General features: G+C 37.3%; 1 protein-coding gene across 2 annotated transcripts; it reads right to left on the bottom strand.

Moving 5' to 3' along the window:
• Positions 1-26,095: 26,095 nt before the first annotated feature.
• LOC149068732 (glutamate receptor ionotropic, NMDA 2B-like) lies at positions 26,096-220,478 on the bottom strand. 2 transcript variants are annotated; one of them, XM_089250804.1, is made up of 17 exons: positions 220,189-220,478; positions 158,011-158,395; positions 134,366-134,628; positions 88,454-88,635; positions 87,033-87,283; positions 62,905-63,088; positions 59,719-59,845; positions 48,385-48,605; positions 48,136-48,280; positions 46,458-46,641; positions 42,211-42,336; positions 41,877-42,097; positions 38,479-38,639; positions 38,187-38,368; positions 30,348-30,583; positions 28,173-28,345; positions 26,096-26,595 (listed from the first exon to the last, which is right to left on the bottom strand). In XM_089250804.1, exons 2-17 carry the CDS (start codon positions 158,228-158,230, stop codon positions 26,418-26,420), a joined length of 3,054 nt encoding a protein of 1,017 aa, XP_089106930.1. In that variant the 5' UTR covers positions 158,231-158,395; positions 220,189-220,478; the 3' UTR covers positions 26,096-26,417. The 2 variants fall into 2 exon arrangements, with proteins under 2 accessions (XP_089106930.1, XP_089106931.1); XM_089250805.1 differs by lacking the exon at positions 220,189-220,478 and adding an exon at positions 219,882-219,949.
• Between the last annotated feature and the right edge of the window lie 67,880 nt (positions 220,479-288,358).

A 288,358-nucleotide genomic window follows, 5' to 3' on the forward strand; every position in this document is an offset into this window, starting at 1 on the left:
GCAGTTTAAGAAAATGATCCTTCATATGGATCGGGTAATGTTCCAGTTAAGTACCGTGTTTCACTTGGAGGGTCACGGCAATATATCGAATGGCAACGCTTTAATATTAATCATAATGGATACTAATAAACCGACAATTTTATAGACATTTGTTTCTTCAATTTTTTTTATCGGAGGATGTATAAATGAACCGAAAGAGTCTAGTCGGGGCAACAGGCCAAATAAAACATTGTAAAAGCTCTGACAACGCTAAATGGCAACTCTTTAAATGCTGCGTGAATATTTTGATCTACATGAATAAATGTTTATCGAGTTACTTATTTCCGGGCAGCATTCTAACGTAGCCAAATCAAAGCCTAGTGTGTTGAATCTGTATCCATATTTTTTAGTTCCATAACCTAGTAAACCAGATGATCAATACGGCGTTTCCTAATACGATAAGCAACGGCCGTAGAAAGATCGAAGTACGAACCTGTATATAAGAATTGTGTGTGACATCCGCAGGGGTTCCGTAAGAAAAAGTAGCCGACAGCAGTGTATAAAAACGTTGTAGAGAACAAAGGGGTAGGCCTACTATTTCAGGTGTTGTCTAGGTTCTTCACCATGGTTATTTTCCAGATGACTCCTAGATTGCGGATAATAATTTCCAGATGATTCTTTGATCATGAGTATTTTCCAAGATGATTTGATATTTTTCAGATGATTTGATATTTTTCAGATGATTTGATATTTTTCAGATGATTTGATATTTTTCAGATGATTTGATATTTTTCAGATGATTTGATATTTTTCAGATGATTTGATATTTTTCAGATGATTTGATATTTTTCAGATGATTTGATATTTTTCAGATGATTTGATATTTTTCAGATGATTATTTGGCCATGGCCATTTTCCAGACGATTCCTCGATCATGAATATTTTCTAGATGAATCCTAGAATTGTTTTTCCAGATGAATCCTAGACAGCTCTTTTTCCACATTAATCCTACACAGTTGTTTTTCCCAGGTGATTCCTAGGCAACGGTTGTTTTTACCGATAATGCTTTGACCATGGATATTTTCAGATGATTCTTAGAACGTGGATAATTTACAGACGATTCTTAAAACGTGGATAATTTATAGACGATTCTTAAAACGTGGATAATTTACAGACGATTCTTAGAACGTTGATAATTTACAGACGATTCTTAGAACGTGGATAATTTACAGACGATTCTTAGAACGTGTATAATTCACGGACGATTGTTTGAACGTGGATAATTTCGAGATTCTTCCTTGACAACGGATATTTTTCCATTTGAGTCTTAAGACTATGTAAATTTTTCCTTGCTATTCGTTGGCCATAATTATTTTTCCAGATCATTTCCTACACCACAAATATTTTTCCAGATGAATTCATAGACCATATAAATGTTTTTCCAGATGATTTCCTGACCGTGGATATTTTTCAAGAAGATTCTTACTCTGTAAGCATTTTTCTATGTTTCCTGGAAGATGCAGAAAACTTCAAGGATCCCGAAAAACGTTGATATTGTTTCAATGTTTACATAATGAAGATTCACGGGCTTCCTGGAGCATAAAAGAAGTGCGAGGGCTCTTTAGAACATGAATCAATGTTCATGTTCTAGGAATTCGATCTCAGTATGATGATTATATTTCGAGCACAAAGGTTGCTTCAAGGGTTCCTAAAAAATGGGATCGCTTCAAGCATTCTCCAAAACAGAAATAATATTCTAATTATTTCATAAAATACGGACATGGCTGTAAGTTTCCTAAAACATGGAAATTATTTTCTGGGTTCCGTAAGGCAAGGAGGTTGAGAAAGGCTACCCCAAGGGAAATTTACCAAGGTTACCTATCGAATAACCGTATCTATTTGTGCATTAATTCCCAGGATTTAACTGTTCCGATATCCGTTGTCAAGTTATATCGCGTTGCGCAAGTCGAAATTCATCGAATATAACGATCCGCGCGACTGCCAATTGATCTAACTCAATTTAGATATCGAACTTGCAATCAGATGTAATATTATTTTTCGATACTTGAACAAAATCAATCAGCAGAAAACTCATAGAAATTCATCGCGAGTTTCACTTTGATGTTTGGATTCAAGTTTTATAAATAAATGCGATTATAATGGATGTTTTTGAAGGCAAACCGATCCCCGCAGCTCTCTTCAACGAAATTCATATCTTTTCATCTTTTTATTATATCTTTCCAGATGATTTCTTACCATGGATATTTTTCAAGACGATTCCTATACTATGCACATTTCTCAGGTGGTTCCTGAAACATGTAGAAATAAATTCAAGGACTTCTTAGAACATGAATCAATATTCATGTTCTAGGAAGCCGATCTATAACGATTATTTAGAATACGGAGATTGTTCCGAAGGTTCTCAAGGAAATGGAATTGCTTCAAGCCATTCCCCAGAAGAAGGATATTATTCTATATGTTCCGTGAAATATATATAATTTCCTAAAACATGGAAATTGTTTTCAACGTTCGTTAAGGCCAAAAGATGATGAAACGCATGTCCAAGGGGAACTTACAAAGGTTATATATCGAATAACTGTATATCTTTGTTATTTAATTCTTAGGATTTAAGTGTTTTGATATTCATAGTGAAGTTTTTTCGCGTTGCGCAAGTCGAAATTCATCGAATTATACCATGCGCGTGACTGGCAATGGATATAACAGAATTTGCATATCGAACTTCTAATCTGATATAATATTATTTTTTCAATACGAGATCAAAACCACTCATCAGAAAACTCATAAAAATTCATCGCATGTTTCGCTTTGGTGTTCGATTCAAGTTTTGCGAATAAAATAATCCGAATGTATTGGATATGTTACGGCAAATGTTATAAATCCGGTTATTATACATAATTCACCGAGCATTTCTATAAGTTTAATAATTTTCCCTAAATTTATCACTTTTTACCATCGATTATGGAGGTTCACAAGCATCGTTGCAAATTTGATAAATTTCTCTAAATTAATTACATTTACCGGATACTATGCGTAGTATCCAAGCGTCTCGTCGTTGGTAAACAACGATTATAATAAATACCAGTCGTAAACAGCGACTGGTATAAATTACTATACCTGATAAATCATACATGAAAACAACTATGTATCATCATATAAGGGTACGGTCTTAAAATTCGTTATGATTATACTGGGATACATTATATTCATCATACGCACTAGACTCACTTGGAATGTTTTTCATATTTATCAAATTCACCAATTACATTAGGGGGGCATCATACATAATCAGTTAAAGGCGATGAATTCAAATATTTATCAAATTTAAGCCGGGTTTTCCTAGGAGCAGGTTTCCACAGTGAGCGCAGCGTGAAAAAGCCGATTGATAAAAAAAAACCTGAATTTCAGGTTTTTAACCAATCAGCGTTTTCACGCTGCATACGGCGCAAAAGTTCTACTCCTAGGAAAACCCGGCTTTACTAACGACACTTGGTTACTATACATAATCACCGGTAAAATGGATAATGTTTTTAGTATTTATCAAACTTACCAACGACGCTTGGGTATTACGCATATTCACCGGTAAAAATGATGAATTCATAAAACTTACCAGGACAATTGTTAAGTATGCATAATAACCATTTATTATGTATAATAACCAATTTATCATGTATATACAGTCAAACCTCGTTAGTGCGTCACCCGGTTAACACGTCACTCCTCTTACCGGATCACTGTTTGGAAGTTCTTACTATCCTCAGGCAGGCATTGGCACAGCTATGGCTTACTCCGTTTTCGAGTCACTCCGCTTATCAAGTCATATTTTTGCTCCCCCAAGAGTGACTCATTGACGAGGTTTGACTGTATATAAAATTGATTTTCTGTGTGTGTGTGTGTGTTCTTAATACAAATCTACAATTTTAGATCAATCGTCACCAAATTTTGCATATATACCAAATGGGACCCGACTTGAACGATAGGCTACTTTAAAATTTCGTCAGAGCAAGGCAAGTGCCCCAAATGGGCAAAAAACTGTCGGGAAACAATGATTTTGGGCCTCAACAATCACTTTCCGAACGTTTACTTTATTTACCGTGGTTCTCTAGCAATGCGTTTCACACGTGTATATGCCTTTACAATGGTTTGTCACTTCCCTAATCGTGTTACTATGTGTGTAATAGTTTATGCCTTTGTAATGGTTTGCCACTTTTTTAATCCTCCCAGTAATGAGACTTCTTTAATAGATGCCATAATCATTATCAGCATCACTTTGAGGGTCAGGCAAAGGATGATCCCTATTGAAATCCGTGTTAAAATGGCCGATTTTACTGTGGAAATGCGAAAATTTAGTGGGGGTTTTCCACTAAATCAATAATTTAAAAAATTGTATTGAATTCTCATTTTTGAAATATTGAGTTCGCTTAGAGGTATAATAAGCCCAGGAGATTAAATATAAAGTAATTAGCCGGACCTACATTTGAGTTGGATATCCATGAAATAACATTGATTTCAACGTTTTATTTACATCTTCTCAAGCATGAAAATTGATGTCTCCGTATTGTCTTTTGATATTCAACTGCTAAATTCATATAGTTTAGGATAGTTTAAAATTAATTATGGGCCCGTAAAAAGTACATCGAAAAAATTCCACAGCTTTAATTAAGCATTTTTGAAAGCTGAAAGACGCAGATTTATAACTTGAAGTCTAGGGGGGGGGGGGCGATCGAAATACCTAGCGACCCTTTAAAAAGGGTAAAAAAATTCATTTCTACGTTTCTTTAAATCTAGATTTGTTTATTTCATGAATCGTGCGGGAAGTCGCTATATTGGTTAACTTAGACACGGTTTGCATGTCCCTCAAAGAAAGAGGGAGATATCGAGATCCAGAAAGCCTCGTTGAAGAAAACCCGGGCAACGCCGGGTATTATAGCTAGTACAACATACAATTGAAGATATTCCAGGATTTGACAAATTTGCCGACAGCATATTGAATTGCTTCAACCAGGCTGCTTTAAATTCTTAATTTATTTCTATGTGTGTTTTTAAAAGCAGGCGAATATTTGTTAATAATAATACAGTAAAACCCCTCTTAACGGTCACGTCTATTTTACGGCCAAATAAAAATATCCCGACAAAGAAAACCAATTTAATTTAAACCCCTGTTAAAACTGGCCGTTGAACGGTATTTTAACCCCTGTTCAACGATCACCCTCACACACGGTCACGGACATAATTTTTATCATTATTTTCATTGGACCAAAACCCCTATACGGACACCAATAGTTGTGATTTCATTTCAAACTATGTTCACTAGATGTCAGCACAAGCTCTAATATTTGATCCACTTTTTGGCTACTTTTCAATGAAATTTTAGCTTTATTGATGTTTGGCAACTCTGATGTCAGGTTGCTGGTTGTGCTCCTAAACTTTGAGTGATTTCTCATTGATTAATATGGCAAAATCTAGTAATCGTCGCTCCCTATATTACGAAGAGCAGAAATTCCGAAGAGGAAAAATAATGGTGTCATCAAATACAGTAAAAAACGTAAATTGGGAGTTCGTACTCTTGCAAAAGGATTCAGTGTAAGGAGGAGACAGGTATGTTCCATTTTGAAGCAAAAGGAAAATTAGCAAGGAGAATGGCTGAAAACGGAAATCAAACTAGGAAAAATAAATTTCCGAAGACAGGACTTGACTCTGACGCAGTTGTGTATGGTTGTCTTAGTTACAAGAGTTGGAATTTGCCTTTGTCTGAAGCGATTCTACAGGGAAAAGGCTCTAGCGGCTTCAGAAGAACTCTGAATCATCGACTTCACAGCTTGAAATGATTGGTTGGATCGTTTTCGTGGGCGTCACGAAATTTGCGGTGAATCTGCTGATGTCAATGATGAAGTGTGCAAAGAATGGAGTAAGGATTACCAAAAATATCGTTGAATATTCGGTCAATGCAATGTACCAGCGGTGGCCAACAGCTGGCAGCATCAGACCAATGTTTGAGAAGGAGTTTGAACACTCTACAAAACTCACCAAAAACATCGATTAATCAGTTTTTACAAACGGCTTCGGTTCAGTATGTAAATTTATGTAATATGGCTTTTGTAATTTTAATTGTGTATCTGTGCAATAATTATGCACTTCCATGGCTTCAAACGCATCTTATTAAATTAATAAAATTTTTAAGGCAATTAATGCCTTAATAATTAATTAAGGCAAATTATTTCTTGCAATATTCAGAATTTCGTTCATTTGCAAACAAAGAATCATTTCAGTTATTGTTAATGCCGTATTTTACAGATTCAATAGGAATCCCTTTCATGCGGTCACCTCTCTTTTACCTGCGAATTTTTTAGTCCCGTGAGTGTCCGTATAAGAGGGATTTTACTGTACTAAGCAAAAACGAGCAAAATGTATTTTTGCAGCATCAAATTAACATTATGTGTTCACGAAAAAAAATACTCGATTAAAATTCAATTAATCAGTCAATTAATCGACTAGAATCTTTTGATCGATCAGTTAAAAGTTCCAATCGATATTCCCAGTCCGCTCTACTCTATTTATTTATTATATTTTTCTAGATCATGCTCCCAGAGGTCATTATTCAAACTTTGCTGATCTTGATTCCAGAGTATTTTTATAAACTACGCGAGGAAAAGATATTTATTTAGGCATTGGAAAACTGATGGAAGGGAGCAGCTGCATAAAATAGTTAGCATGGCTTCAGATACGGCCCAAGCCATATTCTACTTTGTTCACTGACTCGTTGCCAAGGCAACGGTGAAAAACGCAGGACATTCGAAAATAGATTGGATGGTTTCTTTGGTGTATCGACCAATAGAAAAAAGAAAAGGCTCCTATTCACTTTCCGTGATTTAATAATGATTTCTTACAATTGGGATTGTAAAATTGAGAAAATATCATGATCCAGTATTGAAATTTGACTTGCTTGGAAACATGTTATCAATATGTGTTTATTTCCCGAAGTATTTATTTATTTTTGAAATTACTTCTTCTTTCATTATTTTTGAAATTACTTCTTCTTTCATTATTTTTGAAACTACTTCTTCTTTCATTATTTTTGAAACAAATAATCCTATGTATTCATTATTATATATTTTAATTTTTTTTTGTCCATACTTAATTAGCATTTACCAGAATTGGGTCATCTTTCTTGACCACTTGATACATTTTCTCCGGTTTTCTCATATTTTTGTATTTGTAACATTATGATAATAGCAATATATAACAAACTATTTGAGTTTTAATTGCATTTTTAATTGTAATTGCATTTTTAATTGGGTTGCTGTATTTTTGAAACATATGACAACCATATTTTTATGGGCATCTTTTTATCAGCCACCTCGTTGGGCATTTTGCCTGTTGTGGCGTTGTATTTGTATTTGTATTTGTATTTGAGTTTGAAAAAAAATATTCATTTTTATTTATATGTTTAAATAATACAGAGCAACATGTTGAAATCCGATTACGGGTTGCAGTGAAAATAAAAATTAGCGAACAATACGAACCAAAATAATTAATTACGCAAAATAGAAAAACTGCAAGATGAGGAAAAAAACAAAAAAAGCACAATTCAATCACAACAAAATATCTTCTGAAACCGCTAATAGATGAACGAAAAATATCAAGATGTCGAGGAAGCTCATTAAAAAATACACAAAAATCTTTTTACGACAAAGTACATTTAACAATTTTGGTAATGAATGACTTGACGGCAACTAAACAATTAGATCTTTTATTGTGGCACTGGATAGTAAAACTTAATTCGTTAAGAATGAATATGCAGTCAGTACGGCTATTCAACAGCATCATTACAAAATAATGAGCAAGTAATTTGTACGTTTTTGTGAACTAATAACATTGAAACAATTGCGCAGATGAGTGGCAGATAATATATTAATAGAAAGACCATGTTTTTTTTGGAACACAAATACTTTAGAGAACTGTTTTGAGTGATTTCGAGACTCATAACATGGCAAGTGTGAAATGGGTTCCAGATGATTGAAGCATATTCCAGTTTACATCTTATAAGCATATCGAAGAAGGATATTAGTATTAATATCGTTGAAATATCTCGACATTCTTTTAAGCAAACCAAGATTTTTATATGACTCAAAACAAAGATCTCTAGTGTGATCAGCAAAATTGAATTCGGTACTATAAATAAAACCCAAATCGGTCGCACAGGTTCTTTTAAGCAATTGGCTATTATTAATGTTGTACTTATGAAAGATTGGATTCTTTTTGTGAGTGAATTAAAGAACAATACATTTATTAATATCGAGATTAAGTCTATAATAAGATTAAGTCTGTAAATCAATGCTTTTAAAAATCTTTAAATCATCAACAAAGAGCAGATACTATTTTTGTGAAAAGATCATTGATAAAAATAATAAAATAATAACGTGGACTTAGGACAGACCCCTGTGGTATACCAGGATTAGCAACAAAATCTTGCCTTTAATGGGATTTATAGAATACATACAGAAATATATTAGATAAGTAGGAAATTAATCAATTCTCTAAATCAGTGCTAAAACCAATATTTCTAGATTTGTAAATGAGAATCAAGGCTAAAAGACGGCATTAAACTCTTCAGGACGATACTGACCATTCCATACTGACGCCAGCCTCCGAATTTGTCTGTGTCTGGAGTGGTATTTATTTGTATACGTTGTTGATTGTATTCAAGCGTCCAATTCTCCTCTCAAGGCAGCAATTAGACCTATTGGGCACCAACTGAATAGCCCACGGTAACAGTGGCGACGACGGTATTCGACAGCTTCTATTGGGGAGTTGGTTATTCAGAGCGGATTCTCACTCACAGACGTGAGCTGTTTATATGAATAGGATAACCCGGAGCATATCCGGTGTTTAATAAGGAACATTTCAACATGCATCTGAAGAGTATGACATTGTGATATATTGATACGTTGGATCTCTCTGGAATGTTTTAAACCGTCCATGTTTAATTCGGTCCTGGAAGCTACTGAGCATTTGTTTAGTTCTTGGGGAGGGGGGGGGGGTCTCCTACCTTTTATCATGGAGAAAAAACCATGCTGTGGTAGAAATATCATTATAAAATTAATATCTTGTGACCATTAATTTATTTCGAATTTCGCATACATATATTTGATATATATATATATAGAAGCTACGAGAATAACATAGGATCCTACGGGTCCTCATGTGTCGGTGTGGGCGATGAGAGGAAACATTTCTGCAAAAGGGAGCGATCGAACAAAAATATTGGGAAACTATGCTCTACATATTCACCGAAAGTCAATTTATGGAGTCCTTCAAAAGACTCGAATTCGGGTCCGTCAAGAACCTTTCCGAGGAGGTTCCGGAATACAGGGTTGTCTTAATGCATGAGCTATTCAGGTGGATAGAAACAATCATGTTAATAAAATTGGGGAGACGGACGGCGGGCAATTTGAAAGATTGGGCTGGAAGTGTAGCGAGGTGTATGGTCCCTGATTTTCGTATACAGGGTGATTAACAAAGAATCATCCGATTTCAAAAATGACTCTACAATTGAAATCGAACATTAACAAAAATCATGCACATTAATTAACATTGAATTCGAAATAAATGAAAGGAAATTTTTTTTTTTCGGAATTGGTGAAAATATAGACTAATAGAAATATAGTGAAACCCCGTTACAACGTTATTCGATACAACGATAATCCCTCTACAGCGATATTTTTTCAACTCTTGCTCAGGAATGCCTATGCTCGAATGTTAAACTGCTACCTCTAGATATAACAATAATCTCTCTAGGGTGATATTTTTCCTAGTTGAGCAGAATATCGTTACATCGACGTTTCACTGTAATTCTAGGACTGATGGAAATTCGGAATTTTAGAATTTATTGAAAATTCAGAAATTATTGAGAAAAGCAATTCCAGATATGGTCGAAATTCAGAACTATTTCTTTCCAACTGAAAATGCATATTTGCAGAATTTATGAAAGGAATTATTGCTACTTTAAATGGGGGGGGGGGGCCCGTATTGTCCGGTCGAGAACCGACCATAAAGTAAACAAGTATGTCTATCTCGATATAGCACGTTGCTCGTGTTTTTTCTCCCCATAGAAAATTGTTTGCAAAATAATTAACATTATGCTCTCTTTACTTAACCAATTGAATAAAAAAAATTGCTTCCTCAATAAATTTCATTTTATAATTTGGTGGACGGGGCGAGGGGTGGGTGACAAGTTAAAACTGTGGATGCCACCAGACCTTGCTACACCACTGGTGTCATGTATACAGACCTTCTGCACTCTGGAATTGTGGCTCGCTTGCAATATGTTATCTCCAGTGGTGCTGGTCATGTGGAACACATGATGCTGTAATAAACGATTTGGAGGCATTCTGTTCGTTAATTTGCGTATCTGTTTTCTTTGACTTGTGTACGTAAGTGCCACCTATCGGCAGTTTTTGAGTTATTTTTTTCTGTCAAAAAAAAAAATTCCCGTGACCTAGCTATGCTAACCCTGCAAACCGTTGTTATTTCGTTTTTTTTTTGAATTTTTAAAGTTTTTACGGACATTTTGCCCACCCTGTACAAGCGTCCTCATTTCCAAATTTCAGAATAGGGTTACACACAACCCAGAGAGTCCCCAACGCATGGCCCAGGTGGGAAACATTTGGCCATCGGAGCTTCCTGTCGTGGCTCGCTCTTCATTTTCAGAAAATGGTTGAAAACATTGAGAACTTTTATTTTTAGAATAAATGAAGGAAATAATTCTAGAATAAATGACAAATTTTTAATTCCGGAACAAACTGATGATGATTAAGGATTTCTGAAAGCAATGATTTTATAATGTTTCAGACAAAGAATTTGAGAGAAATGGTGAAAAAAACAACAACTTATAAATCAATGAGAGAAACAATTTCGTAATTTCTGATTGAAATTATTTCAAAATCAATAAAAGAGTGATTGCATAATTATCGAAATAAATGACTTCAAGATATATTGCTTGATATATCAAGGAAAATAATTTTCAAATCATTGAAATAAATTATTTTAAAAATCACTTAAAATGATTTCAAATTATTCTCAGAATTAATAAATTGATTTACTCAGTGATTAAAGGAAATCTTTTTTTCAGAAATTAGTGAAGAAATTATTTCAGAACGAATGGAATTTGATAATTATTTTATTGATGAAATAAATACACAATTTCAGAACAAACAGAAGCCTTCAACTGTTTTTTTGTATATGTTTAACTCGGAGCCACATTGCCCCCCCCCCCTATTAAGATGTCACTTGAATTACACGAGTTGGTGGCCCCGCGGGCTTCGTGGGAAGTTTCACTTTGGCTCGCAGTGTCTGAAAGGTTGAAGACCACTGTCCTCACCGCTACCATATTTCAGTATTTCAAGTAAGTGTGGGATATTCATCGTGAATCAAAATACGAACAACTTAGTGCCATCTATACGTGGAATGTTGGAATTGTTTTATCTTATAAGCGCGCGCGCGCATACACACACACACTTCACACAATTTTCTCTCTTTCCAAAAATTCATCTTCGCAACAGCCAGCTGTTAGACACCTTGGTATGGTAGCGGAGAGTGACATCATCCTTGCACAGATAATAAGGGGCCATTCAAGTATTACGTAAGCAGATTTTCAGCTAATTTTGACCCCCTCCTTGTCAGCAAAAGTCAGCAAAACACTGCCCCCCCCCCGCAGCAAAACTTCGTCAGCAGCTTAGATTGTTTCATATCTTCAAAAGGGGTGGTTGATGACGTAAGCAACGTTCAACCCCCCCCCCCCGTCATCAAAAGTCAGCAAATCCGAATCCCCCCCCCCCCTGATGCTGACGTAATACTTGAATGACCCCTAATGTCCCATTCATGATTTTCAGGAAGAGGTCAAAAACGAATCTAAGAAAACAATAGAGCTCTCTATTCCAACACTTGATATTACAATAGGTCATTCAAGTATTACGTCAGCCTCGATAGGGCGAAGGGGGTTTCGGGATTGCTGACTTCTGATAGCGAGGGGGAAGGTGGAGTTTGAATGATGCTTACGTCATCAACCAACCTTTATAAAAATATGAATTAGTCTTAATGGCATCGAGCTAAAAACCTTTCCCTAGTTTTGGGCACGTGACCTATCATTCTTCATATTGATTAATACTCTATACTGCCGATTTAGTGATCACTAAATGTTCTGCGTATCCCTGAAGTGATTTGGAAATGTGACACGGGCCTCTTAAGTGCTTTGGAAATGGGCCGGCGTCACTGAAGTTATCCGTATAAATTATGCTGTTCCGCGGATCACGCGAGCAATCTGGCAACGTGCCGCGAGTAACTTGACTGATGTAGAACTGTACAGTTGGTAGCTTTGGCGCTAAAAATGTGCCACATGTCAATTGAGGGGATCTCTAAATGTGATATGGACCCCTTAAGTGTTCTGGAACTGTGTCGCTGCTCACTCAAGTGATCTGTGAAAATGCCATGGGCCTACTTGAGTAATCTGAAAATGTGCCACGGGCCGCTTAAATGTTCTAGAATCATACCACTTAAGCGATCCGTAAATATGCCGCTTAGTTCATTTTTACAAAATTAATTTTGAGGTGGTGGGCCACATCAGATATTCCTTAGGGCAACATTTTGCCCGCGGGCCATGGGTATTGCGTATATGGATTAGAGCATAGTATCCCAAACTTTTTTGTTCCATCGCCCTCTTCTTCAGAAATTTTTCTCTCTCATCGCCCCCAACTCAAACAAGCCCATAGAATCCAATGGTATAACCGTAGCTTCCATCGCCCACCAGGGGGCGATATTGCCCACTTTGGGAAACACTGGCTTAGAGGGCTGGTCGATATGAATTTCTTAAAAATAAAATTTGAGTTCTTAGCCTACTAATAGCATTGAAAACAATTTTTTTGGCTACACTTGGCAAGTCATTTGCTGCTGCCAATTCTTTTTTGTTATAACCAGCGGCATTATACTACCATTTGACAATTTTTTCAGGCTATAATCGGAACTTGCCCTCGACAGTTTTTTTACTGTAAATGACATTTTGCCTGGACCCGCATGACCTTACGTATTTCTCTCGTGCGGCAGATTGCGCTTGCCACCACTTACGAAAACACTTTGTATACCCGTTTTTAACAAACGTTTGTAACAAGAAAATGTATTTCAAGTTCTTTTACTTTTATAAAATTAACGATTTTTTTTTTCTGCGGAAATTACATTTTTTTGCCAATTGATATTAATTTGCGTCCGTTTTAACAATTTGGTTGTATAAAATAGCTGATTTTATTGACCGTTCATTAGTTTAAAAATTACGTTTCTAGATGGCGCTGTGGTAAAACACATGCAATTGAAACAGCAGCGAAAAATGTAAAAGTAAAAAAAGCACTCACATATTCGATTTTTTACAAAGGTTTTTCAACAGCTGGGGCTGATGCGGAGATGAATGTAGGAAAGAGAGAAACTTCAACCGCGCCCTTGCTGGGAATCGAACCCACATCCTCTCACTTGTCTCGTGAGTGCACTAGATCAGTGGTGCGCGAACTTTTTGAAGCTTGACCCTCTTTTGACGATTTTTTTTTAAACTCCGCTACTTCTACATAGGCTGACCATATGTCCCGGTTCATTCCGGTTTTCTTTTGCCAGTAAATGTGCTGTCCCGAAAGCTTTTTCGGAATCTTGTTCCGATTTCAATTAAGCGATATTGACTCCCAAAGGTATTCATTTTTTTAAATATCTTAAAATATTTACTTTGTTTTTCGATGTACTTAATGTCCCTTAAGAGAGTGGAAGTGTATGGTCCTTGTTTTTTGTATACAGGGTGATTAACAAAGAATCATCCGATTTCAAAATGATTCTACAACTGAAATCGAACATTAACAAAAAATTTTCATAAAACACGTACACATTTCGCCCAGTGTATTCGCATATTACTTGTCATTTTATTCTGTGTTTTTGATTTTTAAGAAATATACAATTTTGATATCGGTTGATTCTACAGCTTTATTCTTTATGCACAAGGACAATTGCGATTTTCCACCATAACTCGAAAACAGTTTGAGATAGGACAGGATTGGTAGGTTGTTTTGTGATTAACTTGGGCCCGTCTATTACTCCTTTGTTTCGTTTGGCAGAATAGATCGGAATCACCCTGTATATATCTTCATCCATAATGTTCAGGGCACTCGATTATTTCTCCTTACGAATGAATAAGGCTGCAAATTTCATGCTTTTCTAAAATTGAGCATATGTTGTATATAATTATAACATACCTGACCAAAACTTTTCTTCCGGCCGCACGTAACATGCTTGTAAGATTGTGTAACAAATGATATTATTACCTGTTTTTTGTATACTTATTTACAGAAAAACTCAGTTAGCTCAGCTAATTGAGTGGAAGGCCCTTGATTTTATTCGTCGTTAAATTGAATACAAATAAAAAAATTTTCGTGGCCTTCATAGGGGCGATGTCTCACAAGTGTCCAGGTCGGGGCCCCCATGGAAAAATTGAGGGATTTCATTTTGAGGACCCTGGATGACTTGCTTTTAAAATTCTGCGAATTGGGTTCTCGGTCCTTGATTGGGGGCCCTGCAGTTTACTTTTGTTGGCAGATTGAATACAAGTGAAAATTCTTCGTGGCCCTTAAGGGGGAGGGGGGTTCGGGCAAGCCTCCGTGTCGGGGCCCCATGGAGAAATCGACAGGTTTTATATAGGGGCCCTGGATGAATCTCATTGTTGTTTTACACTGTAAAATTTACAACAGCAGAAAAAAACCCGAGATATATCCAGTCTGGACTCCTCTAAAATTCTGCGAATTCAGTCCCGGGTCCTTGATTAGGGCCGCTGGAAGTTATTTGTTGCTAGAATGAATACAAGTGAAAATTTTTCGTGTTCCAACAGGGCTGCAGTGAACCCTCATGGAGAAGTTTTCTGGGGGTGCTTGATGAATCACATCTGCTTTTTTTTTTGTTTATTATTGCAAAATTCGTCAGTAAGCTGGTGCTTTGACATGTCTTAGCACTCTGATGAATTGGGATGAAATAAACAAGTATATTGTGAAGAGAAAATGTAGGGGCCCCATTTAAGTTATAAAAAAGCAGCAAAAAAGTTGCTCATGATGGCACGTACATTAGATTTTCAGTTGTAGACTTAGTAGTTGATATCTCTCATTTCTAGCCAAAAGCTAGGTGGGGTTATCAGAAGCTCTCGTTTTCAAAATTAATGTAGTGAAGTCATGATTTATTACTTCATGTTTTCATGATATGCGAATTGTGAAAAAGGCAATATATTTTCGATTTTATGGAGATGCGAAATTGACATCCGCCTACTCATTGAATCTGCACCGTTGCACTTTGCGGTGGTTCTTTCTTTTTCATCACCATATTTAAAATGAATCAAGAGCGTAGAATGGAAAATTTGTTACTTTTAGTGCAATACTTAACCGCCTCGGTGCGTTCGTGTGGGCATCTTGTTGGACTCACGCACTGAGGATCCAGGTTCGAGCCCCGCTGACGGCACAGTGGTGGTCGGTGGTATGTCGTATGTCTCAGGGATCAATGGTTTATTAGTAAAATGCTATTCGAGGAGTTAGCTATGCAGGAAGTCAGCCATTTTCTGTCTAATTTAATTCGCGCATAAATGCATTGTCGGAAATTATTTAACGTTATGATAATCTTTATCTGATTAATTTTCCGTTTCGATTTCCATTTCGTGTAAGTTAAAAGCGTTGGTAATTTATTCGCGTTCGGATGTTTGTCGAACCTTTAATTAGTGACTACAAGGTTTTCTGATTAATTCTGAAGTAAATTAATTACGCCGCGTAACTGGTATAGGCTTTTATTTAATTTCAGTTTTATGTGAGAACGAATATGCAAAAGATTCCTTTCTGAAGAAGAAGACAATGATTGCGAGGAATGATGTTCCGTGTTAATCAATTTGCCTTTAACGCAATATTTGTCTTCCTTCGTTATTAATTTTCTAATTCTTAAGACCGACGACAGCTCCAACGTTTTGGCTGGTGTTGACTTCAAAACGGCTTCACTAGTGATTAGCGAATCCACAACATGCACGCGGAGAGGTATTCACTCAATTTTATAGTTTCTTACTTGAAATAAGGACGAAAAATAGCAGATCCATCCGAACACGTAAGAATATTCGACGCACACGTACAGGGTTACTCATAAATTCGTGCATAGTTCAAAAATTCATAAAAGTTGAAGGGAATGGTAAATTTGAATGAGGTGCTTCGAAAAGTTATTCTTACGAAAAGGATTTTATTTTTTGTTCATAAAAAAAGAATAGTTCACATTTTTATCCGCGGGGGGGGGGGGGCGCTGTTCGTCAGTTTGTCATGAGTGATTAGATCTGAACCTGTCTTAAATTTTTGTGTCTGAAACGTTCGTTTAAGCTTCGGAGGTGATTGGTGACTGGGATAAAATAACTTCAGCGATGGTTCTCCACTAATATCAACATCAGAATGGGAATTTTATGTAAGAACCAGCAAAACAGGAAAATTCAGAAATGAGCTGTTAATCTTACACCTTGCTTTTTATGGGACTCTGAGTCAATATTTGCAGTGATTTGCAGCAACCTCTGTCGACGAAAAATCGAACAATTATTTTTTTTTGTATCAGTTTGTATGAAATCCCTTTTCATGAAAATAATTTTTTCGCTAAAACCGAATGATAATATACCGATTCCTTCAATTTTTATGAACACCTGGTGTTATGTAAAACCCTTTTCAGGTATGAATAAGGAAAAACATCTGACAATTATATTACACAAAAAAATAAACTTTAGTGAAAGGTCACAAAACCACTTCTAGAGCACTTATATGTGTGACCAACGCTGAGTTAAGATCTTGAACTCAGCTTTGTGAGAGAGAGAGAGAGAGTGTGTGTGTGTGTGTGTGTGTGTCTTTCAATACTTTGCAATAATCAGTTCATTGAATAAATGTATTTACGTAAAATATTCTCACTACTACAATACAATATCAGTATAGTGATTTCCATTGTCACAATTTGCAAAAGTGTCAATAGAACATCTTTTAAGCCTCCAATAGTGGTTTTGATCCGCATTATGACTGCCACATTGGAAAAAAAAGTGCATTTTCACTGCAGAATGAGGTTCTATCCCTACCATATTATAGTTCCATAAGGAAACTCATTGGTCGTGATGCTACCATGGCGTCACACGCTGAGAAAATTGCGAATCCGAGACATTCCGGGTTGACCAAAATTAAGCAGATGAAGAGATATCTCAGGATTGCCGATGAAAGGGTTGAAGAAACCTTTTATTCAACTCTTAAGAACACTTGATTCTGTAAAAATTGAATTTTTATTTTCTTATTCATTTATTTACTTTAACACTTAACTGTCGTTGTGTGAAAATTCTGTGCGTAACTAGCGTCGTGGGTTCATTTTGTCCCCAGCAAGTACTAAAGCATTTTAAACGTCAACAAAAAGAGTCTTTATAAAAGCAATGGGCTTTTTACATGCCTTCACTCGTCTTCCAATTAATTCACTGAATAAATTTTCAAATTTCTTTAATTATTTTCCCAAACTTTTTCTTTCATTAAGACACACATTATAAAAAAAAGGAGGGAGACATGACTTTTGAAATGTTTTTAAAATCATATCACTATATTTTCACAAGCACCAAAATTAGTCTCATTTTGTGTCGAAAAACGGAAAATAAAGAGTTAAAACAAAAATTATGAAAATTGCATTTCATTGGAGCTTCATATTATTTTAATTAATCATATCCCCATTGTAATTTTAATGGGATGCATCGAATTTTTAAAATAAATTGAAGGCACGCAACTAAAAACTTATGAGGAGTTGAGAGTGAAAAATGATCTTCCCCCCTTTTTCAAAATAAAATTAAAAATGTAGCATCTCCAAATAAGGATTAAGTTTTATCTTTCCTCATTATTAGATCATGTAGTAGATTACCTGAAGACGCATTAAATAGTGATGGTGCTCAAAACTTATTTAGTTATTACTATTTTAGAAGATTTAGATCCGGCAAGACACATGTTAATTATAGGTAAAAGAGCTGTTTGTTGAAAAGGGCTTACTTGTCAGCCCATAGGAATGCCACAACGGCTTCAATTTTCGTGCCCGATGTCACCTTCCTCGTATTATAACGTCCCTGTCCCGTATTTCCGGCGAATGAGTAATGGAAAATGGTATGAATATTTCTGATCACTTATAACCTTCACCGTCAAAGCCGTCTTTATTGCTTATTGTGTTTCACACCAAAGAGGGTCGAAGCTGTCACACTGCAAGTGTCTCGACGTTATAGTTTATTTATATATATTTATATTATATATATATATATATATATATGTATCATATGTATATGTGTGTGTGTGTGTGTGTGTGTATATATATATAATTTATTTTAAATATAATAACTCACAGATGGCGCTGTAGCACGACAATCTCGGCATAAACATGTTTAGTGTAACTTGTTTCGATTGTTTTACTTATTGCGTTTTCTGCTAATAAAATGCGACACAGACAGCGTTATAACTAATGTTTATTACGGTTCATCTCGTTGCGTAAAACTGTGTTTAAATAGTATAAGCACAGCTTCCACCTGTAAAGATGCAGCCCGCGTCTGAAGGAGAAATTTAGTGTGTACAGAAGTGGTGAATCAGCAAGTTGGCGAAAAAGTGGACATAGACGAGAACAAATGAGCATAGAAGTGAGCAAATTAAGCATAACAGTGAGCACAGAAATAGTGAATGAGCAAGACAAGTTAGTGAGCAAGTGATGGTAGGAACGAGAAATTCCCAAACAAGTGAATTTTACTTAATATTCGGAAAATGGAGCCCTCAGGCGTCTTCCGAATAGTAGAAAATTTCCTCTCAAATTAACCGAAACATGAGGACAATCAGACTGACGGGCAGGATTCTTCTTCACTGCGCCTGATGAGTGCGAATCAAGAGGCTGGCAGAGGCAATAAAAATATATTTTTCAATAGACGAGGCAGCAGGAATCTCGTGGCGGTGACGAGCCGTCAAGAAGACGTACCTATCTACCTAATTTAAATTTTTCCTTGTTTCCTGGCCTGAATCGGAAACCGGACATCTTACAAATTGCTGCATCTCGGAACTGTGTGTGAATATACTTTAAATGTGCCGCGGTACACTTAAGTGATCAAAAGAATGACCTGGAGTGCAAGGGACCAGATTAGTGAGATCAAAAGAGTGAGTGAAAATGTGTGTCAGCGTGATCTAAAGCATAATCTACACTGAAGTTCCGAAAGTCATGGGATACCTCTTAATATCGCTGCACTTCACCGGGTAAAAGGAGGTCCCACATTATTACGCCGTACAGACCCCGGCTGTTCCCTGAAGTTTACCCATCATCTTCGTTTTCAAGGTATGGGTGAAAAGAGTGACAGCGCATGGTGACTTGTGAATTTCCATTATCCCAAAGTTTTAAAAATTTATTTATCTAAACATAGCTTAAGCTGCCGGCCGGGTACACAGCACCCCTTGCACCCTCGCACCCCATCGACCAGTAAAATAATCGATAGTGAGAATTATTCCAGCGGCTGACGTCTGAAATTTCTGTCAAATACTCCAGAGCTCACAAATAACTTTATCTGAATTATCTGTTTAGTATTATACAGTATATTCAATTCCAGCTCATGTGTTACATTTCCCAAGCTTCACGGTACGAGAGATAGTTGGATGAATGACATTCGCATGTAATTCCAATTTCAAGAATAACTTGCTCGCGGAGTTCTTAATCTTTTCTGTCCCATCTTAATGAGAGTTGGAGAAAATTTCCCATCCGAATCCGTTTCTGGAGAAGTGAATGGAGACGGTGAGAAAGTAAGTATCTTTCACCACCAATATGGGGAAAGCCAGATGAAATTATCTTCAACGATAATTGCCGGAATTTCCTGGAAACGGTTATTTTGGAAAGCATATTCATTTCCTGTTAGTTGAAGAGCGCCATTATTAATGTTTTAAACGGGCTGTGATTTTCCTTCTGAATTTTCTGCAGGTTCTTTGCAGCGAGAGACGCCTGGTTTTCGGATACCAATGATTTCCGATTCTGATTGAATTATCCAGGGGGTTATCGGTTCCAACGGCAGTTCCTCAAAGCAGTGGGTTTCAAAATGTCGTCAGGCGATTTGCGGAATGTCTTTCAGAGCAGAGCAGAAATTAGAGTGCGAATGTTCTATAACGAGTGACTGACTATACATGGTGTTATTAGTAGGCATCAAGAGGAACAAAAAATTGCAATGGAACATGATTATCTTAGCTCACTTTTACACCCAAGGCTGTCAAAACCTTTCTGGATAGGTGCAACTTCCAGCCATAAGAAGTGGGGCAACTACCTATCAGAATTCAAGGTTCTTGGCTGAGGAAGGCAATGTCATTTCTAAAATATTGTTTTCTTACCAGTTTTCTGTTCCACTCTATATCACAATTGCCATAAAGGTGCTCTGTTTCTTATTATGGAGCAAAGACGGTGCTCACGACTCGAAGGAAGTTGAAAGCTTTTGCAAGAAGGTTTTTTTCTCTAAAAGCACATGCTGCGTATAACTAATGTCCGGATTATATGCATAAAAACATGAGAAAATATGCACTAAAATAGAGATAAAGCTGCACTTAAATATGCCAAGATATGTCTTGAAATCAAAAATATGTGCTAAAAATGAAAACAAATGCATATAATAATGCCTACGTCTGACACAAAAAATTTAAATTATACGAAAAAATGGAAAATATTTATATGTATTTTATATTCAGAGCAAAATAAACTTGAAATAAAAGAATATGCATTAAAAAATGCTGATGTTTCCTTAGAAATGAAAAATATGCCCAAAAGGTGCGAAAAGTGCGTAAAAAGAAAAGTATACACAAAAATGAACTAAAAAATATCAGGTGAAATATTTTCTTGAAAAAATTTAAAGAAATTTGATTGAATTCGCAAAATGGAAAAATAATCTTGCAAGCCATGATGCCAATATAGAAGAAATACTAAAAATTGCATTTATTCTAAGATTTCGTTCATTTTATGCATTTATATGCACCGACTGTAAAAAAGTGTGAAAATATGAAATCGCATATGCACTTATGCATAATCTATTGATAACATTAGGAATCTATCGATAATATTAATTAATTTTTTTCCACGTACATCCACAGCAATGACAATCGTTTCCAACGTACCTAAAATTAATAAATTCATTAAAAAATAATTATTATCGTGCATATTTCCATAAAGAGTAATGTATCTTCAAGAAAAGGAATCAATTCCAATCCATTCTTTGAGTATCTTTCAATTAAATGAATTTTTCCCAGAAATATTTTTTTAATTAATAATACAATAATGAATGATCGAAGGCCTGAAAGTAATTAGAATATTTTAATCCTGGGATGATTGTTTTTTTCGTACTTTGTGTATGATATTGTAAACATTGATGGGGCCTTTGTTTCTTTTTTTCATATGTGAGATTTTTGGTTATACTTATTTTTGCATGAATTCTTATTCTTGATGGAATTAAGGTAATTATCATTTTTTCGGAACATTGTTCGCCGGATTAAAATGTATTATCTTAAAAGTTAAATTAAATCTTATTATCAAGTACAAAGTATGGCATAATACTTTTGTTTCTGACGTGCAAATGTAGGTTGCTTTCAGTACTGGTGGGAAAATATTTTTAAGCGAGATACAGTTTCAAAACGATTCAAACAAACCGGGTACAGTCAAACCTCGTTAGTGCGTCACCCCGGATAAGACGTCACCCCGCTGTCCGGGTCACTTTTTGGGAAGCCTAATTATCCTCTATGGGGGTTGTAATGTTAGTAAACTCCTGATAATGCATCCCCCATCTCCGCTTAAGAAGTCAATTTTGCGAAAGCACTCTTCGGAAAATTACTGTTAAAATACGAAATTTTTCGTAGAATGCATACGATGAATCCAATGTTCACTGTTACCATGTCAAAGATTTTTGCAGAAGATAAATTCAGGAAAGGATATTCGACTGCATCTGCGCGGTATCAAGCTCCCTCTTCTATAGCGCAATGATCTAGCGCGCGCATTCGGCAAGTGAGAGGACGTGGGTTCATGCAGACAATTTAATACCGCCGCGATTAAATTTCATGGTGATTGTAGACGGGAGTTGGAGAAAAGTTCCGGGGTTTTGTTACGAAGGATGATGTGTATATATATATATATGTATTAGAATGAAGGCATATTATTTTAAAAGCAATTGTAGGGTGCCCATGCCTCTCATCTGTTATCTTACACTTGTAATATTATATACTTAGGATACAACAAACAAACGAAACTAGAATCTTATTGTGTAATATAAAATATGCCTCGGAGCGAGTTGTTCGTGACCAAATGGGTTTGACAATAACTTGGTGATTTCTTCTATGACTTACAATAATTTTCTCCGGCACGACCACGCCCTCCGGGTCAACGAGCTAAAACCTACGTAAGCAGCAGAACCTGCTTTAAAAACTGAAAACTCTCTTCGGTGACGGCGATAGTCAAAATCTTACCAATTATTCATTTCTGTCCCGTATTTATTTTCAAACGAAAGAAACCTCATCATTTACAAATCGATATCCTCCTCCCACGCAACAAAATCTTGAGAAAAACCTTCAAGAAAATTCCTAAAATTTTTCTTCGGGACAAGAAATAATAACGAAAAAAGAAAAGAAGCTGATAAGAGGGTATCATTTAGGATTCTGAGCGATACCGATTCCATAGGATTACAAAAAAACGTGAAAATATAAGGATATTACAGCGAAAGTACTTGCCCGTTAGCCTTAAAGTACGATACGTAAAGATAAGAAATGTCCCTTTTCTTGCTAATAATACGTTCGATAGACTTATATCTAAAAAGAAATGTATCCGCCATCCTCTTTTTCTTACCGAGACTTTATTAAACGGAAAGAAATCCGCTCCGAAAAAAGATTTCCTACTTCAATCTTAATTCTGGAAGAAGAGAAGATTCTAGTGTGATAGATATTTCTGGAAAGGGGGGTCGTTCAAATATAACGTCGGCACATTTTCAGCCATTTTTGACCCCCTCCCTTGTGAGCGAAATTTCGTCAGACGATCCAAAATTTATATTTTTGATGCTAAAAATATTTAAAAATAATTAAAATTCCGGAAGAAAATACTTCTATGTGTTATTTATAGTCAATTTATGGTTATTTCAATGTTATTTGAGGGTTACGAGCTCAAAATTCCTTTTTGAGAAATTCATTGCGACGCACCCTCTAAGCCAGTGTTTCGCAAAGTGGACAACATGGCACCATGGTAGACCTGGGGGACCGTAGAAGCTACGAGTGTCAGATAGAATCCGATGAGATCACATAAGTAACGGGGGTGATGAGAGAAAAAAAATTCTGAAGAAGGGGAGGAGGTGATGGAACCAAAATTAATTATTATCTAAATCATAAACACGCGAATCAAATGTAGCCCTCGGGGTTACCTGATTTGGCCCACTTACTCAAACCTAATTATTTAAAAAATGACCTAATAGGCACATTCATAGATCACTTAAGTGGCCCGCGACACAGTTCCAGAACATTTAAGCGGTCCGTGGCACATCTAGAGATCACTTGAGAGACATGTGGCACATTTAGAGATCCCGTGAGTGACATGTGGTGCAGTTTTAGCGCACTTAAGCGGCCTACAGTGCAGTTCTACATCACTCATGTTATCTGTGGCACATTCTCAGATTACTTGAGTGGGCCGCGGCACAGTTCCAGTGCACTTAAGTGGCCTGCGACACATTTGTACAGCACTCGAACGGCCCGGACACATTTACAAATCACTTGAAGGATACGCGGAACATTTAGAAATCACTCAAGTGACTGTGTAGAGGGAGAATGTGTGTTGGTTCTGGTTGCCCACAAGCTAGGGGAAGATCTTTTTCGTTTCTGACACACCGTAAGATGCCATTAAGAATATTTCATATCTCTATAAAGGGTGGTCGATGGCGTAAGTATCATTCAAACCCCCCCCCCCTTATAATCAAAAGTCAGCAAACCCGACACCCCACGTTCCCATCGATGCCGACGTAATACTTCAATGGCCCCAAAGTACTGCGAAGGAAATATTTATTTCAAGCCCTCAGGTATTTTTACTGAAATAATATGATGGAGAAATCTTTGCAGCTTATATTTATGTTCAAGGCAGTTATCGATGGGAAAGCAGAAAATCGATAAAATATCGATATTTATTTCGTTTATTTTTTACTTTCCTTGCAATTTCAAAATAACTTAAAAAGATAAATTGTGCAAGTTTTTTATTTAGTGGTCATTGAAAAAACATTGAGTGACTTTTTGTGAATGCGTCTTTAAACTACTTTGATGTGGATTTTTACCCTAATTAATTGATTTGATTACTTGATCTTATGTGTCGCACCGTGATCACTTTCTGAACACGAGGGCTAATAAGATCGTGGCGTACAATTTGTTGCCGATTCCGAATGGCAGCTTTTGGCATTTTGCCTTTTTTTTAAAAACAAAATAACCGAGGGGTTGGTGGGCTAACACTACGGTGTGGTAATCACTCCCTGCAGTTTCAATTTTTCTCTGTGCTCATGTCGTTGTTTCTGTTGTAAGTCCGTGTCAGGATGGGTTCAGACTTGGACTAATCGGGTATCGAACTCACGATACCTCAAACATGTTCTGGTATTTTAGGTTGGTGCTGTATCCTATCGACCTGGGCCACCCTCCTTCCCCCAATATTAATGGAAATAAACAATATGGGCATCATTAAAATGAGGGACAGTATGAAATAATTAATATGCATATAAACAATATGCGCATAACGCGTGGATAACGCTTATGGTTATTCCAGGAACAGTTATCACGTGAACCCAATTCTATATCTATCTCGTATCCAGTGCCGTCCTATCACGCGGGTCCATCTGGGCACTGCTCTGGAGACCTCATTAAAATGAGATTTGGTACCATGATTTCCTAGAACATCACTTTGCTCTGAGGCCCAGGGCTGTTAAAACACGGTCTTGACTCATATCCCATATTTTCGGAAACAATGAAAAAATCAAGAATTTATTATATTATACGTGCTCAACCCAAGATCCGCGCACCAAATGTGGCCCTCGGAGAATCCTTTAACCACATTATGATGAAAAGACGTAATATTGCGTCAAGTGGAATAAATTCAAACAACTTCATTCTGTTTCCTTTCCTCTCTCCTGATCATCCCGAAGCTTTTGTGCGTGTTTTTTTGCAACCTTACAATTTTTTTTTCTTTTTGTATACACTGATAGTGATTTTTTCCCTCGCATATGATGCATCGTTCTTATAGGAGTGGAAGAACAGGTAGGGTGAGGGTGAAAAGAAATAATAAATTTTTACCTACATTCTTATCACCATATCTATTATACTGTCTTACTCTTTCATTTTCTTTTTCTTTTCTTCCCTATTTCTGACGTTCGGTTAGGTTATGACAAGATTATTGTACTTATTGGCGATTCGTCAAATAGAGAGCATCCGAATTTCTTGCCAATTCGCTTGTAAGCGAAGGCGTTAAATTTCAGTTCATAACCTGCACTAGCTGAATGCACTGTGAAAATATCAAAGCATTCCATTTCATAGTGAGGTTTTTCTTTTTTGCAATCATGTTCGGAATAGCACATGAATTTTGCTCTAAATTTGGCATGAAAATGAATTTTCCATACAAAATAACAAGGTAATCCAAAATTTGTAATTGTTTTTATCATTTTGGGCACTTTCTATCAAGAAATTTTATTAAAGTTCACTCCAGTACAATTTTAAACAAAAGTGACAACAAAGGTAGTCGGATACCTGGAATCATAGGTTCTGAAACTTTCTCCACCCGCGGCGCCCCTTTCCCCCTATTTAATGGTTATCCGCGAGCTACGCTGGCTCACCAGAACTTTTTAACATTTTCAAAAAACTTTGTTGCCAGTGGTGCCGCGGCGCACAGTTTGAGAACCCCTGACTTAAATGTTGAAAAAGAAAAATCAATCATCGATCTCATTGTTGTGAAACAACGCCCTGCTACAAGGACAAGAAATGAAATACAAACACGACGTCATTTCATTGGATTTAAATAACGATCAGTTTTTATTCGCATTATGTATATATATAATCTTTTTTGTATGTTTTCCTCTCTTTATGTATAATATGTGTTGTACGATAATATATTTTACGTATGTACATGCAATTCTTAACAGGTGAAATCAGTAAGAGAATAAAGCGAGAAAGTACATTCCAAGCCAAAAAACAAAAAATTGTCTTCTTTTTCCGGGGAAAAAGAACAAACATCCGAAAAATGCAAAAATTAAAATGTTTCCTCGTTCTTAATATATATATGTATGTATATATATGTGTTATAAATAATGTAACGAATTTGCTAATTTTGTCAGATCATAAGACGGTTTCGATTTCGGCGATTTCCGTATAAGGAGGTTTGTAGATCTGAATGGCCATCGACTTCTCCTTGTTATCCATCTTGTTGTCGTCGTAATCGCGTTCGGTGTCGGCAGCGGTTACCATCTGAGACTTCGTTCGGTCTCTTGGCTCCAGCATAAAAGTTGGGCTGCACCTACAGTAAAATGCAAATACACAGTATATCATTCAATGTGTCATGGAAGCCGCATAGACCTTGTGGAAGACTGTACTGAAAAACCGTATCTGTTATGTTCACGAGAGTCTCGCTGCAATGTTGGGCATTGTCAGAACGCGCATGCGCGATATGAACGGAGGCGATTTCTAGCAGTGAAGGCAGGTTTTCCTTGGAGCAAGTTTTTATATCGCCTGCAGCGTGAAAACGCTCATTGGTCAAAAAACTTGAATTTCAGGCTTTTAACTAATTAGCATTTTCCCTTTGCACATTTCACAGAAATTTCACTCCTAGGAAAACCCGGCTTAAAGTGTGTGTCCAGCTGTTACGCTTGGCAACTTATCGCCAAACGTATAATTTCCTGTATAATATATATAAGGAACTGTATCATATTGTCAACTTGATGCAGATGAATTGCATTTTAAATTAAATCAGAAAAAAATGAAAAATTCATTTTTAGTGAACCAGTAAATGATAATTTATTATTCATAGCTATAGCCCTCGCAAAGATCACACGCACATTGAAAAAGGAAAATATTAATGAGATGAAAATAGAGTCTCAAGCCGGGAATCGAACTCACAAACTTTACTATGTGCGTGCCATGCTTTAACCAATGTGGCAACTGTGGATGCGGGAATTTTGCACAATTAAGTATTCTACAAAACTGGACTCTGGATTATTAAACGTCACCAGGAAATACGCTGGCACCAACCAACACTCCCCCGGAAAAGAGCACCAGTGTTGAGCAATGTTCAACATGCTCAACACTGCAGAAAGCCGCGCTCCAGTATATATTCAGGGTTTCTACTTTTAATCGCCATTCCGCCAAATTATTTTACTTCGAGAGTAAATTTGCCGATGTCCCCAAACAGTCTAACAATTTTACTTACATTAAGAGATGATGTTCTCTCGGTCCGAAATATAGTGAAAAATTGAATTTTTTGAATGTTATGCCGGAACGAATATTTGGAACGGAAAGTGATTTGTTTCCTCCGGGGAATCGAACACGGGTCCCCTTCCATACATAGTCAAGGGCCCATACACCAGAGACACACTTTTTCAATCCCTCATAACACGCATTATTTCGCATCGATTCCCGGAGGAGCAAATGTTCGTTTCGGCATAACATCCTGAAAATTCAATTCCTCAGTACATTTCGGGCAGGGAAAACATCATCTCTTGATACAAAATTAAAATATAATTTCATAAATTTGAATATAATTTAATTTTGCTGTCAGATCTGGCGATCGTACCACTCGCCAACGCTCTTTTTCCGCCAACATACGGGATGTCATATTTTCATTCGTGTTTGCATAGAAAATATTGGTCGTGGGAGTATCATTTTGGACAATTCTGAGCGATGAATCTTCTTACAGGTTTTTTACACCGCATTCACGAAACACTTTTGTTTTGTCTTCCAGGGTTTATATCCGTCTAATAACGGCTCTAATTTGGAGTAAAACCAAGAAGCTGGGATTTCGGCGCATTATAAAAACTACAGTACGACAAATTCTTGATTTGAGTTGATAATGATTGGAAAAACGATTCTTCAACTCACCCCATGCTTCTTAGCTGGTCTTCGAGTTTACGAATTCTGATTCGTGCTATATCCAGCTGGTGCTTAGTCTTCCAGAGCTGAGTATCGCATACGGGGTCTTTGCATCGGTGGTGTTTGATCATGTCCTGCGCCTCGAATACGGCACCTCGGAAACTCAAAGACTTCCCCATACTCTGGAATCGTACGAGCGAAAACGAACGCATGTTAAAAACCTTACACATGATAATAATATTTTAAAAATTATTAGAAACATGCATATTTTTCTACCCGAAACTTCTATGTTTTTCGAATTAAACCTGATGCTTGAACTCACGAATTGACCTTAAACTCTTAAATTTTTTTCGAACCTCTAATAAAGACGTGCAATAAAAAAAAATCGGAAAAGATTTAATTACCAATTTTGTTAATGAAAATACGATTAATCGGTATCTTAAACACTGGAAAATGCATGACATCGCCAATGATTGTCAAAAAAGTCGCCAACTGTTGACGAAGGTGCCAACTAATTGCTGAAAAGGCTCAGAAATTGCATGTACTCATCATTGGGAAAATAACATCCTGCTGCAGATCATTGTGAATTAAAACTTACAGAATTTTTTAATGTGTGTGTAAGGAACCCCCCTTTTTGCCAAAAATTGGGTGCCAAAAATACGGAAGGGTTTCTTATACATAGAAAAAATATCCGCGATGAAAACGTTTTTTCCCGAATTTTAAGTCCAGAAAATGCACGTGGAAGGCCTTGCAAAACTCATTTATGTTTTCCGAGTAATGCCTGTTTCACGTATTGGTGGTGCTGTCATCTGCCTTCAATATTTAAATGGCGAATGCATGTATTTTCCTGCTATGTAAGTATCGCGTTAAAGGTCAGCGTGGTTTCTGCGGAGAGAATTATTCGAATTGAGAGCCTGACTCTCTCATTGTCTTCTCGGAGAGTTGGGAACCCGCGAACGCGGAACCAATTTCATTCGACCACCACTGCGTCGCACAACGGGATTCGAACCTGGTTCGTCCTGATCTAAGTCCAGTACGATGCCCACATGACAGCAAAGTGGCGCCTAAAAACAGCTTCTACTACTTCTTAACGGTACACGCAACTCGTACACATTACTCTACGGAATTTCTAGTTAATTGTTACATGCTAGAATGTGTATTCTCTGAGTGTATGAGTGGCGTTAACGTACTGATGTTGTCGAGTTGCTCTTGTTTCCTGTTCGTGCTGCCATCTGTCTTACATTTTCTGAACTAAAGACGGATATGCTCGAATTATCATGATATTACCGGGTCAATATCGTGTTGCCCACGAACCACAATGCCCACATGACAGCAAAGTGGCGCCTAAAAACAGCTTCTACTACTTCTTAACGGTACACGCAACTCGTACACATTACTCTACGGAATTTCTAGTTAATTGTTACATGCTAGAATGTGTATTCTCTGAGTGTATGAGTGGCGTTAACGTACTGATGTTGTCGAGTTGCTCTTGTTTCCTGTTCGTGCTGCCATCTGTCTTACATTTTCTGAACTAAAGACGGATATGCTCGAATTATCATGATATTACCGGGTCAATATCGTGTTGTAGGTCTGTCTGCTCTCAGTCGAGAGACATTTTCGAATAGTAACCGGCTCACTTTCATGCCTCGAAGCTGGAAAACCACAGAAAACACACTTCGTGGCGAGAATGCGAGCCGATCTCCCCAATAAAAAGTCTCGACACAGAGAGCAAACACACCTACAACGGTAAATCCTCGATCATGACACTTCACTCATAGATAGGAAAAATAAGTAGCAGATGGCAGCACCATAACAAGCGTTACACAAAAAACAAGCTTCACGTTAGGTCCACAACACGCACATTCCAACATGTTCCAATTCGTTAGCAGTTCCGCAAAGGAATATGGACGAGGTGCATGTGCGATTTAGTGGTAGTAGCCGACCACCACTGTACGGTCAACGTGGTTGGAGCCTGAATCCTTAGGACTTAGAAAAACAGCTGCAAGTCGAGATGTTAACCACAAGACGACATCAAACTAATCCATCTTGCGGCTATGATGTATATTTTTCCGCAGACTCGTATTAATTACCGTACGATATGGTCTCCTATAACGACACGTAATTCCAGTGAAACGTCAATTCTATGATCAGAACGCAAATGATTCTAATACTTATTGTGATTACCAGACTGATGAGGGTGAAGAATCCACCATCGTCCTTCTTGGCAAGGTGTTTTCGGATATATAAGAAATATATATGTTCGAGACCCAGCAGTAGTACGGTGAGTAGAGCTCCACACCCCAACAGCAAGAAGGCACTCATGAACTGGTTGATGTCCAAAGGGTTACTGGCGTTCCTTTTCTGATTCTGAGGTTTACAGACTCCCTGCAGCCAGAAACGCTGCAGGCGCTCGATATCTCCTAAAAGAAACAATAATGTCAAGTCTTATAAAAACATAATAAACTAGAAGCTATAAAATTTTGGAGTCGCCCCCATGACGCAAAACTCATGCCTTGAATTCACAGGTTTTCCCAAGTCATTTGCATAGCAGATATCTCCGCAACCGTTGACTTCAGAAACATACTTTCGATTACAAAAAGATTCCAAATGAAGTGCGGCTGCTCAAAATGTCTAGGATTTTCCAAGGGAGCCGCCGTATACAGGAAAAACAGTTTTTTATACAAAACCTCTTTGTTTCTCCAAAACTTACAATTATTTCACCCTTCGCACTCGAGAGATGACTCTCGGTCACTACTCGGTTTGACGCGATAATTCGAGCGGTAACTATGTTTATTCAGGTTTTGTTTGGACAACATCGTTTCATGAGTGTATTCAACAATACATGCGTATAAAGCAACACTGCCAATCTTTAATCTTAGAAACGTTTTTTTTAGATTTATTGTTACATATGCGTCTTCGCGTTACTTCGAACTCGACAGTCGTGGAAATAGGAATGTTATTTTCAAAGTTACGGAGCCCACAGTAAGCGTAGAATACGATGAAAGAACCAGTTCTAGGGAAGATGAGTTCGATTTTTCGTTGATGAAGGACGAAATTGCGTCTATGCATAGACTACTTGACGATCGAAAGGAGGAAAGCGGTGATGAAGATAGCGATGGAGTAAGAGGCGTAAGGAGGCGGAAAGGTCAGGGTAATAGATAGTGAATGTGAAAGTGACAGTGATTCCGCAGAAGAGACAGAAAATTCAGAATGGATAGCGTGCACAGAATCGAAAGAAATACCGCAGAGAATACCGTTCGTATCCTGCGAAGGAGCCGCAGGACCGCAAGTATCTTCAGACATGAAAGAACCATTGGATTTCTTTTAAGTTATTTATTTGTTTGAAGTATAAAGATATAAAAAATGTTAAAATATAAAAGTTTTAAACGTGAAATTGGGTGTGAAATCATTTTAAGTTAGCTGTGAGAAATTCACCAAAATCGCGTCTCGAGTTGTAGGTTCGACCGAGCGAAAAAGGCCTCGGCGGCAAACTGTTAAATGCAAATGTGGTTTAAGAAGTCATTTACAAGAAATTGCAAATTTTTAAATAGAATGTTAACGAAGATATTTGAATAAATTTCATACCATTCGGGCTTTTATGCCGTGTTTCAAACTGTTTTGTAGCAAACAATTTGGAACACGACGTAACAGCCCGAAAGGTATGAAATTTATTATTAATTCCGGCAGTGAAAGCCTACCATCTATTTTCAAGGAGATATTTGAAGTTTTCCGTTTTCAGCATTTGTCGTACAACGATTGAGGGTGTGGTTAAAAAATTGTGTAACGTAAATTGAACTCGAGCTCTAAAAATTTTGTAATTGTCGAAAAATGCAATTTTTATCTGTTGCGAATGAAAATAAATTTATATAGTTGAGCCTATTTTCTATTTTTGTGCACTGTCTCTAAAAATGTAATTTTTTGAGACAGTATATATAAACTTGTCAATACAGTGTTAAGTTGCCAAAGACAGTGATTTTATATATTTAATATCTCGAAATATATATATATATATATATATATATATATATATATTTGAATTTCTTTTCAGAGCGCAGAAAAAAAATGTGCAAAAAATTTGGGACAGCCTGTATAATACAAGTGACTTCGCTTATAACATCCCCCCTCCCTGGTGATTTGAGAATTGTATGTTGTATATGTTAAGTTGGGCTAGGATTTTTATGACCTAAAAAAAGGAGAGAATACGCTCCATAAAAATTTCTTTTATGTTCTGAAAAAATTGTAATATGCCGTAAAGGTATTCCTTTATAAATAGGTTGACCATATTTCTTCGGGGAAATTACAGGAAAAGGCCAATCATTGTCCAAAATGATGCCAAAGGCACACAAATAAAATTGTTCATTCTTGCTAATATCGTCGAAAAATCGCCATCCATTGCCAAACAACGACGCAAAGGTAAGTATAATTGTCAATTATTGCACCGTTTCAATGATATACTTAATATTGCCAATTGTGGGAAATAAAGCTAGTAAAGAGTGAATTTGGGGAAACACAAATCCCCTCTTCATCGTTCTGCTAAAATATGCAAAATAATGTTCAATATGTCTTAAATACTGAAAATCATGAAAAATACCTTAAAATTATCGGAAAATCATAAAAAAATATTTTAAATCCACGGAAAATCATGAAGAAATGTTAAAAATTATGAACAAAATGCGAAATAAAGTTGAAAATTTGTTGGAGCTATGAAGTGCGTGCAGGGTATACATACAGGGCATACATACCTGCAGTACATACAGGATATATAGAACAGCACACGTTTCTTTTTAATTTAACTGATTTTATTGATATTATTCGAGTTTATGCTAATGGTTTTTATTGAATATTAACACAAGTTTGAAAAACAACCAATGATGTTTACGAATTTCACTTGTCATCAAAATGAACGTACTTTTGCAGAGTCTTTCAATAGGTAATTTTTGACGATTTTAAAACAGTGTAGATTTTTCTACTTTTACCGATCGCAACAATCATTTGTTACAGCCAAGTGGTCCAAAAGTTACAGAAAAGTAAACATTCAGTGATTTGAAGAGCATATTCAACGCAGTTTTCGTAGAAATGCATAAACATACAATAATACATTATTTCACTGTTAGAATATTTATATTTTTAACCAACAGGTTGCACTTTTCAGATGTTGCCCATTAAAGCGTTAATGTAATTATTTTGATAATAAATTTTTCGTTATCATAGAAATTCTTTCTGCTCTTTACAAGTAATGATCAGGCTATCACCTGCATGCAATACAAGTTCTGCGTGCAGATAAGGTCAGGTTTTAGCTGCATTTTTCTAGGTTTTTGTTTGCAGTATGTTATATCCGAATAATTTTTTATGTTAGGAGACTGTTTTAGATACGTTATATCCAGAGTGTATGTTCTGAGCTGGAGTATGTGAGTTAAGAGGTAAAAATATATAGAAATGAATGATGTGCCAAAAATCGAGGATTACAAAACCGTATGTTATATTCGGGGAATCTTATAAGTGTACTAAATTGTATATTGGAAAAATATAATAAAGTTTCCGTCACTTGAAGAAAGAATTCATTTTCTTCCTCTAAATTTAACAATGAACCCGCGCCTCCGAGTTAAGAGACATCCATCATGGTTTCTTAAATCTCACTTTTACGCGGCTCCGGTGCTTCATTTTCGGCAATTTATCTTAGTTACGATTCCTCTGGCGCCACGGTAGGTATATGTCTATGTCAAGAACAGTATGGCTGATGTACAAGAACAAAAAAGGAATGGCGGCGTCTTCTCACGGACACGTCACTTTCAAGTCTTGAAAGTGATGAGCTTCAGTCACGTGATGATGAAACTATTTTTCAGGTAGATGACGCGAACGGATGGGAGAAGATCATTTTATTGATCTTTTTTGTGAGTTTTTGTCGTTTCCAAAGTCACCAGAAGTCTTAAAATTCCAGCAGGACCTTGATATGTTCTATTTAGTGTTCATTCACTATTCATTAAGATAAAGTTTTCTAGGTATCTTTTGAGAATAGACCAGCTCTAAAAGTTTCCCATCTTTTCGATAAGGTTTCGAAATTCTCAAAAGTATCTTTGAAGCTAGAGATCCATATAAAACGCGTTGTTTTCACCAGGGCTGGAGAAATCTACAAAAACTAACATCGTGTAACGTCATTTGAAACAATAGATGCCCGAAATCAATATTTTACATATCGAAAAATATTATCACTAGATGTACTTATTTGGAAAAAATTTTAAAAACAAATTGATTTATTTGCATAAAAATATTGGAAATGATATAGTTTTTTTAAAATCGAAATTTTGAAAGAAATACGACAACCCAAAAAGAATGTGGCCCCCAATCGAAAATCCAAAATGAGTGAAACCGCTAATTATGATTTCTCGCAATGTTGGCGTAGGAAAATGAGTCATCAAGTTATACTTTACCTCCCTTGTAGATTCGTATACGATTAAGATAGATAGATAGAACCACTCACAACCCTGGACTGATGCAAAACACCTTACTTCCGTTACCTCAAAAGAGTCAGAGTTGCGTCGGAAAAGTTAGCAAAGATTTGTAGTTGTGGCGCCCCTTGCTCCGTGCTCACAAGTATGGAATCACTCGCGTCGTTCTCCCCATGAAGACAGCTATCAACTCGATGGCCAGTAGAAGACATTTGACTAAAATGGATAGCTGAACCCAATGACTAGGGAGAAAAATTGCACGTGCGCCCAGTGGCACATAAGGGCTGGAGAACAAAGCCTGGGATTTAAAAAGAAGTGTGGGGAAAGACTTGTGGGGCAAGTAAGAAGATCAAGTTAGCATGTGTTGAGGTGGGAGAGATTTGAGAATGGTCTAAATACACAAATGTATACAAAATGAGAACTCTACATTGAGGAAATAGTTGAAACCGTACAAGGCCCAGACTTTTAGTGCCAATAGGTAATTTTATCAGTAGTCTCACAATCGGGCGCTGTCATTACCTTCTGAAGTACCCAGAGTGCTCGATGCTCGTATTTAATTTCGTGCTCGCGAGCGCTTGATCAACGTTCCAATTAAAACACCTTGTAACAATTGCATTGAAAAGAATTGAAATCATCCTGATTTCATATATTCGTATATATTAAACTTGCCGTAAAGGTGCTCTTCTTTTGACGACGGGTACAGGCAGTGCTCGCGACTGGAAAAAAGTTGAAGACCTCTGATTTAAATGACTAAAGTCATATCGCTCTCACGCTAACAATCTAACACGGCTAGTATGGAGCTGCAATTCAGGGTACATAATAGGTACAAGCACGAGCCAATAAATACTGGCATACAAACCGGATGATTAATGGGAACTGCTAATGCGAGATAAACGGAAAATGCAGGAATACCGACTGATTTTATCAGCGTGGAATTTATCTCCGCACGTTGTTCATCGTGTTTCATTTCTTTTGTTTTTTCAAGCTGAAAAAATTGCATTAATGAGGAGGGACGAGGAATCTCCTAATCACTTAGATGCCATAATTTTTCTTTTTCTCGCCCGGAAGCCAATAGAGAAGTCAGAAGCACCTTCATTTGCATGTAGAGTATGTCATTAAAACCTCATTTACTATCGCGGACCTTCACTGTGTTTGGACACGGGATCTTTCATCTGATGTTTAATTGCATTTTCTCTCACATGTCCACGATAACCTTTTTCCTCAATTATCTTGGTCTTACGCCTCGATGAAGTTACGCTCGACGCCTCGATGAACTGCGTTGGCATCGAGCTGCATTCGTGAATTCCATTCGAATGGATTCTTTGAGCTTTCAACATACAGAATAACAAATATTACAAACATGGAAATGTTCAGAAATGTTATTTATTTATTTACACAACATTGGTGGCCCTGGGGCCTATACAAGAGGATCCTATTGAAAATGACAAAGATATTCTTTGATATTGGACAAAAAACTAGTGATAGTGGGAGATTCGACAATAGAGCTTGGGAATTTGTTCCATTCACCAATGATATGAGGAAAGAAGCTGTATTTAAAGCAGTAAGCGGAAGCAAAAATTGGTTTTATTTTAGTGGAATGGTCGAGTCTTCGAGAGATGTAGGATGGTTTGGCTAAGATGTCAGAAGTATCTATGTTGAATTGGCCATAGAAAAATTTTATATGACAATCTTAATCGAGAAATGAGGCGAAGAGTAGAGATGAAGTTCGTTTCTGAGTTTGGACACGGAAAGATGACCAGCAGTCGTGAGCAAATCGGGTGGACTTATTTTGGATTGATTCGTGTTTGTCTATATTACTGGAGGTGTACGGGTCCAAGATTTCTCAGCGGCGTAAGAAAGAACGGGAGAGATATAAGTTTGGTTATAGAGTAGTCTGATATCCCGAGTGGAGTGCTTCAGGTTGCGACGGAGGAAGAAAAGTTTGTAAAGACACTTCTGGTAAATGTAGTCAACATGTTTGTTCCAACGTAGGTCGGTTGAGATTATGACACCGAGGTATTTGATTTGAGAAACTTGGGATAACGTTAAATTATTGATGGAGTACGAGTATCCAAGAGGAATTAATTTAAAAGTAACTTTCATGTGAACCGTTTTTGAGATATTGCTTGGTATTTTGTTCAGACGCAGAGGAAATACTCGAATTTTTAACTGTAGCTAACGTAATCGTATACAATGTCCATAACTGCAGCCAATAAAAATGTGCTGGTTTTAATTTTTCATGAACTGAAATTTGAAATACCGTATATACTCGTATATAAGTCGACCCCCCCCCCACTTCAGGACCACCAAATCCTCTATAAATTGAAAACCCGTGTATAGGCCAACCCAAAAAAATCCGCGCATTTCAGAGAAATAAAATTCTTATATTTTCATGTAAAATGAATAGCTTACAGAAATTTACAATAGAAAATGATTCAAACTTTTTCATCCGCTTCTTTTAAATCTCCAAGCTCATGGTAATCCATCAGATCATCATATGGGGGTGCGGCATCTTCGTTTTTATCCTCATCTGGGCTGTCATCGCCATTGTCACTTTCAGAGAGGATATAATCTTCAGTTCCTTCCATAGCACATCGCTGATGCAACACTTTTTGAAGAATCGGCGAAAACAGAATTCCACGCCTCATGTACCAATTGGCACACTAGGCCAATATCAGGTTTCTTCAAGGCGCCCATTTTTGCAGTTTCTTTATCATCGGAACTCATCCATTCGATCCACAAATTACTCAAATTGTCTTTGAGAGGCTTGTTGATGCTCACATCTAAAGGCTGTACGATCGACGTTAGCCCACCTGGTATCAAAGCAAATTTGCCTCGGCTTTGACATTATCGGTTCTGTGGGGTTTGAACATACCCCATACCAAAAATGACTACTGATTGCGGGGATCGATATTTTCTGATCAAAACCTCACCCGAGTATAAGCCGACCCCCCGGCTTAAACGGTAATTCCGAAAATTACAGAAATTTTTCGCGAAATGAAGTTTAATTTTAAAAAAATCGAAGTCTTTTGATTTTTTTTAATGCAAGAAACGAATGGAAATTATCTTGTTTTAAAAAAGTTAATTTTTCAAATACTGTTTTTGAATTTCAGGTTTAAAAAAAAATTATTTCTAAAATATTATAAATTAATTTTTTTATAATAATTTACATAAATAATAGAACCGAAAACAAGAATTAATATTCAAAAAACTGAAAAAAGTTCACAAAAATTGACGATGAAAAACATAATAAAAACTGGCTTTTTTTTTGAAATTGCATAAATGAAAAAAAAATGATAAAGTTGAAAAATGCTGATAAAAATTGAAATATAAAATGATAAAAAAAAATGCAAGTGATTGAAAAAAAAAGAACTAAATACGCGAAAATTTACAAATTGAAATTTTTTCTCAATCAAAGATGTAATAAATTCATTAAAATCCTAAAAAAATTTAATCGATTGAAAAATGAAGAAAAATATTAAATATCAAAACATTATGAAAATTAAACACTTGAAAAAAAAAAAGAACAAAAAAGAAGAAAAATGTACAAAAATAAAAACATGGTGTTTCCACTCACCGTTTTCCCTATATTCGATCATTTTCTTGTTGAACATGTGCAAATATTTCGACTTCTTGGGTAATGCGAAACCATAACCTGTCATGGCATACCACGATCCCACAGTCAGCAATCGACACTCGTTGTCCTGACCGACAAGATATTCCAATACAGTCGCGTCGTAAATGAATGCGTCAAGCTCTCTAAAACACGAAAAGCCATTAACACACACAAAAAAAACAGATGATGGAATTTCTATTTCCATCGCCACACGGATTCTGAGGACACCTAGTATCAATCGGTTACTACTTACCCTTTCTTCACGGCTTTGATACCTTCTTGAACCGTTTTCTTCTTGAAGTTCTTCATGTACTGATAGAGTTCTGGCTTGTTTGCTCGTAGAACAGCCTCCGTGTTACCATATGGTATGGTGCCGTATCGGAATGGAGGTTGAGTCTTGCGAGGATTGTATAGCTGATGGAAATACAAAATATAATGAATTTATTCATTATTTTCTCACTGAGTGGCTTTAGTAGGTTATTATATAGGGCGTACGGGAGTTAAAAAGTTATCCAAGTGTAGCCAGCATAGGAGACTATACTGGATTTTCTCAGTATAGTCTCCTATAGTGGGGAAAAGAACGACATATGCTTAGTTATGTACGTGCAGGGTCATCGGTAGGGGGGTTGCTTGAAGATTTTTTTAAATCCAAGTCTTCTACTAAGGTCACGCATGTGCATTGTCGACACCTGCTTTAAGACGCTTTACAGCGGTCGCACATATGCACTGTCGACAGCTGCTTTGAGACACTCTTCATAGCAGTGGAGCATGTGCATTATCGGCAGCTGCATTCAAACTCTTTTCACTGCAGCCGCGCAGTAGCTCTGCCGACAGGTGCTTTGAGACGCTTTTCTCAACAGTCACCCTATGACTGCCAGTCAGCAAGTCAGTGTGTAGTTTCGCAAACTGAATTTGAATCCTCTAAACATCGTGTACGAACTGAATGGAATGTGGAGCCTCACACCGTATCAACAGTGTATCTCTACAGCAGTTTATTTAATAACGCCTCAAATGCTATTAAACATTTTACATTGGATCCAGTACCGTTTAGGCATCTGTAGAGCCACTGATGGTACTCACGTTGAATTTTATGAACCTACTAGAGAACATGAGGAGTTGTCCTCTTTTAGGTGCATCTAAAATTTATAACTAATAATGAGCGGTCCTTTTGTGTCGGTATTTTTGTGTTGGACTTCTCTTAGAAAATTAGTTACGCTCTGTTGTTTCTTCAACCTTCTTCTTTTCATTGGTCGCTCCGAATTTCACTCCTTCTCATTGTCCGTCGAAAGTCCATCTGAAGGACTTTCTAAAAGTGGTCATCGTCATCTACGTGGAAAAATTTCGATTCGGAGGAAGCCAATTCCAGCGAATCATTTTGAGATGATATTTGTTCCTCCCGAACGGACAAGAATGGACGGTTATTCTGTGAAGGAACAAGAGGAAAATCGAAGCAATATAACCACTTAGGACACGACCTTCCTGTTCTCTTCTTAAGGGGAAAAGAGACCAATTTCATGCCATTGTTAGGTTCGTTGTTCCTCTCCATCCTTCCTTTTCCATTTTATTCGTTGCTGTTACGAAAATTCCTTTGTAATGCTTCTTTTTCGTTATTATGTTTGAGAAAAACGGAGAAATGCAGTTCATATGGAGAGTTTAGAAGGTTTTCTTGACCTAAATACTTAGTGGATACCCAAAATTCAAGGGTACCAAATTACTTGGTGGGTAAAGTGAAGAGTGACCAAGTCGTTTCTACAAACAACATGTTTATGTGAAATAATGTGATTCCTGATTTTCTATATTTCTTTCGTCTGACTTTAGACCTGTCAAAAAGCTTTTAATACTTTTTTGCTTGAAGATTACTTATCATTTTAAAGATGATTTAAATATTAGAAATGATTCCCAAAGTACCGTCCTGACATTTCCAAATAACAAATATTTTCTATTCAATAGTTTTCAGGAAATTTTTGAAATTTAAGAGAAGATAATCATTTGCGATGAACCACACATTTTCGAAGATTAATAATGTTTTTTCTATGAATAAAAAATGGTGAGAATGCATATCTTATTACCCATGTTAATATAGTAGTGAAACTGAAAATCAGTTCTGCTGTTCTACATTCATAGCGCCATTCAAAACAAATTTAAACTTAGCATGAGTTATTTCCGCTGAGATTCTCACGAAATGAATTAAGTGCGGTAAGGCAATTGTTAAGTAATGATGCCATTTTGGCCAAAAAGATATTAAAACAATGCTTTCGCAAACAGTGTGTTTGTAACTCAATAGCAGAGAAGTTGAAAATACTTGGCATTACTGTTTTGATTCCGAAAAAACATATATCTACACATATGGTCTTCTTTTAAAAGAAGTTCGACGAATTAAGACAGCTGAGAGAAAAATGACATTCTTCAGAAAATGGGCCTTACTGGTACTGTCTTAGCATATAGTTAGTGGAAATATACTGCAGATTGGTACACCTCGCCTTGCTGGGTAAAACATTTCAAAAAGTGGACATACGCCCAAAGAGTAGCATGCATGGTTTTCATTCCGCTGTAGCAAAACACTCGCTATTACTGCGAATCTTACTGTTGATCTTGTGAGAAGTCTTTCACCTTCACAACACCTGACGCCAAGCAATCTGATCTTGCCCACTTTATCATTACCCTTTTTCTTCAAGTAAAAGATGCTGCATTAAGGTGATTCTGTAACACCAAAAGCAGCTATCGAAGTATATGAATAACGCTGTTCCCAGCAAAATCGTTTTGACCATTTTCCTGACCCACAATTCCGGAAGAAAGAAGTTTAAAATTCCAAATCTTAACCTTAAAAATTTTTTTCAAATTTCTATTTTTTTCCCTACGCCAGGGGTTCTCAAACTGTGCGCAGCGGCTCCCTGGTGCGCCGTGGAGCGGTGACTCTGAGAAAGGCTTTTCGAAAATATTATTTGTTAAACAGCTCTGGGGATCCTTAATGCGGATAAGCATTGAATAGGGAAAAGAGGCCCTCTGGTGGAAAAAGTGTCAGAACCGCTGAACTACACAGAATTTTCTTCTTACTTTCATCGAATATTTGCATACTTCCCTGACACTATCAAATATTTTCATATTTCTCTGACACTCCTGACTCTATCAAATATTTTACATTTTTCATTTCCCTGACTCTCCAAGTCACTACTTTATCGCACACCAACTCCAGTGTTATCATCATACTACAATTTTCAACCGATGGAGTTGGGTGGAAAATGAAAGCGCCATCTATCGGTGGTCGCTCCAAGCTCAGTAGGTAGAGATATTTTTTCGATTTTCTTTTACCGGAATACCTAAACGTAAACCTAACGTGACCCTAAACGTATGCAAAATAAACCTGGCTGTAATGTTTCAGTACCTGTTTTTTGTTTTTGTTTTTCAGGGGAATGAAGGCCACGAAATGTTGTGAAAATATGTAATTGTTTCGAAGTACATCAGAAAAATTAGACACAAATCGTGTGAATACCTTTTCTACTTTCTCGGCACAAGATAACTTCTTGAACACTTTTTGTTTTTAAACGTGAAAGTTAATGATGCCGGCAATGGATCGAACTCATTACATATACCTAAAAAAGGTGTGCAATAACATTGGTGTAATATTTAATTTGACAACCATTTATTCCTCACCCGTTCATCTTCGATGCCGTTGAGGTCGTAGAATTCCTCGCGAGTGATCATGAAAGCAGCCAAGTTGGCAGTATAGATGGCAAGAAAAACAACAGCGAACGTGGCCCAAACGTTCGCCATGAAGCGAGCCGTGTAGCCCCTTGGGCAGTCAACGTTCACAGCGGCCCCGAAGAGAATGGCCCATACTAGCCAGTAGGTACGGAAGAGGGAAAATCGGTGTTCTGGAAACAAATCAAGAAATCAATCTCAAGAGAAACTGAACACTTGTACACGAAATACACACACAAGCATTCAACCCCCATTGTTACGTTATAATAGAAATACATCTATTCACCTCTTGGTGGAAGCATCTTCATGTCGTAACCCGAGGGTGAAAACCACTCGAATCCGAAAATCGCTAGTGCAGCTACTTGGATGCTCACCAGGAGAATCATGAGCCAAGAGGTTGTATCAAATGGTTCTGGGCGGGAAAGAATATAGACATCAATATTCATGTGAGAAGCATTGTTATTCATTCAAGTGAAATTGGGGGAAAAAGGACATGGAAGAGGTATAACGTCGGCCATGAATAAATTTACATGACATTTATTCTTCGGTTCAGTATAATCACCAACCACACCAAAAGAAAATGCTTATGTGTGTGTATGAGCTCAGTCATCCGAGTTAATGGGACCAGAGGAGACTTTTTCCCCGAGATCGTGAAAGTGGTCGTGATAATAAAGCCGTTTTTCTTTACGACGTGTTTACTTATGTGTTGAAGATTTTTGTGGATCGTAATAAAGAAGAATACAGTCGGCAGTGACTTGAAGAGAGCAAACATTGTAATTTATAGTTTTCTGCAATGGAGGAAGGATTAGCGTTTAATGTCACGGCCACTTTTCGACGAATCGTTTCCCGGGAATTTAAACTCAAGTTTCTCAAACAGTTCACGTTTGTGGCACCCTTGAGAATCCTAAACATCTCGAATCACTCCATTTCCCGATCTCGAGGACCAAAAACCACCGTGATATACTGGTTGAGGACAATTACAAGAGATACGTAATTTTTACAACAACAACAAAAAATCCCAATTTTGCAAATAAAAAATTTTCGATTTGAAAATTTTGAATTCATTCGCAAAAAAATGTTTTTTAACCAAAAACCATGCATTCATTCACTATAAAAAATCAAATCAGAAGCTATGGATTCATTCGCTAAAAATTCAAATCAGCAGCTATGAATTCTTCGCGAATACAATTCAAATCAGAAGCTATGAATTCATTCGCGAATACAATTCAAATCAGAAGCTATGAATTCATTCGCGAATACAATTCAACTAAGAAGCTATGAATTCATTCGCGAATACAATTCAAATCAGCAGCTATGAATTCTTCGCGAATACAATTCAAATCAGAAGCCATGAATTCATTCGCGAATACAATTCAAATCAGAAGCTACGAATTCATTCACGAATACAATTCAAATCAGAAGCTATGAATTCATTCGCGAATACAATTCAACTAAGAAGCTATGAATTCATTCGCGAATACAATTCAAATCAGAAGCTATGGATTCATTCGCTAAAAATTCAAATCAGCAGCTATGAATTCTTCGCGAATACAATTCAAATCAGCAGCTATGAATTCTTCGCGAATACAATCCAAATCAGAAGCTATGAATTCATTCGCGAATACAATTCAAATCAGAAGCTACGAATTCATTCACGAATACAATTCAAATCAGAAGCTATGAATTCATTCGCGAATACAATTCAACTAAGAAGCTATGAATTCATTCGCGAATACAATTCAAATCAGCAGCTATGAATTCTTCGCGAATACAATTCAAATCAGAAGCCATGAATTCATTCGCGAATACAATTCAAATCAGAAGCTACGAATTCATTCACGAATACAATTCAAATCAGAAGCTATGAATTCATTCGCGAATACAATTCAACTAAGAAGCTATGAATTCATTCGCGAATACAATTCAAATCAGAAGCTATGGATTCATTCGCTAAAAATTCAAATCAGCAGCTATGAATTCTTCGCGAATACAATTCAAATCAGCAGCTATGAATTCTTCGCGAATACAATCCAAATCAGAAGCTATGAATTCATTCGCGAATACAATTCAAATCAGAAGCTACGAATTCATTCACGAATACAATTCAAATCAGAAGCTATGAATTCATTCGCGAATACAATTCAACTAAGAAGCTATGAATTCATTCGCGAATACAATTCAAATCAGAAGCTATGGATTCATTCGCTAAAAATTCAAATCAGAAGCTATGAATTCATTCGCGAATACAATTCAAATCAGAAGCCATGAATTCATTCGCGAATACAATTCAAATCAGAAGCTATGAATTCATTCGCGAATACAATCCAAATCAGAAGCTATGGATTCATTCGCTAAAAATTCAAATCAGCAGCTATGAATTCTTCGCGAATACAATCCAAATCAGAAGCTATGAATTCATTCGCGAATACAATCTAAATCAGAAGCTATGGATTCATTCGCTAAAAATTCAAATCAGAAGCTATGAATTCATTCGCGAATACAATTCAAATCAGAAGCCATGAATTCATTCGCGAATACAATTCAAATCAGAAGCTATGAATTCATTCGCGAATACAATCCAAATCAGAAGCTATGGATTCATTCGCTAAAAATTCAAATCAGCAGCTATGAATTCTTCGTGAATGCAATTCAAATCAGAGAAGCTATGAATTCATTCGTAAATTTCGTATTCATTTTTAACCTTTTGACAAATTAAACTTTCTAAGCTTCTGACTTATTATTCATACTTTTATACTCTGCTATTAGATACGAGAAACAGCTTTGAGATAAAACCTCTGCTGTCACCTATTGAATAACATCAAAACTATCTGCTGTAATTCTTAAAATAAAATGGTTATTGTTTTTGAACCGATGTGCTGATTAAAATTAGCAACATGCGATATAAAACTATATGATATTTTTAATTTTAATGTGCCTACCCTTGAATATTTTATTCGCCAAAATACCGGTTACTATGTTTTTTGATGTTTACAAAAAGTAATGTAGCGGTAGAAAAACATATTAACCGTTATTTTGATGAATTGGATTTGTACCGGTTTGATAGGTAGCAGCACAAGCCCTTTATTTTTGATATAGATATTTTTGTGTGGGAAAAAAATGCGACATAAATATCTTCTGCAATTTCAGAATCAACACTATCCGGATACTTTATACAGCCGCCCAAACTCTGCACAGCCAGATTCCTCGCTTGGAATACATGATATTCCAAGCAGGGTCCAAAGTAGGACCAAACAACTATACCTGTACGACCCATAGTTTTCAAGAAAAATGCGAAAGAAAAGTATGACGTCATATCTGGTGCAAGGGGGGAAAAACTTTATTGTGCGCCTGGAAGTAATTTCACGGCGCGCATGCTAACCTCGATATGCACGGTGGATATTTTGAACATCTTCCTGTTTAAACATATGCAAATACCGATGTTCATGTTTCCAATAAAGTCTTATTTTCCCTTGCACCGGATATTACGTCATATTTTCTTTCGCATTTTTCTCAAAAACTATGGGTCGGTCGTACAGATACAATTCTTTGGTCATGTTTTATGTATTCCAAGAGAGAAATCTGGCTGTGCAGAGTTTGAGCAGTCTTGGTGGGACACTCTGTATACTGTATACTAGAACCATATATAAATAGGGTGACCATATGCCCCGTAAGTCCCAGTATTTTTGGCTTTTCTCTCCATCCCGACTTTTTGGTGCAAGTGTCCCGGTTTTTCCCACGAAGCCTACTTGAATTTTTATTCTTTATTGAAGGCAAAGATTGAAATTATTTTTCAACTCATAAATGATAATTACAACTATAAATAAGAATATTAATCTTCCTTAATTTGGCTTGGTGAACGCTTTTTTTCCGTGGAATTCATTTCAATGCACTGTAATTTGCAGCGATGCTTCATTTCTCGTCATTGTGATTTTTCTGTAATTTCACCAATATTTGGCAACTTTGTTTAGTTTTGGCGATAATTGGTGATGTCCCGTATTTGGAATCCCAATTTCCCGTACAGGCTTTTTATCCATCTCAATAAAAACTTTATATAAGCGCTAGTAACAGGGGAAATTCAGAAAAATGGGCTTTTAATCATACACCCTGCATTAAATAGGACTCTGATTTGCATATTTCTAGTAATTTCCATCCGTTCAGCGCCCTGTATTGACACAAACTTGAACTTAATTTTTTTTCTGTACCAAAATATATCCCTTCGGTTAAAATAACTTTTTCGGAAACAGCGTTCCAATATACCAATTCCTTCAATTTTTTAAGAATTTTTGAATTATTTACGAGTTTAGAAAACATTTCGTAGAATGAACACAAAAATGGATTGACGTGCGCATTACACATGACGAGCGATATCCGAAACAATTCCTCTGAAACCTATATCAGCTGAAGCATTAATTATTAAACATCGTTATACGAAAATGCATTATCAATTAATAATGCTTCGCGAAACGTTTCCTCCCTTTCCCATGTAGAATGCTGATGATGATGATAATAATAATAACAGGAAAATGAACTCACCAAGGAAAGCTTTAGGGGATATGATACCAGTCTTCTTGGCGACCACTATGGCGATCCCAGTTTCCATGAAGGGAACCGTAAAATCGACTGCCGTCTGACGTTCCGCATTAATCTTGATTGCTGTGACTACCATGTCAGCTTTATTACGCAGTATCTCCGAGATCAAACCGTTCCAGCTTTTGTTCTGTAAACACACACAATACATAGTTTAACGAGGTCTTAAAATATGAAAGCTGTTACCCTTGAAATTGGATTTACGTGAAATACGGAATTCCATCTTAATAATGGGGGAGAGAAGCTATTTCAGTTTAGTGGATTATACTGTATAATCTGTAATAATAGACTGTTTTTCAGGTGTAAGTAATGGTTCACATTTATGCTTCTGATTCAGGTTTGAAATTTTCGGGTATAATGCCGGGATTACGCTATAAAAGTTTCGTAAAACTTGAAAAATGCAACCGATAAGGTGACCGATGGCATTTGCTAGAATGTTACCGTTGCTCTTATTGGTTGCATTTTTCAACTTTTATGAAAGAACTTTTATGGTGTGATCCCGGCCTAAGAATAATTTTGAATATGGTAATGTGTAATTAGGGTTTATAGTATACAGTTTATATATTTGGAGATGATTTTAGGAAGAAAATTCATCTTTGCCCCCACGGGGGACTCGAACTCCGGTCTTTCGTTTGCCGGACGAGTGCTTTACTCCTAAACCATGGAAACAGATACAATATTTCTTCTCTGCAGCGTATATACAGGGTGATTATAATTGAAGTTCCAGTGTGTACTCCGAGTAGTTTTTCTCAAAAAACTGCATATCCGAAGATCTATGAAATAAAAATAAATAGTTCAAGTTTCGACCTCCAGGTGAAAAAGTGGCGCTTTTTAATTACATTTTGTTTCTTCCCATGGACTATGTAGCTTATATAACAAATTTCATGGAATACGTCCTCCAGAGCGGGCGCAACATAAGTCGGAATAGTGTCAGTATATTGACGGGTGCTTCAATGGTCTGAGCATTATCAGTATACTGGAACTACTCAGCTCAGGCCTATGTAGCGCCCATTCTGGAAGACGTATTCCATTGAAACTTGGTATGTACCTTGGTATAAAATTGGAATATAAATGGACCACGGGCAAATGTGACTGTGTCACATTTTGCGTGGATATAATTGCCAGGAACAACTGGATTGAGTTTAATAGTCATCTTCTTTGAGTGCAAAGAAGATCGTTCACTCGACTTCATTGATCATCTTCTACCTTGGCGAATGACATCTAAATTGAGAGTTCGTTGGTTATCCTCCTCGATGGGAAATCCCGGACGGATGGATTGTGTAATGTAGCCATCTTCTTCATGACTGGGTAATGACAGAATTTTCCAACCTGACCTACCCTCTCACATAGGCAAAAGTTGTATATTGTTAGACTATATGCCTAGTTTTTGGGTCGTCTTCGATGGCAAAAGCCATGAAATGCCCGCTGGCTTGAGTTCTCGAGTTCAATGCTAATCTTTCTCACTCACATTTATACGGTTTAAAACACGACATTCAACTTCGCAAAATATTATTTAGGCTTCTCTCGTCACATTTTAAAATTTGACCACAAGTAATCGATCAGTCCCGTGCATGTGAAATTACACTGATCTTCTTTAGCGTACATGGAAATGAGATAAACTTACTTCGAGTATGCCCCATACGCCATCTTCGACTCTGTACAAGTCGTACGTGAATCTCAAGTCATTGGCGAACTTTTGCAGTAGGTCAATGCAAAATCCTGAGCAGCACATGTGTTTCGGACTCTTTCCAGCTGCTGAAATGTTCATCCTAATTATGAATTTAAAAAAATGATCATGATATACACCTAGTTACAGTAAAAATAAACGGAAAGATAAATCATGAAAAATAGCCAAGGGAAATGTATCGCTGACCCCATGATGTCTGCGTCCGGCGCGACCTGGCACCTGACTGACCGGCTTGTCTTGCATTCGCCTGTTTCGTTGTCGGGTGGAACCATGTTGACGTAAGGTGGTTCTTCCATGAAAGTTATCTTCATGTTGAATTTCTCTGGCACTCCCGGTGGCGGAACGGGCGAATCTCCCGGCCAGACGATGTCTTTTATATCCAGTCCGTCTACTGTCCATACTCCGATCTGTATATTCAGAGAGACAAGGGCAAAAATAAACCACAAGACAAATGAATTTGTGAGCTGTAATGTGTTCAAAATAAACGTAAGTGGATTGCGTATTGATTTGAATGCTAAAAATGATCCTCTGTCACGGTTTGCTTTATGAGTACACAATGTCTCAATCGGAGATACTCGTATCTATCTAGTAACGAGTGGGGGCCACCTGTAGCCTCGAGGGCGATTTCTACACGACGAGGCGTGGATTCATGGATGGTGTGAGGATGTGCTAGTAAAGTTATATGCCAAACATCAAACAGGGTCCTTGGTAGTGAATTAAGTTCATGTATATTCCTCTCTCCACTTTGTCCCAGATATGTTCGATAGGGGTTTCAAGTCCGGGGTTTCAGATGGTCGCATTCGAGAGAACTCTGCAGAGAACTTCTCGATATTTGCCAACTTAGACCTACGAGAGCATAAGTTGTGCTGCTGGTATCTAACACCTTCATTGTGGGTAGATGTAGCCATAGGCGGAGATAGACTTGACAGTTTGGGGGCACCATGATGATGATGATGTCAATTCGTATTTACACATATACAATAGATCAGGCGACTCTACCTTTGACGCTAAGAGAAAAGCGATTTGTCTTCTTCGGGAATTGAACCCGGTTTAGTCCACTTGCCCGGTATTCAAGGGGACCCACGCGGGTTCGATCATCAGAGATAGAAGGCCTCTGCACTGTTTGTCATAAACGTCATTCAGACTACTTAGCAAGTTTGCCTCATTTTGAAAAACACAGCATCCAATTTCGTTTCTCCTTATTCTGGCGTAGAATCTTCATGATTGGCTCACAAATGCCGCACAGTGATTGGATGTGGGGCATAGAAATCGCCAATTCTGAGCCCATTATTTCTTTTCCTCACAACGATGATACTGGAACGAGCAGGGAATTTTTTTTCCCTGAATATTCTGGGAGAAAATGGACTACTTACTGCCATCACAAGCAGACTGCGGAGGCCTTCTATCTCTAGGAGGTGCTGGTTCGATTCCCGAAGGAGACAAATCACTCTTATTTCCAAATATCAGTTTCGGCATAACATCCAGAAAATTCAATTTCTCAGTATTTTTCCCATGAATTTAGAAAAACCCTATGCAGGTATCCTATGGAATTTGGTGTGGGGGGAAATTTGAAAAAAATAATAATTAAAGAAATAGGACGATAAGTTTGTGAAAGTCTACTCTAAATCGATAAATTTCATTAAATTCTATTCAGTATTTTAATTCAAAAAATATGTTATATTTTTCAACTTTAAGTAACTGTAAATTTATCAAAAAGTTTCAGACAAACAGCAAGATACTTAAAGGAAAAATGCGGTAAGTCACGCATGCGCAATTATTGAATCCGCTTATGACCTTATCTCAACGTTTAGTTGAAAAATAATTATCTTAGAGTCCCGTTCACACACTACAACGAAAACACATTTCGAGAGATACCGTAAGTATAACCATTAATTTTAATTAATTATCAAAAGTATTTTTCACGGAGAGATTATTCACACAAGAAAACAATTATCACACACTCCAAAACATGCCGAGTTAACGATCACAAGCGGGAAAAAACTCTCGAAATCTCTCTCTCTTTCCCAAACGCTTTACATATATATCTGTGAAAACTTCAGAAAATAAACATTTCCAAAAAAAACACTATTTTATTTTCCGAAAATACACGAAATTTCTCGAGTTAAAAAACAACCAAATTTTATCGGTCGTTTTTATTTCAAAGAACATCATCCGTCACAAAATGTTCCCGGAATGTGTAAATAAAATCGTAAAAACTGTGGTTTTTGTGCGATTATTCTACTTTAAATCGTGATTCGCATCACGATTCTGGCTCGGCCGTTAGAGAGATTTTTATTCCCACATATACGCTCCATTTTCACCAATGGATACGCGGCTTATCCGAACGTGTTGGTGTGTCGTGAGCGACTTATTACGCTCCAGTGTATATTTCACCGAATGTATATTTATGTATTTTACGGTAACATACTTCTATTTCGCGATAGTGCTTTTCCAATAATATTTATTTATACATATTCTACTAGTAGTAGAAGTGTATTTTAAGCATAATAGGAAATGGAAATGTAATGCCAAAAGTAAAAAATGCCAAAGCCTCGAATTGGCAAATTCATGGCCAATGTCTGAATTTCGAGTAGTTCGTGAAGTGGCCGGAGATTCTTGGCCAATGTGCAATAAAAAAACGACATGATCGGGGATCATCGCAAAGTTTGAGTATTTGTTATTGATACTTATGTCCACGTTAGCTATGGCAACCCATCATATCACAATCACGATGCGATAATCATTTTTTTCCCTAAAAATTTAAAAGATATATGTCTAAGTGTTATTTATTATATAAAAGGATTTTTCGTTAAAATTTCTTTTTTTTACTCTCGTCACATGGAGCAAATCCACTATATATGGCCACGTATCACATGTTGGCGATGATATCGAACTTTGTTCAGGGCCCTCCAGCCACTTCGTGAATTGTCCGGTCAAAGCCCAAATCTTTTCTAAAAATCTGACTTTGGCCAAAACTCTTTGTCGATACGTGAAGTGGCCGTACTTGGAGCTTTAGCAGTAACACATACACACACACACATAAAAAATAGAAATATTTCTTTCTCATCGCTCCCCAACACAAACGAAACCATAGGATCATATGTTATATTCGTGACTTCTATCATTCCCAGGGGGTGATATTGCCTCCTTTGGGAAACACTGGTTTATGTGCTTGATATGAAAATATGGCATTTCGCGAATTTTTTTACGTGGCATCCTTAAGAATGAGTTACTAATGACTTTACCCCAAATAATTTTTAGTTCTTTAACTCCATTGAAAGTATTTCTAATTTTTACCACGTATTTTTAAACTATTCATAATTTTCTCATCAACTAAAATTATTCTGAGTTTTTTCCCTCATGATTCAAAATTTTTCCCAATGTATTCTTCTTATCAATTAAAACTGTTTCTAATTCCTCTTCATAAATTAGAACCATACCTAGTTCTTTCTCTCATCGATTTGGCGACAACTTTCTGATTGGAAGTTAGAAGACCCCTTCAATAAGGGGGCCGTATAAAAATTTGGATTTTTTTTTTGCGACACACTGTATTCTCACTCTTAGAACTACTTCATCAAACAACAACTCTGGCCATATCGCTATAATGTAATTTAGTGCCATCAATGAGATGGGTTAGAAAGGAAGGCGTATCTCTTAGAACTACTTCACCAACTGCTGCTATATTGCAATTAACTGCTATTAATGAGATGGGTTGGAAATGAATGCACATTCTTTCAGCGGTCGCCTCATCTTCGTTAGGGGAAAAAATATGTTATATAAATATTCTTCCTTCGGTTCGAAACCGGGACTTGCCCTCACGGTGGTGGACGAGCATCTTACCACTACGCCACTCGGAAGTTGTCTACTAGAGTTGGTACAGAGTAAATTTTTATCGTATTTTGAGAACTTTTTCAATTGGAATCGTACCTCTACGACAGGCGGTTGATGAAATAAAGGTTGCGTTAGCACTTACGGGACACACCCTGTATATATAAATTAAATTTTATCATGGAAAGATACGGTGCTTACGTTGAATAATTTTTTCGATTGCGGAGTATAGTACATGAAATATGGTAATTTTAAAAAAAAGTTTTAAAGGTTTAAATATCTTCAAACCATTTGAAATGAATGAAAAATATTTTGAATATCATTTTTATTCAATGCATAAAATAAATTTGAAATGTATTAATAATAAAATGTCTTGTATATTTTACTCTAGTATAACAAATTATTCATAGCACAAGAGAAAAAATATCAACATAGTTTATATATTTGAACTTTGAAGGAATATACACTTATATTCCTTCAAGTTATTATTTAGTTATTCAATTGGTAGTTATTTCAATCTCAATCCATTTGGAATGAAAAATTCAAATTTATCTGAATTTATTTCAAGAAATCAATAACTTACGTGAGTAAATTGAAATTCTACTTCTTATAACTTATCGACTCAATAAAACAAGTGATGGTTCGGTTATTCATTGAATATTGATATTTATGTATGAATGTTTTTTCCTTCAAATAGTTACTGATTCAAATTTTACAGATGTAATTCAATTTTTTCTATTTTCCCCCTTTAAATTTATGTATTTCAATTCATTTTGAAGAACCTCATAGTTATCATTTCAATTTATTAAAAATATATATATGATAGTCATTCGAAATATTTCAAATTATTTGCAATATTTAAATTGATATACGGGAATGTGCCAAAGTTATTCTGATATTCAAAAAGTCATTTCAAAATTATTTAAGAATATTCAACATAATTTGAAAATATAAAGAGTAAATCACAGATGTTTGAAGTTAGTTTATTCATTATATACATCACTGAGTAATCTTTTTCATATGCTTATATTATTGAAAATATTCAAGATATGCATCGCTATACGATTTAAAAGCCACTTCGGTTAGAAGAAAATTTATTTGAACATTATTCTCTTTGGAATGACAGTATATAACTGGAAAAGCATACAAAAGCTGTATGTAAAAATCTCTCATCCTGAATTATAATTTAATGAGCCATAAAATTCTATCATAAAATCGCGATATTTTTTTATCCATATTGGAAAATAATTCCGATAATAAAATCCCCCGTAAATATGAGGTAGAAAATGAATAAATACGTATAATATCGCAACGCGATCCGTATCTTTTCTCATCTTCCGAATATCTTCGTATCGATCGTATGTATTTATCATTTTTATACATATATGTATGTATTCGCCGTGACCTTTTTTTACACTTCAAAAGAAATAAATATTTACAAAGGAAGTTTCCATTTTTTTTTCCGTTTTTAAAGTTCAAATCAAAGTTATTTTTTCAGCCTCGAATATTATCGATGCAATCAACTCATGGACGTCAAGATATGAATCTATTTCCAGAGACTAGTTACGTATAATTTATGCATTGAAATCACTTCCGGACACTTGAGGAAAATCGATCGATTCGTCACCATCGATCAATGTCACGATTAAGATTTCCGTGAAGAATTTCATTGTGGATGTTACCTTTTGAATTAGATTCGATAGAAATCGGTTCGAATACTAGAATATCGATTAACTGTTGGTCGGATTATAAGCAACCTGATTAATTGGACACTAATTAAGTTGATGAAACTTTGATGACACATTTCAAAAATTGATAAAATAATTTATTTAAAAAAAAAGTGCAGTTTGTATTGAAATACTCATTATATCGTAGAGCAAGTCTTTTGAGGAGTACGGATCACTTCATTGGTTTGGAAACATGACGCGGAGTATATGTGTCCCGAGCCACACTGAAGAGCTCTACAAATGTGCCGCGTGTCACTCAGGTGACCTGAAAGTGTGACGCAGGACGCTTAAGTGATATGGAAATGTGTCGCTTGCGATTCAAGTCATCTGGCAACGCTTCGACCCATTAAAACGATCTAGAAATGTACCAACAGCCACGAAAGTCATCTGACCATAAGATCTCATGTATTTGTAACTTCTACCGCCCTTTTTGATCGTTCCAGCGCCTTTTCCGAATGGCGGTATCGCCCTTCTTTAAGAGTGAAACCTTCGCAACTCGCGGAGCTCTTTCGTACGCTGCGGCATTCACTGAATGAGTTAGTCGCGATGCTAGGTGTTTGGCACATAATTTTCCGGAACTAAATTTTCAAAATGAATTTCTCAAAATGACTTCGGATAAAGCCGAAGCACGGTCAATCGGGGGATCGCATAGTCGGGGAATGCTAGTTTACTGCATTTTCATAAAAAAGGGGGACGCTCATCTATTAACTTCATATCGAAGCAAAACAATGAAATTTGAGCTCATATTTACTATCATATATGTATTTAATATGCGTTCATGAACACATATTATTCATAATTCTTTGTCCAAAATTCATCCAGTATTATCGATCTATATTGGCAGGTGCTGCAAATAAAGATTTCAACGGCAGGAAAAGTTCAGACGACCGTCAATGAAATGCGGTTTCGATTTTTCGATCCACTCCTGGGAGAAAAAGAAATAAGAATTCGAAAGCAATAAATCGATTTCCGATCGAAGAAAATAGAACTTTTCCAAGAAACAAAAATATTTATTTTTTAATATTTTTTTAAACTTACTTAACCCTAGAGGAGAGAAGCCTCGCCCCCCCCCCCCGTTCTTCACCTGTAAATAGTCATATTCCTATTTCTCTGTGAATCTCGCCAAGTTAACGACAAACTTGACAAGTCTGGTGACAACTTCGATGATTTGGCGATGCCATATCACCAAGAGAAGTGTAAAGATGACGCGAGAATTGTGGTGATTGTTCTGGAAAGTTTCTATATAGTGGTACCACTACAAGAGAACTAATGAGCAGTTTGTTGAAATTTCTTGAAGGGGCGAGATCTTACTAATCTCATCGCTCACTGTTTTAGCACGTTCGCCAATACCAGCGTGTGTTAATATGTGTAATAAATACGCGTAAATTTGAAAACTTATTTTGTCTTGTAGTCAATACTGTAGTCTTTTGTCAATACTACATATTGATCGTTTTTATGCTGCAAACCAGTTTAAAACTAACAGCCATTCTATTCAAACAATTGTAACAGACTGTTCTATTTTTATTCGATTGGTGGCAGCAAAAGTCAAAGCTAAATTATGCTTTTCGCATTTATGATAGCAGATTTTGAAATGAAATAAGTAAGAGGTTAGAAATTTCATTTCCTCTAAAAAACACTAGTGCTACAAAAGCAGTAATTCCTTCTTTCTTTGAAGTACACTGTATAAGAAGTATACATGAAATATACTATAATTACTGTATGCGTCAAATTGAGTCGTTCAACAGTGTGACCTTAGATAGAGTATAAATCCCTTTTACAGTAGCACTTTCAAATATACATGGAATTCCGTTTCGTTGAAGACAAACTCTGCAGTATTTCTTCGAGAGGAAAAGTTCTTTCTGAATATAGAGATATAGCGTTAATGACTTTTCCGTGTTTAAAATGGCTGACTGCAGAGTTTTAGAGCAAGACGGAAGAGATCCACCCTCTTTTCTACAATGAAACCGAACACTTATTTCTTAAGAACAAGAAACACTTTTAAAGAAGTTGAAACACAATCGCTACTTTCTGTGTCACTTAAAAGTGACTAATGGATGCAAAAATTCAACAAAGAAACATTTCTTCTCCTAATTGCTTATCTGTAGGGATCGATAGAACTTATTTCATGTTTATGATGTACATTTAGTCTTAAAATAAACGGTATTCTTATTTATTATTCATCTAGAGAGAAATGCGGGGAATGTTTCGTTGATTAATGCGATCCCTTCGATATTGCCGTTGAAGATTTCGCACATTTCGCGCAATTCACAAGTAAAGCGAATGAAAGTTCTCAAACATTAGAACGACGGGAATTTCAAATTACCTAGAGCGACGATAGGGGTCACTTTGACAGCAATAAGAAAAAAAATCAACATAAATTATGTTGATATAAGTCTCTTTGACTTATTTTTGCAATAAATCCTTGTTCCTATACTAATATTTTTCTGAATTTTGGACAAAAGGACAAGGACTTATCCCGTGTTTTGTTACTTTAACCCCTTCGGTTGCAAGATATTATTGAGCGGCGATAAATATGGTAACCTTGTCCTAACCTAATTGTACGTTAGGGGGAAAAAAGAAGAGAAAAAATGTTGAAGAAAAGTAAGACAGACAAAACAAATGCAAGGAAAACAGTATAATAGATAAGTTTATAAAAGAGTACGTATGAAGTAGATTTCTCTTTCACCCTCACCCTACCTGTTCTCTCGCTCTTATATGTATGTATTAAGACGCACCACATGTAGGAAAAATCACTAATACGAGCTTGGAAATAAACAGAGGAAAATAGAACAAAGTGGGAACAAATCATAGTATTTCATCAAAACCTTGCCATGATGACGAGAGAAGAAAGAAAACAGAGAGAACTTGTTTGAATTTATTCCAGTGGCGTTTGGACGCAATATTACGTCCGTGATCGTCAAGTGGTTAAAAAGAGGTTTGACTATGATCCTTTTAGCTGTTGTAATTCGTAGCTTCATTTTAACCTGGTAGTCTACTGACAAGTTTTGAAGTACGTATAATACTCTCGAGGAACTTGCGAAGAGATTGCATGTGCGGCATGGAAAAACCGTGAGTAGTCGTCATATTCGGAGCAATGTACAATTCATGTGTAAGACTGATTTTCGATACCGAACGCATTGTGAATGACTTTATTTTGTCCAAAACACAATGGTGCTCATCAGTAGAGTATTAAAATTTCATGATTTCTGGCAGAAACTTTCTTTGTCTGTGATTTCAATTTTTGTGTGTGTGTGTGTGTGTGTGTGTGTGTGTGTGTGTGTGTGCGTGCGTGCGTGCGTGCGTGCGTGCGTGCGTGCGTGCGTGCGTGCGTGCGTGCAGGATACTCAAGACCTAGATTTTCTCTGCTTACCAAATATAGAATTATTGCTTTGTTCAGTCGAAGCAGGATATGGGGTAAAATGATGGTCATCCAGTAAGACCCTATGTCGGAATTATTTGGTGGGGCACTCGAGGCCTTCTTTATAATTCATGTATAGTGTGGAGAAACAAAAAATGATGGTGAAAATCGTTTGAGCACCCGGGCTGGAGCCTTGTCCATGGGTAAAATCGTGAAAAATGAAGATTCCTTTCGTTGTGCGACATTGTACCAGTGAATGCAATGCAGTAAAAATGCAAAGAACTATATAAATTCTTAATGAATTGAATAACGTACGACGTCAGCTTCTTCAAATGCGTACCTTTGAAAGGTACAAAATCGGTAGGCTACTGGAAAAAAAGCTAACACCATGATAGAACATCTGTTCCCTCAATGTTAGTGTTCCTATTAGAAGACTGTCCATTTCAGCATGTTTTGCAATCATATTAGTGCAGTATTTCTATAGCGTTCAAAAATGACCGCTACCGTCGTTCTCAGTAGAACTTTAGTTCATTACGAGAGTACGGAGCCTAGAACATTTGCATTACGGATTTTAAAAGCCTTCACAAGATGAGAAAAATCATGAAATTTCAACAACCTGGGATAAACCGTTTCGGTATAATCACATATCAAAGTAGCTTTGCGGTAAAAATGAGAGCTTTTGTCGTTCTGGTGCAAATTCGGCCACTCAAATTTACCAGGCGTGAATCGAGAAAAATCGATTGGAGCGATCACAACCTCCTAATAGCCCTATGGTATGAGAGATTTCTTGCTCTTAAAATACGGGTCAGCAATGACCATTAATACACAATCACACGGATACACCATTTCTAACACATCACTCTAGATCTTCACTTGTGCTTTTCTTCTGAAATTGGCCCTTGACATAGGTGAAATAACATTAGAAAAATTTTCCCGAAAAAAATATTTGACCATTATGAAGTAGATCCTTTTACACAGGGTTCTTAACCTATGGATCGCAGATGCTTCCGAGATTGGTCGTACAAATACACTTACAAGCAGGAGTGTTTTGTGAGAAAGCGATCAATGACGTTAAACATCTGATATATAAATGCGAAGCTAGGAAGAAAAACACAGAAGATATCAATTTTAAAAATGAAAGTATCAACCATTCACGCACTAATAAAAAACAAAAAGACTGGATTTCTCATAAAGCAAATAATGGAGAAAAAGTGTAGAACACTGTATACATAATTCATCACTGCATACCTAGTTCATTTGTAATAATATGCTGACAAAATTCGAATGTAATAATATGCTGGTAATATGACAATGTAATAATATGCTGGTAATATGACAATGTAATAATATGCTGGTAATATGACAATGTAATAATATGCTTATCTTTTTCCTTTTATGTAAAATACCTATTGTAAGCCACTGGGGCACCAGATTGCTGTTCGTGAGATGTTAATGGTGGTCTCTGGGGTAGAATGTGTATTTATGTATTTTTTTTTTCATTCAGAAAATAAATGCTTCCTCCGGCAAACCCCCGGGCCGGGGTAAGTTACTCATACAAGTTGGAAATTCTTGAGCTATGAGTCAAACTTGATTCGCAGGAGCTTCCTAGATGAGTCGCACAAATTTATCTACAGTCCTGTTATGAATGCACTTAATGCGTCACTGGTTTCACTAATTTGAAGAAACAAACCGTCCCATGGGTCGCGAAGCTGATATTATTGTGGATTTTGGGTCGAAGCTGGAAGAAGGTTTCGAATCCCTGGTTTTTACAGAAAGAGATCTTAAGAGAGGTTTCAATGCATTCCAATGCATTAATGATAGCTTCAATGAACTAAAAAAGTTGGATAATAACCGCTTCGCTCACAAGCAAGCGATTGGCAAGAAATTCGGAGGATCTCTGTTTGACGAATATGCAACGATAAATGCGATACAAGTTTTGATAACCTTATTCTAACGTAATGGCACATGTTAGAAAAAGGTAGAAAAGTTAGAAAAAAAAAATGAAAAAGGGAAACTATATTACTATAATCTCCCGTATCCGTAATACTTACAGATAAGAGATAATAGGTGTGAAGTATATTTCTCTTTTCACCCTCACCTACCTGTTCTCTTTCCCCCTCTTATGTACATATATATAGTAGAACATATTTAATCTTAGAACAGAAGCTTTTTTACTTCTCCATCACGATGATGAAAAAAACCACTTCTTGTCATATGGTTGCAACATATTATCGTGGTGGTGAGGGAAGAGAGGAAAGAAAAAAGGTAGACTTGCTTGAATTTATTCCATTGGCGTTTGGACGCAATATTACGTCCTTGATCGTAAAATACATAACAATAAAACAATTCAAAATAGTCATTTTAATTGATATTACTAGGAATCTTCAGCCTCTCACGAGTCGTGAGCACCGTTCATGTCTTGCATCAATGAAGCACCCGCATAGAATGCATGAAACACGCTCAAATATAATCGAGCAGCGATCCTCGAATGCAATTTGAACTCGTGAGCTCGTCGAACGCTGACGTTGGAAGCACGGTGCTCGTGACCAATAAGTTGAAAATTCCCTGATCAATGTAAAATCATAATAATAGTAATATGAATCTTACTTTATCCCAATATCCCATGTTATTGAGATTCATAACTTCCAATTCGACGTATTTCAGCGTCCCATCGACGTTGAACTCGACGTCCGGTCTTCCAGACTTACCCCTGATACGAACGTTCTGTAGATATCTATGTAAAAACAAATCAAAAGAGCACTAAATATTCGTTAGAATTCACCGTAGGCCTTCAGACAGGCAAATATTGCATGCTGTCCTGTGGTGTAATTTTGTTGCACGTCAATGCCAGTTGGCATGCATGTTGGAAGCATTTTAGTTTGAACGAAAGCGATTTGAAGACCATCTATCCAATATTAGAACTATCTCATCTCAGCTTTTTTTGGACATTCCTAATTTATATCAGGTCTTCGATAAAAAGCCCTAAAGCCATTCCTACATTCGTGTCAAGGCTGGCCCAATGCGTTCCATTGGCAAGTAGTGTGGCCACTACACCACTGATAATGATCGTCAAGTGTTGGAGGTTGGAAGGTATTAGAAAGCTGGTCGAGTTCGTTCCAGATTCCGACCCAAGTGAAAAAGGAGCCGCCTTCCTTCCCCCATCTTTCAATCGGTATGGCCAAACATAGATCGAAGAACGTCAACAGTCGCAATACGAAGAGTTTTCTGTAAAAACCGGTTCTCTTGTTCTTGACAAATATTCGCCAAGGAATATTGGCGAAACTAAGCGAGGGTGTAGCTAGACTACGCCGCTGCTGCTTCTTCGCATTAGGGAAAGGCAAATATATGCAGCAGATATTTGGGAATGACTATTGTGCCAGCCTTGAGATGAGTGTGGCCATGGAATGAGAGAATGAGTACCAAAATTGTCGTGCAGTAAAATCACACCACGAGAAGCCTAATTTCTTTGTTGAAAAATTTGTTCCTTAATTTGAAGGGGGGAGGAGAGTTCGGCTTATCCACGGGTCAGTTATGAGGTGAAAATATCGACCCCCTTCCCATTTCACAAATCATATATCTACATGGCCTCCGCATGGCTAGCTTGAAGAGCTGCGTCGTCATTCTATTACTTTAGGATTTTTGTATAGCTATGTACCAACATCTTCTATAGCAGAAAGTTTCCACGCGAAGCTTTAACGACACTGAAGTCGTCCATTTCACCTGTAGCCATTGAACATAGCAGTCCAACGTAAGCGAAATCTTTACCCTTTTTGCAGTATATCCAATGACTATAGGTGAAACGGGTGGCTTCAGTGACGTCACGAGCTTAGAGCGAAGGCATCCTGCACTATAGAAAGTGTTGTTCAAACCCAGAGAATACGTAGAATCGGTGATGTTAAAGCCAAGGCCAAATATGGCCCGCGGGCCATGTGCGTTGAAAACCCGCGCTCGACAGTATATCCGGAGAGGAAAAATGTGAAAAACCGAGAAATTTCTATTTGCATTGGTGTCCAATACGATATCTTCCGACCATATGCAATATCTAATACTCCTACCAGGCTTATTTATATCCACAGGAACGGCTGAAAACACCAAACTATATATAAATAACCCTTCTATTTTCTATTCTGTACGAAACGCTTTCTCTTTCTCCTGAAGAACCGATAAATCTATAACATCGATCGATAACACTCGAGTTTTGATGATTCAATATTTTTCTGCCCATAATTCCAAACATAGAATCAGATCGAAAAATAAGAACGATGAGCATGAAATGCTCGATGAAAAATATAAGGAGAAACTCCGATATTTTCCTTCATCGAGGAAGAATAAAAGAGAGAGATATTTTCTTCCGGATAAAAGCTTTCTAGACCAAATTGAGAATAAATATCGAAGATAAACCAACATCTGTAAGTCATTTCTACGTCACGGAAATCAAATTTATCAGGAAAAATCACAGATTAAATCTCCTGTAAAAAACCTTAAATATATTTATTTATATAGAGATTTGATTCATTTTGTTCTACAATAAAATCGAATCGCTCTATGACGAAAGCGTAAAACTCATGGGGCCCGCGAGCCACGTGTGAAGCCCTTGAAGCTTTTTACTCTGGCCTGCCGACGGAAAAGGTTACAGAATTTATAGAAACACTGAAAAAGTTTGGTGAGAAATGTATTCTAAAATTGTTGAAACAGGTAATTTCAAATTTTGAACTTTCAATTTTAGAAAAACTTTCCGAGCTAATGGGAGGAAATGATTACAGAATCAATAAGAGGGGTAGATGGTTTTTCTCTCATTCTAATATATCAAGGAAATAGATATATTTCTGGATGTCAATGCGGTGAACTCGGAAAGAAAAGTCCCCTTGTCTCCGCTGGGACACGAACCTATGCCCTCTTGTAAACCGGACAAGCATGCTGCCATCTACACCACTGGAGATACAAACGACCCTGCGCCTATTATTTCGCGTGCTATGGCGTGAAAGGCGCACTGATAAGGAAGGCTAAATTTTATATAATACATCACGCTAACCCCGGAGGAACCTATTCCCAGGAGAAATTTTGAAAAAAGAACCAGCAAGTTAAACTTCAGGGCACTCTGATAAAAGCCCTCTAAAGCGCGTGTCCCGTTTGTGCGTACAGGGTCTGAAAGGTTCAAGTATGATTTTACTGTGATTGTAGCATGTAAAATTCAATATTCGAAGTGCATATACCGCGTGTCCGGAATATTCACCGCTAAGAAAATTCATAGACCAACAATTCACCGATATAAGCTCAACATGATTGAAGGAACGCTTGAATGAATGATAAAATGAGCAAGTGAACGAGTGAGTGAATGAATGAGTGAAACCGGGCTGTCACTAGAGCTACCTCGCTCACTCACTCACCAGGTCACTCAGTTAATCACTAGTTCACTTACTCCATCCCTTGATCGCTCACTGTCACTCACTTACTCACTAGTTCACTTACAACATCACTTGGTCGCTCACTTTGTCACTCACTCACTCATTAGTTTGCTCATTATCCAACACTAGCCACTCCGTCGTTCACTCGCTAGTTATTGCATCATTTACTGGCACATCCACTCTATCATTCGTCACTTACTGGCTCACTGACTCGTGTCGAACTGTTGTTGGTGAATTTTAGGTGAATTTCTTCGTCGATGAATTGCAGGTCGATAAATTCTCTTACAGGTGAATTTTCCTAGGTGTGAATTGCGTGGCGGTGAATTTTCGTAGCTGTGAATGGCATGGCTGTGAATCGCTGTCGGTGTATTTTCCATATAAACCATACCTGAAAAACATTTCTCCTTTGGGCCAACGGACGTCACCGTCGGTGCTACAGGTGATATTCGGAGTAAGTGCGAAGTCTTCTCTTAGAGGATCTTTCAGAAAAGATTCAAGTCCATGTCCGAAAACGGAAACTTCTCGTTCGATTTCGTCCATCAACCTCGGCATCGTCGTGTTGAAGTGAACTCCTAAAAAATTGACGAAAATGAAAAAGAAATCTTTAAATAAAATTGCTTGATATATAATTTGAAATCATTAAAAGCCATCAATCGTCATGTACGTTTCTAAATATTATAATGCTACAGAAACTTGTGAACGTGATTAATGAAATGCTGCAAATGAAATTCTTTATTTCTGAAAACATTTCTTTCAGTCATTGTGGAAATATTTTTCATTAATTATGAATTTTCATTAATTGTGAAATAATATCTTTACTAATTCTGAATATTTCTTTCATACATCTAACTATTTCATTCAATATAATTCTGAAATAATTTTTTTCAATAATTCATAATGTATTTGGCAAAAATTATGAAATTATTTCTCTCATTATGATAGAGCTCCTGATATGCTTTCCAAACGTAATTTTGAAATTATAATTATAGTTCTCAACTATGATATTCCCTATGATAAACCCTACCTAAAAAATATCTAGGGGTTAAAAATACTTTTGTAAACAATTATACGAGGGGTGGCCAACCCGCGGCACGCGTGCCATAAGCGACACGCCAACGCTTTTCCAAAATTAAAATTCTATTACATTTTTCAATCAAAATAAGTCCCTCCAACTTTTAAACAACCGTTTTCTTATGAATGTGGTCACTTTATTATTTTAAGAATGCCTGTCATATGCAGTTATGTGATGGTTTTTTATTCGATGAATTTATTTTCAGTTCCTCGTTTTTGGGCATAATTCCGCTGTACGAGATTCAGGATGGACATGCATTGTAAAAAATACAATTGCATTTTATATCCATGAATTCTTGGGGGAGGGAGGGGTTATGCCCTCTTACAAAGTTTATTAAGAGGGGGCGAACACACCGAGTCTTCAGGTTCTGGTGTCTATGCCCAACATGGTGAGGTAAGATGAACTATCGATATACGTACACATACACAATCTGCATTGCAATAGTCAAATTTACGACTCAAAAATAAAAATAATTTCGAACTCAAAAGAGTGACAAACTGAAACTTTTTACCAAAATAAGAAAACATCCGATTAATATTTTTCAGGAACAAAACAAAATGCTCGTGTCCCGTAAAAACGTGACGAATGGCCAGCGTTTTAAAATTCGTATAACGGCACGAACATCAAAAATAATCTTTATTATGGCACGGCTTGGAGAAAGGTTAGCCGTCCCTGATTTATACAGATTTAACTTACAAATCCGCAAAAGACAGCGAATCTAAGACAAACAAAGTTAATTAACCGTGAAAAACAGGTAAAAAATGAAACTGATATTGATCGAAATGAACAAAGTGTTTGTGTCTCTCTCTCTTCCTCTCCTACTAAAGAAATTTTCAGCAAATTCAATTTCATCGAGAAATTTTCTAATGAAATTCAAACACGACGGAAAATAAACTTCATTACCTATAATCCTCTCTCTCTCTGAATATAAATGCGTAGACACGTGTAATCCTTTTTAGGAGTGTAGGCTGAATTTCTCCTTATTTTCATTTCATGCTTATGTACACGTGGATTTTGTTACTGTTCCTGTTTACAATTCAATGAGTATTTGTTTTTTTTGTACTAAATGATTATTTTATAGCAAAAGAAAAAAAAATGTTTTTTCGACATCTTCAAAGAATCCAATTACATACTTCTAAATATTGGAGAAAAAAAAATTACCCAAAGCTTAAGAAAATCTAAATAAATGAACTTTAATACCAAAGTTATTCAGAGAGAGTAGAAATTTCTAGAAAAGATTTAAAATAATCATTCTGAGAAAAAATTTTGGAGTACGTTTTTCTCATATTTTTTTAACTTGTAGTAGATTTTAGAATTCAGCAGAATATTATATATTTATAATGCAGTGAATGCAGTATATGGTTTTTCTTGGGAGTTTTTTATTACTGATTTTGAATTTTGAAAGTTTTCTTTAAAAAAATGTCCACGATAATCGCTTAATCTCGAGATGATTTTTCTGTAGTATTAACATATGTACGTGATACTTGAGGATCAACGGAGCTGTCATGCCCTTTATTCGGAAGAAACTGCCATCATCGCACTTCTCTCCCTCCTCATAGCGAAACCACAAAACACACGCTTTTACACATAAATACATTAGAAGAAATACGTCGAGTTACTCTTTCCCCTAGGAATGCTACGATCCATTTTCTTGTACTGAGATACGTACAAGATTGCGCAACATGAGCACATTTCTCTTACAATAGAAGTCACGCTTTCATCATGAGGCTCTGAGCAAATGAAAACCGTTGATAGATATCAGGTGATTGGTTTCAACCAATAGAAGGTTTACAAATTTGAAAACCACTGGTGTAGGATAGAGCAATGGTCGGCTGAAGTTGGTTTTCTGTGGTTTCCAACTTCAAGGCGCAAATGCGAGCCGATCTCCCCGTTAAAAGTCTCGCCACAGAGAGCAACAGTCCTACAACGATAAATCATTCAATCATAACACTTCACTCATAGTTAGAAAAAAAAAACTGGTGGCAGATGGCAGCACGACACATAACAAGCATTACACAGGAACAAACTTCACGTCAGGTTTCACTACACGTACACACACATTCCCGCATGTACCGATTCGTTGGGGGGTTCCGCGGGGGGTTGTGGGCGGGGTGCATGTGTGGTGTAGCAGTAGTAGGTAGGGCTCGTAGGTAGGGTAAAAAAGGGCTCGGGGATCCATGATGTTCTTAAGTCAGCCACCTCGTTGGGCAATTTGCCTGTTGTGGCGTTGTATTTGTATTTGTATTTGTATTTGTATTTGAAAAAAAAAGCATGTATGCGGGGCATTGAATGACTTTTTCTCATCAGATTTTGACAGAGACGGTGATATCCAAAGTAGAAGCGGACCATGGGAGTGATGAAATCGATATCCATGTGGAATGAACAGAACTTCTTAAATATGCATATGCTAACAAACCAACAGGGTCAGATGATATTTATCCCAAGTTCCTTAGGGAATGTGCAATGCAACTGTTGATGCCAGTTGCGTAGATTTAGAAGAGTAGTGCTTCTGAAGGTATCATCTTACAGGAAAAAGTGACATTTGTTCGATTGTTGTCGAACAATCTATGAAGTGGAAAGGATTTGGCAGGATCCTTTTCAATGTTTTATTTCATGATATAAATAAGTCTCTCTCAAGTCGTTTACTAACGTATAAACTCTCAGAATCGGAATCAAAAAAAATTCGCAATTTACTTTTACATCTAAAGATCATATTTCTAAATCATAACACAGTATGTTCCAGCATTTCCCCTTATATATTCTCATAACGAATGCGTTACGATGCTTTTGAAGGGACTCAAAATGTATCTTATCTGAAGATCTAGTTATTTTGATAATAATAATTTTAAAAAAACACGGACATGGATATTTTCTAAAACGGACATTTTCTCAGAATCAGCATCAAAGCCGCTCGTTATGAAATTCCATCCAGGATCAGACTTGTATAAAATTGTGTATTTACTGCACAACTACCGAAGCTAGTAACAAATAACGGGGGAAAAATACGGTAAATAAAAGTTATATCTCACGAAATTTTATCCGAGGCTCTCGAATTTGATAAGCAATCTAAGTAAGAGTCTTTCGAATCTAAAATGCTCAATTTAACACGTAAACCAAAGTCCTCAGGTTAAAGTCAATTCACTGACCAGAATTCCCAATATTAAGATGTAATTTAATACCGCTTCTAAATTTAATATTCTTGACCGAAGAGAAAAGCCAAAGACTCCCAAGCATAAGACGTGAAAAAAGAAAGTTCATCAAGACAAAGAAGTAAGCAAGAGTTCCCCAAGTTTAAGAAGTAAACAAGACTTCTCCCAGCTTTCAGATGTAAACAGGACTTCCCCCAGCTTTAAGACATAAACAGGGCTTACCCCAGCTTTAAGACATAAACAGGCTTACCCCAGCTTTAAGACATAAACAGGCTTACCCCAGCTTTAAGACGTAATTAATGATCCACAAAATTTAATGTTATACATAAACAAGATTCTCCAATCTCTAAGACCTGAAGAAAGATCCCAAAGTTTGTAAATTAAATAAGACTACCCGAAGTTTGAAACGAGAACAAATATCTATCAGATTAATAAGTAAGCAGGACTGTCCAAGTTTAAAACCGAAATGGAAAATTAAACAGGATGCCCAGCAAGTTTAAGACGTAAACAAAGATCTCCAAGTTTATGAAGTAAACAGGACTCACCAAGCTTAAGATGTAAACAAATATTTTCGAGATCAGGAAGTAAACAAAATTCCCTCCGCAAAAAGTTTTGAGACATAATGGAAAATTCCCATAAATTGAGACATAAAGAGTTAATAAAGAGTTAATTCCATAAATAAATAATTGAGAAAGACGAACGGGGCCTGTGTGACCGTGCGCGCTCTTTCTGCTCCCATAGCCCAAGTGAAAACAAACCGAAAGCTTAAGTATTTCTCGACTTTTGCTGAATTATCATGTTTTTATTGTACACCAAAGTATTTTTCATTATCTTTTTTTTTTAGTGACGAAGATAAGACTCGATATAACTAGAAAGACAGAAAGGGGTCACACTGGCCCTTCCATATATTTTAGAACAGACATACGATACTAAAGTATCAGCATTGCCGCACAATTGATGCTTGTGAAAATTCTTCCGACAGTCTCTTTGTGCATCTAATACAGTATCTCTTATTCGTGAGAATATTTTTACCTTCATTCATATCTGTGGATGTAGGTCAGCAAGTTGTCTCAGCTTTTTTTTGTCAAGTATTTTTGCCATTTTCTCCCAAAAATCGTTTGTTCTGCTAAGTAAAGCTATCCACGTGCTTATGATTGCTGTAAAAATGGCAAAAAAAAATTAAAATTCACCGAAGAGAACACTTTTCAAAAGTCGACAAAAATTGCGTTTAAATTTAGATTTTTTTTTGCAATTTCAAATTTAAATTTTAAATACGATTGAGTCAATGAAATCTCAAACTTTTGCTTGATTTCATGAGCTGAAGTTTCTTTTATTTTGAATAAATTTTATCCTGTGTAAAAACTGTTTTTAATGACTTTTTTTTGAAAATTTACAAAAAATTAAGTATAAAAGATATGTAAAATTTTTACTAGCACAGGATAGCGCATACAATTAAGAACATGTGTGAAAAAGACATCGATGATTAATACTATTTTTAATAATATTTTTATTTGAGCATATTGTTTCATAATGTTAAAGGTATTAAGTCCCCTTAATCTGATTAGCAATACTATAATCCTGAGAGTTATCAAGAAGGCTAAAGCTAAGCAAACCAGTTTTTTTCCGCTTGCCTTTTCTCTTGAAAAATTTGGCTTAACAGTAAAGGAAAGAAAATTACCGCATTTTGGCAAAAAAGTGTTGATTTTCGGAAAACAATTTTCCCCATTGGGGCTTAAAACGCCATTAGAAAACTGACATGACACAAAATTTTAAAATGTTTTAATTTCCTTAATATTCGTCCGATCCTATGATGGAGAAATGCTTTTTTATATTAGCTTTTCACAAGAAATCACAAGCGTAATTATTAGGTGATCGATAGTATCCACCCTGATAGATTGTCCCGTATAGCTGTCATATCAGATATGTCTGAAATCGTTGACTTTAGAGAAATATAGGCTACTTTTATATATAATTGCAAAAAGTTTTCAAATGACGTGCAAATACTTAAAATATCATTATATAACTAAGGAGTCTTATACATAAAAATAATAAAGAAATTATATTCATATACAGTACCCGTGTGCTAAATAAAACTTCCAATGTAATTGAAATGTAGATCTTGCTCATTTGCAAAAAAAAAAAATATTATATTTAAATTCACTATTTTTATCGAGGTATTTATTAAATATATGAAATAATTACGTTTTGGGAACTTATCACTGTGTTGGCAAGTTTTCATTGGCCCAAAAATTGAAATTTTTAGGGACTGTACACAAATAGTATGAACTCGACCATTTCTTTATTCGCAATAAATAACGCAATTACATTTTGACGAATTTTAAATCTAATTCACGTTTTGAAATTAAAGAGCAACATCCTCAATCATCGGCGATAAATGCTGAAAACTTCAAAGTCACATGCTGTATCTCCGTTAATACTGCATTCGAAAGCATGAATTTTTTTGTAAAGACGTCTCAGAGCCGCATTTACATCTCACGAATTCAATGTCTTAGCACAAAGAGACTACATGGTTTCTTTTTTTTCCTTCATGTGTACGATTCCCTGAGAAATTTAAGACATTTTGAGTAATTTAAGCATTTTTTTTTTCTGCACGTCGTTCAAATCATCTTTGTAATCGAAAGTTTGTTCCTAAAGTCAACGGTTGCAAATATCCGCTATCCAACAATTTGGGACAGCCTATATAGGACCGCCACAGCTTTTAGCTAAGTTACGACTGCAGTTCTAGAAGAGTTTATAAAACTCGTATACCATCAGGTTAAAGCCCCAGTAAACCTATTTCATGCACACGCCGTTTACCGTTAAGAAAAATAAGTAAAAAGTAATAACAAAAATCCACAGAGAAAATATTTTTTCTAATACGCCACCGAAAAGGTGAATAGGCAATTATTTGTGCAGTGAAAAGAATTGATAACCGTCACTCACAGTAAAACACAATTTCTTATCATTTAAAACATATCACGCAAGATTAGGTAAAAGGAAAAAAAACCGCATCTGACATAAAATCCTGCTGCCACACTAGTTCTAATTTTTATCGTGTAAAATGTTTAAATTACCACGAAACAACCAATTTCCTCACAAAATATAATATCCTAATACATACGTGAACAAAAATCAAATTATACGTGTATGTATAAGAAAATAAACAACACATTCCATTTATTTTTTGCTCAAGAAACCATCCGGTATAATCTCGTTTTCATATTTTTATTTCTTAACTTATAATTTGCTTTCCTTCTTACGCGAAGATTTCAAGATAAAATGAATTCATTGCGAAGCAAAGAGAGAAAATAACATTTGTCTTTAGGAGAAGCCATATGTTCGCTTTATTACCAAATGTAAAGAATGAAAAAAAGTAATATAAGAAGAATCTTCTTTCAAAATGAGAAGATACTTCTTTGGAATTTCGCTCTGGTATCCAATTTATTTCTTGACAAGGAGAACATTTAATGTGAAAAGACAGCGGTAATTGCAACGTCTCTAATTAAGGGAATTGTTTTTCTACCGTTGATATCGGAACAAATTTTGTTTTTTTTTCCCATAAAAATTGAAACTAAGAAAAAATTTGAACTGAGTAATTACGTGGTGTTTATTATTTTGAGTTTTTCATGTGAAGTGTGTGTGTGTGAGTGCTAGATATTTGAATCAATATTGGATCTGATGAAATGATCTTTATCCAATTTTATTGTTATTTGCGTGGCGTTTTTTGTGTGATTCTGGTTCGAAATTATATTTTTTTTTATTGTTGAATGAACTAAGACTATTTGAGATGTTAACCAATACTAGAGTGTCGAACTGATAGTCTTGATTCATGTCTTAAATTGAGAGTCTTGGTTGTTAGATCCGAAACTGGATGTGTTTGTTTACTTCTTAGTTTACATCTTAACTTTGAGAATTTCAATTAGGTCTTGGAATGAAGAGTTTTAGTTTTAGGTCTAAAACTGGAAGTCTTAGTTTAGATCTAAACCTTGGGAATATTAGTGTAAGTATTTGAGAGTCTTAGTGTTCAAAGTCTTGGTTCATAATCAGTCTAGGTATACTTCTCAAATTGTGAATCTGAGTTAAAGTCTGAAACTGAGAGTTTTGATTTATGTCTTCAAATTGAGAATCGCAGTTTCAAGTCCCAATCTGGGAATTTCGGTTCATTTGGTTTACGTCTTAACCTCGGAAATTTAGTTTTTGTTCTCTTCGTTAACTTAGAGTCTTGGTTTACGTCTATTTTAAATTGGAAGACTTAGACTGAGAATGTCTTGATTTATTTGTGCAGTTGAAAGGATTCATAACCGTTACTTACAAAAAAACATATCACACAAGATTGGAACCAAAAAATAAAAATAAAAAACACATCCACATCAAACCTTGTTGCCATACCGGATTCAATGTTTTTATCATACAAAATATTAAAATAAAACGAAATAACCAATTCCCCTCACAGAATCCAATATTCTAATTCATAATATATAAAAAAATATCAAATTATACGTGTATATATAAGAAAATAAACAGCACATTCCACTTATTTTTTTCCTCAAGAAACCATCTTGAATAAACCCTTTTTATGTTTTTATTTCTCAACTTATAATTTGCTCGCGAAGGTTTAAAGATAAAAGGGTTTCATTCTAAAGCTCCAGAAAGAAAGAAAATGACATTTGTCTTGAGGAGGAGCCACATGTTCGCTTTATTACCAAATGTAAAGAATGAGGAAAAAAAGTAATATATAAGAAGAATCTTCTTTCAAAATGAGAAGATACTTCTTTGGAATTTCGCTCTGGTATCCAATTTATTTCTTGACAAGGAGAACATTTAATGTAAAAAGACTGTAGCCATTGCACCGGCTCTAATTAAGGGAATTGTTTTCTACCGTTGAGATCGAAACAAATTTTTGTTTTCTTCCATAAACATTGTTTCGAAATAAAGGAAAAAAAGTTTAACCGAGTAATTACGTAGAGTAGCGTTCATTACTCGGAGTTTTTCATATCCAGTGCGTGTGTGTTGGCTGTTGGAATCAATATTGGATCTGATAAAATGATCTTTATTCAAGTTTATTGTCATTTGCATAATGGCTTTTTTTTTTTTTGCGAGATTGAAGTGATAGTTTGCATTCCTGAAGAATAGTGGGAATATGTTTGTGTATTCCAGTTCATTTCTCAAATTTGAGGCCCTTAGTTTATACGTTTTAAACTTGAAGTAAAATATTAGTTTGTCTTGCAAATATTAGTTTGTCTTGCAAATATTAGTTTGTCTTGCAAATATTAGTTTGTCTTGCAAATATCAGTTTGTCTCAAATTTGAGGATTCTAATTCATGTCCAGGGACATTCTAATTTATGTCTCAAACTCCTTGTCTTGTTTATGTTTTAATACTGGGGATTTCAGTTTATATCCCAAACTAGGAATCTTAGTTTAAGCTTTATATTTGGGAGAGATTTAGATTATGTCTCAACATTGAGAATTGCGGTGTACGTATCAAACGTGAGAGTCTTTGTTTACTTCTTTAACTGAGAGTTGTTGTTTCCGTGTCTGAAAATGGAAGAGTCTTAGTTTACATCTTATTCCCAAAAAGAGGTCTTAGTTTACGTTTCATACTTAGAGGAGTGTGAGAGAGTAGAGGCTAAATTTACGCCCTATACTTAGGAGAGGGAGAGCTTACATCTTACACTTGGAGGAGTTATTAGTTTCACGTTTTATACTTGAGAAAGTCTTTGTTTACGTCATATACTTGGAAGAGTCTAAGTTCACGTCTTCAATTCCGGAGTTCTAATTCCCATTTCAACTGGTAGTCATACTTTTAGTCTTCAACACGGCCATGAGTCTTCGTTTACAACTTACACTTGGGAAAAACTTAGATTTCGTCGGAAAATTAGAAATATGCATGTACTGAAGAGTCGTAGTTTAAGTGTCATAGTTTGAAAAGTTTTAGTTTGGAAATCATACTTGGAAGAAAGAGTCTTAGTTTACATTTTATATAATACTTGGAGAAGTTCTTACTTTATGTGTCATTACGGGAAGAATTCTTAGTTTACATTTTAAACTTGATAGTTAGTGGTTTTTAACTGTTAGTCCTAATTCAAGATTTAAACATGGTCTAATGTGTTAACACTAGAACCGCGGAGTGGGCCAATTCAACCCAAATCAAACTTCGTTTTAATTTATCTCAAAAACTTACACGCACGTGACTTTTCATGATATCATATGAATATTAATTCGCGAAAATTTTATTATCTTCACATTTCGTGTTTCAGAGCTATAAGCACTTACACCTAGAACCGCGGTTTGGGTCATTTTGACCCAACGTACTATTCTATAGGAAAAAAGGGGTGCAGAATTTTCTTGGAAGTGGTTAACCTTTCTAAAATTTTTTGTAAATGAAGATAGTGAAGGATAAAGGTCTTTCAAGGTCAACGTCAATTTATTGTCCAGGGAGATTATATTTTTTTCAATGGGGTAATGGCACAAGTAGAGCTAAATATTTTTTTTTCCATTGTAAACTTGAATACCTGGAATTCTCACGCGACTCAATGAAGATCTTGGGAGAGTAAAAGCTTAACTCTAGAAAAAACGTGTAGTTGAAATTTCTGTAAGCAAACGATGTCATAGAAAAAGAGCAAACTTCTGGCTTGCACCAAATATGTTTTTCACGGATTTCGAAACCTTGGGAAGTATCAGCGTCCAACGAATCTCTCTGTTTCAGAGCACATAGTGATGCAACTGATCAAGTCATTTGAGAACAAGGGCAGAAATGCCTCAAATACAAATACAAATACAAATACAACGCCACAACAGGCAAAATGCCCAACGAGGTGGCTGATAAAAAGATGCCCATAAAAATATGGATGTCATATGTTTCAAAAATACAGCAACCCAATTAAAAATGCAATTAACACAAATTACAAACAATATATACACATGATAAAATATTATACAATGCCCATAAAGAATACTTATGGTTGTCTTATTCTAAGAATGGATAGCTTCTCGATTTACCCCAACATGTTTATCGTATTTCTTTTTAAACGTGTCAATTGTGTTACAATTTACTACCTCCGGGGGTAAGCTATTCCATTTATTAACAACCCTATTGGAGAAAAATTCCCTGCGACACCATAACCTTGCATTGTCCCTCACCAATCGATACTGGTGTCCCCTTGTAAAAGCAGTCGATTGGCGGTGTACTAAAAGTTCATGGTCCATCCTATCCATCCCATTGAAAATTTTGAACACTTCGATCATATCTCCTCGACACCTGCGTTCATCCAATGTAAACATATTCAAAAAATGAAGTCTTTCTTCATAACTCAAGCCCTGTGTGCCAATAAGGACACGCGTAGCTCTTCTCTGCACCCCTTCAACCAAGTCTATGTCCCTCTGTAGGTATGGTCTCCAAAACCTTACAGCATACTCCAGTCCAGGACGAACTAAGCCTCGAAAAAGCGGAAGATTGACTTTAGAAGAACGCGAAGAGACCTTTTTGAAAATGATACCAAGCATTCTATTCGCTTTTTTGACAACCGCTGAACAATGTTCAGAAAACTTAAGTCGCTCCTCAATGAGAATTCCCAAATCGGTGACTCTAGTTGCATCCGGGATAGTGACACCATTCAACTCGTAAGAGAACCGTGGGTTGTTCGAACCAAAATGAGTGACCATGCACTTATCTACGCTAAACGTCATGCTCCATTCATTTGCCCATGCTGCAATCTTGTTTAAGTTGGTCTGGAGCAACTCCCTATCGCTTTCATTTCCGATTATCCCCATTAGCTTCACATCATCTGCGAATTTGCTAGTAATTCCATCGATACCCTGATCGAGTTTGTCGATAAAAAGTGAAAAAAGTATGGGGCCAAGGACACTTCCCTGAGGAACTCCACTTGTGACGTCTGTCCAACCAGAGAATTCCCCGTTCACCATAACTCGTTGCGACCTATCTCTTAACCACGATTCTATCCAATTCAGCAAGTTGCCCCCTATTCCAATCTCGTGTAAACGCTTCAAGAGTTTGCCATGTTGGACCCGATCGAATGCCTTCTGGAAATCAAGGTAAACAACGTCGACATTTTTGCTCTTACCCAAAGCCTTAGTCACGTAATCATAGAAGCAAAGGAGGTTAGTTACACATGACTTCCCCTTCCTGAACCCATGCTGATTATCCGACAATACATTATTCTCGTCTATCCACTTCACAAACTGCCTTTTGATGATAATTTCCAAAATTTTCGAGAGGGAGCTCGTCAAACTCACTGGACGATAATTAGACACCACTTCTGTACTACCCTTCTTAAATATCGGAACAACGTTAGCCAGTTTCCAATCTCTCGGGACGATACCCTCAGCAACACTACTCCTGTATATCTGTGCGACTGGCCCCAACAATTCATTAGCACCTTCCCTGAGAACCCTGGGATAGATATCATCTGGTCCTGGTGCTTTGCTTGCACATACATTTCTTAGAAGATTTAGGACCTCCACGTCTTCCACTTGAATATCGTTGAGCGTTTTATTACCCCATGCAACACCCGTATATCGAATATCATTATCTCCATTAAAAACCGACGCGAAAAAGTCATTGAAAGCACTACACATGCCTATATTGCTCTCTACTTTTGAGCCTCCTATCGAGAGGGGGCCAACTGTCCCCTTACATCCATTATTGACGTATCGAAAAAATGATTTTGGGTCAGAGCCAATGTTATCTGCCAACCTAGATTCAACTTGCTTTTTACTATCCCTTATCGCTTTCTTCAACAGTCTTCTTTTATCAGTAAACAATGAAAGGTCACCACGTCCACTTTTATACTCTCTGAATGCTCTTTTCTTTTCAAGATAAAGGTTCCGCACGCTATCCGTGAACCATAGAGGGTGTGATGTATAAACACGCTTTTTTCGAACAAAGGGTATGACGTCGTGCAAAACAGAGGACAGCTTCGTACTAAATTCTTCCCATTGACTTACCACCCCTACTGATTCCAACCGGTCTTTGAAAACTTCCGCTAACCTTCTTCGCAAAACATCAAAGTTAGTTCTCCGAAAACAAGGAACCAGTCTTTTGTTATCAACCTTACCCGAGGAAAAGTTACAGTGAAATCTGACGATACGATGATCACTGGATCAACCGACACCTCTTTTCACTACACTGAAGCTGGCTCAAATGCTAAAAGCAAAGAAATACGAGCTTAGTAGAGACGATGAGACGAAATTGAAGAGCAATATTATCTGACGCAGTAAAGATAGTGAAACTACAGGTGTATGGAACAATGATGCCACAATGGCAATTTATCAAGGAAAGAACGATATAAGTTTTTCATTACTCAGCACGCTTCATCTGGCAGTCGATATTGGAAGTAGTTAGCCCCAAAAAACTTGCTCACACACACACAGAAACTATTTCACACTACAATTCAACAAAGTTAACGATCGTAGTTGTCTTATAAAAATATTCCTGTATTTTATATAGAGCAGTATAGAAGGCCAGAACTATTTTTTGAAAGCAGTTCCTCTAAAATTTTATTGAAGAGCTGCGTTGATCATACGTGTTGCCCTTGCGCAAAATAAAACGTTCGTGCGCTCTGGATCATGTATCTGTTAGTGAGTGATCAAAATAATAATAATACAAATACAAATACAACGCCACAACAGGCCCAACGAGGTGGCTGATAAAAAGATGTCCATAAAACATAATAATAATAATAATAGTAATAAATAAAAATAAACGAGTCTGATATGTCAGGTAACATAAAAATGTGGAAACAAAATTGTAATTTTTTGCATGGTTTGTGCAACTTCAACAGGCGATGAATGTGCAAGAATATTGAAAAAAAAAATTGCTCAACTGCTCATCATAAATTCCACTTATCAGTAAGAAATCAATACTTATTTGACAGAATCATATTATAGACTTTTTCATGCTCAATTTGACACGCCTGTTTTACATCTTTGTCATATTACAGGATTACTGAAAAATCTTTTTGAACTGAATAGAGTAAATAATGTATACTAAATCTTATTTTTACTGAATTACATCATTTTTTAGCTAATTTTGAAGCCCATTTTATGTTCATAAACAACTATAATTTTCCATTATGAATACGCAATTAAACAACATTGAATAAGAGTAGGGAGAAACCCAGAAACCGAAAATAAATATCCTGTTTTCGCTATGAAACACTGTTTTTTCAAAGTTTGGGTCAATTTGACCCAGTCCGCGGTTCTAGGTATACCGAAAGTGCCGCGGTTCTAATGTTAATATACGTATAAAAAAACTCGATACTAAAAACTGTTTCCGGACATTGGGGCCATTCAAGTATTACGTAAGCAGATTTACAGCCATTTTTGACCCCCTTCCCACCGTCAGCAAAAGTCGGCAAAACACTGACCCCCCCCCTTCCCCCCGTCAGCAAAATTTCGTCTGCAGCTTAGAATATTTCATATCTTCAAAAAGGGGTGGTTGATGGCGTAAGCAACCTTCAAACCCCCCCTCCCTCCCCCCTTGCCATCAAAAGTCAGCAAATCCGAACCCCCGCCCCCCCTCGATGGTGACGTAATACTTGAATGACTCCATTGCAAAATTCGACTATTCACACATTCATTTGGTACAAGGAATTGAAGAAACACGAACATGCAAAATATATTTACATGTGTGTGTGTGTGTTTTTTTTTCTTGTGTGAAGAATTTTAAATTAGGGATTTATGGGGTATTTCCGGATTTTAATTACCAGAGTTTATCATTAGGAGAAAAAACAACTACATAGATCACAAGACGATTATAAATACTGTATTAAGATAAAATGCTACTTTGAATCAAATAGAAACTAACATGCGGTGACGAACCCGGAACCCCAATCTATTTAATGAAGGTAATTTGGTCTCAGTCGCTAACTAATCACACAAGCGATTACTTTACTCTTTTCTCACCGGATATATAAATGAATGTTTTCGTTGCGGGATCGATGTCTATTAAGCTGATGCTTTCCGAGTGTTTTTAAGAAAACAATACAGAATTAATGCTTGTTGGGAGAAAAATAGCACTGGAAGAGTGTATCGCTGCTTGGGACCTGGAAAATGCATTAGCGGATCTCGGGAAAAAAAAATGGCTTACTAGGAGAATTTTCTCGGCTGAGAAAAGACAAATAATAGGAAACGGGGGAAGAATTATATACTTGCTTTTTGGTGAGTGGCCTCCGAGCCATAGGCCAATAGTTCAAGATAAATACAATGCGCATCGAAAATAAACATTCGAAATGTCGAGTACGTAGAAAGAATGGAATCAGGTTATCCCTGTAAGAAATTCGGTAGATGCCGCTTATGAAAATCATGGATAATGCTAACATTCTTGTACTGTTATCACGTTCGATATGTATGGAACGGACCAAAATATCACCAAAATATTCATCGCAATTTTTCCTACATGGGAAAAATTGCGCTTGTAGTTATCGGGACTTTGGTTAATATGCTATAAATTTTTTTCCTTCGAAATTATTTTTTCATTTTGCATATTTTGAAGCTTGGGTTGAACCCGACTAATTTTTTTCTTCATAAGTTATCATTATAAATCTTCAAGACTATGTGGGACAGGGCTGCACAACCATCTCAGAACCCGGGCCAAATAGGAGGTACTTACGCCCTAGTGGCCAGAAACTTGTATACAAAGGCCATATCATATGGCCCTTATTTTATGGGATATTCCCGTAATTTCCGCCGTCCCAACTTGTTTTTACAAAACTTAGTTGAATTTTTGAAAATTAGAATTAAAATTATTTTCATGCTTATTCGATCATTTTTGTCGCACCACGGTCATTTCCTGCACACGAGGGCTAATTAGACCGGGAACTACAATTTATTGCCGATTCCGAACGGCAGGCTTGTTTTTTATACTCATCGAGAAGTTGGTGCGCTAACCCCTCGATGGGGGACTCCCTGCGGTAGCAATTTTTTCTGCGGTCATGTCGCCATTTTTGTTGTACCCTAGTGTCAGGAAAGTTTCCTGACAAGGATGAACCAGGTATCGAACTCGCGACACCTCTAAAAATCCTTTGGTACTTTAGGCGCGTATCTTATCGACTTGAGCTACCGCGCCCTTTTCATGCTGATAAATTTTATTGGGATATTTACGACTACTGTAATTATTTATAGTCAAATACATTCATGTCAAATATTTGTGAAACATTTATTCCTTTACTTTAAATTTTGACTTGTACTCATGGATTGGCGATTTTTCAGCAATTTTAGCGATAGATGGCAACTTAACTTGTTTTGGCAATTTTTTTTTCTCTGTAACTCTTACTCTCTCTGTAAGCCTTACGAGTATTTGCATTAACAATAGACATTTCGACAGTTAATTTTTGGTGATATCCCGTATTTTCATGACATGGCGAGCCTAGCCATTAATTGTGCTGTATGTATTGACAATATCCTTTCGGAAAACTTTCGTGGGCCGGATTGATCCCCTGACGGGCCGCATTTTGCCCACGGGACAGAGTTTGAGCAGCCCGATATGAGTTATCGTTATCAATCTTTAAGACAATGTAGGGGGTTCAGAAGTCTCCCTTATTGACAAGATTTTCCGTACTCACGTTCGGAAGGTCCTAATCGGGCCGTAATAACCAGCTATGATTCATGTACGTGTAACGATTCTTTTGCAATTTCTTTCCTGTAGTGAAGGCATGTGTGTAAGGCAATACATATATAATGAAAATCGTTTGTTCGGGTTCGAAGACCGTCTGGATAAAACTGGATCAAACTTTGATCCAGTTTTATCAATTCTCCTGATGATGCCAACCACTAGTGTTGGGGAAACGTTGATAACTAACTCAAACGGACGACGGTCATCGAACCCGAACAAACAATTTTCATCGAATGATGGCCACGAAAACCTTATCAACTAATACATATATACTGTATATATGTATTATACATATGACTTTTTAGTTCTTAGCGCTTCCGCACTTTTGGCTAGTTTTTATAGTGGATCAATAAATTCAGAATATAAATTGTATCGGATTTTATCGAACAACGACGTGAGATTGCAGTTTTCTCTCTCCCAAGGAGAAGCAAAACAGAATTCTGGAAGATTCTACCCCGATGTCGTCAAGGGTATTGACGCTTTTCTTTTTTTTTTTTTGTTTCGATACCTTCTTGATCGATAAACTAGATTGATGAGAAGAAAATTCCTATCTAAGGAGCTCCGTGGTCGATTGGAATTTGCTAGACGTTTTGACCACATCGGCGGGGGGAATTCAGAGCGGTTGCAATCTTTTGGGCTTGCTGTTCAGAGATGACTGCGACCGATGTCGATTGACTGACTGAGTGTATATCATCGGCATTCAAGCAGAAGTCACTATGTCCAATTTTGAGAGAGAGTTTCGTGAACTTAAATATTTGAGAGAAACTATGCAAAATAGTAAAAATTATTTTAAAGATTTCTAACTCCTACAATAGATTTTCCGATTTTTAGATAATTGGTTTGTAGCTCATAATTTTCGTATGAAATAATTAATTGGAAATTCTAATCAACTGCAAAGTTCGTCAAAAAAATTTTGTGAACTTGTTGGCTTTTGAATCAACGTAGGCGATATACAAGCAGTCAGTCAATCAGACCAGAAGTGGCTGGATTTGGAGAGACCTAAGATAAGGTGGCTTCGTCATGTGACTACTATTGAACCACACATGCACCTCGTCCATATTCCTCTGCGGAACTTCTAATGAATTGGTACATTTTGGAATGTGTGTGTGTGTAGAGCAAACCTGACGTGATGTGTTTCTGTGTAATGCTTGTTGTGCGTAGTGTTTCCATCTGCCATGAATTTTTCAAACTATGAGTGAAATGTAATAATTGAATAATTGTATTGTTGTAGGCCTGTGTGGCGAGACTTTTTAACAGGGAGATCGACTCGCATTCGTGCCATCAAGTTGGGAAAACCAACTCTGGCCGACAACCGCTATGGCGACGGTTGGGTAGATCACGTGACTAAGAAACTGAGGCATAACGGAAATTCACTGATAAAAACCGGGATACATTGGAAAGTATTTTTCAGACGGCATTATAGTTGCACGAATTGCAAGGCTATGGATAGCATTATTTATCTTCACTAAAGGTCTTGAACGATTTAATTCAGTGTTCTTTAATTTTTTTCTCATTGTAAACTACTGAAATTAAGTGAAAAATTTCGAAAGCGGCATAAATGAGAGAAATAATTCGCGAACCGGTGAGAAAAAAGAAATATTGTGACGAAAATTTTCTATTATAAATACGAGAAACCATATTAAGCTTCTTGGACAACTGCTGTCTCACCTATCACCCATGGCAGGGATGCCAACTTCTCTCTGTTCGAGGGTCGAAATAATGATCACACTCAGTGTTACGGGCCGCACCATGGACAAAAAACTCCGATATATAAGCCGCACCAGAAACAAAACTACGGTATATGAGCCACACCCAGTTGATTGCTACGGCATCGGAGGTGGCAAATATTTTGCCGGGATTTATTACCTAATTTTTTCTTCATTTAATTAAATGCTAATTATAAATAAGCGCTAATTAATTATGAACTGAATTAGAATGAATTATGAATTATTAACTGAATGAATTATGAATTATTAACTGAATGAATTATGAATTATTAACTGAATGAATTATGAATTATTAACTGAATGAATTATGAATTATTAACTGAATGAATTATGAATTATTAACTGAATGAATTATGAATTATTAACTGAATGAATTATGAATCATCAACTGAATGAATTATTAACTGACTGAATTATGAATCATTAACTGAATGAATTAGCATAATTAATTATTAACTGAAATTATGCCCAGCCTCCAGCGTTGATTGTGGGATTACAGACAGACTAGTTAACAGTCTAGTAAGTTGCATTTAATCAACACCACCTATAGAACAGTGTTCTGTTCTATTTCTCATGCACAAACACATACTTATTGAGGTGGTGTTGATTTAATGCACCTCAGTAAGTATGTGTTCGTGCATGAGAAATAGTGTCAAAATAGGCAAATTACAAATTAATAGAGTTCCGAATACTGAGAAGAAACATTTCTAGGATGAATAGTTTTCAGAGTTCAAAAGCAACTCTTCGCTTAAAGTCGTATTAACTGACGAGAATATTCTTGGTTTCAATGAAAACTTTGTCCGGGACGGTCTTTTTATCCTTCTTTGATCAGCACTTCATAACATCCTCAGGCAGGACTTCACAAACTCGAACATGTGATATGTTGAGTTGAAGCTATTTGACGTATAGTTTCCTGTCAAATTTTAGAAGGAAAAAAATTATTGTCACATCGTGGCTGCTTCAGACGGATTGCCATAGCTAACGTGGTCATAATTATCACGAAAAAAATACGCTAACTTGGCGTTTATCCAGAATCATGCCTTTTATTATCAGTAGAGCACGGAAGCTTAGGCACTAAAAATGGTCGAAATAGGCAGGCAAAAGGGCACTAAAAATACCTAAAATAGGCACTAAGAAAAGGCATTTATAATTTTTGGAAGGAAGAAAAAAATAACTAAAAACAAAGGTAAGGGTTCAAAAACAAGCAGAAGAATCGGTTGCACTTAATCCGTCCATTGTTTGAATTATAGTTTATAAAATGACTGCATTATATTCTTTAAGTTGAATTGATTTGAAGTCCAAAATAAAATGCTACTAGACTTTCAGGATGAGTCCAATTCCAGGGCTGCCATTACCAGACGCAGAGTCGGTGGAGAAAATGATGTGTTGGACTCCCTCGAGTTCCGAATGATTCTAGTTTATTTGTTGTATTATTTGGAATAATCATTATCATTTCTATGGTTGAAACATGGCCATCTTGTTCTATTTCTGTAAAATGAAAAACCACGTATGCGGGACTCCGAGCGCGGGGCCCTGTGTGGCCGCATCTGTCAAACACCCCTGAGGGGGGACACTTGTCAATTTAACCGAATACTAAATATGCTGAGTCCTATCTGCTCCTACCCCAACTTGTGTGAGCTATGACGTCAATTCGAGACTTCATGGGACAATCATCGGTCCGCTATATAGACCTACATACAACACAGTCCAATGCCTGAGCGAGATATTAAGTGAAGCCTGTGGGGGGGGGGGGGACAAGTTTCTAATTTTCCTCTGGTTTTCTAACACAGGCTGCGTTCATCTGAAACAAAATCACTCACGTCTAACACGATCCGGTGTTAAAGCAAAGTTAATGCATTCTAACACCAATCTCTCAGATCACTTGGTTGCGTCTGAACGGGGTGCGTCTAAATTTAAGGGGGGCGCATTGGACTTTCTGATGATAATTAATAGCGAGTTGTTGGAAAATTTCAAAAAGAGCAACTCTTTTGAAGTTCTCAATGCCCAAAATATCCAAGTTTTTCAGATTATGGCCTCTAAAATTCACTAATAAATTTAAAACTATATTAAAATAGGCATTTATGACACGAAAATTCAAAATAGGCATTTATACCAAAAAAGTTTGAAAATAGGCGAAAAAAGGCATTTATGGCATTAACTTCCGGGCTCTAATTATCAGACTTTGACGAGGGATCTCCAACCACTTCACGAACCGTCTAACCAAGTTCCGAAATTCGGACACTTTCCGAGTTTTTAATATTCAACGAGACCGACCAATGATTCGCGAACTGATCAATTTCGGGCTTTGGCAGTAACATTTACACGTCATAAATGAATGTTTATTCTACTAATTAGTTTCACGTGTGATGAAGAAAATCCCTTCAGGAGTTCGAAACTTTTTTAAAGAAGTAAATGCCCAGGAGAAAACAATAAAGTGCGCAAGAGTTACATCACCGTGAATAATTAATTACCTACAAAAAATGAAAAGAAGCACATTGTTATTTTTCTTCACTGAAATATTCTTAAAAAGAACAATGAATAACACATTATTTTTCATCACCATCTGGTTGTAATGGTTTGAGGACGGAAGAGAGAGAAAAAAGATTGTTACACAAACAAAATTGTCACGAAAGAAAATCGAAAACAAAATTCTACGGCCTTAATTTCTATTACAATATCTTCTAGGAAATATTTTTCGATAATTTCAAATTGATATAATATGTTACTTTTTGGATTTTTAAATGCGCATAAATGACATTGACCTCCGGATACTATTATCTGATTGGATTTTTTAGGACAGGGTGATCAAATAAAAAGTTGATTGTTATTTATTTTAAAAACAAGGGTTCTCAGATTTCTGTGACGAGCCGTATTTTCGGTATTTTCGAGTTGTTGGTCATATTTTAAGCATTTTTTAGCGATCGGTCACTTATTACGTTGTATTCAAACAATAGATATTTTTCCATAGTCATTTTTACTAGCGAAAATTTTATGTAGGCCTTTTCTTCCAAGATATAGTATCCATCCGAGTGACGTGGTGGTAAGATGCTCGCCTACCATTGTGGAGGTTTCTGTTACCGGGTATAAATAATGTATTTCTCCCCTAATGAGCTTGAGGTGATTACCGATATAAGACCGGGATTACACTATAAAATTTTGATAAAAGTCCTTTTATAAAATTTGAAAAATGCTACCAATAAGATCATCGGTTGCACTTTTTTTAGACTGTAACAAATGTAACACTGTAATCTTATTGGTGGCATTTTTCTCAAGTTTTATAAAATGACATTTATCAAACTTTTATGTTGTAATCTGGGCCTTAGGTACCTTCATTTCCAACCCAACTCGTAAATGGCAGTAAATTGCGCACAGCAATGTGGCCGGTGTTGGTGTGTGAGGTGAAGTAGATATGTGTATATCCCCGAAAATAAGCCCTAGCATTATTTTTCAGGATGCTCCTAATATAAGCCTCACCCCGAAAATAAGCACTAGCCAAAATCATCAATGAGACGCATTTAGTCGAATGCAATCAATTGGCTTATTGGTTTTTTTTCCCCAGTTTTGTCAAAGAGCTGTTAAAACTTTTGCAGTGTAATCCCGGCCTACGTAAACTGATAAATTTGAGACTTCGACTTTTATCAAAGAAAACGAAGAAAATTGCTACTTACGGCGTTTTTGATGATAACATATAACCGGCTATATGTTACTTGGACCCGACTTGGCTCCTACAGGGCCGTCTTACATCAGCACATCGAGCTTCGGCCAGGGATCTCCGGCTACTTCACGAAATGGCCGGTCAAAGTCCAAATCATTTCTCCAATTCGGACTTTGGCCAAAACTCTTAGCCAATTCACGAAGTGGCCGGCCTGATTGTGAAGCGGCCGCACTTCGGGCTATGGCAGTAACATATACATCCAAAACATCCTTTTAAAAAAAAAACTGTCTCGTATTTCTCAATCTTGTATAACAACGTTATGATTGATTAATATGTCTAGTCTTTCTTAACCTCAAATAATTACTAAAATACTGAGAAAAACCGTCAAAAATTATAAATTTCCGTTGCGTTGTAACGTAATTACGAAAGCAATTCGACGCGTAATCCAATTAATTTAAACAGAAAATACTTTTCTTGGCAGGTTTTAAACAAAAAAAAGAACCGCTTTAAATTCATTATTTAATGAAACAATTAAAATTTCTTTTTAAGCGAGAAAAATTTCCAGCTTCATTATCCTCATAAAATTATAACTATATTTTGTTTGAATGTCTTTTTTTTTGAAAACTTAATAAGCTTTCAAAGAAAATTGAAACAAATTTTTTCTCTAAAGAAATTGTTGGAAACTTCAAAAGAAAATCTCATTATGTGTTAAGTACGCTTCACATTTTAAAGTGGAAACATCAAATGTTTATCTTTTAATTTTCAGCGCTTCATTTTCCATTAAATCGATCCCATCGTTAGATATTATTTTGTAATAAGAGGTGTTTCTCTTCATTATTTTTGATTTTGTAGTACAGAAATTGCTTTGACGAAGGGTATGAGGGCTATGACATGATCTTATAATTGTACTGTGTTAATTTTTCGTACGTGCATATTTTGCAAGGTACTTCATCCACTTCAGTTGTGCTGATTACGGAGGCAGTCTAAAAGAGCATGATAGGAACATACTCGGTTGCTGATTGATTTTTCTATGGGGCCCTTTGCCTGACTGGAAATGATTGTAAACCAATTTTCATGAGCCTTTTAATTTATTTTAATTTAAAAAGCCTTTACGATATCTCATTATCATGAGGCTTCCTGTGCAACTTGAGTTCATTCGTTGAACCATTTCTTTTTACCTTTCTCATTCGGTGTGGTCTTTCGCTGAAATCATTTTGTTTTACGTTCAAAACAACGAAAATATAGCAAACATAGGTTTTGGTTTAGTTTCTTTTCTCTGAAATATTCGATTTAGTCTTCCCTGTATGTGTGAATTATACGGTTTAGTCTACCCTGAATCATTCTGTTAGGTATTCTTCTGAATCCTTCTGTCACGTTTACTTTGGACCACTCCGCTAACTCTTCCTCTGAACACTTCTGTTAAGTTTACCTTTGAGCCATTCCACTAACGATTCTTCTGAATCCTTCCGTTAAGTTTGCCTTTGATCCATTCTACTAACTTTTCCACTAAATCTTTCTACTAACTTTTCCTCTGAAGCCTTCTGCTAAGTTTTTCCCTGAATCCTTCTGTAGTCTTACTTTGAACATTTCTTCTAAGCATTTCTCTGAACCACTCTGCTAAGTCTTCCTCTGAACCCTTCTGCTAAGTCTTCTAAACCATTATTAATGTTCAACAGTGGGTAAATAAGGGTTGAGTCTTTGACTGAGACATTCGATCCCCAGTTTACATAAGAAATATTAGGTTCAATCTCTTCAAATATTCAAAGCTTACAAAGTAAGTGTGAGCAGCAATTATTCAAATGCAGACATAAATACAAAGGTAAAGGCCACAACAGACAAAATTCCCAACGAGGTGGCTGAGAAAAGACGCCCTTAACCCAATAAGAGCATTAAAAAACCGAATATAATTATGATAAAATATAAATATACTGCCCATATAAAATATTATGTTTGCCTCATATATAAGAATGGATAGCTTCTCGATTTGTCCCAATATGACAAAGCCTTCATGATCGCCTATGAAACATTCAATAGTAACACCACCATCATCGAATTACAGTCAGTTCTCAACTTAGAGAAAAAAATCTCGCCAAAGTGAGCATTCAGTGTGAATTTCTGAATTGACGAGTCAAAACGCTGGTACGTTAGTTAGGAATCAGTAACATTGCTTGGTAAAGTAATTGAACAATGTAAGAGTTTATATATGGCATCAAAGGAAATCACGGTCAACCAAAAATTTAATTCTATCGCAGCAGGGAATTCAAATTCACATTTCACATACCTAGTAATCCTGGAGGGAATTCAGATGGCGCAAAGTCCAAAGCAGCGCCTATAACCGATTGGGTCACAATCCAAACGTAGTTCTTGCCTGTCAGGCCGAGGGTGTTCGCCGCCCTCATGATGTTTGTGGCCTCGTCTTTGTTGCAGTACAATAAAATCACACGGGCCTCGCTATCCGCAAGCTCTTCCATCTCTTCTAGAACTTTATCCCTGTCACGGGCTTTGAAAATGTAGATGTCCATGATGTTGAACCTGGAAATAACAATGAGTACTGATTCAAACACGAAGCTGACAAATGGTTATTTAATTACAGAAAAATATTGGTTAGAGCAAGGATTTTTGATGCATTCGGCAAATGCAAAATCTGCTGTGAGGAGACAGTTTTGACACATTAAGGAACAATAAAATCTAAATGCTATCTATGCAACTACAGAGGAGTATTTACCGAGCGTAAGCAGGTTAGAGCCCAGGGCCGGCAAACTGAAGAGCGTTGAAGAAAATTACAGGAGAATGAGAAACGAGTGGCAAAACGATAAATCCATCTATCCCAAGAGAGCGAGTGATCAAGTAAGTGAGCTATCTAGAAAATGACCTAGATAGTTCCAAAGCATGTGAGTAATCTAGAGAGGTGAACGCACGTAAGCGACCAAAACAGTCAGCGTGACCAAAAGAGTGCTGTAGCAAAGTGAAGGGTCGGATCAGCGAGTGAGCGAATTATTTACATTGATCGTGGGAATGACCTTGATGGTCTGCAAGCATGGGGTGACTAAAACAGTGAGCGATGGACAAAAAGAGTGACTAGGATAGTTTGTAAGCATGTGAGTGACTACTCAGAATTTGTAAGCACGTGCGTGACTAAAATAATGAACCAGTGAGCGAGAGACGTAAAGGGTGGATCGGAGAGATTGTTAACATGGGGAGACCTAGAGAGGGAGAGGCCAGATCAGTGAGTGACAAAGAGTGACCAAGAGAGTGTGTAAGCATGGGAGTGACTAAAAGAGTGGCCTGGTGAGCGAAAAAGAAAAGGGTGACATAGAGAGTGATAAACCCACGTCAATGAGCAACCAGAGGAGTGACAAGGAAAGTGTATAAGCATGGGAGTGATTACAATAGTGATCTAGTCAGGGGCACGAAAAGAGTGATTCAGTGTGAGGGACGGAAAGAGTGATCTACAGGTTGTCAAAGCATGCGAGCGACAAAAAAGTCGGGTGATATTCACGGGTGAGGGGTTCCTTGAATTCGCCGCCCAGCCGTACTTGAGAAATGAGTGATCAGGACTAGAATGCGTGAAGAATGGCAAAGCCCACAAGCGGGAAAAACCCCATAAATCCGGCTCCATGCATGCATCAAGCTGATCGAATCTGAATCATCATGTCGGATCAATGGAAACAATTTGATAATAATAATGATTACGCCACTCACTTGAAATCGGTTATGCTGAGCACTTCATCTCTGACGGCTCTGACGAAGTCGTCGTGGCCTCCAACTTCGCTGGTGACGATAGCGAATTTTTGCCAAGAGTAACGTCGTAAAATGCTGAGCATAGCTGATGCCTGGTGCTCAACGGAAGGAGCCAGCTGCAATACATAGGATTCCGGCAACCTCTAGACATACAGAAAAATTAAAAGGAAAAAAAAATCACGAATTTTGGGCCATTAAATGCGCAGTTTCAGACACTATTTTACAAATTTAATCATTAGTGAATAATCAAAATTTGTTTCGCAAATACAGGCTGTAAATTGTTTACCATAAACTCCTAAATAGAGTTTTTTCTTTGAAGCTAATAAGCGCTTTTAACCTAAAGAGCGTTTTTTAATAACTAATTTTTCCGAAGCGTCCCTGAAAAAGGGTTAAAATGGGTTAAAAATTTCTAAAAACTTGAAGGAGTTTGTATATACGAATGCCGTCTGCGAAAAAGTTATTCCCACAAAATGTCTTTTTTTTACAAAAAAAATTAATTCAAGTTTTTGTCGAAAGAGGGAACTGAACAAAATAAATAACAGAATTCTGGATCTGAACTTTTTTTCAATCTCTCCTGCGTCTGAAACGTTCTTGAAGCTTCAGCCGGTGATTAGATACTGAGGTAAAACGACTACATCAACATACTTTATCCACCAATGTCAACATCACAATGAAAAACCCCTTATGCAAGCACCAGTAACAGGAATATTCGGAAATTAGCTTTTTAACCTTTCCGATGTTTCTGACGTAATATTACGTCGGAAGTTTTATGGAAGAAATAAAAATATCTCTCTTTAGCTTGCAAGGTGTAGTCACTGATTTGAGATAAGAATGTAAGCTTGAGGAGTTTTTACGTGAATATAAGTATATAAACACATCTTTTTACACTCGAAATCTTCTTTTCCTTTTTCCTCCAAGGCTTGTTTTCGCTTGAAGAATCGTGCCTTAGAATAATTTCGAGGAGAGAGGATTTAAAACTGGCTAGTATATTTTTATTTATTTATTTAAAATACAAAGCTACAGGTTTAAAACCCAATTACAGCTTGCAGTAAAAATAAAAATTAGCGCAGAATAGAAAATACAACTACATGATAAAGTACACAAGACGAATGAAAAGTAACAAAAACTACGCAAAATACAAAACCTCTACACAAAGATATTTACAACGCAATCACAGCAAAAATCTTCTAAAGTCGGTAACAGACGAATGAGAAATATCCAGATGTCGGGGAAGTTCATTATAAAATGCGGAAAATCTGCTTACAGTAATTACCAATATTAGTATTGTATGATTTGATGGCAAATAAACAATTAGATCTTGTATTGTGGCACTTGATATTGAAACAGATTTCACAGATTATCAAATTCGAAATGATATACTCGTACAATATGCAAAAGCGTGAAGTTATTGAGAATACTGAGACGGCACAGAAATATTGTGGGTCGGGGAGGATAAACCAAGGACGGAACTAGAGTGCGGGGGGACAACTGCCCTTTTGGGCAGCAAAATTTAGGGGGGGGTGTGGCAATTTTAGGATTAATAAAGAACACCGTTATGAAATTATCGAGTTTTAAAGTTGTGGGGGAAACAAAATTATGTTTGCCCCTCGCGGCAAAAATCCTAAATCAAGTGTCTAGGCCGAAAATCGCTACCTACTGCAATCATGGACGTTTTGTTATCGAATCGCTGAAACCTCTTTGTGTGCAAGCATAACTAGAATGTAATTTATTCCTTCCTGTCCTCTCAAATATCCATACTCCAAGCTTTCACTTTTGGCGGATACTTGCATTAGGGAAGAAAAAAATACATTTTACCGAAATAAGGAGAGAGAGGACAAAAACATTTTGGGCAGGTTAATCGTACAGCCTGCATTTTATAGGACTTTGATTTGCTTATTTCCAGTTATTTGCTCTCATATAGCGCCCTCTATAGACAGCAATTTGAACTATTTTTACTGCAAAACAAAATAAACCCCCCCCCCCCCTCTTTTATGAGAATAACATTTTTTCACATCCAGGGCCGTTTCAAAAGCACCATGGCTCCCGGGAAAAAGCGATTTTTCTGAGGCCCTATCGGGAAAATTCTCTAAAAATGCAACTACTTTTCACACTTTTCTGAGGCCCCACTTCCTTTGAGGCCCCCTGGCCGTGACCGGGTGGGCTCATGCGTTAAGACGGCCCAGTGCACATCGCATAAATCGGGTGGGCTCATGCGTTAAGACGGCCCAGTGCACATCGCATAAATTTTCCAGTTCCTGGCCCGTAACTAGGCTGGGGTAACCGTGGCACTACCCCAGGTCCCAGAGCCACGCTAATGCCCGGAGGGGGGCAGTAACAAAATGTACACTTGTTTTGATCATTTTGCATAATAAGAACACTTTCGAGGTGGGCTCCTCCTAGAAAAAAAACTTCCCCGAGAAGTCCCGTTACGTTCCTGACCAATTCCTTCAATTTTCATGAATGTTTGAACTATTTACGAATTTATAGGCTACCCAGTAGAGTGAAACTTTTTTGGCAGAAAGTCCCCACGGGCCAGTGGTTGAAGCAAACCAAGAAATAATTAAGCAACTGAACAACAGTCAAGATTTATAACGCATATTTACTTCCATTGCTTACCGTTACTTCTTTTATTACCACGAAATTTATCGATACAGGTCGTACTTGACCTTAAAATTTTAATAACGATCTCAAATTTCACGAACAAATGAATAAAAATCTCTTCGGAAAAACTCTCGAGAGTCCTTGAAAATATCTATAAGTAAATTTATAATAAAATCTTTCTCCCAAATCCATTTTTTATTGTTTTTTTTTTTTTGCAGCATTTACTCTTTATTCGATTCCATTTCCAGGTTGAGGAGTGTAAACTGATATAGGAAAAAAAATAACGGGAATAAATAAGGGAACGGGAATAAATTCGAAATTGAAACTTCTTATACGAGGGGAAATATATATAAAATAATAAAATAAATTCTGTGAAATCGCTTGTTTTGATACAAAATACAAGGGAACTCGATAACTCGTGGGTAAAGGAGGAAAAAAAAACCATACAAAAGAGACAAGAAAATTTTCATTTTGGAGGAAAGAAATATGAAGAATTTAATTCGATGGGGGAACAAATTCGATAGAATGAAAAACACATTCCGTTTCCTTGGAATGGGAATATGTTGCAACACCTTTTTCCTGGAAACTCTTCCCCTTCAAGAAAAGTATTTTTATTTGTACATTTTCTATCGATTTCAATACAAGAAATAGAAAAATAATTGAAAAAAAAATGATCCGAGACAAATAGAAAATGGAGAAGAAATTAAAGAGTAAAAACACAGCCAAAATATCAATATCAAACGGGGGGGAAAACGAAATAAGCTAAAGAAATTGAAATAATAAAAATGAAATTTTGTAACAAGAAACATGCAAATACTGTAAAACCCCATTTTTTGCGGACACTCCAAGGGAAAGAAAAATTTGACCGTAAAAGAGGGGGGGGGGGTGACCGCATCAGAGAGGGTTCCTATTGATACTGTGAAACACAGGATTAAAAACATTTTAAATGGTATTTGTTTGCAAATGAGTGAAATTCTGACGATGTGAGAGGCGTTTAAATCATGAAAGTACATAATTTCTTGTACAGATACAAAAATTAAGAATACACAAAGTTTATATAACGAATTTAAATCGTTTGGTAAAAAGTGATCAATAGCTGTTTTGATTGGTTTTGTTGATTAATGCAACCCCCTTCTAACATTGGTCGCATGAGACGGCCCGCTTTCCAATTGGTGGCCACACCCTGGTATATATCATTGGCCGAATTTCTCTCGACATTTTTGGCGTTTTTTTACTCCATTCTTAACACACTTCATCACTGACATCAGCAGATTCACCGCACAATTCCGTAAATACGATTTCGTAAAGGCGCGTATACACTAGCGCGCGGATCATGCAATCAAAGCATTCACAATTGGTTGATCAGTAATTTGTACGGTGTTGTGAAGGATTCTTGAGGTGTTTCCACTGGACCCACCTGGAATCGGTTTTGTCAACGAACACAAAGGAAAGAAAGGAACACAAAGGGAGTTCGTGTACCCACGAGCGGATTAGAACCGCTGCAGGGGGTCGGGCGTTACAAGATTGGCTCGCTTGTGTATTACGCAAACAAAAACGATCCAACCAACCATTTGAAGCTTGGAAGTAGGTGTGTCCAAGTTCTTCTGCAGCTTCCCAAGCTTTTTAAGGCGCGTATACGCTAGCGCGCCGATCTTGCAACGCACGAGCCCCTGCAGCGGTTCTAATCCGCTCGTGGGTACACAATACAAACTTCCTTTGTGTTCCTTTCTTTCCTTTGCGTTCGTTGAAAAAACCGATTCCAGGGGGGAAAACAGTTCAAGAATCGTTTGCAACACCTTACAAATTACTGAACAACCAATTGCGAATGCTTTCATTGCATGATCTACGCGCTAGTGTATACGCGCCTTTGTAGAATCGGGTCGGAAACTGACAAATTCTCGCTTTTTGTTGGAACAAACCAATCGTACACGAATGCGCCTATGGCAAGTTCTTCTCTGTGTTCCGAAATTTATTTTTCCTAGCTTGCTTTCCTTTTTTCATTCATTGGCCTTGCCAATATTCTTTTTGCTTAAAAATGGATCATATCCGTGCCCTGCCGACATTGTATTCATTTGCAGGAACGTGAACTCCCATTTACGTTTTTTACTGCATTCGATGACCTCAATTTTTTTCTCTTCGGAATCTCTTCTCTTAGTGATTGACAGCTCGAATTGAGAAAATGTATATAATCTTTATCAATAAGATTATCCAGTAATTACATATATTTTTTTCTGCAGAAACGCAATCAACGTATGATTTTTTATTTCTATTTACAGTGATCACCGCGATACCCGATTATGCCACTGCGATACCAGATTTCCCACTGGTAAAGTAGCAGATCTGCTCAATGTAGTTGCGTCTTTTTGCGACACTAATAGAGGAATGGAGACCTTTCATCTAAACGAGGACGAACACTATGACGGCTGGACGTCCAGTCCCTTCAGCAGCGTAAGCTGCGGTGCAAGAATCTGAACTGACTATGTAACCATAAGGGGAATGTTGACATACTAAGTAACACAAGACGCTCACCGAACCTCACCGACGCTCCCGGTGCCGAGAGACGATCGACGGATGTTATATGCGAGATTTCTAAATTAATCATTGTTATTGGGCCAGATTGCCCTAAATCTATCTCTATATGTTACTTGTTTTTTTAATAATATTTCCTTACTCATCCACCCTTCGGGAAAACTTAGATATCTTTCTGAGAGATGTGAAATGGGGTGTGTCCGGTCCTTCAATGGTTCAGCGATAGACAGCAAGGGTTTACAAGTCAAACCACAAAATCATGTAAAATATATGAGCACAACCAGCAAACTGACATCAGAGTTTCCAAACATTAACGAAAACAAAGATAGAACTTCACTGAAAAGTAGCCTGAAAGTGAATGTAATATTACAGCTTGGCCATCTAGTGAGCATAATTTGAAAAAAATCCACATTCGGTGTCCGCATAAAGGTTTTACAAATACAAATACAAATACAAATACAACGCCACAACAGGCAAAATGCCCAACGAGGTGGCTGATAAAAAGATGCCCAGAAAAATATGGATGTCATATGTTTCAAAAATACAGCAACCCAATTAAAAATGCAATTAACAGTCCAATGGAATTTTAGTCCAATGGAACAAATGACGTTAACGGTGTCATCAACCGTATCTGAGGGTGACCGTGAAATAGTCTGAAAATAGTAAAATATTAAGAAAAAAACTAGTTTTATGACTAGGAGAGAAAGAAAAGTTGTAGAAAATCAGGAGCAAAAAGAAGAGTTAATGCATCAAAAGTAGGAAATAAATGAAAAAATTGTAAAATGAGGAAGAAAGAAATCAGTATCCGCAGTTGAAAAATACATGCGATTGCAGTCGAAAGTTCACGAAAAATAACAAATAAAATTGGAATATCGTTTTGTCTTTTTTGAAAACTCTTCTTCAAGAAAAATATTTTTATTAGTGCATTTTCTATCGATTTCAATAAAAGAAATGGAAAAAATAAAGTTAAAAATTTTTTTAAAAATGATTCGAGAAACATAGAAATTGGGAAAGAAATTATAGAGTAACAGAACTAAAATCAAAACCAAACGTTTCAAAATTAAAAGCACAAAATAGATTTAAAAAAATAAAAATAAAAGCAAAATTTTGTAAAAAAAAGTAATGCAAAGTGAAAAAAAAAAGAAAATGAAATAGAAAACTCAAAAAAGCTTAAAAAGTCGGAAATATAATCAAAAATGAATAAGAAATTGATAAAAGTGTCAAGTTAACGGAAAATCTGGGGGGAAAAAAATTAAAGAGAAATTGAACTTTAATAGAATTGAATAGTTTTAGAAAGAAGAAAAAGGTGAAATTCTCATGAAAAAACAATGAATTATTGAAAAAGAGTTTTATAAACATCAATAAATTGACAAAAAAGAAAAATCGTAGAAAGCAGTGGTAAAAATAATTGGTAAGCATATTAAAAGAATGGAATAAAAGAATAAATTGTAAAATGAGCAAAGCAATTGAAAAGTACATACGATTGCAGTCGGAAGTACACGAATAACAACGAAGAATAGCAAAAGGAATGGGAATATGTTTCAACACCTTTCCTGGAAACTCTTACGCAAGGCAAGTATTTGTACATTTTCTATCGATTTCAATAAAATAAATACAAAAAAACGAGAAAGAAATTAAGTTTAGAAATCGAAAAAGAAAAAATAATTCAAAATTAAAGAGCAACAACAGAGTTAAAAGCAATATTAAGGTATCTGGCTATGTTCGAAAACACTTTTTTATGTTATTAGAGATAACTTGAATGACATTTTCTGATAGAATGGGTATTAATAATAACATTATTCTATGAATAATAATTATATTCCTCACCTTCAATGACACTTTTTGATAGAAAGTGCCATAAAATGGTGAAAACAGTAATACATTTTGGACTACCCGTGCCATTTTCTATGAATTTGACATAGCAACTAAGATTTGAAGCTTTACTCCTTGACATAAAAATTGACATTTTCGTGTCAACTATTAAGCCAAGTTCAGGTAATATTCCAAACACGCCATTCCATTAATGAAATGTTTTGCTATTTTCACAGTGCATTCAACCAGTAATGGTGCAGGTTATGAACCAAAATTTAAAGGATTGTATGATGTATAAGTTGCACTCATATCTGTTACGCGTGAATTTTTTGAAATTTCTTTCTACATGTCATGTATAAAGCACTGTAATGAAGCAAATACGTAAGATAGACCAGATTTTCTTGGATAGCCTCAGCAATATATATAGCAGAATATCATATTAAAATGTCTTAACGATACAATGAATAGATGGTTTAGAAATAGTATTTCAAACGCAATTAAATGTAAAAAAAAACAGCATTCTTCGTAAAACACGTTTAAAGTTTTTACTCACGGATTATTTGGATGTAAAAACACAACACTGAAGTAAAAGTAATTACAATTTAAAGCGTTATATAAACAAAACAAGGCTTGTTTTGAAATCACAACATAAAGGGCTTTCATAAAAAATTTAAAAGTAAAAAAATCGATATTTTACTCCAAAATGACGTTTTCAACACAGTCGGACATCTTAAACAGAAAGATAATGAAAGTGAACTTTTTTTTGTACAAAACACTATACAAATAAGTAAAGAAAATGGAAAAAATTGAAAACTGAAGCATAAAAAATCGAAAATATAATTTGCAAGAAATTTGAAAGAGCCAAATTAGTGGGAAATCTGAAAAAAATAAATAAATAAAGAGGTAAGAAAACTTGAAAATTATAAAATTAATATACAATTTTAAAAGAAGAAAGGTGGGAAACTGATAGAAATTTATACAAATTTAAAAATGAGATAATGGTGAAATACTGAAAAAAAAACCGGTAAAACTGAAAAGAAGCAGACGTAAAAAAAAATTATGAATATTTAAAAAAATTTCAAATATATAAGTAAACTGAGAAAAAGCAAAAAAATTTGAAGAAAAACATGTTGTGGTTGAATAACATAAAAAAAAATAACGAAAGAAAAAGTATTAGAAGGGGAAAAACTTTAAAAACTATAAAAAAAATACAAAACAAAGAAGAAAGAAACCTATTGGTTTTTGAAACAGAAAAAAGAGGAAAAATTTCCAAAAAAGGATAAAAAAATTGAAGAGAAACACACTTTAAATCTATCTATATATATAAAATTGATTTGCTGTGTGTGTGTGTGTGTGTGTGTGTATGTTCTCTATACAAATCTACAATTTTAGATCGATCGTCGCCAAATTTTGCATATATACCAAATGGGACCCGACTTGAACGATAGGCTACTTTAAAATTTCGTCAGACCAGGGCAAATGCTCCAAATGGGCGAAAAACTGTCCGGCAACAATGGTTTTTGGGCCTCAACAATCACTTTCCGAACGTTTACTTTGGTTACCGTGGTTCCCTAGCAATGCGTTTCAGACGTGTATATGCCTTTACAACGGTTTGTCACTTCTTTAATCCTGTTAGTATATGTATAATAGTTTATGCCTTTATAATGGTTTGCCACATTTTCAATATACTCTCAGTAATGAGGCTTTTTGAATAGACGTCATAATCATCATCAGCATCGCTTTGAGAGTCAGGAAAAGGGTGATCCTCATAGAAATCAGTGCTAAAATTGTCGATTTTACTGTAGAAATGCGGAAATTAGTGGGATTTTCCGCCCCATCAATAATTTTAAAAATTGTATTGAATTCTCGATTTTTAAAATATTCAGTTCGCTTAGAGATATACGAAGCCCAGGAGATTAAATATGAAGTAATTAGCCAAACCTATACTTTTGAGTTGGATGTTCGAGCAATATCATTGATTTCATTTATATCTTCTCAAGTATGAAAATTAATGTCTCGGTATTGTCTTTTGATATTTAGTTTCATGAATTCATATAAAATTCATTTCAAAATTAATTATGAGCCCGTAAAAAGTAGATCGAAAAAACTCCACAGCTTTAATTAAGCATTTTTTGGAAGCTGAAATAGGCAGATGGGTAACTTGAAGCTCGGGGGGGGGGGGGTTGGAGGCTTATCGAAATACCTAGCGTCCCTTAAAAAGGGAAAAATATATATTCATTTCTACGTTTCTGTAAATATAGATATAATTATTTCATGGATCGCGAACTCGCTATATTGGTTAAATTGCACACGGTTTGTATGTCCCCCAAGAAAAAGAGAGGGAGATATCACGTGATCCAAAAAAGGTTCATTGAAGAAAACCCGGGCAGCGCCGGGTATTAATAGCTAGTATTTAATAAGATTAAAGGAGCAACAATATGATTTAAAATTTCAACAAAAAACTAAAAAAATAAAATATCGATAAAACCTGAATCAGAAATTAAAATTGAACAAACTGAATGAAAATTCTGGAAGAATATAATTTTAGCACATAAAAATATTTTTTACGATTTTTAATATTTTTTAAGAGGGAAAATGAAAATTTATGAGCGGTAATAAGAGGGATAAAAGAGGAAAGTTGGGAAAATAGACTAATAAGAAACGATAATTTGATGGCAAAAAATATTTATTAACATTTGAAATACATCATGGTATGTAAAACAATTTGAAAAAAAATCGTTTATGACTAAAAAATTCTCGTGGGCACTGTAGTATAGATCGATAAGGTACTAAAAGATATTTAGAGGTGCCGCGAGTTCGATACCCGGTTCTTCCGTGTCAGAAACTTTCCTGACATAGGAAACATAAATTCAACAGAAAAGGTGGCATGACCATAGAAAATGATTGCTACCGCATGGAGTCGCACACCGAGAGGTTAGTGCACCAACGAGTATAAAAACTATGCTGCAGTTCGGAATCGGCAATAAATTGTACGTCCCGGTCTAATCAGCCCTCGTGTGAAGGAAATAACCGTGTTACGATAAAAATGATCAATGATAAAAAAAAAATCTCTTAAATATTCATAAAAAATTGAAGAAAATATACAGATTAAAATTTCCTAAGGAAAATAACCGGCCTAATTAAGATTTGAATTGATTTTCTAATTTTTTTTCCCCTGTTATTTCCTATCCTGATTCTTTATTTAAAAGATTTCAACCATAAGATTCATGACAAAAAAAATTTCTTGTACGTTTTCTGAACTTGCCCATGTCCATTAGAAACAAAATAAAATTAAATCATATTCTTCCTTAAAAACAGCCGATTTAAAAAATTTGAATTCATGGTATAAGCGCTGAAATGAATACAAATTTTTGTTTCGTAAATTTAGTTTTTGGAAAATCTCATGCATTTTCAGGGAAAAAAATCAAGTGCTTTCACGTAAGAAAAATATTTTTTTTTTGCAATGAATAAAACCGATGTTCCAGATTGGGAACATTAGCCGTTAAAAGGTTAAATTAGCAACATCTGTGCATATCTCTATATAATGCCGAAATGAAATTGCATCCTGTATTTGAATAAAATTTCCTTTTGATATTTATTTATTTATTTATTTATACAATATTGTTGGCCCTTGGGCCTAAGAGAAGGAATATAAAGAGAAGGAAAAAAGTGAAAGACTCATGGGAAAAAAAAGCGAAAATTGTGAAATTTCGAAAAAGAAAATGATTTTCATACATGGAAATAAATTAACTGAAAAGAAATTCTAGAGAAGCAGGAGTAAAAAAAAAAGAGTGTACAGGGTGGGCAAAAAGTCCTTTGAAACTTTAAAAATGGATAAAAACCAGAAAAATAACCGAAATAAAAAACGTTTGCACAGGGTTAGCATCGCTAGGTCACGGGAATTTTTTTAAGACAGGAATAAAAAAACTAACAAAACAACCGATAGGTGGCGCTGGTATCTGCGACTTTGGTGGAAATATGCAATTGAGACGGCTATAAGAACTTGCGCTCCTAATCCACAAACAGTTCACCGCTGTAAACCGTGTATGTGGACCTGCTGCACTCTGCCGTTGCTGGATTTGTGACTCGCCTGCAATGTGTTATCCCCCTGTGGTGGTTGGTCAGGTGTAACCCATACTGCTGTAATAAACGATTTGGACGCATTCTGTTCGTTATTTGCGTCTATATTTTTTTTTGAATCGTGTACGTCAGCGTTACCTATCGGCAGATTTTTATTTATTTTTTTCCCGTCAGAAAATATTCTCGTGACCTAGCGATACTAACCCTGCAAACCGTTTTTTATTTCGGTTATTTTTCCGGTTTTTAAGAATTTTTAAATTTTTTTACGGACTTTTTGCACACCCTGTACATTAAAAGTAGAAGACAAACAAATAAATTTTAGAAACAGCAAAAATCTTTAAAAAATTAACATTCGAAACTGCAATAAGATCGAGAAATAACGAAAAAAAATGTAGGAAAACAAGAAAAGGGCTTAAAAGTGTAAAAAAGTGGATTAAAAGTATCAGTATATATATAAAATAGAAAAAAATGTAAAAGTGTGAAGTTATTCGAGCTGAAAGAAAAAAATTCCAGAAAACAAAAGTTAAATAGTTGTGATAAAAGAGAAAAGTGTATATAAGACATGTTTTAAAACAATGATAGGAAGTTTAAAAAAAATCAAAAACTACCGAAGGATGAACGGTAGGAAAAATAAAATATGGATTAAAACTTAATGAAAACTAAGTGCTAGAGCACAGTTTTCCACATTTTTGTCCCATCGCCCCCTTATAGTAGCAAGACACATCACATGTGGGGAAAAAATCACTATCGGGGTATAGAAAATACGACGAAGAAAAAAATATTGGGGTACAACAACCTCCGCGATGATGGGGATAGCGAGAGGAAATAAAACAAAGAGGACATGTTTGGAGTCTATTCACCCCTGCGTTTGGACGCAATATTGTGCCCTTGATCGTAAAGTGTTTAACGCAGTCGATTCCCGTTATAACGAACCCCAAGAGACCGGGGAAGTCAATCAGTTCGTCATAACGAAATGTCGTTATAAAGGAATTCCAGGTTTTTGAATTGTTCCTATGTAAACTTATCTGGGGAGATCAGAAAAGTGTTCTTTAAAACGAGATTTTTTTTTTTTTTGCTACAACGGTATTTGCTAAAACGGGATTGGACTGTATATTTTCACAGGATGTTATTTACAAATAAATAAAATAATTACACACAAATATAGTCTTGTGCAATATGGCGTTATGAAAACAAAGAAGCCGCATATAAAATATATGTTGCAATACAATTTTCTTATTACAAATGATATCAGGAACTTTTTTCTCTCCTCTAACGCGTAACGTTACTATTTTGTTAACGAATTTTTATGATAAATGATTCCCCTACATTAGCCTCAAAGTCGCCAAACACTAATTCCCATTACATACTGTTTGTTCATTTTGGCGCAATGGATGAACATTTGGTGCCATGATTAATGAACTTCAAAATTAACTTGTCAGGGTCAGAGACAGTCGCACGCAATGTCGTGTCAGGAATGAATAGTTTCAACCCTGCTGCATTAAATCAGTGAGCTTTGGGCTATCGTCATTATGCACAGCAGCTGAAGACTAATTTTAACAGTGTCTCATGTTCAATTTTTCTCATATAAATGTAAACTGGCAAATAAATTCATCAGTTACAGTTGAACTCGGTTGTAACGACACCTCAGCTATAACGTCAACAGTTGTTATTCCGGACGGATTCCCGTAGAGAATAACGTTAATGAACCTTGCTTGTAACGTCGATGTGAAAACCTAGTCGATGTGTATCACCTAGGATATTATATATAACGACAGGATTGTTTTTCATTACTTTTATTTCCGTTTCGATGACGTTTCCCTAAGATTACAGCTAAAGATAACATCCAAGGAATGTTCGTCAGATGTTCTACAGCAGAGGGTGCACAACCTCCGCCCCGCGTGGCAAATGCGGCCCGTGAAAGGTGTCCGGTGGGGAAAGTATCAATACACAATGCGCGATCGATACCTAAGCTGACGATATTTCCTTCATAAACTTATGGAAAATATGGATCCATACGTGACATCATCAAAAAAATAAGGCAAATATAGTTATCAAAGACAAGTAAAGTTCCAATTAAAGAAAATAATTGTTTAACCAACACACAGGCACAGGGCACCCCTCAGTGACAAACTTAAAACGGGATTCAACTATAAGCCAGCACCAAAACCTAACACCAAGATCTCACCTCGGATCCTTTGTTACTATAACGGAAACTTAATTGGACGAGTTGATTCCAATTGTCAGTAATATAACACTCTGACTTAAAATAGTTTGATATCAATTTGACATTTTTTAAGTAATTATATTTATAAAATAAATACATTCATTATTTTATGAAGAATATAATTGTAACATTCAATTATCGATCATTGTTTATATATAATTTTGAATTGAAAATCTTTCGCCATTTCATCATTAGATGGCGTTATCCTAAGTCCTATTTCGGTCAATAATAACGTTACTGTCATTGGCAGAATATCTCGCCTCTTTTAAAGCCCATTTTTTTCCATTGACAAGCCCATGTATTTGTTGATTTCTCAAAGTAACGCATTTTTTCTATCCCCTTTACTTTGCATCTGCTGAAACTTGGAAGAAAGCCCTCTTAATAAAATAAAAGAAAATTACATTTTACAAAGAATTTACCGTTTTCTGCTATACCGTTTATTAAAAACGCTACACAGTTGAACAGGTGAGGTTAAGTCAGGCACCCCCCTATAGACAGATCTAACTCTAGGAGGTGCTGATTAAGCGCGCTATGACCTAGGGCGGTAAACTTTGAAAATTGAGAGTAGAATTGCAAGATTTGTTTAAAAAAAGAGTCAATACGTGTTACTTAAGAGTCGAAACACAGCTGAAAAGCTCAACCGAGCCTGCAACAAAAAATCACTGTCCGGCAACGTCGAGACATAGCTGAAAAGCATACAATCGTGCTGATTGAGGCATCCGTTTGTGTGGCGGCGATATTTGAGAAATGCTTTGTAGGTGTTTGTAAATTTATTGCTATTCTAAATTTCTTGCAAGTTTAAAAATTTTTTAACGTGTTTTATTTTTGGGCATGTGCGTATGTAATGTATTCATGGTAAAGCATCCGATGCCGCCCACCCTTTTATTCGGGGCAATGCCGATGGAACCAGGGCGGTGTGTGGTATGAAATAAAATGAGGTGTTACTTAAGAACTGTACTTACTTAACACGTGTTACTTACTTAAGAGGATTTGAAGCAATTCAGCATTTTTCAAACAATTTTATCAAAAAATTAGTTACCTCTATTAATTTGGGATAAATACTATCCTTAAAATTCAATTATCTATTGTTAGTACAAAACTTTGAGAATGAGAAAATACCTTTCATCATTCGCTCTAGATGGTGATTTTTATAAGTTCATTCTTTTGTTTATTAAAAAGTTTTCATCAGTGCCTCGTATGGCAAATGTTTTCCCTTTTTTTTCGCTCAGAGATAGTTCAAAGCCGATTTTGAATAGGCGAAAAACCGAAGAGAAATGCATTGATTTAGAAAGTCATCATATAAGTTTGCCTACTATGCTAAATATAGTTTCGACAGCTTACAAGACCACCATTCATAAGAAAAGGATTGTTTCAAAGTTGGAGAGAATTTCTTTGATTGTGAAAATTTCGGAATAGAAGTTCTTTATATATGACAAGATGTCGCTCTTCACTTGTTTATGCAAGATATACAGAAAACTGGATGTTGTGTGTGAGGATATAGTTCTCTAGTTTTTTGAAAGCATTCCACTCCTGATACCTAAACGTGCCACGGATTGGCCACCCCAGATATAGAAGGTAAGAATTGCAACATATCAGTTCTTAGCACACAAGGTAGCCTACTTGTCTTCTTATCAGAATGATGACTGACTGCACGTCATTTGCATATATATCACATCAGCGACATCTTTGACTACTTCCACCAATACCTGTATTATTAGTTGAAGAAAATACTTATATGTAAATTGTTATTGCGCAGATTGTACGTAACTCAAAATATATGGTTAGCAATTCAGTATTTCTTTAAACAATTTTACTCAGAAATTGATTATGTTTGTTTTATATTGAATAGTATTGAATATAATTGTAAAATTTAATTATCAATCATTACGAATATAATTTTGAATAAAAAAAAAAACTATTTTGTCATTTAGTCAGTAGATGGCAGTTTTCTCAATTTTCTTTTGGTTATCGATCATCTATCTCATTGGCAATAGCGAGATATCTTGCCTGCTTAAAAACCTGTTATTCTAGAATTGAACCATTTTCCGATTCCCACTTAAGAAAAATTGAAAGAGGTGGTAAAAATAAGTGTCTTCCTTCCCGAGAATGTAAAAAAAGACAGTAATTCCATCAAACACCATTTCGTCACGTATCTATGGCCTACCCAAAGTGCACAAACCAACATTTTCCCTCATTCCCGCAGTCTCTAACATTATTCAATTATTACACTTCACTCATAGTTTGAAAAACTGGTGGCAGATGGCAGCACTACACATAACAAGAATTACACAGAAACAAACTTCACGTCAGGTTTCACTACACGTACACGCACATTCCCACATGTACCAATTCGTTAGAGGTTCCGCAGAAGAATATGGACGAGGTGCATGTCTGGTTTAGTAGTAGTAGTGTCTAACATAAGTAAAGATTCATATAACATCGCTAAATTCCTCTTGTGCCCATTCTCTCTCCACTCACTAAAACAAATAACGACACATTTTGAAATTCTTCAAGCTCCGCTCAAATCATACGTACAGTTGAACCCAAGCAGCTTAACATGGCGTCTTTTGGAGTAGTTTCAATGTTGACGTAGTATTAGATCTCTAGAAAAACGACTTAAAACGCACAATTGTTCACAACCCGAAGTAGAGGACATATGCAATCTCACATTTACATGCGTCTGACAAACAGCTTTCAGTTTTGATGATAAGTTTTACACCCAGACAGACGGTCTAGCAATGGGAAATCCCATCTCCCCGATTTTTGTGTGTGATATGGACCTGTATGGAGTAAGGTATTGAATGTCGTGCCCTTCTTATTTTATCGGAGATATGAGGATGATACTCTATGTGCTTTGGAATGGTTCCAAAGATGACTTAGGACGGTTCTTACTCGTTATAAATGACATAGACCCTCACATTCGGTTCATGGTCGAATTTGAAACAATGAATTTCTTTTCTTGGACGTATTATTAACTAAACAGGAATCACATTTACGAACCTCTGTCTATCGTAAGCCTTCCTCGGTCTCACTACCACCTCATTTTGGATCGTGTCATCCCGCACTTATGTAGCGAGAGCATTTAACATCTGCTCAGATCGGAACACATTATCCCGTGAACCAGAAACCATCAGAGCTATTGCTAAAGATAACGGGGATCAACACCAAAATTGTTGACGAAATGAGTAGAAAATTCATGAAACCAACAAGAGTAACCACTTTGGAAAATATCACAGAGGCCACTCAAAGAAAGTGTAGTTGCACCCGCGACGATCCAATAATCTCACTCAAGATGAAACCGATTCTCAAAAAGTTTAACCTAACAACCATAGATATGCCTACTAAAAACTTCAGTTTCAAGCAAAAGACGCCAAAAACGCTATATCACAGAATGACAAGGGGACATAGATTACATTCCATGCGGTAATTGCCCTCTAGTTTACATAGGACAGACAACAAAACCCATAAAAACTAGATTAAATGAGTATTCCCGTTCTGTTAAAAGTGAAGAATGTGAAAAATCGTCCATCGCCGCTCACTGCTGGTTGAAACGCCATAGATTCAAATCTCAGGAAAAGTGGAAGTTTTCCACAAAGTCCACGACTGATTTAGACTTCTACGAAGGCACGTAAATTCATGTCTTCAAGAACAGTAAACGACAAAAAATCAACACCACCAATCTCAGCGCCATGGCTTAAGTTCATTACGAGCAGGAGCATTGTGAGAAAAATTCGTCATAACTTGCACACAGGTGCGAAGCTTCATTGTGGTAGCAATTCAACATTTTTCCGTACAATTTTATTTAGAAATAAAATATCTTATCTTTATCATTTTGTAATGAATATCATCATTGAATTTAATAAGAATTATGATAGATAGATAGAACCCCTCGCAATCCCCAGACTGATGTAAAGCATCTTACTTCCGTTACCTCAAAAGAGGCAGAGTTGTGCTGGCAAAGTTAGCAAATCACTCGCGTCGTTCTTCCCATGAAGACAGCCAGTAAATGTCTGTACTCGATGCAACGTACAAGACATTTGACTGAAATAAACAGCTAAACTCAATGACTAGGGAGAAAAATTGCACGTGCGCTCAGTGGCACATAAGGGCCGGAGACCGCAGCCTGGGATTTCGAAAGAAATATGGAAAAGACTTGTGGGCAAGAAAGAAGAAAAAGAAGCTGGCATGTTGAAGTGGGTGAGATTTGAGAATGGGCTCTAAATACACAATGTATACAAAATATACATACAGCGCCTCCACTGTGACGGGAAACGAAGAAACAAAGCCTCCATCCACAGTGCTGGGCAGTTTTGATGTACTGCTGAAGTTCGAAAAAAAAGCGGATTCTCTTTCCACTTGGAATGGGGCTGGAATGTCCTGGTCGTTCTTTTTGACCAAACTCCAACATTTCCAATGGTAGAGCGGCTACACCAACCTTGCTATGCAATGGGTCAGTATGGATAAGAATGTGTACCAGGCTTTACACAACAGTTGTCAATCCCATCTACCGTGTTCATATGCAACAATGGCTGCAGAACTGTTCAGACGCTTTTTTTACGGAGCTCCTCTTCAACTTCCAAAAGGAGGCATTTTCCTGTTTGTTTTAGCAGCGCTCACTAGTTCCCGTTTTCGCCTACATCGTGAGGTCCCCGATGAGACTAGTCTCAAGATTCTAGCAGGAGCAGTTCCTAAAATATTGCCATCATCCCGCCGATGGAAGCTGGACTCCGACAGCGGCCATAGTGTGAATCGGCGAAACGACTTCGAGTGAACTTTGCGCGATCGCAAGTGATTTATATATTAATTTAAATATAATCATGGGTGTGTCGATTTCTGATTTCATATTCCGAATCATCTATACGCTAAATTGTGCTGATTCATGTCAAACTCTCAAGGGTTTTGCAATTTTTCTGACCGAATTAGGCTTAGTATAGAATCTGTCCCACTTTCTATGGCCGCTTCAACATTGCTACCAAGGCAATGCTTATTCTTTGTTTTCTAAAGGCCATCAGAGTGTTCCTTTGCGTCTCACTGTCGGACCCGAGACATTGCTGCCTTTTATAAGACGTGTGACTTTTTCATTACTAACGCTCTTGGCAATCGGAAAGAACGACGACGTACCTCTATAATGACTGGTATGCGGGATAAGACCATTTAAAATAGGTATCTGAGCACTGTTTTATACATAGGAATGAAGACTTTTAGAGCACTGAAGAGAAGTGTAGTAGCAGACGGTGCTAATCAGCTGCGCACCTTACAATCTTCAATGATGTCGTTAGTAGAGGACTATAGCGGTACTGCAGATCAAACGGAGCAGATGGATATAGGAGCTTTGACACTGTCCAAGACAGATTACGAAGGCGTCTTCTCTAATGAGCATGTGCGAAGAATATGGGAATGGCTAACTGCTCCCCGCAGAAACTCGGTAGGAAAGCACAAGCGATTTGTGCCTTTACACGCCCAGGAAGAATTGCGTATACAATTTCACCAATTGGAACAATCACTCAACTGCCAGGAACAGCATATGAACATCGTCTTACCGAGGGAAGAGCATACTGTGGTATCACCTGTGGCTTCTAAGAAGACCCCGGAAGGACTTGCAACGATGAATCTCGGAATAGTTGCTGAGGAGATAAACCAGGTTGATCACAAATTAAAAATGGAAGAGGCATCTGCAACATCGATTCAGGAAAATGGTGTGGCAATCACTGGTGCTGATTCTCTGAAGAATACACATGTGTTCCTTTCGTTGGAGAACCCAAAGCCGCCCTTAGGATCACAAAGTGGTACTTCTGGGATACAAATGTTAGAGGTGGTTGAAACAGCAGAGTTTTCTTCTGAGGATTCAGCGCTGGCTCAGAAAAACACCGATCAACCCTCCGCCACAACTGACGAAGTAAAGGCAGTGCATGACAGGAACAAGAAAAGATCATCGACGAAAATAACACCAAGAAATTGTCATTCTATTGAACATTATGGGCCTCCAGCTGATATCTTTTCTACAGGGAACTCTGGAAAGAATGCCCCACCATCCTGTGACGCATTTAACTGTGCCTCAAAAAGCGTCAAAAGTCAAGACAACAGTCCAAAATGTAATGATATCAGGAAAATTGCACGAAAAAAGCTAAGGTTCTCAGAAAAGATAAATCCGGTTGTCCTGATGGGAGCAAAGGTGTCTTTACAGCTTCCAGAAACTGGAGGGAAATTTGAGGAGGAGCTGAATGAGGAAATCCAGCCAGATCAGCAACGCCAAAGGAAGCTCGCATCTCCACGCCCATCCTGAAGTATCGAAGCACAGTACACCCATATCGGACTGGTATGAAAGATCTACCAAAGAGGAGGAGCTAGAGGTACGTACCTTGGACTCGTGGCCACCCCAGATAACACAACAGCAGATTAGAACCCAGAAAAGTGGAAATAAAATTCCACGGCAATGTAATTCTGAATGGCCGGTTCATCTTCAGGACATTGGAAGGGACAACAACGGTGAGCCAATTGCAAACACCACATATAAGAGCTGCCTCCGAAATACTAAAAAAGTGCAGTGGAGAACGCCTTTGGAAGAACGCCAGTGGCAAGCTAATCCTGAACCGCTGAAGGGTATCGAAGAGATACCTAATGGAAAACACTATCTCGAGATACACAGTCCTTGACACTTGGTCACCTTCGAATGATACGTGTGAGTCGAGGGGAAACTCGCACCAAAAGTTCATTGACTCTCCGAGGCCTCAACGATTGCGAAAGATAAAAAGTGAATCCCGATGCTCGAAATTTATGTCGGCCAACCCGCTTCACCCAACATTTCCATTGACAAATCACAAATCCGGTAGCACCGGCGGCTTATTTATGAAGCAGCAAGATTGTGGTAGATGGCGACATCACTTTGACTCAGATCGTCAGCGACGCACGGGAAATATGAAGCATCTTAATGGAAATAGCTATAGTAGTGGCAAAAACTATAGACGGCAGGCAAATTATGATAATGGCAGATCTTGCCAAGAAGCTGATCGTTTCCGATTCGGTGCTCAACTCTATCAATATAACTTCCCGTCGATCCTCGATTTCAGGAGAGAAGGAAAGGACCGATGTGTGGAGTGCTGTTTCCGAAACCTAGCACATGGCACAAATCTCGATGTCTATCACCGTGCCAATGATCGTATGTGCACCAGTTTTCTTCTTATCAAGGGTAGACGAAATATCATGAAATAGATTGTGTAATGGCCAATAATAGTTTACTGAGTAAAGAGCAGGGAATTAGATTACTTCAGATTAACTTAGATCACTCTAAAGCGGCTACTTATCAATTGGAAAAAACTGCCAACGAAATGAACGTGGACATAGTACTGGCCCAAGAGCCCTGGGTCTGGTCCACAGCGTAAGGTCCGGAACTCAAGGGTCTCCCCTTGACTTGGTCACGCTGGACATCAAATAATGGGAAGGCTGCGATCATGATCCGCAACAGAGCACTTCATGGAGCTGTGCTGTCGGTTATGAATAACTCGGTGGCGGTGCAACTGCATGTAGACGGAAGGGAGCTGATCGTGGCTAGCTCATATTCCTCTCCATACAAGGACATAAAAGAAGCCATCCAGGAGATTGAGGAGATCGTGGTAAAGAATGGAAGGCACGGGATCATTATTGCCGTAGACTGGAATGGACACAACTCTCTATGGGGTTATTCCGATAATAATGAAAGAGGTGAAGACATCCTAGACTTCCTTATGTCCAAAGACCTCTTCCTTTTGAATGGCGACAACAGCACACCGACCTATGGACACACTGGATCCTTCGGCTGGCCGGATCTATCTATATGCAATCACGTGTCTCTAGCAAATGCCATACAATGGTCTGTGGGAGAGGAATATTCGGCAAGTAGTCACTCCTATATTCACATGGTGATATGTGACTCATCTCCATCAACTAGAACCCCTTGTTTCAAAACAACGCAGCGTAAGCTCTTCAATTTTATTCGTATCCTCAGAAGTACAACAGCAGTCCTGATAAGGCAGATTCGTGAGTGCCGAACGTATGATCAACTTCAGCATATTACAAACACTGTGCATCAAGTAATAGAAGAGGCAGGTAATAGGTCGTTGCTTCCTGGGAGCAACGGATCGCAGATGCCAGTTAAATCCAAAAGCACATGGTGGACAACTGAACTGGAAGTGTCACGCAAGAAGCTCAGAGCTCTGAAAAGACGATATATACGAGCAAAAGATCAGGAGGACAAAATTCGCCTGCGCATGACATTTAATAAATATCAGGCTCAGTACCGTAAAGAGATTCGTAAAACAAAATTATCTGCCTGGCGTGCACTATGTGAAAAAACAGCCTCTGAATTTGGTACCGTATATCGTGCTTCTATGTCCCGCAAAACGAAGCCGCAGCTGACTATGAGCCAATTTGGTGACGAAACAATTTTGCAGGCGGGGGAAAGACACCTTAATGACATTTACCCCGATGTTGACTCCGATGACTATGGTCCTCCTTATATGAGCTCTGGTATGTACTTCGAGACGGATTTGAATATGAGAGCAGTATCTAAGCAAGAGATAAAAAGAATCGTTGACCAGCTTAATATGCGGAAAGCCCCGGGTCTAGACCGGGTGAACAACAGGATGGTCAAGGCGATAAATAAAGCATTTCCAGATCTTTTACATTCCCTATACAATAAGTGCCTGCAACTGGGATGTTTTCCAAATCATTTCAAAGAAGGTAAGCTACTCCTTTTATTGAAGAAAGGAAGACGTCCAGGAGACCCAAAGCTTACCGCCCTATCTCTTTACTCTCTGGCTTCGGGAAGGTACTGGAGAAAATTTTGGTACAACGAGTCATGTTTTACACGGAGAGGCAAGGATTCTGGCATGCCAACCAGTACGGATTCCGACAAGGTCGTTCAGCAGAAATGGCGCTTGCAGACATGATGGAAGAGGTTAAGACGCAAAGAAATCGAGGTAATGACGTAGCCATCATATCCCTGGATATAGAAGGGGCGTTCGATAACCTCAGATACTCGTCTATACGCCGTCGTCTAGCAATAGCGCCCATACCACAACAGCTCAAGGTAATTTTATCGGATCTTCTGTACCACCGTCGAGCGGTGTTGGTCACGGATGCGGGAAAAGCTGTGAAAGAGCTTCAAAAGGGTGCACCTCAGGGCTCATGTTCCGGCCCCTTGTTGTGGAATCTTGTTCTGGATGAGTTGTTGAAAATTAATTGGCCCTCAAACGTCAAAGTTCAGGCTTATGCTGATGCTGATGACCTTTTGGTAATTGCATCTGCCCCTACTGTCAAGGGATCAGGTGATCTAGCAGAAGAAGCCCTTAGAACAGTGTCAAATTGGCTGCACATGCATAAGCTCACTCTCTCTATCGCTAAGACAAAATTCTTGTGGATATCAAAGAAAAGGCCTCCCACCATCTGGTTCCAAGGGAAAACCATCAAGAAAACGGACGTGCTACGTTATTTAGGCGTTTTTATCGATAAGCAACTTAGCTGGGACGATCACATCAAAGAACAGAAGAGAAAGGCGTCACGTGTTCTTCAGAAGATGCGCCTGATGGCTGGACCACAGTGGGGACTGACACGGGCTCTGAGGAGATCCCTCTACTTGACAGTGGTTGAGCCTATGATAGCTTATGGAGCTTCAATATGGCATTCTCCCAAGGTCCAGATGTTCAGACGGCTCGATTCTATACAAAGACCCTTCCTTCTATATATCTCTGGTGCGTATAGAACTACACCTACGAATTCTCTTCAGGTAATCTTGGGGCTCCCGCCATTATCTCTCAAGATAGAATTCCTGGCACGAGTCACACGTCTTCTAAAGCTTCACAAGCCATGTCCATTGTTAGAGGAAACATTAGTCCCGGACGCCTTCGAGCAAAAAACTATAGGCTGGACCTCGCATCCTGCAGAATCTCTGCAGGCCAATCAAGTATTCCTAGAATCTTCGGAGGATGATACACCTGAGGAGAAATCCGTCGTATATTACACGGATGGCTCTAAACTGGAATCAGGTACAGGAGCTGCCTGTATAAAAACCGTGGGAACGGAGATCGTGCGTAAATGGGCTGCTAAACTAAAAGAAAATAATTCAGTATATCAAGCTGAGATGCTCGCTATATTTACAGCAGCTCTGGATGCAGCTACAAACAGGAGGCAGACTGTAATAAGATCGGATAGCCGTTCAAGTCTTCAGGCCATTCTAAACCCGCTCTCTGAAAACGCAATGGCGAGAAAGATAAGGAGTATACTTGTATCTCACCCATCAATACGCATCTCCTGGGTAAAAGCCCACAACGGCCAGTGGGGAAACGAGCTTGCGGATGCGGCGGCCAAAGAAGCGACCAATACCGGAGTCTTTTACGACGAACTCTTATATCCAGCTTCTCACGCAAAATCACTCCTCTGGAGGGACATGATAGCAAATTGGCAATTGCATTGGGATATGCCGGAGACGTCAGGAAGATCAACTCACGAAGTTATAAAGAAAGTAGATACTAGGAGCAGGGGCTGGTCACGAGAGCTCATCTTATTTGTCACCGGTCATGGGCCTTTCCCAGCAACCTTACATCGCTTTAAAGTGATTGCCAGCGATAAATGCTCTTGTCTTGAGCCTGGCACGCCCCTGCACTACGCCACATGCTGTCCAGAAACGATGCCCTTTCACTTCTGTTCGCCGGCTGCCCATTTACACAGACCATGGATGCTTGGCATACTACGTCGAGAAGAATCAAAGGAAAAGATAAGAAAAATGGTGAAATTCCTTGAGGAACATCCCGAGAAGATAAGGGATCCGTCTCCTCCAGCTCCTGCAACTCCGGTACCAGCGCCGGTAAGGAGATCGCCGCGTCTTCACCCTGACAGTGCGCTGGTGGCACTGTTTGCGAGCGAGGAGCAGGATGAATCCCAAACCTAATTAATGACGTCTCGGAGAAATTAGACTGACTGTATTGAACTGCCGGAGTGCAATGAGATGCTCTGCCCTTCTTGTCATTTGATTCAATCCTTGATCACTCAAATTTCTGATTGCGCCTTTTGCGATACGATTTTTATACAACTTTCCATGACTATTTATTATCCGTGCCCGTTGCACTTTACTTTAACTTGATTAATTTGATTCTTCGATTTGCATAATTTTTGATTTCCTTTCACTATATGTAATCTTTGACGAATCAATAAATTTTGGTTTTACCGGAGATGCCCTGTTCCCCCCCCCCCTCGGGGGGGGGGCAAAGTGCTTGCGTTGCTTCTTGCGACGGAGCCTGGGTGTCTCGCGGTTTCTCCAGTTCCATCTACCGTGTTCGACATGGTGCAGAGAACATCACCGCCCATTTTCTATTCATTAACGAGTTAGATCAACAGCATCTATAGCGGAAACCTAGTGACGTCACTGAAGAAGGTCATCTTACCTATAGCCATTTGACATAGCAGGCCGACTTCATTTGATACAGCATGCGCCATCTTTACCCTTTTTACAGTATATCAATAGGTAAGATGACTTTCTTCAGTGACGTCACGATCTTCGCGCGGAGGCCTTTTGCTATAGATGGTGTTGATTAGATTCAGTAGACTATGAATTCCGACGTACCTAGAGATGGGTACGCTCAGAAAGAGAGTAGAGTTGCTAAGTTTATGTTGTGTATAGCTTACAGGTGGGTGTCATAAGTCTGTCTCGGCCACCCTCATGATCAACTTTTACGGAGCAATAAAAGAAGCTATACATTTTATTTCAAAGCGTTACTAGTAATATAACAATGTTACTTAAAAAGGACTGACAACATTTCTGTAATTTTCAAGTAGTTTTATCTAAAATCTAATAATTTTTGTTATTTAGTGATCAACATCAAAGTTCAATAATTAATCATTATTTTAACATAACTCTGAATAAAAAAACTTTTCTTATTTAGTCAATAGATAGCGCTCACCTGATTTTCCTCTTGGTCATTAATCATCTTTACGAAGGTTTTTAACAGCTGGCTGATGTGAAGATATATATTTTGGACCGAGAGAAAACCCACGCCCTTTCAATTTCCGGGTAAACGCCCTGGACCACTAGACTACAGAGGCAACGAATATCGCAATCTTTCCTTGGAGCTCGTGCGCACTGAACGGGACCGTACATGGACGGTCGGACCTAACTCAGGTCGAAGCTCACAATTGCTGCCGATGCCACCAGATGGCGACTTATCCGAGGATAACGTCACTCTCCGCTATCCATTCAAAGGCTTTCAACAGCTGGCTGATGCGAAGATATATTTTTCAGTACACATGAGCTCCCCACCAAGCAAAGATTCAGATATTCGTTGTCTCTGTAGTCTAGTTCGTTCACCCGGTAAGTGAAAAGACGTGGGTTCGATTCCCGCACAGGGGCAGTTGAATTTTCTCTCGTTTTTTTCTCTTTTCGAAGATATTATCTTCGCATCAGCCAGCTGTTAAAAGTATTTGCATGGATAGCGATTTGAGAGTGACGTCATATAATCGGATTGATCATCTTACCGACATTGACGAGATATTTCATCTTAAAAGCCGAGCTATTTTATAAAACTCATTTCCTAAATGGAAAACATTTCCGTATCTCTTCTTTTCCACTGCTGAAACTCGGAAAAAAGCCTACTCAATGAAAAAGTTAAATAAATAAATAAAAACATGACATTTTTACAGTATGGGGGTTTAGCGTCTTTTGTTATGGCGTTTAACTAAAAAGAATACAGACGCGAATTTAGAGGTGGGCACACTAATAAGCGGGATATGACCTAGGTCGGGAAATTTCGAAAATGGGCGAAAAGGTGTGTTCGCGGAGTAAAAGTAGGTTCCAAAATTTGATCAGCTTTTGTTTTGCAATTCAGCATTTTCTTTTTGAACAATTCCATTTGAAAATTAATTATTTTTACATTATTTTGCTATAAATACTACCGTAAGATTCAATTATAAATTATTGAAAACGCAGTCGCTCCCGCTTGGCAAAATATGCTCTAAAAATATGCATATATACACTTAAAAATGCAAATATGAGCACTTATAAATGCAAAAATAAGCACTTAAAAATGCAAAAATAAGCACTTAAAAATGCAAAAATGAGCACTTAGAAATGCAAAAATGAGCACTTATAAATGCAAAAATAAGCAGTTAAAAATGCAAAAATAAGCACTTAAAATACAAAGTGTGCACTTGAAATACCGAAATATGCACTGAAAATTCCAAAATATGCATTAATCACCCAATCACCCCAGAATATGCACTAGAAATCGTGAAAAAGTCAAAAATTCCGAAATATGTATAAAAAATGAAAAAATATGCATTAAAAAAATTACCACGCAAAAAAATGTGTTTTTAAAATGCATCTTTTCTATTTCTTAGTGCATATGTATTTCATGGTTCTTTTTTTTTTAAGCCGAACACAACTCAGGTCTATCGCCATGGGCAATTTACTACCTAGTGAGTTGTGCCGGAAGTGTAAGTATGTGTACCTAACAGTCTGAGTGCGTATCTAGTGTTGTGTATGATTTTTTAGTGCTGCCATATCTATATCTCAGAAGTGAAGTGAGTGAATTGTAATGACTGAATATTTGTACTGTTTGTGTAGGACTGTTGCTCTCTGTGGCGAGACTGTTTAACGGGGAGATCGGCTCACATTTGGGAACCACAGAAAACCAACTTCAGCCGACCACCACTGTGGTGACGGTGGGGCTCGAACCCTTGTCCCCGCGATGTGAGTCCGTCATTATGACCACTCGACCACCACAGCGGCTATTTCATGGTTCACGGAACCTTTGCCCCCCGACATCTCGCCCCTGGCACGTTTCGTCCCCGGTACATTTGGCCCCGGGAATTTCGCCCTGACATTTCGCCTGCCCTGACCATATGAGTGATCCAGTGAGTGACCATATGAGTGACTCAGTGAGTAATCAAGTAAATCGGAAATTTACCCCCGATATTTCGCCTGCCTTGATCGTTCGCATGACCGTATGAGTGATGGGTCATAAGAATGATGGTACAAGTGATCAAATGAGTGGCCACATGAGTAATCAAGTGATTTGGACATTTACTCGTGACATTTTGCTTCCCCTGACCGCACGAATGACCAAGTGAGTGAATACATGAGTGATCGAGTGAATTGGAAATTTACCCCTGGACCTTTCACTTGCCCTAACTATATTAGTGACCCAGTGAGCGAGGGTTGATTAGAATGTTGGAAGTGTGGATATTAAAAAAAACCCTGGAGGATTTTGAAAAGAAAAGTTATGCGAGAAATACTAAGTTTAAGGTAGGAGAGCGGTTGATATTGAGTTGGCGCTTGAGTTTCGATATGGAGACAGATGAAGTCCAACAGTTAAAAATGAAGCGAGTGACTTATTTGGGATAGATTGTAATTTGTCTATGTTGGTTTGAGTGTGGGGATCCCAGATCTCACAGGCATAAGAGAGAATAGGGAGAATACATGTCTGATAGCACAAGAGACGGACATGACTGGTGGAGTTTTTCAGATTACGACGAAGGAAAAAGAGTTTTTGGAGACATTTATTAAACGTACATTTATCAACGTGAAGATTCCAGCGGAGGTTGGAAGAGATTATTATGCCCAGGTATTTACAATGGGAATCCTCACAGATCAAAGAATTATTTATCGAGTAAGGGAAATCGTGGGAAATTCCTTTACGGGTAACCGTAGAAAAATTGCGAGGAATACGATGTTTCATAGTTATGGTATGGACTCCTCTGAGAAAGTCAATTGCATTGCGGTTTTGGAAATCCAGAACAATTCTTTTGATCCTGGCTGAAATAGCAGCATATTTCTTGTTTTTTGGGTTCCCCGGATTTCCGGCAATGAGCTGATTTACTTCAAAAAGGTGCAACCCTTGTTGCTTTTTTCAAAAAGTCGATGAATTGATCGATGATTGTTCAGGGATAAGGTAGCACAGGTTTCCTGGAATCCCCTGTGCCACCCTTCTACACAGTAATTGGTTCGGTGCTGATCATTCAGCGTTCGAGCATAAACATTCCAAAGTTCTATTTCAAACATGGGCGATTGTCGACCTCTTCGTTGTTGTCTATATATATATGTATCCTCGAAGTAGTTTGCAACGACTAATGCTTCACTGGGGAAGTTATCCGCCTCAATCAAAACCTCGAATGTTTGAATGACATCTGCAGGTGGAACAAACGCCAATGCTGGAATCATGCGGATCCAACGAGCAAATTCATGATCCTGTTAGTATATCTATTCTTTAATCCCTCCTGCTGAACTTTTCACCAAACGCTTTGCGAAAGATGGAAAAAACATCCGGTGTTTGTTATGCCAGGGAATTCTTGTTGGAATGCCTGCAGCGCACTTTGCTCAAAATCAGTCATGAGTCACTGGGGTTGAAGTCCAGTTTGCAAATTTTTGAGTTCTTGAAGCAACTCACACGTACGTAGCCCGAGTTTTATTAGGTAAAAGTGCGTAGACCATCAGAATTGTGGATATCAAAACCAAGTGAACAGTGTAGAGTTGCTGGAAATGCATCGGTGCTGCACTGAAAGTTCCGTCAGCAAACCACTCCTGGGGACGCGCCAGCAATTGCAGATTGCTTCTTGTCGAGAAAATCAGCATCCGACCTGGGAGCAATTCTTCGCGAGAGTCATACAGCAGGAACTGTTGTACATTGCAATCTATAATGACTTCCTGATAATTTTGGGGAATCACCAGGTCCCGGAGATTGCTCGGTAAAGCAGGAGCACCATTGTTGCTTCGCACATTACGAATGATTCGCTTCAGTGATTCCTTTTTTGGAAGTAATGCCGTGACATTGCCATGAGCTTTTGCAATAACTGACGCGACTATCTGCTGTGGCTGTTCGTTCGTAGTTATTGCAGGTTGGCGTATTTGGTGGATCAGTTGCAACACTTCTGGCCTTGCAGCTTGAGCTGCATGGTTATGATTATTTACCACTTTCACAATCGGACCGTCTGAGCTAACAGTCCAAACACGCCCCTTGCAAGTGGTTCGTTTTTCGCAAACCCAGATTCCATATTGTTTATCTGCAGATTTCTTGGAGAATACGTATATGTGGTTGTTAACATCGATCAATTTCCTTTTTCCTCTTATTGATGGAACATTTTCGGCCATGTTACGCTTACGATCAAATACGTCGAGACACACGAATAATATGCTGATACAACATAAACAACACTCAACTTGTAGGATGCAAAACGGGAAATTACACAGAGAAAACAGCAAACGTATTTTGTCCAGCAAGCAGGCAAATGTAATGAGATCTTGATGTAGACAGACTATATTGTCCTTCGCAGAACCTGTTCAGAGCCCTCTCAGACAACAGGTGACGAGCCAAACGCGTAAGGCGACATGTTCACTGCGACGGTGTTTTTCATAACAGATTTGTTTTGGCGATCGAAACGAAACAGAAATGAAAGTGCGAACTCTTAAATAAGCACTGATGAATACAATACTTTTGAGTTATTCAACACAATTCGTTCATTTCAACGCCCTTTTACACTGCTACCGGTGACGGTCTATATAGCCTCTTTTAGTGCTCTACAGAAGCTGGAGCTGTACTACCTGCTCATGTTTATTCTCATACGATCCGAATAATAAGCATCGGTTCATAAGCATGACGTTAAGAATAATCCGAAAAATCATACCAAGGAATTATTCTTAGGCTAGCTCCTTAACGTCACGTGACGTGAAAGGGGGAAAATTAAAGAAATCACTTATAAATATTATTACTGTCGATCTCGTAGGAAGAAGTTTTCAACCAAAGTTCATGATTGAGGAATGTTCTATGATGATGAGCGTCGGTGCAGATGCAAACCAACAATTGTAAATGGATTACAGGAACATTATCCCCACTAATCGTCGTTACATGTTTCCGATCAAAGCTTACACTTGGTGCTCTGTCGTCTTAGTCACATTAAGTTACACAATGACAAGATTTCGCAAACCAACTCGCACGATCATCAGGAGGTCCCGCAAGGAGAAAACATGGCTGCGTAAAAACTACATGTTGACTGTCCTGACGCTAGGAACCCCGTTTTTCTCGACGTTTTTGCTCCTTGGCGATGGCGAGCTCGCCAAGTGTACATGAGTGAGCTCGCCGCTGGTGTACGTGACTGTCCTTTTGTACTGTAGCGGTCACTGTAACCGGTGCTTTCTGGTGCTTACCATGCCTGTACAAAGGACCTGGCGTTGAATCAACGACGATAGTGCGCCCTCAGTTGGTAGAAGGTTGGCAACCCCTATTTGCTGCAGTGACATGCAGTATCACCGATTGTTGAAAGTTTGAGAGCGATGTATATTCAGTAGAATGACGTTTTCCGACAAAAGGTTCCGCTCGTTTTCTGTAGCGACCACACACATATTCTGGGGGTAGGTGAATCAGTCAATTTTGCGATCGGGGTCGAGTATGTAAAAAGCCAAATTCATGTCTGTGATGGCATGACAGAATTACAAGCCGATATGTTCAATTATATAACAGTAGTGACCATTTGGAAAGTCATTGTTGAAGCGAAAATTCCAATGTTAGTGGAAAGTTTCTTTGACTTTTTGAAGTTCTCTACGTTTTGACGAAGTTCTTAAATAACCAAGTCTTTTCCAGTTGGTTTTCCTTCGAAATTCTCCAGTCATGAAGATTATATTGTATATTATCAGTGGATGAAACATCCTTGAATGGATATAGGTAGATACGTAAATTATACATTTTCAACATTTCTGAATCGACAGACTTCATAACAGAATTATCCTAACAACGAGCACATCTGTTGCTCAACCAGAACGTCTTTCTGAACATATTGTCTGCGAACCAGAGGTGTTCCTCGAACAGACTTTATTAGTATGCAATAGATTATTAGTCAGTTTATTATTAGTTTCAAATAAAATAAAAGTTTAGGTCATCAAATTGGCATAAGAGTGGTGTATTTTTTTACGAATGTAGTTCTCTTTTTTTTCTCTTGCCCATGCTATCGCCATACCAAGGTCGATCCCATTCGCTGGAACTCGGAAAGAGAACCAGATACCGAACAGGTCCAACTAGTGCTGCTCTATAAGAACTCCGGTCACTGATTATCGCGGCACCATAAGGCTCACTAGTTGGAGCTAAAACGATTCCACGACTCCACCTCAAAAGCATGAGATTATCCCGTGTGGGGCGTTCATTTAAAAAAAAGTCGTGATCCTGTCCGTGTGTGCACAGAGAAATGGTAGTCCTAGAACTTCTCCCATGCTTTTTTTAATGCACCAGTTCATGAAAGAAAAAAAGCCGACGTTTCTAGACAACATCATCTCCCGGCCTGGCTCATCGCTATAAATCTCCCGACTTGTCCTCCATCAATGCAGGACTTGCCTGTTATAGTTGCTTATAGACAAGAACAACAAGCCGCCCGACCAACTTCATTGGAAGTGCCCATAGGTTAAAGAGGAGATTAGCAAACTCACTGCGACTCGACCTAGGCGAGTTGCTCAGCGAGTGAGGGTGATCTGATGGAATTGCTCTCGAATAGTTTGAATATATGTGCGAATTTCCATTGTTGGAAAGAAGTTCTGGTTAAGCAACAGACGTGCCCGTTGTTAGGATAATTCTGTTATGAAGTCTGTCGATTCAGAAATGTTGACAATGTATAATTTACATGACAATATACAACACAATCTTCATGACTGGAGAATTTCGAAGGAAAACCAACTGGAAAAGACTTGGTCATCGAAGAACTTCGTCAGAACGTAGAGAATTTCAAAAAGTCAAAGAAACTTTCCGCTAACAACGGATTTTTTGCTTCAACAATGAATTTCCAAATGGTCACTACTGTTATATAATTGAACATATTAAAATCGGCTTGTAATTCTGTCATGCCATCACAGGCATGAAGCTGTCTTTTTTCGTACTCGACCCCGATCGCAAAATTGACTGACCCCCAGAATATGCGTGTGGTCGCTACAGAGAACGAGCGGAACCATTTGTCGGCAAAAAGTCATTCTGTATACATAGCTCTCAAACTCAGTTAATCACTCGGTTATCACTCTCATGCGGCCATTTACACAGTCTCTCCTTTAGTCACACATATGCTCAATCACTCAGTTACTCGGAAATTTATTCAAGCATTCACTCGGTCTTTCATTCCGTCAGTCACTCGGTCAATAACTCAGTATTTCCCTTGGTCACTCATACGCTCAGTCACTCACTAGGAAACTTACACCAGTATTTAAATATTCACTCACTTGGCCACTCATTCGGTCAATCCCTCGATCACTCACGCGGTCAATCCCTCGATCACTCACGCGGTCAATCCCTCGATCACTCACTTGATCACTCATACAGTTAATCACTTGGTCGCTCATGCGGTCATTCACTTGGTCACTCATACGACCATCTGGTCAGTCACTCGGTCACTCATATGCTCAATCACTCAGTCACTCACTTGGAAACTTACACAAGCATTTAATCGGTCCCTCATTCACTCAAACGTTTCATCGCTCAGTAACTCCCTTGGTCACTCACACGGTCAATCCCTCGATCACTCACTTGATCACCCATACAGTTAATCACTCGGTCGCTCATGCGGTCATTCATTTGGTCATTCATACGGCCATTTGGTGAGTCACGTGGTCACTCATACGGTCATTCACTCATAAAGTCAATTACACACTAGTTGATACGGTCACTTACGTGGTGAGTCATTCTGCCACTCGCTTAGTCATTTGTACGGTCACTAACGCACTCCTACAGTCCATTTCACACTCACTTGGTCACTCATACGGTCACTCGATCACTCACACAGTCACTCATAAGTTCAGGGCAGGTGAAATGTCACGTGTGAATTTTTCGGGGGCCAAACGCACCACGGGCCAAATGTACCAGGGCGAAATTTCTGGGGGCCAAATGAAACGGGGACGAAACGTTACAGGGACGAAATGTCGGGGGCGAAAGTTCCGGATCCCGTATTTAATTTACAAAAAGTATCCCCTCATTTATAAATATTGTGTCCTTGGCCCCATACTTTTTTCACTTTTTATCGATAAACTCGATCAGGGTATCGATGAGATTACTAGCAAATTCACAGATGATGAGAAACTAATGGGGGTAATCGGGAATCAAAGCGATAGGGAGTCGCTCCAGACCAGTCTAAACAGGATTGCAGCACGGGCAAATGAATGGAGCATGACGTTTAGCGTTGATAAGTGCATGGTCGCTCATTTTGGTTCGAACAACCCACGGTTCTCTTACGAGTTGAATGGTGTCACTATCCCGGATGCAACTAGGGTCACCGATTTGGGAATTCTCATTGACGAGCGGCTTAGGTTTTCTGAACATTGCGCAGCGGTAGTCAAAAAATCGAATACAATGCTCGGTCTCATTTTCAAAAAAGTCTCTTCGCGTTTTCCTAAAGTCATTCTTCCGCTTTTTCGAGGTTTAGTTCGCCCTGGACTGGAGTATGCTGTAAGGTTTTGGAGACCATATCTACAGAGGGACATTAGACTTGGTTGAAGGGGTGCAGAGAAGAGCTACGCGTGTCCTTATTCGTACACAGGGCTTGAGTTATGAAGAAAGACTTTATTTTTTGAATATGTTTACATTGATGAACGCAGATGTCCAGGAGATATGATCGAAGTGTTCAAAATTTTCAATGGGATGGATAGGATGGACCATGAACTTTTAGTATACCGCCAATCGACTGCTTTTACAAGGGGACACCAGTACCGATTGGTGAGGGACAATGCAAGGTTATGGTGTCGCAGGGAATTTTTCCCTAATAGGGTTGTTAATAAATGGTATAGCTTACCCCCGGAGGTAGTAAATTGTAACACAATTGACACGTTTAAAAAGAAATACGATAAAAATGTTGGGGCGAGTCGAGAAGCTATCCATACTTAGAATAAGACAACCATAAGTATTCTTTGTTGGCATTGTATGATATTTTATCATGTGTATATATTGTTTATAATTTGTGTTAATTGCATTTTTAATTGGGTTGCTGTATTTTTGAAATATATGACATCCATATTTTTATGGGCATCTTTTTCTCAGCCACCTCGTTGGGCATTTTGCCTGTTGTGGCGTTGTATTTGTATTAATTATTGTCGTTACAGCGAAGGTTGTCATAACCGAGTTTGGCAGGCATTCGGTAAGAGGAATTCGAAATGGAAGATAAACATCGAAGATATTAATAACATTTTTTTTAATACCGGAATTTTTAGCAAGAATATTGAGAGGAATGTTCTGATCCCCCGAGCGGGTTTCCCGAAAGAAAAATAAGACACGTATTCAGTAATATGCACGCGTAGTTTCTTATTTATCAACGTTTCAGAATTCCAAGAAAACACAGAAAACCGTTTGCGTGACAAAATATGAAAACAGGATATTTTTCTCCTTCCTACAAAAGCTTCATTTCCAGAATATTCGATATCCGGTTTCTTCTTTTGCTCCCAGAGATTATTTAGAAAAAGAAAAACTATATATATACCGTTTGCAAAATGAATGAATATTTCAATATTTTTCCTTCTCCGGAAATTCAGTTATAGGAAACGCTTATATATATACTTATTTGCAGGAAAATCTCGCAGCTCGCGATATTTCTGCTAGTGTTGAACTTTCATGTTACTGGGAAAAAAAATTTTCCTGGAAAATGGTTGAAATTGGACCCCATAACCTACGTGAACATTTTTTTTTTCCTATTCCTAAATAATATTTCACGTCAAGATAGCTCCGGAGACATGAGCAAAGACTTGAATTCTGATTGGATAAATTCCGGAAACGGAGAATGTTTTTCCCCCTCACGTCATGAATAAATACGTGTTTTGCGTTAAACGTTAGAATAAAATGGACGCGAAGATAAATTCGGCTGCGCATTGTTTAATAATATTTCTGGAATACTGTTAATAATATTTCTGGAATTATTCTCCGAAAAAGTGTATGCGAATGTTATTGGAGTAAAATATAATATTGATGGTCACACACATTGAGTATTTTCAACTGTGAATAATTTCATTATGGTATTCGATACTCACTGCCATTAGTTCATAAAAATATTCTTAAAAAGCACTTTTGCTTTCTGATTCCGAATAATAATCTAACCAGAGAAATCAGTGACACTACTGCATTTACTTCCTTTAAAAAAACGCCTCAAACTTTACCTGCTCGAACTCATTGAGTCCCATTTCTGATTACATCCTCTAACATTATGCTTAATTAAATCATATCTTTAAATCACCTTCCATAATCCTGTACAAATTCATGTGCTGGCTCCATATTTATTATGCATATCATTAACATGTTATTCATATTTTTTTGATATTATTAATATGTAATTTTTATAGCACATCCACCGTTGCATGAGGATATTCTTTATTATTTATCTTTAACACATATTTTATATATTTTCTGTTAATAATACTATTTTTATTCGTAACTACTATATTTCTTTTTGTGTTGTTTTTTTTCCCCCATCATACTGTATATTTGAAAATAATTTCACTGAACTGTATTTTATAAACCTATTCATTGTAACAACCAGTATGGGACATTTCGTCTCCTAGGTTGCCAATAGTATCATATAACATGTATTCACACAAATTGTAAAATAAATTTGAAATTGAAATTGAAAAAGAATAATGGTCATTTTTTTCAAGTATTTGTGTGTGCGCAATAATGAACTTCGTTTTCGATGATTATTGCGTATTTTCGTTTGTTAAGTATCACTTTTGGTGTTCATTGAGCATTCCAGATTGTGAATATGGTTATTTTGACGATCACTGAGCATTATCAATTGGGAATATAATTATTGATGCTTATTGAGTGTTTTCGATGGTGAATATAATTATTGCAAGTTCTCCGACAGTGAACGTAATTACTGAAATTTTCTATTGTGAATTTTGGTATTTGTATTGGTATTGGGGGTATTTTCGATTGTTAAATATAAGTATTGGTGTGAAGAGATGGTATTTTTTCGGCCTGAAATATACTGAGAAATTGAATATAATTATTGATTCAATTTCTCGGTATAAGTATTGGTGATCATTGAGCAATTTTGATTGTGAATATAATTATTGATGGTTAATTGAGTGTTTTCTATTGTGAATTTAGTTCTTGTGGGTTACATTCGAGTATTTGAACTGCAATTTTTTTAGTTTTTGTGTGTGTGTGAGTTTCATTCGAGTATTTCAATTGCAATTCTGTTAGTGCTTGATGATTATTGGGTATGTTTTCGTTTGATGAATACAATTATTGATGGTTATAGAGCAATTTTGATTGTGAATCTAATATATTGATGGTTTATTAAGAGTTTTCGATTGTGGATTCAGTTTTTGATGATCATTCAGGTATTTTCGTTTGTGAATCTAGTTTTTGATAATCATTGGGTATTTCCGATTGTGGAATATATTTATTGATGGTCATTGAGCATTTTCGAATGTGGATATAATTATTGATGGTTATTGAGTGTTTTCGATCGCCAATATAATTATTGACTTGGATCTGGAATGCCCTACCTGGTCGATATTTTCGACCAGCCTTCCAATACCTTCCAACATTCGACGATCATTGCCAATGATGGAGCGGCCACACCAACCTTGGAACGTATACGGTCAAGCTGGATATGAGTGCGACCCCGGCTTTACATGTGAGGGTTGTTCATCCCATCTAGCGCATCCGGCAGGTCCACAGAACATCATCGCCCGTTTCGTTTTCATTGGCGAGTTAGATTTAGTAGACTGAATCTCGACATACCCTGAGGCGTATTTAAAAAAGGAACTACGAAGGCTATAGCATAGGGCGGCAAATGGGTGTGCTTAGAATGCGAGTTGGATTGCAAACTTTTATAGAAGAAGGTAAGCAAACTCTAAATCCGCTTTTCTGCCACCCTCTATATAACAATTTTCAATAATAAAATTTCACGGCACGCAGGCTTTGCATGAGGAGCCTACCTAGGTCTTGCCTAGTATCCTCTACTTACTGGCTGTAATTATTACCAGCAACTTGATTATCTAAATTTCTACTAGTAATATAGCATTAACTTAAAAGAGACTGATAACATTTTTTAAGCTTTTGTATTTAGGAATTAAATATTTTTGTTATTTTCTGAAAAATATCACGGTCCTTATGAATATAACTTTGAATAAAAAAACAACTTTTGTAATTTAGTGAATAGATAGCTCTCTTTCTTGGGCTTTCTTATGGTTATTAATCATCTCACCGGCATTGACAAGATGTCTCTCACCTCCTTGAAAATCTTTTAATTCAGAATTGACAGCCAAAGTATTTTATAAAACTGAATTCTTAAATGGAAAAAGAAAACCAATTTTTCTCATAAAATAACAAAGGAAAAGATATCACACTTTACAGAACAGAACACACCGATCACGACCAGGGGGGCTCTGTCGCTTACGCGATTTTAGCTCATTGCCCCGGTGATAAACAAGGAGGGAGATTGGGGCCGGGACGCTTTCGTAGGGTACAATACACATTCGTTAATCGTTATACATACAATCGTTGTGACAATTCGTGTTGTGACAATCGACAATTATCACATTTTGCAGGAGGTTTAACGTTTACTGCTCTTTCTATACCGTTTAATTAAAAGTTCAGGTTTGAGACGCTAAGTTGGGTGGGGGGGGGGGCATTATCGGGCTATGACTTAGGGTGGCAAACTTTGCAAATGGGCTAAAATTATAGTAGAGTTGCAAAATTAATTTTGCTCACAAGCGTTAGTTATTAGGACCTTTGATAGAGCTGCAGCACTTTTTTCCCGCCCTCTTTTCGCTTGCTTTCCGGGCCTACATTGTTCGGTGAAATTCCTTTGTTTTTCCGAGTTTTATTCCCCCTACAGCTCTGACCATTAGTTTAGTTACACACTGTATATGTTTGTCGGGAACATCCATATTCAAGGTGTATTTGCTTAGGGAAAACATATAAATCATGTAAATAAGACTGGGAATCGATTAAAATTTTTTACTGGGTAATCAAAAATATGTAATCGATTAATCGAATGTTATCGATCATTTTCCGAGCTGTATATTATTAATTGATTCTATAAAGATGTAATTTATTCATTTCTTGCACCTATTCGTTAAATGTAAGCAAGTATAGAGATAGACTAAGAAATTAAGGCTGCCACTTGAAGCAATTTGATAGTCGTATACTGAACATATTTTGTTAAAACCTGGAATTTTTTCATTTGGATCCTGTGTGTTTTTTATCGATTATTTTAAGTTAGTCATCGATTTCGAAACTACTTTTGATCATACTGTTACTTGTTTCCCTTCACAAAACTCCCAAATGGTGCTTTCCATCGGAGAAATAGAACTGATACTTCCCAGAAAACGAACGACTACTGCTCATAGTGGAGACTATAAATTTTGGTCTTGCCTTTCTAAAACTCCCATCAAACTGAATTTGAAACTGAAATGATCACAATTTTTCGTTGAATGGACTTGTATTTCGCAATGCCAAAAAATTTGATAAAAATAATTTTTTTTTCAATGTTTATAAACATGACGCTTTATTGAAAACGTTAATGTGTTGGATGATTAATAATAATGTTCGTTAATAATTTAGGACATTTGATGGTTTTCGTCAGATAAATCATCAAAAGTCAAATTAATAACGTTTTACCAAATTTTAATTGGACTTCAATCCGATTGATCGAATCGATTAATTCAACTAAATGTTTTAACTGCGATTAACAATTGATCGATTAACCGACCCAATCGATCGATTAACCGACTCAATCGATCGATTAATCGGAACAACCATAATTTTGAACGATTGTTAAATTTTCCTTCACTTCTAATAATCATCGCTTCACTTGAGAAATTATCAATTATTTCACTAAATTATTGTACGAAGAATTATGAGGTAGGCGGGTATTATGTAAAAGCTAAACTTAGTATAAGTATTGTAGGTGAATTCTTACCTGATTCTGGACATTCAAGCGTTGCGTTGGAAAGAAGACAAAAAATAAAAAAGAAGAATTAACATCAATATTGAAAGAAAAAAAACATTATTAACTATTTATTACTTAAAAAAAGCAATCAATCCTTCATAAATGTCACTATAAATGTTGTTGTCATTCAATTCTCGAAATATTTAAACCATTTCCTGCAGTGGGAAGAATAATTTATTGTAAAATGTTTTGTAAGAACACTATTTCTTGCTATGCATGTTAGGCCGGGACTACACTATAAAAGTTTGATAAAAGTTCTTTTATAAAACTTGAAAAATGCTACATATAAGATCATCGGTTGCATTTTCTAGAATGTAACAAATAATCTTATTGGTGGCATTTTTCTAGTTTTATGAAAGTGCTTTCATCAAACTTTTATAATGTAATCCCGGTTTTAGAAAAATCCAAGACTCTTCGTTAATTACGCAGGTCTACAAAAAATACTTTAAAATTTTTTTTTGATCGCTGATTTTTATATTGTTTTCAGTGCTGATTCCAAAAATGAAATCCATTTTTTTCTATCACGTAAAGTTTTTTCACGAAACAATTTCATATTTTGGGAGAAAATAACTCAAATCCAAATATTTTGGAATTTTTATTTCTATTTCATCTCCTAATAAATACAAACTTCTCATTTATATCCTAACTCCGTCATAATAATGTTTTAGGTCCTAAAATTACCCTAAAATAAATAAAATATATTTGGCAATGATTTAATATATTTATTCATAACGCACAGTTTCAATGTGATTTGTATACTGTTTATGTATTACCATCGAAATTTGATTTTCGCTCTATCTCGGAAAGTAGAGCAAATATAACAAAATCAGTACCTGATTTTGAATCAGCATCCCAAAAATCTTTCTAAAATCACTGAAATATCTTTAGACACGATTCTCTATATTTGTTTATAGCGAGCGCACAGTATTAATGTGATTCGTACGCTGTGTGCTTATGGTATAACTATTGAAATATAATTTTCACTTTTTTTTCTTCAAAAAATAGCACCAGTATGGAAAAACCAATTCCAGTTACGCAATCAGCACCCCAGGGTCATTCTAAAATCTCTGGAAATTTCTTTGAAAATAATTTTACTATATTTGATTATAACGCACAGTTTTAATTAGGTTTATACGCTGCTTATGCATTACTATTGAAATTTACTTTTCACTTCTTCCTCAAAAACTAGACGTGATGGAGTTTTTCAATTATTTTTCCAGTAATTAGCACCCAAAAAACAACCATAAAAAACACTAATTAGTTTTAAGAAAATTTTTTCACCGCAGACCTGTGTTATTATCATATTACATACAATCACTTGGTGCAGATGATGATAAAGCTGGAGCTCTGTCATTAAAGCATCCATTGCCAAAGTCCGGGTTATCAGATAACCCGAACCTTGTTATCGAATAATTTTCATTTTTAGAGTAAATTTACAGAAAATACTTCGGATAACCGTTATCCAAAATATTTGTTGCGGAACAACGGGGTGGGTGGACTGGATACATCGGTTAAATGAAATACACTAATCACACAAGGAAACGAGGATCCTCATGCCTTGAGATATGCGCTTTATAAGTCCTCGCTTCTTCAACCTTATAAAGTCTCCCACTTCTATATGCAGTAAGGATTACTCTATTTCTTTCGTTAGGGTCTTTGACGATGGCCTTGCCTCCTTGAAATGAAACAGTCATTCCGATCTCCTCGATTCTTCCCGCTGAAAGGAGGTTACCGTCGAGCTCTGGTACGTACAGAGCGTCGGCTAGATAGAATGTTTCTTTGCCACAGGATTTAACAAGCTTCAAAACAACATCACCTTTTCCAACCACTTCCATTTTCTCGGAATTAGCTATTTCCACTTCGGACTTCACAGTTGTCAAGTTGAGAAACTTATATTTTTGTGAACACATGTGCTCCGTTGCACCACTGTCTAGATACCAATCGCAGCTAGGCTTCTTGTTACCAGCGTTGGCGGTCAGTGTCCGATTCGCGTTCTGCGAAACCTTATCGGCCCGATGGGACGTGTTCTTCGACGGGCAGTTTCTGGCTATGTGTCCCCAAACACCACAGGAAAAACATCGAATTCTTCTTTCATTATTTCTGGAGTATCTCCCTGATTGTACGCGAGTTTTTCCTATATCGTCAGTTTTAAGAGCTCTATCGCCCACAGCTACGCGATTCGTTTGCGTATAGTCACGCAGTAACTTCTTCTCTTCCACAATCAGACGCGATTTTACCATTTTTGTGGAAATTTCGTTCTCATCACGCTCCAAGTTCAGTATCAGACCTGCGTACTCTTTGGGTAGACCCATTAACATCACAAGAGCGACTTCCCTGACGGTGAAACCATATCCACAAGACGCTACCTTTCGATGCAAGTCCATCAATCTTCCCAAGTATGCACTTACGCATTCGTCAGGCCTCATCGACACATTAAAAAACTCTCTAAGAAGCTGCAGTGTGTGTAATAATCCGAACTTCGTGTGAATGTCCCTCAAGGATGCCCAAGCGTCCCTCGCTCTCACACAGTCCGCGATATCGTCTAAAAAGTCATCTTCGACCACTAAAACCAGAAACGTGAGGGCCCTTTCATTGGTTTTCCTCTCGTCCTCCCTCTATTCTGGTCCGTTATCCGGGTTCTATGGCATCCCAGCAGTCTTTCTGCACCAGTGCGGCGCGTCCGTATACTCCACGTGGTGTAATTGTCCCTATTAAGCTTTGGAATCTTCAATTCCTCCATCTTTATTAGGCTTAGGTCCGCGCGTGTAGAATTTTCTTCGATCCTTCGTGAAATTAGATTTAACTTATTTACTTCCCACTTACCGATGAAACGTCTATCCAGGAGCCTTCGGGCTGATAACGTGTTGCGAAACAACGGGGTGGGTGGACTGGATACATCGGTTAAATGAAATACTCTAATCACACAAGGAAACGCACGCCCTTCAACATCACACTTTATTTACGGGAAACATTCCACTTAACATGTTGCCAAAGGAAGAACTACAATACTCTTCATGCTTTTGGCATAACCAGCCATTATAAAGGCTTCACTTTTATATCGTAACAATATTTTCTATGAATTCATTCTAAAAATGCGATGCAATAAAACGACGTGAAAAATGACAATCTGGTTCGAAGAATTTTAAAAACAGCGTTTAACGCGTTCTAATTGTAGAGACTAGACCAGGAGTTCTTGACCTAAGTTTCGCAGAAACCTTCAGAAATGGGTCGTTCAAATCCACGGACAGCCAGGGGCTTTTGAGCCATGGGTCCCGACCCATATTTTATTCGGAGGGACTTTCGGTAAAAACAAGCTTATAAATTTGTTGCCTTGTCTCTCCTGAAGTCAGCAAACAAAAAAATTCCACGTTTCCCAATGCAATATTCGTTGCGTTCAAAAATCGGAAACAAGTTTGGAAAGATCAGCACAAACTGACCGACAACGCTTCTTTACACATCATCTATACCGTTCTTTCCCAACTATTATCTTGTTTTTGAATTCAAATATCTCAGTGAATATTGCACATGGAAACGAAGAATTTTTTGTTTTTGTTGGCTTCAGGAGCGATAAAGCAACAACAGCCACCAATCACTACTGCTTTTATCATTGGGTTTTTGAGGACAGGGTTCCTTATAAAAAGTTAATTTTCATATTTAATATTTCGATAATTATGCAACCCCTTGCAACGTGAATGAATAATCTATTATCTATTATGAATGAATTATCTGAAGTTTTATGCATTATTTGAATATTTTTTTTCTAATTTGAAGTATGCCTTTAGAATCAAGGTTCATCAGTAAAATGTGGCGAGAGGAATTATAGATTCACCCTGTATTTTTATGGAATCACCTATTTTTTGTATATTTTCTATCTTTGTTAATGCATTTTTTATGCTACGTATTCTGTCCAAAGAAAAAAAAAACCAGAAATAATAATAAAAACTGTTCTGCTGATTAACGTTTGTATGTTTCGGGCGTGACCAACAGCTGACCGTCGGATGCGGCCCTGTCATATTATCAAATCGAAATAATTTATTAAATTAATTAAATTTTATAAGGTGTTAAATAAAATTTGTGATCATTATTCGTGCTGTTCTCACTCCAACAGCAGAAAATTATGGGCATTCATTATTAGTAGTGACGAAAACAATTTTACTATGTTGTCACCATACTCACTTTACTCAAGCACACAAACTGCTTATAAAGCTTGTCACGGACACTTTCTTTCCCTATTTTTGCCGTCACCTTTTTTGGCAATTGCCTGTTATGCCAAAATAATAATTGCAGAAAAATTGGAAATGTTTCATTTGTAAAATCCAAATGGAATGGAATAATTTGCAGATAAAAATTAATTTTTTCGATCTATTACATCCGGCTGGGAACGCAACCAGATAAACTGCGAATTTATTTATGAGGATGAAACGGAATACGATACCCAGGGTATCGTATTCCAGGGGGAAAGATCATAATGCTTTGCTCATCCTTTCATTAAGTTTCGTAGCTTACTCATGAAGTAGCGGCTTCACATCGCTCTCAAAAACAGGACTTTGACTATACACATCCCTATACATCACTGGAGTACAATCTACTCTTACAGTAAAAGCCACGTATTGGTAACGAATAACTCTTAATCAATACAAATGATATGATAAAATACTCGAAGATGGATGGAGGAAATTGCTCGCGAAGGAAACACTAATATATGTGTGTGTAAAAAAAGAGTAACTGACTGCAATATCCTCGAAAAGAGCACACGGAATGAATAATCCTAATTTCCAATTCAAATTAATTCGCGTCGGGTCTTTTCTTCGCCGATGGTAAACAACAGTAACTGATTAATCAACTCCCGCAGCAAACTAACTCCTTGTGTAAAACGGAGTGGATATATTGTTCTCGCTTTGGAATGTGGGCGTCAAAGAGAAGGTTATTCATAACGATGAGGAATTCCCCTGAGTGTTTTAATTAGATTTGTACAAAGCACATAAATAGAGAGGTATACAGACGGCGGAAAATGTGCCCTTTTCCGCCTTCTTCTCAATCAGTCATCCTTTAAGGATAAAGCTACATTTATTTTCCGCAGTATGTTCTCTACCACAGCCATAACGCCTTCAATTTTACGGTTATTTTTACAGGTTGGGATACCCTGAGCCCAGAGCTATATAAAATAATGGCTGTTTCAAGACGCGCTGGAGCAACTTCAAGTATAGAAGAAGGCCTCCGCACGAAGTTCTTCACGTCACTGAAGTAGGACTCCGCACGAAGCTCGTGACGTCACTGTAGAAGGCCATCTCACCTATAGCCATTGGATATAGCAGGCCGACGCATGCGCAATCTTTTCCTTTTTTTTTATAGTATATACTAGTATATCCAATCGCTATAGTTGGTATGGCCTTCTCCAGAGTGGTGTTTGCCGGAGTCGGTATCAGCTGACGTCATCGCCCTGGTAGAACCTGTTTACAGCCTTTGGCTATCTTGGTATTTCAAGGTCGCTTTAGTCAAAAAGTATTAGAGAAGTGTTACGATACTCATCTGATCCGAGACCACGCCCACTAAGCCAGTATGGCAACAGAAACTTCAAAGACATGAGACACCGCACCCCCTAGATATGGAAGGCCTCCGCTCGGGTTGCCATAAACGTCATTCAGACTACCTAGCAAGTTTGCCATTTTTAAAACACAACATTCTATTTCGTTTCTTCTTATTTTGGCGTAGAATCTTCCTGATTTGCTCACAAATACCGCAAAGTGATTGGGGCATAGAAATCGTCAATTCTGAGCCCGATCATTCCTTTCCCTCACAACGATGATACTGGAATTTTTTTTCCTTGAATATATATTGTGATGGAAAATGGACTACTTACTGACGTCACAAGCAACGTGCAGAGGCCTTCTATCTCTAGGGGGTGTTGGCGAAAGCCTTCTATCTCTAGGAGGTGCTGTGAGACCGCCGCGGTTGAACTATTAACTTTCGGGGTGCACAACCTGTTCAGTCCACAGGCCAGATATGCGATATTTCGACCGCTCACGAACCATGAACTTGTACATACAAGGGGGGGGGGGGGTGTAACCATATGATCTGATTCGTATTTCACGGAACATTCCCATAATTTTGGCCGAACGCAATTTTTTTTTTATAAAATGTCCCGTTTTTCCCTTATTTTCAAGAAGGATTATTCGAATTTTATACATCAAGAATTAAAATTATTTTGATAACTATGAGTATCATAATTAATTTCGTCATTTAAATACTATACATTCATTTCACATAATTCTCAAACATTTTTTTTGGCGAATTACATTTTCACCGATTACGGCTTTCTTGCAATAGATCCTTATTTCCCGCTATTGCAGATTTTTCGGAAAATCTGGTAATAGTTATGCGTTTGGCAATTTTTTGACTGTAATTGACAACTTTACTTCCGCTAGATAACTTTTTAGGCTGTAATTGACAATTTTAGTTTAGTTTGACAATTTTTTTAATGCGATAGTTGGTGATATCGCTTATGGATACTGATTTTCTCCCCCACCTCCGTATTATTAAGAAGGAAATATGGTCGGCCTATGCAGTTATGGTGCTGTATGTATTGATACTTTTCTACTGGAATACCTTCCGCGGGCACGATGTAACCCCTCGGGACTTGTGCACCCTCGCGTTAACTAGTAAGCGAAATTCGAAATGTAAAAAAAAAGCTAAATCACCTGCTCAAGTCCAATGTTATCCGCATTCCAAGCGATGACAGGTAGTCCAAGGTACCCCGTGAGTTGCAGCAGGTACTGTGCCGACGCGGCGTTGCTTCCATACACCTCGGCGTTCGTGAGGTATAGTATGACGACAACCTGCTTCGGCAGCATATCGTTACACAAGGCCTTCAGCACATCCGTCGGACTCGAATCCAGCGACAAGAAGACGACGTGGTGACCGATTTTGGTGTGGTACTTGGCGAAGTTGAACGAATTCTTACCTAGACAGAAAAACAAAACAAAATCAGTGATTTAGGTGTAACATATCTAGACCTTAAGGTCCAGACCATAGAACATATATACAGTTTTTTCTGTTCCTTCAAGGTCCAGATACCTTCAACGAAGTTCACAGTCACACTTTTTGGTGTAACCTTTAACGTGGGTTCAACCCACTGCTAGCGAGCCAAATGTGGCTCTCGGATTCATCTAATGTGGTATGTGATGTGATATCAAGCCTACTTTTGTACAAATGAACTAAGCGGCACATTTCCAGATAACTCAAGGGACCACAGGCATATTCACAAATCACTTGAGGGACCCGCGGCAAGATTCCAGAGCACTTTAGCTGCCCGCGGCACAATTAAATATCACTTGAGTGTTTCGCGACGTAGTTACAGAGCACTCAAGCAAATGACGACACATTTTCAGATCACTTAAGTGACGCGTCGCACATTTACAGATCACTTAATCGGTGCCGTCTTAACACATGGACCTACCCGGGCACGACCCCGGGGGGGGGCCCTCATGATGATGAGATCTGGTAACACTTTTTCGAAGAAAAGAAGTATGCGAAATGCGAATTGGTATCAAGTATAATTACCTAAAGTATGTGTAACAGAGCTGTTCCACAGGTAGTAATAAAAGGAGGTCAATGAGAGAGCGACCAGACCAGAATTAAATTTTGGCTGATTCCCAGCCCTATGGGCCGCCTGTCAGCATACAAGCTATCCACGTAGGCCTATGAAGAAAAGGAAGAGTATATGTTGTTTGTGTAAAGAATTATGTTGTGCATGTTTGTGTTAGTGATTGATTTGAAAAAGTCCAAGCGGTCATGGTCTGTCTGTCTAACACACTCAATGCCGCCACAACATACACAGTGCCACCACAAAACATCACAAGGGATATGAGAGAGCGATAGAGAGAGAGAGAGAGATTTTGATATATAGGTTCGGAACCAGCTTAGCTGGAAAAGGAAAAAATCTTTATGCGAACCCAGTTGCCTCACTGACAAAATAGATGGCGCCTACGCAGGACGTGTCAGCCGCAAATTCCCATCGACGGAAAATGCTTTAAGATCTTTCAGCAAAAGGTTACGTACTGGTTAGACGGTAACAACCGAACGATGACCCAGTCCATATTCTAAGGAATTTCTAACTGATAGGCCCCCGCCAGAAAATCTAGTTAATCTATAGTCCGTTTCAGGTTAACTTTGCAGTGAAGAGGAAGCTACGAGGGAACCGCATCACTTGTTGCTATGACAACGAAAGCCTCTTAACCTATGTATGGATGCGCGGCCTCGGTAAGGGATGGCTGATTCTTGCCAATCGCGCAGAAAAAAACATTTTTTACGTGTAACGTAATGCTTGTAGAAAAAATTGGCCAGTTAGTAACAAAAAATTAGCTAATGAAAAAAAAACCCCATTGTCTATACTTTCAGAAATTAAAGTGCGGTTTTTGAAATTATTATTTTTTTATTGAAAAGTATCTTAGTAACTCCTATTAACCCGGTTTTCACGTTTGAATTTGGGAATAGCCCCAAATAATAATAAAATGATACGGAAAAATTTAGAATTCTTTTACTCCCTTTTCTTGCCGAAATTTCCGTCGCTCACCCACCCAAACGCACGGTATACGTCGATGCCACTTATTATTTTTTTACAGTTTTAGTCATTTTTTACAGATTCCCATTCTATGGAATCCTCACTTGACGTTGTAGAAATTGTTGTTGCTCCATCAAGCCACCTGCAATCCAAAATTCCTCTTCTTTTTCAATAGCGTGCTTTATGCATTATTGCCAAAAAGAACGGAGAACGTTTTAGCGTGTCTATCTCTGGTGAAAAGAAAGATACAACTGTCACAGAAGAAAAAAATACACTGCAAGCCTAAACCATTGTAGGTCTCTCTCTCTTGCTTATTTATATTTATCTGGAGAGACACTGAAGGGGCATTTGGAGGAACAGTCTCTGCTGTGGGGGAGAAGATGGCGTTGGTGTGGGTGAAAAATAGACATTTCTTATGTCAACACCCTCCGCTATCGGCTATTGGAATTCAGAAGCAACCCCTATCCTACGAACACGGCAAGAAATAGATAATTAAAAATAAAGGGGGGGGGGTGCCTGGAATCGTAACCTACACTTATCAAGAGAGCCTCTCACAACGGTATCGGCGCTGTCGTGAAAGAGGGACACTTCCTGTAATCTATGAGTGAATATCTGAATTCGTTGGAGGCTATTTTTGGGAGGAAAAAAAAACTGATTGAATATTCGTCTGGGTGTGAAGGCCTATAACTACATGCAAAACTGAATGAAAAATTTTATCTATTGGAAAAAATTCAACAAAATGACGATATAATATATATATATAATTGTGCAACCAAAAAAAAAAAGCACGACAGTGATATTGGCGGGGAAAATTTCTAGGAAATCGCGCCAAAATGTTCTTGAGCTCGCCATGGATTTTTTGATAATGGTAATCAATATTTTTCTAATTTAAAAATTTTAAACGAATATACATTGGTTCAAAACGGTATTTTTTCAGTATCTTTTTCAAAATCATAAAAAAAATTGAAATATTCTATATAAATGATCATCATAAACCTCCTATGTATGGGAACTATATTTTGCGGCGAAGGAATACACTCTCTACCTTTCTCTCCACTGCAAAGTTAACCTGAAACAAACTATAGACACGTGAGACACAGCCTCAACCAACCTGCTACTATACATGGACCTCACAAGAAAAGAATCCCAAGGTGACGTCCGCAAAAAAGCTTTAAAAAACTTGTCATGAATTCTGGTCATTTAAATATGCACAAAAGTATAAAAAATATCTGGCGAAATTATTATAGGTCACTACACTAAAAAAAATTAAATATTGATATTTTGGACGCCAATACAGGCCAAGAATGAATTTAAGATCACGTAACCCTAAAGTCTTGGAATGGCATCATTCAAACAGCATATGATCAGGTACAGCACAGACAAAGAAAGAGGGGGAAAAAAGAGAAATCGCTATATTCTAGAATAGAGAGGCTGGAGAGAAGAAACGAAAAGGACGTGAGAAGTTTTTTTATATGCAGTCGAATCCCGTTATAACGAACTGTAAGAGACCGGAGGAATCACTTCGTAAAAACTAAATTTCGTTATAAAGGAATTCCAGGTTACCTAGTATTCAGGTACCTTCCTATGTAAACTTGTTTAGGGGATTAGAAAAGTGTTCGTTGAAACGAGATTTTCGCTATAATGGTATTCGTTTGACCGGGATTCGACTGTATATATCGTCAAGAAGCGCGAAAGGCGATGAGTAGCCGACTAATAATTTTTTATCATTTTTTTGCGGATTTGATAATTTTATTCCACCGCTAAACCCGGGATTACACTATAAAAGTTTTGTAAATGCTCCTTCATAAAACTTTAAAAATTCAACCAATAAGATCACCGGTTGCATTTGCTCGAAGGTAACCGATGCGCATATTGGTTAAATTTTTCAGGTTCCATAAAACATCTTTCATCAAACTTTTATAGTGTAATCCCGGCCTTAGATGAATGTACTTGGTTTTTGTTAAATAATTTTTTGAGAATGACACCTTGGGACGTTTCCCTAGTCAATGCCATCTGCGATCCGCACGGAATTTTTCACTTGATCCGAAAAAACATATCCTTATATTTCCTCTTACTGCGTTCAATACCACATCAAATGTGTAATATTTATTCAAAGTATATAGATTTAGTTTCTGTTTGGGGCACAAGTTGATTCAATGTATAGCTTCCTGCATATTTAAGGAGCCCGAGCCAACTCAGATGTGAATATATACTGGATATTTTATTCATTTCTTTCGGCCGGAAAGAATGTAGCAATGGAGATTCGTACACATTTCAACCAGATTGAAATCTTCCAGGTTACTGATACCGAAAGAAAAATGATTTTATTCACTTTCCTATGCATGAATGGACGTATTCTATTTGAATCAAAGCAGGAATACGATTCTTTATATATATATGGACTACTTTTCGTGTTTTATCCACCTGCAACGCAGATTGATCGGATATGAACTGTTACGTGAAGGTTCCAGCTTTCAGTCTGCATCAGTATTTTTTGCTCCAGATAAATTCCGTGTTGCTGATATGAAATCGATTATTATTATTTTTTTCAAATATAGGGTGGAGACGAGAAGTCCTGAACACATTTAAAAAATTAATAACAAATCAAGCAAGTAGCATAAAAATTCAAATTCAAATATACATATATACAGGGTGAATCCGGCCTATTCTGCCAAACAAGAGGGAGGGGGAGGGTGTGATAGACCCTCCCCCCATAATAATAACTTGAAAACGGTTTGGGATAAGACAGGGTGTTGGTAGGGTGTTTTCATGATGCACTTGGGTTCCAAGTGAATCATGAAAAAAAGGCCTGAAGGACATTTGCTACTCACTTGGGGTCACGTTCTTGGAGCTTCCCGCATTTACCGATAGGTGGCTTCGTTCGGATGGGATCCATCTAAATAAGAGGGGGGTCTGGGAGGTTTACTATAGTCTTAGGTCAGGTTTTTTACTCCCAGACCACGTAGTCGGGAATGCGGGTTAGTTAATGATAATCAGAACAGTACTGACGGGGAATTACCCACCTCTTGGGTGACTTGGATGGCTTCTCGATTGACACTAAACCACCGGGCAAATTAAAATGTGTGTTAATAAATGCCAGGAGATTGGGTAATAAGAAAGATCTTTTAGAAACTATGACAGTTGTGGAGGGCTTGGATCTTATAGTCATTACAGAATCTTGGGCAAACGATGGGGATGAATCTTTCTTACACATCTCAGGATACGATACTTTTTTGAGAAATAGATCTGATAGGAAAGGGGGTGGAGTGTTGATATACGTGAAATCCTGTTTGAAGGCTAGAGAGTGTAACGTGCAGAGAAAAGATATTGAAACCATATGGGTTGAACTTAAGAACAAAAGACGTCATAAACTTATTTTTGGGGTTTGTTACAATCCTCCGAATAGGGATCAAAACTACATCGCCAAATTGCAAGATGAAATTTCCTACATGTGTAAGCGAAAGAGGGTTCTCATACTAGGGGATTTCAATTACCCAGGCATTGATTGGGAGAACCTTTCATCTGTAAAATCAGTATGAAAGAGACTTTCTTAACTTGGTGCTCGAATATTTTTGTATCAGCATGTATCAGAAACCCCTAGGGGTACTGCTATTTTGGATTTAGTTCTTACTAGTTCTGAGGATCTAGTTGAACATCTTTCAGTGGGGGAAGAGTTTTTTTCCAGTGATCATGTTATAGTCAGATTTCACTGTAATTTTTCCTCGGGTAAGATTGATAACAAAAGATTGGCTCCTTGTTTTCGGAGAACTAACTTTGATGTTTTGAGAGGAAGGTTAGCGGAAGTTTTCAAAGACCGGTTGGAATCAGTAGGGGTGTTAAGTCAATGGGAAGAATTTAGTACGAAGCTGTCCTCTGTTTTGCACGACGTCATACCCTTTGTTCGAAAAAAGCATGTTTGTACATCGCACCCTCTAAGGTTCACGGATAGCGTGCGGAACCTTTATCTTGAAAAGAAAATGGCATTCAGAGAGTATAAATGTGGACGAGGTGACCTATCATTGTTTATTGATGAAAGAAGACTGTTGAAGAAAGCGATAAGGGATAGTAAAAAGGAAGTTGAATCTAGGTTGGCAGATTACATTGGCTCTGACCCAAAATTATTTTTTCGATACATCAATAATGGATGTAAGGGGACAGTTGGCCCCCACTCGCGATAGAAGGCTCTAGGGTAGAGAGCAATGTAGGCATGTGTAGCGCTTTCAATAACTTTTCGCGTCGGTTTTTAATGGAGATAATGATATTCGATATACGGGTGTTGCATGGGGTACTAAAACCCTCAACGATATTCAAGTAGAAGACGTGGAGGTCCTAAATCTTCTAAGAAATGTATGTGCAAGCAAAGCACCAGGACCAGATGATATCTATCCCAGGGTCCTCAGGGAATGTGATAATGAATTGTTGGGGCCAGTCGCACAAATATACAGGAGTAGTGTTGCTGAGGGTATCGTCCCAAGAGATTGGAAACTTGCTAACGTTGTTCCGATATTTAAGAAGGGTAGTAGAGAAGCGGTGTCAAATTATCGTCCAGCGAGTTTGACGAGCTCCTTCTCGAAAATTTTGGAAATTATCATCAAAAGACAGTTTGTGGTTTGTGAAGTGGATAGACGAGAATAATGTATTGTCGGATAATCAGCATGGGTTCAGGAAGGGGAAGTCGTGTGTAACTAACCTCCTTTGCTTCTATGATTACGTGACTAAAGCTTTGGGTAAGAGCAAAAATGTCGACGTTGTTTACCTTGATTTCCAGAATGCATTCGAACGGGTCCAACATGGCAAACTCTTGAAGCGTTTACACGAGATTGGAATAGGGGGCAACTTGCTGAATTGGATAGAATCGTGGTTAAGAGATAGGTCGCAACGAGTTATGGTGAACGGGGAATTCTCTGGTTCGACAGACGTCACAAGTGGAGTTCCTCAGGGAAGTGTCCTTGGCCCCATACTTTTTTCACTTTTTATCGATACTCGATCAGGGTATCAATGGGATTACTAGCAAATTCGCAGATGATGTGAAGCTAATGGGGGTAATCAGGAATGAAAGCGATAGGGCCAAGACCCTATCCAGGTTGCTCCAGACCAACTTAAACAGGATTGCAGCATGGGCAAATGAATGGAGCATGACGTTTTGCGTTGATAAGTGCGTGGTCGCTCATTTTGGTTCGAACAACCCACGGTTCTCTTACGAGTTGAATGGTGTCACTGTACACCGCCAATCGACTGCTTTTACAAGGGGACACCAGTATCGATTGGTGAGGGACAATGCAAGGTTATGATGTCGCAGGGAAGTTTTCTTTTATAGGGTTGTTAATAAATGGAATAGCTTACCCCCGGAGGTAGTAAATTGTAACACAATTGACGCGTTTAAAAAGAAATACGATAAACATGTTGGGGTAAATCGAGAAGCTATCCATTCTTAGAATAAGACAACCATAAGTATTCTTTATGGGCATTGTATAATATTTTATCACGTGTATATATTGTTTATAATTTTTATTAATTGCATTTTTAATTGGGTTGCTGTATTTTTGAAATATATGACATCCATATTTTTATTGGCATCTTTTTGTCAGACACCTCGTTGGGCGTTTTGCCAGTTGTGGCGTTGTATTTGTATATTTGTATTTGTCATTGTCTAATTTATGGCACATCATGTCTATCGGCTTCAGAATCGATGATCCGTGGATCGTTGCTGTGTTACATATAGTCTGTGTTGCTAACACGAATGGGAATTATTGTTTGAGTTCCAACGTGCTGGTTTGTTGGACTGACTAGTTTCGGCCAGTGTCATGTGCCATCTTTGAACGCAAGTGTAATGTCAGCATCACCACAATAGCCAATTACTTTACCCTATCCTGTTTTTTTAGCTGTCAAACGTCACTTAGAGCGACATTACCTGTTTTTTTGTTTTTTTTCGAAGACGAGGAGTGTGCCTTCCTTTTTTGACGACTTAGGATAGGGAACAGCATTTAGCTACTTCACCAAACACCATGTATGGCTATATTGCAATTTACTGCCATTAATGAGATGGGTTGGAAATGAAGGCGCTATCTTTCGGTGGTCGCCTCAAGTTCGTTAGGTAATATCTTATATCTATATATCTTATATCAAATATCTTATCTATATCCTCCGTCGGGTTCATACCCGGGACCTTGACAGCAACCTTCACGGTGGCAGACGAGCATTTTACCACCATGCCTCTCGGGCGTACAGTATTGGGCTGTAGGGATAATGCAAACGTCTCATTTTTGCCCAAACGTGGTGCACAAGCCATCTTGACTTTTCAAGGAGCTCTAGTTGAAAAAACTGTCGAATTATAACATCCAAGTATTTTTATTACCTCCAGAAAGGAACTTGGATCGTTTCACATTTGGCGCATAGCGATCATTGGCGTGACAAAAATACTCCTCTTCCGGTGATAAAGAGGAATCGGTATTTGTTTACTAGATCACGCTTGAAGACAAATTTCGTGAATAAATCGCTGCTGTCGGATAGTATCATTTCTCATGGTCATAAAAGAAAAAGGGACATTGCTTATTGGATAGCCTAATAAGTAAGCCGTCTATTTTCAAAACCATATAGAACACTTTTGACAAATTTTTGCAGGAGAAACGAATTAATTTCATTATTTATGGAAGAATTTCATCTAGTTTTATTTAGTTTTTGTTTACAAATTGGTATGGGGTCATTCAAGTATTACGTCAGCATCGATGGGGGGCGGGGTAGGGGGTTTCCGATTTGCTGACTTTTGATGACAAGGGGGGAAGGAGAGGGTTTGGATGATGCTTACGTCATCAACCACCCCTTTATGAAGATATGAAATATTCTTAATATCATCTTATTCGGTGCGCCAAAAACGAAAAAAAAACTTTCGATAGTTATTGGGCACGTGAACTAATATTCTACCTATTGATAATTCCCCCTGCAGAGCCACTTTGGTGATCTCTAAATGTTTCACGGATCTTTCAAGTGCTCTGGAAATGTTTCTGGGCCGCTGAAGTGCTCTAAAACTGTGCCACATGTCACTGAAGGGATCTCTAAATGTGCCACGGATCCTTTAAGTGTTCTGAAACTGTGTCGCGGGTTACTTAAGTGATCTTTGAGGCCTACTTCAGTGATATCAAAATGTGCCACGGGCCACTTAAATGCTCTGGAATTGTGCCACGGGTCATTTAAACGATTTGTAAATCTGCCGCTTAGTTCATTTTTACAAAATTTGGTTTGAGGGGGCAAGTCCCATCAGATAACCTTCAGGATCACATTTTGTCTGCGGGTCAAGGGTTTAACATATATGGCTTAAAGGGTAGGTGACAATGAATTCCTTCATGATAAATTTTTAGTTCTTACCCTTCAAATAGCATTGAAATTAACAGAAATCCATTATAATAACACATATAAAAGTATTTTCTTTCAAAATTTTAATTAAAAAAAAAGATTTTTTTTTCGTCTGGGGGGAGGCGCACGAGCTCCCTATGCCCCCTCCCGCGTGCGTTTCTGATCCCATCAATATGCGTTAGGAGTAGGGGGGCAGTGATGACGAAATTTTGCTGACAAGGGGGAGGGGGGTCAAAAGTGGCTAAACATTTACTTACGTAATACTTGAACGGCCCCTCAATAGATAGACAGATTTCTTGACCAAATTTTAGTTCTGTATAGATATCACTTTTAGAGAAAAATAACTGTTTTGGATCTATCTTATTTTTGCAACCAAGCACACATATAAAATAACATGTCCTGAGTGATTCATTGATTGACTTATTGATTCACTACAGCTGAGCCGAAACCACTGAAGCTATGAATATGACATTTGTTGACTAGTTTTATTTTTGGTATAGACAATCGCTAAGAAGGGATTTTTCAAAATTCAACCCCTAAGAGTGTCATAAGAAGGTTCAAAGTTATATGGGATAACATCGCCGAGCCGAAACCATTGAAGCTATAAATATGAAATTTGGTCAGTAATTTTATTTTATAATGGAGAGGCTCAGACTAAGAGAAGGGATCTCTGAAAATTCATCCCATAAACGGGTCTTAAGGAAGAATTTCCAGATTATCAAATCCAAGCCACTGAAGCTGCGGATAACAAATAGGGTGGATATCTGGGTTTGCAACCAAAAGCTATGGGATTAATCTACGCCTTCGCGCATCTTAATGTACAGTCAAACCTCGTTAGTGCGTCACCCGGTTAACACGTCACTCCGCTTACCGGATCACTTTTTGGAATTGCCAATTGTCCTCAGGCAGGAATTGGCAAGCTATGGCTTACTCCGTTTAACGAGTCACTCCGCTTACTAAGTCATATTTTTGCTCTCCCAGTGTGACTCATTAACGAGGTTTGACTGCATATGTTTTTAAAATAAATTTCTTTACCTATCTGGTTTCGCAACCGATCACTACTCCCACATCTCAAAATGAATAGCCTCTGCCTGCTTTCTGAATGTTATGACTTCGCCTACTCATAGATCTATAAGAAAACTCAAAATAAATGTCATAACCTGAAAAAAAGGATCTATCTGGTTTTGAAATTACACGGTTGATGTATTGGTTGACTTACTCGAATATAGCGTAAGTTCTGATCGAAACTTCTCGCTGTGCGCCAAGTTGATTTGAGAAACTCACTGCAATTGACGGACATCGATTCAAAAATGCCTCATACTCATATGTGAATATGTTTATATACAGGGTCTAGAACAGCAGTTATGATACTGATGGCAGTGGATATATATTCGTATGATGGTTCAAAGACTGAAACGGCTAGCAGTGAACGTTCATTATACCGTAATTTCCATACCGGGACAAATGTTTCCCGTGAATATCTGGATTATGCATAGTAGGTAGAAATGTTACCTCTGGAAATGAATCGCTATAAATTCAGACGCAGTTGGAACTGGAGCGTATGTATTCTCGGTATATTTGATGCGGGGATATATTTATCATTACAGAAATTCGTGTCAAATTCCAATACATGATCATTCATCTTCCAAATGATGATTATCCAACCGATGACTTTACGAAACTTTCTCGATCTTTAAACCTGTTTCAGTATGCATCTATATGCATATAGGGTGAATACCAAACAGAGGGTATAGCATTTTACCGGTGAACCGTTGATCCTAGAGCTATAAAAAGTTTCCAAGTAACGTGTAGTACCCAGATATGTCATTTACATATGTCACATTACCGACTTGCATGTTGCAAGGGGTTGTATAGTTATTAAAATAAAAATAAAAAAAAACTTTTTATACAGAACCCGTGTGCCTGAAAACCCAATCAGAAAGTTGTTCTGTCTCTTGTGATGCGGAAAAAAAATTATATGTGCAATATTTTCACTGAGATATTTGAATTCAAAGAACGTAAGAAATTTGGCAGAAAAAACAGCCTTAAATTCGAGTAAAACGGTTTTACCTCATTTATATATAATGTATATATAAGCTGCGTGTTTTTCCCAACTTTCTTCCGTTTCCGAATTCGAATATCTCAGAGGATATTGCACTTAGAAACGTGGAATTTTATTTTGTTGGCATCAGGAGAGACAGGGCAACAACTTTCTGACTAGGGTTTTTAGGCACACGGGAACGTATAAAAAGTTAATACTTCTATTGCAATAACTATATCCCCGGGTTTTTAACCAATCCGCGTCGAGTTGCGTGCTGCATCGTTTGCCGTATGCCACCAGTGTGAACCCGGCCTAGGGGGAGTGAACAGCCACACACACACAGCTGGTCATGGAATAAGATTCTCATTTCATCCTTTATTCGTTTCCTGACCGTGAGAAATGTTTGACACACGCATCACCAGATCTTTGGTATGTAGTGTCCGAGTGCTATGAGAGTGATGGTGATTTCGTAAAAGAGGTGAGAGTTAACAACGAAGAAAAGGGAAATTGATAATAACAGTGTCTCTCGAACACCAGAGCGATCGCAGACGAACATCTCGAACGTGGTTCATCATACACGTTCTTCCCCGACAGTCTCACCCAACTTTAGACCCTACCCATCATCCCCTATGGCAAGGATACTCAACCGGTTAGAAAGGGCGGGCCACTTCACTGAATTGAAAACATGTCACGGTCCACCAATGTGCAACTCAGGTGATCTGATATGGGTCGCGTTACACTTGTGTGAGTTATCTGGAAATGTGCCGAGAGTTGATCAGGTGATCTGAAAATCCAATTCTAGTTAATTAAATGATCTGGAAATATGTCAAGAGCCACACGAAAGTGAACTATATAAAGGCCGCTTAAGTCATCTGCAAGTGTGCTGTGTATCACTCAGATGATCTCGAGATTGTGACAAGGGCTACTTAAGTGATTTGATAATCAGTTGAAAAGAAAAAAATCGCATATTTCATGTGTCACTCGAGTAATTTGGTTATTTATCTCGTGCTACATTGGGCCCACGGGCGACGAGTTGAACATTTATGATTCCCAGATTCAGATACGGCGAAGAATCACCATCTGTGTTACTTCTCTTGAAATTGAAAAGGGAATAATGGACCTATTTCATTGGCAACGGATAGACTTTGATGACAATACTCCTCACACACATTCTAACGTGGACACCAGACGGATTACGCCCACGCGAATACACTCTGAGCTTTAGCCCGAATAATGTTGATAAAAATTATTGCATATAAAATATTAACTAAAATAAATGTTAATCGATTACGAAGAAAGTCATTATGACGCTTATGTATGGTTTAATGATATTAAAAAATTATCTTAACACAGAACGGGTGAACCTTTACAACAATTAACATCTCAGAAAAACACGACTATTTAGACATCTGCAACTTTCATTTCCAATATAGAAGCCAGATGGCAAAACCAGTCAAATCAGCATAACACAAAAGAAGCATAAATACAGGGCGTCCATAATAAAAACACACTATTTTCAAGTACGCTACAGGCGAAACCATTGATGAGAAAATTGTGAAATTTTGCGGAGGACTTCACACACACATGAATTGATGGAAATTTGTTTCACAAGGAAAAAAATAATTATTGCACATGTGTGTCGCCACCACAGATACGTTTCATTCAGAAATGCCATGTTTACAGTTTTAACAATTGTTAAGCATTTTTCAATTGTTACTACAACAAAACATGTTCCACGTGATGGCCATCATTTTCAGATGCCATGGAAAATCGCAAGATAGCATATTCTACAACTGACCTAAGTGTGTCCGGGGAAATATTAAGCACGTGACGTGAAATGCTGCCTTTACGGTCAGGTAAATTTCTTGGATTTTAACGATTTACCAGACGTTTCAAATGCCCCCAAAGCCAAAAATTGCATATATTAAGGTTCGGGGATAGGGGGAGGGCATAGATTAGGGAAGTGCCCACTGATGATGATGTTTTTCTGTAAAATGTGTTTTAAGAAAATTCTTAACATACCCTGCAAAGTGTGTAGGAGCTCCGTCTTGCATAAAGATTGTGTCTGCAAGTCAGTGACGTGCTTTCATGAGCCGGAACGATTTCGTTCTGTAACAGCAATGCATATCACTTCCCAGTGATCGAACATGTCACTGGACCTGTAGAACGTAACTCTTCGTGGAAGTAGGGGCCGAGAATAAATGATGCAGTAAATCCATACCATACAGTCACTTTTGGTAAATGCAACGGAACCTCTAAGATAACGTGTGGAATTTCTGGTTCCCGAATTCGGCAGTTGTGTGTATTGACTACTACTACTAAACCAGACATGCAACTCGTTCATATTCCTCTGCGGAACTTTGAGTATTGACTACACCATCCAAGTGAAAATGCGATTCGTGTGTCCAGAGGATATACCAAGGCCATTCCGAATCGACCTCAACACGAGCTAGAAACTGCAGTGAGAACCGGAGTCGAGCGTGATAATCACGTTGAAGCAACCACTGCACAAGTGACAGTTTGTACCGATAATATTGGATGATATTCCGCATAATCTTATGGACAATTGAACGTGGTCTATCAAACGCCTGTGCTACACGCCTGACACTAGTGCTACCATGAGAATTTCAAGCTTTGTCCTCTTCCACCTGAAGCGCAACCTACTCTTCTGCGTCTATAGAGAAAAACACGGGGTTTCTTCCTCTTCCAAGAAAAACAGTCGACAATCCTATGGTTTCGAATTTCGTTATGATACTCCGAAGGTTATTAACATTCATTGGACCTTTTCGAGAATCTTTTTCCAAGTCCGATACTTCCGTAGAGGAGTTACTATGGAATTGTTGTTTTGAAAGATCAATTTGTGTGTGTGATCAAGAAAGATCTTGTAATGTTATCGTCATTATCAGCAGAAAACACATTGAGAAACAAGGTCTCTGCGAAATGTTTCTAGGTTTTATAACAGCTGCTGTGTGAAATCATATAAATATAGCCTATCTGTTTACTACGTGTATTCAAAGTAAAATGTCCTCTGGTGGCGACACGTTCAACTATCCCCACCTGTGTGAAAGAAATTCCCATTACTTCATGAAGGGCTCCACAAAATTTCACACTTTTCTGATGACTGGTTTCGCCTGTAGGCTACTCTAAAATATTGCCTTTTGATTATGGACGCCCTGAACGATACCGTTGCTACCGTCATCATCTTTGTCATAAGGTGTCATCTACGATTCGAAGATTGCTAGACGAATATCTCGAGCGTGGTTCATCATACACGATCTTCCCCGACACAGTCTCACCCAACTTTAGATCATTCCCATCATCACCTATGGCAGGGGTTTCCACCGTGGAAGCTCTCGCGGAACCTTTAATAACTATGAAGTAGTTCCGTGGAATCCCTGGTGATTATGAAATCGTGCCACGGAACCCTTGATGGTTATTGGCCTGTCCAACAGAACCCAAACTAATTTTGAATATTTCTCTAATTGAAGTGCTATCCCCAAGCCCGTCCTGACATCCTGATGGTATCTTGGGTAAAAGAATATGCCTGGAGCTCCACCTCCTAATTTCTGTACTTTATTCTCAGAATTTCCAATAAAGAAGAAACAGCTTTACGAGTATCAATAACTAGAAAATTCTTTTATGTGAAAGCTCTCTGGGTACTGGGATTTTTGAAGTTTCGTCAAAAATCAAGAATTGATTCGGCAGAACAAATTTGTGACGTTTGATTCCGCGAAAAAACCCCTAATAAGCTCTCACGGAACACCTGTTGGGAATCTATGATAAAGGCGGGTCATTTCACTGACTAATAAACGTGTCACGGTCCACTTGGGTTATCTGTAAACGTGCTTCGTGCTACTCAGGTGATCTGAAAATGGGCCGCGTTCCCCTTGAGTTACCTGGAAATATTCCGAGAGTCACTCAGGTGATATTAAAAGAGTCCCGGGCTCTTGCAGGGGGCCATGGGTGAGGGAACCGAAATGGCCTTTGTAGTAGAGTACAGGGGTGGCGCTTGGCCACACGGGGCACCGCTTAAGGGGATGCTAAATCCGGTAGTAAATGGGTAAAAGAAAATTCAATTTGTCAAAAAAAACCAAACTGTCGGCTCTGGAGGGGCGCAAAATCGGAAATGAAGGGCCGGAATAATGTTTTGTTAGGAATTGTTTGGATAAATTGTGAGGGAGGGGCATGACCTTCTAAGGGTAGGGCTGACAGGGCTCCAGCTTGAGGCCCGGAACTAAATCCTTATAACTTTTCTTTTTTCACTCTATAAATAAACTGTAGAAGGGGCCCCGTGGAAAATCGGGCATGGGCCCCCACGAAAGATTCCCTGACGCAGGAGGTAGGGGCTATGGAGGGAGCAATAGGAAAGAGGTGCAAAAAATAAGTCCCACACGGGTACAGATTTTGTCTCGAGCCGCACAGATAGCTTACATTCTTGTTTCTGGTATTACGATCAGAGGCCTTGTCTATTTTCTCAACGTATCCGTTGTCGATGTATAGTAGGACTCAAAAGCGTGATTTCGTGAGTTTTTACTGTGCTAAATTTTGTTGTCTTAAGTAAAGTCTACGCTGCCGCACCCCTTACACCCTCGCTTAAGCCGCCCCTGTTCCAATACATTATCACAGCAATGTAGTTTTAAGAAATTTTAAATTTCGCCGGTAGTTTTCCCCATGTATTATTTGATCTCTTGGAGTTCGTTATAACTGAATTCGACTTTATTTCTTTTCAGCAGAGGCAATGAATTGGCACCCCCTTTCAAAATTCATAAAAAATACCCCAGAGCAATCATTCTCTATTCGATTTTTATAAATATATTCCCTATCAGACCACTAATGAAGATAGTTGTGCTAAACTAGATAGCTATCCGTCTGTAATTGCATGAAAACGATGGGTTTTTCACAAGCTTTCATTTTTCACCCATCTACTTCTTGGGTTACATTTACTACCAGCACTCAAAAGAATGTCAATGAATGGTCAACAAATCTTTGTTTTCTTTATGGCAGCTCTCTTTGAATGAAAAGTCTTCGAACACCCACAATTTTCTGTCTTTACAGTTATACCATTTTGCTTAAGCCTCTTCTATAGTTTGTGTCAGGGCCTACTATCACTCCCAAGTCGTAAATCCACCGAGATTACATGAACCACTTTTTTTATTTCCTTCTTCCTCATGTTAATGTTACTTGAATGGGGAAAAATTACGAAAAAGATATTCTACGCATTTTGTTTCTAATTAAATTTTTTTAGTCACTCTGACTAAAAAAATTTAATGTCACAAATTTCTTCGTGGCCCCCGTATCAGTAGCCGTGGCTCCCCTTTTGCAAGATTTTCATCCGTGGCCCCCTGGAATATCCTAGGGCCCCCCCGGGGCCATATGGCCTCCGGTTAAGAACCACTGTCTAACCTATACATCGGCTCTTCGATGCAACATAAAGTTCATAAAATCTTGCACCAGGTGTCACCAGCTGTGCATACGTATTCCATTTGTGAGAAAAAACCGTTGACAGTATTCATTTTTATGTCTGGCTGGCAGAGATTGGCGCAATAGACTTCCATCCGATCTCGTTTTCACACCGAAGTACGCGTTATTTTGCAAACTATCAAACTTTGACATTTTGTGTTTCTTCATCAGATACCAATTTTAATTTAATGCCCCCCTGTATGTATGCACAGTATGTCATTATTTGGTATTTTCCTTTTCTTCCCCGCAAAGTAAGTGCAACCAGCTTTTTGTTGATGCAAATAAATAAATAAATAACAAGAGTGTTCAGCATATCGTCGCCCCTTATGCCACACATATGAATGTGCAAATTTTCATTTTTGGGCTTATCAGCTGGTTGGATTGGATCATTCATTTTGCTAAGTTTTGCCGGAAACGTAAATGTGTATCATCTACTGGAACGCCATTTACAATTTTAGGAGTACAACTTCTATAGAGTCACATTGGCACAGTAAACATTCAAAAGTCGTTTCCCAAAGTCTAGTAGAAATGTGCTCATTCATGTTTCTGACATGTAAAGGCTATTAAATAGCTTCATGTGTGCGGCCTTTTTACAGGGTGATCAGCGAATAAGCCCTTATTTCAAAATTAAATATCTCTACAACAAAGATCAATAGAATTATGCGGTAAACGGTACGTTTATTAGCAAAACTGTAAGAATGTTGTACAGAAATTTCGAAAATTTAGTTTTTTTTTTAAAACTTTTTTAAAATTAAAAAAAATCAAACAAAACTGGAGATTTTGGGGTTCCGAAAATCCTCATTTGTGTGAAGAGAAACCACTGCATTCGCCTAAAGTTACTGCATTGGCTGCGGTATGCGCCATGTGTGCTGACAAATTGTTCCAAAATTGTAACGTAACGTTCAGTAGTAATCGTTTCTCGCACGAAGAAGGGGCCGATAATGCCTCTGGTGCGTACCGCAGCCCATGCAGTAACTTTAGGCGAATGCAGTGGTTTCTCTCCACACAAATGAGGATTTTCGGAACCCCAAAATCTCCAGTTTTGTTTTGTTTTTTTTAAATTTTAAAACATTAAAAAAAAACTAAATTTTCGAAATTTCTGTACAACATTCTTAAAGTTTCGCTAATAAACGTACCGTTTACCGCATAATTCTATTGATCTTTGTTGTAGAGATATTTAATTTTGAAATAAGGGCTTATCCGCTGATCACCCTGTATTTCTTAATCTATTTCTATATTTATTTAAAGCAATTCTCTGGATGGATGCGCGAAATGAATAGAACACATTTTTAATAGCTAGCATAATAGTCTTATCAATATGATAAAGCCTTTGCTTATTTCCCAACTTCGATTTTGTCTAGTCATCCTTCTATTTTTTGGATGATATCTTGATTAGGGCTGGGAATCGATTACAATTTTCACGAAGCAAATCAAAAAATAGATTATCGACCGATTAATCAATTTCAATCGAATATTTTCAAATGCTAGTCATTCATAGCAAACGTAGTATCGGTAATTATATAACTTAGTTATATAAAAGATAATCTATTTTTTGATTTGCTTCGTGAAAATTGTAATCGATTCCCAGCCCTAATCAAGATATCATCCAAAAAATAGAAGGATAACTAGACAAAATCGAAGTTGGGAAATAAGCAAAGGCTTTATCATATTGAAACATACTAAAAGAAGTCAGTCTGGAAACATAACTAGGTCATCGCGTCTGAGTGGTTCGACATCTAATGGTTCATCAGACATTCAACAGCATCAAAAGATGTTCATGAATTAACATTTTCGTTTTCCCTACTTCAGATGGGTAATAACCCTCGGTTTCCGAAAGTATTATAAGAAATGTGCCTCTCCTCTTTCTCATGAAGTATTTATTCAAGGAGAATTCCCATACGTCTATTGATGGCGATGGTGTAACACGAATTAACTAACCTATCGTCAGAGGGAAATTGAATTGCAGCCGAATCGATTTCTTAACAAAACGACAATTTGAGTCAAATAATTGAGTTACCGTTTCCTCTAGTTAGGGTCGTCGTAGCCACTTTCGTTGTAGTACACAGTATTTAGTGACTGTTTGCCGATTCTCCTGTGAAACTCCCTCTTTCTAGTCAATCTCTTCTTGTTCAGAGAGGGTCGATGGGTACAGAATATCAATTGGATCAGATGGAGTTTTTGTATCGGACAACGAGGTGAGATTGCAGTTTTCTCGCTGTCTTCAAAATAGGTTAAAAAAAGAAGAAGAAATCAGATTTAGATGTGGAAGATTCTATTTCAATGTGACGTCAAGGACATTGATTCTTCTCCTGTTTGCGACGGCTTCTTGAGAAATCAATCGATAGCTTGATCGAAAAGTGAGTTGAAAATCCGAATTAATAGGTGCGATAGAATTGTGTTTTTGTGATCACTTCTGGTTTCCTTTGACGTCAAGAGTGACATCACGTCGGCTGATGAAATAGAGCTGGAAGCGTCAAAGTTTATTTATGATAAGCGGTGCGAGTAGAGTGACTATATGACCCACCTCTTATGGTACATTGTCGTGCTTTCGCGTGCTTTTGTTTTAATATAAAATTTCAAAAACATCCAGACCAGGATGAAACTCCAATCAGTAGCCTACTCTATAGATTTCATCGTGAGTTCCTGTAGTTTTGCAGATTGTGATCGTCCGAAATTGATCTTTTTTAAAATGTGTCACTCAATCTCGCTATTCATACGAAGGTTCCAACAGCTGGCTGATGCGAATATGAATTCAAGAAAGAAAATTCGATTACCCCTACGGAGAAACGAACCCCCGTTCTTTTACATGACGTGTGAACGCGCTAGTGGATCACTACGCTATAAAGGAAACGAATTTCTTTCCTTAGCTTGTATGCACTGAACGGGACCGTACATGGACAGAACAGAACAGACATGGACTGTCAGACCTCCAACAGTGAGATCTTCAACAGTGCTCGAGAGTGAATTAGACTGGTGGATTGAACCGTCTGAGCGGAATGGGGTGCTCCTCCCTTCTGTCATACAGTCCTTGATCGATCAAACTTCTGATTGCGCTTTTTACGATATGACTTTAAACAACTTTCTGTAATCGTTTATTATTAGTGCCCGTTTCACTTTCACTTGATTCATTTGATACTTCGATTTACATAATTTTAATTACGATGCATTATATGTAATCTTTGACATATCAATAAATCCTGGTTTTGCCGAAGATTTCGGGTCACCCCGTGGGGGCCGAAGTGCTTACGTTGCTTCTAGCGTCAGAGTCTGGATTTTTAGCGGTTTTTCCAGTCAGACCTCCGTGCTTTCTCTTCTTGTTCCCCTTACTCAACCGGACGGACTGTCAAGCTGTGTTTTTTCTGTAACCAACATGCCCTAAGGGGGTACCGAGCTTATATCGCTAGCGTGGCAGAGCCTGGTCATACTCGGTTGGTTCAGTTCAGTTCAGTGGGACCTAACTGAGCAAACAGCTCACATACACTAACATTTGCCGCCAGATAGCGACTAATTAGGCAGTCGAGTTTTCTTTCCCTCGTATGAATAGCAGAGAATTGCACCACGTCTTCAAATTAGTCGTCATGTGGTGCGAAATGTCAGTGTGTGAGCCGTTGGCTGAATTAGGACAGACTGCCCATGTACGGTCCCATTCAGTGCGCACAAGGTGTAAGGGAAGAAGTTCATTGCATATATATCTATAGAGTGATGGATCCCCTCGGAGAGAGAGAGAGAGAGAGAGAAATATTGGTGTCTGTCATTCATAGCAGTAGAAACTACAGCCAGCTATCGGCGAGAATGTTCTCGAATGTCATGCGATAGCAATGTCATCTACTAGGCTCCAGAAGAACTAAAACAACATCTTATACTTCTATCAAGAGCCGTCACCACAAGTACATCATTTTGGTCAGATCACAACAATACAGCCCACCGACGTTGTAGCGATTGCTTTTGCGCGTAGATTTAATTAAAACTTTCCTTTTTAAGTTATTTATTTTTTCTGACTTGACATTGATTTCTTTTTTTTTCTAGTTCTACAATTGGGCCTTAGAATCCTGGAATCCAACACCGCCAATTGGGAACCCCTGGTCTATCTAGCGCACTCACTCGTTATGTAAAAGGACGGGGGTTCATTTTCCCGTAGAGGCAGTCAAATTTTCTTTCCTGAATTCATCTTCGCAGCAGCCATTGATTTTCACTGTTTTTAAATTTTCAAATGGTGAATGAAATCCTGTATATTACTCACTCAAGAATAAATTTTCACTGGGATGACACATAGCTCAACACGGTACTTAGGAAAAAAAACTTAAAGAGGGAATCTGCTCTTTTCACAATATAATATTGAAGCTAGATGGCAGCACTTCTCAAACAGAAAACGCGTTTGCTCAGACATAATAGATACGTAAGTGTCACATATATATACAAGCGAAGGTTTTTGTGCTAATAATATTGCTATGGATAAGTTTTCTCGCAAGCCCTTGAAATGAGCAGAGGATGGGGGGATAATGCAGGACGTCACAGATTTATTCGCAGAACAGCTATTTATATGGAGATTTTGACGGAACGCGATCTACGAAGTCCAACAAACTGATTATCTCACTTTCGTCGTGGCATCACTTTTTATAGGAAAAATAAAGAGTTCTGGAAATTTCTGGCATATTATTGCGATCTCTCCACGCTTTTCCACTGGCAACAATTCCCCATTTAAACTAATTCCATCTAACTAATTGCTCACCACTAAAATAGGTTTAGAGAAGCGAGATGACTCGATCTGGCAGTTATATATATGTATACAAGTGTGTGTGTATATATATGTGTATTTCCCTTTCCTGTATTCAAGTTCTTCATGCATTTCATGTCCACCAGACACGCGCGTACTCATTGTCGTATTCATTGTTGCTCACAGAATAAGATGCCACGGGTGATCCTTAATTGTATAATTATATTCCCCCCACACAATATTTTTATTTTGTATATTTTCATCAGATATACCAGAGCGAATGAACTCTACCCAATAAAACTGATACTGCTCCGCAAGTTATCAAACCCATTTGCTCACCAACAAGGTGTTAAGCGAGACTGACTCGCTCCGATAGATATGTTATATTATACAATAAGATTTTCGTGTTGCTTGTTTGTTGTATCCTATGTATATAATATGACCAAAGTGAGATAACAGATGAGATGGCATGGTCCCAATTGCTTCTAATACATGGATTGTGCGCTAATATCATTCTCGACGAAACCCCTGAAATTTTCTCCAACTCCCATCCCCATCTTGTCTGTAATCACCAAAAGATTTGTTAATCACGACAGTCCGGGGAAAATATGTTGTAAAAATTTTGTACGTTATTATTTTTTTCTTTTTTGACTCAAAATAAAGTGTTCCGGACTCTACCTCGGAGCTGGGCTAGAAGAGATCTCGACAACGGGATAATACAAATACAACGCCACAACAGGCAAAATGCCCAACGAGGTGGCTGATAAAATTCCAGTGGGAAAGTTCTGGCGTTCATTCATTCAGCAGCAGAAACCTATCAAACAGCTTCCCTAGCTACCTCTTCTCCTATATAGGCGCTACTGACCGCATCGAGTTACGCTGACTGGGTGTGTATTTCTCCTTTATTTGCAAACGCTCGTCTGCACCAGTTTTTCTGGCACTTCAGTGTATTTGACCTCGCATAAATTATGCCATTAAAAATCAGCTATACGCGCTCTTTAGAGTTCAGTCAAGAGTGTGAAAGGATATGAGAGATATAAGCCCGTTCTTCTTCTTCTTCGATTTTTATGGTTGACAATCTGGTGCTGGAATGTTCGATCGTAAATTTTATGTAGGCCTGACTGGCTTCTCTGGAGACTTTTTGTCTGATAGCACCACCATAATTTTTTTTTCTTCATCCGCCAGGAGATGATATCCATAAGGGATATATCGAGAGAAGTTTTTTTTTTTGCTTCAACTTTAGAAAGTCACGGTTCTCAACTTTCACTGAAACTATAAAGTGCATAAAGAGAAGAATTATCCATTCTATATCAAATGGAGATGCTGCTACTATTGCCACCTATCGAGAAAATTGGCAATTGTACGTGGATTTTGAGACAGTGAAATTCCTTAACGAATTCGATATAACTAGTGCTTGGAAGTTATTGAAAGTGAGCAATTACGGTGCCAACATTTTCCAGGCAAACAACAACAAAACCGACCATGACTCCCCAGCTCTGTCCCCCACAAGAGATTTAAGCTGGGTATTCAAAAAAAAAAAAATGTAGGTCATGGTGGAGAAATTTTATGTGCATACCTAACAAACTCATCCACAGACCCTTGCCTCCTACTTTCTTGCAAAGCCAACTTTTTTCGAATTTGGAAAAGTATTATTGAAAGGGTATACGTATGCGTTACAAGTGTACACCGACAGCAAGGACAAGTGGCCAACGTAATCTGAATTTATACATTAACCAAATGTCTGTAGTTAAAGCGATTTTGAACAGCACAACAGGGAGACAGATTCTAAAGTGAAACGAAAGTCGCAACTCATTTTTTTCGAGGGATACGTGAAGTACCCCAAATACAGAAGTTGTCAAAACATGTCAACTTCACTCCCATCACTGATAAGTTTTTACCGGGACACTTCCCGTGAGCCTGATGAAAACTCTGGGTGCCATGTGGACCTGTTTGGGTTGGACTTGTTTTTGTAGGCCTTGTGACCCTGGTGCTCTTCCTGGATCGGATGCTGAAATTTTTCTCCAGCATGGTATCGTTAACCACTCACAGCCCCGTCTGGGGGAACGGGTGGGAATCATCTCCTAGTCAGGTGTGGGTGTGATTAAAACCTCTTGACTGATCGCATTTGATCAGTAGGCCGGAAGTTGTGCACCCGCTATTATATAGCATGACCGATTAGAATGGGTCAAGTAAAGCTTGAGTAAATGTATAGTATTACCTTTGGTGAGTGAGTCAACAGCATCAGACACCCTTTTCTTCAAGGCCCTGGAGACGGTGATGAGCGTCGACTTGGGCAAGATGGCTCCGATGGTCACAACCTGCGACTGGCGCTCTCCGGTGCCGATCTCTAACCAGGCAGCGACCAGCAGCAGGACCATCGTCGATATCAGAGGTCGACATCGCACCACGGATTTCAATGTCCACCCCATCGTCATCATCGATCTGCCCGTAGATCTCTCGGCAGGTTATCCGCCCGACAGCACGTCTTCTTCCATCTCGTCACTGCAACGACGACGGCCAACAGATGTTCAGCAAAGATTTATTGAACCTGATTATATCTCTCTCTGGCTCTTCAATCAACCAACATTCTTCGGATTCGGTACCTATTGAATAGAAAACCATGTAATACATTTCGTTGTTATTTTGTTTTAATTGAAGTCTGTTGAGCATAAATAATTCCTAAGAAGATTATTATCCACGTATACTCAGACTCCTGCATTCCAGCTATACGAGCACCATCTTGAACTGAAATTAGGTTGGCATTTACCTTCATCAACCCATTTGCATTTACAAACTGAATAATTCCGGAATTTTTATTGGTTCCTTATCACCAAGCATATGGTGATTGTTCCTTATCACCGAAAGTGGAATAACCCGGTTTCACAGAATTTCATTTCAAAAATCTGCTCTTCTTTCCTGGAGGTTAAGAAAAATATTCGGAAGTAATATAACTTGGACTCTTCGTCGAATTCAATCCTCTCTTACCGTTTCGCTTTTTCCTTCGCCAAATGCCACCAATGAATATCGAAATACTACAGTCGAATCTCGTTGTAACGTACTCGAAGAGACCGGAGAAATCCCTTCGTTATAATGAAATTTCGTTATAAAGGAATTCCAGGTGTTTGCATTTTTCCTATGTAAACTTATTTGGGAGATTTGAAAAGCTTTCGTTAAAACGAGATTTTCGCTATAACGGTATTCGTTAAAACGAGATTCGGCTGGACTAATACCTTATAGAACCGGTTTCGTTATCGATGAATGTTGATATAGTCCAACTGATTTATGAAGTGAGTAGCTGATATAATGCCGTGATGTAAATTGGTAAGTTGACAATTTTTTGTGTGACGACCCTGTCCTTGGGTCCATAAGCATTGAAATCTGGAAAGCTCGGGGTACTCAAGCCCTTACATTAATTTTTTTTGATGCGGCTGAGACCCCAGACATCCCCCCCCCTTCGTATGTATAATACATGAATACACAATCCAATGCACGCAGCATTTCGTAACCTTCGTAAGTCTTCGTTGTAGAGAGCTTAAAATGTGTTCAAAATTCACTCTATACCAGTTCCGAGAGTGAAAATACAGTGTTTCATAAGAAAAGTCTAAATTTTTATACGGTCCTCCTGTGCTGTAACTTCGAAGCAGGAAGTTGTTGCCCTGACTCCGCTGATGCCACCAAAAATTTCCATGTTTCTAAGTGCAATATACGCCGATATATCCGAATTGGAAAATGTAGACAATTTGAGAAAGAACAACATAAATGAAGGAAAAAAACATTGTCCGTAACTTTTTGCTGCCGATTCTCATTTTTTCTCCAATTTTTGAATTCAAAAATATCACAGCGTATATTGCACTTAGAAACATGTAATTTTGTTGTTGGCCTCAAGAAAGGCACGGCAGCAACTGAAGTTAGAGGACAAGAGGAACGCATAAACAATTACAAATTTTTATTGCACGACATACTGTATTTTCGCTCTCAAAACTGATACAGTGTTTAAAAGTGGTTCTTTTTAAAAGCTAAAACCATCCATCCCGATGAATTGTTGGTGAGATAAAGGCCTTATCCGGACTTACATGGCACCCTGAATACTACTACTTCACCAACTCTGGTCATATCGCTATATTGCAATGGGTTTGGAAATGAAGGCGTTGCCTATCGGTGGTCGCCTCGAGTTCGTTAGGAAAAATATCTTATCCATATCCTCCCTCGGGTTCGAAACCGAGACCCTCACGGGGGTAGACGAACACCTTACCACCACGCCACGGCAGCACAACCTGCGCACTGGCACCCTGTATACTGGACATATACATAGTAACCCAACGCCACATCAATTTTTTCTCCGTATCAACACCTATGGCCAAAAAAACAGAACAAAAGAAAAAAACCAAACAACAAACTCATACTGCAACAACACAGGATTTACATACATTGTCTGAATGGAAATTTTTTTTCCTCTCCTTTAGAGAATTTACCGATCTGTCAGTTCATGAATAACCAAAAGAACACATATTCCAACTTATTTTGGGAATTTATTCAAGCAAAAAGAGGAAAGGGGGAAAAAAGAATAAAGGGATATATATATATCCTTAAGCACGCGAGACAAGAATTCTTATGAGATTAACTAGATGAAGAGGGGAAAAATAAAAGTTTAAAAGAATCCCGGAAATTCCGTTCTTCCTCGAAGGCAAAAAGAAATGTCCGTGAATGCATTAAAAGAGAAAAACCCCTTCTTCATTCTTCTTATAAAAAGACAGATATCGCTTATCTTATCACGCATCTTAAAGAAACTTCTCCGTCATTGTCCTTGAATGAAGTCTTCCGTACCCCGTAGCGAATGCCAAATATTCATTTCAAATGACGTATAAGGATTCCGGGCTCAAGATGTCAGCTCATTACTGTTAAAACGGAAGCTCATACAGGGGGGTGCTTTGAAAATGAGTGCATGAATTTGAAAGGGAATATAGTTAAAAACGGTTAAGTATGCGCTCATATAGAAATATCCTCTCCACATGTTAATACAAGATTCATTGAAAGACTGTGGAGATGAAGATTACAAGGAAGGCAATTCATCACTGCCCACACGGGGACTCGAACCCCGGTCTCTCGCTTGGCGGGCGAGTGCTCTCGTATGCGCTGTTTGCTGCACTTTTATTGGAGAGACTGACATGTGAACATGGCTGAGCAAATTTCCGAAAGTTTTTCATGTGACTTGAAATACTACATGCCCGAATCAAAGATTTTCCATGACCGAAAAATGTTATCTCACTGCATTTACTTACTTTAAAAAAATCGTAGCCGATATACGGTACGGAACGGGACTCGGCCATAAGCGGACCTACCATAGGGTGGCCAGATCACGTGACTGAGAAAGTGGGACAAATCCCGATGAGAACCGGGACATGATGCAAATTCACTCACATTCCATACCGTGCACCGGCCATTCTCTATCGACAATTGTCCATTTTAGCCATTGCCTCGGATGAGGGTTCTGGGCGGTGTCGGGTACTTTATTATGCATATATATGTATAATGTATCACATGCACGACAATAAAGCATTAAAATAATTCGCAATAGCAATTACAGAAAATATGACAACTAACAAAAAAAAAACGATGGTTTTGAACCGATGTGCAGAATGAAACTGAACAACATGTGGTATGAAACTATAATACTCGTATTTTCATGCTGCATACCGCTGTAAATTTGCATGCGCCAAAATACTCGGCGGCTCTTTTTACTCGCAGGGGTTCTGAACGTTTTGTGTTCCAACGGCTCTTTTTTACTCACGAAACGATAGCTGGAATCCCCCTCAGCCAATAAGATGAAGGCTAAAGATCCCTTTACAGAAGAATATTCAGCACAAAATAATAGAAAAACAATAAGTAAAATTGTTTTCTTACAATTGATCCCCCCCCCCGACACCAAAGAACTCCCATGGGGCGTTTCTTAACCAGAGGGCAACTGGTTAAGAACAAATGCCTTATCGGAAAAAAGCTGCGACACAACATAATCATATCAAAATTACAGTCACTGACTCCACCTCCTTACCAGATCATGGCCAGTGCCGCGTTAACGCATGGGCCCACCAGGACACGGCCCGGCAGTCTAAAGAGAAGAGGGCCTAAAAAAAAGAGAAGGTGAATTTTTCAAGAATTTTACATGTCAAAATATTCTCAGCAGAATTACTTGGTCCGGGGCTCTTAACACGGCCGTGATCATGGCCCGCCGATTTGTTTCAATGAAGAAATATAAGCAAGTGGTCGTATGTGCTGTGAACCTATAACGGGAAGTTTGTTTCCGTTTAATGCTTGCCATAGTGCTGACATCCGCCATTATTTTTTTCAAAATATGAGTGAAGTGTAATGATTAAAATAATTGTACAGTTGTAGACCTGTGACTTTCTGTGGACAGACTTTTCTAACGGGGAGATCGGCTCGCATTCGATGTTGGGAACCACAATTCGGAAAGTAGATGGCACCACCATACTGATATGGAACTCGAAACAAGTCAGGAATGAGTAACAAAGTGGTGATTTCAGACGAATAAAGTACACTTGACCAGTGAGAGACATTTAATAAAGTCTCTCCGAGTAGCTGACGATCCATTGCAATTCAGTCATCCGTCATAACCCTACAAAGAGCAACAGTTGTTCCTTGAACGAATGAATGAATGAATAGCAGCCACTGCTCACAATTGGCTCAGTTCCCGTCTGGATGAGTTCCAAAATCAAGACAGGAAGGAAGGAAGAGCCATTAATGATTTATTCCGTCTGGGAAAGGAAGAAAGAGGAACAGAATGAAAGCACAAGTCGAAAGTGAACAGACATTTATCTAAATGGTGGATCTCGAAAACGTTCAACAGATTCATCTGTTTCCGGTCCGTAAATAGTCGAAACGAACTGTTTTGGAGTTACCTGACTTTAAGCCATTTAGATCATTGAAACATATGAACCCACTTATTTCTGACACCTGTCGTCCATGTAACAAATGTAGTTTTTCCGACTGGCATGATGGGGGAAGTTCGTCAACCAGACGCCTCCGATAAATAACTAGTACCCGGCGCATGAGCGCCATCCCGCGTAAGTTCGACAGTAACAAGAGTATGGCGGGAGAGGATGTATGATAGCAAAAGAGAGATAAATCGAAGTTAGGGCAATTAGTCTTGAACTAGGGGTCGCTACGTTCCCATCAAGGTTAGCTCAGATTACCAACCAGTTCAATTGTCGAGCAAAGTCGGACAACATCAGTAGGCGTACTGTGCCAAGAATACTCAGTAGGCTTCCAGAGTCGAAGAACTTCAAGAATACCATCGATGGATGCAAATCATTAAAACCCAACGTCTTGACTGGAACAGAAAAAAAAATGAGACCCCTTATGACTATTATTCAAGAGTGCATGCACCTCGTACACATTAGTCCGCGGAATTTCTGCCTAACGTGTGTTCTGTGGCTCTAACGTGTTTATGTTACCGAAGTTACGTTTCGTGTTCGGGAAGTGCTCCATCTATCAATCGTATTGAAAATGAAAATGATATAGATACCTACATTTTATTTCTTCCTCTGAGGACAATTGTGTTATCAGTCTGATTGTTTTTTTCAAAACTTTTTTTTTAATTTTGCTACTACAAAACTGCGCATAAACATTGTGGAAACCTGGTTAGTTAATCATATTTTTTTAAACGAAGATTTTATATTAAATAATTTGGACTTACTCATTTAGCAGCTAGTATTGAACTATAAGACATTTATCGGGAGAGTCGGGCCAAATAGTCCGCGATTTCTGAGTTTAATAAAGCATACAGTGAAGTATGAGATAACGAGCCTCATTCGCCTCATAACATGATGGTTTCTCGCACATCATAACGTATAGACATTTCACCAAAATGGGTAGCTGAACCCAATGACCAGGAAGAAAAATTGCACGCGAGGAAGCACCAAAGAGAGTTGGAGAAGAAAGACTGAAATGGGAACTAAACCATATGTTTTAAGCAAACAAATGGTTTGGTATTATATTTAGTGGTACAAAAAAATGTAGTTCACATCTTCCAGACGGATTTTTTCAGCAGACAGTAAGGTGGAGCTTCGATAATGGTATGGGCAGCATAAGTGTCTAATGATCAGGGTTCCTTAATCTTCGAATTTGGTCGTTAAAACTGATGCTTAAAGGACATCCTCGAGAACAATTTTCCACTGATTGGAGAAGACCTAAGGAGGACCAATCTTGACATTTCAACATTATAACGTGTCTATTCAAAGATCTGCTGCCACAAAAAAAAGTATCTTTAATCGCGAAAAAGTATCGATTTTACACTGAACATCGATGAGTCGTAGACATAAACTCTATTTGGAGTATATGGGGCTTACTTACGATAAATGTGTTTGCAATTGAAATACAGTATTCGACTGTTGATGACTTGAAGAGCTCTAAGGAGGAAGCATATTAGTTTCGATGTTGAAACTCTACAGAATATAATTAGATCCATGTGTTTGAAGTTGTTGGAAAAAATTGAAAAGTCTATCAGCTATTAACCAATTTACGATCAAGGACGTAATATTGCGTCCGAAAGCCACTAGAGAAAAAGTCAAACAAGCTCATTGTTTTCTTTCTTCTCTTATCACCGTCAGGATTTGTTGCAACCCTACAAATTTGTTTTTTTTTACCTTATATTTATTTCTATATAACTATTAGTGACTGTTTTACCCCCACATGTGATGTATCCTTCTATTATAAGAGTAAAACAGAACTGGTTGGGTGAGGGTGAAAAGAGAAATCTACTTCGTATGATTACACTCGCTTATCTCTTATCTGCTTAAGTATTATACTGTTTTCCTCTCCATTTGTTTTTTTTCTCCATCAACTTCTTTAACTTTCTCTATCGTGCGGTTAGGTTGGGACGTTGGGACGAGGTTACCATATTTTTCGCCCATTCATCAAATAGAGATCATTCGGATTTCTCGCCGAAACCTTGTAAGCTAAGCGATTTACAAGAATGTAATTTTTGTAAATATGAATTTTCTCTAAAGTTTTGAGACAGCCATTCTTTGTATTTTCGATCTAAATGTTCTTTCGTAGAAATTTATTTTCTTCCTTTTCTATAAATGTAGAAATGCAATTATTATCCATTAAAAGTTGCTGATTTTACTCGCCGTATTTTTCTTGTTATTTTAAATGCTTTACCTAAAATTTTGAGACGCGGACTGTAATAACAATAAGCTATACCTGGAAAACTTATGTTGAATAAACGATCCATCATTGAAATGAATAACCCAATAGCCAAAACCTCGCACAATAGCCCATATCCCATTAATCTGGCGTTCAAAAGCAATTTATTTGAATTCTTCTTCTTCATCTTATAGTCATCACACGAAGAATAAAAATTAATGATGGAATAATGATGATACTTCACAAAAATTTTCTACTGAACCAATTATATTCTCTGGTCCATATTATTTCGAATAATTGGGGAAGGATATCATTAGATTTAAATTTATAGTTGGTTTTCTTAATTATTAGAGCATTCAGGGACCAAATTTACAGATAGTTGCGATAAATCGTCGACCGAATCTATTTAATTATCGTTTTTAGTTCAATGTGTGTGCATATATATACATATATATATACAGTAATTCCTGTAAAGCGTTTCCTCATTATAAATTAGTTGTTTTAATGGTCCTTAATGGTCATTTCTGCTGGAATTTAGAAAACAAATGACTAGAGCCCGTATTATGTGCGCTAAAAAAGTGGCAAAATATGCAATGAAAATGCTGAAGTATTCACTAAAATTGCTTAAATATGCATTAAAAACGTGAAAATATGCTCTAATATACATAGATAAATCTTCATTTGAATATACTTAGATATGCTATGAAATAAAATATAGGTGCTAAAAATGAAAAATAAAATAAGCATTTGAAAGTGCCAAGAAAAAGAAAAATCATAAAAGCTGTAAAAATATGCCTTGAAAATTCTTCCACTTTATATGTATACAGTATAATACATTGTACGAATATTGAGAAATATATAAGTGAAAGAAGGAAAAAAATATGTGCAGTCAAAAATGAAAAAAAAGAAAATATCCATAAACATGCGCATTAAAAATATGCAAAAATAGCAAGATATGTACAAAAATGGGGAAAAAAAAAATGTATAATAGAAGTACTGAAGTATGCCCTAACCTAACAGAAATAAATATATACTCTGTAAAATTATAAAATTTGCGCAAAAAATTAGGAACATATGTATTTAGAAGTGATACAATATGTATTTAAAAATAAAAAGTGTTTAAAATAGTCATTTAAAAATTTGCCTGAAATTATGTATTCAAAAGTGCCTAAAATATGCCCTAGAATGAATAACATTCGACGTGGCAGAGTACTTTCTTCAAAGTATTAAAGAAATTTCAAGAGTGAAAAGTTAAGCATCATCCTGTAAACATTGGTAGAGTGCCGTCCATAGAAGAAATGCTAAAAATACGCCCTTATTTTTCTAAAATTTCGGTGATTTCATGCATTTATAATCACACTAACTATAAACAGCGTTAAAATATGCAATTGCACATGCACCTATGCGTTTGCATATAATACGAGCTCTATTAATGATTTATGTGCGCTGAAAATCTTTTCGTTCTGGACGATACTGTTTCACATGTTGAAGATGAATACATTTCCCATTTGTAAAGTTAAAATATCATTAAAAATACTATTTAACCATTGATTTATTAGAAATTTTGTTCACATATTTTTCATTAAATATGCTATCCTATGCTGGTAAAAAAAAATTACATGTCTTCAAAAAAAATTTAAAAAATATATTCATTTATTAAAAACAGCTTCCACGCATGATAAAATGACATGACATCAATTTAAACCCACAATATTGAAATTAAAATGAAAAAAACTGCTCATTTTTCATAAAACGAATTGAAAGATTTCAGATACATTTCTAAATATTTGATTTATAAAAAATATGAATTTATTTTTTTGAATTTTTGAAAATTTAAATTTTAAATAATAATGAGTAAATGCAATTTCAATCGTTTAGTTCATTTTATGAAAAATAAACCGTTTATTTCATTTTAATTTCAATATTGTACGGTTACATTAATGTCATGTCATTTTATCATGCGTGGAAGCTGTTTTTAATGTATTTTTTTGAAAATTTCTTAAATATTAAGTATTGGAAATATGTAAAATTTTACACATGCATAAGACAGCATATTTAAGCAAAAATATGTGAATAACATTTCTAATCAATCAATGGTTAAATAGTATTTTTTATGCTATTTTATCTTTTCCCCATGTTAAGAGGTATGTGACCCTTTAACATGCAGCCAAAAAAGTACATAAAACTCCAAAAACTGCAAGAAATTAATACGTCTAAAATTACGCATAAGAAGCTCGAGGAGGGGATGCGGCAATTTCTCTTCCAATATTTCACCCCGGTACGTTTCGTCTCCGGTAAATTTCGCCCCTGACATTTCACCTGCCCTGACAGAAGAGTAACCGATAGAGTGACTGACTATGTCAGTGACCATGGGATTGGGTGAGTGACCGTAGGAATGGCCATATAAGAGGGTGAGTGACCATATGACTGAGTGAGTTAGAATGACCGTATGACTTACCGAGTGAGTGACCATATGAGTGACCGTATAAGTGAGAGTTCATGACTATGATTGTGTAAATGACCACATGAATCAGCAATTGAGTGAGCGTATGAGTAATTGATTGTTATTGTCTGTATGACTGACCAAGTGTGTGACCTTATGAGCAAGGGAGGGTTCGTGATTATATATGAATAACCAAGTGAGTGACCGTATGAGCAAGTGATTGTTAATGTCTGCATGTGTGACCAAGTGAGTAACCGTATGAGTAACCGTGTGAGTGATCGCATGAGTAATTGTTATGACTTGTATGAGTGACTATGTCAATTACCGTATGATTGAGTTAATGGCTGTGTGTGGCAGTAAATGATTATAAGTATGATCAAATGAGTGACTGTATGAGCGAGTAACTGTGTGAGTGATCAAGTGTGTCACTCACTTGGTAACTCATATGGTCAGAGCAGGAGAAATGTACCAGGGACGATACTTCGGAGGTGATATTTCCAGGACAACGTTTCCGTAAACCAAAGCCCGAAACCCCGATGCCAATAAAATTATGCAATAAACGTTCACAAAACTACTACTACTACTTTGCCGCACAAAAATTCCCGTCATATCGCCATGCACCGCAATTTGCAATCGATAGATTTGGATCAAAAATAAAGGTGCCATCTATTGATGTTCACCTCAGGTTTACCGAAAAATAATCTGTTATCTTTGCTCTCAACTTGAAGTCAAACCTGTGGACCTGACTGAAACCTTCATTATTGTAGACAAGCTAAAATTTTACCATTCGTTCGGCATCTAAAAAACTGATCATTCAGTTTATATTAAAATAATATAATTTTATGTATTTTTAGAATTATTAGTATGGGGAAATGTAATAAGTGTTCTATTAAAGTAGTCGAAGGATGCCGTTTCGTGTCCCTCAGTACCAAGCGCAGAGAACACTAGAGGAAGCTCTTTTAAGGATAAGTGCTCACATAATGCCGAAAGAGGTCAAGCCAATCGCTCTTCTGCAATGGAACGCAGACGGATTGAAGGGTTATTTATCAAAGTTCCGTCAGTTAGTTGAGGACAAAAACACTGACGTGGCTTACGTCTCCGAAACATTTTTGAAACCTGGAAGAAGGGCCAAAATTTCGAACTTCTCATGTATCAGAAATGATAGAATCTCACTGGTATCAAAATAACAAAATGCATTTAAAAGCATCTTCTTTACAACATGATGGAGTTACCAACCTCCTCAGATACGGAGGCTATGGCTGTCGATGTATCATTCTGTCGCAATCAACAAATCCGAATAGCGTCACTGTATAAACCTCTAGATAAGATTTTGGACTAAAAAGTCATCAGAGCTATCTCCAGAGATGTCCTATTAACTATAGCAATGTGTTGGAGACCTAAATACAAAACATTCTTACTGGGGCCCAAGAATTGACTCTTCAGCAGGTAAAAAGATAAAAGAACATTTCGACAGAAATGAAATATGCATTGTAGAATCTCACACTCTCACTCAATATCCATACAACCTGCCGACCAGGTACTCTGGCCATAAAGCTGGTAAAAAACCTACAGTTTCAACTATAATCGAAGGTTCTGCGTGCTCTTTACTCAGATCATCTGCCAGTTGAAGTTCTTATAAATCGCAGCGTATAAATACCAACCTACACCTCTAAAAAGACAGGCTGAATACCAATGACTCCAAGACATACCTATACTCATTCCACAGCAGAAAACAGAAGTGGAAGTGGAAACTCAGTTGGAAAAGATCACGAATGACATACAGGCATGCGTCGACGCTGCAACTTCTACGAAACTTAGAAGTCATAATCCACTAGCGCTTCCATACTTTCTCAAATAAGAGAGAAGAACAGGTACAGAAATTTGTACTAGAAAAACAGAGATCCGTATTTTCACTCAAAGTACAATAGAAGAAAAGCCGAGACGCGAAGCCTTATCAGAAACTTCCTGAACGAGAGGTTCGATGAATGGGTCATGGACGTTATGCCTAAGCTAAGAGATGGGAACGTGCACGACATCTATAGAAAAATCAACAAAAAAGCCACTACGATTCCAGCGATCCACAGTAGATCCGAGGGACTTATATTAGAGGATGAGCAGAAGGTAAATGAATTCGCGGTGGGCCTAGAATTGGTGGGTCTAGTTCTCTTCAAATAACGTCTCCACTCCAGAACATCGACAGCGAATAAATCAAGTAGTAATTGAGTAGCCAACTTGATGAACCCGCCTCCGTTGGATCTTTCTTTCTTTCTTTCAAACCGGGCACAACTCAGGTCTATCACCATTCATGGGCGATTTACTACCTAGTGAATTGTGCCGGAGGTTAACTCTGTGTGTACTTAACAGTCTGACTGCATATGTAGTGTTGTATTTGATTTTTCAGTGCTGCCATCTATATTCCAGAAGTGAAGTGAGTGATGTGTTATGATTGAATTATATTTGTGCTTGGATCACGCAATTTTGCCACCGTCGATCCCGGGCGAGAGACAGAAAATCATATCCAAATTAAAGCCCCGTAAAAAGCACCTGGCGTAGATGGCCTCACATCTAAAGCGATAAGAATGCTTATTCCAAATATCATCATACCTCTTACAAACATTTTCAATCCCATGTTAATTATTTTCCCGCGTATTGGAAAAATGCTATAATACACCTGGTCAACCTCCAACATTCACATCATCGTATAAGCCTATCACTTTTTTTTTTCATCTGTCCAAGTTATTCGAAAGAGTGTTTGCTGCAACACTGATCGAATGCACTAACGAATTCAAGTTAGGCCGAATGGAACAGTTCGGTTTCAAGGCAGAGCACGGAACAGTTCATCAGCTCGTTAGGGTGATCGAATGCCTTCACGCAGATAAACATTAAAGATTATTTACTCTTTTGCAGCTCTTTTAGATTACAGTCGAGCTTTTAATAAAATTTGGCATGAAGGGCGGTTTTTCAAAATGATAAATAGGGGCTACCCCTCAATCACAATCAAAATTTTGAGTTCATATTCATCTTTTCGGACCTTTCAGGTCAAGATAAACGACTCATTATCAGGAAAAAAGACGTATAACAGCAGGAATTAACCAAGGCTCCAGCTTGGGAACGATGATACACAATATTTTCATGGATGATTATCCTATGGTACCAAAGGGCATCCTGGATTTATACGCCGACGATGTTATATCAATTTCAACCGACAGGAAGCCCTTGAAAGCGCTAAGTAACCTCTAGGAGATGATTACAAATGTCGAAAGATGGAATGCATACAACAATGCCAAGTCTAATGTGAACAAATGTGTAATGATGTGGCTCACAAACTGAGATGTCCCATCGATACGAGGATCATCATAGAGCGACAAGATATCGTGCCATCGACTCAAACTAAGTACCTGGGTGTCATCCTGGATGAAAGACAACTTCAGGAGCCATACCAAGAACAAAATCAAAAAAAAGGCTCAGATCCTCTTAGAGAATCTATTGAGATTCTGTTATCCAAAGTCCAAACTTAGTTTGAAGAACAAAGTTTTGATGTACGAACATATAAGTATCATTCGCCCAGTGTTAACTCTTTTGAGCTGGGTGCTCTGTATAACTTTTAACGGTCACGGTTCAATATGGAAAATATACAGCGAGAAGAACCTCAATGAAAAAAAACACGTTTCACCAGTGACGCCGTGGAACCACCGGAATAGCACGCTAAAGTCTACACATAAGATTTCGAATGGATGAAAAGTTCACATTTCTCAAATTCAGATAAAGCACCTTACTTCCATTACCTCAAAAGAAGCAGGGTTGTGTCGGAAAACGTTAGCAAAAAATTTATAGTGGTGGCCTCCCTTGTACGTGCAAATCACTCGCGTCGTTCTCTGCATGAAGACAGCCATAAACTCGATGCAACGTACAATCCATTTGACCAAAATGGATAGCTGAACCCAATGACTATGGAGAAAAATTACATGGGCGCCCAGTGGCACATCAGGGCCAGAGACCGCAGCCTGGGATTTCAAAAGAAGTGTAAAAAATACTTGTGGGGCAAGTAAGAAGAAGTTTGCATGTCGAAGTGGGAGGAGAATTGAGAATTGTCTAAATGCACAATGTATACAAAATGTACAGGGTGTTCTGTTAATGGACTGACAAACTCAGAGGGTTGTTAGGAGGCATCAAGAGGAACAAAAATTGTAAAGGTACATGGTCTCGTAAACCACGTTGAGAGGGTAAAAATCTCGAAAAACGCACGCAGGTTCCGACGTCACGCTGGAACGACAAAAAGTACAACAATAACTACATAAATATTAATCTGATTAATTATTACAAGAGTTGTAAGAAGTGGCGGCCGCTGACATTATTGCACAGTCTACAACGACGTAAACGCGATACCCGGACGCGCTCAAAGATACCAGGCTTACTACCGCAACGCAATAGCGCTAATTTACGCCTTCCGCAGACCCTACCCTTCCTGCGGGACCCTACCCGCAGCGCATGCGTTTCGCGACGCTGCTGACGTCAGGTATGACAGGTATTCAGCGATCAACTGACATCCACCTTTCATCTCCTCTGGACTCAGAGCCTCCATGCGTTTTCCGCGATTTTCACCCTCTCCATTAACAGAACACCCTGTATATATAGCGCCTCCATTGTGACGGGAAAGGAAGAAACAAAGCCTCCGTCCACAGTATTGGGTGGTTTTATTTCCCTTTCCTTTTACTTAATATGCGATATCCACACACAGAGCCTTCCGTTGACGGTGCTGGGCATTCACATTTGAATTTTACTCACATGTATTATTTACATTACATAAATTTCCCCTTTTTTATACTATTGGGAATGTTTCTCAAATTTAGTTGAATTTATTTTTTCGAACACCGGAAGATCTCTTTGAAATTTCGAGCACACATTGTGTCCTGTCAAGTGCTAATGTGGTCTTTATCTCATGAAAACCGTCAATTTGTATGCTGTATTTGTATGCTGTCCCCCCGTTCTTCAACTTCCAATTAGAAAGTTGTAGCCCTGCCTCTCCTAAAGCCAACAAGAAAAAAAGATTCCATGTTTTTTAGAGCGAGATTCACTGAGATATTCGAATTCAAAATTCGGAGAAAAGTTGGGAAAAGACGGCCTAATAATGAAAAGTCAGCTTTTTAATGATGCACAGTGTCGTTTTGCACCAGCTATGCCCAGATATTTCTCCAGTATATGATATTTTATGCCGAATTCGCAAATTTAATTGTTCGTACAGCGTTTTTTTGCACCATTTTAATTCATATATATTTTTTGCTTTCCAATCCTCTAATATCGAATACAATATTTCGAACCATGTTTGCATTTGAACCATTTTGATTGTTTAAATTACTACAATTTCTGATTTAGGACCAGTAATGTCATCATATGCCCGAGTGGCATAGTGGTAAGATGCTCGTCTACCATCGTGAAGGTTGTTGTCAGGGTCCCGGGTTCGAACCCAAGGGAGGATATAGATAAGATATTTTCCCCTAACGAGCTCGAGGCGACCACCGATAGACAGCACCTTCACTTCCAACCCATCTCACTAATGGCAGTAAATAGCGATATGGCCAGAGTAGGTGTTTGGTGAAGTAGTAGTAATGTCGTCATGTGGTCTGCCACGGATGTTGCCCTCATATGACTTTCTTTTGCTGTCCAGCGCGTCCCCTATACGTCAGAAGGGGAAGTTCACGTTGTTTCTAGTGAATTGCACGTAAGGTCTGCGTTATCAACATGCCATGGGGTTAACGTACTGTGTTTCCAACTTAGAACAAGACTAATTTTGGTGCTTGTTTTTAAATATATCAATCATATCTGTTCATTTTTTAATCATGAAAATTGCTTTCAAAAACTTCAATAGGCCTATATAATTTTAAAAAAACTTTCAAAGGTCATATATCTCTTCATTTGTTTTCAAATGAGTGTCTCGGTGAAAGACCACTTTTGAGAAAATAATCAAAGAAATTCGAGAAAAATATTTAGTGAATTAAATTCATAGACGAATGAAGTTGTGTAAAGAACCCCATTGCTTTTATGAAAGTTTCTTTCGTCGATTTTTAAAATGAATTAATACTTGATGAGTTCAGAATGAACCCTACGACGCCAGTCACGCACAGAATTTTCCAGTTGAAGGGTTAAACGAGCGCGCCATCTATCTCTTCTCCATGGAAAAAGTCAGAAAAATGACCTTCAGAAATTCTTGAATCTGTTTCGGAACACCCAGATCAGCCGAAATAGAACTCAGTTGGATGTCCACGTGGTATTCATTCTAGATATATCCCATCCAATAAAATTTGTCATCTCGTGAATGAATCTAAAAGACTTTCAATCGCACAATGAACAATAGAAAAGGTTTCCCATCCAACGCCCTCCCACAACAACCAAAACAGAACTCAATTTCAATAAGCGACAGGAAACCCCCCACATAATAATAACAACAGGATAAAAATATCCGAAAATACTTATGTTGGGCGACATAATCGCTATTTAATGATGTGCGCGGGGGGAAGAGAAGAATCCGTTCTTAAAAATAACTCAGACATTTCTGGGAAGAACCGATTGAGACCCATTCTAATAACAACGGAAGAAAATGAAACACAAGGGGGAGGGAAAAACACACACACAAGAAAGGATTCTAATCAATTTCACTGACAAAGACTCGCCAAAGCGAATGGTGGGCGCCAGGTGGCCACGGGAAATAAAGCAAAATCAATTTATGCATCCGGGAAGGAAACGTGTTTTCCAGGATGATTTTTTTTTCCTTCTCCTGCTGTCTCCTAAAATAGATATTCCCCAGAGCCACATGCTTGTTTATACGTGGGAAAGTCTGGGAATAAATCCGGATAGTTTTTGATTATTTTCGGTCATTCGATGATGGGAATGAAATTTATTTCGTTGGTTAATTCCGATTTTCTCCCGATCTTTCACTTATTTGTGGGATATTTGATTTTTAAGTGGTTGATGTGTTTATGGTTAGGTTTTCTTATTTGTGTGCGTGTGGGAGAAGATCTTTGCGTGCTGTCAGTATTCACGAAGGTCAATGGCATCGTTGATCTCGATTACTTCATTCGCGTAGGCTTCGAAAGATCTCCTTTTTCTCCTAACCTGATCACCTGCCCACCGCTCTGTCTCAGTGAAGAGAAATAAGCAGGTGGCGAAGAAGACTGGGCCATACATCGAGAGAGCCAGGAGATGCGGGATGTTTCATCAACACCTTCTGTAGCAGAAAGCCTCCTCGCAAAAGCTTCGACGTCATTGAAGTAGTAGTCTATTCCGTCTGTAGCCATTGGATATAGCAGGCCGACGTATGCAAAACCTTTACCGTTTTTTTTGCAGTATATCCAATGAATATAGGTGAAATGGACCGTGTCCGGAAAATTCACCGCCATGCAATTCACCGACAACAGTTCGATGCGAGTCAGTTAGCGTGGGAGTGAGTGAGTGAGTGGCATAATGAGTATGTGAGTGAGTGAGTGATATAATGAGTATGTGAGTGAGGGAGTGACATATTGAGTATGTGAGTGAGTAAGGGACCTAAAAATTGAATAAGTAAGTGAGTGAATTTTCCGGCGGTGAATTTTCCTAGCGGTGAATTGTTGTCGGTGAATTTTCCGTAAACCGAAATGGACGACTTCGGTGAGGTCACGAGCTTCGCGCGGAGGCTTTCTGCTACAGAAGGTGTCGGATGTTTTCACTTGAATGAACAGTCAGGGTTGGACACAGAAAGCAACAGGCCTACACAACGATACAATAATTCAATCATTACACTTCGCTCACAGTTAGAAAAACTGGTGGCAGATGGCAGCACTACACATAACAAGCATTACACAGAAACAAACTTCACGTCATCTTTCACTACACGTACACGCACATTCCAACATGTACCAATTCGTTAGGGGTTCCGCAGAGAAATATGTACGAGGTACATGTATGGTTTAGTAGTAGTAGTAGTCACAGTGACGGACTCGCATCACGAGGGCCCCCACTGGCACCACAGTGTTGGCAGGATGAAGTTGGTATTCTGTGATTCCCAACTTCAAGGCGTGAATGAATGCCAGCCGATTTTCCCGTTAAAATAGATTCGCCACAGAGAGCAACAGGCCTACATACGGTACAAATATTCAATCATTACACTTCACTCACTTCACTGCTGAAATATAGATGGCAGCACTGAAAAACTAGACGCATTTACAGAAATTTCGAACAATACAAATTTCTGATCATTTGATCATTTTTGTCGCACCACAGTCATTTTCTGTAAAATATCTTCATTTGCAATAAATCGTGTAAATTTTTTCTTTTACATCATGTAAATAGCGTTTGTGTGCAATGCGAAACTGATAATTAGGACCGAAATACGCATTCTCCTGCAAATCACACCGAGTTTACAACAAGTTTATTGTAAACTTGGTGGGCTTTACAGTTTGTTTTTCTTCCCATCGAGGATGAATGTGGTGCTCTCGAACTGACGCATATTTCGCATTTTTGGCAAAAGATGTGGAATTACTGAAACACAATAGGCACTACCAGCAGAACGTCTCCTCCAACTGGTGTTTGTTATTGCTAGCTCGTTCAGTCTTTTAGGAGTTCGTTCTAGCATATCACGGTCTTCGATACGTGATACGTACAAGATATTTGGTACTAACGTAATATCCGTGCCAGGGAGATAAAACACCAGCAGTGGCAACATCGATACTACTAAACCACACATGCACCTCACCCACGTTTCCCTGCGGAACTTCTAACGAATCGATGCATGTTGGAATATGCGTGTATGTGTTGTGAACTTTGCGTGAAATTTTTGTGTGTGTGATGCTTACTATGCTGCTACCATCTATTTTTAACACTATGAGTGAAGTGTAATGATTGAAGATTTTACCGTTGCAGGCCTGTTGCTCTCTGTGGCGAGACTTTCTATCGGGCTGATCAATGCCTCGAAGTTGGGAACCACAGAAAACCAACTTCGGTGACGGTGGTGTTCGACGGTGCAATTACGCAACCGACCCCCCCCCCCGCCCTTCCCTTTGGGAAAACCGTACTATATGTGTTGTCGCGTGTTGTTAACCTGGCACGGAAATACGTAAGTACCGAATACTTACGCTACATTTGGTTGCCATACGTCGTCCTGGAATTTCACCACAGTTTTACAAAGAACGACAGCCTGTGGGTACGTATCTACTCAAACAAACAACGGTAGTTTTAACTAACAAACAAACGGTAGTTCTCGAAACTCCGCTCGAGTCGGGTTGTAAGGTACCCTTAGCGTCGGGTATTACGGCTGAACTTAGCCCGGAGCTCTAACTATTAATTAAATGGATAACTCCAGCCGCTGTGTCGAATACATCGAACAACAACTCGTTATCCGATTGGAAGATTTCCCAGAATCTCTCGGCAAATACAACTGTTTTACAAATACAGCTACGAGTGTATATAATGAAGTGGTGACAAATAGTGGCAGAGTCAGAGAATTCCATTGATTTCGTCTGTTTGTATTTCAGTATGCACTGATCAGCCGGAACATCATTACGAATCACACTGTTAGTCGACTTTTCAATATGCAGAATATCTGCAGTTTCTCAGTGTGGAATCTATAGCCTACATAACAAGTAGATTGCATCAGTTATACGTGTCACGATGATGTTGATTGTATCAGATCTATGGGGCATAAAGTGAATCATATCAAATCTAAAAGGACGAGATTGTATCAAATAAAAAGTTATTTTTTTTATTTTAATAACTATACAACACCTTGAAACGTAAATGACATATGTGAGTACAACGTATTATTTTGGAAAGATTTCCTAATTGGAAGTATACCTCTAGGATCAACGGTTGGCCAGGAAAATTACACACCCCTTATTTGCTATGTACCCCTGTATATACATATACATCAAATCAGTCGGAAGCAATGCCACCCTACCTCCTCCCGTAGCTCCGCCCACGTCCATGAGCAAGAGATTGTATCCAATATTCGTGCAAAATATTCGTTTATCTCATCTACAATGTCAAAAAAGTAGATAAGTACATTGTATTAAATCTACAGTGGCAAGAGGTAGATTGTGTTAAATCTACTGTGGCAAGAAGTAGATTATACCGTATCTACTTTGGCAAGAAGTAGATTATACCGTATCTACTGTGGCAAGAAGTAGATTATACCGTATCTACTGTGGCAAGAAGTAGATTATACCGTATCTACTGTGGCAAGAAGTAGATTATACCGTATCTACTGTGGCAAGAAGTAGATTATACCGTATCTACTGTGGCAAGAAGTATATTATACCGTATCTACTGTGGCAAGAAATAGAGATTGCACTGAATCTCTGCAGTGGCAAAAAGTAGATTGTATTGAAGTTACAGTGGCAAGAAGTAGAATGTATTGAAGTTACAGTGGCAAGAAGTAGATTGTATTGAAGTTACAGTGGCAAAAAGTAGATTGTATCAAATCTACGAGGTCGAAATCATATCATACCTCGCACTAGCAAGGAATAAAAAGTAGATTGCATCAAACAGAGATTTGATAAACTTAAATTTTCGCCGCAATGACGTAAATGCAGTGTCTCATTTGATGCAAGTTTTGGCACCCTATTCCCAATAACGCTGAACAATCAGACAAAAGAAAACAGGGGGGAAAACCTTGCGCTCTTTGGTTCGGCACCATGAGCTACCGCTCGAAAAGTGACGTCGGCGTTGCATGAGTCTAATTTTAGAATTGGTGAGAATTTGTCACGTTTATTTTATGACCGCTCTCAATAAGACCCATAATCCTTTCAGACCCTGGGGCCACAATGTGTGGGTTGCTTTTTCCTCAATGTAGAATTTTTGCTTCTGACATCAGGGAGTGAACCCTGACTTAAAAGATCGTTTTCATTTAAGAATGTGGGAAATATGAACTTTGGGGGCTTTCATCAGAGGGCAGCACTTAAAGTTGAAGTTTAAAGGCTGGTTTAAGATTGCTAAAAGGAAAAGGTGCCTCTGAGAAAAATGTGATTTATTACGTAAAATTTAGTAATAGAATTGTGGGAAATATTTTATATGAAGATGAACATACCCTGCATCATCTTGGATGAAAAAACAATTGAACCAAGTGAATAAGTAAATTATTTTTTCTCAAAAAAATTGAAAATTTGAAGATATATATATTTTTATCATTTGTGTTTTTAATGCATTATTTTGAGTTTGAGAATGGTCGCGGTAGCCCAGGTCGATAATATTGTTTGGTACGACTCGCTTGAAGTACCAAAGGATTTTTAGAGGTGTCGCGATACCCGGTTTGTCCTTCCAAAAAACTTTTTTGACACAGGGGTGCGATAGAAACGACGACGCGACCACAGAAAAAGATTGCTACCGCAGGGAATCCCACGTCGAGAGGTTAGAGCACCAACCCCTTAGTGAGGATTAAAAAAGGCTGCTGTTTGGAATCGACAATAAATTGTAGGTCCCGGTATAATTAGCACTCGTGTGCAGAAAATGGCGGTGGTGTGACAAAAATGAGCAAGTGATGAGTATCAAAAATGCAAAAAGCATTTCGAAAATTCCAAAAATTAATGCTCGGGTCTGAATGGGAATAAACGATATTTAAACCATAACGTCAATGAAAATTGCTTTAGGCCGGTATTACACTGTAAAAAAAATTGATAAAAGATCTTTTATAAAATTTGAAAAAAACCGACCAATAAACCTGTTGATTACATTTACTCGAATATAAGGCCGGTATTACACTATAAAAGTTTGATAAAAATTCTTTTATAAAACTCGAAAATTGTAACCAATAAGCTCATCTGTTACATTCGAGCAAACTTAACTAATCCGCACATTGCTTGCATTTTTCAAGTTTTATAAACGAACTTTTAAAATAAAAATAAATATAGATACTAATACAACGAATAATATATAACTTATAAAAACGAATAGTTTTAAAATTCCGCTGAAATGATTAGAGATTTATTGAGAAAATATGTTAAAGGCCGGAATATTACACTATAAAAGTTTTATAAAAGTTATTTTATAAAACTTTAAAAATTTAATTGATAAGAGTTTTATAAAATAACTTTTCTAAAATTTTTACAGAGTGTAATATTCCGGCCTTTAACATATTTTCTCAATAAATCTCTAATCATTTCAGCGGAATTTTGAAACAATTTTATTGTTCGCTGATTGTTAAAAATTATTTAAATCCCCTAAATTTTATTTATGGGAACAAGTTAACGTTAAAAGCTCTATTTAAGGGGGACGCTGAAGAAGGTTGTTGGAATGATAAACGCTAAAGAGTATCAGAGCTTTTAGTGTTATCCAGAGATTCTTTTCCAGATGCTCTTAACAGGATTCCAGTTTTCTCCTCATGAATATTTAATAAACATCCGACAAATGCACGTCAACCCCTGCAAGTTTTTTGTTTGCAGCTTTATTTTCTTCCGCGTTAACTATTTGAACATAAAAGGATAAACTTCTGAGAAAAAAAATGTTTACAACGTTTTACATAAATGTTTTGCCTGTAAAAAAACTGTAAGATTATACCAGGTTTTTTCGCCCTGTTGTATTTAGTATACAGGGTGTCCCATAACTATGTAATCGTTTCAAAATTCATGAAAATTGAAGGAATTGTTATGTTTGAATGCTGTTTACGAGGAAGTTGTTCTCGTGAAGGGAAATTTTTTTTGGGGGGGTTCCGAAAAAATTTCGTACAAATTTTTTGTCGATTGGTATAGCAGAGGAAACCAGTCCGGCAAGAGTGATTGGGCTTGAGCTTTCTTCATTCTCTTCTGTGTCCGGACCGTTCGTGAAGGTTCAGTCGCCGATTTGCGGCTGAGATTTGAAACAAAATTTGGTAGAAATTGGTTTATCCATCAAGGGTCAACATGACAATGGAAGCCTTATGTGACATGTTGAGTGTGTGTATGTTACAATAAATGTGATAAATCGGTTATTATTCATGCTTACTAATCATCTTGGTAAGATTGATAAACTTGTTACTTTTAGCTGCAAATATGCATAATACCCGAGCGTCGTTGGTAAATTTGATAGGTACTTAACAAATTATCACTTTTACCCACCAATATGTGTAATAAGCAAGTGTTGTTGGTAAATTTAATAAATGCTTGAAATTTATCTCCATTATCTGTGATTATGCATAATACTCTAGCGTAAAAAGCCCGTTAAAAAGTCTCGCCACAGAGATCAACAGTCCTACAACGGTAAGTCATTCAACCATAACACTTCACTCATAGTTAGTAAAACTGGGGGCAGATGACAGCACTACACATAACAAGCATTACACAGAAACAAACTTTACGTCAGGTTGCACTACACGTACACGCACATTCCCGCATGTACCTATTCGTTGGGGGGTTCCGCGGGGGGGGGTGCATGTGTGGTGTAGCAGTAGTAGGTAGGGGCTCGGGGATCCATGATGTTCTTAAGTCAGCCACCTCGTTGGGCAATTTGCCTGTTGTGGCGTTGTATTTGTATTTGTATTTGTATTTGTAATTAGTGAATTTCATAAAAACGAAGAAAAACTCAAATTATTCTTGTGTGCTTGACGAATATAGACGGACCCAGATATAATGATAACAAATTTTACGATCGTACCCCGATATAATGATGCAATACATGTGTGAATCATCATGTATAGTTATAGTTAGTATCATATAGTGCGGGAATTATCATGTTAACAAACGACGTGACGCTTGAGTATTGCGCATAATCGGTGGTAAAACTGATAATTTTCTAAGTATTTATTAAATTCAACAATGACTCTCGGGTACTGTGCATAATCACCATAAAAGTGATAAATGTACGGAAATTATCGAAATGCTCGGCGATTATGCATGATAACCGGATATCATGTACAATTACCGGATTTATCTCACACATACACACACATATATAGATATAGTGTGTGTGCTCATAACTTATTTTTGTTGCCAGAATTGTTAAGGATGTCCATAAATTCGTAAATAGTTTAAAAGTACATAAAAACTGAAGAAATTGGTATACAGTAGAACATCGATTATCCGAAACAATTGGGGACTGGGGTGTTTTTTCATTACCGATTTTTCGGACAATCGATTATTGACTGGGAAAAATTGTACCATAGGAGCAATATGAAACAAAGAAACAGTGATATTAAACACAAAACTATACATTTTGTGTCAGACGTGTTACAAATAACACAGAACTAACTAACTGACTAGACTAATTTGACAAGTTCATTCAAAGTGGTCATTCAAGTAGGCCTACAGTTTATCAAAAGAAGTCCAAAATTAAAGACAGCAATTGGACAGCATCACATTCTTGGTGTTCCAACCGCTTCATAGCCATCTCAAAGCAGTGAATTTGCCGACTAGAACGCTTTCGGTTGATCGGTGTTCTGATAAGCGGGTTTTCTGAAAAAAGTTATCCTGACGAAAGGGATTTTTTTTTTGGGGGGGGGGGCAGGGGGTGTGGCCCACAGAAGAAAAATAATTCCAATTTTTGCCGATAGAGGACACTGGAAGAAAGGAAATCACTGGATATATGCAAATAAGAGTCCTATAAAATGCAGGGTGCACGATTAACAGTTCATTCCTTAATTTTTTCCTCTTATGCATAGTGGTGCTTATAAGGTTTTCATTGTGATATTGACATTCGTGGGTAAAACACTATTGGTGAACGTTTTTATACCTCATCCACGAATCGCCAGGTGAAGCTTACGATTGTTTCGGACAGAGAAGAGATATAAGAAAGGTTCACAGGTCCAGATTTGTGTTCTTTGCTTCTGTGCAGCGCCCTCTATTGATAAAAATTTTAACTATTTTTTACAGAAGTGGAGAAAAAGTCCCCTCTTGCTTGAGAATAACTTTTCGTCAAATCCATAGGCTGAGAACGATATGAAAGTCGAGGGGGGGGGGGCATGATGATGGTACAAATTCATATATACATGTATATGCATTAGATCAGTCATTGTCGCTTGGGTCCATGCCTTTCCCCCCATATCCGCCCATGCGCAAACCGCATTCAAATATAACAATTCCTTAAATTTTTACCAGTTTCTAAACTACAGCCGAATCCCGTTTTAACGAATACCGATACAGCGAAAATCTCGTTTTAACGAACACGTTTCTATAATCCCCCAGATACGTTTACATAGGAACAATGCAAAAAAACTGGAATTCCTTTATAACGAAATTTCGTTATAACGAAATTTCGTTATAACGAAGTGATTTCTCAGGTCTCTCTTGGATTTCGTTAAAACGGGATTCGACTGTACATAAGGATTTATGTGACACCTTGTATTTAGAGGCTAACGTGATCAAGTGATTCGGTAATTGCTGGAAATCCTTGTGATTTCTCCGAGCAATTGATTCAAATTCGTTTTACCAGAGCGTTATTTTTATGGCTCATAAAAACGCTTTTGATACGACCTGGTGGAATGACACGCGTCCATTGGCACGAAGTCGACAATCTGCTCTTGTCGTTCAGTATAATCTTGCATAAATGGTTCCAAACATTTTATTTCCTTTAGAAATAGAGCTCAAGTGTTTATTGTCGTTTGAACATTATTCGTTTTTCAGACTCATTCTTACAATAACCTTTTCAGTCCTGAAGTAATAAAATTTTATGACGATTTGGAAATTCCTCTAGAATTTATTCATATCATTGTTATTTCAGGTTTGTTTTTTTTTTCGATTTCATTGCCCATGTCCCTGTTTTATTGCATCCATACCTCATTTAACCGTTTTGTACCCGTGTCATATCTACTGCATTGTGAGAATGTGAATGTTTTTTGCGTTGTTAGCGCGTTTTATTGCATTTTCTTACGATTTTCAGAGGAGCTCACACTTATGTTTTTGGTTTTATCCATATAATAATGGACTGCAATAAATAATCGTATGAAAATAATTTCCTCCTTCGAACATGATCGATTTTTTTTTAAAAATAGAATTTACGAAGTGTAGCTAAGTTATAAAATTCTATTTATAGGGTTTCTATAATTATTGAAGTTCGTGTGGTCTGAGCTTTCTAAAGCTTGCCTTCAGTAACCATCCCAATAATCTAACCCGAGGAGGAAAATTTGGCAAAGCCTTGATGAATGGGTGAAGAATTTTTTCGAAGCTTCTTTGAAAAGACCTAAATTCAGAGGTTTTATTTCACGTGTTGGACAACTAAGGGGTCATTCAAGTATAACGTCAGCATCGGGGGGGGGGGGGGTTCGGATTTGCTGAGTGTTTCGCCGACTTCTGCTGACAAGGGTGGGGGGGGGGGTCAAAAATGGCTGAAACTCTGCTTACGTAATACTTGAATGGCCCCTAAACAGTAATCAAAATTTAAATCGTGTGAGGAAAATCATCTCCAACAATTCACCGCCACGCTATTCACTTACATGACAATTCACCGCTAGGAAAATGCACTTCACCTGCGTGGTCAAAATGGGGGAACGCAGTAGAGACGAATAAAAGAAAGACAAATATTCTATAGTATCGAAAACTTTACCACAAACGCTCAAATGACGCCACACCAGCTGCAATACAGGCGTCACGCCGACGACGGACAGCAGCTGAATGATAGGTTGGTTCTGTTAAAAGCTGCATTAAGAGCCACCTTTCAAGTGGCTTTGGTTCTGCAGATGGTGACGTTTCATAAACACCAGAGAAAGCGCCCTCTCGCGTCTTGTCGCTTCCTTTCCGACCCCACATTGGTTGGTGAAAGTTGTTTGTCGAGTCTTATCACCCGTTACAGTTCCTCCCATCAGTTTAGTTGCACCCTGTACATATTATTTGGACCATGGGGAGAAATAGAACTGCAATAAAAAGTGCTACTTTTCCACCTGGTGGTCAAAAATTGAATTTTTTTTTTTTTAATGAATCATTCCCCCCCCCCCCCCATAGTCCATGTATTCTATTTGCTAACTTTCATCAAAATACTTGCATCAGAATGGGCACGGCATACGTTCAATACTGTTAGGTTATTTATAACTACCCTGTATTAAAACTTGAAAAGAAACGGTTGTTTTACAGACCATACTGGTAAATTTAGACGTTGTTCGGATGTGTAATTAAAATGCACATGCCCATTTATGATTGTCAGAAATAGGCCTAAACAAGATCCTAATAAAGATGAGACACTAATATTTGACCTCAGCCGAAAGATCAACGAGGAACGAGCTGAATGCGATGAGATTAGTATCGGAAAATTAGAGCAGGCGAGTTTCCAAAGGTTAATCAAGTCACTAGTTGCTATCGGCGAACAGTATTGGCGGAGTTCATTTCACCACGTTGTCTGCAGCAGCAGCTGATGGTATCTGCGAAAAGTCAATGGTCTACACCTATGACGAATATGATAAAGTGATTTAATTCGTCTGCAAAGCCAGAGCTCCCTTCAAGATGCCGGGACTGGTTTACCACAAATAACTTTGTGTTAGAAACGGACAGCATCACAAGGTTAGAAAATGTGAAGTGTTAGATTCAATTTTTCATATTAGCACTTCACAAGTGTCAAGGTTCTGTTTAAATATGAATGATCGCCACTTACAATCAGGAAGGATATCTGAATATAGTGGCATATGTACTGTCAAATCTGTACGAGTCAATAAACGCATGATTGATGTAGATTTTATCTTGAACTCGAAGACTAGCTTTTAATTAAGGACTCTTGAGCAATATCTCTTTGAAAGGGGTGTTTTTAAATTTTTTTTCCTCGTTGCATCCCCCGCACAAATAGACCTTTGAAGACCGGACACACTCCGCTTTCCATCTCGGAGAGATATCGAAGTGCTCCCTAAGGATGGGTGTATCCGGAAAATTTTATTAAAAATAATGTAACATGTGACCACCTCAGACGAAGGCAGCAAAAAATAAAATAAGTTACATAAAACTGATCGTCAACCTGAAGTCATATATAACAAATAAATAAAATCTAGACAATCAACGCCAATGAGCAATCAATATCATAAGCGGGATTATAAGATGGTGGTGCATAGCCGTCCATCCTATGGGAATCTAGTAATCGGCAATTGATCGAATGATTGCCGATAATCTTGGAATATAAATTTTTCGAATCACGGTGAATTAGTCGCAGATCGTCATCGTCTAAGCCTCAAGTCGTTACCGGGTGAACTAAGATCAGCACAACCCATTATAGCCGAGTAAATCACACTTAATTCATCCTTGCCATCAATGACTTGATTCATCCCTTGCAGGTGAACTTACTTCTGTTTTCCATTTATCGGTTACTTTTGTTGACGCCGATGTAGTCGAAGATCATATTTCCTTTTAAGATCAATCCCTGGGGCTCTTTCCGGTTTGAATTCGTCATCGCTCCCACCGCTCAGACGCGCACTGCCAGTCTTCTTAGTATCTATGAGGTGTAAGTTGTTATCGAGGAACAATATAATCCACCGCACCCGAGCAAGACTCATAGGACTCTTCAAAACTCTATAGACGTAGAGCAGAATTCTGACACCATAAATACGCGAGGGACGGACGGACGGACGGACACACACACACACACACACAACACGTTTCTTTCCATGTACCGATTCGTTAGAAATTCCGCACAGGAATGTGGATGAGGTGTATGGTTAAGTAGTCTAGTCAGTAAGCGAATAAGTTGCATTACTAAATGCAGATTTGAAAGACAAGTTGTACTTCAAGTAGCCTACACCACTTTACTACACCACCGGCAGGTTCTGCTTGACTCTGATCAGCTGTTATGGAAATAAAAAGGCTCCTGTTGGAAATCATCAACTATAGACGGCCACGAAAATTTTATCATTTACTCTGCGAGAGAAAATTATCCACATTGAGTCAAATGAAAGGAAGTCCAACAATAGGCTAAAGTCCATGGGCGAAGAGCATAACAAAACGACAGCAACTGTCGCCGTGGTCCATTTCCTCGCACATTGGCTGGTGACGTATGATCAGTACTGCTGAAGAAATTCTAAACACGACTGAATTAATCTTTCATCATATTAGCGAACGTTCCGTTTATTTGAACAACATCCGCTCATTTAATAATAGTTTACAACAACAATGGATTGCGAAATGATCCTCCAACAATGCGCTTCGACGTCAACAAGAGCCGTCCTCCTCACAACTTGGGGAATCACCCGAAGCGCGAATTTTCAATTCTAAAAGCGATTAATAACAATTCCAAAATTTTCAGATGAGAGATAAGAGTCGTCATCCGAAAATTTTGCGTGTCATTCACGCTTTTGAGCTCCGAAATTTCTATTAAAACCATCATCAGCAGCATCAACCGAATTTAAATTCCGCGTTTTCAATTACGCACGCTACGAAATACGAGGGAATGATAAAAGTTACAAAAGCTTTGAGGCGCTTAGAATTTTGGAATTTCAAATTCACAAGCAGATGGAGATTTCTATGTAAAGTTACGTCTCCTTCAACATATGTTCTCAAACTATTATTTTGCATGGATAACGAGCTGAATTTGAAATACACGTTCGTTCGCCCTCGAGAACTTCATCTTGAGGAGACTTACTCCATTGCCGGCGGAGGAATATACGAAACGCGCGGAACTTTGAGATTGTTCGGATATATCTCCGCTACATTTGTGTCGCCTCAAACCACAATGGGAGATTGTTATTGAGAAAATAGTGTCATATTATACAGGGTGTCCTGTAAGTGCTAATGTGGCCTTTATCTCATAAACCATTCGTCGTAGAGGTACGATTCCAATCTTAAAAATACTCAAAAAGAGATCAAAAACATCCCTGTACGAGTTTGCAGACTAGAAATACATTGCGCCACAAAATAAAAAAAAATCTACTGTCCCACTGTCCTCAACTTCCGCCGTTATGGTGGTCAAGTGATCATAGTGACGGACTCCCATCGTGAGGGGCGCGGGTTCAAACCCCACCGTTACTACAGTGGTGGTCGGCTGAAGTTGATTTTCTGTGGTTTCCCAACTTCGAGGTGCGAATACAAACCGAGATCGCCCCGTTAAAAAAAAAAAATCGCCACAGAGAGCCACAGGCCTACTACAGTAAAATCTTCAATCATTACATTTCACTCATAGTTCGAAAAAAAGGAGGCAGATGGCAGCACTATAACAAGCATCACATAGAAAAAAGCTTCCCATTAGGTTCACAGCACGGACACGCACATTCCAACATATACCGATTCCTTAGAAGTTCCTTAGAGGAACATGGATGCGATGCATGTGTGGTTTAGTAGTGTCTTCAATTTCCAACTGGAAAATTGTTGCTCTATTTTTTGTGAGCTTAACAAAAAAAGAGGCAATTTTCAAGCTGTAATATTCACTGGGATATTTAAATTCAAAAATTCGAGAAAAGTTGGGGAAGAAGAACAAAAACCAACTCAATGTTTCTTTCCCCCGGCGTCGTTTAGCTCTATTCCTTCCAAAATTTACTCCTATTTCGAACCCGGATATCTCAGCGAATATTGCACTTAAAAAAAGGGTTTTGTGTAGTTCTGCTCAGAACAAGCAGGGCAACAACTTTCTAATTGGAAGTTAGAGGACGCGGGGGGGGGGGGGCGGACCACATTAAAACGTAGATGTTTTATTGTGACATACACTGTATTTCTTATTTCAAAACTGTGATTTTTGAACACATTTTGAGAATTTTTTAAATTGAAACCACGTGCCTCTGTGATGAACGGCTAGTGAGATAAAGGTCGCATCAGCACTTACAGGACACCCTGTACATTCACGAATAATAAGCAAACGAAAAAAGACTGATTACATGAATATGGATATCTCTCCTGCCTCGTAGGGCTTCCAAGATGGATCGTTTAAATCCACTAACAGCTAGGGATTCCTGAGCTATGTGTCACTACCCAAAATTGAGGATTTAATATGTGAAAGCAAAACTTACAATACGTTGCCCTTATCTCTTGCATTATTGTCTTTTCCATCAGGAACCGTATAATTTCAAAGACGTTCGATTGGCCACTTAAAAATGGACATTCACTGAAAACCGCGTCATCTTTAGATGAGAGTCTTGGTAGTAAAATACTTTGCCCCTGACTGTGTCCAATTAGTCACCATTTGGTAGTGCCTCTAATCACGTGATTGATTGGGCAGTTACAATATTTTCTTGAACCCGTGCATTGGGGTTGCCGTGCATGAGACTTTCACTGCCCACGCCCTCTCCATAATCGCTCTGCTAATTAAATGCCGTAGTGCATTGAAGCCACGGTTAGTATAAGATAGGAACAATATGTACATGGTGCCCCACAATCGACTGACGATTTTCAAAATTGGATAGCAAGAAAACGGTGACAGATATTAAAAGTCATTCTTGCGGAATATAAAATGTGCGGAGTCAAGAATTTCACCTACGTCATCAACGTTGTAAGAATTCTACGTTCCTGAGTGCAATACTTGTAGAGATAACTGAATTCAAAAATTGGAGGTATGTTGGGAAAGAACAACAGAAACTATAACGGACGCCACTTTTCCCCCAACTTTTCTCCGATTTTGAAGTTGAGATATCTCTGCGAATATTACACTTAGCAGCGTGGAAATTTTTTTGTTGTCACTTGGAGAGACCGGCGCGACAACTTTCTGATTGTATTTCTGGGCACAAAAGTTTTTGGTGGTGTCCGTTAATTTCTGTTGTTCTTTCCCAACATGCATCCAATTTTTGAATTCAGTTATCTCTACAAGTTTGCACTCAGAAACGTAGAATTTTTTCGTGGAGTTCAGGAGAGACAAGGCGAACAACTTTATGATTGGATTTTAGGGCATAGGGAATGCAGATCTTTCCTTAGACAACTTCTTCAAATATGAAATGCGTTGCGAAATACTGTTTTCTACTTTAAAAGTAGAAAAATTCATAATATTTTATGATTTACAAGATTGTTTAATATTATAAAACTCTGCACAACCTTCCCAGTTTTATAAAACATCTTTATTTTAAACTACTTTATTCTAAAAAATCATCAATTTTGAAGCAAGTTTTATAAAAGGACTTTCATCGAACTTTTACGGTGTAATCCCGGACAAAAACCGAGATTACACTATAAAAGTTTGATAAAAATATTTTATAAAAATGTAACCAATAAGCACATTTGTTACATTCTAGCGAACTGAACTATTCCGCCTATTGGTTGCATTTTTCAACTTTTATAAGAACAAAAACAATTTTTTGTTGTTGTTGTTGTTTTTACGTTTCCTTCGTTCTAAAAATAATAGATGTAATAATCATTAACTCTAAGGCTGGAATTACACTATAAAAGTTTTGTAATAGGTCTTTGATAAAACTTGAAAAATTAAACCAACAAGATCATTGCATTTGCTCGAATGCAACCGATGCGCTTATTGCTTGAATTTTTCGAGTTTTATAAAATATCTTTTATAAAACTTTTATATTGTAATCTCGGCCTAAGTTTTATATTCTCCAACATCTATACGCATATAACATCCTTAATTATAGGTGTTATAAACACTAATACCCCTGATATCGACGACTCTAACCTCTCGAAACATCTTAAGGCGCGTATACATTTACATGCAATGAAAGCATTCGCGATTGGTTGTTCAGTAATTTGTACGGTGGTTGTGAAGTGGTTCTTGAGCTGTTTGAACTGGATCCTTCTGGAATCGGTTTCTTCAACGAACGCAAGGGAAATAAAGGAACCAAAGCTGCATAGTTTCAAGCGGCTTTGAGAGGAACGCAAAAGGAAGTTCGTGAACCCACGGACGGATTAGAGCCTCCGCAAGGGGGTCGTACGTTTCAAGATCGGCATGCTAGTGCAGTATATGCGCCTTTAAAATTTTAATATCGACACCCATGACATCTCTACTATCAACACCAACACTGACAATATCGACGCCACGTACATCTGTAATATCACCAAGACAAAAAAATTTGAAAAAAAAGTTATTTCCTTTGAAACCTTATACACGTTACTGTTAGCGCCAGAAATCGGCCAGTTCGCGTATTGGCCAATTTTGTTGCAAATCGACGTGGTCAATGCCACTGGCTTTAGCAAGCAAGTTCGCGAAGTGGATGAGTGGAGATTCTTGGCCGATAAGGATGCCATGATTCTCGGTCATCGCCAAGTTGGTGAATTTTTTTTTCCTGAATAATTATGTCCACGTAAGGCATGGCAACCCATCAAACCCCAGTCACGATACGATAATCATTTTTTTCCTCCAAAAGTTGGCAGAATAAATTATATTTCTATACCGTATTCAATTGTTTTTATAGTTTTTCTCCACAAATTTCTCCTTGTTTTTTATTTCGTGACATGGAAATAACTCAATACAGCTACTAGATACAGTCATGTATCACACGTCGGCGATGAAAAAAATAGATTTGGCTCCTACAGGACCAATACCAATCATCATCATCAATTACATCAGCACATCAAATTCTTGCCAGGGATCTAGTTCCACTTCGCGAATAGGCCGGCTAAAGCCCGAATCATTTCTTAAAATCGGACTTCGGCCAAAACTCTCGAGTGTTGGCAAAGTGGCCGAGAACTTCGTGTTCTTTAGCAATAACATACACACTTAGAAACAATGATTTATACAAAAACAAAACATGGACTGCACATGGCATTGAATAAGTATGAATATATTCATATTAATTGCATTAAAAATACGCATTTCTGAAAGATGTTCAAGTATTCAATTAAAACCGAAGAATTTGAAAGGGGAAAAAAAACAACATTGACGTCATGTAATAATGAATCCATTGAGAAGACATCGGACAGGAGGCGTTGAAGGAAATTTCATTAACTCTAGATTAATTGAATTTTTTCATCCCCTTCCCCTTTTTTTCTGCTTGTTATAGTAAATGTAGCGAAAATTAATTAAAAATAATGCTATTTCGGGCTATTTTTTTTTGTCAAATTAATTAAGATTAATTCTTTTCATCACGATAAATGCCGAAAGTTTTAGCATCAAAGGGATGCCGAAACTGATCAAATCATTCAGAATCACTCCTTTCAAGTGATTTGAGCCAATAATATCAGCGATGTATGTATTTTTTTTCTTACTTAAAAGAATTAATTAATTGATATTATATTAACAGATGATTCAGCGTTTCTAAGAACTGTAATGCATTTTTCCCGGACTTACGACCAGACGCGGATCCAGGACGATGTGTCGGGAGGGGCAAATTCTGCAAGTTCGTGGTTTGTCCCGTATTTTACGAGTGAAACTTTTACATATTTTTCCGCTGTTAGAAGGGGACTTCCTATCACCCCCCACTCCCCCATCTATCCGTTCTTGAGCAGAGGTAGGCTTCTTCAGCTGCGAATGAAGGTGAGGCAGATATCTTGAGCTGCGAATGAAGGTGAGGCAGACATCTTTAACTTCGAATGGAGCGAAGGCTAACACCTTCAGCTGCTGATGAAGGTGAGGCAGCCGCATTCAGCTCCAAATTAAACTCAGGCAGTCATCTTCAACTGCGAATGAAGATGATGCAGATATCTTCAGCTGCGAATGCGGCTGGAGCCGAAATCTTTATCGTTGAATGTAGCGAAGGCAAACACCTTTAACTACTGATGAAGGTGAGGCAGATATATTCAGCTGCAAAAAAAAATAAGGCAGTCATCTTCAGCTGAGAATAAAGTCGATGCAGATATCTTCAGCTATGAATGTAGCGGAGATAGACATCTTTAGCTGCGAAGGAAGCCGAGGCATGCATCTTCAGCGGCGAATGGAGCGGAGGCAGCCATCTTCAGATTCGAATGCCGTGGAGGCAAGCGGATCCAGGCAGTTGATCCAGGGCAATGTGTCGGAAAAAAACGACTTATTGTAAGAGGTGTATTGATTCATTGGTTCATCCCATATTTTACGGACCAGAAAAAAAAATCTGTTATATTATTATTAGTATGACTTCTCTATAGAGATACACCCTATAACTATAAATCCAGTAAAACCATATTTTTCCTTGCTCCGCAAAGTACCGTTATATCGGGATCTCACTACACGTATATCTGCCCGTAGCTCGCAGAATTCGTAAGTCGAGAGAGTGTCAGTGTAGGAACATCGGATGAGTAATATCATCTAAATTTGTCGAATATGAAATATGAGATTTATGATGAAACAAATAAAACGATGTGTGCATTACTTTTTTCCATTGCGAAGACAGGGTCAAATTTATTTTGTTTTTCGTACTCCCGCGACTGCCATTAATCAAATGTCTAAGAAGAAAGATGAGACACACAACATGTGTGTCAAAGAAAACTTCATAAATTACTTATTCATTACGCCTCCAAGACCATAATAACTCTTAGAGAATAGATTCGAGAGTTACACCGCGGCTTATAAATTATTGAAGCGGTTTTATTGTGCAATTAATCACGGAATAAGCTTCTCTTTCGCTTCGCTTTAAGCCCAACAATTCAATTGCTTACGAGGTATTCGTGCCATAGTTGAATGAATGAGAGTAAGGACGGGATTACACTGTAAAAGTTTGATGAAAGTTCATTTATAAAAGTTGAAAAATGCAACCAATAGGTGGAATAGTTCAGTTCGCTAGAATGTAACAAATGTGCTTATTGGTTACATTTTTATAAAATATATTTTTATCAAACTTTTATAGTGTAATCTCGGTTTTAGTCCGGGATTACACCGTAAAAGTTCAATCGCGGTTTCAGTCCGGGATTACACCGTAAAAGTTGATGAAAGTCCTTTTATAAAACTTAGGAAAAACAACCAATAATCACTTACAATATCAATACAATATTAATTTTATTCGCTCCAAAGTAACCAATGCGCTCATTGGTGGCATTTTACAAGCTTTATAAAAGTTCTTGTATAAAACTTAAAACTACAACCAATAAGCGTATTGGTTACATTTGAGAAAATGTAACCAATAATCTTTTGGTGGAATTTTCCAAGTTTTATAGAAGTACTTTCATCAAACTTTTATAGTGCAATCCCGTCTAAACGGGCAAAAGGCCCGTCGTGAGCCCTAACATAGAATCGATGTCTCTCCTAAACCAGTGATTGGTGTAGGATTTATCATTACAACATTTACACGGCCACGAAAACAATATATAATGTCTACTAATGTCTCCAGTGTCTACTATATGCATGTAAGAGTGAAAGGAAACACGTAGGGTAAAGGGTGGAAAGAGGACTCTGAAGAACATACTCTAGTAAGTACTTCTTATCCATTGTATTTTTTTTCCTTTTAAATTTTTTTCTTCCCTCGATTACCGAATTTATTACCGATTCGTTAAGCAGAAATAATCCAAATTTCTTGTCAAACGCTTGTACGTGAAGTGGTTAATTACTTGCCCACCATCAAACTTAAAAAAAAGTTCCACCATCAGAATGAAATAGAGTACGCATTAAATAACTCAATGGGAGCCATCTGGGAGCATTTCAAGTGGCCAGTCCATGCAATTCCGCTGAATGTAAATAATTTGTAAACCCAAAAGTATTCATTGCCGTAATATGAACATAGCTTTCTGATTATTGCCATTGTGGGGTTATAATTATTTAATTAAGTAATGATAATTATGATATCAATGTCATCATATAAAAGAATGATCTGATTTCATTATTACGAAACCCACATATACATTGTGATTACTTAATTCCCTTGACGTATTTTACTGGCGAACCGTTGACCCTGGAGCAGGCACCTTCAGCCCGTTGCTCGCGAGCACCACGGTGCTCCCTGAAGCACCTTGAGTGCTCGAAGCTGATGTCCGATTTCGTGCTCGTGAGCACTTGATCAACGTTCCAATTAAACATCTTGTACAAATTTCAATTCAAAGATTTAAATCATCCTGATATCACGCATTTGTATGTGAAACTTGTCGTAACGGTGCTCTTCTTTTGATGACAGGTACAACCAGTGCTCGCGACTGCAAAAAAAGATTGAAGACTTCTGTCCTAGAGGCATACATCCAAATAGAAAAATTATCCGAACAACGTGTAGTGCTCAGTTATGCCATTCATGGTATTGAATAGTTAATAAAATAAAATGAAAAACTAGCTTTTTATACAGATACCCTGTCGTCAAAAACTCAATTAGAAACTTGTTGCCCTGAGACCAACAAAAAAATTCCACGTCTCTAAGTGCATTATTAGCAGAGATGTTCGAGTTCAAAAATCGGAGAAAAATTTGGAAACAACAGCAAAGACCAACGGACAAAGTTTAATTTCTTTATTTATGCTGTTCTTTCCTAACTGTGGTGGCCGCTGTGGTGGTCGAGTGGTTACAGTGCCGGACTCGTGATGCGAGGATCCGGGTTCGAACCCCACAGTGGTGGTCGGCTGAAGTTGGTTTTCTGTGGTTCCCAACTTCAAGGCGCAAATGCGAGCCGATCTCCCCGTTAAAAAGTCTCGCCACAGAGAGCAACAGTCCTACAACGGTAAATCATTCAACCATAACACTTCACTCATAGTTAGAAAAACTGGGGGCAGATGACAGTACTACACATAACAAGCATTACACAGAAACAAACTTTACGTCAGGTTGCACTACACGTACATGCACATTCCCGCATGTACCGATTCGTTGGGGGTTCCGCGGGGGGTTGTGGGCGGGGTGCATGTGTGGTGTAGCAGTAGTAGGTAGGGCCTCCAAAAAATGGCTCGGGGATCCATGATGTTCTTAAGTCAGCCAGCTCGTTGGGCAATTTGCCTGTTGTGGCGTTGTATTTGTATTTGTATAACTATCCACCGATTTTTGAATTCCAATATATCTGCACTTAGAAACGCAACTTTTTCCTCTCTCTTGTTTTGGATTCAGGAGAAACAGAGCACCAACTTTCTAATTGGCGTTCTGAAGACAGCTTGTCTGTAGAGAATTTTTTTCCCTTTTAATATCAATATATACAACACTTTGCAACATAAATGACGTATCTTGAGTTTGCGTTCTCCACGTTATTTGTATAATTTTCTCTAACTGTAAGTATGCTTCTAGAATCAATGGTTCACCAGTAAAATGCGGCAAGAGGAAATTAAGTAATCACCCTGTTTTGTCAATTCTTCCTGAATTTCACTAATTTCAGACGAAAGAGCCCAACTCTGGCTAAATTTAACAGAGTTTTGCAATATAACACCAAATATCGCCAAATGTAACCAAGTTTTGCCAGCATCAAATAGCACCAACTATCGCCAAATATAGCCAAGTTTTGCCAACATAAAATAGCACCAACTATCGCCAAATATAGTCAAGTTTTGCCAACATCAAATAGCACCAAATATAGTCAAATTTTTCCAACATCAAATAGCACCAACTATCAGCAAATATAGCCAAGTTTTGCCAACATCAAATAGCACCAAATATAGTCAAATTTTTCCAACATCAAATAGCACCAACTATCAGCAAATATAGCCAAGTTTTGCCAACATCAAATAGCACCAACTATCGCCAAGTATGACCAGCTCTCTTAAAATATCACCTGTTTAAGTCCAGTAGTACTTAGAAAATTATTCATGTTTTTCTAGGACAGACAAAGAAATAATCTATGACATGATATCGCTCTCCACTTGTTAATGCAAGATATACAGAAAACTGGACGTTGTGACGATAATTATTATTTGAGATTTTGATTTTGTGTAAAGAAGGAAAAAACTCATCTCTGCCTCTACCGGGAGTTGAACCCGGGTCCCTCGATTGCCGGTAGAGGCAGAGATGAGTTTTTACTTCCTTAAAAAATCATCTCAAATAATAAATATCTTCACAACATCCAGTTTTCTGTATATCTTTCAGAAAAATAATCATTAACTATTGATTTTCCAGAGAAGCCATTGTTCTATGAAAAGTATTAGAAAAATTATCCTATAATTTTCACATTAGATATTAGATAATCGGATTTCAATATTACGAAACCAAGATGTGTAGCCAGTCATCCCTAGGCTGACCATATTTCCTCGAGAGAAATACGGGACATCGGGATTACAAATACGGGAAAATACGGGACTTCGCCAATTATCACCAAAAACGACGCCAAAACCAAACAAAGTTGCCAAATATTGTAGAAATTACGGAAAAATCACAATAGCGGGAAATGATGCATTACTGCAAATTGCAGTGGATTAAAATGTATTCCACGGAAAAAAAAACGTTTACCAAGGCAAATGTGGGAGATTAATATCCCATATATAGTTGTAACTATCATAAAATAATTTGAGTTGAAAAATAATTTAAATCTTCGACTTTAATAAAGAATAAAAATTCAAGTAGGTTTCGTGTGAAATACGGGAAAAACCGGGACACTTTTGCCAAAAAGTCGGGACGGCCAAAAAAAGAGAAAATACCGGGACTGTCCCGGGAAATACGAGACGTATGGTCACCCTAGTCATCCCTTAATATCACTAATTTCAGTCTAAATACACCTACTCTCGGCAAATATAACTTAGGTTTGACAAATAACAACAATACTTGTCAAATATTAGATTCTTCTGCCAACTAACACCAACTTTCGCCAAATATAACTAGCTCTCGTACAGTGTTGCCCTTTGATGATCAAGAAAAAAAAATCCCGTGTTTCCGGGACGGACGAAAAGAATAGCATTGTGTTGATAAATTATCCAGAAGTCGTTGTTGTATGAGGCATTAGAAAAATGATGCTATAAATTTACCTTACCAGGAAAAAGTCCAAAGGTGTCATCCTCAAAGAATTCTGGAAAAAAATAAATTGCATTCACCTCACCCAGAAACACATAAAAACAAAAAATTAGCGGCAGAATCCAATTATTAAATCCATCAAAAGTGACCACAGTTGGCTACTCATCGCCTTTTCGCGCTTCTTTGCGATATCTATAAAAATACTTCTTTTCCCTCCTTCCTCACAAGCAGAAAAGGGCGGGATTTCAATATAAAAGTATGATAAAAGATATTTTACAAAACTTGAAGAAAAAAAAACAGCCAATGATCCTGGTTACCTTCGCTCAAATGAAACCGATATGGTTATCGGTTGCATTTTCCAAGTTTTATGAAAGATGCTGTAATCCTGGCCCAAGTCCTTTTTACAAAATAAGATCATCGGTTGAATTTTCTAGAATGTAACCAATAATCTTATTGGTGGCATTTTTCAAGTTTTATAAAAGTACTTTATCAAACTTTTATAGTGTAATCCCGGCTTAAGACTATCCTCTTGTTCTTTTCTCAGCCTTTTTTTCCTAGAAACTCTCTCCAGTTATTTCTATTTTTTTTTCTTCTTTCACTCTATGTACTATCAATACCATCTATAGCAGCAGGTCTCCTCGCGAAGCTCGTGACGTCACTGAATGTCATCTCATCTGTTTGCCATTGGATATATTACAAAAAAGGTAAAGATAGACATTACAAAAAAAAAGGGTGAAGATGGCGCATGCGTCGGCCTTCTACATCCAATCCCCTCGGGGTAAAAGGCTTATATCCCTCATGGGACAGAGACTGGGCCACGACTGGTTGCTACACAACCAATGGCTAAAGGTGAGCTTACCTTCTTCAGTGACGTCACGAGCTACGTGTGGAGGCCTGCTACAGATAGTGTTGGTACTATTCCTAATCATGTGTTGTTTGAATGAGGTCACTCTAAGACTGTAGGGTTGCGGGATTTTAAAATTCCTCTTTGGCCTATCTATTGTCGTTCAAAATATAAATTAAGTTAAAATTTTTTCCCTAATGACATATCAATTCCACCGGATTTTTATATTTTTGTGCATAATTTAATGAGTAGAATCAGCGGTAATGTTTCCTGTTGTTAGACACACAGGGTGATATAATTTATGTATCACGAAACCAAGACATACCTCCAATTAGCAATAAATAGTGGTTGATCATACACTAATCAATTTGGTTGATTTAATTTGGTTGATCATAAGAACTAAATCATATTACACAATAATTTCACGGGAGAATTCAAAATTCCACCGGGACAGATTTTTATTTTAAATTGGGATTCCCGATCACCCTAATTGGATAGGCTATTCACGACACTCTTTCTCATAAAAAAATGAAGGAATCGTTAGCATTTAACACATTGAATATCAAGTTCATAGGAGAAGAGAAAATATTTCATACAAAAATTCTTTCATTACTCAAACTCGCACATTGAAACAACGGCAGACGAAACACAGGGATGGTGCACATATACATACACACATCCCGTTACAAGGATAAGAAAGTAACACAAGACGGAACAGTCTTCGGGAGAACTTTCTTCCATTACGATCAAGAAATCGAACCTCAAAAGAATGAGGAAAAAATAAGAAAAGACAAAGGCAGAGAGAGAGAGAGAGAATGATACCAGAGAATGCGTCTTGGTAATCTGACACAGCTGCGAAATTTCGATGAGAAACCAAAGCAGAAAAAAAGTCCACGGCATAGAAAGTTCTCTTAGAAACAAGGGCAGTATTGGAATTTTACATTCGATCCCTGTGTCCGGGCAAAAATTGCAAAGAAAATCGCTAAAAAAATGTTCTTCTTGGAATCGAAAGGATTTTTCTTTATCCTAAAGTGAGTAAAAAAAAAATGGGAAAAATATTTCTTTTCAATGATAAAAATATATATTTTTTTGTTGATTAAAACTTGTACTTCTTGTGCTGCGTGGATTTTTAGGATTCTCTGAGGCATTGCTTAGATTTCTGTGAAAAATAGAGATGAATAGCAGCCGAAGTAGTTGCGGTCATGTTGAGGGGACGATTTCGGGAAGGCGGCTTAAGTTACTTCTATCTAACTCCCTGGTTTTCCCAGCGAAGGGCCGCTCTTACCAGAAGCGGTTCGAAAATAATAGCAGGATTCCCCTTACCCCAGAATTCTTTCTTCCGTGAGAAAGGGCGAGGGGAATCGAAAATTCAGGAAATGGAAATCATGAAAATTTAGAACAAATGCAAGAAATAATTATTTCAGAATGATAAATGAAACGATAAATGAAATACTTTTATAATTGGTGAAAATTTTAGAATAAATGAAAGAAATAGTTTCAGAATTGATGAAAATTTTCAGAAATTTCAGAATTCAGATTAGTTAGCTTTTCTCTACAACAGAAGTATTACACATTAATATTGCATGTACATGACATTTAATTTTAGTGATTTTAATTCATCACTAATTCATGATAAACTATCTATAAAGTAATTTTGCATAAAGGAGCCCTCTTGTGACTTGAGGGAAGAACAAACATTACAACGCCTCAAACTGAGGAAAAAAGTGTAATTTTGCAACACAAATATCTTGTTTAAATATTAAGCCCCCTAATTAGGAGGAGGGGGAGGAAGCATGGAGAAATCAGGTACAGCTCAAACAGTAACTAGCGTTTAAAGAACTTTTGTTTCTAGTCGGCAAATGAACTTCCTCAGCATAACTACCGTTACTTGTGGTGTTCCGTTTTGGTACATAATGATTTTATGATCACATTTGAACACAATGGCAACCGGTATTGTCGGTCCACAAGAGCGCTATTATCAAGCACTTTCTTTTAAAAGAAGACATAGAAGTCATCCGCTTTTCTCTCAAACTTTCCCGTAGTGACGACTTTCACGAAATTAGCAACGAGTAAACGAGGGTTTAATAAGATTGTTATCTATGGAAGCTGAATGGGACCAAAGAAAAACGACGACTTAACCGGAGTGATGGCTTATTAGGGTGACGACTTGACGGCGTAAAGAAATGTATTCCACCATTGGTGAAATAAATAATTTCTAAAGTACTTTTACTAAACATTCCGTACTAATGCTAGAAATAAGTTCAGAATCAATGAGAATTACCGTATTTTTTAACGTGTGTAAGGATGCTCTTTTTTGTCAGAAATTCTGTTCCTTAAATGGGGGAGGGGTTTCGTATACACGGATAGTATTACACGTATATTTATTTCAACTTTTTTTTCCTCAAGTTTTAAGTCCAGAAGAATCAAAGGTTCCTTACACTTTAAAATACGGTATGTGTTATAAATTCCCTAAGTAAAATCAGTTGTGTGTTCTATACCTCCTCCTAACCAGAATGGTCCGCCGCTCTGTCTCAAAGATGAGATTTTAGTAGGTGGTAGAAGATCTGGCCCATGCTGGGAAATGTGCATGTACGTGTTGTGAACCTATGGTGCTGTGTAATGCTATCTATAGTGTACTTCCATGCGCCATCAAATTTTCAAATTATAAGTGAAGTGTAATGATTGAATAACTGCTTCGTTGCAGGCCTGTTGCTCTCTGTGGCGAGACTTTTTAACGTGGAGATCAGTTGCGCATTCGGGCCTTGAAATTGAGAACCACAGAAAGCCAACCTCAGCTGATCACCACTGCGGCGAAAGTTGGGCTTGAACCGGCACCTCCTAGAGATAAAGGCCTCCGCAGTCTGCTAGTGACGTCAGTAAGTAGTCCATTTTCCCTCAGAATATTCAGGGAAAAATTCCCTGCTCGTGGCAGTATCATCGTTGTGAGGAAAAGAAATGATGGCTAGAAATTGGCGATTTCTATGCCCTACATCCAATCACAATGCGGTATTTGTGAGCCAATCAGGTAGATCCTACGCCAAAAATAAGAAGAAACGAAATAGGATGCCGTGTTTCAAAATGTGGCAAACTTGCTAGGTAATCTGATGACGTTTAGGTAGTCTGAATGACGTTTATGGCAAACAGTGCAGAGGCCTTCTATCTCTAGGAGGTGCTGCTTGAACCCGGGTCTTCGCGATGTGAGTCCATCACTACATCGGCCTGATTCTACTCCGGTGTGCAGTATGAAACCATATGCTGAATGCCGATGTAAATTATGCTCCATAATACCGGTTACTATGTTTTTAAGATTGCCGCAAAATTGTTTTGTAGTAAACATAAAAGCAAGTAATCAGTATTATATGGCCCATACAATTTACACTAATACATAGAGTAAAAACGTATATAGCATCATAGCAGATACTATAATTTTAGTGCTGCAAACCGGTTCAAAACTAACAACCAATCTTACTTTGAGATTCATAACAACTAGTTCCGTTTTTATTTGATCGGTGGCCGCAGGGATCCCAGCTCAAAGATGCTTCGCGCGTGTTAAAATGCCATAAATTACAAAGTTAGAAGAAATTTTCATCTTATGACCCCTTTTTTTCCCCTTGGTAGGCAAATTATTTTTCCTGTTATAAATATAATGGTTGGACTACACCGTTCCACGAAATTATTCAATTAATCTCACCGGTCCGCAAGTACGAAAAGGTTGAAGAATACTGGTATATAGAGACTCTCTAGAGATCTAGAGACTCTGTATCTTAAAATATTATTCGTGTTCCAGAAACTTCAGAAGTTATATCATATCCAGGTAAACCCTTGATTCTCTCTCTTTTGGGTCCCTCGTTTCTCTCATAAATCATTTTTTTAACTACACTAGTACACTCTAGCTTGATCGCAGAGCTCGCTGCCAGAAGCTATCAAGCCTCGTTTCAGCCAGATGATGGTAATCACCCTTGAAAAGTCGGAGATACGACTAGCGTAAGTGAGGATTTGTCTTTTCGGACCAAATGTTTTAATGCTTGGACGGACATTACACCAGGAAGAATCGGTGACGTGATGCGAACAATCCATTCACACTTTCTTGAGGAAATAACAGTTGGCTGTTCTCTTCTTATCTTATTACCCTCGTTCGAAGAGATTATTCGAGAGATTCTCGTGCAGGACAAAGATGTTTGAGAAAATTAGCTCGTCAGAATAACTACGCTTTTGTCCGTTGATTTTAATGCTTGAATCCTTTCAAGTCTTTCTCCGTGTTAAGATCAATGAAATCTTTATGACTTTACGAAACTGGCTTGTTACGAAAATTATGTAAATAGTGTGATTATGTTTTATTATTTCTCATTTTTCATCCATAAGTAATCGATAACGCATTTTTGTTGTTGTTGTAAATCCCTAAAAATTTCAACAAGTTGGAACTTTTATCGGCAGCTCTGAGAAAGCGACTCGAGGAATGCCAAACCAGAAATGTGAAGATGTCACTCGAATCTTCTAGATTATTCCAGAAAAATGCTATTGCCTATTAATATGTGGCGCCGCTTTTCCGGACCTGATGCAGTTGTTGAAATTTGAGTCGGAAGAAGGGACATTATTTATAGGTCGCGTTCCGTGACGATCTCTGCTTCTGTAAATAGCTGTTTCTGTGAATAAATCGGTGACGTCGTCCTGCATACTGTTTCATCATCTGCTCATTCCAAGAACTTGTGCGAGAAATTATCTGGAGCAGTATTAAATACATTTTTCACGAATTTTCGATCCATCCGTATATGCCTTTACAAAAGTTACAACTCATCGAAGCGGGCTGCCCCAAATTATTCACACAACGAATATCTCTGCAACAGTTGAGTTTATAAACATACTTTTAATCACAAGAAGTTTCAAAATTACGTGCGGTTACTCAAAATGTCAATATAAGTATCGCATATTTATAAAAAACAGGAAATTGCCATTTTATGTAGACTCTGTTTGCTGAAACTTTTACAGGGTGGGCAAAAATCCGTAGAAATTTTAGAATTGAATAAAACCCGGAAAAATAACCGAAATAAGAAACGATTTGCAGGGTTAGCATCGCTAGTTCACGGTAATTTTTTTTTACCGGAAAATAACAAACAAACAGCCGATAGGTGGCGCTGCCCTACACAAGTCAAAGAAAACATGCGAAAATAACGAACAGAATGCCTCGAAATCGTTTATTACAGCAGTTTTTTCACATGACCACCACCACAGGGGCGAGTCACAAATCCAGCAACGGCAGCATGCACCGTGTCCGGATGTATACATGACACCTCTTTGCGGATCGCATCTTTTAGTTGCGACAGATTGGATGGACCGTATAGATACACCCGGGATTTAAAATATTCCCATAACAAGAAGTCTACCGGTGTCAAATCCGGAGACCGAGGAGGCCATGGGAACCTGCGACGTCTTCTGATGATCCTGTCTTCCCCGAACGTCTGTATCAGGAATGCCTTGGCCGGAGTAGCAGTGTGAGTAGTTGCTCCATCTAGCATAAACGTGACGGTAGAAAGCGCATCTCTTTCACGCAAACAAAACTTTGTTGGATTTGTGACTCGCAATGTGTTATGCCCTGTGGTGGTAGTCATGAGGAGAACACATGCTGCTGTAATAAACGATTTGGAGGCTTTCTGATCGTTATTTGCGTATCTTTTCTCTGACTTGTGTATGTCAGCGCCTATCAGATGTCAAAAAAATTCCCGTGACCTAGCGATCTTAACCCTGCAAACCGTTTTTTATTTCGGTTATTTTTCCGGTTTTTATTCATTTTTGAAGTTTCTACGCCCACCCTGAGGCAATGAATGAAATTTCTAATTGGCACTAAAAGACTGCGCCTTATACGGCGCAGTTCGGTGTACCTTTTTCTTCATTACAGACCGCTGAAATTGAGTGGGCAATTTCACGAACCACAGTAAATAGGAGAAATAATTCGCGAACCGGCAGGAAAATAGAAGGGCGGGGAGAGAATTTCTCAAATTTCTGTATACTACTTCCTATTTAATCTTTGTAAATAATAATTTATTACAAAAACTATTAATATTTAACATTGATACCTTGCTATTATAAATATGAGAAGCGTTGTTCAACTAAGACTTCTGCCGCCACCTATTGTATGAAAAAAAAACTATCTCTTATAATTCCAGAAATAAAATATTTTCTGGTTTCGAAAGGCAATACAAATTTTACAACATTCTCGGTACGAAATTATATATATGTAAATATATATTATGTTGGATACTGGTGTGAATTTCATACGCCAAAACAGCTGTTACTATGTTTTGACATCGCTACTTGGTGCGAAGTATCGAACATTTTTTTTTCTCTCTTTCAAACCGAGCACAACTCAGGTCTGTCGCCATCTATGGGCAATTTACTACCTAATTAGTTGTGCCGGAGGTGTGACTGCGTATGTAACTAACAGTCTGAGTGCATACGTAGTTTTGTGTTTGATTTTTCAGTGCTGCCATCATGTTTCAGAGGGAAAGTGAGTTATGTGATATGTTTCAATTACATTTGTGCTGTTTGTAGGCCTGCTGCTCTCTGTGGCGAGACTTTTTAACGGGGAGATCGGCTCACATTTGTGCCTTGAAGTTGGGAACCACAGAAAACTAACTTCAGCCGACCACCACTATGGCGACGGCGGGGTTCTAACCCGGGTCCTCGCGATGCGAGTCCGTCACTATGACCACTCATCAACATGCTGCATAAATTTAAAAAAAATGCCTAACGTCATGCTAAGCATCTCGTTTATTTTTGTGCTGCACATCGATTTGAAACAAACAACCATTTTAATTATAACAGATTAAGAATTATAACAGATAGTTATGCTTTTGCTTGCAACAGAAAACGTTTCGGCTTTAAGAAATATTCATAGAAATTTCTCTCCCATACAAAAATTATCCGTACGGGAAAGCTGATAGGATTTGAACTCATTCGTAAATTTTCAACACAACATAATTCATCCTCATCCATCAGACCCACGATGGTACCGCAGTAATCTTCAGCAAATGCCTTTCATTTGCACATCACTACACTAAAGTTATCAAGCAAGCCAAAGGGTCAAAAATTCCAGCCAATAAGCCGAGTCGCAGTATATGAAGGCCCATGATAGCACCGAGCTGTTGGACATTAAGACTGCAAAAATAGTCGAAATACGTTGACTACATTTGCATCATCGTCGCCAAAGAAAGCATGTCTGTGGAATTCCAAGCACGTATGTAGAAACAGATGCATTATGCTATTTATAAAAAAAAATTTAAAATGCGAAAGTCATAGAGAACAAACGTTCAGCAATGTTTTTGTAGGATAAACTATCCAAGCAAGCAAACAATCTTCTCGACAAATGTTGCTGAGAAGTATTTGAATAATTTTCCATACAGTCCGGAGTTGGGATTCACAGTTGGACGCTTTTAGCTGTAAGCTCCACAGAAACACCGCTTTCCTCGACGTTCATCCATCTTTCTCACTCGTAGTCACCAATCACGGAATGTTGATTTCTCCCATCGCCGAATATAAGTAAACAGTGTAAATATGCGAACCCTCGGAAATTAGAGCCTATTGCATTCAGTTGGATGGAAACATTCCATGTCCCAGGTGGAAATAAACTTTTTATATCAAAAAAAATTCCACTCGAATAAACCACAAGAAAGAAGGATCGTGCGATAATTCTCGTATAATTCTTAGACCGTATATTTAGTCGTGTTTGGTAGTTAAAAGTGAAAAGACATAAAAACATTAAATTCCTAAAGTTCCTTTTAATATTATTCCTACCTCAGGAGAACATTTCTTTAGATTTTATTTAAATGAAAACCGGAAAATGGCTCCGGGGAAATTATTGCGGACAAAAGTAAACGCCACCAATAAAATTACGTGAATAAACACCAACACAGATAGAATAAGACCGAGATAAAGTAATAAAAGTCTCCAATGACTGACATGAGAGCCGCCTCGGGAGCTGAGGGAGGAAAAATTGGCAAACACTGAAACACTTTTTTAGGGAGAAAAGCACACTTTTGTGTGTGTGTGTTTTTTTCGGGCTGGAAATAAAGAAACGGGTAAAAGAACTTAATAAAAACGGGCATAAACTTGATTGGGGCCTGGAAATATTTTCTCTCTCCCATTTTTTCTTTAAAAAAAATGATTTTTCCTTCAAGAAAAACACATAAGAAATGAAAAAAGAAGATTATTCAATAAGTTAAGAAAATTGGAAAGGAAAAGAGAATCTTTCGTTTAATCTCGATTATGGATAAGAAACGAATTTATTCACTTATTTATAACTGACATTCAAGTGATAAGAATAATTTACTTATTTATTCATTTATTTTCCTCCACAAAAGGCTGGTTGCACTTACTTTGCGGGGAAGAATGATAAAAAAAAGCACGATAGAAATCAAAGGAAAAATGCCAAATAATGACGTACTGTGCATACATGGGGGAGCATTAAACTAAAATGGATATCCGAAATGTCAAAGCTTGATAGTGGTTTGCAAAATAACGCGTACGTCGGTGTACAAACGAGATCAGATTCTAATCGGTTTTTTCTGGCAAATGGAATACGTATACACAGTTGGTGACTTCTGGTGCGAGATTTCAGGAACTTTATATTCGATGAAACAGTCGATGTATAGGTTCCAACATAGACAAATTTATACAGCAGTCTCAAGTCCTTGATCAGTCTACGTCATTCTAGGGAATGTTGCCCCAAGAGTTGCATTCGTTCAGGATGAGAGAAGTCCCGGAGACTAGGCAGGCACTTCGTAAAACGCTTTTGTGTTTTTTCAATTAATTCGATGTCGCCAATCGAATAAGGGTTCCACACTGGCGGTGCGTGCTGGAGAATAGGTCGGACAAAAGTGTTGAAGGCACACATCAGAGTCGTACTGTCACACTTCGAATAGCACCTTCTTATGTAAGTAACAGAGTTGCTTTTGCTCACGATTTTTCTGATATAGCTGGACATTGAAAGGCTCTGATCTATATCAATGCCTTAGTCAGAGTGTATGGCTACTGCTTTCATCACACAGTTATTTAGGAAATATCGACATTCAGGATTGTTGATACCTATGTGTAACACAAATGTTTCATCCATTGATATAGGCAGTGAACTTTATTCACTCCATATCAAGAGGCGATCACATGCCAATTGAAGGTTATAGGCAGACTGAAAATCATTCAGGATGAGAGAGGTCCTGAAGACTAGGCAGGCACTTCGTGAAAAGCTTTTGGGTTTATTTTTCAATTAGCTCGATGCCGCCAATCAAATAAGGTTTCCTCGCTGGCGATGCGTAGTCGAGAATCGATCGAACAAAAGTATATACGATTGCAATTGAAATATATAATATCGAGGAGAAAAAATACAGAATGTCTCACGAAGATAAAAACTCTTATGTTGATTCTGAAATAGATTCAGAAAAAACTCTGCAGTTGATTCTGAATAAAATGTGAAAAATGGTTGGAAAAATTTTAATAACATATCACGTGAGCTGTTATATATTCCCTCTAGTAAAATGATATTTGAATAAATCACAAAGGGAAAAAAAATGAAGGGCTAAAGTTAGTTGAGCCAATATTGATACAATATGGGCTCCTCTGTTTCTTATATGAAAAGGAATTTACTCCATAATATCCTTTGCTAAATATCCGCCAAGATATTGATGAGGAAAACATGATTTTGGCGAAAATTTCTGTAGTCTTTTTTGGTTTGATCTATTTTTCCACAAACAAACCAATGGCCAAACAATATTTTTAATGATTTCCTACTACAATGGGCATCGTCAACCCGTTGCTCGCGAGCACCACAGTTCTCCCTGAAGCACCCACAGTGCTCGTTGCTCATTTCCGATTTAATGTTCACGAGCACTTGATCAACGTCCCAAGTAAACATCTGGTACAAATTTCATTGAAGGATTGAAATGATCCTGATTTCATGCATTCGCACGTCAAACTTGCCGTAAGGGTGTGTCTTCTTTTGATGATGTGTACAGTAGAGGGTGGAGTCGAAGGAAATTGTTTTCATTTCCAAGTCGCTATAGTGCGGGAAAGTTGCCTCCTTTAATAATAAGAAAAACGACGTAAAATATTTAAATCGGTTGATATCTTCCGGTCGCGCATCGTAATTGATGTTTATGGAAATTAACGAAATTGAACAATTTCTTGAATTTTCTAATATTACTTAATCGATTGGCACAAAAAATTCTTTTTTTTTATGCTTCAATAAAGTAAAATAAATTAAAACATCATGAATATTTTAATGTTTATTGGTCGCGAAACGCGTTCGAAAAAACACAAATTGAACAAATTTTTGTAAGTTTCATTGTTCAGCTCTTCGTACGTTTTGTCAGAACAAAACGACCGACTCAGAGTACATCACGGAAGGTAGTCGCACTTCAAGTTCCACCCACACCCTTCCCAATCAACCATCTTTGAGTTACAGGTGAACATTACTTGCATATAAAGTCAGCACCTGTTAGAGATCGAAGGCCTCGGCAAGCCGCTCGTGACGACAGCGAGTAGTCCATTTTCCCTCATAATATTCAGGGGGGGGGAAATTCCCTGCGCGCCAGTATCATCGTTGTGTGCCCGAGTGGCATGGTGGTAAGATGCTCGTCTACTATCGTGAAGGTTGTTGTCAGGATCCCGGGTTCGAACCCAAGGGAGGATATAGATAAGATATTTTCCCTAACGAACTAGAGGCGACCACCACATATCTCGAGCGCCTTCACTTCCAACCCATCTCACTAATGGCAGTAAATTGCAATATAGCGGTATGGCCAGAGTTGGTGTTTGGTGAAGTAGTATCATCGTTGTGCGGAAAAGAAATGATCGGGCTCAGAATTGGCGATTCCTATGCCCAACATCCAATTATCATGTGGTATTTGTGAGCTAATCAGGAAGATTCAACGCCAAAATAAGAAGAAACGAAATAGGATGCTGTGTTTTGAAATGTGGCAAACTTGCTAGGTAGTCTTGATGACGTTCCATGTGAACTTGGCAACTCGTGCGGAGGCCTTCTTATCCTAGATGGTGCTGATAAAGTGCTTATGCTGAATATTATTAGCATTTATATATGGTAGAGTGTGATGCATATATATATATATATATATCATTCCTATTCAACGTTTTCGCGCGCGAGCACCCTCGTGCTCACTGAAGTATCAAACAGTGCTCAATACATTCAGGTAATTTAATATATAAGGGCAGATGAAAAGTTTTCATGGATACTTCATCATAGTATCTACCATGAGTATAATTTTTTTTAAATATTTTTTGATGAGGCTCCTGAATTAGGGCCGTATAGTTTTTCACTTTTCGTTTTGATACCTAAATAATCATTTTTCGGAAAGTTCAACCACCGTTTCTTCATTTCTTTTCTCGCGTTTTAATTGAATTTCTAAATGAACCATAAAATTCTCAACTTCTTTTCGGCAAGTCACTTATATTTTAAAAACATCGTATAATTAATAAATTTTACATCATACAATCATTCCGCGAAGGAAGCGCCAGAGTGGCGTGGTGGTAAGATGCTCGTCTACTTCCATGAAGGTTCTGGCAGTATATACCAGGGTTCGAATCCGTAGGAGGATATAGATATACGATGTTTTTCCTTACTAGCTTGAGGCAAACACCGATAGGGAGCGCCTTCATTTCCAACCCATCTCATTAAGGGCTGGATTCCCCGACATGATTTAAATTGTAGTCACGATTTTTGGATAAGAGATCAACACAGATTGGTTAACAAAATCTGAATTTAACCAATCCGTGTCGATCTATTATGAAAAGATTGTGACTATAGTTTAAACCATATCGGTGAATACCGCCTTTCGGGCAGCAAATTGCAATATAGCGATCAGAGAGAAAATTCTCAACATTTTCATGTTCTTACTTTCCCCACAAGTCTTCTTCTCACTTCTTTTGAAATCCCAAGCTGCGGTCTTCGGCCCTTATGTGCCATTTTTTAGTAGCCCTTAATGTGCTACTGGGCGCACGTGCAATTTTTCTCCCTAGTCATTGGGTTCAGCTATACATTTTTAGTCAAATGGCTTGTACGTTACATCGACTTTATAGCTGTCTTGATAGGGGGAACGACGCGAGTGATTTGTTACTTTCGAGCACGGGGCAAGGGGGCCACTACTATTAATCTTTTCTAACTTTTCCGACACAACCCTGCCTCTTTTGAGGTAACAGAAGTAAGTTGCTTTGCATCAGTCCGGGATTGTGAGTGGATCTATCTATCTATCTATCATTCCACGAAGGACTTAATTGAAATTATAACCATCTTTAAATTGTACGTAAGAATTTCCACACATAATACTAATCAAGTCGACAAAGACGTTCGAAATATTCTAAGATAACTTGTAGAAAAACTCCTCAAAAAAATTAGTAATTAACTTTAAAATTTTCGTACGCATTGGAAACCATTTAAAAAAAAAAAGGCACGAAAAAAATATCGGTCTTCATTCTTGGATGAGAAAGAAGAGAATCTTGAAATCGATCGAACTCTCTATTCCTATGGGGGATACATAGTAAAGAATTCTAAATGGCATATCGCTATACGTGGAACGGATTTTGATTGAAACGAATATTGAATTTCTTTCCAAATTTTCCCAGTTTAAAAGACTTTAAATTGGAAAATAATTCGAAGATAAAAATTCTTAGTCAATTTCAGCAAATTCCGTCGATTTTTTATTTCTGTAAGTGGAATTTGGAATTTTTTTTTCCCTAGCATAACTACGTCCTTTTCAATGAAATATACAGGGTGCCCCCCCCCCCCCATAAATCCGTAAATACTTTAAAAATTCAAGGAATTTGTACACTGAAGAGCCAAAAAAACTGGCCCACCTGCCAAATATCGTGTAGGGCCCCCCCGCGAGCCCGCAGAAGTGCCGCAACACGACGTGGCATGGACTCGACTAATGTCTGAAGTAGTGCTGGAGGTAACTGACACCATGAATCCTGCAGGGCTGTCCATAAATACGTAGGAGTAAGAGGGGGGTGGAGATCTCTTCCGAACAGCACGTTGCAAGGCATCCCACGTATGTTCAATAATGTTCATGTCTGGGGATTTAGGTGGCCAGCGGAAGTGTCTAAAGTCAGAAGAGTGTTCCTGGTGCCACTTTGTAGCAATTCTGGTCGTGTGGGGTGTCGCATTGTCTTGCTGAAATTGTCCAAGTCCGTCGGAATGCACAATGGACATGTATGGGTGCAGGTGATCAGACAGGATGCTTACGTACCTGTCACCTGTGAGAGTCGTATCTAGACGTATCAGGGGTCCCATATCACGCCAACTGCACACGCCCCATACCATCACTGAGCCTCCACCAGCTTGAACAGTCCCCTGTTGACATGTAGGGTCCATGGATTCATGAGGTTGTCCCCATATCCGTACACGTCCATCAGCTCGAAGCAATTGGTACCGAGACTCGTCAGACCAGGCAACGTGTTTCCAGTCCTCAACAGTCCAATGTCGGTGTTGTCGGGCCCAAGCGAGGCGTAAAGCTTTGTGTCGTGCAGTCATCAAGGGTACACGAGTGGGGCTTCAGCTCCGAAAGCCCATATCGATGATGTTTCGTTGAATGGTTCGCACGCTGACACTTGTTGATGGCCCAGCATTGAAATCTGCAGCAATTTGCGGAAGGGTTCCCGTTCTTGCACGATCTTTTTCCGGCCGCAGCGATGTCGTAGATTTAATTTTTTACCGGATTCCCGATATTCACGGTACACTCGTGAAATGGTCTTACGTGAAAATCCAAATTTCATCGCTACCTCGGAGATGCAATGTCCCATCTCTCTTGCGCCGACTATAACACCACGTTCAAACTCACTTAAATCTCGATAACCTGCCATTGTAGCAGCAGTAACCGATCTAACAACTATGCCTGACACTTGTTGTGTTATATTTGCCGACCGCAGCGCCGTACTCTGATTAGTTCCATATCTTTTTATTTGCATACGCATGCCTGTACCAGTTTTTTTGGCTCTTCAGTTTATATATGAATGCAGTGTGTGTGAAAAGTAATTCTCATCAAAGGGTATTTTTTGGTACAGAAAAAAAAATCTCAAGTTGTTGTCGACTGAGGGCACTGCACGAAAGCAAGTCACTGGAAATATGCAAACCAGAATCTTGTAAGTGTAGGGTGTATGATAAACAGGTCATTTCTGAATATTCACTGTTACTGACGCTTACATAAGGATATTGTGATGCTGACGTTTTTGAATAAAGCGTTATTGGTAAAGTTGTTCTACTTCAGCCACGTATCGCTGGCTGAAGCTTTAGGAACATTTCGGATACGGAAGAGATTGAAGGAAAGTTCGGGTTCCCGCAATTCTGTGATGTGCTTTAGTGCAGCGTCCTCTATCTGCTGTTTGATATACTTTTTTTTTCCAAAAAAGTCCCTCCGAGAGAACAACATTTTCGTAAATCGCGTTCAATAATAGCAATTACCTCGACCTTCTTTGAATTCGTAAATTATTTACGTACTGATGGGACTCCTTTTACAATGTATTGGGCCTCAAAATGCTCATTGATATCGCTGTACGATATCCCCATACCTCTCAATATCGTGTGTGTGAATGCGAGCGCACATTAGCGTACGCAAAAACGCAAGTCAAGATTATAGTGTCATTTTGCAGGGAAATACGTAGTAACCCCCTCCCGCCCAGAAGAAAAAAATCTTTGAAACCCCCCTCCTCCCCTCCCCCGAGAAAATTCTGCGTACGCCTATGCTTGTATAACTACCATATTTCCTCGCTGTTATTTATTCTGCTAAAAGCGAACTCCGTAAATGACGTGTCTCTGTAAATATTTTTTTCATTTGTAATTACTTGAACCATCTCACCGCGTGAATTATGCAAATTACAAAACAACGTCGTCTGACATGTTACCAGAAATTTAAATACGGAACTGCTCATTTGTTCCATCAAGAAAATTGGCTCCTTCCTTGCGACGACATTCCTTTTTTTTTTATTCCAGGAGAAAAGCACGAACAATGACGCCATTTTATGTAATGATGCAATCCTATCGTTAATGATATTTTTCCCTATTACCTATAAACATAACATCGAATATTTTCTATTCGAGGGAAAACGCGTCAAAATCACGATCTAGACTGATTTCTGAAATTGAAACGAATATTTTTCGATTTGACATGTCTTTTTTTTTTGCAATGTATGCAATCAAGGTTTTTAACCGTTTCCATGCCGTGAGCATCGTTGATGACTATCATCGAGAAAGAGGCTAATACGGCGATTCTGGCAGATCGTCAAACTAAAAGCCATGTGCCGCTGTGGTGGTCCAGTGGGTGGTCAAAGTGACGGACTCGCATCGCGAGTACCAGGGTTCGAACCCCCACCTGCGCTACAGTGGTTGTCGGCTTAAGTGTGTTCACGGCGATTCCCAGCTGTTAAGTCCTGCGTCGTGAAGTATCCAAATGTCTGTAAATATATTTTGTGTGTAACCATTTATTGTTTTGATTTATAATGAAATTCTATAAGCGTAATTCCTTACTAATTCTCTAGCTTGTAATGAAGGGGCGGGGTGGTTCTGGGGGGGGGGGATTTCGGTCGCGGGTCGTGGTGTGGGGCTTTTTGGGTGGTCGGATACCGGCTGTTGTGGGACTTTGCTGAGGATGTTCAGTTGGGGTTTGGGGTATTGTTGGGTTGGGAATGGGATGGAGGCATGGTAGTGAGTGAGTTGATGAGGGGTGCCCTAGGGTGGTGGGTTGGCTTGTGGTGGCTTCGCCTGGCTGATACACCGGTAGGTTTTCCCCGGCACGTCCGCTGTCTTATGACCACTGCGCTTAAATTGCAATAGCGTTAGAGCCTCGACGTGCTCGATTCATTCTGTATTCTGCGATTCCCGACTACGAGATGCGAGTCGATCCCTGCGTTAAAAAGTCTGGCCACGGATAGCAATATAGACCTACGAACGGTACAAATATTCAACCATTACGCTCAACTCGATTCACTTCTGAAATATAGGTGACAGCGCTGAAAAATCAGACACACCACAATAGATATGCACTCAGACTATTAGATATACACACACTTACACCTCTGGCAAAACTTAGGTGATAAATTGCCCATGGCGGTAGACCTGAGGTGTGCTTGGTTTGAAAGAAAGAAAGTATAATGCTAAACATTTTAAATATATAAAGGATAAGTAATTTAACAGAGTTTCTCCACACCTATTACTCGCCATTACAAAGGAAATATTGCATTTAGAAACAAGGATTTTTTTCTAGTTGGCATCAAAAGAGACAGGGCAACAACTTTCTTACTGTGTTTTTGGGCACACGTGAAAATTTAATCTCTTTTAATAATTAGACATCCAACTTGCGACATGAATGACATATCTGTACTACACGTTATTCGGACACTTTTTGTAATTGGAAGTATGCCTCTGCGGGATCAGTGATTCACCAACCAGTAAAATGTCATACCCCCGTATATGTGTGGGGGCATTTTTTTTTGTAAAATGCCCTATAAGGAATGTAAAATATGCATTTTAAAACACATCTTTTCTTCCATGGTGATTTATTTTTTTTATTTTTTATGGTATTTATACGTATTTTTTATTACGTATAATTTTCAGTTATTTTAGTGCATATTTTGAGTTTTCTTAATTCATATTTGGAATTTTAAGTGCATATTTTAGCATTTTTAAGTGCATATTTTAGCATTTTTAAGTGCATATTTTAGCATTTTTAAGTGCATATTTTAGCATTTTTAAGAGCATATTTTAGCATTTTTAAGTGCATATTTTAGCATTTTTAAGTGCATATTTTAGCATTTTTAAGTGCATATTTTAGCATTTTTAAGTGCATATTTTAGCATTTTTAAGTGCATATTTTGTGACATGTTTTTAAATGCATGTTACTATATTTATTTCTAGAACATATTTCGCCATTTTTCCAATTTTTATATTCTATGTATATAATGCGACACACACACACGTGCGCGCACGCACACAAATGTAAGATAGCAGATGTGATGGCATGCTCTCCCCTAATTACACTTTACTCCCCTAATATTGCACTTAGTAACATCGATTTTTTTTTCTGTTGGCGTCAGGACGTACAGGACAACAAGTTTCTAATTGTAGGTTAGACGACAAGGGGGACCGTATTAAAAAATTAGATTTTTTCTATTGTGTAACACACTGCATTTTCATTTTCAATATTGGTACAGGGAAATTTTTGAACGCCTTTAGAGAATTTCTTAAATTTTAATCATACTTCTACGACGGATGGTTCGCGAGATAAATGCCACATTATCACTTACAGAACACCCTGTACAAAAATTGTAGATACCTGCTGAAGAGTGTAAGACACATTGAACTTGGATAATGAGCCATAGGAAGGTGCACTTTATAGCCATAAGTCAGTGGGCGTTTTTGAGCGTACACATTTTTTTTTTCAAATTTCAAGAAAAATACTGAGTGAATTGTTCTGTAATTTCAAGTATATAAAACTAGCACTTAAGCTCACACATTCCACGAGAATGTTACGGAAAATGTCAGTGCGCACTGTTGACAATGTCGCAAAAATTAAGAAAAATCTCGCGATACAGTGAGCTGTAATTTGAGTTACTTGCTGCGAGTAGCCAAGACGATAAGGGATTTTCCACAAATTGGTATTTCTATTATTTTCTGATCTCGGAATATTTCTTTTAGTTTCTTTATTCTTTTATTTTCTTTTTCCCATCATGCACGTATTACGTTCAAGCGTTTCTCTTTTGTAGCGTCAGACATGCTCATTCGTAAAATTCTAGTGGCTTATTTTTAAAATAATCAAATGACAGAAAGAATCGAAAGTAATGGAAGATCCATTACCATCAAGATAAGGGAAATAAATATAGATTAATGTAAGTAAATAAGGTAAATATAAATTCAGCAAGTAACTTGAATTACAGCTCACTGTATTGCTGACATTTTAATAATTTTTAAGACATTCAACTGGAACTTTCATATAAGTTATACTTTATATCTGGCCCCAAAGATGAAGTGATATGACCGGGAAGAATGTGAGAATTTAATTTTCTGGGTAAGAATTAGGAATACTTAGTAATATACATTCGACAGTAATTAAAAATGCGGTCGGTGATCAGGATTCACACCAGTTATATATTAAATTTCATGGTTCATTCCGGAATTTTCTGTTGTAAAATCTGAATTTTGACTCAATACGCTGAAAGACTGATTCTTTCGATGCATAAGGCTTTTTTGTGTATGTATGTGATGCATATCCTAGTGAAATGGGGTGAAATTCTCACGAGCGTTCCCCGAATAAATTAACGAGGCTTGAAATCTCTGCAGAGATTTACCGCGGAAAAATTCATTGTCAAACATCCATTAGTTGAATTGGATTTGATCGCGAAGGTTCCTGTTGGCCCAAAACACGAGATATATATTCACACCGCACAATATCGAAATTGAATTCTTTGAATGGTCGAGTCGATGCAAAGATTTTAAATATATGAGAAGTGGCGGACATATTCGTATATTGTCGGAAATTCGCGACTTTCCACGTAGATTTGAATTGATGAATTCGCGTTGAAATTTCCACTTAAAATATTCATTTTCTAAACAGGGTGACCCATAAAACTCGTAAATATAAACTGGCATTACTGAGCTTAATTATACTGACACTACTCGGACCTATGTAGCGCCCATTGTGGTGAACGTATTTCCATTGAAACTTGGTATATAAGTTATGTGGACTAATGGGAAAATATTACTAAAATAAAAAGCACCGCTTTTTACCTATTGGTCGAAAATTGAACTATTTCTTTTCTGTATTGAATCTTCGTTTTTCCTCCGTGGTCCGTATATCCTATATAGTACAAAGTTCCCCCAAAATACCTAAATCAGAATGGGTGCTACATACGTCCGAGTAGTGTCAGTTTATTTATGATCACACTGTAGTTTACGAACTGTTTAAAATTGAAAGAATTGGTAAATTTTAATGCGGTTTGCTTAAAAGTTATTCTCACGAAGGGGCTTTTTTTTGGGGAGGGGCAACAAAAAATAGTTCAGATTTTTGTCGATAGACGGTAACTTTGCACGAAAGAAAACTATTCAAACTCGCAAATCAGAGCCCTTTAAAACGCAGGACGTAAGATTAACAGCTCCATTCTGAATTTTCGTGTAACTGGAGCGTACGTAAGGTTCTCATTATGATGTTGTCATTGGTGAATAAAGCACCATTGGCAAAATTGGTTTCATCCGAGCCACGAATCAGCGGTTGAATTTTCACAAAGGTTTCGGACACAGAAGAGACTGAAGAATGGTTCAAGTCCAGCCACGTCTGCCATACTCTTGTGCAGCGTCATCTATAGACAAAAATTTGAACTAATTTTTTTTTTCTTTATGAAAAATCTCTCCATTTGTGAAAATAACTTTTTTCGCAAACATCATTCAAATATACCGATTTCTTCAATTTTTTTTTATAAATTTTTACACTATTTACGGATTTATGGGACACCCTGTATTCCACATACACTCCTATACGTTGATACATAAAAATAAAAAATAATTTCTTACGTATTTATGCTAAAAAAAATAGTAATAAACAAAATTTAAAAATGTTGTAAATTGTCACGTAGAAACATCAAAATCGAAATTAGTTTTTTCAGTTTCATATACAATTGAAATAAAATTTAAATGCCTAGAAATATTCAAATAATTAATTAAATGATATAAAAAAAATCAATTTTGTTCATAGTTTGCGAATCATGATTAAAATGATCAATTTTTGATCACAAAATGGATTCTTCATTTTTGAGGGTTTTTTCCAACTATTTTTTAACATTTTGGCTTGTTTTTCCTAAAAATTAAAAATACCCAATTCATATTTAATGATTATGTAATTAGATTTTTTTAAACCTGTCTTGTATAGAAATTTGTTTCTCACTGTGTTTGTTCTATGGTTTTTCATGCATTTTTTTCCCGAAAGAAAAGTTATTAATCATGTAATTGGATTTTTTTTGTTTTCCTCGATTATAAAGCATTCACTTATAATAAATTTTTTCAAATGTTATTGTTTGTTTATTTGCCATGGAAATAATTTTTTTGCCCCATTAAATTTATAAAAGTTCATCAGCCACAACTTTATATTTTTCTTAAACTATTTCCTTGAAATTTTAAAAAATTCATTATGAAATTTAATTTTAACTTTCTAGAAAGAAATCGTTCAAGAATTTAAACTTTAATTTTCTAAGAATTCGTTAGAAAATAAATTTCTTGAACTTTTTGTTTAAGCAATTCAATTCAAATTCCTTGAAATTTTGAATCAAAATTCCCTTAAAAATTTTGAATCAAAATTTATTTCAGAAACTATATATATATATATATATATATATAAAATTAATTTTAAAAATTAATTTAATCAATTAATTTCGAAACTTTTCATTAATTTCTTAAAATTTGATAAAATTTTCACACATCTCTCTAACGATATTTCCTTCAGTTACTGTATACTTTGAAAGCCATTCTACTTATCGAAATTGTAATTAATATTTCATTTATCAATTTATATAATCAACCAAGATATGTAATTTCTGGAAAAATCAATACAAAAAAAAGTGGACTATAATTTTTAGAAAATAATCGAAAACTTAATTGAAATTTCAAAGAAGTCTATATAATTCTTTATTCATCCATTGTAAAACGAAAATAATATCCATGTAAATTTACTATAATTTTTGTATTAAACATTTTAATTTAATAAAATGGACAAAAATATTATTTCCGAATTAATATTTACGAATTATTATTTTACGTAATTAAACGTATTCATTAAACGTTATATTACGCATTAAAAAGTATTATTTTTTCAAATAATACTTTTTTAATGTTTAAAAAATTAATGTTGCGATTTTTTTCACATTTTATATTAACAATTATTATTAATTGAAAATACTAATTTCGACTAGACATGGAATTAACAAGTTTTATTTTTTTCATTTATATTCAAATGCTTAGTCATTCATCCAATTTATTGTATTTTATTCTCCAATTCAGCAATTATTTTCTTCATTGATATCGTGAAAGTTATGCATATACTGTAATTTAAATTGTGATTAATTTTTTCATTAATGCATCTTAAAATATATTTAAAAAAATTGCCATTTCTGAAAAATAAAGTCAACTGTAACTTCATACAATTCATTTTTCGAAAAGTTAGTTTTGAATTTCAAAAAACTGAAAATAATTTTAAATCAATCCATTTCAGCAATACATAAAAATACATTTTTTTTTCATATATCTTGATTTTACCTCATTGTAGGTTTATAATTTTTTTTTATCATTTATAATTATTCATTAAAAATAAAAATTGACTGATTTTGGTATTTTAAGTGATTATTCAATTGACAATTTCTGAAAAAAAAGAGAATTTTAAAAAGTTCATTCAAAAATTCCAAAATTTATTTTAAATTTTATAAAATCAAAATTATTTTAAATTAATCGATTTCAATATGACATTAAAAAGACTGAAGTATCCTTATTTTACCTCTTATTCAAATAGAATGATAAAACTGGCAAAAATTTTATTTTGTATTAAAAAAATTGATTTTTTGTAATATCAAAAAAACCTGAAATTTCTGTAAATTTAAAAATTACATTCGCAATATTCACAAAAATATCAGTGATATTTAAAAATATTTTGTAAAACTTATTAAAAATATTTTGTAAAACTTATTTATTATATTCCTTCAAAAGGAATGATCAAACTGGCAAATAATATAACTTGTACTAACTTGAAAAATTAATGTTTTGCGATACTTAAAAATTGATATTCTGTAATATTAAAAAAAATTTAATATTTTGTGATATTTAAAAAATGATATTTTGTAATATTTAAAAAAATGATATTTTGTAATATTTAAAAAAATGATATTTTGTAATATTTAAAAAAATGATATTTTGTCATAATTAGAAATTATATCAAAAATATTTGTGATATTTGAAAAAAATATTTTGTAAAACTTGAAAAAATAATATTCTGAATGTTTTTTTTCTCATATTTCACATTAAACATATTTCCAAATATTAAATAAAAAAAATTAATAATGATCATGCAATGAAAATAATATTCAAACTCTGCTATAAATTACCATAATATGGAACGAACTTCAAATGCGGCGTGCCCTGTATGCGAATTCTTAAATGCACAACGATCGAGTCGAGAAGCAAATAATAGGAGGAAAAAAGAAATTTCAGTGAGATATTACCGGAACACGACAAAATCGTGCGCAAACATGAATTATATCTGCACGATCTGAGCAACACCTAAAATATCGAAACGTTATGCACGAAAATTGCGGCATTCAAAAAAAAAAAATTCCAAAAAATGCCAGAAAATATATCATTTTAAACATGCATGAACACTGGTGCAAAAATGTAAAACTTTTGGCTCCTCACCTTGAACTGACCGTTGCGTGGGTGCATCAAAAACAACTAAAAAAACAGTTTTTCCATAAAAAGCAAAAAAAAAAAACAAAAAAAAACAAACAATAATAATAAGACTTTTTTCTCAACCAAAGAAGTGCGAAAGAGCTATAGCGCTCTCTCTCTCTCTATCTCTTCGCTATAGCGAACGAACAACACGCTGCTGCTGCGTTGGTAGTCTTTAGCGGCGATGGAATGTCATCAAAGTCCTGTGTGTGCGTGCTTTGCTCCACAGCAGCAGCAGCAGCAGCTCCACTCGCTGATGTTTTTCAGAGGAATCTGGCTGTGGCGTAGAGACATTCCTCTCTCTTTGAGGATTCAACTCCTCCTAGGGATTTTTCCTCTTTCCCAACCATCCTGTGCCTTTTCCAAGGAGGGGGAAAAAAAAAAGGACTACCATACGAGCATGCGCCTGTCTTCGGGATAACGAGGTGCATCCAATCGGTTCTCCGCTACTCAAAGGGACTTTGTATTCATTGCTTCGATAAGAAATCTTAGATGGGGCACATCCTTGGATCTTATCGCGTCACGTGGGTAGGTGAAAATTTATATGAGGATTAATGGGGACGTGGAGGGTTTTTCCCAAACTGTTTCCGAATCTATGTGGTCCAGGAACTGATTGCATTGCCGCCTTTGCTAGGCACGAGGCCAGGTGCGTCTCGACTGTGTCGGGGCACCAAAAATTTTCAGGGGCCCCCTTTGTCTAGATTTTATTCATTTTGGGGGGGGGGGGAGGGAATCGACATCTATTATTTCAGAATATGCAGGAGTGCTGAGATATATCGATAGAAAACTTTTGTACATACAGATTAATACAAGAAGTGATTGAAATTCAGCACTGAAGGTGGTTTTAAACTAATGCGAGATACAAATGCCAATCTGATGAAAATTTTGCAATTGATGAATTAAAAAAGAATTGGAAGAAATAATTCCACCACCAATGAAAATTCAGAACTAATGAAAGAAATAATTTTGGAATTGATGAAAATTTAGAATTAACAGAAGAAAAAATTCTAGAATTAAACATGATTCCTGAACAGGTAAAAGAAATAATTCCAAATACAAACACGATGACCACAACAGGCATAATGCCCAACGGAGCGTATGAAGAAAGATGTCCACAAAAAATGCGTATGTCATATAACCAAAATACAGCAACCCAATATAAAAGCAGAATCGATGAAAGAAATAATTCCACAATTGATTAAATTAATAATTTCGCAATCAATGAAAATTCAGAATAAAATGAAAATAGTGAATGAAATAATTTAAACAATGGTGGAAAAGCCTCCAATATTTTACCGCGAGTGCGGGGTCCCCACAAAGCGCAACACCCGTGCAACTGCACCTGTCGCACACCTCTTAAGGCTGCTTCCCATAGAGAAGATGGAACAGGTGTCATATGCGGGAAGACTTGAGAATTTAATTTTAAAGAATAGAAATTATGCGTTCATAGTATGGTTAGAAAATCTATTGAAAATTTCAATCTATTAAAGTTTCAACGATTAATAGAATTTTCAATCGATTATTTTAAATTTGAATTATTTTTAATGTGTGTGTTGTATTTTTTCGTTACCGAAAATCTTACAAAAAGTATTTTTGCAGCGACAAGACACGTGAAAATGTAATAGCTCGTTATCGACTGTAATATTTGCTGACTCATACAATCGAAAGGGACCGGTGACGTTTGTCTATCGATGGGTCTTCTTGAAATAGCTTGCTCCTGCCCCCACTCGACACACGATCTGGTTTTGACGTTTTTGAATTCGGAACCCCTAATTACTGTAACGTTGGGCATGCGGATGTGACCCTCCAGCTATGATGAAATCAGGTCATCTTCGATTCCGTCTTCACTCTCGATCTTTTTTAAACATTTCCTGAGATTTGTCTTCATCAGCGACATTATTCTTCAACCTCTTTCTAATTCTGGAGAGATTGAGTGAGCAATTTCTCGGATCGGCATAAACGGGAGAAACAGTTTGCGAACCGGTGAGGAAAGAATAATTAGAGGAAAATTTCCTACCTTTTTCTAACTAATTACACACGGTGATGCTATAATTCATGGGATAAACTTTAAGAGATGGTATAAGACACCTGGACAAGCATTTTCGATCATAGAATGAGCGGTCGAATCAGAATAGCAATCGCGGTAGAGGGTGTTTTAAGAGAGTGCATATGTATAGCAGCACTCCACCAATAGCAAATATCGCATTTTTCTGACGAATTTGCTGCAATGAGTGCAATCAACCATCCGAGAGTGTAGGGTATTGTAATGTGGTGTGCCTTCTCAAGGTGCAACTTAGGTAACGCGAACTCTACCACAAGTCATTTCACCGGTTGATCATTGTTTGGTTCAGAATAGCCTTGATGGTCTTTGTACCAATAAAAACCAAACTCCAATCCAATCCAAACGTGCATATGCACCCTTGAATGGTTGATAGCAAATACGTTGGAAAAATATGATATTTGTTTTTTTGAAATACTATTGCGTACTCTCTAAAAACACCCTGTACCGCCATTGCTACTGCGATTCCACTGCCCAATCTATGACCAACAATGATTGTTTAGGTGTCCTATACCACCTCTCAAAGTTTGTTTGTCCCGTGAATTTAGAAACATCCTGTATTTTATCATGACAGAAACATCTCTGATTTGGGACCCCTGCTACCACCTATCAAATAAAAAAAACGAGATGATCTGTTATAATTCTTCAAATAAAATTGGTAGGATTTTTTTTTTTTTTTTGCCGCTGTGCTGGTCGAGTGATTATAGTGACTCGCATCGTGAGGACCCGGGCTCGAACCCCGCCGGCGTCACGGTGATGGTTGGCTCAAGTTGGTTTACTGTGGTTCCCAACTTTGAGCAGGCGTGAATGCGAGCCAATCTCCCCATTAGATAGTCTCACCGCAGAGAACAACAGGCCTACAGCGATACAAATATTCCCTCGTTGCACTTCACTCATAAATATCACACGTATCGCACTAGCCTGATTCTTGGTGCCATCTCGCTATGTCAGTTACGAATCAACGCTACAACGACTGGAATATTTCGAATTACCTAGAACGATGGAAGCGATCATTTTAACCGCAATAGGAAAAAATTAACAGAGAAAATTATACTTTTTTATCTGCACCGAAACTTTTCAGAACAGTATCTGTTCAGTTACTTTAGAAAAGTGTTTCTGAACCTTTCTGAAAACAATCACCAGTAAAATGTCAGAAACAGTTCGGCGAACCATTTGTGTCCCGTATTACGGGACATCCCTGTAATTTTCATTGTCCCGTTTTTTTAAACGACACTCATTTGAATTTGTAATTCTTACTAAAGTATTCTTACCAAATTAAAAATACACACACACACACATGCAGCGTTTTCATAGTATAAACTATATGATAATTATGACAAAAATTATGAATGTTCATCTCTGATATTTGCCAGGATTAACGTTTTTTTTCCACAATTTTAGTTATCATCGGTGATTGTCCCTACTCGTGGCAATGTTTTTTTTATGACAGTTGGCGAGCCCCAGTATAAGATCCTTGTTTACCGCATTTTCCTCAATGAAGTATGGTCATCAGATCACTTGAGTGTTTTTTTCGTGAGGTACTGTACATTTTTTGTTGATGATCAGACTTGTAGACAACTGCGATTAGTAGCAGCCCTTCATTTCTACACCCACCATCAATTTTATCAGTAATTAGCAAATTCCATTTAAAGCAATGGATTGCTATTTTTGGCAAAATCCAGCGATATCTAGTATTTAGGATCGCAATTTCCTGTATTCTCCTCAATGACGTATAATTTTTTATCTGAACCAATATGGATATTACTAATATCAATTACAACGGGTGAATAATGTTAACAAGTCTGCCTTCGGACCACCTATGCCATTTCCGTGGACACCATAGGTTGAGAAACGCTTCTATAGAGGATTCAAGTACATAGAACCGAAAACGGTAATTAAATAGACCCGCGCGGCCGACGATATATCGAAAATATATGTAAATCCGATGCCTTAATAATATTATCATTAAAAAACTAACTCACTAAATTTAAATTTAATGACCTCCCTTTACAATTATTCGGATTATTATGGATCAGTGAAAGTAATTGGTTCGGTAAATTTCTTTTTTTTTGATGCATCATCATTATTCTATCATTAGTTTTCATTCTTCTGGTAATGACTATAAGATGTATAGAAGAATTTCCAATAGATTCTTTGTGAGCGTCGAAGATTAATGGCATATGGAGGGGCTACTGTAACATTAGTGGGCGCTTTCGAGTAACCGTTTATTTTTTTAACACTAGAATGACGGGAATGGACTTATTTTTGCACTTATTCATGTACGAATTTTCTTTTGCAATTTTGGACAAAAATTATTGTTATGAGAGAAGTACTAATCCCGTGTTTTGTTATTTCACAAACTGTATGACTATGAATTTTTTGAGCTTTTATGAATTGTGGCTTCATTTTCACTTGGCAATTGTCGAGCCCTCGTATAAGATTCCTATCTACTGTATTTTCCACAATGACGTATGGTCATCAGATCACTTGAATGATTTTTTCTTCATGGTACTGTACTTTTTTTTTTATGATAAGATTTGTAGATAACGGCGATTTGTAGCAGCACTATTAATTTCCACACCCTCCAGCAATTTTAGCAGTTATTACCAAATTGCATTATTGCATTTGACTGCCAAAATTTGAAGTATTACCCATGCTTGAGAAATTTTCAGAGATTACATGTGCGGAATGAAAAAAAAACCCGTAAATATCCGCCATATACTTTTTCTTTCGTTCAAACTGAGGCAACTCAGGTCTATCGCTATCTATGAACAATTTAATACCCAGTCAGTTGTGCCGTAAGTGCATGTACTTAACAGTCTGAGTGCGTATCTGATTTTCCAGTGCTGCCATCTTTTCAGAAGGGAAGTGAGTGAAGTGTAATGTTTGAACTACAATTGTATCTTTTGTAGGCGGTTTGTTGCACTCCCGGTGATGAGACTTTTTAAAGAGGAGATCGGCTCGCATTCGTGCCTCTAAGTTGGGAACCACAGGAAACCAACATCATCCGACCACCACTGTGACGTTTGAATCCGTCACTATGACCACCACAGCGTCAATACCGAGCACTGCGAAATACATACGGAAAGCAGCTTGTCAATGCCGATCGCATTGTACAATGAATGAATTTATTTTGTCGAAAGAAAAAATCAACGGCATTCATTAATAGAGAAAAAAAATTTCATAATTTCTGTCAGGAATTTCTTTTGTTCATTATTTCGATTTTGTGTGTGCACGGTACTCAAGACTTGAATTTTTTTTCTGCTTATAACAACTGTATTTGCCAGATATTTGCCAGGATTAATGTTTTTTTTCCAAAATTTTAATTACCATCGGTGATTGTCCCTACTCGTGGCAACGTTTTTTTTATGACAGTTGGTGAGCCCCGGTATAAGATCCTTGTTTACCGCATTTTCCACAATGAAGTATGGTCATCAGATCACCTGAGTGTTTTTTTTCGTGAGGTACTGTACATTTTTTGTTGATGATAAGACTTGTAGGCAACTGCGATTAGTAGCTGCCCTTCATTTCCACACCCACCAGCAATTTTATCAGTAATTAGCAAATTCCATTTAAAGCAATGAATTGCTGTTTTTGGCAAAATCTAGTGATATCCAGTATTTAGGATCGCAGTTTTTCTGCATTCTCCTCAATAACGTATAATTTTTAATCTGAACCAATATGGATATTACTAATATCAATTACAACGGGTGAATAATGTTAACAAATCTGCCTGCGGGCCACCTATGCCATTTCCGTGGACCCCATAGGTTGAGAAGCTCTTCTAAAGAGGATTTAAGTACATAGAACCGAAAACGATAATTAAATAGACTCGCGCGGTCGACGATTTATCGAAAATGTATGGAAATTCGATGCCTTAATAATCTTATCATTAAAAAACTAATTCACTAAATTTAATGACCTCCCTTTACAATTATTCGGATTATCTTTATCTTTTATTAAATTATCTTTTATTTACTCAATCGAAAGCCTGATATGCGAATAAAAAAAATAGCTATCCGCATCATCCAGGAGGGCTCCCTAGGCTGGAATGTTTGGTCCGGCCTCAGAGCCCCTCTGTAGTGAGTTTACAGTGTGGGAAGAAACAAAAAAAAAAAGATAAGAATCGTTACTGCCCCCGAGCTATAGCCCTGTGCATGGGTGGAATCGGAAAAATAAAGATTCCTTTCATCGTGCGACATTGCGCTTTTACTGCATTGCATTCACCGGTACGTAGATCCTTAGGAAACGATAAATGAATTGAATAACGTACGACGACGAGCGCTTCTCCAATAGTGTACCTTTGAATGGTACAAAATGTTTACTGGAGGAAAAACAAACGCCATGGTAAAACATGCGTTCTCTCCCTCAATATTAATGTTCTCATATAAGAAGCTTATCCATTTCAGTATGTTTTGCAATTATATTAGTTAAATATCTCAACTGTCGTTCTAGGTAGAGCTTCATGTTACCACTAAACTAAGAAACCTGGAAACTAGAAAATTCATAAAATTTCAACAACCCCTGAGATAAACTGTTTGGGGTGTAATCGCAAGTCAAACTGTCTTCCCAAATGACTGCTTCCGTCGTTCTGGTGTTAAGGGAAGTCTTACCTTTTTCATGGTGAAAAACTATGCTCTCCAATAGAAATATCATTAAAAATACTATATATATTTAATAACCATTCATTTGTTTCAAGTTTTTTACACATGTTCTCGATTGTATGCGCTATCCTACGCTGGTTCGAAGTTTTATATATTCTGGATATTTAATTGTTTGGAAATTTTTTAAAAACAGTTTGGACGCATTGTAAAATACCATAAAATCAATACAATTGAACAAAAATTTATTCAAAAACAGTTCAATTCATGAAATATAGCAAAAAGTTCAGATTTAATTGACTTCATTATTTTGCTTCATTTCATTCACTCAACACACAGTTTGCTTTATACTGTATTTTAATAAAGCATACATTGCAGTTTCAACGCACACTTGCAGAAAGATGACATTCATACTGAACTAATTTAAAAAATTTAAAACTCCGCTGGATATATATTACATCGCTTATAAAGAAAATTAATAGCTATATAGCACATGTAGAAACATAAAAATATAGCTAAATAGCACACGTTTCAATATTTTGTGATGAATATAATTACTAAATCCAATTACCAGTCATTGTGAACATAATGATGAATCAAAAAACTTTCTGTTATTTAGTCAGTAGATGGCGTTCGCTAAAATTTCTTTTCGGATATCAATAATCACCCTGGCGTTGACGAAGTACATGGTACAACTTTAAAAATTCATAAAAACGTGAAAAATAACCAAAAATAAAACTCATCGCTAGTCCACGGGAATTTTTTCACGACAGGAAAAACAAATAACTCAAACAAAAGCCAGTAGGTGGCGCTGACATACACAACTCAAAGAAAAGAAACGCAAATAACGAACACAGAATTCCTCCAAATCGTTTATTACAGCAGTGTGTGTTTCACATGACCACCACCACAGCGGATAACACATCGCAGCCGAGTCACAAATCCAGCAACGGCAGAGTGCAGCAGTTCCACACACGCGGTTTATAACGGTGAACTGCTTGTGGATTAGGACCGAAAGTTCTTATATAACCGTCTCATTTGCAAATTTCTACCGATGTCTCTAATACCAGCGCCACTTATTAGCTGTTTTTTGTGCGAGTTTTTTTTCCAGTCAAAAAAATCTCCCGTGACATAGCGATGCCAACCCTGCAAACCGTACATTATTTCGGTTATTTTTTCGGTTTTTATGAATTTTTAAAGTTTCTACGGACTTTTTTGCCCACCCTGTATCCCTACAAGATTTTTCTTCTTATTTGAATTGGATAACTCAGACCTAATCGAGCCGCTTATTAGAATCATTAGATACTGATACCATTTGGGTATTGATCACTTTTACCCAGAACGGAATGGACCAATATAAAAACATAGAAAAAGTTCGTCGGGAGTTTAGAAAATGTTATCAATTTTTTCCGTTGAAAGTTCATTTTGCGTATTCTGATATTGTAGGGTTTATCCTAATTTCATTTCCCCGCCCCCCTGCAACTTCTCGTTATCAGGCTGCAAGAGTGTGTAGAAGACTATAGAAGTTGTTTTTCTCCATCTTTCCTTGTTGGCAAACATTTCCGTACTTAATGTGGCAATCGGACTGTAGTATTCGCTGTGATCCATGTACGTGTGGAGCTTTCTTTCTTTTGAAACCGAGCATAACTCAGGCCTATCACCATCTATAGGCGATTTACTTACCTAGTGAGCTGTGCCGGAAGTGGGACTGTACCTAACAGTCTGAGTGCGTATATAGTGCTGCCATTTATATTTGGGAACCACAGAAAACCAACTTCAGCCGACCACCGCTGTTTGGTTCGAACCCGGGACCTCGCGACGCTAGTCCGTCGGTATGACTACTAAACCACCACATCGGCTACGCGTGGAGCTGCTTTTCCAGTAGCCGTCCACTAGTTCATAGGTTCCCAACCGTTTTTGTCCCATCACAACCTTGTTCAGCATTTTTTTTCTCCCATTCCCCCCCCCCCCCGGGGGCGTTAACGCCCACGTTGGGAATCCCTGCTCTAGTTGAAGGCAATGGCGAAAAAAAAATTGTTTCTTTCATTTGACCGCATTAAAATTGTTTTTTTCCCGGACACTTTCTCAAGGGATCCGTAAAAACGTACTGTTCATTAAAAAAAAAAATGTAATTCATGATATAAATTTGACCAGTGGTTCTCAACCGGTGCTCCGTGGAGGCCTCGGGGCTCTGTGTGCACTCCCTAGGGGCTCCGCGGTCGCTTGGGGAGAATAAGAAAGAAAGTAAATTTGAAGGAAAAATAATTATAAATATTTTTAGTCAACAAAATAAATCAGTAACTTTGATGAATAAATAAAAAATAGGTCATTGGGGCTCCGTCATAGAAATTATAGACCAGAAAATGTTCCGCGAGTCAAAAAAGGTTGAAAACCGCTGCATTAGACGATCCCATTCTAAAGCTTCACAATGGCTGACTAACAAAAATGCAAAATTTTGACTCTATAAACCGGAAACTCCCGTTTTAGAATAGAATAAGAAAGGAAAAAAAAAAAGAATAATTTTTTTAAGCATTTTGCAACCAACTATGTGAGAGAAGTTTTCCCGTTTTACCAATACCTGTTCACCATTTGCCACTGTTCTAGAAACGGGATGTGTAGTCACGGTACTTGGAAAAATTTGATTGCAGATGACAGCACAAGCATTACACTGAAACAAACTTCGCGGAAGATTCACTGTACATAATTACTATAACTAATTTCGTTAGAGGTTCCGCAGAGGAATATGGACGAGGTGCATGTCTGGTTTAGTAGTAGTCACGGTACTTGCAACCGGGACTTTTTCGGATATAGTTGTAATTTAGTTATTGTTATCAAAAACCATTAGTCCCGACATGATCACATTAAGCGGCGTGGACTGTATTTTGCAAGGCTGATTTCTTAAAGACAAAAATCTATCACCCCCTTGGTCTGCACCTTGGAACTCGGAAAATTGCATACTTCATGAAAAAGAAAAAAAAAATATATATATATATAATATATATATATATATATATATATATGTATGATGGTATTTCACTTGTGTATTAGCGTGTTCTGCTATCCCTTTCAATGAAAAGTACTTAGACGAGATTGAGATTTCATTGACTCAATCTTGATTAAAATTAAATTTTAAAATTCAAATTTAATTTAAAATAATATCGAGTCAAAGATATCTCAACCTTTTGCCTCATTTCATGCACTGAACACACACATTTTACTTTATATATATATATATTAGAATCAACATTTTTAATTCAATTACGTTGATGTCATGGTATTTTCTTTTTATTGTAAACAAATATACACACATACACATTACACAAATACTGGACAATTACACGCGAAAAGGAATGCAAAAGAAAAAAAAGACATACACATATAACGGATATACACTATGTGACCCCAAGGGACAAGTACTTCGAGGACGCCAAAAAGACATTGTATTACATTTTTTCGCCGCCACGTACGCAGTATAATTATAGAAAAAACATATATAAGAAATTTAAGATGATTTTTATACCAGCATAAGATAGCACATAAAATCACGAACAAGTGTAAAATTTTGAAACAAATTGATGGTTAAATAGTATTTAAATGACTAGGACTAGGATTTTTATGCTCCAAAAACTTCTAACAAATGCTCTATAAAATATACATTTATGCTCTTAAAGACCTGTAAATATGTCCTGTAAAACGGAAAATATATGTCCTGAATTTTGTTTTATTCCTATCTCAAGTAACATTAGTTTTAGCAAAATAATATGATAATGAGAACTGTGTACATGCTGTGTAAAGTATTTTGAACTATTACTTATTTTGTATGAACAGAAATTCTTCGTTTTACTAACTAATCTCGAGGCAAAATTTCCCTTTTGACCAAGTTTTTCTCCTACAAATTCAGAATCAATGTGCTGCCATGTGTAGGTGAAAATACCTAGCCAAGTAGTGTATTTGGCTATAGAAAGGAAAAATTGAATACCATAAATAAATAATTATTTTATTTGATAAAACTCTCAAAATTTTCCACAAGGGGCCATTCAAGTATTACGTAAGCAGATTTCGGCCCATTTTTGATCCCCCCCCCTTGTCAGCAAAACACTGACCCCCTCTCCCCTGCCAGCAAAATTTCGTCAGCAACTAAAAATATTTCATATCATCAAAAAAGGGTGGTTGATGACATAAGCAACGTTCGAACCCCCCCTCCCCCCATGTCATCAAAAGTCAGCAACTCCGAAACACCCTAACACCCCCCCCCCTCTTCCCGATGCTGACGTAGAACTTTAATGACCCCCAAACGCTTAAAAATCCCCTCTACCAGTTTTTCCCCACGAGTTCCCATCACCAACACCGATGGTTAATCTATTTACAACCACACACCAATGTCGTTGAAAGGATGGTATTTTTGTGCTCTAACAATCCAATGTGATTTCTCTGATAGGTGGAAAAACCTGAATTTCAGGACTTTTGTACTAATCAGCAACGACGTTCCAATTTTAGCGCCTAAAAATCCTGGCCCTCTTATCGGAGGCGGAAACCGCAAAAATCTGTCTGAGGCGGGGGGGGGGGGATTTACTTTCTACGAAAAAAAAAAATCATGAAATAGGCAAAATATGCAAGGATGACGTCACTCTCCGCTACCATACGAAGGTTTTTAACAACTGGCTGTTGCAAAGATATATTTTGGAAAGAGAGAAAATTCAACTGCCCCTGCGGGGAATCGAACCCACGTCCTTTCACTTTCCGGGTGAACGCCCTAGACCAGTAGACTACAGAGGCACAGAATCTCTCAATCTTTCCTTGGAGCTCGTGTACACTGAAAGGCACCGTACATGGACGGCCGGACCAGACTCAGGCCAAGCTCACCCGGAAAGTGAAATGGCGTGGGTTCGATTTCCCGCAGGGGCAGTTGAATTTTCTCTCTTTCCGAAATACATCTTCGCAACAGCCAGTTGTTAAAAACCTTCGTAGGCAAAATATGCTGTACCATGTTAAAACATGCCAACATAGAATCAGAATCCTAACAAAGACCTTGTCGCATGCTGACAAGTTATTGTTTTAATACAACCTAATCTAATACAAAGTTTAATAAGCCTTATTATTCATGTAATATAATATTTAAAACAAAAATATAATAAATAACTGATAAAACAAAATTTAAAAATCATTAAATTGACAAAATTCAATTTAAAGAATTAAATTATCATAATTTTAATGATTTTAATTTATAATTACTAAATTTAGTATAATTATTAAATTTTGTCATTAGTAAACATGATTATGAATTTAAAAAAACGTTTTCGATATTTGATCAATAGGTGGCGCTTGCATCAATTTCCATGATGCTCTCTCTCTCTCCCTCTCTCTCTGGTATTTACGAGATATCTTACCTCCTTAACAGCCACGTTTTTGAATTGAAAAACGCAGATACTGTCGACGCCGGTAATTAGAATCACGGGTAATGTTATCATTTGGGTATTGTTTTTACTTTTGCCCAGAACGACAAGAATCAATAACAAAACATGGGAAAAAATTTGTCTCGACTTTAGATAATGTTATCAATGTTTTTTTTGTTTTTCCCCCGTCGAAAACTTTTTTTGCTCACACACACATTCTGAAGCTAAGGTTTAACTAAATTTGATTATTTTTTCCTATAACTTATCGTTATCGGGTTGCGAGACTGTGTAGGAAGCTATGGAAAAATATTTCCGTGAAAGAGGAAGATTTTTATGATCGTCATCGTTTCTCGATGAATGTTTCATGTATGCTTTAACCCAGTGTTTCCCAAAGTGGGCGATGGAATGTTCCGGGGGGGGGGGGCGGTGGAAGCTACCAGTGTAGCATAAGATCGTATGGGTTCGCTTGAGTCGGGGAGCGATGAGAGGAAAACAATTCTGAAGAAGGGGGCGATGGAACAAAAAAAGTTGAGTAGTAGATGACTTTGCCTAATAATACTCAAAAAATCGTCAACGAATAAGGCAAATACCAGGAAATACTAAAAAATCCCTAAGAATCCCTAAAAATCCCTTCAGAAGATAAGAGTATCACGCTGACGGAGTTTCTCACTTGGATTGAGTATTCTTGCCACGACGTTTGACTTAAACAGACGTATTGTTTTTTCGTTCCGCTGAGCAACCAAGATTGAAGATTTGGTACTCAAAGTAGCGAATTATGCAAATCATGAAAACATATGCTATGTTATAGAAATCCTAGCCCTAATGATAATACTTCAATCATAGTTTGAAAAATTGATGGCAGCACTATAACAAGCATTACATGGAAACAAACTTCACCTTAGGTTCGCATCAACATAAACGCACTCGTCCCATCATAGCCCAGCTCTTTTTCCACCACCTGTTTCTATCTTTTCGTTGCGCCAGAGATGTGGACATGATGTGGTTGGGAGGAGGAGTTTTTTTTGGATTTAAATCGGGTGAACAGCATGATAATGAAAAGTATAGAGTATCAAACCATATATTTTATTTTAATTAATGTTTTTATGCTGACATTTTTGACATATAACCAAAAATAATGGATTGGGATCCTGCTGCCGCCTAGCGAATAAAAAACAAACAGTTATAATTTGTAGTTGAAATTGTTTAAATCTGTGTGCTGCGTGAGAATATGGCAAATAAATATAGGGTACATATTTTTCATTTTCATTCTGCACATTTTGGTGTAAACTTTATGCACCATTATACCCGTTAGGGCCCGTTCAAGTATTACGTAAGCAATTTTTGACGCCCCTCTCCCCCCCCCCCCCGTTGTCAGCAAAATTTTGCCATCAGCTCTGCCCCTCTGGATCCTAACTCATATTTTCATAAAGGGTGGTTAATGACGTAAGCATATTCAACCCCCCCTCCCCCTTGTCATCAAAAGTCAGCAAATCGGAACCCCCCCCCCCCCCATCGATGATGACGTAATACTTGAACGACCCTTACGAAGTTCTTAAATTTCCAGCAATACAAATATGCAGCAAAAATAAAAATATAGAACCAATGTTATAATATGTGCAATGCAGTATTTCTCAACTAACGGTCCGTGGAATAGAGGTGGCTCGCAATTAGGCATGATAATTTTAATCTGACTATATAGAAAATTATTCAAATGCTTGCCAAAATTGATATTAGCAATATTGTTATATGCTGAAATAAAAATCAGACCTCTTCATGCTTGTTGTAACCTTATATCATTGAGAAAAATACGGGAAATTTTAATCCTAAATACGGGATTAACTGTAGGGAAAAAAAATGCAATTTATGGCAAATTTGAAAATTAGTGCAAAATTGTTGAAAGGAAGTGGGAATGAATGACTGCTGCGAATCGCAGTGAAAAAAATTTATTTCTTGAAAAGAGAGTATTCATCATGGGGTAATAGGTGACCTTATCCCACACCGAGGAAATACCGAAAATTCACATCTTAAAATACGGGACATCACCACTTGTCACCAAAAACGTTCCTGGGAAATGAATTGCGACTGGAACTCACAGTCAGTATAGATTAAAATTCAAATAAGCTACATTAAAAAAAAAAAAAAAAGAACCGTGTTAATCGTATAAAGCAGCGGTTCTCAGCCAGTGCTCCGCGGAGCCCTTGTGGCTCAGTTTTCACTCTCCAAAGGCTCCGCGGCCACTCGAGGAAAATAAAAAACTGTAAATTTGAAGAAATAAAAAATTATAAATACTTTTAAATCATAAAAATAAATCAGTATTTTTGACGAATAAATAAAAAATATGCCCACGGGCCTCAACCATAGAAGTTTTTAATTAAAAAGGGCTCCGCGAGTCAAAAAAATGTAGAGAGCCACTGGTATAAAGAAACCGGAACGCCCAAAACCACAGGTACGCCACGTAAAATACGGGACATGCCGGAATTTTATTGCTGTTGTTTACTAGAAATATGGTCAATCTACTCATTTTTTTTTTCATTCCAATAGTCCTTGGATTCAGAAAGATTGAGGAACGCTGTTATAGAGTGCATAAGATTTACATCGGCAATAGGATGAATAACAAGAAACATATTGTATAAATATGAACTATTTATTTTTAAACTGCACACCGGTTCAAAATCAGTAAACAATTTACAACAAATAGTTTTTACAAGTGCAAATATATATATTTTCTATTTAAAGCAATATTTATTCCCTGTTAACGGTCTGATGTTTCTCTGCAAGACATCGGAACGTTTAAAAGTGAATAGAATTCGAACTTATTCATCAATACTTCAGACAACCTAATTTATCATTCTGACATCAACATTATATCCATATAGTAGCATCAACATTTTCATTATCTCATTTTTATCATTTTGTTTCTGAGGAAGTGGGTCCGGGGCTGAAATGTGCTTCCCACCCTTCTTGACATTCACTATCATTTGATGGTGTCACAGGACTCTTAAGTCCCTGCGTGCTTGCCGCAGAGTGGCGAAGCGTGCCGGGCCATCACCTCCTAGAGATAGAAAGGCCTCCGCACTCTGCCTGTGACGTCAGTAAGTAGTCTATTTTCCCCCAGAATATTCAGGGAAAAAAAATTCCCTGCTCGTGCCAGTATCAATGTTGTGAGGAAAAGAGATGATCTCGAGCTCAGAATTGGCGATTTTTATGCCCCACATCCAATCACTATGCGGCTTTTCGGAGGCAATCAGGAAGATTCGATGCCAAAATAAGAAGAAACGGAATACGATGCTGTGTGGCAAACTTGCTAGGTAGTCGGAATGACGTTTATGGCAAACACTGCAGAGGCCTTCTATATCTAGGAGGTGATGGCTGGGTTCATAACCAAGAGGTCCTTGGACCGAAACCACGCTCTGCTAGGAGATTTTTTCCCCCTCTTTTGAGGTAACGGAAGTAAGTTGCTTTGCATCAGTCCGGGGTTGTGAGCGATTCTATCTATCTATCTATACCCCTATAATCCCTATTTTTTTTCACACCGACCGTGGCTTCAATGCACTTCTATTTTTAACCGTACATGCACCTCATACACATTCCTCTACGGAAATTCTCACGTATCAATACATGTCGAATTATGGTAGTGTATGTATAATTGTATATATACGTGTGGCCCTAAACTGACAGACAACGGTTCTTTTCCTTGTTTATGCGGTTCTTTCCTTCATTTTAAGAGATTTTTCGAATTCGGATACCTCAGAGAATATTGCAATTATAGTGGATTTATTTTTTTTGGCTTCAGAAGAGACAGGGCAACAACTTTGTCACTGGATGAGCAACCTTCTCACCGTGTACAAAGCTTGGAACCCCTTGCAACATGAATGACGTATTTAAGTTCTACACGTTATTTGGATACTTTTTCTAATTGGAAGTATGCCTCTAGGATAAACTGTTCGCCAGTAGAATCCTTCTGCGGAAGTTCTAACGAATTGGTACATGTTGAAATGTGCATGTCCGTGTTGTGAACCTAATGTGAAGCGTGTTTCTGCGCAATGCTTCCTATAGTGCTGCCATCTGCAACGTATTACGAGTGAAGTGTAATGTTTGAAGAAGATTTATCGTTGTAGGCTTGTTGCGGCGAGACTTTACAATAGGAAGATCGGCTTGCATTCGCTCCTCGAAAATGGAAACCAACTTCAGCCGACCACCACTGCAGCGACGGTGGGGTTCGAATCCGGAACTTCGCTTCGCGATGCGAGTCCGTCACTATGACCACTCGACCCTACAATTACAATACAAATACAACGCCACAACAGGCAAAATGCCCAGAACGGCTACAGCGGCTATACAGGCTGGTACTGGTATTCCTTTAGAATGCCTCTAGAATCAACGGTTCACAAGTAACACGCGGAAGGAAAATTATGGAATCACCACTGTGTGTATAATAAATCAGCATCGGATCTGGCTCCGACAGAGAGGGGAACCCATTTGTGGTTTGTAATATTAGATCCCAATGGGAAATTCTACGCATAATCAATTTTTCCCCCACGTTAAACTCAAATATTATCAATCCATCGAGAACTGTAGAAGGTTATTGATAATGGTCAGAATTTCATTTTATAAACGATTCCTCACGTTAAATGACGTGAAAGAAAGAGGCGGAATAAAAGCACGAAACTTGATTTCTTTTTGTGGCTTTGATGAGAGATTTGCGTGACTTTTCTGGAAAATTTCAATCTTTCTTAAAAACAAAAAGCACTTCTCGTTCCGTGATCTTATTTCGGTTAAAATTCCCGGGAATAAAATTATGCATAAAATAAATTATCTCATTAAAATAAAACGTACCGAAATGTTTTTCCGTCCATTTTGCTTTTTATGGTTTCGTTGAAAGTAAATGCAATATTTTAATACATTATCTCTAAATATAGTATTCATAATACACAAAGCGTTTCAGAAAGGACTCCTCAACTCTTTCAAATGGTGCACGGTCAAACTCTGAGACATGTCTGTACATCGACGATTTCGTGAAATACTGCCGTTACAATCGAGGTACTAGCTTCTAAATGCATATTCTGATGTAGGTATTAACATAATATTTTTTTCACTGTCAGGTAACCATATGTTCAAGTGAATGATGCGTCGGAGACGATATGGACGTTCACTATTTAACAATTCCAATTCAGTATTCGCTCGAGCGGGCTATAGCCCAGGGCAGCAATTTCAGATGGGGCAGAAGTTTTAAGGAATGAGTGACCAAGAAAATTAGTAGAAGGCGAGAAGGACGGCAAAATTTGTATCACCCTCCAGAGAGCTAAGGACTAGATTAGTGAGTGTCGAAAATGGCGACCTAGAGAGTTTTCAAGAACGTGAGTTTGAAAAAGAGTGACTTAGAGCGTGAGCAAGCGTGTTAATGACCACAAAAGAGTAACCTAGAGATTGTAAAAGCATGTGAATGACCACAAAAGAGTAACCTAGAGATTGTAAAAGCATGTGAATGACCAAAGAATGGTCTAGATCATGTGAATGATCAAAAGAATCACCCGTAAAGCAAAGAGTTGCAAAGAGCTTGTGCAAGTATATGAGTGACCGGAACAGTATGCAAGCATGTGAGTGACGAAACCATTGTGAAAGCAATCACTATGTTACTTAGGCTATAGCCTCTCGAGAGAATACCGAATTGGAATTGTTAACTAGTGAACATCCATATCGTTATACCATGGATATATACCCATATACCATGCATTATTCACTGGAACATATGGTTATCCTGGAGTAACAGACAAATAATCGGCTTGTCATAAAGCGGTTTGGATCGATCGCGTGCCTCTCAAGCCACTATTGTTTTGGTCATTCACCTACTTGTTCACGCTCTAGGTCATTGGAGCGTGTGGCTCCAGTGACTTTTGGCTGCTCACTCACACGGCTCCTTGCTTTACGGGTCTCTCTTCTGATTATTTATACGTTAATACACATGTTCTAGGTCACTCGTTTTGTAATTAACATACTTTCATACTCTCTAGGTCACTCTTTTGGTCATTTATATGTTTTCACGAGGTTTTGGTCACTCACATAATTGTATAATGTACCGGTCATTCATATACTTGCACAAGCTCCAGGCAACTTTTTTGATTGCTCAATGGAATGTTTCCTTGCTTTACGGGAAGGAATCACTTTTGATCATTCACATGATCTACATCACTATTTGGTCATTCACATACTTTCACACTCTCTAGGTTACTCTTTTGGTCATTCACACGCTTGCTCTCGATCTAAGTCATTATTTTTCCTACTCACGTGCTTGCAAACTCTCTAGGTCGCCTTTTCCGTCACTCACTAAACTAGTCCTTAGTTCTCTTTGCAGATGAGAGTGATACAAATTTTGGCGTCCTTTTCGCCTTCTACTAATTTTCTTGGCCACTCATTCCTTAAAGCTTCTGCCCCATCTGAACTTGCTGCTCTGGGCTATAGCCCGCTATGCCCCCGTGTATATGTGCTAGCGCAGTCCAGAAAGAAGAGAAACCAAAGCCATCTTTGGCAATAACAATGCAAATAGGTCAACAGAAGGGTTGATCCATAGTCAGATATTCGAAAACGTCATATGCAATTTGAACAATGCTAATTTCTAGTCTCAATAATGCTTATTACTCCGGCACGGCATTCAGTGAATATTAATTACCTCGATATAGCGCTCTCTTATTAGTGTTGACATTACACTGGCGATATCCGGTTATGACGGATCTCGCGTTTTAACTATTAATATACCAACTTCAATGTCAACTGTCTTGTACATGCATATTCTGATGTGTAGGTATTAACATAAACTTCTATTTCACTGTTGCTCGAGTGAATACTGAATTGCTAAATAGTGAACATCCATATCGTCTCCGAATCATTATTCACTTGAACATATGGCTCCAATGAAGTCACAGAAGAATAATTGGCTTGTCATAAGGCGGTTTGGATCGATCACGTGCCTTTCGAGCCATTATCTCTTCGACGAGAAATTCCGACCGAATATATGTTCGATGATAATTATTATTTCTGCCATTGAATGGGTTTCAAAGGTCGGTTCAGGAATAATATTATTGGCGTATCGCATGCGTGTACTTTGGAATCAATATGCACGAGTCAGCATGGACAGTTAAACTAATATATATAAGTATTTAATTCAACTATTTAATTAGTGTGCTTATCCATCTAGTTGTTTGAGATTGCTTTTGGGAGGATTGAAATTATCTGGATGAGCTTCAATTAAAATACTGATGTTGGTCTAGGGATATAGCGAATAATTTCAAAATTTTATTTCATACATGCTCAAATAATGGCTCCCGTGCCGAATATGGCCTGCGACCTCAAACCTAATTTTGTGAAACTAGGCTAAGCGGCACATTTCCAGACACATTCAAGTCTCACGCGATACATTCTGAAATCGCTTAAATGACCCACGACATATTTACAGATAACCGCGACACAGTTGCAGAGCACTTGAGTGACCCGCGGCAAAGTTCCAGGCCAATCAAGTATCCCTCTGCTCATTCCCAGGTCATTCAAGTGACCCGTGACATATTTAAAGATCACCGCGGCCAACACCGTCTATCACGGAAGGGCTCAGCGCGAAGCTCGTTTACGTCACTGAAAGTCATCTCACCTATAGCCATTGGATATAACAGGCCTACGCATGCGCCATGTTTACCCTTTCTTGTAGTATATCAAATGGCTATGGGTGAGATGAGTTTTTCCAGTGACGTCACCAGCTTCGCACAGAAGCCTTCTGGTATATATGGTGCTGCCGTGGCACAGTTCCAGAGCACTTAAGTGACCCGCGATACAGTTTTAGATCACTAAAGCTACTAGCGCCACAACACTGAATTACTCAAGTTACCTACGACATATTTACAGATCACTGTGGCACAGTGGCAGAGCATTTGAGTGGTCCGTGACATATTCCCACTCCATCTCAAGTGACCCCTGGAATAGTTCCAGACCACACATTCTAGTGTCCCGCTGCACATTCCCAAATTACTCAAGTGACCATCGCTTCACAGTTCAAAAATACTTGAGCAACCCGCGGTACAGTTTTAGATTTTTTAAGCTACCAACGCCACAGCTATAGATTGCTTAAGTGACCCGCGCCATAGTTCCAAATCACTTAAGTAGCCCGCGGCAAATAAGTGACCCACGGTGCCGTTCCAGAACACTTAATGAAGTGGGCAAATCAATAAACTGACCGCACTTTCCTCCAACAGGTTGAATACTCTTGTTTTATTCAATAACTAGCTATAATACCCGGCCCTGCCCGGATTTTCTTCAATGAGGATTTTTGGATCACGTGATATCTCCCCCTTTCTTTGAGGGACATGCAAACCGTGTCTAAGTTAACCAATACGGCGACTTCCTGCGCGACTCATGAAAGATACAAATCTAGATTAAAGAAACATAGAAATGAAGTTTTTCCCCTTTTTTTAAGGAGCGCTATTTCAATCCCCCATGAACTTCAAGGTATCCATCTGCCGGTTTCTGCTTCCAAGCATGCTTAGTTAAAGCTGTGGAATTTCTTCGATGTACTTTGCGTTCCCATAATTCATTTTAAAACATCCTAAACTATATTAATTTGTGAAGTTCAATATCAAAAGACCATACGGAGACATTAATTTTCATGTGTGATCGACGAGATATAAATAAATGGTTGAAATCCATGTGTCATTGCATTGATATCCAACTGAAAAGTAGGTCCGGCCAATTACTTTATATTTAATTTTCTAGGCTTCGTATCTCTAAGCGAACTCAATGTTTCAAAAACCGAGAATTCAATACAATTTTTAAAATTATTGATGAGGCGGAAAATCCTACTAAAAAAATGTCCGCATTTCTACAGTTTGTTTTTTAAAATCGGCAATTTTAACACTGATCTCTATGGGATCATCCTTTGCCTGACACTCAAAGTGATGTTGATGATGATTATGTGGCTTCTATTCAAAAAGCCTAATTACTGGGAGGATTGGAAAAGTAGCAAAGGCATAAACTATTATACATATACTAACAGGATTAGAGAAGTGAAAAACCATTGTAAAAAGTCACATGCACGTCGGAAACGCATTGCTAGGGAACCACGGTAACCAAAGTAAACATTCCGAAAGGGATTGTTGAAGCCTAGAAACCATTGTTGCCCGACAGTTTTTTGCCCATTTCGGCCATTTGCCCTGCTCTGACGAACTTTTAAAGTAGCCTATCGTTCAAGTCGAGGCCCGTTTAGTATATTTATGCAAAATTTCACGACGATCGATTTAAAATTGTGCATTTGTATAGAGAGTACACACACACAGAGAGACATACAGACACACAGAAAATCAATTTTATAGATTAGATTATTGTGTATTGAGAAATTTAATATTTTAACTTATAAAATTTATTTTTAGTTTAGAAAATATATACTTCGGTATCTACCATATCCATATTGAATGTTTTATGAATTTTATGTAAATTAATTTATAATAATTACAAAAACATTATTATAATTAATAATAATTATCAATATATAATCATTTATTGTTGTTATTTAATTATTATTTTTATGTAAATTATTTTTATTTACTGACAGGAAGTTTCTTCGATTACACCATCTTCAAAATTTGACGCATTTTTCATGATTCAAATGAAAAATAAATTAATTTTAAAAAAATCTTCAATGATTAATAATTTTAAAATTTCCAAGGTACTTATTTAATTAAAAGTGGTTTAATAATATATATAAACTATGAGTTTGATGGTTTTTCTTTTATAATGTTCAAAATTTGTTTCAGATTTGCAATTTGGAGATTTCTTGGATATCCGCTAGTTTGGTTTTTCTTTTGAAAAATTCCCTAAACACATAATTTTTAAAATTTGATGCTTTAAAATTTCTTGGCTATTCAATATTTACTCATTTTATGAAGTTCGCTTCATTATTCTAGCCGTTTTTTCTTTTTTAATTTACAACTTGGAAATTTTACCAAGGAAAAAAATTCGATTGTTTCGAAATCATTTCAAAAATTTCTTCTTCCGTTCAAAACTACTGTATTTTGGAATTTTCACTGGTGAGATTTGAATTTTTAATTTTTTCCTAATTTTTTTTCTAAAAATTAAGGATCCAAATAAAATATATTTTCAATTTTGATTAACAAATCATAATATGACGATGTCAGGGGAAGAATTACTGAACACTTGCAATCAAGACCCTGTTTCATTCTCTATTGTTTCATTTATTTCGTTCTTGTTTATATGTATATATGAAAAATTTGAAATACATTTCAAGCAAAATGCATATACATCATGAGGAAAGAGAACAAAAACCAAGTTTCAAGAAAAATGAATCATGCTGGGAAATTCTAATGAAATCAGTATGAATGAAAAAGTAATGAAAATTGAGTAGAAAAAAGATTTGTCATGAACGTAATTGTAAATGAATGTAAAGAACACTGACCGATGTGCATAAAAATACCTACAAAATTAGTACCAAAAGCCAAATAAATAATCTAAATAAATAAGGCTAAATAAATAAATAAGGCCAAATGAATTTCCTGGATATAAAAATATATTAAAACAACAATAAATGGGAAACTGGTGCATATGACAAAAGAAAAGACTTCAATATTTTCGTTTTTTAATCCACTGGCATTCAAACATCAACACCAAAATATTCAGAAACACACTCATTTCGCAAATCTGCAGATTCGGAAACATTTGTAGTTATAAACGGGAATTCAATACAGCACTCCTCAATCTTTTCAAAGCTGCGTCTGGCAACAGTATTCCCATCGCCTTCTTTAACATTTCCAAAAAAAATCTTCAAAACAACAACAGTTTCAACATTTCTTTAGGTATGTCCGGTGATTTTTTACTACATTTTGAACTTTTTAATTTATTTTTTGACAATTTTTACAGTAATCTCTGTAAAATATCCCCTGCAATTTTTGTATTCTTGTGGCTTCGTATATATTTTTCTCACGCTTCATTTTGCTTATAATCTGAATCTCTGTATATATTTTTCTAGTATTGTATTTCTTCAACATATTTTTTTTCATTGTCATTTTCTCGTCCATGTTGTTTTAGAAGGCAGGCGTCGGGGAACAAGGGTTGGCATTTTTAATGCAATGAGACATAGCCAACCTTCAGAAACGCCTACTCTTTTCGAACCATGCACGTGGGGTTTCCCCGATGCCGACCCACTGCATAGGTTATATATTTCACTCTCATAAAATTCTATCTTTTTGTATTCACTGTTTCTTCAAATAATTTCCTTTCAAGTGTATATTTTTGAATGAACAAGTGAGCAGCACTAGCACTTTTGTCATTCGAAAAGATATTTTTGCTATTTCTTCATTGTTGTTGTATATATTCGGGAACGTTTCGATATCTCCTTGAGATGGGATTGTGCCCGGTCCTTCAATGTTCAAGTGTTGCAGTACTTATTTGTGGTGGTCGAGTGGTCATAGTGACGAATTCCGCCGTCACAACAGTGGTGGTCGGCCGAAGTTGGTTTTCTGTGGTTCCCAACTTCAAGGCGCGAATGCGAACCGATCTCCCCACCTTTAAAACGTCTCGCCACAGAGAGCAACAGACCATCAAACAGTACAAATGTAATTCATCCATAACACATCACTCACTTCACATCTGAAATATAGATGGCGACACTGAAAAATCAAACAACAACACTACATACACACACACAGTTACTCTTCCGGCACAACTCACTAGGTAGTAAATCGCCTATAGATGGTGATAGACCTGAGTTGTGCTCGGTTTGAAAGAAAGTACCTATTGTATACAGTTGTTAATGAATATATTGTTATTAAACATTTTTATTGCTTTAAGATGTTTCTTGAAATTATCATATATGCAGTTCATTCTAATATTTTTATTCCTGGGATGATTAAGAATCAGCACGAGCAGAATCGTCTCAATTAATAATTAAGGGTATTTTACAAATGTTATGACGATAATAATTTTGCCATGTATTATATATATCGTTTTAGTTTTCATGATTTCATTTGTAATTGGGTTGTTGTGTTTTTTTTTAATTTATGACATCGTATTTGTTGTTATGGGCATCTTTTTTTTCCTCTTCTCAGCCAATTCGTTGGCATTTTGACAGTTGTACCCTTGTATGTGATGTTTATTTCAAACTCGACAAAACGTAATTGATTCCATTTGTTTTTCAGGAGCCACAACTTAATCCATGGTCTCAATTTTCGTACAACAGACTTCAACTAATGTTGTTTAAATGAAAGCCCTTGTTGAAATTTCGCATCATCTATGCTGGCTCGCTAATATAACATGTAAATCTCACGCTGCAATTCTTTCTAAGAAGCTTAAAATTTTTCCTGAATAAGTTTCTGTTACTTAAACAAAAGTCTTCACCATTCTTTCCTCTGTATAGTATATTACGCGCATAAATACATTCATCACCCATATACAGTATTACTTATATGGGGGTTGCGACCACAAAACAAACTTATTATCTTCATAACTATTCAAAATAAATTTCTCAAACCTCCTTAAAAAAGGTACCTAGTCTCTAATAATAATTCCATAATAAAAACACATATCTAAATACCTACAGCAAGAAATAAATTCTTAAATCATTTCTTTTAAACGACAGTGTAGAAATTTTGAAACTCTGTCATATAGGAAATTAATGTTTCGAAACACTTCCAGTCTATCGAGTATTTTTTCTGCTCCAAAAATTTATAAAACTTCACTTATTAAATCGCATAATACTGGATGAGCAAAAAGTCCGTAGAAACTTTAAAGATTCATAAAAACCGGAAAATAACCGAAATAAAAAACGGTTTGCACCGTTAGGTCACGGGAAATTTTTCCAGTCACGGGAAAGAAAGGAAAAAAATAACTCAAGAAACAGGTGATAGGTGGCACTGACGTACACAAGTCAAAGAAAAGATACGCAAATAACGAACAGAATGCCTCCAAATCGTTTATTACTGAAGTATGTGTTCCATATGACCACCAATACACACACACACAGGGGATAACACATTTCAGGCACAAATCCAGCAACGCCAGAGTGCAGCAAGTCCGGATGATAAGCCCAAGCATCTGGCAGCTTCACGAGCACTGCTGGTCCCTGCAGCTGATTCGAACGCTAACGCTTCCATTTCGGCTGCGACACACGGCGAATGTGCCTTCCTCATACACGATCCTCCAGCGTTCCAGTTTCCTCAAACCACTAAACAAGCTTTATGAGGCCACCAGACCAACCGTGAACCTCGCTTTGCCCCACTTAGGGGATATAAGCTGGTCCGTCTCAGGAGACGTGGGCCACGGTGGAGAAATCCAATGACATCCAAGACGAACAAACCACCCACACCAAGCCACAAGCCAACCAGCAGCAGGACCCCTCATACAACTTCACCCTCCCACACACACTTCCCCACTTGTTGTACATGAAATGATATATCAATAGAAAGATATGCGGGAACATGGGCAGGTGCAGAGACTCACATCACCTGCAGGCCACGCGTGGTGCCCACGAAAACTAGTTATACTATCTATTAAACTAGTTATATAGACAAAAACGCAAGTGCGAATGATACATGGTGATCATAGATGCAACAAATACGACCTACAAAATCAAAAATTAAAAAAAAAAAGTCTAAAGAGTAAAAAACATTTGATTTGTGCAAACAAAAATATGAATATAACGAAAGATCTCGACCGAACATCAATATACGCCAAAAAACTCTGTATGCAAAATTCGGTCTAAAATTTGAGAATTACACTTGCTACATGATCACATTCAAATCACTTTCCAATAAAACTTTGACAAAGGTTACTCGTGATATAACTACAGAAATGAAATGACTGGCACAACGGAATGTTTGCAAATTAATGTATCGAAACAGATTTTGAGGAGGGGATTAATGACGCTGTTCCAATAGATAGGCCCCGAGAACGAGGGGACATCATCTCGTGAACAAAGTCCGTAAGGGGTTTGTAAAACCACGGTTCTGTTTGTTAGAATGTCTGCAGAAATACCAAACAGTTGGGTAGAAAAGGGCAGGGAGCGGGTTCTCTGTCTGATGATGGAATATTCAATGGCGTCGAAAGCACCTTTGACGTCTAGTGAGATTATCGCGATGTGTGTTATGTCTTTTCAACTTTTGTGCCTGTATTTCCTGTTTGATTTGTAGAAGGGCTGTCTCGGGGTGGAGCGGCCTGCTCTGAACCCATGTTGCGTATCACTCCAGAAATCATTTGATTCTGTGTGATATTGAATCCGTTGGACGATAATTTTTTCCAGGGGGCCCTGTCGCTGTTAAAGCCCCTTTTCCAGTCCTCTCACTCTTCTGAACTCAGAATTTACGCAAAGCAATGGTCGCTGATTCCTGGTTCAAGTAAAACAACTTCACTAACAAAACTTTATCTTTCGCAATCGGCATCCTTTTCTCACATACACGGTTTACATCGACGAACTGGTTGTGGAGTACGAGCGCAAGTTCTTATAACCGTCTCGTTTGCGTATCTCCACCGAAGTCGCTCATACCAGTGCCATCTATCGGCTGCTTTTAAGTTATTTAAAAAATTTCCCGCGACCTTTAGCGATGCTAACCCTGCAAACCGTTTTTTATTTCGGTTAATTTTCCGGTTTTTAAAATTTTTTAAAGTTTGTACGGACTTTTTGCTCACTCTGAACCTTGTCAACGCCAGGGAGATCATCAATATCCAAAACGAAATTTTTGCAAACGCCATCTACTTACTAAATAAAATAAAATTCTTTGATTCATTATTATGTTGAGAATGACTGGTAATTGAATTCAGTAATTATACGGTATGTATCACAAACTATTAAAAGTTATTTATTAAAAAAATGTTTTTATATGAGCTAAAATAGCTATCTATTTTTATTTCAAGTAATGTAATCTATATTTAGTATAGTTTTATAATTTTAAAAAGTGTATTGAAATTCTCAGCGGCTCATATATTCTTGTCGGCATGCATTAAAATCATTGTGGGCATGATAAATTACCATGAAATTTATATAATTGAATATAAGAGTTGTTCAAAATACAAAAAGCAAATTGGTGTTCAGCCAGCACCCGCAGTCTGCTTGAAACGTCAGCAAGTAGTCCCTCAGAATAATCTGGGAGAAAAATTCCCTGCTCGTGCCAGTATCATCGTTGTAAGGAAAAGAAATAATCGGGCTCTGAATTGGCGATTTCTATGCCCCACATCCCATCATTATGCGGTATTTGTGAACCAATCAGGAAGATTCTACGCCAAAATAAGAAGAAACGAAATAGGATGCTCTGTTTCAAAATGTGCCATACTTGCTAGGTAGTCTGAATGACGTTTATGGCAAACACTGCAGAGGCCTTCAGCCTCACCTCCTAGAGATATAGGTGCTGAGAGATAGAGGTTCAGCTCAAGAAATGAAGCAAAATATTGAGATTTCATTGAATCAATCTGATTTTAAATTAAATGAATTTTAATTATATTTAATGAATTTTAAAATTTAATTTTAAATGAGATCGGACAATTAAATCACAACTTTTCGCTCCATTTCATGAACTGAACTGTTTGATTTTATGGTATTTTATAATGCGTGCAAGCTGTTTATAATGCACACTTTTTTTTTAAATTAAAAAAAATTAAATATCCAGGCTATATAAAACTTTGAGCCAGCATAGGATAGAACATACAATCGAGAACATGTGTCAAAATTTGAAACAAATCAGTGGTTAAATAGTATTTTTAATGATAAAAAACATTGCCTATAAACATTTCTATTGGAGAGCATAGTTTTTCCCCATGAAAAAGGTAAGACTTCCCTTATCACGAGAACGACGGAACCGGTCATTTTGAAAGACAGTTTGACTTGCGATTACACCCCAAACAGTTTATCTCAGGTTGTTGAAATTCTATTTTATGAAGTCGTTTGTACCAGCACCACCTGGTGGCTGTTATTTTTAGTTATTTCCCCCCCCCCCGTCTTAAACAAATTTCCCGTCACCTAGCGATGTTAACCCTGCAAACCGTTTTATATTTTGGTTATTTTTCCGGTTTATATTCATTTTCAAAGTTCCTGCGGACTATTTGTTCACCCTGAATAACTCAATGCATTCTTGTTTTGAGCAACAGAAAATATTTCAACCATTTTTAAAAACTTGTTTTTATAATACCATATTTATTAAAGCAGATTAGAGAGAAATTACGCCCGTTTTTATAAAAATATGAAATATTCTTAATGGCATCCTGAACTAACAAATCCCAGCGAGCCACTTTAGTGATCTCTAATTATTTCGTGGATCCTTCAAGTGATCTAGAAATGTGTTTCGGCCGCTTAAGTACTCTCGAACTGTGCCACGCATCATTCAAGTGATCCATAATTATGCCGCGGATCACTTGAGTAATCTGGGAATATACCGGGGGTAACGTGAGTGATGTAGAGCCGCACTGGTCGCTTCAGTGTGCCAAATGTCACTCAAGGGATTTATAAATGTGCCACGCATCGCTTAAGTGTTCTGGAACTGTGTCGCGGGTCACTTAAGTGATCTGTGAATGTGCCACGGGCTGACTAAATACTCTGGAATTGTGCCATGGGTCACCTAAGCGATCTGTAAATGTGTCGCTTAGTTCATTTTACGAAATTAGGTTTGAGGGGGCAGGCCACATCAGATAACCCCCGGGCCACATTTGGTCCAAAGTCCAAGGATTTATCATTATATGGCTTTAGAGGGTGGGTCAGAATGAATTTCTTAAAAGGAAATGTTGAGTTTTTAGCCTTCGAAGAGCATTGAAATTAACAGAAATTGATTATAATAACATATAAAGGTATTTTCTTCTGCAATTTTGATTTTTAAAAAATATTTTTTGCATTAAAAAAAAATTATTTTTTTTATCATTAGGGGGAGCCATCCTATGGCCCCCCTCCCCGTGTACAGTCTCTGATCCTACCAATATGTGATAGGAGGTGGGGGGGGGGGAAGAGATGACGCAATTTTGCTGACAAGGGGGGGGTGGTCAAAAATGGCTGAGAAATTGCTGACGTAATACTTGAACGGCCCTTTATCAGTACATTACGCATTGACAAATCAAACATACAGGTTGTCCCGAGTCAAGTCAAGTCATAATGGAGGCAGTTGTTTATTTTCGTTCTCAGTTAAAAATTTTGTTTTGAAACGTGAATATTAGGTTATGGCAGGCAGTAAATGCGTAATTATTGTTTATTAAGTGTGGGAGTCAAAGTGCATGTGTGGAGTTGTGTAGTAGGAAAGAAATTTGGATATCCTAAATATGTCATAATGGAGTGTGGGTTCCGACTGAAATTGACAAACAGTGCATACCCCTGAGTCATTTCTTATCCATCCTGGACTAGTAGTGCGATTTTCACCATGGTTGTTTATTTTATTGTTTTTTTAAACTAAGAGTTTAATATTACCCATAAAATTTTTCAGGTTGTCCCATACATTCTTAAAGAGTTCAAAAAATACACAAAAATTCAAGTAATTGGAATACTTGAACGCGGTTAGAGCGAGAAAGGTTATTCTGTCATCGAAAAAAAAAATAATTCAGTTCAATTTTTTTTTTTTTTTTTTGATAGAGGGCACTGCACGAGAGTCCGGCAGGTGTGATTGGACCCGAACTTTTCTCCAATCTCTTCTGTGACCGAAACGTTCGTAAGTCTTCAGCCAGATATTCGTGGATGATTGAAACAACTACACCAATGGTGATATATCCATCAATGGTCAACCATCACAATGAAAACATTATATAAGTGACAGTACCAGGAAAATTCAGCAATGAGCATTGTACATAACCTGTATTTTATAGGATCATGATTTGTTTATTTTCAGTGATGTAATTTCGTGCGCCGTCTATCTACAAAAATTTTAAACAATTTCTTTAGTCTGTACCGAAACAAATTTCCCTCCGTACGTTTTTCTCAAGAATATAGCAATTACTTAAATTTTCATAATTTTTTAACTATTTAAGCATTTATGTGAGAGACTCTACAACTCAATACATCCATCTTTCAAGCAGCAAAATGTTTTCGTCAATACACAACATATATTTCAAATGCATGAAATGAATTTTTATTTCGGATTCATTGAATAATATTTAAGAATTTAAAATATGTTGCTCTGAAGAAATCATATAGTTTTCTTTATATTTATGCACCTGTTTGCTACTAACGATTTGACGTTCAATATTTCAAATTTTTTTGAATTGAAAGTTATAAAGAAAATATTCGTTATAAATTTACTCATATATTGAAATTTTAGAATAATTATTTTTTGAGTATACGAATATTGTCGTACATTTAAAATAATTGTACGAACGATTTCGCAAACTGTTCAGTTTTATATGTTATCAGGGCATTACACATCATCAATTCAAAAATAACCGAAATGCTTCAGTCCCTGTATTCCTACGAAATAAATGATAAAATTAAAAAAAACTGTATATTTTTGTTCATCCACAATCTTTAAATTTTACAAAATTTATATAAATATAATTCTCAAACACACACACGCACATTCGGGAATTTCTTTCAGTTTTACTATTTTAAAATTCCACGAAGAGTTTTTTTTTTTGGTAAATTTTTGCGAAAATTTCTTACATATTTTTTCTTTTTATAAAACCAAAATAAAATTGAAATTATTTTTAATTGCATCAAAATGAGGTTGAAAATAATTCTATTCCAAAACAATTTGATGTGAATTAATTTAAATATTTTCCTTTATACATTTAAGAATATTTCCCACTGAAAAATAATCATTTTTTTCTGAATTTAGCTGTATACAGGGGGAGGAATGTTGGAAAAAAATAGCGTTAAATGCGGGTAAACCGTTTTACCAGCATTTATTGCTTTTATTTACCAAATTTTCGTTTTTCGAATTCGAATATCTCTGTGAGTATTGCACTTGGAAATATGGAATGTTTTTTTGGAAATCGCTGAAGCTATAAATATGAAAATTGGTCAGTAGTTAGTAACACACACATACATTAAGGAGATATTTTTGCAAAGTTAACCTCTAAAGCAGTCATAAAGGGGAGGATACAAAGGTTGTATGGGGGAAAATAGCGTCGCTTAGTCCAAACAGCTGGAGCTATAAATATGAAATTTGGTCAGTATTATACTTTATAAGAAATATAATATAGAAACTTAATGTAGAGGGATTTTTGGAAATCCAACCCGCAAGAGGGTCATGAGGAGTTGAAATGTTTATGGGGAAATCGTCATCGAGTAATTCTGTGGTGTTTGGTCAGAACATGATAACTACAAAATCATATTTTTGAGATATAAGCATTTTCATTGTCATTTAAATATCAGAAATAAAATATCATACATCAACATGTTGTTTAGCCGTACGCACGTATTTGTGCAATTATATCACTTCTAATTAGTTATAATTCGCAAGACTTGCTACTATATCAAAAACCCATTTTTTGGAAATACATGTATCATGTTCTGACCTAACACCACAGAATTTTTCAGATTACCAAATCCCCACGGGCAAGTCGTGAGTAACAGCTATTTACTCTATAAATTCGCTTGAATACTTTTGAAAATGGGAAATGTCTACTTCTAAATAATTTATATGTTAAATACATTCAACAATATTCGTTTTCGACTCCAACAGGAATCATAACTACTCTCTGGATTCGTATAGTTTTTGAGCAAATTTATAGATACAGTATATATATATACAGCAAAAATATGTCGAGAGCTCAAACGTACCCTTACATGTCGAGAGAAAAAATCTCAAGGCAGTCAAACTCGTTTACCTTTTCAAGACACGTCAAAAGGGTAGTGATGGAGCGACTCCAAAACAGCGATTTTTCAGCACGTCTCTTGCCGAAGATATACTTTTTGTAAAGAAACATACTTTTCTGGTGCATTTGGGATTTCAATGGCTCAAGTAAACATTGAGTAAGCAAGTTCGGTGGCTCTTTGAGTGAATTTCGTTGTTTCTTTGACAAACTGAAAGCAACTTTTCACATATTTCTTTCCATTTCCATTGATGCACTTTAGAATTCATTATTGGTGGGAGATGAATTTGAATACCAAGTACTTTTCAAAGTCTGAAGTTTCGCCGGATTTGGATTGAGATCCGCCATATATTTACAGGGTGTCTCATAAATTCGTAAATCGTATAAAAATTCATAAAAATTGAAAGAATTAGCGCATTTGAATGCGGTTTGCGCAAAAAGTTATTCTCATGGATAAAGATTATTATTACTCTTATATTTTTTTTGTGCAGCAAAAAGTTCAGTTCAAATGTTTGTTGATAGAAGACATTGCACAAGTAAAAAAAAATAATTCATTTCTGAATTTTCCTGTTACTGCCGCTTACGTAAATTTTTCATTGAGATGTTGGTATGTCTCAATAACGCACTATTAGTGCAGTGCCTTTACCTCAGTCACGAATCGCCGGCTGAAGCTAGATGAAAGTTTCGGAAACATTAAATATGGAAGAAAGTTTTGAGTGCAATCAGTCCTTCTGGACTTTCGTGAAGTTCCATCTATCGGTGAAAATTTTAACCATTTGTTTCTGTTTAAAATAAACCCTTCTTCATGAGAATAACAAACAACATTCAAATGTACCGGCTCCTTCAATTTTTGTGGGTTTTAAACCTCTTTATGGACTTATATCCTATGAATTTTCAGTTACTCACTTGATCCAAGGAGGTGCCACCTAAGTATCCTTATTGAACTAATGAATACGAAGTCCTTTTGACAAACAGCTCGTAGGTTACCGTAAAGAGATCTAATATTTCGGGAGTAAAATTCTTTTTTCTCTCTTTAATGACTATAAAAGAGGTTTAAAAATTAGATTTCCCCAAGGTGGTAGTTCACACCCAGGGTCCCACTCTGTCTTCATTGGGGCTCTGAGCAAAAGAAGTATTGGGGGATCCCTTGACTGGTTGAAGAGATTTGGTGCGTCAGCAAATACAGCACAAGTATTGTTTGTAAACACGTAATAAAAAGGATATGCACTATTTTTTAAATGAGAAATATGATGTGAAATTCCCCATGAAATGTCTAACGAATGTTCTTTTTCCGCACGCTCATATGAGCAAAATCAATTGTTTTATGATCTATTTAATCTGTTTAATAAGAAGCCTGATCTTTCTCTGGAGCAGTTTGATATTGGCGATGTTGTCAATGATTATTCAATGCTATCTCAACATTCGGAAAAACGTCTCTTCTAAACTTGTAGCGTTGGTTAACATTTATGTCGACAACCTGGACCAATAATGAAAATATTGTTGTGCAGTTCATCTGAAACAAAAAATGTATTTGCAACATCATATGCATATGGTTTTAATACAAATACAACGCCACAACAGGCAAATTGCCCAACGAGGTGGCTGCATCATGGATCCCCGAGCCCCTACCTACTACTGCTACACCACACACCCCCCCCCCCCCCGCGGAACCCCCCAACGAATCGTTACATGCGGGAATGTGCGTGTACGTGTAGTGCAACCTGACGTAAAGTTTTTGTTTTCTGTGTAATGCTTGTTATGTGTAGTGCTATCATCTGCCCCCAGTTTTACTAACTATGAGTGAAGTGTTATGGTTGAATGATTTACCGTTGTAGGACTGTTGCTCTCTGTGGCGAGACTTTTTAACGGGGAGATCGGCTCGCATTTGCGCCTTGAAGTTGGGAACCACAGAAAACCAACTTCAGCCGACCACCACTGTGGGGTTCGAACCCGGATCCTCGCATCACGAGTCCGGCACTATAACCACTCGACCACCACAGCGGCATTGCAAATATACAGAATCTTCATAAAGATTTGAGGATTTCATGTCAATCAAACATGGAAACATTCTTGTCATCGTTTCATAAATCATTTTACTGTCAAAAAGGATGTGAAATTGAGAAACCGAACAAAAGACTGAAACATATTTTTTTGTCGTGGAGGTACTAGTGCAAATAAGTGCATTGCACATGCTGTGTAAAGTCTATTACTGGTTGGTATAATATTAAAATTGATATTTACCGATAGGGATTGCTGAAAATGGACACTGGCAATAGAATGATGTGATTTAGGTGGAAAATTCTTTGATTTTCAAAAATTTTACCAAATAAAATTTATAAAAGTTTTAGTAAAATATATAGTGTAATATAAATTTGGGCTCCCTTCAAACATGGGACCCTGGGCGAATTTCCATGTTGCCCATGCGGAAATTGGGCCTTGTTCACACCCCTGGTACTTACAGTCACTGAATCTAGAAAGTGAAAAAAGGAATTCGCTCGTCGTCACGTACTCAAGTCCATTCTCATATTTGGAGGGCTATTTATGATCTGACACGTTTATGAAAGGGAGCAATGCAAACACCCCCTAAAGAAGAGGGGTTTTCTTCTTTGGGGGGGGGGGGATTATTGGCAATACATTCGAAAACTATATACACTTCAATGATTCAGGCGAATCATGATGAATAGAATTCGGAAATATTGCGTTTCCTCAATCGAAATCTGAATTGTTTCACGAGAATAGAGTTACATGTTCTCCATAAATCTCCCTGGTGGTTTAATCAGGCTATATAGATAACAGAGTATTAGCTTCAGTAATTCCAGAGTTAGGGGTATAGCCCCAGATGTCGCTTGCTTCGTATTAAGACCGTATTTTCTCGAAGTGGTTGCTATTGGTATATCGATCAATTAAGTTATTTCCAGGGATAAGGTTATTTCAAATAATTCCAGTTTCTCTCTTGATAGGGCCCAACCCCTATGGTTAATGTGCTTATATCCCCCATGGGACAGAGCCTGGCCATGTCTGGCACAACATTTTCTCTGATAAGACTTGGGCGTCGAGCGAAATCACTGAGCCATTAACACATTGTGTATTTCAGAGGATATGCAAATGATTAGCGACTTTGTATACAATTTATAAAACATCATATACAGTTTGGATATTGAAATTACTAGTGTGAACTTGTAGTTCAGAGGAGTAACTTTTACAGCGACAGATATCTCGAGATATCTCGCCCAACTTGATGCCTTTTATTTCGGCAATTCCAACATATTTCGTTTCTTTAGAGCTCTCTAATTTCGGCAATGCCGAACCCAAGTAAATCTGTACTTCTCTATCTTCTATCTATCTATCCTTCCTATCTCTACCAACCTGCCAGATCAACTGCTAGTGTTCAGAGTCAGCTGCATTTCAAATTCTGATAACAAAAGGAGAGAGCCGGTGTTTCTTACCCCCTTCCCTTCGGGATAGTATAGGAATATGTTATAAATAATAGAAAAAGGTAGAGTATTTCAATATTTCTTGATTTTTTTATGTTCTTGGTGTTGGGGGAAGGGACGGGGCACTAACAGCTGCACAAAATATAGTATTCTTAGTAAAATGTGTATCATTTCACTAAAGGTTTAGTGATTTCCAATGATGGGGGTGATTTAGTGATAACAAGGATTTTTTTTTTTTTTTTGGCAGTTATGGTGCGGATAAGGGAGATTTTAAAAACTGCTTAAGGGGTTAAAATAATCTTGTTTGCAGAATGCTAAAGGTGCGCGTGTAAAGCTAAATATTAAGAGGAAGAGAGATTCAGTTGAAAAGCTATTTCGGCCATTTGGAATTGACGTCACAGATCGCCAAAGGCTACCCGGTGTTTTCAATTACAAGAACGTGATGAAGTTACGTGACATAAATGACAAATGTCGCTGAAGAGAACAAAGAGAAAGTAATTGTTGCCGGGGGTGGGCGGGGAGGAAAGTCATTTTTCACGTAGATAAATTACATCAGAGTTTCCTAACTTGTGATATGTCACGTACACTTGACAGCATGTGGCTAGCCATGATGGTGAACGCGTACGCGAGAAGTATCAGCAACGGACGAAAAACCGAACAAAGTGTTTAAAAAAATGCTAAACATTAAATCAAGCTTGCTACACATTTTTGTGAGTGCGCATACTTATCAGTTCTAGTGGCCTCGAGCCTGTGTCGAATCTGTTGGGAGTAAGCAAGTCCTTTACTGATTTCAAGGAGCAAGCAAGCATCCTAGGCAAGTAAGAAGCCCCTTAAGTATTTAAAGACGAAAGCAAATCTCCTTCATGAATTTCTGCAGGTGCCCAAGCAATCTTAGAGACTGACGATTCTTGTACTAGCAAAAGGAACGCACACCCTCTACGTAGACGCACCTTCGATAAATGGAAGTCCAAACTACGCGTGTTCAAGTCTCTTACTATCCACCTTCGTGCTCTCAGATGTTTTCTTTTTTTCTTTTGGCTCACCAGTCGTTGATTTGGGTACCGGCATGCACTCGCATCGCGTGGATCCAGGTTCGAACCCCGGCACACAGTGATGACTGTCTGTAGTCGGTTTTTCTGCGGTTTTCCAACTTTAAAGCATGAATGCGAGCACGTCTTTCATTTGAGAAAGTCAGAGAGGAGGCAGACCTCTTTCAACTCGATATTTACGTAAGGGTATGAGCATAGTGCACGCTGTTCCCTGATTCTGAGAATCAGTGCCCTTACGGATTGGTTAAAAGTCCTGAACTACAATTTTTAACCAATCCCCCAACGTTCACGACTAGCAGAATGTCAAACCAATATGCACTATGTTTGTTCCTTAACGAAAATTCAGGCATCTGCTACTTCCCCCTCCCTTTCAAAAAAGTAGAAGGTAGATTCCAGCCCCACTAAAACACAATAAATGCACGATTCTGACAATATAAATACAATAGGACCGCACATATACACAGGCAACACATTCGACATGCACTAAATCGTTATAAATTGATCAGAAGAATATTTACGAGTACATGTATGGTTAAGTAATAACTATTACCACTTCTTCCTTTGACAACTCGTACGCTAATGGGTTGCGATTGAAGAGCCACAGCCTTTCTGCATACGTGATTCAGTTTCTGGTTTAAAATCAGTATTGATTTTAAATCAGAAACTCAACAGTCCGATTGTTGCACTGAGATTAGGGTGATCCTCAAGTGCCTCTGGCTCGTTGCTCGGCCCGTAAATTTTCATATGTCATAGGAGTTAAGCACTTGAATAAGAGACCGAGCACACATATTGCAACAATAAGACCACCCGTATTCTTTCTTGGCCTCAAGATGAAATGTCTTTTAACAGGAGTGCACAACTTCCTTCCAGTGGGCCAAATGCGGCCCACCAAGGGATTCTATCCAGCCCACTAAAGGCGTTCCGGTAGAAAAGTATGAGTAATAAAAAAAGGCTAACCATAATTCCTTCCCAAAAACGCAGGAATCAAGAAACTAAACAGGCCATCAACAATCACCGTCAAAACAACTGTCAAAATCAAGTAAAATTACCAATTACTGTAGAGCATTGATTATCCGAATACAGATCAACCGAAACATCGGTTAACCGAAAGCATTCTCCAGTCAACACTTTTTGTTTTGCGAACACGTTGCGCCAGAGTGGTGCAGTGGTAAGATGATCGTCTTCCACTATGAAGGTTACCGTCAAGGGTGCACGGGTTGGAATCCGGGAAAGAACATTAGAAACAAGTTGTTTACCTGCTGAGGTGACCACCGATAGATGGCGCCTTCATTTCCCACCCAACTCCAGTAGTTGGAAATTGCCGTATGGCGATATATGTCTCTGCAGTTTGTGTGGTCAGCAATTCAAAGTAATCAGCAAATTCAAATTTGCGCTACGTAGAAGTTCCGAGAAGGAACTTTTGAAATTTTTTTCCCAAACTGCAGCTTTTGATAAGGTTTACCATTAAAAGAAAGCATTTAAACATTGCATTTCAATACACTTCACATCAGCCTCAGATTTCTTGTCTTGTTGCGGATAATTTTCCACAAGACTTCGAGATTGCAAAACAAGAAGCGGTTCGACGGACAAACACAGATTTATTTACAAAACAGCAATTTACACGTATTTACAGCCTAATTCCTACGCACCGTGAATGAACCTCTGTTTTCTAGGAAGCATTCAAAGCAGGCGGTGGCATGAAAAGTTAGGAAATATGGAGCTAAGGCCGGGATTACAATATAAAAGTTTTGTAAAAGTGCTTTTATAAATTTTGAAAAATACTACCAATCAACTGTATGATTGGTTGTATTTGCTCCAATGTAACCGATCAGCTTATTCGTTGTATTTTTAAAGTTTTATAAAATCAGTTTTACAAAACTTTTATAGTGTAATCCCGGTCTAAGGCAAGCATTACACTATAAAAGTTTGGAAAATGTCGTTTATAGAACTTGAAGATTGCAACCAATAGGGGGTCGGTTATACTTGAATGAATGTAACCAAAAATCTTATTGGTTGTTTTTCTAAGTTGTGTAAAATATTTTATATAAAACTTTTCTAGTGTAATACCGGCCTGAAACAAAAACTGAGCTTGCCAGGTGAACGATCAGATCATATATATATTCGTTTCCTCAACTTTGATAGATAGATGCTGTAGCTCTCTACGGCTGGCATTACAGTAAAAAAGTTTCAGAAAAGTTATTTTATAAATCTTTGAAAATGTAACGAATAATTGCATCTGTTACATTCGAGCCAATGTAACCAATAGGCGTATTGATTGTTTGTTTTTCTAGTTTTGTGAAAGATCTTTTATATCGAACTTTTATAGTATGATCCCGACCTGAATAAAGTATAGTGCTTTGATTGTGGATACAACATATGAACTTCTGCTGTCCCTCCGCTCCGAATATACTTTATAGATTACCCAATAACATGTGAGTCAACAATAGCATTATTTTATTTATTCTTTCTTGTAGGTACGTTACTCGTGAATATCCGTTGCGTTGTGTGTGGCATCAGTGAATGATAGAGAATACACATAAAAAGCAAAGTATACATCAACGTCAGCCGAAGGAAAAAAACTTATGCAATTAACATAATAGCAGTCAAAATGACTGTTCTTGGCCGTTCTAAGTATAATCGTCGATATCTCCTGCAAAAAAACCTTCAATACCTGCACATTTTCGTGCAGAGGGAACATACAGAAATTATGAAAAGTCACATCAAAAATGGAGTGTGCGCGTGAAATACTATTAATATTATAGAGTTTTCGAAATCAAAACGACTGCTCCGACCGTTTTAGAGTTAATGTGATCACATCTGCATTAGGATGCTTGTGATAACAATAACCGACTGATAACTATATGCGAAAGAAAACCAAGAGCGGAAAGATGACCATATCTCCAGTTTAATCGAAACGAAAGATATCCTTTTCCACAAAACTGGTTACAAAATATTCAGTCTGTCTCCGCCCCCTTCCCCAATAACAAGATAGTTCTGTTTTAAGCTAAAATCCTGCGTTTATTATCATTATTCAGTCATTATGAGAAGTTCGAATGGAACTGTCCGATCAATTTTACGAATTATGATCATTTTAATTTTTTTAATGTGCAATACGTTTCATAGAACCCCTGAAACAGTCTTTCCACCGAGTGACTGGGAATTTATTCTGCTGAGAAAAACCGACCAAGAAATGAAGGAAGGACTTTTGTTTTCACATTGCATTACAGTAAAGAAATACTGATAGCATAAACCGAAATCTAGATTCACTATAAATGAATTTTTTTCCCACGTTATGACATTGGTCCGTTCCGACTTTGCAAAAAACCACGACCATATCCAAATGATAACATTATTCTAATAAGCGATGTCTACTTTATTATTCAAATAGACTTTTTTAAACTATAAAAATCTGTAATCAGGATGCTTCGATAATCCAGTACACTCTAATCTTGTATGTGCCGGATTAGCGCGAGTCTACTGTGTTACTGTTATATTTCCCTACCTAAAGAATGATCATATTCACGTGGAAGCCATACCAATTGCTGGAACTGCATTAGTTCCGGGCATGAAGGCCCCAACTGCATTAATTACATTCGGATGGAAAGACCGGGCCTCCCTCAATCAGGAAACGCTACAGCATGATATATGATAAGGCTTTATTACGCATACCAGGAAATATTTCCTTTTCAGGAGGTAACACTCACACGCTGGTAACCGAGATTACCAAAAGCGCATGGAGTGCCTTCCAGAGAGAAAATACATCTGGGTTTGGTGATGATGATGCAAATCCGAAGATCATCGATCAATGCCAAGACGCGGTATGTATTTGTTGTGATCGGAAACGATGCACTCTCGTTTCTTTGTTCGATTTTTTTGAGAAACGAATGCATACAAATACAAATACAACGCCGCAGCAGGCAAAATGCCCAACGAGGTGGCTGCAATGATTGTGGCAAGGAGGTGGCGAAAGAATCAAGATTAGAAGAATTCTAAGGTTCTAATAATTCTCTCTAAGTACCAGTGTAAATTATGTTCGAGTATCATCAAAGTAAGCAAATCAATCCCAAAGTAATTCGCAGTGGTCACTAATTGGGAGAGAGAGAGGTGGGTCCCTGGACCACGAGGGGTTTTTTTTAATGGTGGTGTAAGTACGTATATAAGACCGTGTTTTGCTTAAACCCTTACTTAACCTTCTTACTTGACCGTGTGTATGTGTGTATACAGGGTGTCCTGTAAGTGCTAGCACGGACTTGGAATCCAGCAGATGGAACCGGCCTATGGAACCAACAGGACCATCTTAACCCATGTCTCCCATGAGGCTATGGCCCGCGTTCTAATTTCTATGGGTGTACATGATAAGATTTGGTACTACGATTCTTCGATGTAGGTATGCAAATATGTTAATGTAAGTATGCAAATATGTTAATTTAAGTATGCAAATATGTTAATGTAAGTATGCACATATATTAATGTAAGTATGCAAATATGTTAATGTAAGTATGCAAATATGTTAATGTAAGTATGCAAATATGTTAATGTAAGTATGCAAATATGTTGAGTATATAGGGTGTCCTGTAAGAGCTAGCACGCCTTCATCTCATCAACCGTCCATCGTACAGACATGATTCCAATTTAAAAAATGCTCAACAGGCGTTCAAAAATTACCCTGTACCAGTTTTGAGAGTGGACTGTGTCACAAAATAAAAAATCTAAATCTTTATAAAGCCCTGTCTCTCCTAAGGTTAAAAAAAAAAAAATTCCAAGTTTTTTAAGTGCAATATTCACAGAGATATTCGAATTCGAAAACGGAAGGAATTTGGGAAACAAACAGTGTTAAAAATGCGAATAAATATTTTTTAACGCTGGCTCTTCCCCAAATTTCCTCCGTTTTTCATATTCAAAGATCTCAGCGAATACTGCAATTTGAATTCGAAACATGATTTTTTTTGTCGGCCGCAGGATCGAAGGGAAACTTTCTAACTGGAAGTTATATAGAGGAAGGGGGGGGGGGACCATATATTAAAAATATAGATTTTTATTTTGTTACACACTGTATTTTGACTCTCAAAACTGGTACAGGGTAATTTTCGAACGCCTGTTGAGCGTTTTTTAAATTGAAATCATACCTCTACGACGCACGGTTAACGAGAGAAACGCCGTGCTAGGTCCTACAGATCACCCTATACAGATACTGTATGTACGTGTATATATATGAACAGAATAAGGGAAAAAGTTTTGCTATGCATTGTTAGTGTATTTATATGTATATTTTTACAGTATATATACAGGGTGATCAGCGAATAATCCCTTATTTCAAAATTAAATATCTCTACAACAAAGATCAATAGAATTATGCGGTAAACGGTATGTTTATTAGCAAAACTGTAAGAATGTTGTACAGAAATTTCGAAAATTTAGTTACAAGAACTGTTAAAAGATGGCGCTCTGCACCAAAAACTCTTTCTCTGAAAGGAGTCTAAAACAAAAAAAATAATAAAGTCAAGCAGTCTTTGCAATCAGAACACAATTTTTTCAAAATGTTCACCGTTCGTAACAATGAGGTGGCGTAAACGAACAATGCAATTTGACATCGCGTCTTGCAATGTCTTAACGGAAATGGAATCACATGCTACACCAATCAACGATTCAAGCTCATCCAGAGTAGCGGGATTGTTTCGATAGACAGTGTCTTTCAATGCGCCCCACAGAAAGAAGTCACAAGGAGTCAGATCGGGAGAATATGGAGGCCAATCTATTCCTGTGTCAGTAAATTTCGGATAATCTAACGAAATTACTGCATTCCCAAAGTATTCATGAAGAAAGCGAAAAACTTTATCTGTTCGATGTGGTCGAGCCCCATCGTGCATGAACCAGTCGATACCTAGTCGATCCTCCAACGCTAGATGTGTGCTGACAAATTGTTCCAAAATTGTAACGTAACGTTCAGTAGTAATCGTTTCTAGCACGAAGAAGGGGCCGATAATGCCTCTGGCGCATACCGCAGCCCATGCAGTAACTTTAGGCGAATGCAGTGGTTTCTCTTCACACAAATGAGGATTTTCGGAACCCCGAAATCTCCAGTTTTTTGTTTATTTACGAATCCATTCAAGTGAAAATGTGCTTCATCTGTGAACCAGATGCAGCCCACATCAAATTCTTCGTTGTCGATCATTGTGAGAATCAAATTCTTCAAATTTTTTCAATCAAATTTCTCTAATTTTTGCAAGAAAATATTTCGCTATTGATATCGGTACCCATTGCTCGTTTTAGGGCATATTTTGGCTCATTTTTTAAAATGCATATTTTTTTTCAATTTCTAAATGTATGTTTTCTTCATTTTTTTCGCATATATTTTCAGTTTTAGTGCTTATTTTTCTTTTCCCTTAGGATTTAGGGAATACTTTCGTGCTTTTAATGATTTTTTTTTTCATTTTATGACCTTTTTCCCATTTCTTGTGAATATTTTTCTTTTTTATAATTTTTTTTTTACTCTTAGATCCTGTAAATGCCTAAAATACATTTTCAAATGCATATATTTTTTCATATATTTTTCAATATTCCCATCAAGCATATGGAATAATATCTAAAGCATATTATTCATTTCATGTATTTTTCTGTATTTTTAGACGCATATTTCATTATTTTTTAAATATTAAATAATATTTAAAAAATTTTCCTTTTTTTGAGACTTTTATATGCATTTATTTTTTTCATTTTTCGGTGCTTCCAAATGCATATTATTTTATTTTTAGGCCCATACTAATGATTAAATTGACTTGTTTTCATTTTCTGCACATATTTTGCATTTTATATCATATCGCGGCATTTTGATATGCGGATTCATCTTATGTTTAGTGTATATTTCAGAGTTTTAGAGCATATAATGCGGGCTCTAATAATATATTATTTATTTATAAAACTCACGCTTCAACCACTCTTTCATTTAGTTGTCAAAACTCAATGGTTGCTTGGCTGAGATATGAATATCAATGGCAGACACCAAACATTCCGGGGTGGTCCACGACTATCCAAGTATTTGGGGAAAAGCTGTGTATTTAAAGTAATCATTCTGGTTCTATATTGAAGATTGATATATCTGGTTCTTATCAAATGTAAACGATGTGCAGTTGCACATCCCGTGCGCAAAAGTGCGTGGGCTTGTAGGAATTTAAGAGAAAATGCAACAGGCGATAGAAAAATAAGAATCTATTACGGCGCTAATCTACACGTTTATATCTTAAAATGGCGAAAGAATAATCTCTATAATAACTGTATCTGAGTTCTGCTTTCACTTTTTCAACTTAAATAATAAGCTATAATTGGGGATAATAGTAAACATTATGATTATGTGTAATTCTTACATGTTAATAAATAGAAGGTTATGATTAGAGTCCGGATTATATGGTATTATATATTATAGTATATGACCCTTTTTAGCATTAATGCATATAAATGCATAAAATTAAAGTTTTTTTTGAGTATAAGTGCATATTTTTGAAGGTTTATATAAGCTCACTTAATTTTTTTTTATAATTTTTCACAAATAAATATTGTTCATAATATTCTCAAAGTATCGGTTTTTTTCCCCGCGGGTGAAATTTAGCGAATTAATATATATTTATGAAGTATTTTACGAATATTAAACGTTTTATTGTAAGGCTATTTCTAGAGATATGTCAAAATGTTAAATTTTTTTTACAAATATCATGTCGAAATTATTTTGTACTGGTATTTTCGTTTTTGAGCGGCTACGACAAAATGAAAATGAAAAAAAATGGCTGAATAAAAAATATGTAGAAGTTATTTGCATATAGCCTATTGTATATATATATATGTGAGGGGATATTTTTCTGGTAAATGAAATGAATATGCGCACGAAGAAATAGAAAAGATGCATTTTGAAAACACGTCTGTTTATTTTTTGCATGGTAATTTTTTTAATGCATATTACTCATTTTTTGTACATATTTCGGAATTTTTGAATTTTCAAGATTTTTAGTGCATATTCTAGGGTTTTTAATGCATATTTTGGGGATTTTCTGTGCACATTTTTATATTTTAAGTGCACATTTTGGTATTTTAAGTGCGTATTTTAGCATTTTCGAGTTCGTATTTTTGCATTTTCAAGTGCATATTTTTGCATTTTCAAGTGCATATTTTTGCATTTTCAAGTGCATATTTTTACATTTTAAGTGTTTATTTGCATATTTTTAGAGCATATTTTGCCACTTTTTTTAAGTGCATATAATCCGGGCTCTAGTTATGATTATCAGCGAACAAAAACTCATGTTTGGATGATAAGGATTCAATATCCAACATCCCAACATCTTGGTTTCATGAGAATCATCACGTACACCGTCCATGCCCAAACATCTTCAACCTGTTACTTGCAAGAACCAAAATACTCACACGGGAGTAAATTCGTGTGATCGATCGCGTTCAGTAGCGATCGAAGGTTGTGCCCGATTTGACAGTCAAGAGTCACTTAAGGATGCTCAAATCAAGTCCTCGTTCGAGTTGCATCCTTGGATTAACATTATGCTGCTTCGAGTTTCAGCAAGTACCGAAATAGGCGTGCGGTACTCTTTTGGGGAATGGGTAGTTGTGTTTTTGACTTAACAAAATCATTAAAAAATTCAGAAAATATGTCCATTGCACCAACTCAAATCGTTTAACTCAAGAAGAATTGAGCAATATACCATTCCTTGACTGTTACTGGGTGCCGATCAGATGCTCGTGAATGTGATTTCTAGCACATGCATCAAGCACCCGAAAGAATCGGTGTTAGTGAAATAATGTGTTGAAGATGAGTGTCGTATAACATTTCACAAATGTACAATAATAATAAATGCAAATGCGCGGAAAAATACGAAATTCCTAATGGATTTTCGCACAATATGGGTGCCGTGTTTAGAGGATTAATATGAGAACACTATCACGCTGACGGAGGATCCCATTAGGTTGGTTAGCAAATATGAGCTCTTTGCTGCTCAGCGGAAAAATATGCGTTGGATCAAATCATACCTAGATGTTAGTATAAAGCAAACTTTCAATTAGCAGGAGTGCAACCGCCCCTCATCTATTTCGGAGCAGCAAATTTCATTTTTGGAGCAGAACTAAAAACGAACTATATCTGCAATATAAGGAGTAATTTTTCTGTGAAATGCCAAACGTTTTGCCAAAAATGGTTGAAACAAATTCTTCTAAATAAATTTCCTTCACAAATTAAAATACATTTAAATTTTTTCTGAATTATCTTACCTGTCACTACTAAAACATGCATTACTGAAAATACGAATAAAAATTTTTTTTTTTTTTTTTTTTTTAATTGGACAAAAACAGAACACGTTACAAAATACACAAGAAAGACAGATGACAAAACAAAATACATAATAAATAAACAAAAATGGACAAATGGACATACATATACACCCACTCTGTGACCCTCAAGGGACTACTTGTCCTTCCAGAAGGTCGAATAATTTGTAATACTATATTTCTATTTTTCAAGCAACCTTCATTATTGTTCTATTATCATAAACAAAAAAAGAACATTAGTAATTTATGATCGTGTGCACGCACAATAATTGGATTTTTAAAACATCAAAAAAATATGTTGAAAATATTTAAAATTAAAACTAAAAATACATCTTGTTCGTAGTATTATCTCTTCAAATTTTGTTTAGTGTTCATGAAAATTGTTGAAAATATAGATATTTATGATAGATATCTCTATGCACAAAAATTAAATACGTATTGTAAAAGTCAAAAAAAAATATATATTTTTTGTATTAGTAAATATTTCTATTGTATTATAGTTTCAAACACAATGCTCTTTGCAAAATCAAAAATATTATAATTCAATCTTTTATTAGTATAATTAGCAGTTTGGTATTTATTTAATACCTTTGGAGCAGTGTAACTAAAACTTTTTTTGAATAGAGTTTTATTTGTTTTTGGCACTTGATATTCCATACTTAATCTACTTGAAGATCTGTTTCGATTCTTTAATTCGTCGAATTAAGCATCATGCATACTAAAAACCTAGGCAACAAGAATTTCTGCTGCTTGAACACCAAAATCTTATTCATCCTGATAAAGCAAAAAAAGTGCGTGCAGAGTATAATAAGTGAATACCTTATTTACTTAAACAATTTCTCAACCTAATAGCATGTTAATAGATTACGAATCACGAGTCGCTTTTAGAAGTTCAGCATCTCAATGGCAATTTTTTTTCAAATATTTCATGCCCTTGAACATAAGATTTTATGTGTCTTATTCCATTAAAGCATTAGATGGACAGATTTTTCAATGTTCGAACAGACTTTTATTTATTTGTTAACAATATACTCTCTTTCACTGTCTGCGTTACCATGTGCTAAAGATAAAAAAGCCTTCACCAAAACTGGCAAAATTTTGAACTTTGGGCTGCTTTCAAGGTTATAAAGTTTGAATATGTCTGCCCAATATCTATCTATTCCCTGAACTGATTTCACTTCTTGTAATTATTTGCATTGTAGTGCAACCCATTCATCACACATAATTAATAGTTCTGTTGGTGATACAATGTTGAGCAACATCCCAGCAATACGTGAGGGAGTAATGTACCATCCCAGCAATGCACGAGAGGGAGTGCAAACGTTTCATTCTCTCCAACATGTTTTGGAAAGGTAGGACATTAATATAAAAAAGGTATCTCACAGAAGTTATGTAAAATGAGCACATGCTCCTAGTACAAACTCCTTCCATTGACTATTGTTAAGAGCATGACCCCTCCCCCACCAATGCATTGGCAGACCGTGCGGCCATATTGGGCGCCGCTCTAGGAGGGGTGCCGAATGGAATGGAAAGGGTGAGAAAATCTTTGTTTACCAAAAAAAAACGCCGTCAGTAGCGCCAAAAACAGATTTCGCATGGGTAGAAATTGTTTTCCTCGAACCGCCCCTGTGTTCACCAAATCCGGATTTTCGCAATGTGAAATTGCCACGATCAGCAACTGCCGACGATAATCACACGACCGCAACATAGTGAGTATCATAGTGAGTTACACTAGCAACATAGTGAGTATCATAGTGAGTTACACTAGCAACATAGTGAGTATCATAGTGAGTTACACTAGCAACATAGTGACTAGATGACAAAACTATGAATATTTTAGCTGGAGTTTTAACAGATCCCATTTTTTTCCAATGATCTTCGAAAAATGTCGGTAAATTAACGAGTAAACCAATCCTCTTTTCGATGTATGCGGTCTTAGAACGCAGGTTGGCAGCCGCGAAATTACCGTAATTTTCAGTATATAACCCGCACTCACTTCACTTCTGAGATATAGATGGCAGCACTGAAAAATCATACACAAAACTAGATACGTAGACTGTTAGGTACACGCACTTACACTTCCGGCACAACTTACTAGGTAGTTAGGTAGTAAATTGCCTATGGCAGTAGACCTGAGTTGTGCTCGGTTTGAAAAAAAAAAAGTATATAACCCGCAGGAGAAAAAACGAATTCGGAAAATTCGGCATATTCATTCAGGGACTTTGATAGCCCGCCGGTTAACCAATAACAGTATAGGACTTTATACTTCACGGTAGTAGAACTACTTTCCAAGGTCACGACATAACGCGATCGTTGTACATGGTGGGAAGTGAAAAAAAAATTAGTTTCTCCCTCCGTATTTTTTTTCCGTGTCTCGGAAAGAACGCGTCCCGTGAACAAAATTTTCATGCTTCTTTTTCCTAAATTCCCGGTATTTGACGCACTACAGTGCATTAGCGGTACCTCCGCGAGCCAGAAACAAGAATTGGCGCACCATCTAGCAAGAGAACCGTTTCAGCGCAGTTTGGCGCAATTGGCGCAGCTCTCGCACCCCTGATATTAGTTGCTTGGGAGATGGAGCTACTTGATTGGTGTATTTGGTACAATAAGGAGCCTAAGCCCTGGCGCTATTATCGGTTAGGTTGGGAAAGAATAGCATTAACGAGAGAAAGAAGCCCGTGTTAATTTATGCAGTTCTTTCCCAACTTTTTTTTCTCCAGTATTCGACTTCAAATATCCCAACAAACATTGCACTTGGAGAAGTGGAATGTTTTTCGTTGGTCTCGGTCAAAAAAAAACACAGGGCAACGAGAGACGATGAGCTTAGCAGCGCGTGCTGCTCCCTCTATCATCTCAGAATGATCTGAATTTTTTTTTTCCAACGAATTTTTTTGACATGCAGTTTTTAAAATGGCGTATAGATGGCGTACCCATATATAATCTAGTTTTTCCTTTTCATTATTTCTCTATTTTCTAACAGATTTGCTTGCACTATGGCGAATAATTGAACGTTTTTAGTGTTGGTAGAGTGTCTGCCTACCCTCAATCACTGTTTTGTTGGTGATTGTGGGTTCGAGCGAGATTCTCTGTTTTGTGTCACACCTTTTTTTTATTTTTTAGTACTTGTAAAATCAAACCTATAGAACGTCAAGAAACTGGCCTAACATTCTATTTTAGAAATGTTTACATTTTATATAAAGGTGCGCGCACGCGCACACACACGTAAGCATTAATCAATGAAGCAACAATTTTTTTATTGCGTCAAAGACAGGTTTCCGTCCCATATAAAGTGTCCGTCCTAGATACGTTTTTCAATGCACGGTGATACCTGGGCTAACGAACGTGATTCCGGAACGAATTATCTTTGTTAGCCGATGTATCACTGTATTTCACAAGAGTTTCATCTAGCCTTCACTAAAACGACTGGGTGGGAGTGAAGCTCCTGGGAAGATGGCCAAGTGGCAGCCCACCTGTGATTTTGACCAATTTCTCTGCGATGGATGAATTCATATTGTTAATATAGTAATTTTTAATACTGTATATTATATATATTTGTACCTATTTAGTATTTAGTGATTCCTAGCTGGAATTGCAGGCGATGCGTCTATTGTATGGCGCCGGCCCATGTTAAATAATATTATTGCTGTGATTTTCACCCTTCCCCCCTCCGGGTGATGATGAGTTTAGCGATTTTCTTGAAGTACAATAAATGTGGAAAAGTCGTTGCGAGGGGAGAAGTTCGGGGAGTGGCTCCGGTGATGGTGTTTGTGGCTATAATACCTTGCTTGGAACGCTCTCAGGGCTTGAACATTGCCCGGTTCTTCCAGCATACTCACACCCCCTTGGGGAACCCAGCTTATATCTCCCATGGAGACAGATTATGTTTGGTGATGAATTGAAGTGAAGCCTTAACTAAAGACAAATGAAAGAAAGATATTTTTTTTTTTACTCCGACGTTTTGAGAGCAGCATTTTTGCGAGTGTGCAGCCTACTGCAGCCTAGTGATGATACAGGGTGTCCTGTAAGTTCTGATGAGGCATTTATCTCATCAACCGTCCGTCGGTCGTAGAGGTATGATTCCAATTTAAAACATGTTTCAAAGGCGTTCTCGAAATTAACCCTGTACCAGTTTCGAAAGGGAAAATACAGTGTGTAGCAAAATAAAAAAAAAAATCTAAATTTCTATACGGTCTCCTTGTCCCTTAACTTCCAGTTAGAAAGTTGTTGCCCTGTCGTTCCTGAGGCCCACAAAAAAAATCCCAGTTTCTAAGTGCAATATTCGCTGAGATATTCGAATTCAAATGCCTCAGAAAAGTGAGGAAAGGACAGCATAAATGAGGAAAGGAGTCTGTTAGCTTCTGCCCACCTTTTCTCCGATTTTTGAATTCAAAAATTCCTCGGCGAATATTGCACTTAGAAACTTGAAAATTTTTTTGTTGGCCTCAGAAGAGACAGGACAACGGCTTTCTAATTAGAAGTTAGAGGACGGGGGACTGTATAAGAATTTAGATTTTTTTTTATTTTGTTACACACTCTGTATTTACACACTCAAAACTGATACGGGGTAATTTTTGAACGGCCTTTGAGTATTTTTCAAATTAGAAACTACACCTCTACGGCTAAAACCTCTACTGTTGATGAGATGTAGGTGACAGAACTTACAGGACACCCTGTATTCTGTTGAATTATTTGATTGTATAGAATGAATGCGTTGTTCATAGTCAATGTCTTCATTTCATTTCACCTCATGTAGGAATGATGCATTTGCTAGTGTTTCCAGAAAGCGTTTCTTCTTTGCTTTTAGTGATCTGTTTCTTTTCCCCATTACGTCAAGTACGGGAGAAAGTCTTCAAATATATGACATTTTTTGCTCTCTGGGCATGGACAGATGAGATCATTTTCCGTCGGAAGTGGAAACGAAATACGGAGTATTCAGAAATTTCCCAGCTAAGACAATGACACAACGAAATCTAATAAAAGTCCCATAGTTATCATCATTCGTCCTTATTTTGGGATCACTCCACGGATCACGGCTAAGTGAAGTAAAATTCGGTTATACCGAAATACAGATGTAATCAAATACAAAAAATGAGTTATTTCACTATGAGATTAAGGTGACTATATTTATTCGAAAAATACGGGAATGTGGAAATCAAAAACACGTGACATCACTAATTGCTGCCAAAAAGAAAAATTGCAAAATCGTTGAGTAAAGTTGCTAAGCCCGGATTATATGCACTAAAAAGTAGCGAAACGTGCTCTAAAAATATGCAAATATACACTTAAAACTGTCAAAATATGCACTATAAAATGCTGAAATGTGCTGTGAATGTGCTTTGAAAATAAACTTTCAAAAATATGCACTTATTCTGAAAATACTTTGATTTTATGCATTTATCTGCATTAATGCTAAAAAAGGCCAAAATATGCAAATGCATTTGCATATAAATTCCGGGCTCTACTAATTACTGCAATAAATATTCCTGGCTAGGAATGAAGTACTACAGCGAAAAATCAGAACTTATTTTACTGGGGACAAAATATCCTACAAAACAAATATGCGATACAAAAAATTTATGTAATCACACGTTCTTTAATATAATTTATAAATTAATGGGTAAATTATGTTCGTCTCTGATTTAGTATTTTGAATTACAACAAGCTCGTTAAAAAGTGAGTACTTTCTAGCGATTTCTTGACAAACGAATTAAAAATGACGGAAAATGTATGCTTATATCTGAGGTCGGTTACACATTTTATGGCGTAATAAGCAAGTTTATCAACATTATTCTACAAGGAATGATCACCTGGAAACACCGATTCGTGACGTTATAGAATGAGTGCCGTTATAACCGAGTATGACTGTATTTTGATTTTATACTTGGGTGTATTCAACTCAATTATTCAATCACACAAAAATGGCTAATAAGAACGGCATTTAATTTAATATACAATGCAATAATAATAATAATATATAATACATTAAAATACATATATTGGACGAGCCAATGAATTTTCAGAGATATTGACCTTGGCCCGCGCCTTTCCGGGCTAGAAATCACTGAAGTTTCCTCTTGCGTGGAGGGCGTCTCAACATCATGAGTCTCCAGGAAAAGTGCAGGGTCGTCTGAGCCCCATCGGCTTCCCCCTCCCCCTTGGATACAGTAATTTTTCTAAAGCCCCCGTACTTGGATAGAAATGCCTGTCTAGTATGCTATTCACATATTGAAGCTCTCGAAAATTTTGACCAAATATCGTTATCATGAGCACCACTTTCAGACTTCAGGCCCCCGGGTTAGGCCCCCGTTCTAGGGTGGGCGCACGTATTAAGACGGCACTGACAGTGTTCTGGAGTCACCCGTACTTGGCTGGAGAGAAGTAATAGCTTCCATATTAATTACATCCAGAAATTGTAATACCAGATCTCATCATGGGTTCCCCCAGGGATATGAGAGCCCGAGCCTGCACATATGGGCCCACAGATTTAGATGGTCCTGGTTCCATGCTGTGCTGGATTAAGAAAATATTAACATTTTCTCCCACCATACTTCACTTGAAATCTATCACATCACTTTCTGAGGGGCCCCTCTTCAGAACTCTCTCTCTTGTCGTGGTTCCCATTCATCTGATTTTCACCTGTGCTCCCCCTTCCCCGCCCCAGAATATCTCAGAGACGCTGTAGGGCCATATGGCACCATGTTAAGAGCCGCTGCAATATATATATATATATAAAACATGTTAATAACATAAATCTCCATTGATCTGAAATATCTGCTGCCACCTACCAAATAAAAATAAGAATTTTTAATTGACATTGATAAAAGGTTTCCAAATGGTTGGATATATTGTAAAATAATATAATATAGTGTAATAAAATATTTTTATAAACAATAATGTTTATTAAATTTTCTTAAAAATTTTAAGGGTTGATATTTTTGTAAAGTAAATTGATATGAGTAAATTTTTAAATCTTAGCCGTCCTCTACTTTGTAAGATATGGTTTTGTTCTGGCTTCCGTCTTCTTTGATTTCAATTACTCATGTAAATGAAGGACGGTTGCACTTGACAAAATTTACTGATATTATATTACTGAACCAAAGTATCAACTGATACATTTTTTTCAGTAAATTTGATAGTTTTATATTTATTATTGTTTTTTTTAAATATTGTCAGTATGATACAATATTTTTATTACTTTATTTTGCTATTTAAAAGTTGGTCAGCAACTAATCGGAAAATTATAACAGTTTTATTCCATAGGTAGCAGCAGCAAAACGTCCAGTGAAATGATTTTTCTTTGCATGTTATATAATACTACAGTAGTTCGCAACCTGAAGTCTTGTGGCCCAGGGATACTCTAAAAGGGGGGGGGGGGCATAGTTAGAAAGGAGGTCACAAATGGAACGGAGAGCCACGACAAGTGCTGAAGGGGGCCCCATACACAAAGAGGTGAAGAATTAGAGCTTTCAAGTGAAATATATGTACAGTACATATATAATGTAATAACGCCATAAAAAAAACATTCGATACGATAAATGTATACAAATTAACTTAACTCTAAACAACGAGAGAGAGGAGGAAAATTTCGTGTTGGACAATTTACGGACTCACTGTTGTTTGCATTCTTGTTATTTTTTTGTGTGATTTTAAAAAGAACGTATCCAGTGACACTTGCTTTTTTTGCCTCCTTTTTAGGATTCCTCGGATATGAGAAATTGCATTGTCGTTGGACAGATTTATTGCTTGCTTTACTGTGCTGCTTCTATTTCATTGGTACTTTTCTACAGAATTTTGCACGGATTCTCACATTTTACACATCTCTCTAATCATATTTGAAAAGTGAAGGACTTCTCTCTTCCTCAGAAAAAGGCACCCTCAATATAAGCTCTTGCTGTTGCATGCAATGGAGGTCCATCAGTTCCTGGCCAAGCAGAATTTATATAAAAAACAAGCGCACATACGCGCAATTACAATGCGGCATCTAGTTCCGTATAATAGTCGCACTCAATTTTTCCAGTGAGGCACGCTGACCGGACACTGTAGGGGAGAATATTTCCTACAATTTTCCGTGTGTGTGTGCACGAAAGCGAAAAATCATCAGTTTAGTTGTGAAAACGTGATACTGATAGTAAATAAACAAAGCACAAAAGTTTTGCTGGTAATGCGAATCATTGCTAGTTAATCGAATCGATTTTTTTTTCAAAATTTTTGCTCTTTATAAGAATTACTCGCTCTGAACCGTTCGTTAACCGAAGTTCCACTGTACCCAAATTTATGAGGCCGATGTATTTTTGAATTATTTTACTTTGTTGAAGCAGCAGCTGTTATGGGATCGTGCGGTTGCGTGTTGATGGAAAGCATATTAAATGGGATTTATGGCGACCATAAAATGATAATCCCATAATAACTAATGATAAACTTTTTTTACGATGAAGAATTCATCCTTACCCGTTTAGAGTAGCTACATGTACAAAGGAAGGACACGACAAAAATTTACAAATTTGCATCGCCTATGAATTTTTGGCATTACTAACCAATCAAAATGAACAAGGTGCCTACGTAAAGAAGAGAAATATTTCTAACATTCTTTTATAAGGTCCGTAGAGTGGCGGAAATATGAGAAATAATTTGCGGACCGGCAAAAAATATATAAGTAAGAGAAATTATTTGAGGGCCTACAAAAATTACGTTGAGAAAACCGGGAGTATTTATTTTCTCATGTATAAAAAGTGTAGTATAATCACTGCAGTACTGTGTAAATGAGAACTTCAAGACACCAATGCGATCTGATCTCCCGAGTGAAAAATGTCGCCTCAGAGTGCAATAGGCCTACACAACAGTACAAAATTCTCAACTATTACACTGCATTCTCAATTTGATATATAGATGACAGCACCCAAAAAATTAGACAAAACACTAGATACGCTCTCAAACTGTTAAGTGCACGCTCTCGCACTTCAAGCACAACTCATTTGGCAGTAAATTGGGCATGGCGATAGAACCAGAGTTGTTCCTCGTTTGGCAGAAAGAAAGTATAAACGAGTATTAGAGAGTATCGTACGGTGTTTCTACAGTAGTAAAATTTACGCATATACAGGGCGTTCATAATTAAAAGCCCTATTTCAAAGTAGCCTAAAGGCGAAACCAGGCATCAGCAAAATGTGAAATTTTGTGGAGGACTTCATGAAATGATAGAAATTTGTTTCGAGGGGGAAAAAAATTAGTTGCACATGTCGCCACCAGAGGGAGTTTCATGTTGAATACCTGTAGTAAACATGTAAATTTATGTGATGTCAAGCAGCAGCTGTTATAAAACCTAGAAACGTTCGCGGAGATCTTGTTTCTCAATGTGTTTGCTGCTCACAATGACGGTAAGTTTACGAGATCGCGAAACTGTTTTACCAAAACAGCAATTCGGAGTAACTGCTCTACGGAAATATTGGAAAAGGATTCGAAAAGGCCCAATGAATGTTAGAAAACCTTCGGAGTGTGATAACGAAATTCGAAACCACAGGATCGCTGGCTGTTCGTCCTGGAAGAAGAGGAAGAAACCCCCGTTTCTATAGACGCAGTACTGAAGGTTTCGCTTCAGATGGAAGAACATGGAGCTCCAAGTTCTCGTGGTAGTAGTGTCAGGCGTGTAGCACAGGCGTTGGATCGGCCACGTTTACCTGTTCACAAGATCATGCGGAATATCCTCCGATATTATCTGTACAAACTTTCAACTTGTGCAGCGGTTGCTTCCACATGATTACGAAGCTCGACTCCGGTTTTCATTGCAGTTCTTAGCTCGCGTTGAGGTCGGTTCAGAATGGGTTTGGAATATCCGCTGGACAAAACGGAGCGCATTTTCACTTGGATAGTGCAGACAATAGTCCCAGCCGCTGTGCGGTCTCGTGGGCATCGTGCTGGACTCTCGTCCCGAGGATCCAGGTTTGAATTGACGGCACAGTGATGATCGGCTGAAGGTGGTTTTCTGCGGTTTTCCAGCTTCGAGGCACGAATGTGAGCCGGCCTCCCATTTGGAAAACCGCAGAGAGCAGGGAGGCCTACAACACGATACTGACAACTCAACAACATACTACGTTAGGGCCAAGAATACGCTCAGAACACACATTCTGGCAAGTGCCGATTCGTTAGAAATTCCGTAGAGGAATGTTTACGAGGTGCATGTGCGGTTAACTAGTAGTCAATACTCACAACTGCCGAATTTGGGAACCAGAAAATCCGCAGGTTATCTGAGAGGTCACGTTGCATTCATCACAAGTGACGGTATAGTGTGGATTTACTGAATCATTTATTCTCGGTCCCTACTTCTAATCTACTACTACTTCTGTCCGAATTTTGGACATTGGCCGGGCCAATATTTTACGAAATTGGAGAATTCAAGTAGTATCTGGCCTCGTCGCGAATCGCCAATTTCGGGCTTAGACAGTAACACATATAGGCCTACTCCAATAAAAATCCATAAAAGGTACGCACGTGTGAAGTTGTCGATCCACCGGATTTGTGATGATCCTACTGTTATATTACTGTTTGTATCGAGAAAACAAACCAATGAATGTTATGATAAGATCCTTTTTCCTCTCCCGTTCAAAGCCTCTCCAGAATTTCAATGGAAAAATCATTAGAACACAGATTTACGACGCCATTAAATTAGATTTTTATCGAATCGCAGATGGCGTCGACGATAAGAATTCTTCTTCCTTTGAATCTTCGAAGAGGATTCAGTTTTATTTCTCTTCGAGGATCAAACTATTTTTCCACGTATCACATGTACTTATCATCTAAATGGATCCGTTTAATGTCGAAAACATGGTGATTTTTTTCTTGTTATTTGAAGACTTAACGACTGTTTTCAATAACGAAATGTCTTTTATAAAAGGTACGTTTAATCGATTCAAAAGTATTACACTTTTTTTTCAGCTATAAATAATGATAATATAATTGATGTGAAAATGATGTGTGATGTCACTGATTTTTTCTACGTTCTCCTCAATGTTGAATGGGAATGTGAATAATAATGCAGTTCAAAAACTCTGTTATAACGACATTGAAGTTTCTGTCAGTTTGTGTCGTTGCAACCGATGTCGTTGTTTTCGGGAAGCGTTTTTTCTTCACGAGAAATTCAATCAAGGGCAATTAAATACTGTGCGGAAAGCCTGTTATTTTCAGTCATTAGTATAACCATATATCAGTGTCTCTCAACCTTTCTGATGTCGCGGACCTTCTGTAATGAATCTCAATGCTTTGTGGACCGTCTTGTTGTAGCGATCAATGCTCCGAGGAACTTGTAGCGTTACAACGTCAATTTTGACACCCCCTCTCCCATGAAATGCAAAATGAATTGTTTTTTTATAATTAACATATCATGAAAACTGAATAAATTATAATGTCATAGTACGAAGTATGCCATTCTTTGCAATGATTGTGAATGAAAATGATCCCGCGGACCCTTTACAAAAGGGGACTAAAATACTCACGGACCTCCCAGTAACCCGCGGACCACATGTGATCGAAAAAAAACGGGAATTTAGAGTCACAAACACGAGATATCACCAATTCTCGCCAAAAAATATCACCACCCGTCAGAGAAATCGTTAAATATGGCTAACGAGCATATAACACTTGGTGAATACAGTACTAGAAAGACTACGACAAGTAAGTGAGATGAATATTCATAGTCATACTCATTTTTGCACAATTCATAAGTTATGTAAAATACCTTCATCTCTGATTCTAGTAAAGATTGGCGAAGAATCGAAGAATTGGTAATGAATTAGAGTAAACTTTATCCGAAAGAAACGGGAAAAAAACGGGATAATTTTTGTAATGAAAAAGTCTAAAACTACTGGAGAATACCGTAGTGTCGCGTATTCGGCCATGTCAATTAGGAACACGTCAAAAAACGCCAAACTTCTTAAAAATCCTTTTTTTTTCCATCGTTATGTATCAAACACGACTCAAAATGAAAAATATGTCATTGTAACTGAGTTAGTGACATTTTCATAGACGTTATAAGCAAGGTCCCGCAACATTATTCTCTATGGGGATCCAGAGCACCGATCATTGACTTTATTGCCGAGGTGTCGTTAGAGCAAAGGTCGTTATAACTGAGTTTGACAGCTGTTATAAACAGAAATTGAACACGATATACAAGAGCCACCGTCACCAACTATTCCCATATAATTACTCCTTGTTCTTGATCCCTGCCGCTTTGACACTATTCGGATCTCGCTCTTTATCGAATTTGACATTTAATTTGGAAACGGTGCAATCGAATGCGGAGAATCCCGCTCCCACGTTAATGCATACTAAACCCTGTTGTTCGTGGAATCCGCGGAATCTTCTCTCGATTAATAGCAAATTACGCGTGTTCACATAAATTGCAATTGGATGATCTGTATGTAGTTACATCTCAGATATATTAGCAGGTACAAATACCTGACGTTTCCTGGGCAGACCGAAGTAGCTGCGTAATACTATTATTTACTTGTTTATTAAGAAATATATCATCTCAATTCATGTGTTAAGGATGATCAAAGGCAGCATTTGGCTTCTAGGAGAGCAACATGTTATAACACACACACGACGAGGACATGTTATAACACGACATGACGAGGACATGAAAAAAAATTTTTCATTGTAAACTGACCCTGACAATGACCGAATTTCGGGCTTTGGTCAGCCAGTTCGCGAGATAGTCGGAGATCATAGTCAAAGTCCGATAACAAAAAAAAAAAGATTCGGTGTCATCGCCAAGGTGGCATATTTATTTTTTCGTGATGATCATGTCCAAGTTAGCTATTTCAATTCATCAAACTGCAGTCACGATGGGGTAACCATTTTTTGTTTTAATTCGAAATTTTTGACAGACCTTCTCTTTTTTCTCTCTCGTTACACATGGAGTTAATCCACTATTAGTACTACATGTAGACATGTATCACACTATGGCGATGAAAAAAAATGAATTTGGCGCGTACCGGGCCGTCTTACATAAGAGCACAACGAAATTTGATGAGGATCTCCGGCGACTTCGGGCTCTTGCAGTAACTAATATCACAATACAAATATACCCTTATCAGAAGGCCTGCCGCCACTCAAACCTGTTGCCTACCAGACGGAAGTGCATTTTACGCCCTTTTATGGGGCACACTCCTGTCCAAAGAGAAAAAATCATTCAAAAGCTCAAGGAACCTGATATTTTCTGGATATTATACCGGGATGAACTTGGAAAGAAAAGCCACCTAGTCTCCACCTGTACTCGAACTCAAACGTGCCCTCCTGCGAACCGGACAAGCATGCTACAAATGCCCTGGAGGTCTGAATTTAAGTGAAACTACACTAATGCCTCTACTTCAACGTTGACCAGGCATGGGGGGGGGGGGGTCCCCTGATTCCAGAAGTTTGAGAACGCTAGTGTATAGTAATACAATGCACGTTTCCGTGTGATTCTCCAAAACATGTCTGAAAAGGATGGCCCAGGAATTATCACTGGTCCGTGTGAAGACGAAATATGGCTGTGAATGGTCATTTTGGCTGAAAAAAATCATTTTGGCTGAATTTCATGAAGTTAATGACAAAGTAAGTGTTGAAGTATTTCTCAGCTACCATGACACTGACTAACAGTTTAGAATATGAAAGAACTGCTGAAGAAAGGTAGGAATAAAGTAATTGAAATGAGTAAAATCCCGTTAATAAGTTTAAATATGTAATTTTCGAATATTAAAACACACACGCACATTATCCTGTAGTTTAATAATCATTAAATGGACTAAAGCTAGACCAATGGTCAGAAATGTAAAGGGTGACAGAACTCGACAAGCAAGCTCCACCATACAATCTGGGGTCGGAAACCAAGCGGTAAGCAGCGAGAGGGGGCACTTTCTATCATTCAGCGAGAGTGGATGAAACGTCGACTTTCGCAGAACCCGTCATTCAGCTTCTACCCGTCGCCGATATGACGTCTGTATTGCAGCTGGTTGTCGCTCATTTGAGCATTTTGTTGTAAAGTTTTCGATAATATAAATTCCCCCTTTTATTATTCGTCTTTACTGTGTTCTGCATTTTCACCACGCAGGTGCCACCTGCTTTCCGACCCGTACATTGTATGGTGACAGTCGTTTGTTTTGGCCAGTTCTACCAACCCCCCCCCCCCCATAGTGCTCACCGTCATTTTAGTTACACCCTGTATAGATTTCCGACAGACCCCTAGTATTTTTATGAATGATAATGGAGAGAGATAAGCTATATCAAAAGCAATCCATATCTTTTTAATATGTAACCATAGCACAGAAAAATACGAATCAATAAACGATTATCGGAGTGCATTATAAAGCAAGTGCTTGGATTACCTAAAAAGATGTCTACCCTTTCAAAGATGAATAGACAGTTTAAATATAAAAAGAAATGTGAGTGGACGTGGAAAGCTTAAAAATAGAGCGAGTTTCGTGCAAGAAAAGCAATATTTTTCCACCGGAAAAGACGACGTACGGAACTGTATTTAAAAATTTAGTGCCTCGCGAGAGAGAGAGAGATAGTCCTGAACTCGTCTCTGCATTTATATCGTAGGAAAAAAAATATCGCAGACGAGATAAATCTTTTTCCAAGGATAAAAATACCGTATTTCTTTTTCTCGTCGAACGTCTTGAAACGTGATCAATAACCATGATGTTTTGCTAGGAAAAAACTTAACCGTCTCAATGTATCCCATCAAATGTATTCTAGTCAACATGACAGATTCGAATCTGTAGATAAAGGAAATGCTTATTTAAATAATGCACTCTATGTAGACATTTTGAATATTAAATACATACGTATTTATGTAATATTGCTCTAGTGACGAAAAAGTGATAAAAAATATTAGAAATCAGGATGATCATAATAATATATAGGACAGTAGAACCTCTAGATAATGGACACCATTAGGACTAAAATATTTTGTCCGCTAACGGAGAGGTACGACATACAGAGTGGAACCTCCTTTATACGTGACTTTTACATTTATACGACGTTTGATTCGTTCACAATTGGTTCCTATACATTTTAATGTTAAAATGTATATATTGCTGTATGAGTGATACACCGGTGATTGGTGAGTAATCACAGATCGTCTCAATATATAGAAAGGGTGATTAAATTACACTATATTCATCATTTATACCGATGATTACGCAAAATTCCAAAATTAAGTTGGGAAATCTGATAAATATGGAAATATTTATGATCATTATTATCTTCATTAACCCAATTATTAATTTTTACCGTATATGATACTGCACTTCATATATATCTGACAATAAATTTAAACAGAATTAAAATAAGTGTGAAGAAGAAATAAACGTTCATAACAACATCATCAGTCTTGTAATGTTGGCTTTCGTCACACACGTTTATCAACCAACAAAACCCACATTACTATTCAAATTCATAATCCAAGACTATAGTTATGTTCAATTAATTAAGTAATCAATTGACGATCTATCATATTTACCAACACGAGCTTGGGTTTAAACATTATCTCAGTTGAAAACGATAAATTCTCCATTTATGACCAAAATTTAACGAATTAGAGTTTGGGGGGAAAAAAAGTTTGCCTGATTTTTACTATTCATTATCGAGAGTATCCGCTAGCGGGGAGTGAAATAGATTAAACCCATCGAGCTTATTTTACTGGAGGGAGTATGACGTCAGAGGTCTCTGCCTTGGCAGTGCTAAAAAAGGTGTCCCCCCCAACATCTGCCGTCGGAAGATCACGTGACGCGGTGAAAACACTCTCAATCCCCCGTTATTATCTTATGGTATAAATAGGAGTTAAACACAATAAATGAAAAAAATAATTTCAGCATCGATAATTCCAAAATTAATGAAAGAATTTCAGCATTGATGAAAGATAATTCCAAGATTAATGAAAGGGATAATTCCAGCATTAATAAAAAATAACTCCAGAATTAATAAAAGAATTCCAGAATTGATGAAAGATAATTCCAACATAAATGGCAGCATTGATAAAAGTGATAATTCCAAAATTAATGAAAGTGATAATTCCAAAATTAATGAAAGTGATAATTCCAAAATTAATGAAAGTGATAATTCCAAAATTAATGAAAGTGATAATTCCAAAATTAATGAAAGTGATAATTCCAAAATTAATGAAAGTGATAATTCCAGCATTGATGAAAGATAATTCCAGAATTAATGAAAGACAATTCCAGAAATAACGAAAGTGATAATTTCAGAATTGATTGAAGCGATAATTTCAGAATTGATTGAAGTGATAATTCCAAAATTAATGAAAGTGATAATTCCAAAATTAATGAAAGTGATAATTCCAAAATTAATGAAAATGATAATTCCAGAATTAATGAAAGCTAATTTCATAATTAATGAAAGAGATAATATTTCAGTTCCAAAATAAATGAAAGAGATAATATTTCAGTTCCAAAATAAATGAAAGTGATAATTCCATCATTTTAATGAAAGATAATTCGGAATTAATGAAAGATAATTCGGAATTAATGAAAGATAATTCGGAATTAATGAAAGATAATTCGGAATTAATGAAAGATAATTCCAGAATTAATGAAAGAGATAATATTTCAATTCCAAAATAAATGAAAGTGATAATTCCATCATTAATGAAAGATAATTCGGAATTAATGAAAGAAAATCTCAGAATTAATGAAGAAAATCGCAGAAATAATGAAGGAAAATTCCAGAATTGATGAAAGAAATTTTTCAGCCTTAACGAAAGAACTTATTCCAGCATTAATGAAAGAAATTTAATCTTTTAATGAGTTAGTTCTGTATCCCTTTTTTTAATCTTTAAAAAGGAATATTTAGAGACTCAACTATACATTTCAATGGGGAAATTGCCAGTCATGAACTTTATTGTCACCGAGTCACGTGATTCCCTCGCATTCGATGTCGCTTCCGTCGCGACGTCTGGATGATCCCTCCAGTAATATAAGCTCAATTGCTAAAACCCTATTCCTCGGGAATCTGCGAAGTGTCCGTTAACGAAGAATGTCCGTTAGGGGAATATCTCACTGTATAATAATTATATAATTCGTAACTTTCTTATAGCATTAACTCATTGAAAAAAATTCCACCCAAAATTGGCCAAATAAAAGTTTTCAAAACAATGCTGTACTATAGAAACATTTAGACTTGTGTGTTGAAATGTGAAATCCAATCAAGTTACGTTATAATTGTGCACCTCATAGAGGAAGTGAATTATAAATTGTTTGAATGATTTGAAGAGGAAATTTTCTGTAGAATGTAGAACTATATAGAATGTATGATTTTTCAGAAAAATTTGAAGAAAAAAAAATAGTCCCAAAGACATTAATCAGCCAGAATGTATTGATCAGACTTGAAAATCCCGCCATTATAAAAAAGAAGGGAATGCGCAAATACTCAGTTCACATATTTCAACATGGCCAGTTCGTGTTTCAAATTATCTAGTAAAATTATTTGGTTCTAAGGAAAAAGCTGAATTATTTTCTTATTTTTCTCCGGTGAAAATATTCAAAACAGATACACAAATGGGCTTTATCAAATATTTTGGTAAAGGCTGAGGATTTGAAAATTAATATCGTGACACTGAGCTGTGCACGGTACTATTGATATCGTAACATTATAACGTTTTCTCGAGAGCTTATTAAAGAAAACTCATTCTAGGCACTGCAAATTTGTAAAAGTACACTGCTCAAAACAATTAGGGGAGCAGATGGTTTTAACAAAATTACGCAAAGATGTATACCGATAAGTAACATAAAATGAATCATCCATAATTTAAAGCCTAGCAGGAAACGGAAGAAGAAAACTTCATATGCAAATCAAAGTTCATGACGTCAAAAACCAGAAAAAGGAGATAAGGACAGAAATCGGGATGTTGCAGAAACGTCTGTTTTACTGCCGTAACTGTGAAATTCGATTGCGCAGTATTTTTTTTTGAGACAAGGTGACTTGAGGATGTATCAACAACGTGATTTACCGGAATCTATGGCATGGCGTGTTATATGTACAAACACAACGTAGTGTCGCGGACGCTGTTGGAGTCGCCAGAAGTGTTGTTACAAGGCTGTGAAATCGATTCCAAGAAACAGGAAATGTTAGACGTCGACCAGGGCAAGGTCGGCCACGCGCCACTACAGCAACTGATGACTGGTATATACGGTTAACAGCCTGTCGAAACAGAACAGAGAATGCTACGCCGCTGCAAAGACGGTTGCTCTTGGCAACAGGACGAAGGGTGTCCAGCCAAACAGTACGTAATCGGCTTCATGAGTGAGGGCTCTATGCACGTAGGCCAATGGTCTGCATTCCGTTGACTCCACACCACCGTGCGGCCCGAAGAAGATGGGCTGCTGAACATCGAGATTGGGAGCAACATGATTGGAGCCAAGTGCTGTTTACAGACGAGTTCCGATTCAGTCTGGAGTGTGACACCCGACGTGTTCTGATATGGAGGGACAGGGGCACTCGAAATAACCCCGCATTCGTTCGTGAAAGGTCACAATACAGACTAGCTGGTTGGATGGTGTTGGGTGGAATCAGCATAGGCGGACGTACGGACCTGCATATCATTAGGAATGGCACTTTGACGGCCCGAAAGTATGCAAACGAGATACTGCGACCTCATGTCATCCCTTACGCTGGAGCCATTGGAGATTCCTTTGTTTTCCAGGATGATAATGCCCGACCGCATAGAGCTCGTTTGGTGGAGAACATGCTTGAAGCTGAAACAATACAGCGTATGGAATGGCCAGCGTGCTCTCCTGACCTGAATCGGACGACGCATTGCTGCGCGACCAAGGCCGCCTGTTACTGTCCGAGACTTGCAGATTGCACTTCTTGAGGAGTGGAACAGTATTCCCCAAAGTGTGATCGATAACCTCATCGCATCCATGGCAAACAGGTGTGCAGCAGTCTTAGCTGTTCGAGGAGACCGCACGCCCTATTAAAACTCATGCATCATGTCTAAACAGTACTTTTTTTTATCGTTTACATGTAACCAAATTGTTGCCCTAAATCATCTTTTCATGTTTTTTCCATATTTTCAAAGAATTAAAGCTTAATTCCAAATTTTTTTACGTCTTTTTTCTGTATTGCGCATTGATACGCGTGTACTATCCATTGTATGCCAATACGTGGCTGTCTCGCATGGTTTTCTTCTCTTTTTTGCTTGCTCCCCTACTTGTTTTGAGCAGTGTATTTTTTTTTAAATGATGTTGATATATCCTAAAAAAATATAAGAGCACGTCTAAAGCCATAAAAAAGCCATCAGTTATTTTTTAAATTTATATGAATTATTGAAATTCATGCGTGAGTTACTTTGCACCACTAATGATTATTTCTAAGCAAGACAATATGTACTCCCTATACCAACTTAAAATTTATTTTGTTATCACACAGCACACGAGGAAACTGACACGAAATAGGTTTTTTTGCTCTTGAACGGAAAAAAAAGATAAAAATTCACAAAAAGTGCAACTCATTTCAATCGGTTGTATACAAAAAAAGCAACTAATGTAAGCGAAATTTGGTGTCGTTTTATCAACAAACAAGTGACACAAATTCGGTTATTAATATCAATTGAACTAAGCCTATACAACGAAGTAAAAAAAACTACTTTCGGGTTGCTCTGCAGGAATTTTTAGGTGGATACTATCGATTATATAACGATAAATAATCAGCTAATTACGACTGTATAGGTATGATTTGAACGACAATCAGTAACTTCATATGAATAAACAGCATTTTTACTTTTTAATTAAGTTTTTTTTTTCTAAAGCAAAATGCAACTTTACTTGACAAAAATTCATGATGAAATCAAACAGCACAGATATGTGAAAATGACATAAAAATAATCTCAAAGAAACAAGTCATGACATAAAACGACAGTGCAGCCATCTATAAGTTAAAATTGTAATTAATTTTTTAACCCGGTGTTTTCCAAAAAATGCAGGTCATTTTCATCTTTCTATCTACCACTCTGTTTTATGTTATCTACAACAAGTTATGCTGCTTTAAAGTTGAGGAATAATCATTTTTGAATGACTCCGTACATGAAGTTCCGAAAAATCCCCTGAAATTATAAGAACCGCACGAATAGCTTCGAAGTTGATTGATTATTTAGCGTGTTGATAAAGGTTAATAAATTCGAGAAAGGAAAATAATCAAGGTGATATTGTACATATATTGTTGACCGAGGCAAGATAATGAGAAAATAAAGACTCCGGCAGCAAGGCGAAACGGTTGATTAGGTTTTGTTTCTGCAGCTGCTCACTTTTTCCAATTACATAGACATATACGCATCTATATTATATATATACGTCCCTGGAGTACCGTATTCTGATTACTATGAATTATAACCATGCTCGGAAGCGTCCATACTCGTAATCAAACGGTATTTTATCAGAAGGTGTACCCCATCAATTCTTTTCTGTTGGGATATTGATCAAGTCACATTGAGTCAGGATAATCGTTTGTATTGCGACAACGTTAAATAGACACAAGACGACGCATTTCGGGAAAGGGATGAAATGAATTTATTTATATTTACCGAATGCAAGAAAAACATCTTGCAATATTTGACTTTTTGAGAATTTTATATTACTGGTCAAGAGCTAGACTTTGTTCCAGAATAGATAGATAGATAGAACGACTCACAACCCCGGACTGATGCAAAGCAACTTACTTCCGTTACCAGGGCGTACCGGGTCTTTAAGACTCCCATATGAGGATTATGAAGTTATAAGAAAATAAAATATGTAGACAGGGTGGGTGATAAACCCATGCAATATTTTAAAAAGTGTTGAAAGTTAACTAGTAGACGAAGAAAACGTTAATTTTGGGGGGACCTTTACGCCTTGTGTTCTCAAAATGTGAGCCGAGGAGCGGCAGCCATGACAAAGATTTTTTCAAAGAGATTCTTTGTTAAACTGCTCTGGGGAACCGCGAATAATCGTTCAAAAGGAAAAGGGTCACCGCGGGTGGAAACATTTCAAAACAACTGTTCTACGCAGTAGGGCTAGGATTTTTTTGACTTGAAAACTGACAGTATGCTCCATAAAAATGCATTTATTCACTAAAGAAACAAAAAATATGGGTTACCCCGGCCCAGTGAATATGATTCGCCATACAGGGGTTCCCCGGATGTTTATTTTGCCAATGTCAAAAACTAATAATTACATCGTACCTCAGGGAGCATCATTAACATCTCACGAGCATCAATTACCTAAACCGAGCAGCAAACCAAAAAGCATGTTTTTATAAATAGGCTGATCATTTTCCCTCGAGAAAAATACGGAAAATTACAGGAAATCGCCAATCAGTACCAAAAATGATGCCAATCAGTACCAAAAATGATACCAAACACACACAAAAATAAAATTGCCAATACTGTACATTGTACCGCGAAAACGGAAAAACAATGCCAAAGGTAAGTAAAATCACCAATTGCTGGAAATGAAGCAAGGGAAGAGGGAGCTTGTGGAAGAAAAATATTCATTTTTTATATATTATATTTATTTATCTTTATTGTTATGATTCAAATGTGCAAAATATTGCTCCCAAAATATGGAAATCTGTTAAATTCTGAAGATCATGAAAAAATATCCTAAAATTACTGAAAATCATAAAAAATTCATGAAATCTCTTGAAAATCATGGTAAAAAAATGCGTTATCACGTGAAAGTAGCGGAAAATGCAAAATACACTTTTGAAATTAAATTGGTTGGTTTTTCAATAAATTTTCAAAATGTGTTGCGCACTTTTCAGCCACCCTGTACATACTATAATTTTTAAATTTCCAACCTTCACCATACTTTGTTCACCAAGGTTTACTATACAAGGCTCACCATAAAAATTATCACAAATTATCATATTAACTCTTGTCAGAAAACTTTCCAGATACATGGGTACAACAAAAAACGGCGACTTGACCGCAGCCAAAATCCCCCATCGACTGCTAGTTGCACCAACCCCTCGACGAGCATAAAAAAAAAACAAGCCTGCCGTTCGGAATCGGCAATAAATTGTAGGTCCCGGTCTAATTAGCCCTCGCGTGCAGAAAATGGCCGTGGTGCGACAAAAATGATCAAATAGTAACTCAGTGTTTTCGAGATCTCATCACCTGCGAAAAAAGAAACCTCATTCTATTTCCTAATCGAATTGAAACGTCTTCTATTCATTTTTAATTCCCATTTATAAAATTCTTTCTTTCTCATTCAATGAAAAAATAATGCATTTTTCCGAAATCCAACTTGAAAATTAAAATCAATTAAAAAAAATGTTTTTCCTCCACTTAAATTCATCCAAGATTAGGTGCGACAAAATAATCGAAATGGGGGCGAATAGGACGCCATCTATTAAAACAAATAATTTTTTCCTGACTTTTTTTTTCATGATACGGTGTCTTTTGTGGAGGTTTTTTTTTTGCTGATTAAGTGTTTTTCCAGTTTTTGAAAAAAAATTTCCCCTTCAGTTTTTCTTTTGAAACCATTTGTTCGATTTG

The sequence above is a fragment of the Pholcus phalangioides genome, unplaced genomic scaffold, assembly GCF_987345545.1.
Source record: "Pholcus phalangioides strain wild (caught in Gottingen) unplaced genomic scaffold, Ppha-v1.0 ptg000024l_1, whole genome shotgun sequence".
Lineage (NCBI taxonomy): Eukaryota > Metazoa > Arthropoda > Arachnida > Araneae > Pholcidae > Pholcus > Pholcus phalangioides.

What these genes read in the sequence shown, in the direction of transcription:
- LOC149068732 (XM_089250804.1), bottom strand. Translation starts at nt 158,230, where the DNA reads ATGATGACGATGGGGTGGACATTGAAATCCGTGGTGCGATGTCGACCT. An exon ending in CTCAGCATAACCGATTTCAA is followed by an intron (nt 87,284 to 88,453) that starts GTGAGTGGCGTA and finishes TGTTATTTCCAG; the next exon opens with GTTCAACATCATGGACATCT. An exon ending in GACCAGCTAAGAAGCATGGG is followed by an intron (nt 26,596 to 28,172) that starts GTGAGTTGAAGA and finishes ATTTTACTGTAG; the next exon opens with GTGCAGCCCAACTTTTATGC.